Genomic DNA, 288,358 nt, shown 5'->3' with positions numbered 1-288,358 from the left:
AAGCCTTGTCATATTGTCTTGTCTTTGTTTTGATCTTCGTCACGTTTGGTGTACTTTCATCGTTCACTTTATATTTAACTGGCAGTCCTTTTGCAAGCTTGTCCATGCTTTGCTAGCGGTGCAGAACATGAATGAATGTCTTGTTCATTCAGCTTTGTCATTCAAAATCAGTTTTTTAAAAACCCACCCCTATGTCTGACACATTCTCTACAGAAGAAAACTTTTTTTTTTCCTTTGCATTATTTTTTTTAATAGATTTTAGTGTTGTATCCATCCCATTGTAATTTAGATTTGACAAACCTGCATCTATAGGTTTTCTAAACAAAAGATCACAACATTAAATAACAGATATCTGTTAAATTTACTCACATTAATTTACAAAGTACTAATGAAAGTAGTTTTCTGGTCAAATTTAATCTCATTAGGTGTGCTTACACTCATTCTGATTCCAGGGAAGCAGAACAATGCACATCAAATTGCTGAACTGATTACATGCTAGTCTAATCCCTAGCTTTATATATACGGTATTCTCTTTCCACTCACTTACAACCCCCTTCCCCTCCATTCCATTTTTGCTTTGCTTTCTTAATTAATTTTTTTCCTTATGCCTCCCTCCATCTCTCCTCCCACCCCTCCCATTCAGCCCCTCTCACAGTAGCGAGTGATCCAAAGAAGATGCTTTGTTTCTGAAAGAACAGGGGAAGGAAACGGGAGAGGAGGAGAGAGTGGGTGTATTTGTGAAAAGGAGAAAAATAGAGTCTGAGAGAGGAGAGGAGAGGAGAGAGAGGAGAGGAGAGGAGAGAGAGAGGTGTGATTTGGTAATCCTGATGACGCACTGGCACCCAACAGCATTTTGTTATCTGTGTCTATCTGTGTCTCTCTCTGTCCCTGTGTGCTGGTTCAAATCAGCCCCCCCCCACCACACACTCACATACACACACCTCCACCACCAGCACCACCCAGAGGTACCGGCAGGCCCGGCAGTCGCATGGTCCCTTCGGCGGAGCAGGTGTTTTTCTGCGACGTGTTAACGAGCGCGGCCTGCTGTCATTTCCGCTTTAAATGGATGTCACAAATAGAACACATACACATACACACACTGCCTATTCTCTTCTCCCAGCGAATTAGCCTAAGAAAGGTGATCAGAGCTGTTACCGAGTTTGTGTGTGTGTGTGTGTGTGTGTGTGTGTGTGTGTGTGTGTGTGTGTGTGTGTGTGTGTGTGTGTGTGTGTGTGTGTCGGTGATAAGTGTGTTTATGCATGCAGACACATATGCACTTTTGTCTATTAGTATGTCTTCGTAAGGTTTGTAAATGTGTTTGTGTGTGTGCATGTCAAGCAATGGCTGGTTAATTAAAAGGGGCTGAGAAGTACGGAACATTTGTGTCCTTCTGTGGTTTTTATTTCTGTTGTTTGAAATGAGAAAGTGAAATGTTTACACAGCTCCCGGCTTTGGAAAGTGTTGAGATTGTCAGTTTCTTTCACCAGAGCAGCGTGTCTCAGTATTACTTCAGCCGTGTACCATGTGCGCGTGGTTTCCTCCCTCATTTTGTACTCATTGTACTCGTCCGACTACGTGTGAATCCACACATGTGTGTACTTTAATCCATGTGTGTATCCATGCTGTTTCCAGTAAGTGTTATCCGCCTCTGTGGTGTGGAAATGTTTGACACTCATGTAATCCTGCGGCGGGTCATCTGATAAAGCTGTGGTGCCACCTTAGTGGCAGACTGTGCCAGCCAGTTGGGTAATACTCGGCCACCAGCTGCTCAGCAGATGTTGTTATTTGGTGCTGCGGTCTAAGACGGGTTATTCCCTGTATGTAATCTTATCTCATCTCATGTCATCTCATCTTGTCTCAACTTATTTCATCCCTCTTCTCTTCTTCCCCCTTTGCCACCGACCAGTGGTTTCATGTGCCTAAATTATGACTACATACATGTGTTTGTGTGTGCGCAGTGTGCTTTGGTGTGTGTTTGGTGGCGGGGTCATCACCTCGACACCTGCCCATGTATCAGCCAGATGATGTTTCTGGCATGGATATTTCGGTTGTTGTGCTGGTAAACATGTTTTTGTCGTTTTTTTTACATGATAATCCGATCTGAATCTGGCAAGTGCTGTGGGAGTCATACTGTGGGAGTTTGTATCTGCGAATCAGTGTGTACATGTGTGTGATATCCTCTGGACAGATAAGAGTTGAGCGGATAGGATTTTAGCTGTCGAGGGAATAAAATCTGTATTTAAAATCATCATCATTATTGCTATTAATACGTCCATATATTATCGTTATCATCATAATCATGATTATCTCTAAGTGCGCTGTTGCCTTCAGCATCATCATCACTGTTGCCCTCATGAATTCAGTGTATCTTCTCTTTGTGTCTATCTTTCTCCTTCAGGTGAATACATAAAGAACTGGCGGCCGCGTTACTTTCTTCTGAAGACAGACGGCTCTTTCATCGGCTACAAAGAGAAACCTCAGGATGCCGACCTGCCCTACCCACTAAATAACTTCTCTGTAGCAAGTACGTAATCTTGCATACATATATCATGATAAGCTCTCAGCACTGTGATCTAGAAGTGACCGTTAAATACTGGTATTGCATTTAGACTAGAGCGATAGATAGATATCCACTACCTAAATACACCTATTTTTTCATTAAGCATTATTCCCTGAGAAATAAACAAAAATCTCACGAAGGTTCATAAAAGTGAGAAGATTCCAGGATCCCTTTTCCTGATCTTCACCAAAAGGTTAATAGGGGTTTATTCTCCATTCAAGTTTTGTGGAAATCCGTGGATTTTTGCAATCCTGCTGACAAACCAACCAACGAAGAACCCTCCAAACAGACACAGGTGCAAACGTAACTGACTTGGTAATGGTAATAAATTATTTTAATTTGATCATATTACCTTTCCAAAAAATATATCACGTTCATATCACATTTGATACCATGTAGCGACTTTAAAGAAGAATTTGAAAAAGTGTCAAATACCTGCATCCTTTCCATATATGATGCACCTGTTTAGCCAGTGAGCTTGCTTTAGCAAACTTAAGCAGGGAATTAAACCCATGTCTGTGGGTTGAAAGATGTGTATTCCTGAAATGGACCTCTGTCATGTAAAGTGCCATTAGCTATTGCTTAAATGTTCTTGTGGTTTCATCACACAGACCCACAGTGAAACGGTACAGCAGCCATTGCATCAGTTCACTCATGGTGTGTTGTCAGTCATCAGTCTTCACAGCATCAGTATGCTTTACAGAATTCACCACGTGCTCTAATTAACCACTTATCAGTATATCATCTGTCTACACCTGGTTAACAAGCTCCACGGAGTCTTTGACATGTGTAATTAACCAGCTAATGAGTTAACAAGATTAATTTTAATGTCTCTCAGTCTCATTACCACCACCATCACCTCTCATTGTTCATACAATATATGCAGATTGGCACTAAAGCTTTCGAGGAGAGATGATAGTCACCCTAAAAGACAGAAGACATAAGTGGTTTACTGTTAAACTTATAATACTCACTCATTGGTCTTTCATCACTTTTACATTTTAGGAAACAAAACCATTTTAATTTGACATCATTGTGTTAGCTGATGCTATTAAACACAATTAGACTGGTCAGCACATCACTGTTGAGGTCTTTGTTATTTAGATTCCTATATCAATGTGTTTATGTTTAAAGGTCGTGTTTTTTTTTGTTCTCTCCGGACTCTGCTGCTGTACTGTAGCTGTCACACAGCTGATTATTCCATTAAAGAAACAGACACAGTGTAGGAAAGTTCATTACAGCAGTTAAAATCAGATGAGACTCAAAGGGACAAAACCAAGCAAACAAACTAAAAAACAGCCACAAAACCCAGCATGCAAATGATAACATCTGTCCAAAAGACCAACAGAGAAAGGCAGGAATATGTTTAAATCATGAACAGAAGAGTTTTTCTGATAATTATTACAAATAAAGAGACTATAAATGTGGTCTTGACACTTATATAGGCAGTAAAATGTTTGGGTTTTTGCATTAGAATAGTAATTCTATAATCGTCAATAATCAAGTTGAAATATGATTAAGGATGACCTTTTATAATGTCCTGAATTTGGATGAGTAAACAGGATTATGTAATTATGATTTATCTTTTTCCGGAAAACAAAAATCCACCCAGCTTATTGATAGATCAGCATCAACGATTGTGTTGGATAAACCAGATAACAGTTACTGAATATCATGCAGCATATGTCTCTTAATAAATAAATGGATGCATGTTATGTAGCCGATTACTCTCTTTCACTTTCATGCATCGCTTTCTACTGTACGTAATCTGATAGGTATTAAGCAGGGCACGTGCCCTGATGCAGATGCCACTGTATTTACTTGCAGTGACGTCACACTGACAACAATAGACACTTCCAGGTAAACCTCTTGCAGTTGATTTGCATTGTGGAATGTGAAGGCAGCACGTTTTTACATTTCTGTTGCCATTTTTAGCTATGATTGTAACGTTTAAAGATAAAACCAGTCTTGCTGCTCAGCTTCTTTGATAAACTGTATTTTCCCAAAAGTGACATTAACATTAACTCACTAACTGCTAGTTCTGGGTTAAAATCAAGCTGTCTTCTTTATTCTGTTCCCTAACAGGTAACCTAACCTTTGTAAACTGTTACTATTATGAGCTAGCTCACCAACAAATATGCATTTTTGATGAATGAGATGTGTATCCACTGAAATAACATCAGGAAAAATATGTTTTCTACCTGAAAGTTATGGTAAACAAACATTGTAAGTGATTCTATCCATAGCCTTACATTTGGATGGTTTGACGGTCATCAATTAAATGGATTTAGACACACAATATCTAAAATTTCACCAGAACAATTCAGTGAGGATTGGTGATGGTGGGGATGATAGCAGAGGCAGATGAGAGTACAAGAGAATGGGTGTGAGATAGGGGCGAAAACAAAAGAAAATGATGACGAATGGTAGAATATGAGCTGAAACATCAGAGAAAACGATAAAGAATGGAACATCAAAGGACGGAGGAGGAGAACGAAAGACAGGAGTCCGGAAGGGAGGACAAGTATGGCGAATGAGCGATGGGAGTCGATTGAAGGGGCAGAAGTGAAAATTGGAGACGCGGGGAGGAGAGGGGAAGAGGAGCGAGGACGGAGATGGAAGGATGATTAGGGTGGAGAGCAATGGATGAGGATGGTGGGATTGGAGATGCAGATGAAATATGGGGGAGAAGAAGGGAGGAGAGGAAGAGAGGAGGATCATCAGCGCTGAACAGACAGGGAGGAGGAGACGAAGACTGGACTGGAGAACGAGGAAAAAGGGGGAGAGAAAAAGAGTTTGTGAGGAGGACAAGCCAGGCCATACATCCGGCCCCGGCTGCTTGGCACCGCGCTGGCACTGCCACATCTGTTGCCCAAAGCTGGGAGGCCAGGTGGTGTGTGTGTGTGTGTGTGTGTGTACGTGTGTACGTGTGTGTATGTGTGTGTTTGTTTATCTGTGCGTGCCCGTGTGTGTGTGTCTATGTGTGTGTGAACAACAGAAGTGGTCAGATGGAACAGAGATGGTACAGGCCTGTTCCCTGCAGAGGGACTCATACATACAAGCCTGTCGTTCACACACACACACACACACACACACACACACACACACACACACTGATGCATGCACTCACACTCACACACACACACACACACACGCACACACACACTAAACCAGTACACAGATTTCACAATTGCCTGCTGTGGCAAACAACCCAATTTCAGCTAACGTTCAAACTTCAATATCACTTTCTGTGTGTGTGTGTGTGTGTGTGTTTGAGTGAGTGTTTGCTCATGAGTGTTTTTTGGCATCATCCCATAGCATGACCTTGTTTTCTGGCGGCACAGCAGGCCATGCTCACGAGTCAGGTAGTAACTTCTTTGTGTGTGTATGTCCGTGCTTGTTTGAATCTACATTGAATCTCTGCCGCGTGTACGACCTGAGGTGTGTTGTCATTAACCTTCCTGTCTATATTTAGGCTGAGCCATGACGTGCTGTGCTGTGCCACACTTAAACAGAAAGTAATTGGAAGAAGGGATAGCTGAGGACGGGAGGAGAGAGGAGAGAATGACAGGAGACAAAAGGAGAGCAGAGGGGAGGAGAAAACAGGAGAGGAGGACAGAGGGTGATGTATGTAGAACAAAGATGAAGTGGGGGAGACGAGAGGTCAGAGGATGGATCATTCTGCTCTTTTACATCAGCTCTCATCCCGGATGAGCACAGAGACTGCTGAGGGACAATGAAGATGCATTTCTTCCCACAGAGATCTCACAGCCCCATCTGGCTATGTGTGCGTACGTTTCTGCGTTTGTGTACTGTATTATGCGTTTGTGTAATAATGGCCTACTGTATTGCCCATTTTCACACAAATGTGTCTCTTCGGATATTCGCCAGATGCGTATGTGCTGGAACACATAATATCCCTTGGAACAGGAGAGAGCCTTTTTTTGAATCATAGGCGGCTGAAGTTATTGCCTATGTTTAAACTAAAAAAATTAAAAACAAAGCTGCATCTGTACTTAATTGTGCAGTTAATCTCAACATGATATTCACATTTGGTCTGTTTAATTTCAGATTGTAGGTCTACATTCCTTGATGATTGGTGAGGATAGACCAATTATTGACCTGGCTGATTTTTGAGGTCTATATTGAGGATTCTCAGGATCTCTGGAGTAACTGAAGTTATGAAATGAATATAGTGGAGTGGAAGTATAATGTGGCAGAGAATGGAAACCCCAAAATTGTAATTTGATACAGTATTTGAGTAAATTGTAGTTAAGTACATTTCATCACTGCTTATTCTAAATTCACTTCCGTTCTACTGTAAATGTACATTGGTTTCAAGTACTGATTATCTCCTCGATTACCAGTAATGCTTTGGTGCTGTACAGTTTATATTGTTATTATCAGTTATGCCTAACCCTTAAAGAATGTGTAAAGAAGAAGTGTTTTTTTTATTTGAACAATTTCACAAAATAACATGCCCTGACATTAAACTTGAAATATTGTTGGATAATCAACACATTTTATTTTTGCAAATTCCTCCCCAACTTGAGATTCACAAAACAACACAGAGCAGCTCAATGAACACCTTTCTTGTGACATCAAACAAAAAATGTTCATAGTAGCAAAAAGTGAAGGTGTTATCAGTTACCTGTATTTGCTGAATTCCAACATTAATTATTACTCTAGCATGCAAGACAAATAACTGCATACTGATTGTAGTAAAAGCTATGATAATATACAAGAAATTGCATCATAACTACACAAAAGAAGATTTAAAAAATTCCAATAAAACCTCCAACACACAAAAAAGACATTGACATACCACAAACAAAGTTTTTTGCACACCAGAATTTTGGAACTTTGATACTTTGCTAGAATAAAAAACAATCTCAATACCTCTTTTGATACCATAGCAACATAAAAAAAAAAGTTTTGTTTTGGTCACACAATAATTGTTTTGCTTTTCTTATTAACCTGCAAACAGCTCTGGTACAGAAATGGTCATTGAGCACCAACACAGCTGTGATGTTGTTGATATCCATGCAGCCTTTGGGTGAAATTCTGATTGTAAATATGTGTTGTTGTTTATTGGGGGGATTATTTTAGAAACAGTACTTAACAATATTATCACATGCAGATATCATGTTGTTTTAAATATGATGTATTGAAAAAGTGATAAACTATCAATCATTTTTGACAATCTTACACTGTAGCTGAAAAAACAAGGATTCAACATTGACACTGTTGTGATTGATATTAGCTCATCAGTGCAGCTAACTGAATCCTTTTCTAGGTACAGTTCGAAGCTTATAGCTCTTCTTGATTTCCATTTTCTCTCTCTGCCTCGGTGATGTAGTTATACTGAATCTCTGGCTGGTTTCAGAATGTCAGCTGATGAAGACGGAGAGGCCGAAGCCAAACACCTTCATCATACGCTGCTTACAGTGGACCACTGTTATCGAGAGGACCTTCCACGTGGACACGCCTGATGAGAGGTCAGTTTCCTGAAGACCAGAGCAACTTCTGGTCTCTGTTGGTCAGTGAAGAAAGAGGGTGTCAAGCACTGTCTCCTGCTTGAATCACATCAGGCTTAGATGAAAAATAAACCTTTTTTATGTGCAGTTGAACCAGATATTTGAATGCTTGCTGCCAGCACTGTAGACTTTTCTGACATTTCTCACAGCAGCAGTTTAGAGGAAACATTGGCATTTGAGTTAATTAAAACCTGCCAGTTAAAGCAACCGAATATTGACTTGTTTTTCTTTTTCAAATTACTTCTTAAACTTACATCAGTTTCACTTCAATTTAAACACTTTCAAAAGCGCATGACATTAGTCTAAACATAGATAAAAAATAAATATATCGTGTGGGTATCATCAAGGGCAGAGGTATATGAGAGGTTTGTACTGTAGAGTTTTTTTGGTGTGTGTGTGAATGTGTGTGTGTGAGGGAAAGAGAGAGGGTGAGAGAGACAGAGTGGAAAGGAGACCTTTCAAGTAGCGTTGGCATAAATTCTCCAGCTGCTCAGTTCCTTTCTGAGGAGCTGAGGTGTTTATCTCCAGAAAATGAACAGCTTTGCCCAGAAGACCACAGATGCTTCTGTGCATCCTTTGAGTTTGTGTTTGTGTGTTTTATGTGTGTGTGTGTGTGTTGCAGCTGTCTGTCCAACTTTATCTGTGTTATATGTTGCTTTATAATAGTTTTGCCTCAAGATAATCAAAAACATTTCAGAGTTAACACAAAACGAATAACTTTCAATTGATTATTTTATAAGTTAAGTGTTTGCGATAGTGGACAGTGAGCTCCAGATGTGTGCATGTCTCGCTGTAGAAGTGTGTGCATCGTTGAAGTTTAAATGGGTTGGAAAGGATTGTGCGCGCGCCACAACTGGGTGTCTCTGTGTCTCTGTGTGTGTGTTACTGTATTTGTTGTACTGTACCAGTTCTGGCAGGGCGCCAGCTACCACAGCCCCAGCCGTGAGCAGAGAGGGTGGCACATGTTGGCATGGTGCCCGACTGTAGGCAGGCCCATTATCTCTCATTAGCAAAAAAAAAAAAAAACTCATTATACAAAAAACACTCTAACCAAGAGAGAGAGCATTTATCTGCTGCCTGACCTTGAGAGAGTTCCCGTTGCTTTTCATGTAGCTACACGCACACACACACACATCACGGGTGCCACAAATTGAGTGCTCCATTGTGGTAGACGGAGTGTAACTTGAGTTTGCCCTTGTTTTGGAGTGTGTAGGGTACGCTCAGAAGTCTTTGCAGAAGAAAAGGGATTCAGATCTTAAAAACACAGACAGACACTGCTCTGTTTAGGTTCAGATGGAGTGTTTCTCCAGATCCCTCAAGGAAACATATGGGCATCTAACTCAAAACAAAACAAAAGACACAGGGTCGATCATTTGGGAGTCAAACAGGTTTTATTATTATGATCTCCACCCGGCTTACACTTGGTAAGTGTATTTGAAAGTGCACACTCGTAAATCCCAACTTGCTTCTCTTGAACCCTGAGGATTTCTGAATATTTGAATATCATCTTGGGTTCACCTCAGTTCGGGCTCTTCAGCTAACATGTAACCCTTGCATGTAGCACAGGATTAACACTGTTTGAGTGAGGATCAGTGGGGGACAGAGTTGAAAAGAGACTGAATTCTGAAGCCAGTTCAGACGAGAGGAAGCAACATTTTCAGCATTTGAATGTTATGTTAAAAATCAGAAATGTATTAAAGTGATTCTCGTTAACGAAATCTACAATTTCACAAAATTCTAAATAAGTATCGCTTCTCTTCTTTTCTCTTCTCTTCTCCTCTTCTCTCCTCTCCTCTTGTATAAACCACTATATTCATCATCATTAAGTACCTTTAACATGCCTACATATCCTGATGCATGGCTGGCCTTCTGCTACAGATGATGATCACACACACACACGCACACACACACACACACACACACACACAATCGAACTCACACATTTTCTCTCAACAGATGTTGAACACCATCACTAATGGAAAGTCAATGGGGAGGAACAATGTTAGCAAACAACAATGCATTGTTCCCTCCGATGTATGGGTGTGTGAACACACACACACACACACACACGCATGCACGCACACACGCACGCACGCACGCACACACACACACACACACACGTACTCCCCTCTCTCATACACACACATGCACAGACTGGTAGGCATTAGTTCTGCTCCATGATCATTGCTCATTTGGTTGATTCTCTAGTTGACCATGTTTCCTCTGTGTTGAACAAATAGGTGTTTATGTTAATTAAAAACAGTTTAGTGCCTTTAAAAAATGTGTTAAATAAGAGCATTAGCCATCCTATTGGAGAATATGTGAACAGTATTATGTTCACATATTATGTACCATCTCAGCTAAATTAAAGGGGTAATTGAAATATATAATCTAGATAACAAACCAAAGAAACACTCATGCGCATACGGCCTAGTGTGTAGAAGTATACCCTTTTAATCATGATCCGTTAACAGAAAATAACAATGTTATTGCTACAAACCACAGTACAGTAAACTCTGTTGTATGTGGTATGCTTTTTGACCAGTTAAGCATATCAAGTTGGGTCAACACTCAACAGGGCACCAGGCACAAGTACTATAACAATAATAACATAACATAGAACATGCAAAAAAAAAATGTTTTCAAACACTAGGGCTGCATAATTTGGTAAAAAAAAATCTTTAAAAAAAAATCTAATTTTGATGGATATTGCAGCTACGATCTGATTCACGATCAGTGGGATCTGTCATTTTTGCATTGCTAATGACTATGAATAAACAATTGACATCATAACGATGTGACATTTGTTGGGCCATACCAAACAAACATTTTTTCTTACATCTAAAGAGCAAGATTTGAAGGCCAGGTAGCACAACAGTTCTTCATTATAACGCTGTTTTTTCAACATTTTACCTTGATCAAAAATGTTAGATCTTTCACCTTTTATATTTTGATAGATCTTGCAGCCCTGCACACAACTTATTTTTTAACATAAACACATAAATAAAAATAAAGGACTATGTCTCATTCAGTTAAACTGTAATGTTTGTCTGTGCCTCCCTAAACTCGATGTTATTGTGTTTGTAAACTCAGAGATGAGTGGACAGAGGCCATCCAGATGGTGGCTGATAAGCTACAGAGACAAGAGGAGGAAAGGATCCAGTGCAGTCCCACCTCTAACATCGACAACATGGTCGAGGAGGAGATGGACATCTCCACCACACACCACAAACGCAAGGTAACACGTGACAACAGATGCATACACACACACATACATCCAAACACAAATGTACACTAACACACTCTACACTCAAAATACAGAAATTATTTCTGCTTTTTATTGTCATATATTGGGTTATTACCTATGACTGCAATTTTGAAAATGGTCCTCTCAGTCTGTTTGTATCAACATGAAATAGCCCCTTTGAGAGTGTAAATTGGTTTTCCCATATCAAAGTGCTCCAGCAAGTAAAAGCAGTCATGTAAAATAACACTTATAAATGTGATTTGTATCAAAGGCAAAGTCTACACATGGGTAAAATATGCACTTGATATATCAAGTAAACTACATAGTGTAAAGTACAGCCTCCACTCATTACACCACTCACTCGTGGTTTTTGCTGGGTGTAATTTTGTGTGAGTGCTTTAATGTTAGAAATTTCAGTCTTAGTAAAAATCAGATGTTCTGTGTTTGTCTCACGTTAGACAAGAGAGTGGATTGGTTCTGACCAGACAAAGACCCTAGATGAAGGAGCCTCACTAAGACCCAATCCCAATACATCCCTTCCCCCTAACACTCAGCCTTACCCCTCTGATTTACAGGCTCGCATCTAAGGGTAGAGCGTAACGTTATCCATATAAATTATTCATCCTAACGTGTAATCAATGAGCATGAAAAGCTTACATTTTATTCATTCTGTGTTTCCTTCCCAAAGACAATGAGTGACTTCGACTACCTGAAGCTGCTGGGAAAGGGAACCTTTGGTAAAGTGATTCTTGTCCGAGAAAAGGCCAGCGGAAAGTACTACGCCATGAAAATCCTTAAAAAAGAGGTCATCATAGCCAAGGTCAGTCTAGCTTAGAATCTTCATATCTTTTTATCCTGCACTAAATCTTTTTTGTGTGATTACTTTAAATTTTGAGTACTGTGTCAGATGTCAGTTTCTGATGTTTTAATGCATCTCATGAAGTGCTCTTCAGCTGCCTGATTTGATTGAAAATGTTTTGACTGGATCTGTGCAGGATGAAGTGGCTCACACACTCACAGAGAGCAGAGTACTGAAAAACACCAGACACCCATTTCTCACTGTAAGTACCTCACATACACCGAACACAAACGGTTTCAATTCAGACATATGTGCATATTCAAACATTCAGACATCTGTAAGAGTTCATGTCACGTGCACGTACACGAACACACACACACACACACACAGCATATTGATCCTATACATAACCATGTCTCTAGAGGCTAATTATGAGGAAGACAACAAATAGTTTGTACATTAATGACCGCATCTGTTAGCTGTACTCTCTGTCTTTGATGTACACATACACACATTATCTGCAGCTCATTCCTGTCACACTCCTTGTAAATGCACGCACACACACACACACAGAGTTGTGAGAGCAATTACAGTTCACATCTGAGTTCACCCTTGTCACACCTGCAGCCACAAAGAGACTCTGACCAACTGTTCTTTTGTTTAGCAGCTCTCTCCCTCCAAAGAAAAGACACATACACCGTCATGCTTTGAATAAGCAAATAAAGACATAAAGTGTTTGAAGCTATGAATGATCATGTTTTGTTGCTCCTGCCGTTTTGGCCACAATGGGACCAGACTTTTTTGCTGCACACAAAACGCTCACTCAATCGCTTTCACAATGTACATCAGTACATAATGTACATGATGTATTATCTTTATAGAATTGAAATAACTCATGTTAAACAATATTTTATGCAATTCAAGTTATCCTTCTATCAGTAAATACATGGTACATGCAGTTAGAACTCAATTAGTAGAAATCACTTATGTGCTGCTGTGTGGGATAATTTGAGTCATTATATCCATTTAGATTTTAATACATCTGACCACATGAGGGAATTAAACAAAACAATAAACACTGAACTGAAACCGATGAAACTGTTTGCTATATGGTATTATTCCTTTGACACACATAAATCAATTCACTTTTTTTCAATTTCTGTTTGTGTTTCAGTCATTGAAATATTCATTCCAGACTAAAGACCGCCTCTGTTTCGTCATGGAGTATGTTAATGGAGGAGAGGTAAGACACGCACACATGCACGCACACGCACACGCACACACACATATACATACAGTATGGTGATAGTTGTGCAGTATGTGGTGACCCTAATTTGTGTCGCTGCTTTAACAGTCAGTTGAACCACAATTCCACCGCAATAACTGACAGCGACTGGGCCCCTCCACCTATTCTGCTGTGAGCTCAAAGCTGTGTTGAAGCTCAGACAACAGGAAATTGGCTATGGCTTCATATTTACTGTACTGATAAAGATGCATTTGTTGAAGTTTTTGTCAAAATTTTTATCGGTAAATATGAACTAATATAATTATTATTTATCACAGTCCTTGCGTAAAATGGGATGCACAACATTGGATTTTAGCCAATATATAAGAAGTATTTTATTGTTTTATCGGGCTGAAGTGGAACAAAGTTATCTACTTAAGGGTTAAAGGGATATTCCAGCGTAAATTTTATCCATGGTCTAACACACTGTGACACAGAGTAAGACCCCCGCTTGAGAGATCAAGTTTTCCGATCGCTAGCTTATGCAGTTTTAGCAACCTCAGAAAAGACTGCACGATAACAATACACTGCAGTATAAGCCTCCAACCAAGAAACCGCCATCAAAAAGCCACTCATAGCCACAAATAATGTTCAGAACAGCACCAAACTTCAGCAACAGTACAAATAGGGTCCCAGCACATAGTTGGAGGCATAGAACATCTGTTAGCTATGCCGGATTTCTATTGAAAAGCGAACACAATTCACCACTCTCCTGCAGCAGCTTGCTCGTTGTGGGGAAGCCCTGACAAGTCGATTGCTGAGTGCAGTAGAGTTCCGCAGCTCAAGGATGAAAATGATTATTACTCCATGGAAATGCAATCAAAGTTCATATGTGTCTTGCCTACCAGTTTACAACAGTTATTATCTAGAGCTGACTGGGAAAAGAGGACCTGCTCTACCCACAGAGCTGCAGCCGCCCCGGTGTACAAATTGTCTTTTCAAATCAATTTTGGATATTGTGAACTACTCTGGACAAGTTGCCATTTATTGATTTTTTATTTTGTTATTTTTTTTATTTTTTTTAAACAAGTCCCCATCTACTTTAGTTGTTAAGGAGAATGCTTTAACACTGTGTCATGTGCATGTAATTATAGCTTCATCCTATCACCAAAACTTACATTTTTGGACTTAAAAGTCTGATTAAGGTGACGTGCCGGTAGTAAAGTGCATACGCAGTTATAAATAATGATGTCACGTTCCATTGCTGGAAGACACCATTGTTTCCAAGTGTATATGACTTTTTCTCAATATTATTTCAATGGCCTCCTTAACACGATTTTTGCATGGGTAATGTGATGTAATTGGAGGTGAGCGTCTGCGACAGTAATGCAGCAAAACAATGTTAATATTTACAAACACTCGAGAAGTGGCGAAAGTTTGACTGTTCGATTGCTTCCTAACACAGTTAATTTGCCAACCAACTGGCCTCTCGCTTTCCTTCTCATCTTTCTTTCCCATTCCATCCCTCTTTTGCCCGTATCTATTTATGAACACACCTATGGGGCAGTTATAGCCAGAATGACAGTCGGAGACGAAATGAGTTTGGATTCCCCCACTTCTCCACTCCTCAGATTTTTAATCGGGCCGTTTTTTGCAATCTTGGTTCATTCCCTCAGTGTAACTGTCACCTGCTCCCCTCCCAGTTAGTTAAGCGGTTCAGCCAGCGCCAGGCCTGAGCAAACACACACTCACTCACACAGAATACACTAGCAAACACACTCATATTTAGACAAACACACACACACAGCAAATTTTTACCTCAACGGACAAATTGTGACCAGACATTCCTCTCACAGACACACACACACACACACATATACACACAACCCATTACAAACCTGCCACAGTCACAGCTGCCAGTACACTGATGAAGGCCCACCTGTCGTGTTACCCCATCTCACCGCACCCCCACCACACACACCACACACACACGTTACACATGGACACCATTTGAGCAAGGTGGTCTGTGAGCATCACTCCAGCGGCCATATGCAAACCTCCCTGAACAATTAATGGGGAGATGTGTGCCCCTTGGCCTCATGGGTAATTTGTACGACTTGACTGGTGTGCCGCAGCAGGCTGGTGTCATTTTGGTGCCACATGTGTAGCTGTGTGACAGTGATAACTTGACAACTGACGGCTGGGGAGAGAGTAAGAGAGGGGGAGAGATGAAGGGAGTAAGAAAGCAAGACAGAGGAGAAACGGAAGGTCAAGCCACCTGGGGAAAAATAAGTTGTGTCATCTTAAAAGTATTAAAAAAAAAACAAAACAAGCTTTGCGCCAAAAACAGAAAAGGATGGATATGAGAATGGTGTAAATGAAGACAGAGGCTCAGGGGGCAAGGCCAGTTAGGCCACTAATGAGTGCTGCACTGGTGGCTGTTGGGATGGAAGGGGGGGGGGGGGCTTTGGCGGAGATGGCAACGGCGGCAGCAGCGGCGGTCGGCCTGTCTTTAACTAGACTGGTGTATTGATTAAACCCTTGATTTGGCCCCCGTCGCCGAACTCCACGCCAGCACAGTGCCAACCTAGCCCAGAGGGTAACGTGGAAGAGGTATGCGAATGTGTGTGTGTGAGTGGCGAGGGGGGTGGGGGTGGGGGGTGGGGGCGCTGCTAGATGAGGCGCCAGCTGCCGAGCGCCTCCACCCGCCCTCCTCTGAGACACCCCCCACCCAACCCCTCTCCACGTGCACCCCTCACACACACACCCCCTGTTCACCCTCCCCTCCGCTATCTATCATCTCAATATGGTGCGGGCAGCCAGTTTGTGTTGTGCTAATTTCCTCCAATAAATCAGTAATTATTGCTGTGCCGTCCCTGCTGTCTCTCCCCTCTTTCTCTCCCCCCGCCCTCTCTTTCCCTCTCACCCTCTCTCTCTCTCTTCCTCCCTTCTTCTCCCGCAGCTGTTTTTCCATTTGTCCAGAGAGCGGGTGTTCTCAGAGGAGCGCACGCGCTTCTATGGCGCCGAGATCGTCTCGGCTCTTGACTACCTGCATTCAGCCAAGATTGTGTACCGGGACCTCAAGGTAAACAGAAACAGAGAGTGGAGGCAGGTTGGGGGGCATGGATGAGAGTGATCTGCTATTTGAGGAAAACTTTTTCTCTTTTTTTTTAGCCTCCCACTGTTTTTTAGTTTTTTTTTTTCATCCAGGAGGAGAGGAATGGCTCTGGATGTGTGGTGATTAGAGACAGGGACAGGGACAGGGACAGGCACACACAGGCATAAAGCAGTAAAGAAGCGTGGGAGGTGGAGGCATGCAGGCGGGGAGTGATGCAGGGAGGGAGGGGGTGCTGATGCCACAGAGGTAGAGAGGTAGATGGCTCTGTCTGAGAGTCTGCCTGGCAGCCTTGGCCCCAGCCCTGCTCACAGCATCCAAGAAAACAGAAAGGAGAAAAAGCAGACCGAGAGCAAGAAAAACACTTCAGCCATTAAAATTAAAAGGTTGAGTGGCTTCACTACACGCCTGAAGTTTATTTCCCTCCTCTGCTTGGAGTTTGTGTGTCTGAGTGTGTGTGTGTGCTGCTACGATGTGGGTCTAATACAATATTGTTCCCTTTACAAGTCTGCCTCTGCTCTCCTCTTCAGAGGAAAGTCTTTTAGCCAAAGCAGTAATGTATTGTGTTGATTTTCAGTCACAAATGATGCAAGCTAAATATTATTCCAAACCTTTGACAAAAATCCCCTGAGATGAATGCAAGCCAGTTCCCTTCTTCATGTCACTCCAAGAAATGTATTGTCAGGATTTAGTTTTCTCTTCTACATCCACTTATTTTTCGAGATTCTGATGATGAACGTTGCATTGTGGGAATTGCTGTGTATTTTGTTTCCCTTCCAGTTGGAAAACCTGATGCTGGATAAAGACGGCCATATGAAGATCACTGATTTTGGACTCTGCAAAGAAGGCATCACAGATGCTGCTACCATGAAGACCTTCTGTGGCACACCAGAATACCTCGCACCTGAGGTAACTTCATTGTTTTCCTCTGGATCTTTTGATTTCATTTAGTATTTTTTGTTTCTCTTTTTTTCTCTCTCTCTTTTTCTCTGTTATTTGTGTTTTTGTACTTTTCCACTTCTTCAGACTCTCCTTTCTTGCTTTCTTTTTCAATCACCAAGCAGCAGGTTACAGTAGGAGTGCTCTAGAAGAGTAACCTTGAATTTTTAGGTCTCTAACTTAGCTTTTTTTAATTTGAGTTTTTAATGAAACTTTATTTTACAGAGAGTATTCACATTGAAAGTCAAGTCCTTCACAAGGGAGACCTGGCCAAGACAGCAGCATAAAACATCTCACATAAAGAAACAAACATCTTAACAACTTACAACAAACACACATTTTCACAAAAAAGAAACAAGCGACTGATTTGAAACAATCACCAAATTACCAAAGACATCATCTTTGACTCAGTAGCAGTACTTGTGCATTCAGTGCTCAAATAGTTCTTAATCTTATTTTTATAATTTTTCGAAGACATAAAGTAATAATGACAAATGTAATGTCACAGCTTCTACTAATGATACAAAACTAGATCACTCACATCTACTGTACCTTAAAGGTCTGAGAAGTATTTAGAGCCAGTGGTCAGTGCTGAATTTCTTTGTCTTGTAGTCACGACGCTACGAAATATTAGCAATTTTCGTTTTTACTTCGCATTAATGAGCGTCAGAACCAGAGGCACATTTCTCAGATTCAAGTTGCATTACTGTCACTGACCACTGCAGCAGCTGAGGCAGCTCATCCTCTGTTTTTGAGAGGCAAGAGGGATAAAATGTTAGAATAGTAATTGGTTGAAATAAACATTACCAAATCTCAGTGTATACGATGTATATGATTATCATCTCCTTTTCGCTTTGACATTTTTTTTACTTTTACTTCTATAGTTACTAAAAATAACATTATGCGTTGGGATATTTTTCCTCCTGTCCCCTCCATTTTTTTGAGTCACTGTACTTAAAGATATATTTGATACAGTTTGGCAGTTCCGTGCATCATGTACAAGTACAAACATACTGTACACAGGCAGGTCAAGTAAGTTATGTAGCATCAGTTCATCACATGCTCATCAAGGTCAACCGAAACATTATTCAATCAAGAAACAAAATAATACAATACAAAATAAACATCAAACTCAACATGTGTTGATGAAATTCTGCTCTACTTACAGTACATAATAGATGTCATAACAAGACGTAACTGCTGAATTTAGTGTGTTTCAACACACGGCAGACGGGGAAATGTTTGTCCAATGTGGTCAAATGTTGATGAATTCAATGACCACATCCCGAACACAGTGTCAACTCTATAAATCTCATTAATCCACTAATAAATGACAGAAAGTTAAGGGTCTGAATGTGAACTTCTGTAAACTGAGCAGATTGACTGAGACTGTGTAGTACACAAAAGCATCTGCACACATACACGAAACCTGAAAGTCACGAAGTGTTGATCCAGGTACTCTCTCACACCAACGCATTTTGTCAGGACTGTGATGTTTGATGTCTTATAGTGGAGTTTATGTATGTACATTTCATTTGCAGATTTCACAGGCAAACACTTTCCATAATATCTGGATGAAAAGTAAATATGCAGCTCGTGTGTGTGAATGAGGGTTGAATTGAAAGAGGGCACAGCACTTACACACACAAACACACACAACTACATTCTTGTCATTTTTTTGCAGCTATCCGCTGTCCAGCCATCAGCGCTGCCTCATGCGGAGGCCAGCAGATCAACTGGCGGTAGCGCTGCAGGACTGTGGGTGGTGGAGACAGAGTGATGTAGATGTGGAGATGAAGGCGGGAGGGGAGAGGCATAGTGTATATCCCACTTGAAAAAGTATGGAGGACAATTTGGCGAAGCATTTTGTGCTTTTTTTTTTTTTTTTAGAGTCCCTTCCTTTGCGTGCCAAAAGCTGATTGGAGGCTGTTGGTTATTTTTCACAGGATGTGCGTCTGTGTGCATTTATTCGTGTGTGCGCGTGTGCGCTGTGTGTGTGATTGCAGTAGAAAGTGCGGGCTAAAGCGAGGCAGATGGCGGCAGATGGGCGAGGTTGGAGGAAGGTGCTCGGAAAAAACCTGGAAATCTACACCACCGCCGCCGCCACTCACCCGCCCGCACGCTCTGCTCGCCCGCCCGCGTGTAAAAATAACACAGTTCGCTCGGAGCCAAGTTACAGAGATGCAAAGTAGCCGGGATTAAAAAGAGAAAGGGGGAGGTGGGGGTTGAAGACAGAGGAAGATGAGAAGGGAGAGAAAATATTTCAGGGTTACAGGAGTGAAATTCAGACAGTTCCCATGTTTGCCGTCAGTGAAAAGGGCAGATGAGAAGTGAAAAAATAGGGTTTGTGTGTGCCTGAAGGAACTTGTACACACATACTTGAGCAACACATCACTGTAAAGTGAATAATTCTTCAGCTCAACTTTAAAGCATTAGATTGAAGTGTTGTTTGTGTCAGGGATAGTCAAAAACAAAAAAGGCTTAACGTGAGATTATTGAACAATAGGCAGTGTAAGGTCCTTGTAAAGGGATGGAACAGGATCAGAGAAAACACATGGAGAGTGTTTTCTCTGTTTTCTCATATTTTGTGTTTGACACATTTCCTTGTGGCTATTTGTTATATTTTTTAAGTGTTGAAGGCGAGACAGATTTGGGCTTTTTCCATTTATTTGTATGTGTTTGTTTTTATTTCGTTTGCGTGTTGTATATGTTGGGCATTGTGATTTTTTTTTTTTTTTTTTTTTTTTTTTACTGTAACTGTAAATGTTTCATAACAGAGCAGCACAGTCAGTCAGACATTAGTAAAACATTGCAAAATGTCAGAACAGTGTCAACACAAACTGATTTCCAAATGATGACACTTCGGAGATAGGAGGTCTCTGTGCGACACCAACAATATGTGAGTGTATGTTCACTGTGCTGAGTATATGTGAGGTGCGTGTATGTGTGTGTGTTTGTGTTCCCTGTAGCCTGCTGGGTATCTGGGCTGGTACAGCCACAGGCTGTGTGTGCCCGTCCCGTCCCATCTAGTCCTGTCCAGGCTGCCAAAGCCCCCGTCCCGCGAGCAGCATCTAGCTGCCACATGGCTGCCCCAACAGGGACCAGAACAGGACAAGACCTTCTCCCTCATGGCTGCTTTTAATCAGAGCTTCTCTTCTCTTCTCTTCTCTTCTCTTCTCTTCTCTTCTCTTCTCTTCTCTTCTCTTCTCTTCTCTTCTCTTCTCTTCTCTTCTCTTCTCTCCTCTCCTGCTGATTTATCTAATTTGTTACTTCCTCTGTCTTGTCCTATTTATTTGTCCTATGTCTTTCTAAAATATACACATAACCACACATACAGCACACACACACACACAAACACACACACACACACACACACACACACACACGTAAATGCACACACACTCCCATGCCTCCATGCCTAAGGCTGTGGGGCAGCATTCTGGCTCTGTGTGGATTAATCTGCTCCCTGCCTGCAACCGAGCTGCCACCACTTTCTTTGGTCCCAGGACACACACAAAAACACACACACACAAACCCTCTCACACACTCTCTTACACCGACATGCACATACATATACATGCCCAACTGGACAGATTTCATTTGTATACATTTCTGTACCTTTTTGTACAAAGACTCGACACGAAGCCCTGTAGATCAGCCTCAAATGTAGCCTTGTAAGCTGCTCCGAATTTCATAAACTTCACACTGTGTGTGTGTGTGTGTGTGTGTGTGTGTGTGTGTGTGTGTGTGTGTGTGTGTGTGTGTGTGTGTGTGTGTGTGTGTGTCCCTCCTCAAGGTACAGGGACTGAAACAACACCAAACATCTCCTAGTTTGCCTCACTCTCAAAACTTTATGAATTTGATGAGGGCGGATAAATATTCCATCTGCTGTGTGTGTGAGTGAGTGAGTGTGTGTGTGTGTGTGTGTGTGTGTGTGTGTGTGTGTGTGTGTGTGTGTGTGTGTGTGTGTGTGTGTGTGTGTGTGTGTGTGAGTGTGAGTGTGTGTGTGTGTGTGTGCGCGCGCGTGTGCCTGACAGTCTCCCAGCAGTCTAAGCCAGTGTTATCCCTCCAGCCGTACCAATCAATAGTATATCTGGAGCTGGCGGCATGCTTCGTTCCCCCAGCTCTTCTCTGCAGCTGCCAACAGGGTGACCAGCTTAATTCTCACACACACAGACACACACACTCACACACACTCTCACACTCTCACACTCACACACATAAAATAACTCTCACAACTCTCTTATTCACTTCCACGCACATGTTGACTTGCCCACACTGAAGCAGCCGCCTGCATCATTAGCGGTTTAGTGTCGAGTGTGCGAGCTCAGTCAGTTAATGACCAGCTTTCTGTGTTACTGAGCTGCTGCTGTAAATTCTCAGGCTGCTGTTTGGTGTTTTCTCTCACCTGGTTTCAGTTCACAGTGACATTCAACATCATTTACAGTTGGGGTTGTAAGACAGTACTTCTTCTGAACCCTTATCTGATCTCTGTCTTAGACTGATTAGAACAAAATCACAGAAGAATATGGCTGTTTTCTTCCCCCCTTTACAGTGTATCAGTAATGTTATCTAGATGAAGAAACTTGTGTAAATGCATCGTGATCAGAACGTGATCAGATCTTCCTGACCACATCTGGTGATACTCTGACGCAGGTGTAAAGGTAACCTGTACAATGTAATGGCTCCTCAATACTCACTTTATTACACTGATAGATCATTTTTAACTGACATAAAATATAGCTTACTCAAGTGAGCAACCAAGAAGGATGAGAGAGTAACGCCAAAATGAAAGGAACATACACTTCACTGATAAACTTGACAACCAAGTTAAATAAAAATGCATTGAGGAAAAAAGATATATACATATACATATACATAAACATACTTAACACAAGCACATAAAAGACAAACACCTCTAATTACTGATTCTGTGATTATACATCTATTCTGTGCTGTGAAAGTGCCGAAAGCTGCTGGAATCTGTGTGAGGCAGCGCATGATCAACAGAACTGCTTAAGAATAAACAATATGGGTGGGAAATAAATGATATTATTATATCATGTGTATTTCCTTAACTATGGTTTGAAAATCTACCTTTTAAGTGTTTTTGAAAATAAAATGTCAAGTTTTTGAGCCAAAACACTTTTCTTTATTCCTTTAAGAATCACTTTAGCAGGTCATAATAATAACAATGATAATATTTATTGTGTACTATCTTATATTGTTTTCACAGTATCGTATATGTTGTTAAAGATTTTGCCTAAACTGTGTTTTAACTTGGCTTATAAAATTTCACTTGACCAGCCATTGGATGATATGAAAACTTAATTTCACTATTAACTTTTCCAATTTTACAGCGATTCACAATGTTGTTCCAATTATCCTCAAAATATTCTTGAAACCAATATAGTGTAGGATGAGCTAGACTAAATAGGTCTAAATTAGAGCTACTGTTTCACTATCTCTTGTTCTCTGAAATAACTTTATTCAAAGTTCACCTCTTGTTAATAGGCGGGGCACGAGCACATAACAAACTAGGTTAAATCTCAGTGTGTGTTACATTAAGGTGTTTTGTGTTGTGCTCAGTTTGTTGTTGTTCACATTAGCGTCAGTCAGTTTGGATAAACAATTCTTTCTTCTAATCAATCTAAGCTATTAACGTTATATTTTAAAAACTGTTTTCATATTCTAACATTTGCTTTATAGTTTCGTCATGTTTTGTGTAATAGTTGTGTGAAAAACCTGCTTCCGTGTGAGTTTGTGTGTTTGTGTCTGTTAGCTCGTGTCCGCCCGGCCCGGGCCATTATTAACAGTGAGTGAGATGTTATTATTATTGGCGAGATGTACAACATATGCTGTTCTGGCTGCTCTCCAGCCCTGCCTGTCCGTCTTTCCGTCAGTCACACACACACACACATGCATCACTAGCACGCATCCACACGTGCACACTCATCATGTTAATAATCTTATTCTGTTAATGAGGGCCTCAGCAGCACCTTAAATAGCTCTCTCCCTGCGTCTGCCTCCCTTTTCCTCCTCGTCTTCTTCCCTGCTCTTCCAGAGGTGAGCAAACTGGCGCATGAGAGGATGAAAGAGATGGAACGAGCGAGGGAAGACATGAGGGAAGACATGATTAGAGGACGGAGAAGGCAGGATAAGAAGGATGGAGAGGACGGAGCAAGGCGAGCAGGCAGGAAATAGAAGTAGGAAGGCAGCCCAGACAGAAGACTTTGATACAAAAATGACATCTCTCACAGGACCTCTTTCCCCTCCACATGCTCACACACTCACACACACAACACAGCAGCTCGCAGTACCTGTGCTCGTCAGCGCGGAGGTTGGACTGGCCCTGACCCATGTTGCTGGCTGTTACTGCCTTTCCCATCCAGGGACGTTCCTCTCTGTCCCTGCCAGGAGAGGATCAGTGTGCCAGAGAGAGCTGGCAGGGACCAGAGGGGGCATCTGGTGGGCCACGCCAGCACATGGACTCCCTTACTGTAACAGGGGCCTCTGAAGACCTGCCATCCCAAGATGTTTGCCTCTGTATGTGTGTGTCTGTGGATATATGGGGGGGTGGGGAGGGGGCATCCCAGTCTGCACCTCAGACACTTCTGTTCATCTCAGACTACTTTTACTGTTTTTTCCCTTCAGCAAGTTGGCAGAGTCACTCTTCTTTTGCCGTCTTTCCTCGCTCATCTGTCTCTTCATTGAATACCTTGGGCAGTGTGTAATGTCGAATAAAATAAATGCAGATAAAGGCAGATGCCCATTAAAATAAATGGTCCCATTTAAAAAAGCGGAACTCGCGTGTGTCTTCACTCCTCAGGTCCTGGAGGACAACGACTACGGTCGGGCGGTGGACTGGTGGGGTTTGGGCGTGGTGACGTACGAGATGATGTGCGGCCGACTTCCCTTCTACAACCAGGACCACGAGAAGCTGTTCGAGCTCATCCTCATGGAGGACATCAAGTTTCCGCGCACTCTGTCGGCCGATGCCAAGTCGCTGCTGTCCGGCCTGCTCATCAAAGACCCCAACAAACGGTGCGTGTGTTTGAAACAGATCTACTCATCTAGTAAACTTAGGGTGAGGGAAGATGTTTACAGGAGAATTAGTATTGTCACTTATACTAAAATGTATCTCTTGGTTGCTGTATTTTGGACACACTGAAGGTTTTGAATATCACAAAATACTCTAAGGTACCTAGTTTTTTGAACCAATGCATTTCTCTTATTGTCACGCCTTGTCTTATGGTCATATTAGACCTTGAAGACCTCCCGCTTTCTGCTGATAATATTTGTTCAAAATGTTTTCACGACCTTTATCAGGGAGATCCACAATTTAAAATCACAATGTTTTACATATTTTGAAAGAAAATGTACCCTTTTATCGATTACCTGGATGGCAGTGTGTGTGTTTCTCATGGTGTTTCATTCACCAATTGACCTAATTCCTGCTATCCTCTGATTGGATATGATTATACTGATTGATTGGATATTGTACCAGCAATAAGAGAGATCATGTGCAGGAAAAAAAAAAAAATTTATTCAAGTGAATTTGGTAAAAAAAAAAAAAAAAAAAACGAAACAAAAAAATAACATCTGATGAATTTTTGACAACTGATTATAACTCTCTCCTCTCCTCTCCTCTCCTCTAGGCTCGGTGGAGGACCAGATGACGCTAAAGAAATAATGAGACACAGTTTCTTCTCTGGTGTCGACTGGCAGGACGTCTATGATAAAAAGGTACAGAGCCACATGAGTGTAACTGTGTGATGAAATGTATTTATACAGAGGCTCAGGGTTAGCTCATATAACACACATCACACTTCAACACATGTTGTGTGCATCAGAACATGCAGGCAGTGGTTTAAGGCACGGGGCATTATGGGAGGTGTGACCTTGTATCCTGGAGGTCTGTCAGTCTGTTCATGTGTTATAACACCACACAGTGTCTGTCAGGTCCTGTGTGGAGACACCTTTAGCCTGTTAGACAGGTGCTGAGCCTTGGTCTCCGCTGTGGATCGCTCTACCTCCTCTCCTGTTCTTCACATCCTCCACTCTTTTCTCTCCTTTGCTCATTTCCTCTCCTTCTCATCTCTTCTCCCAGCTTTCCTTCCCTCTGTGTTCTTCTTACTTGCTTTTCTTTTGTGTCTTCTGGTCTTTATCATTTTCCAGCCTACCTAAAGGAAGCTTTGTCTCTTCCACAGTGTGCTGCCTTCAGTGTCAAGTGTTATCGTACAAATTCTAATCTTTCTCATTCTGTCTTTCTCAGATGGTCCCTCCCTTTAAGCCGCAGGTGACGTCGGAGACGGACACCAGATACTTTGATGAGGAGTTCACAGCCCAGACCATCACAATCACTCCACCAGAGAAATGTGAGTCTCCTTTGTCTCTTCTGTCACTTTCTTACACACAAACATGAGCTCAATTGAAAACTTGACACCATCTCACATTCATTTAATTTTCTGGTTTGGAGTGTAAAGTAGTACACACCCCACCAAGAAATATTTATATTTGTTTGAGTTATAATATGTTGTTAAATTGGAATATTTTTTGATGTTTATAAAACTGTTTTCTGCACATGTAGTTTAATTTCTGATTCAGGGTCAGTTATTTTCAGTCATAAACATTACTTTCATAATTGCAGTTAAACAGTTAATCACCACTCCCCGTCTTTCTTCAGGTGAGACTTTTCCACTGCTTGAATTAACCGAGGTAACAAACGTGAAAAGTGCTGTTGTCTGTTTATCCGAGTGTCTCTGTTAATAGTCCTCGGGCCACACGCGGCTCTTCACACGCTTCTGAAACGAAGACGCCGATTTCAAAATGTTCGGCACTGAATTATGCATGAGTGGAACCAACGTGTTTCTCTCTGCTAATGTGAGGTTCCACTTGTTTTGTAGGTCGCACATCAGTTAGTTAGCGGGAGATTGGCACATCAAAGACACACTCATTAATTGAATCGTGTTGTGTTTTAATCTACAGCGGCACAAACACAATGCTTTAGTGTTTGATTATAATTTGAGAAGATGATTACAGTAAGAAATCAAGTCATCGATTACCTCTGGATCTGCATTTTTTTCTGCAGTTGACGAGGACGGGATGGACTGTCTGGACAACGAGAGACGACCGCACTTCCCTCAGTTCTCCTACTCTGCCAGCGGGCGGGAATGAACTGTCCATCTCGATGACATTATCATAGCTGATCTCTGTGGTCATCAACGGGGGGCAAAAAGACCCGCAGCTTTGGACCGACTCTGAACAACCGTGACATGAAGGATTTTACCCTTCTCCTCCGCTTTTCTTCATCCTCTCTTTTTCACCTCTGCAGTCTGCTGCTCTAATGTTTTTTGTGAATCCCTTTTCAGAGAGAACTTCCAGACAAAATTTCTTTCTGCCCCCCGAGATGATCTGAATTGTGATGTGATCCGTTACTGTGTAATGTCCCTTTAAAGACAGGAGCATCACCGGTAGACTGCTGTGCTTTGAGGCGCGTCGGTCGGACCAAACTCTGATCCAGTTAGACAAACAGCTGACGCATTTTTAACATTTCTGTGGCTTCTCATCTGTGAGATGGAGATACAGCATTTAGAGACATTCAGACCCAAACTGCCGTTACCGGTTGTATCTCAGGCTTTTACAGACACACAAACAGATACTCTGATTTCAAATCCTCACATAAACGATTCTGGGATCGATTAAGGCTGCCTGGCATTGAGCAGAACCCTCCACACCTCATGTCGTCAAGCAGGATTTGACTCAGGTTTTGCTCAGTGCAATTCATTATTGTTGTTGCTGCTATTTCAACTACTACAGGTAGTCCTACTCCTACTACTACTGCTACTACTTAAACCCGGTGCTACACTACTAGCTTAATGCTGCAGGTCATTACACAGGCGCCAGCAACACATCCACCACCTGTATTAACATCTATGCTTGTACAGCTGCAGAACAGGTGTTGCTCCTCCTAAAGTACTGCTAATACACATCTGTAGATTATAATGGGATGTCATGTTTGAGTGTGTGTGTGTGTGTGTGTGTGTGTGTGTGTGTGTGTGTGCGTATGTGTGAGCGAGAGAGAGAGTGTGTGAAAGTGGGTTTGTGTTTAAGATCGCGCCTCAAAGCACAGCAGTTCAAAAGGATGAAGCTCCCAAACCATGAGCTTTACTAGGTTACCCACAATGCAGTGCAAGGTGGTTGATACATCCATCACAGCAGAGGTGAAAATGAGAGGAAAACGGTTGGTTTGAATGTTTCCCCCTGACGTTTTTTTTTTTTTTTATTTATTCCCCCCAGCTATCAGTCCCTCTTGTGTCCCAAAAGGGAAAACAAAAAAACAAAAACAGTACTTTTGTGTCGATGATAGAAAGCTTTACTGTGACATGTCGTCGTCATGGCTTTGGGAAACCACACGGCTGTACCTCTCTGTGTTTGCGCAGGAAAGGGAAAAGATACGAGAAGTCCAGTATGGCAGGTTGGGCATTGTGATGAGAAGAGAGAGAAAGAGAGAGAGAGTACAGGCGAAAAGCTCAGAGAATTATATGAAATATTTGTAATGTGATAATTTATGAGCTGATTTCCTGTTTCCTGTGAGATTCTTATGAAGGACTTTTTTATTTAAAAAGAAAAAAAGAAGACATTATGTTCGGTGAAGAGGTACGCATCGACAGTTATGGGTTTACACCAATCACAGCAATGGCTATAATATATATATGTTCTATTTATTGTTCTACTCATCGGTTTTATATTTAACTTTTTCTATTGTTATTACATTATTCTAGAAAAAAAATAAATATTTCTTAGGGCTGAGAGGAAAAAAAAGGCACCTCAAGAAACAAAAATGGCTGAAGAATGTAGGAGGGAAAGCAGATAGCCTTCCTGCTCCGTTGTTTATTTTAATTATGTTTTGTGTGTGTGTGTGTGTGTGTGTGTGTGTTTTGTGACCAAAATGTGACAGCCGAGAGGTGACAGGACACGTCAAAGACAGACGAGAGTTTAGAGAAGATTGTTGGCCAAAAGTGAATATAAAAAGTCACCCTTATCCAAATAACCCCACAGGTGTTTTAACATCCCCCACAGGTGTGTGTTGGTGAAGGCTGAGGCAGAGTTCAGGGAGAAAGAGGAAGTGGAAGTTGAGCAGAAAGAAAACAAGTGCAGTCTGAATGTAAAGCGGTAAGAATGGAACTGTAAGTGCTACTGTTTACTGTAAGTGTGAGGAGATAAGAGTCGAGGAGAAAGTTGAAAAGAAAAAAAAGAGGTGAGTCGGTGTTTTCCTGTCACAAGAAAGAACAAGTTAGCATAATCTTCATTTTGAGCCCTGCGCTCTCTTCTGTCTTTAACAAAATGCCGTCACTTCTCTGGTCTGGACTTTGTTCATTTGCGTCTTCATGTCTTCCAGTCTGACCAACAAGATTTCAAGAATCCCCTCAATTTCTCGGTCTTCAAAACTCCAGTAAGCCTTATGGTTTAGCTCAGAATAAGTGGGAAAAAAAGAGAAAAAAAAAAGAATCATGAGATGTGAGGAAATATATTTTTTAAAATTTGATACTTCATCTGAAAAAGAAAAATCACATGGAAGACGTCACCTTCGATAACTTTAAACGAGAGCACCAGGGGATGTGCTCTCAGTAGGCGTAAAGAAAACTGTACTCCAGTATATTTATTTGAATGTTTTATTATCGATGGATAACTTGAATTTCTTTTCTATTTAATTTATTTGATGTCTTTTTTTTTTTTTTTTTTGGAGTTTAGCAGTAAGGGGGTGTAGTCGTGTTTCACTCTGCAGTTTAAGTCTTCAGACTTTGTTCTAAAAATAAATGCCTCCTTTTTTTTTTTCTTTTACAGATTATCTCTTATACGACACATTACCTGTTTTTTCTGCTGCTCTGAAGTCCATATGCTTTACTCTTGCACATCCATTAAATTGCTGTTAGCTAGCAAAGGCGCTTTATGGCAGAAAGTATAAAAGGATGGCGCTGGCCTGCATGCTGTAGTCCTCCTCTGTCCGTACTACCAGTCCTGAGTCAAAGTGGCACTCAGAACTCTTATGAAAAATACTTCTCTGTGATCGATTGAGCCTGTCTGGCACAGCTGAAGCAGCCGAATCCCACCCAGCTGGCACCCTCGACAGGCTCAAGCAAACGCTCCCAAGTATTTGGAAGGATTTCAGCTTTTGATTTGACCCAGGTCTGCGAGTGGCTGAGGAGTTCTAGCTGTATGTGCACGCTTACCGCCAAAATCATTAGAAACCAGAGTTCATAAAATACCGCTTTGTAGCTTTGGCCATAGCACTTTCACATCCATCACTTTTTATATGATTCAGAGGAATCTGATTCAGCCTTGCTTTAAAGGAAGATTTTTAGCTTTTTTTATGTTTGTAAGAAAATGAGGATCTTTAAAGCACATCTCCCCTCCATATACAACCGATAGCTTTCATGTTGCTCTGATGAGCTGGCGACACCTGGGTGATTGTGTACCACATGCCAGAGACGAGTCTGAGCCGCCGCTGCAGAGTGACGCTCGGTGGATGTTTTCAGTCGACTGGTCAGTCTTCATAAACTAAAATGAAGACTGACACTGGGCAGTCGATTTATCTCTCAACTCTTTATCCTCCTCTGTTTTGAAAAGTTTTTCCTAACTCCTAACTACAGATTCAAGTTAATTTACTGGCCGATTCTAACGGTCAGAGATCAATAAAAAAAAAAAAATTCCTCCAACTTCCATAAGTGGAGACGATGGAGCTTAGTATTCCTCATCAATATGGGTTTTCCCTCAGAGACCACGAGTCAGTCGGGGAGAACGTGTCAGTAACTCAACTTCTTCACCAAACAGAGGTTAAACTGGACGCTGAAGTTCAGTTCCAGCCTCCTCACAGCTCCACTCGTGTGTGTGAGTTGTCTGACGCTGCACCGACAGTGTTCGCTCCTAAAGCTGCTGCTGTTTGTACTGTACATCTATCACACAACAGATCTGACTCCAATAGTATTTGAATAATATGTAAAAATCCTTTCAAAGACCTCAGCTGCTCTGTATTGATCTCGCCCCCGTTTTGTAAATGAACGGACGGCATAAGCCAAAAATCACAAGCCACGCTCAGGCTGGCGTTTAATGCAGATAACAAGTAAACGGCTCCTTTGGAAGGATTTCTGAAAGTATTTGACCTCCTGTCTGCGACAGAATTCCTCCCCTCTCTTCTCTCTCTGGTACTAGTCTATCGTCATGATTATTAACATGAACAAGCATGAGATGCATTTATTTATAAACAGCAAACAAAAAACGGCAAACATGTAAAAATATTACAAAAGTGTAACTGAGTTTTAATTTCACGTCCATGTCCATCTACTGTAGCTTTACAGTTTTGTGAGACGTTTCTGGACAGCCGCCAGCTGTTCGCAGAGCGGGCCATGTTTCCCCTGAAGCACTGTCGTACCGAAGTCGACTCTGAGACGGTGTCGACTCAGAGACGGTGCGGGGGAAACTCAGCAGATCGATCAAACAGCCTTTTTCTGTCCCTCATGCTGTTAGGATGCAGTGCTGCTGGCCAGTGAGGCCGCGAGGATGTGAAAACAACAAATTACCATCAACATGAAGCTGTTTTTTACACTGTACATCCTTAGTATTTTTACACATAAAATGTATATGATAGGGATGCACATTATTTTCCTTCTTACAGACAGCTTCAATAAAGCACTATGTCAATCTGCTGCCATGGTGTCCACTTGTTTGGTTTGTAGCGGAAAAATACTATTGAAGTGTTTCAAATAAGAGATTGAAAAACAGAAATATCCTTTTTTGTCAGAAATGTGAAAAAAATATTTGTTTTGAGTAGAAGAAAAAAAAAAGGAAATGTAGAAAATGTTTAATCATACACTACTTCAGGGCTAATGAACAAGAAGATGTCTGACCTGTAAATCCAGGAATTTAAATGTGTAAAAACAATGCACTTTTTTTTTCTGCTTTCTTTATTAGGTTTCACATCTGAAAAACAATCATACATACAAAAGTGCAAGTAAAAATAACAATGCATCTTTATTGTAAGTATGTTGACCTTTCGATTCTCAGAAAACCATTCTGCATAACGTTAAAAGTTAAAACTGTTGAAATAACAATATTTCTGTACTTGGCATGAAAGGGCCTGAATGAGGTTGTTAGAGGGCCACTGTCTGTTTTAAGGCTTTCTGAAAGCTCACAGTAGTGCATCAGTGATTTAACTTATATCTTAGAGAAACACACAACGTCCTAGTATTACTAGTAACAGTAACAGTCTATTGCCAAATGTAAAATATAAAACTGTGACCTTATTTTCAGATCTCGTAACAAAACATTAGAGATGCACTGATCCACTTTATTTATGTTCCAGTTCGATTCTGATACCTGAAGTAACATATCTGCAGATACCAGAGCTCTTCTTGATGAAATATTATAATTAATATTATTAATGGTTTCATGTATTAGGTTAGACAGAGCTGTAGTAAACAGTCCTTCTTTAAAAAAGGAAAAACTTACCAAAAAAAGGCATAAAATTTACAGTAATGTATAAAAAAACTTGCAGTCCTTTATCAACTTTAAGTAAGTTGACTTCTATACATGAGTAAAGGCCTTTTTTTAAATCCGCCATCTGATCCGATGCGTAAAATTCACCATATGAGACAAAATAGATGATTCTGTGGTATTTTCTCTTCTTGAACAAAGAATAAGAAAATACTCAGTCCATCCAATCCTCAAAAAAAGAGCAAGAAGAATTTCATCTGCTGATGAAGGAGCTGCTGAGTTATCCCGGTTGCTTCCAGGTGATATCTGAGGTGGTCATGTCTGATTCTCTGTTCTGTATCTTTGAAACCACACATTAAAAAAGAAGACCATCAATTTCAATTGATCCTGAACAGCAGCTGGCAGAACGTCTAAGCCAGAAACACACATGCACACCACACACACATCAGGAAAAGGATCCGAAAAACTCTGAGTAAACATTATTGACACAACATGAAGTCGTATTTACTTTTCAACATGCCGCAACTTTGGACGAAATAAAAATGGACTTGGTGTGCAGAAGTTTTAACTTTGGATTCTGGACATGGATCGGTGACATCAGTCCAATATCTGGTAACTGAATTACATCAGTATCAGCTCCCAATACCAACATTCAGTCAGACTCATCCGACTCTACAAACAATTGTGAGTAGCACCATAATAGAAAAGAGAACACACCTGTCTCCCTGCACATCATCCTGAGTAAACATATATAACAGTCTTATATGTTCTGATCAACAGGAGCGAGAAGATCCAGATCCAAACAGCCAGGACCGACTCATGAGGGCAGAGCGTCGACTCGTCTCGTGTTCGGGAGCTACAAACACACAAACACACACACACAGCATTCAGTCTGATAATGACTCAGCGCAGAAAACAGACAACATGTTTTTCATCAAATCCAGAACCAGACAGAATCTCTAGTCACGGAGGGACAAACATCTTCTTACTGATGTTATTTTAGGAAACTGATAACTGTAACATGCACCTGGAGAGAAACGACACAGTAACACAACAGTGAGTCACGCACAGGTTTTCGAGGAGGTGTGTGTTTGTGTGTGTACCTCTATGTGTAGGTTCTGCATCTCCTCGGTGAGTGTGTTTCTCTCCTGCATCAGCTGGTTCTGTTTGGCCAGCAGCTCACACACCTGCTGGGCGCTGCTCTGACAGTGACGGTCCAACTGCTGCAGTCTGCAAAACACACACACGCAGACACACACACAATATTGACTGAAACTGTGTGAGAGGAACGTACCCTCCTGGCTGATATAAAACCAAATGTTGTAAATATTGAAAGAGAGCTGGATCCACAAAGAGCTTTTAATATCACCGGACTTTGTGTTGATCAAGTAATCAACACTGTGTACATCAGTGTGACAGCAGTGTGAGAGCAGAGACACGGAGCTGAGAGACTGTGACGCTCTCGATCGTCATCAATAAAAGGATCAGATCAGAGCCAAAACTCACAGTTGAGTTCATCATCAATTAATCTACTGATGGCTGAAATTCATTAACTGTCTTTTGTATGAAATGTCCTTCAGTACTGAAAAACCACAGCATGATGAGGTGGCGTCTTTAAGTTTCTACTGACTGATATTCAGTTTACTCTCTATGAAAAAGAAAAATCCTCATTTGACTAATCATTCCACTAAAACCTTGCCATTCTAGATCAGACATCAGCACGTGACTGGTCGACATGAAGCAGTCATGTCCAAACTATTCCACAAAGGGCTGATGCGGCTGCAGGTTTTCTGTTCAACCAAGCCGCAGCGCACCAGACTTGACTCATTTAGTCAACTGATCTCAGTCTTCAGAGAGTTCATCTTGACTCTTGACTGGTTGGAACAAACACCTGCAGCCACACACGGCCCTTTGTGAGAAAGTTTGGACATGCCTGGGTGACTGTAATCGAAAGATTGTAACAGGAAAAATGTTCAGCACTCTAATAACATATGTCAACATCTCTTCTGTTTGCTTTTTGATGAAGAGATGAACAGATCGATTCACTAAGATTAGAAAAAGTATCTGATCATTTTCGCTAATTTGCCGATAAAATAAAATAATTTAAAAATGTGTTACTTTAGCTCTGATGCAGCAACCTCTCACAAAATGTCACACAACAATATCTGATCGGTGGGTTGTCACAGTCAATAGCCTGTAAACACTGAATTATCTGAATCTTAAAGTTAGTTAAATAGTAACTTAAGTAAATAAATGTAGTAGAAGTATTAAGAAACAAAAAATGGAAATACTTTATTAAAATATTTACACAAAGAGTTGCAATTTTACTGCAAATGAATAAAGTGACCAAATATCAAGTATCGGATTACTGATAATCAGTATCGATCAACCCCGACTCCAGACCTGTGTAAAATGTTTCTGGTGAAGTTTCTGACTTCTTTCAGATGTTTTTTCTATGATCATTTTAGACGCTGCACACATCCTGCCAATGGTTTCACACTCCGTCGTGATCAACAGGTGGCGATAACATGATAACATATTTAGGAATGTGCAAACCAAAACCAGGGAAGAAGAAGAAGAAGCGCACAAGTTAGTCAACCTGCTGAACAAAAACCTGCTTTGCAAATGTTTTGAGAGTAAAGAAAAGGATTCAACATGTCTGTAAGTAACACTGAATGTAAACATAACTTTGGTTTGTTTACAAGAAAGCTAAACAGGGTTCCTTTAATGGATCCCAAGCAGCCACTTGTGTGTTATTTATTTTTTTTACACTTACCACATTTTTTAATACAAAAATCTTACAACTGTACAGTATTTCCCTCAGAAATGAGTAGAAACATCAAGTACGAGAACATTTTCAAGAGTCCTTAAATGGATGAATAATATTACATGATGTCATCTTAATGTCATCCTTTACAAGCAGGGCAACAGTCTAGGGAGAAAGTCGTGTATGTGTGTGTGTGTGTGTGTATGGGGGAGGAGGTGGAATGTGTGTGCAGAGATTTCCCACCAGCGGTCCATTATTTCATGCATTCAGTCAGACATCCCCTCCTCCAGTGCAGCCGTGCACACACACACACACACACACACACACACACACACACACACGATAATGAGACAGAGGAAACTTCTCAGTACTAGAATCCACATTTGCATACTCAACAAGCCGTCCATATTCTCTCTCACACACACACACACACACACACACACAGACTCACTGTGACTCTAAACTACCCAACTGTAACTTCAATCGACAAACTAGCTCCACCTCGAGCGGATGCAACAGTAAAAAGTTTCTTACATTCTGTATCAACTGGAGTCGTGATGCCTTTGTTGCAGCGCTGCAGCTTGATGTCAGTTTGGTGTGTCAGGGCCGAGTGTTAATATCGTGAGCCAGAAAGCTTTGACAACTGCTGCACTATCACAAAATATTCTTCATCGTTCACTTTTTGGACTCCGTTTCAACAGGTTCAGAAGGAGACGAGTAGGGCAGGGACAGTGTGTGTGATCATGAGGAGGAGGAGGAGGAGGAGGAGGGGGATGAAGTGGGACAGAGTTGTGGCTCGGGGCAGAAAGAGGGAGAGGGGTATCTGGAGGATGGGGGGGGCAGATGCCCCTGCCCTGCTGGTCATGTTGGCAGTGGCAGGGCTGCCTGTGTGTGACAGACGGGGGAGGCGAACATCCCAACTCTCCTCCACAATCTGCTCCCCCCACGTTGTCCTCACTTTACCCTGCCCGCCTCTTCCTCCACCACAGGCTTTAATCCTGCTCCTCTTCATCAGAATCTCCCCTCCGTCAACTTTCCCCATCCAGTCCTCCCTGCTCTCTGTAGCCTGCCCTCCTTCAGCCGCCCCCTCCTCCATCCCAATGGGAAGCTCCCGCTGGGCGGTTTATCTCTGACCTGGAGGCTCTGTCCAGTCCTGGATCCTGCGGGCGAAGACTCCCCTCCCCGCCTGGTGTTCCTGCAGCCGGCTGCCAAGCTGTCCTGACCAGCCACCCCATCTCTTCCTCCTCCCACGCTCCCTCCTACGCCATCACACAGCACGACACAGCAGGCCACCGCCACGTCACACACTAACACACACACAGAAAGAGCCCCGCTGTGACGAGCAGAGACACAAGATACAGACACAAGCGATGTGCCACAGACACACACACACACACACACACACACACACAGCAGAGGTTTAAAGGTCAGAAACAGAGCCTGTTGTTCTGGAGCTGTAAATGTTTTATGATGGCAGTGTTGAGAAAGTGTCGACTGAGGCTTTTAACTCCTCACCACCAAACTAAGTGAGTCATGATGAGACAGTTTCCTTTATTACCCCCAGTACGTACGTGGCCATACAGATTGTGAAGCTTATATTTGTCCAGGTTTTTCAGAAATCTGTGTCTATGTCTCGCTGCCACCTCCGTACAGCAGTTGAATGGTGTTTAATTTGCGGTCGTTATAGCATTTCAAATTTACGCTTCGAAATATTTGCCAGTAACATCTCTATCCAGAATCAGTGTCCCTGTTGATGTGTATAATCTGTGGAACAGATATCTCATCTCAAACCAGGGCCAACAAAACCAAATTATCAACATGACTAGATTCTGCTAGAGGCAAGTGAGAAAATTGGGTTTTTTCGTGAATTGGCTGAACTGCCCCTTTACTTGCCAAAATTTCAAGTAAATTAAAGTATGTAATTAAAGAAATAGGCTTAATTTAAAGGGGCAGTCCAGTAAGTGGATGTGACACAGAGGCCAGAGATTGAACGATCAAAGTAGACGCAGAGGCGTCTTGACTTTTAGTCCCTGAGGGTCCGATCAAACACAAACGCTTCATTAGGAACATGTCGCTGGCAAAACCATTGTTTTTTCACGGTACGCCGCATTCCAGTCCTGTGCAGTGAGTCAGTTCTAGCGTTTAACTTTAAAGCAAGGCGTGGGAGTCGCACCATGTTTCCCATTGATAACACATGATGGCCAGGAGCACATGCAGCCTGCTTTGTCCAAAGCAGGCTTTTCCAAGGCATTCTTAAAGCGACTGTATGTGTAGCGCCAAGTCTGTGTGATCTATGTGATCGCCCCTGATACAATATGTGTCAAAATACCATATGGTAAAGAGTTGGCAACTGTTTTCTTTTGATCATCTAATCTTTGCAGCTCCGGGTACTATCAAGATAAATCAAATTATTTAGGAGAAAAAGGCACCCGCTTCACAAAAAATGAGACCAACATCTGAAGTTTAAATCTAAACACTGCTGTGAAATGTGAATCTCACTTTCTCACCAGGCAGTCAGACGGTGTGTGTGAGCTGAACAGGAAGTCAGTTAACCAGTCGGTCAGGTCGTGGCCTGAGATGTTTAAGGCGGCTGCAGGTTGTAAGCTGAAGGTTTATGTAATGCAGTAAGTAAAGCTTGAACTCTGGCACAAGCAGAAACAAACATACTCAGTCTGTCTGGTCAGAGAGCAGCCAACCTCTGGCCTGCTTATAAAACACACACACTCTCTAATCCAGCTCTCGTCTCACCTTGCATGCTCGGCCTTACGGAGGGGGGAGTGGGGTGTGTGTGTGTGTGTGTGTGTGTGTGTGTGTGTGTGTGTGTGTGTGTGTGTGTGTGTGTGTATGAATGTGTGTGTGATTAAGGCAGCGCTCCTTCCAGCAGCTAAAGCAGCAAATCCAATAACTGGCCTCTATCGACTGGCACACTCATTAATTAGGGCTTAATACGGCTTAATGCTCGGGCACTGCCCTGCACTAACCCACACATACACACACACACACACACACACACTGCAGGCTGGCTCGCCTCTGCCCACTGCCTGGAACTGGTGAGGAAGGAAGGAAGCTTGGATGGATTCATGAACGAAGTGATGGAGAGACAGATAAATGGATGTTTAGGTAAAGAGGATCTGCGGCGGGTGAAAAATGAGAGCTGACAGTTTGTGATGTCGGGCGAAGGTGCTGGACGGGAGCGGAGGAGGGACGGGAGAAACAAAAGAGGCTCCAGCCGTCACCTCCCCGCCGCCTGCTGCTGGCCTGGCTGACGGCGGATGGGAGGAGGGGGGGTTAGAGATGGAGAGCCTCCCCGCTGACCTGGTGAAAGGACACCACCTGCTGGATCCCACGCTTTACTGACACGCAGAACACCTACGCTGAAATAATTAAGTTTATCCTCTGAAAATGATCCTCCAAAAAAACACCTGAAACAGCTTCCAGAGCAGTCGCTGTACTCGGCGTGTATTTTGCTCTCCAGCAGACATAATAAAAGCAAGTTTTGCTGGGAGGCAGTTTGCAGTAATTTCCCCTGACAGCCCGATAATCAAACTCTGCTCACAATCTGCACCTCGAACCGCCACACTCTCTATTGACTGCTGCTACTAAGGAGATTAATTACAACACACACGCAGACACAGTTACCTCTCTGCGGTATACATCAGTCGTAGCCCACAGCTAGTGTCTAAACTCTGTTGTGTGTGTTTGTCTGTGTTTGCATATTTATTTACAGGTGGGAGCATATGTCCTAAAGGCACAGTCCAAAGGGAAAGTGCTAACGTCATGTTGGAGAAAACGGAGACGGTAATAGAAAGAGAGGATGTGGAAGCGGCGTTCAGGTCTGTCATTCAAAAAGCCCCATATGAATGTGTGCGTTTTTATTTCTAAACAAATCAGCTATTGGAGCGTGTCACCTAAAGAAAATATTTATTGGACGGTGCATACATTATCAAAATGACGTGCCTCCTTATATAACCACTCAGCACGGATCATACTGAGGAATGTCACGCCATTAAGAATGGAGAATTTTTTTCTTTATAAACAGGAAAATAAACAGAATGAAATCTGAATGTAAAGTTGAATGTGGGCTATAATTAAAGAGCAAACTGTTCTCCTGTAATGACAACACACTCGCAGTCAACCCTAACCCTAAAAGATAATGAAAAATCTCAACATTTGACTAACCCAACTGTGTGTGTGCGCACACGTGTGTGTGTGTGTGTGCGTGCGTAAGTGTGTGTGTGTGCATGCGTGCGTATGTGTGTGTGTGTGCGTGCGTGTGTGTGTGTGTGCGCGTGCGTATAGCAGGCAGGGGGCCTGGGGGGTGAAGAATGCAGGCAGACGGCCTTGGCTTGCCTGGTTACAACAACACTGCCAGGGGCATGAAGGCTGCAGCTGCCACACACACCCACACACACACACACACACACACACACACACACACACAAAACCATATTTCGCCCAATCCCAGGCCCACCATCACCACCCTCACACCCCGGCGCTCTAGCTTAATCTTGGCTAGCACACAACTGCACTCAAGAATGCGTGTGTGTGTGTGTGTGTGTGTGTGTGTGTGCATGTGTGTGTGTGTGTGTGTGTGTGTGTGTGTGTGTGTGTGTGCCTGAAGGCCTTGCCCGCTCCCCTCCACCAACCTGTCATGCCAGTTGTTGCTCTGCTAACATGCACGTTTGACATGAGAACTTGATTGGTGACACTGTGTGTTTTGATCAGGGTGAGATTGATTTTCTTTTATTTAATTCTTTGCTGTCAGTTCTTTTATTTCACCTCTCAGTTATAATTTTTTTTCACTGACCGGACTGATGCAAACATGTTGTTCACTCAGTCAGTGTTTTGGAGCCCAAGTCACTTTTTTTCTGTATGTTATTTTTTTTTTACATTTAATTTGCAGCTCCAGTGCGAACACAGAGGAATGACAACACACACAACATCAGCTTCTAAATGTCTGAATTAAACTAAGTAACTAAATAAATGTCTTGTGCTGCATTCTTATGACAGCACACCTATCACACATATACTGGTATTGGCCTATATGGTGCCCGATAGGCGCAAATATAAAAATGTTTTTTAATGCAGAAAAAGATGCTCAGGTAATGAAGAACTGTTAAATTCTCAGTGTATTTAAGTAATATTAAATAGCAAAGTTTAATGTTGAACTGCTTCTTCACAAAAAATGAGGGCATAACAGCTGAAATATAACAGAAACAGAATTGTTTAATACTTTAATATTGGTATAGGCATTTTGATATCACACTCTAATTCTAATGCACAAGATAAAATCCATTTCATTTTGTATATTTTATTAAACATTTTCATTTATATTTTTATTTCTTAACTTTAAAAAAAAGTCTAATCTAACTTAAAAATCAAAATCCAGTAAAACATTATTAATCCATGAAAGACTCAAAGTGAGGTCGAGTGGCCTCCCAGTGCTGCAGCACAGGAGACAGATGCAGTAACAAGATAAATTTCATTTATCTTAAATTTCATCTGTGATGAAGCCTGTGAGGGAAGCAGCAGAACTGAGCACAGTGGTGAGGATGTTTGTAGTCTTGATGTGTGATGTCTTGATGTGTTTGAATTGAACTGACATTTAGTTTTTGTGTGTGAAAACTTTTGACATACAAATATGCAAAACTATTTTACAAATCAACATAAAACTGTAGTTATTAGCTCCGGGGCAGCTCACAGTGAAGTCCCTCAAGTAGGTCTGAACTGTGCCACAACAGGAACTTCTCTCTCAGGTCAGCTGAGCAGCTCGACTTAAATGAGTGAAGGAGGAACGACTGCTGGCTGTTTTTTCCTCAGATTTGAATTTACGTACCTCTTGCATTAATCTTTTATGATTCAATTCATTGATTTCAATTTTCTGAATCAAGTAAATTAACTCTTCAGTGTATTTTACTGTTATTACCTCACTTTCCTAAACTTACATTTTGTTTTTATTTTTATTCTTTTTATTTTACAGCTTATCATTTTCTTATTATCCCACTTATTTAAATGAGGTGCTGAATGCTTTTATTGTGAGGCACTTTGTAACTTACACAGCAAACAGTATCAATAAATCTTATTATTCACGTATAAGAGACGATGTCCGAAACTGCTGCTGACTGATGTGAGTCGAGGTATTTTAATGACAGTTTCTGTTTTGTGAGAAAACGTATGAAGATGAATCTTTTTATACTTTTTAGAATATGAATCTTTAAACGATCATGCCTGTGTTGAATAATTTGAACTTAAATTCAGATTCCATGAAAAAACTTGTGAAATCTCAGGTAGTTTAACTGATCACAATAAACACCATGCATGTTTGATCTGTACTTTATGTTACTACTGTGTGGGGATGTACAAGTATACATTTTAAAAGTCTGTCTTCACAAATAAAAATTATGTTACTTTGAAAATAAGACCAGATATGAAGCCAAGATGGTCCCTGCATGATAAAACATGAAGATGAAATGACTCAACAACTAAAGCAATACCGTAAAATGTTTAATTTATTTACAGGTACTGGTTAGACAGATATGGAATATAATGCAAAAATGCTGTCTGCTAATTCTGAGTGATCTCCTGACCCAAACCTCTTTAAAAAAATCAAACTGCTATCCTCCATTTTCTTTATTATTTAACTGAAATATTTTCTTCTAGGTCACAGTTATAACAGGCCTTATTCATCCAGTTAGAAACTGGCTTTGTACTATCAAACTGCATGTAGCTCTGAAACATTAAAGGTGAGAGGAATAAATCAAGTAAAAGGTACGACGTGTTGGTTTACAATTTAACGATTACGTAAAGTCACAGAAGACAGTTGTTTAAAACCAGGGTTAGACACAAGATCTTAATAAACGTGTAAAATAAAAAGTTAAAGCAGATTGTTGAAGTGTTCGAGAGGGAAGTCAGAAATATATTCACAGATTTTAATCAGCTCTGGATGAGTACAGAATTTCTGTCTGCTTTCATTCCATCGCTGCATTAACAGAGGTTTCAGTGCTGCTGCAGGCTGTTTCATCAGATATTCAATGTCAAAGTGTTTGCTGCCGTGAGGCCTGTTGACTCTTTTTAAGTCTCGTCTTTGAGTGTTTGCTTTCCCAGCATTAAAGAGTTTTCTGCTGTTGTTACTTTTAACATTTTTCTAAAGAAGGGGCAGGTGTTCCGCACGAGTTTTCTAGTTGTAGTTTTATGAAGTAGTGTTAGTGAGTGTCACTGACTGGGGCTCGAGATGTGACGCTTTGCACAGTTAACGCTCCAGCTTGCAAGCCTCTGGCTACAGCCTGACATCTGAGCTGCAAATCTGTGCGTTTGTGTGTGTGTGTGTGTGTGTGTGTGTGTGTGTGCGTGTGTGTGTGTGTGTGCGTGTGTGTGTGTGTTTGTACGTGCGTGTGCTGTGTGTGATAGAGCTGTAAAGCCACCGTTTGACAATGCTCTTTCAGCAGTCCGCCCTGCAGTCGCTCCCGGCTACAGAAGCCAGCTGGGCAATGCAGAGATAGAAACGATGAGACGGAGAGGAAGATGAAGGGGTAGAGAGGACGACGACAGCGCCATCCGGAGGTGAGTAAACGAGCGTGAGAGAGAAACAGCGGACTGAAATGTCTTTGTAGTCATTCAGTATTTCACATCTTCAAACTATTCAGGTATCCTCAAATAGTGCATCAAGTCAATAGCAGCAAATATGAGTCAACTTTTTTTAACATTTCTTTTTTTTATCTATTTTTCTGACATTTCTTGAACACTCATTAACTTTATTTTTTCACAGGAAATAAAGATAAAACTAATAGGGTGCTGTTCTGTAAAAATGTCCCGTTTCTAAAAAAGTATATGTAAAAAAAGAAATATCTCTAAAAATGTTAAATGCAAAGAGGTGACAGCAGTGGTGTTAATATTAATGATGTGTTTAACATGAATGTAAAACGCTGCTCCTCACACTGAGCCTTCTTTATTATCCCTCCATCTCTCTGTACGTCTAAGATCACACACACAGTTGCAACTCATCACACACACAGATGCACACACAATTACCCGGGTGTGTATGTGCGTGCGCACGCACACACACACACACACATATATATGAAACAAATGAAAGCTGTCCTGTTTCTTCTGCCCTGCCTCTGCCAACTTCATTTGCAAATGAAAAGTTTTTGCGAGGAGCGTCCTTTTGCTTCTGGGGCATGGCAGCACACAGTGTGTTTGGGGGTGGGGGAGAAGAGGGTTTGACAGAGGGTGTGTGTGTGTGTGTGTGTGTGTGTGGCAGGAGCCCAGATGAAGCAGCCCTCGCCCGGGGCTCGCTGTCCGCCCGCGGTAGCAGCAAGCCTGTTCCTTCTTCCCCGGCCCGCCGCGACCATTTGTTCCATTAACCAATCTCCTGGAGCCTCTGGTGCAAACACACACACACACACACACACACACACACAGACACACATCCACAGGCATACATACTTCAACAACTGCTTGCACAGCTCATACCACACATGGCCCTCCATCCCTCCTCCATCCTTCGCTCCATCCCTCCCTCCCTCCTCTGCTCTCCTCCAGACGCACGCACCATCTTTCTTCGTGGAGGCCATATGGCCAAGTGAAGCCTGTGGATCTACAGGCACATCTGCGTATATGTTGCCGCTCTCCTTAAAGGCCTGCACATAGACACTCACACACCCGGTACAGTACATGCACATGCACATCCAGGGCTGACTCTGCTGTCACTATGTGTGGTAAAGCAAACGTTGGTGTTATGTTGGTCTGTGTGTGTGTGAGAGTCTGTGTATGTGACCTTGGTGTGTACATGCATAGTGATAATTTGTGAAACAGCCTGCGAACAGCTGTGAGGTGAGAAAAGGTTGCGTGGTGTTCGGTACAGGATGCAGAGGGGAGGAGGAGGAGACGAGTAAAGTTGGAGAATAAGAGAAGGGTAAAGTTGAAATTAAAAAAAAAGATGAGAAGAAGAAGGGAAGAGAGGGGGCAGAGGAGACGACGATTACTAATTTTAAGTATGAGCAGAAAACTTTCTCTTGGCATTTTTTTTTTCAAGTTTTTGCCAAACTGCAATCTATGAGAAAAAAAATCCACTTTATAGACCGGGACTGGACTTCTAACAGTCTTTCATATATATATATATATATATATATATATATATATATATATATATATATATATATATATATATATATATATATATATATATATATATATATACACACTGTGTCTCACAACTGTTGCTTTTTAAATAGAATTATTTTGTTCTCATTAAAATTTATGAGATTGTCAAGCTTTCTAAATAATGTCTATAAACTATACACAAGCAGGAAATATTTTTAGGAGTTGTAACAACCTTTGCAGGCATTCTAGATATTTATCATTAGATTGTTTCATTACAGTGATTCTCACTAACATATTATATGATTATGATAATATTCTGGGTTCTGCCCCCACCTAGAAAAAAGCTATCGTCATTTTAAAATAGATATTTATTTTTTGTGAGTTTTTCCTCAGAATAAGCACCAGAGATGTGAATAACCACTAAATAAAATGTCAAAAATCAGATAAAGATTATGGAAATTAAGTTGTAGATGTCCTGAAGAGTTAAAACATTTCTAGTTGTGCTCACTTAATAAACCTGAATCAGAGTGCTCATAAGAACACATATAAAACCTTTATATTAATCATTTACAGTCACCGACTTCTGTCCTTCCTAACTGGATGTTCTCCTGCTCCGTCTCTCCTCTCTTCAATCCATCCCTTCATTTCCAGGCAAAGAAAAAAAATAAAAAACAACAACACAGAGCTGGTGAAATAAATAATTAAGTGGTGAAGCAAAACATTGTGTGCTAAAACCCCTGTGTAGTTTGGCAATCAGCTTGCCCATGTAAAAATAAATCAAGCTGATTTTCCAAATGTTTTGTGCGTGGTGCGCTGTTGCCGCTCTTCGCAGCACAGATTGCAGGCCGATGGAGAGGCTGTGGGGAGGGGCGGGGCGCTGGATATTGAACCCACTTGCACAAGCTTGTTAACACGTACACCTTAACCCCCGAGCGGCGAGGCGGGGAGCCCACTGAGTGCTCAGGGCCTGTGGGGACCAACTAACATATACCCAATGTATGGACACACATTCTCACACACACATACACACACTGAGGGATACGAGAAGATGCAATTCACTACGAGAAAGGCACCATATGAAGAGAGACTGACGTACCTGCTTGTATGGGAATACGCACACATGCGTACAAACGTTTAAGTGTACACACGTGAAATAGAGATCTACAAACAACTGGCATCTGAATAAGATAAGAATATATTTGTGGCAGGTCCCGCAGTACATTCAGTACCAGAAATACGACCACACACTGAAGTACCAGCTGCAATATGGATCACCGTAAACGTGAGTCAGACCTCTCTCGCCTCCCGTCTCTAAACTGTGCATTCTTACGATAAAACACAACATATAAATGCCAAAAAATACATTAATTTACTGCTCAAAACTAATAACTGCATTCCCGAACACACACACTACCAAAACCATGTTGTCCTAGTATTAAATATAAAAATGTGGTCAAGCGGTTTGACAGTCACTCCAAAAGTGACCTCATGTAAAACTGAACTCGAGAGATTTTTAAATATCAGGAGGATTCATCAACCCAGTAAGTGTCAAAGCAGAAAATAAAACTCACTAAATGCCAAGAGTGATTATCGTGGTTCAGTTGGGAGAAGAGAGAAGTTAGGTGCCAACTTCCCAGCCAATCCACTTTTGGCAGCCAGATTTCTACTCTGCTAAACCTCCGGAGAACATGCAATGGCAACCCATACACACACACATAAAAATACTGCCATAACATATGCGCGGAAACATACAGAATATTCATACTTCACACTCCTTGACAACTTAGATTGTTTTTCCTTCCGTGAAATGCACAAAAAGAGTCACACACCGGCAGGAGACAGCTGTGACTCTGTAAACTTTGTTTTTTTGGCAGCGTGTGACTGTCGACAGGTTAACACCGGTGGGTGGTAGACAATATGTAGTGTCAGTGATGGAGCAGGAGAAAAGGGTGAGTGTGTGCGCGTGTTTGGTTAAGAGTAAGGTGTAGTTGGGGGGCTGGGCACTCGGGTGGAGATCCTTCGGAGTGGGGCAACAACACCCACACACCCTCGCCCACATTGGCAGAACAAGGCTGTGTGCCAGGCACCCTGTGGAGACACACACCAACTGGGCTCCACACTTAGGGGAGAAGAGGACCCCCGCAACACACACGCAGATACTGTAGCATAAGCCAAAGATGGACTCACTTTTAACCGCAGCTTTGTTCAAAATGCCTCCCTATATACCAGGTATCACAATTCTAAATGCAAAACCACACATACTTCACATTGTATTGCCCTCAAAAATAACCACAACGGAATGGAAAATGAGGTGCAGAGAGCATCTGCATTATTTTAGGGCTGTAAACGACGATGATCGTTTGGTCCATAAAATGCAAAAAAAAAAAAAAAAAAAAAAAAAAGCACAAAACTCCCATCACAACCCCTTAAGGCCGAGGTTTACATTATTCAGATTGCTTATTTTTGTCTAAAACCCAAATACATTCAGTTTAAAATTATAGAAGACTGAAACAAGAGCAAATATTCAGGATGAAAGACAAACTCAGCTGTGCTTGTGTATTGTGGATGTAGTTTCAAAGACTGGTGCTTCACTTTGACTACTGCTTGTTTAACTTGGTAGTTAATTTGGTATTCCCACAGAGAAATTAATGATTCATCTAAAATACCAACACTCAAATTCCTAAACTTAAAAACAAACCCTCACCCCTTATTCAGCATTTCACACACTGCATGTTCAACTTTTCTGGCTTTTAAATATTCACACAGTTACTGTTGTCTTTTGACCACCAAAAGTGATGCCAGAGGAGTATAACAACTAGTTTATTTTTGGAGAAAAATAAGAAAAAACAAGAAGAAAAGTTGTGGTTTTTGATCAGAGAACAGTTTGATGTGCAGCCTGATCAAGCGGAAAATGTTGCCACTGCACTGACAGCAGGAGAGTAAACTGCTGATAACACGAAAACCAGGGTGACAACTAAAAAAAAATTTAAAAATTCTTGTAATAATTAAACATTAGATGTGCAGAAGAAGGACTGGTTAGGGACAGATTGTGAAGAAAACTGCACTTCTTTTCTTTCTTTTTTTCATTTTGTAAAGCCTGCTGCCAGATTCAAACTGAGATAAATTAAAGCTAAAAAAGCACTTTGGGAACATTTTAATCGGAGAAAGCTGCTGTTGTTTTTATAATAAAAAATAGTCTGATCTCAATAATGAATTGTGCTTAAAAAAAAAAAAAAAAAATCGTGATAGACAAACATAAGATACATGTGCCAGTTTTTGATTCTTGGAGGAATAAAGCAAAAATGTTTAAAAACTAACAAATGATAATTGAATAAATCAAATGTTTATCTGCTCGTAAACAAAACAAAAGTTGCCTAAAAAATGATAAAAATGCCTTCACAAGATCTGATGAAGATGTAAGATTATATACAGGATGTGTAGTTGGTTGTGTATTATGTATTATGTGTTTTTGCGTACCTGTCCTTCATGCGCTGGTGCATGCGGCCGTGCTGGACACACTGTTCCTCCATGTCGGTGCAGCGAGCTCTCAGACTCTTCACTGTCTCCTCTAGGTGTTGCTTCTCCAGAGCCAGCTGCTCCATCTCACTTCTGCACGCACACACACACACACACACACACACACACACACAAGCATGATTATTACAGATGTAAAAGCCTTATCAGTGCACCATGTAACAAAAATCAATGCATGCATAGTAATGCACTAAATAGTGGTTTATAAAAATGATGCAATTTATTATTGACACTGTAAGTTTTAAGTTTGAACAGAAAATCACAATTTGGTTCAAAATTGAAATAAAAATGGAGGTAAAATAAAAATATTACAAATAATTATGATAAATTATGATAACTAAATACAACTAAGAAGATTTGAGTCTGAACAGGTGGGTGAGATGTTTATAAAGGAGTCCAGAGAGTTTGAGAATTTGTGAGAAACTGCAAGACACGCACATCCAGACATTGAAACACAGGCTATTGGCTAACATTAAGCAAAGAGAAAAAATAAACCAATTAAGGGACTTTAAATGTCTTGATCTTTTCTTGAATTCACACACTTTCAAGGATTTCAAGGATCCATGGGAACCCTGAATGACAAGCCGGTGACACTGACTGTGTTCAGTAGAGATCAGACAGGAAATGTGGGGAGACAAAGAGAGGTACGACGTGCAACAAAAGGTCCCTGGGTCGGACGTTGCAGTTCTGTGTCAATTATGTCCCTTAACCACGAGTCCAAAGCCTCACAACTTTACACTGACTAACAACTGAAAACAATTCATCAAGAGTTTTCTTGCTCATGTTGCTGCAACTGTCTGAGTGTAACCTCACTTAGCCTGACGGAGGCCGTCCAGCAGGACTTTAACCGCTACACTGGGCTTGGACTCCAGGAGCTCAAACAGCCTGAGGCTCGAAACACACCAACACCACACTGTTGCTAAACTACATAACACACACATACAGCAGATGTAGGGTATGAGCCTTCGTGACAGTGTGTCAGCATGAGTGTGAATTCCTCCTCATAAAAAACACATTCAAGGTGGTAGTTATCACTGTGTACACATGTGTGCATTTGCTGTTGATGCCCATAAGATAATACACAGGTTCCTTCTGAGTGTGTATTGTGTGCTCGTGTCCTGTGGCTGGTGAGGCCAGTGCGGTCTGGCAGGGCCAGATTGGGGGCTGTCATGTGACTAATGTGCAGCACAGCTCCAACAGCTGACAGGACACTGGGCCCAGGGTCACTCTCAAACACACACACACACACACACACACACACACACACACACAATCGCACACACAATCACACACACTCAAACAGAGGAACACACAATCACAGGCAGCCCAGATGGAGAGCTGTGCAGGCCTGCTGTGACTACTGTAGCATCAGGTTAACAAGAAAACAGGTCAGACTGGGAAGCAGTATGTAGTATGTTGACATGATCTGTCCAAACAGCCTGGATGGATGATGCTTCATGAAATGATGGAACAGACAGACCGAGTCAACAACTAAGCGAGTGAATAAATAGCTGTTAAGAAAAGCTGTGTGCATCTACACAACAAAATTTCACCTCACAGCGTGAAGGAAAAATAGATAAATGAGTGAGTCTGAATGTAAGTCACTGAGTTGAATAATGAGCAAGTAAAAGAAAGTAGAAACATAACCAAGTGCTTGAATGTTCAAACAATGAGGAAATATGATGAATGAATGAAAGAGAAAACAGTGACCTGCTGTTTCCTGTCAGCTCTTCCAGTTTGACTCCCAGCGCGCAGCACTCTTCCTTTAGCTTCCTGATCAGGGAATTCTGCGAACTCAGCAGACCATCCAGCTCTGCAACTGCAATCGATAATGGGAAAGTTGTTTTTTTACTACGATGTTAAACATTTTGACCAGCTGTCCTAGATCCTGGCTATGCAGAAACAGAGGTAAAGTGGCTTCATGAGGATGAACACACTGCGACTAAAGAAAAAACATGCAAAAAGACACAGATATCCATGTTTACTGTATTTACAGCTCCTCTCTGCATGTTCTAACTTTGTTGACTTTCTCATGTTGATGTTTTTATTACAATTTGTTTGTGTTTTGTCAATTTGCAAGTTTTTTTTTCTTAAAGTTGCTAAAAGGAACAATCAACATTCCCTAGTTATTATATGACAAAAACCAACAGCAACGTGAAGCTCGGCAGCAATGCCAGCATAAAATGTTACATTATAAGCCAGTTGCATCAACCGCCGTACCACCAAACAACAGAGCAGCTTCTTTCATCATGACTCCACCATGAAATAAAGTATTCATTTTTGTAGTGACAGGTATTGAGAATATAGAAATAGCCATCTTCTCACTGATATTCCCATTGCTCATGTAGGTCGTTCAGAGTCATCAGTGTTAAACTGAGACCGTTTCATAACCAGTTCCAAGTTCTTTGTATGTTTAAGCTGTAGTGCGGTGACCTCTTAGAGCCACAGAAAGGGTTCAAGCAATATCTCACATCAGTTAAACACTTTTCACTTTGCAGCCAACACGCCCACACTGAAGTTCAGATGTTGTCAAACTCAAAAGGCTGCCTTAAGAATCAGCTGCCAGTGGACACCACCATCACCCGCCTCTTTCTTTCTTATAATCAAGATGTTTATGTGCACTCGCTCCTTGCACATAGTTAAACACCACCAATGAACTGCTGACAGCAGTACAGCTCTCTATATAATTGTGTACATCCGGTGTACACTTACGAATATCAAAGCTACAAGCTACAAGCACTGTATTTGTTAGTATGTCTATTCATTGTTTACTGCTGTGTCTCGCTATCTCAAAGAACCCAAAGAAAAGTAACCGAAACACACGATTTATAAGCTTACTGACGCATCTTTCTAAACTGAAACTTGTTCCATAATGTAGGATCTCTGCTACACCTGCTTCTTGTCAGTACTGACCACATCCTGAAATGAACTGCTGCTCAGAGTAAGAAAGAAAACCTCAACAGACAGACATGAATGTGACAGTTCTGTCTGTAACATACAGACAGTGAGCTTTGTATCGTAAAATATAAGTAGGCCCACTCCTTAAAACGAAAAGGATAAAATCTAATGAAGAGTTAATGGTTGGTATAAGTCTATGCAATTTTTTAAATTGTGCACGATAATAGATGATGGTAAAAGGCCCCTTCTGAGGGAGGCCTGACATAATATCTCCAAGTGTCACCTCCAAGAATAAAATAAAATACTGAACGTCAAAACACATAGAATTAAAAGTAACGCCCGAGAGATACATCACAGATTATAACGCAGAAAATTTAAGAGGATAGAATATATTTATCAAGCCCCAGTATGTTACCATCTCAGCACACTGGTGTCATTTTAAACAGTTTAAACATTTTAAACAGTTTAAACATTTTAAACAAACAAAAATATCTTCCTACAGTACATATCTTTATCACCAGTGATTAATTGCCACATTTGTGGGATCATGTAAAAAAAATTATTTGAAATTTCTACTACTTGATATCAGCATTGACTCTAAATATCTGAATATCAGTTGGCTTTGAGTTAGAAACTTTGAGCCTTCAGTGTAAAAAGTCACAAACTTCAGTCCATGTGATTGCAGGTACAAAATTAAATGTTAAATTGCAACACACTGGGATTTAAGTGATCCTTCGTACCTCCTTTATACCATCACTTAATGATAATGCAGCTACAGAATATGTAATAAAAAAATTAATACAATTTGAATTTTAGGTCACTTCTCTGATTCAAGATTTCATTTTGGTTATAGTTAAATTACATTAAGTTGTGCCTTTGTGGGTCAACAGACTACCTATTGTAATATGCTGTATAAATGTTAAAATAATGCTTAGAGAGCATCATGGCTGCTTCTGTTAACACATACTATACATTTCCAACATACCATGAGAAAAAACACTACACTATGGACTGAGATACACAATGAAATCTACTGTAACAAATACTGCAGCATCAGTGAGATGAATGTGTCTTTGAATCTATTTCCAAATAAAAAAAAAAATGCTTTTGTCGACATTCACATTTACATCAAAACTGCTCAAACAAGACGCTGAGATGTACAGCGGAAAAAGCAGGAGTACAGAGAATCGTGTATGAAGATATAAAGAGTGTGAATAGGGTAGAATGAGATGGAGAAAGAGAGAGGATTGTTGTTTGAAAGCGCTTTTTCTTTCTCCTTTCCACCCTTCCTGCCACGTCCTCATCCGCTCATGGGGCCTCTTTCTGAACAATCCAACACTGGGCTTTCATCGTTCCTTTGAAATGATCCACGTTCCGCTCTCCAACATATGTCTGCTCTTTTAAAATAACAATGGCTGCCGTTTGGATGGAGGGAATGATCCACCTGCTCCGGCATTCTGTTACAGTCAACCGAAACCAAAAAACACCAAGGACTCGCAGTCTTTGAAAAGTAGCTCAGACTTGTGAAGTGAGTATTTATTTTTTTTTTTACTTTTTTGCATACAGTAGATATTTTGGGGGGGAAAGAGAGAGATTTTAAAAAAGTGGAGGACGAGGCATGGTGGTATATCTCTGTGCTATGATGCACATCATTTACCTACAGGCTTTTGTTACTTCTCTCTTCTTGTATTTTTATATGCTACAGAAATTCTATGAAAATATAAATGCCTAAATTACATGCCGACTGATGTTTCTTCCGTCTTGCCATTATAGGCTGCACACTGTGTCTCTAAAGTGAGCTACCAATATATTTTTATTTTTTTCCATTCCACTTTATACAGTCTCCGTCCCCAGATCACGGCCATAGATAATGCATGGAGGGCAGAAATTGGATGCTGAAGAGCATGAAACTAAACCACACAAACTCACAGACGTGCACACACACGTACACTCAACAAAGTTTGGTCAATGCTGGAAAAGTTGCATGAAGAATGCTAATTAGCTGAACAGGCTTTGAATGCGTCTGGCCATGCGTAGGCCAAAAAGAACCCTGGGACACAGAAACACAGCAGAACTGGCACTGGAAACAAACAGAGAAAAAATGAGGGGAGGGAGGGATGGAGAGAAGAAGCGTGGCAGGGAGGGAGGGACGGAGAGAAACAAATATCTGATATCATCTAGAGGCTGCTCTGTACGCATTTACTCAAAAAAGAAACATGAAAAAAAATCTGAAAAAAAGGTGGGAGGGAGCGGAGAAGAAGGGAGAGGGGGACGGATGGATGGAAGGACAAACGGATGGACACAGAGGCGGGATTTGGAGAGCAAGAAAGCTAATTATCCAGCTCGTCTGTTGGGTTGCACGGGGAGAGGAAGTGATGCGAGCTACTAAAGGACGTCCATCCCTCCATCCCCTCCCCATCCACAGTTTCCTGCTGTGCTCTGATGTCAGCTCTCTTTAGACAACATGTGTGCTGCCGACACGCGCCAGAAACAAACCCTTTGTTTACCCCCCCAACCCGCTTCCCTCCCTCCATCCATTCCTCCCTCTATACCCTCCATCTTTGTTCTGCGTACCAGCAGGCTCCCTGGTTGTTGAAGGGAACCACAGGTAAATAAAAAGACAGGAGAAGGAGAGGGGGGAGAGGATGGTTGAGGGCTGGTGGTGGGTGTGAGGGGGGGATCCAGATGGTGCAACAGATGTGGTAGCAGCAGCAGCTCTGCTGTGCAGACAGACAGGGAGCTCTGAGCTGGGTCTCTCTGCTCTGCTCCCATCACCTTCCCTCCGCTCTGCCCTGCTATTCTCTCTTCTCCTCTGCGGCTTCTGTTTTGCTCTTTTTGCTCTGTTCTGCTCTTTTGAGGTCACTTCAGCTCAGCCTTGTTCAACTCAAATGATTTGTGATCTGTCCGTTCCCTCCCACTCAACTGGTCATGCTGTGTTGGTGGGGAGCAAGGTGGCACAGTAAGAAGCAACGCCATCCTTTAAGTGGAAGATGCAGGTTCAAGACCCTGTTCCCACATAGATCCACCCTGCTGAATCGTCCTTGAGGAAGAGACTGAAACCCTCCCAGCTCCAGCTGCGATTATGTTGCTGACCCTGATCAGCTCTGCTGTTTTGTTCCTTACAGTTCTGTGTCTACTGACTCTGTGTGCGCAGCTTTGTTCTGTTCTGGTCTCGGCCCCCCACACACATCACACTCTCCTGCATGTGAAACAACTATATGCCTGTGCACCACAGTGGTCTACAGTAGAACCGACTGAAATAGCAAATATGAGGACTTGCTGCTGGGTAGACATGTAAAGATGTTCTCAAGCTTGTGCAGCTCTCCACTGAAAACCTTTTAATTCTGCCGTTTAGGAAGTCTGACCCCCAATGTGGCAGCGTCACACCTGCCAGACACAAGTCGCTGCCATTCTAGCCATCGGGCTGCTGGCCAACAAACACAGGAATGGAGAGTAAAATGAATTTGTGAATGTATAGAAAAGCTGATATTAATTCAATATTTAATAACACATTTCATTATTTATAAGGAATTGGTTGTCAAAAGTACATTTTCTTGTTAATGTCTCTTCTCCTAAAAGTCTTTACAACAGGAGAAGGAATGCTATGATTTTCCCCCTGCGAAATTAAAGACAGTGAAGAGAATGAAAGACTGTGCAGTAATTAAAACAAGGTAGGTAGAAGCAAAAGTTCTGATCATAAATGAGCTGCAGACATGTAAACAATACGCTCGTAAACAAAAAAAGTGGCTGCTGAGGGACAAACTGCCGAAGATGATCCCCCTCTGAAACACTTCCAGTGAGCATTTGGACCTCGACGCAATGGAAGCGCCATGCAGCTGCATCTAACGGACATCCGGGATGAGGTTCCACTACAGAAGACTGTACATTAAAGGTACTCCTTTTGATGAGCAAACTATGGCGGGGAAATGAAAGAAGGGCTTTCGAGGTACTGATTTCATAGAGAATATGTGACAATCTTTAAAACAGGTCAGAAATATTTGATAAGTCAGAGAGGTGAGGAGGGGACAGTGAGCTGTGACACTGACCTCTCTGCTGGTGTTGTGCCTCTGTTTGCTCCAGCAGCACAGCCAGCTCTCTCTCCCTTTCTCGCGCTGAGCCGGTCACAGAAGCCATTTCATCCTCATGAGCTCGTTCTGCAGTCTCTCTGTCCTGTCTGGGGAAAAGGAGCAGGAGGTTAAAGGAATATTAAAATCACATTCCTTCTCATAATGATAATTATTATTCATACACATTTTCTATTAATAATGGCATGTAATGCGAAGAAGCGATAAATACAAACAGTGACATTTTAATTTAGCATGCCGCTCATTTGCTTGGCCACCGACAGTGTGTGTTTTCAACTAAACAGAGACTCGTAATGTCAGTGATTGTGAGTGCTTCAGATGACTGATTACTCATCTTCTGCTCGTGCTGGAGCATTAAAAATATTTCGACATACTGCGAGCTAGAACTTCTCCCTTAAAAGTAACATTTGTGATATGACAAAAATATAGACTAATTTTATTCTTGTGAAATTAAATCTACATATTAAAGACATGTTAAATTTTACTGGTGCAGGTTCTAATCTAGTGTTTACTGGCTGTCAGCATGTGAGCAGTGCTGAATATAGTAAATTAAATGGCCTTTAAAGATGTGAAATCCCCAAGACCATATTCATTAGTGTCAGTCTTCACAAGAGAAAGAAAAAGCCAATGGAGCCTATTTATTTATCAGTCAAATACTACGAGTCCAGAGTATATCGGTGAGAATCAGCAGCAGAGCGGTCAGTGACTGTCTAATAAATTCCATCATACTTGACAACTGTTTGGACTGCGGAAGAGAAAGACTGATGGATGGACACAGAGGTGAGAGAGAGAAAACAGGTGGAGAGAACAGAGTGTACAACAAGGGAGGACAGAAAGGAGAATGACCGAAAAGACGTAGGGGGTAGACGGGTAAACGCGTCAGGCCACTGTCAGCCTGAAGACCCCTTAGTGATACTGCAGCTGTCTACAAAACACACACACGGAAATAAAAAGGTCAATGACGACTGGTGCAGGGGGAAAAAACAGTGATGGGATAAAAGTCAAAGATTAAGTTCTGAGACTGAAACTGTGCTGTAACGAACGTTAAAGAAAAGACTGGTCTGCTTAAAATGCCTGAGCTTCTATTAATATGGAAGACTAATGCGGAAAACACATTCAACACTAAAGGGACGTAACATAATATCTCCTTTTTAAGAGAGAACAACACTTTTACGAGGTCAATCTATATAAATAACTGGATGGCTTCGTAGCTGCACACCGTCAGCCCGGCAGGAATGCAGAGTAACAAGATATTTGGTAGCGATCACATCGCTTTAATCTCCGCTTTCATTCATCTCAATATCAAAATTGTGCAGGTAAGATGCAAACTAAGGTGCTCATCCCTGTGGGCTTTGAACAACACTGCATTTTGTTTGAGCCAAACTTTTCTAACTCAGCTAAGTCCAAATGTACCCAGACAACAGAGGAACAGACAAAGAAGGAGAGAAAAGAAAAACTACAAAGACAGGAAAAAACGAACAAATAAACAGAACTCTTCCTGAAGTCCAAAGGCGCTAATGAAGAGAGAATTCTCCAGTTTAAGTGAAAACTTTTCTCCCCTACAGCGCTTGGCCTGCATCTCTAAAGTGACCGCGTCTGTCTGTTCCTTCGTGTGTGTGTGTGTGTTCTCCTGCTGTCCTGCTGTCTGGGGTGTGAAAGCGGGTGGCGGGTGTGCAGGGGACACAAGGAGACTGTGTGTCTCTGTACGCGTATGAGTGTGTGCGTGTGTATGTGTGAGTGAATGAACCCCCGCTGGGCTTGAACAGCAGCCTGAGCCACCAAAGCGCACACCAGGGCTCAGCGGGAGATGGCGGGCAGGCGTTGCCAGCCATTTGGTCCTGCAAGAGGTTCCAGGGGGGCGTGTGTATTTGTGTATGTCTATGTGTGTATGTGATTTTAGAAGTGTGGGGGGGGGGGACTCACACCAGACCTGTTTACCCACCAATTAGCATCAGACAGATCGCCAGAAAGTTCCAGCAGTCAGCAATAGCGTGGTGGTGAGGAAGAGGAGAGCGATAAAAAAACAAGATAGAGAAGCACAAACACAGAGAGTTACACATTTGGCATCTGCTTGGTCTCGCTGATCTACTGAACCGACAATTTAAGTACAACCTAATAAAGTTGTACACCACAGAACTGAACAGACTGAAGGTCTTCTTATCTGGGTGGGAGTGGGGCAACCCCGAGAAGGGTTGGAAATTTTAAGTTTCAGTTTTTGAAGGTTCAAATCCCAGTGACACGGGCCTGAAACTTCCCCAAGGATCACAGCTAAGCATCAAAATGTAACTTTTAAAGGGTGTCAAATACTGACACTTTGAGTTACAATCCAACTGAGATGCTGGAGACTTGAGCTGATGAGCTCACTTTCTCCAGGAAGTTGTACTTTGCTGGTTTAACAAGGAAAGTCAGGCTAAAGCAGAAAGATAATTGCCACATCTATGAGTCGTGGTGACGTAAATTTTCATCATCACAAGGTGCACCTGGAGGCTCTGTGCGGACATCTGCCTACCGCTAGTTTGCTTCAGTTTATTCTGCTTATGCGTGGACTACAGAAAGTAGCATTAACAATACTACTACACATTCATAGGGTCTGCAGCTGTCCGTAAACCTGTCGGTCTGCGAGAATAATCCAGGCCATAGTTATGTGGTTCTTTCCCCTGCGCCATTTTGGATGCCCAATCAATTGCAACATGCTCACTTACAAAAGCTGTCACAAAATGGCTGCTGATGAGCACTGTCAAATTAAAGCATAAAAAAGAGAAAGCAAAGGAGAGTTGTCAGTGGAGAGCCAAGCCCTGGAGCAAGCGTTAAGGGTGACGGGTAGAGCAGAGGCTGAATATGTGGGGCTGGAGCTGGATAATTCTCCCTGGACAATAATCTGCCTTCCAGCTAATTGGTGAATGGGCTCTGGGTTGCTGCCTGTGGCAGGAACTCTTGTTTGGGCCTAGGAGGCAATAGACTGAATGTTCAGTTAGCGGATAGCTGGGCCTGTTTGTATATGCCTGGCCTGATGCACTGTAGGACAGCTTGATAAGTATGGCGAGAGCTGCATGGGCCAGGGGCCTAAGGTAGGCTGGAATGGCTCTGGGGCTGCGGCCAGGTACAGTGGCTGCTGGGTAAGTGGGAGGTGGCAGAGGCGGTGGCTGGCTGGCTAGCTGGCTGGAGCGGTGAGGAAGAAGAGGGGGCCCAGTCTGCACTGCCTGCCTAAGTGGGCACTATTCAAGCTGTTGCCCATTAGATGTGGGGTGCCAGGGCCTGACCAAGCACAGAGTTTGCAGCACCCCATGGTGCAGCCGGCATCCCACGCCAGAACCACCAAATGCCGCGGTTTATCAGAGAACGAGCACAAATTGGAGTCAGACGGTGGACTTGGAGGAATTGGAGACATTTGCCAACGCCAGACACCACTGACCGCTGTTTGGACTAAAGGAAAGGAGACTATGCTCTCTCTCAAAAAACACATTTCCAGGACAGACCTTCAGACAAGCTTAAGGTGTACATAAACACATACAACACACAAGGAAAAATCTATGTTTACATCTAAAAAACAGAATACGTGTCTATATGTTGTTGTAATTTCAAACATTATTGATGAAGCCTACTTAAAACTTCAGCTACGATTTGGAAGCATTCAGATTTCAAATAAAAGTTAAAGAGTTAAGGACAGATATATAATGGATATCAATTATATGCATTAAAACTAATGGAAAACTAAACAGAACAGTTCCTTAAACCAATGCATATTCATGTTTATGCTCTGCAATGTTCCTGTGTTGCAAAAAAACACAGGTGTGAAATTAACATACAGGTGAACAGATAGTGAACCAAGCCTGTAGCACAAACATACATACTTTGTTCACAAGAAGACGAGTGACGAGAGAAACGCTGATGATCAGTGCGAAGAGTTGTGGAGGAAGATGAATACTATTTCTGTCACAGAGGACCATCTGTACTGATAGCTATACTCGTGGCAATTTTCATAAATATATACAATATTATGAAAAATCTTATATAAATCTTGTTTTAAATGTAAGATGTATAATCGGGCAATTACAGATTTGTCTTTGACTGCTTGCAACTAAAATCTGATCAGCCGCATCACCAGAAATTTGAAAAAATGTATAATGTCTGAATTATATCTTTTAAGATATTCAGATAATGATTTAAATTGTCATTCAAATCAATCATTTAAACTGATCCAACAAGAGCTCAAACCATTATTTGGAGACATTTCATAGGATTCAACTGAAATGAACTGATACTGTACTATAAAATTACAACCGCTAACTATTCGCTCGTATTTTCGACTGCTCAAAACGGTGACACTCGTGATGATTCATTTTTGTGGAGGAATTCCAACGGATCCACAGCTATTTATGATAGACTGCATCAATCAGGCTGCATTAATATTAAACAGTTTGATACGCAGAGCTACAAAGACAATCCCTGCTTTATGTGTGAGTGTGCTTGTTTTGTGTGTGTGACTGAGAGACAGGGAGACGGAGGCCTTGTGTAGGCCTGGCTAACGGATACTGCCAACAAAGGATGAGTGCGGCACAGAGAAAATAAAGTGACATATTGAACATTCGCTGTGCCGCGTGTCATCGATGCTGCGTACAATGAACATCTGAATTGTTCCGTGTGGCAGACAGCACACAATATTCTCCCATGTGCACCTCGATGTGTTGTAGCACATTTTTATTAAACCTCTGGGTGATGGGAGTCAGTCACTCTTCGACTCCCCTCCCTTCGTCTCGCTGCTTCACTTTATGAAACAAACCCATGAAACGCAGAGGCAGCCTGAGGCAGCCTGAGGCAGCCTTCGCCACTCGTTCACCGTGCGCCTGGCCCCATCTCTCTATCTATCTGTCCATCTATCTGTCCAGAGCGTTCTCATCTCTGCTTTCGATCCTTTTTTCGGCTGTTCCCATCTCTCCCTCCTCCCTCCTCTTTTTCCCTCCCACCCTTTTTTTCCTGTAACTAAACTGGCTGTGTCTCTCTCCATCTGCTGGTTCTTCCTTCAGCGGCCCTGCACCTGTTCACACCTCCTCTCCTGTTGGCCACCTCTTCTCTACTCTCCCCTCCCCACCCTCCCCCCCTTTATCTCTCTCTTTCTCTCTCTCTCTCTCTCTCTCTCTCCCTCCCTCTCTCTCTGCTCAGTGCAATGCTGCCAGGGCCGTTCCTGGCTCAGCTAGCCTCTCTGTCATTCAATCCATCTGTCGGCAAGTCAACTTTGTTTACAGCGGGCGGCCCAAGCCTCTTTTCTTCTTCAAGGAGCGCTAAAGCCCCCCCACTGCCACCAAGGTCAGTGGTGAGCCAATCATGCCTGAAAAACAAAAAACTGCAACTGTTAAAGAAAAAAGAAAAAAAGAATATACTTTCCCCTTCCAACACACACACACACACATAAGTATTGACAATAACTCACATTGTGAAAGTTCCCATCTCATGCATATGGATAAATGCATCCATGTGCAGACAGTTACAAATGCACGACCCTCACAGAAGCAAACATTCGCTGTTCCAGCAGCGCACATTCCCTCAGAGAAACAACCCAGCTCTAGATTGAAGTAATTAGCTGCTGATTGGCCTCTGTCATCATCTATCTGCTCACAAAACAGAGCGAGAGAAGTTTTAAACTCTTAATTGGCACGGCTGACTGATGGTCTTAACACAGGCAGAGCGAACTGGCAGCGCAGGCATCTGTGATTTTTAAAAATAAACACACAGCATACGTACAATATGCTCCCATACTGACCCAATCCAGAAACCCAGGACTCAACGTGAGTGTCAAATCTGTGCCCTACAGAAATAGTTGTGGGTAGCATATGTGGTAGGGCTGGGGGTCATTTTCATTTTCAGCTGAGAAGGTAAATGATTAACTAAAATTAATTATTTTCCAATCAGGATACCAGTTTCAAGTTATTTTTTATGAGATAAAAGTAAAAGATAAAGTGTGTAATACCTGTCAAATATTAACATAAAAGTGGGGTTAGAGATGGAAAATATCAAAATAAAAAAGAAGTTCACATTTTTCTAACTGATGTTAAGTAATTAGTCTACATAGAATAAACACACAAGAGATGACAGAAACTGTTTTGGAAGAGGGAAAAAAACAGCAAAGAGAGAAAAAGGTATGGAAGCTAAAAGTTTGCACCACCTGCAGTGTTCTCTCGTGATGTGAGCACAATAAACTTGGAATTCATTTCACACCTGAGACTTACCTGATGTTGTTCCAACGCTGCTCACCCCTGCCACCCGGTTATAAGCTCGGGGCAACTGGCAGCGAGGAACATGTGCCATCTCTCTCTCGCTCTCTCCTAACCCACCCAAGAAATCCTCCTTCATTATCTTCCTCATCTTAACTTCCTCACCTCTTTCCCTCACATCTCCCACACCCTCTCCTCTCCTCTCCTCTCCTCTCCTCTCCTCTCCTCTCCTCTCCGTGCACCAGGGCCATTAGATCAGATGCCTAGTGAGAGAGAGGAGGCCATTGAGGTGGAAAACAAAGACGAGCGTTTTTAAACTCAGCGAGGGGGACCGTGAACTGTAGGGGGGCTTGTGCCCATCCGGTGCCCGCCTTCATTTACACACACCATCGCCAGCCTTGCTGCTTTTAAACGCCATTCCCCTCTTTGCCATCCACTCACATTTCTCTGCATTTAAAACTTCAGCTGTATTCTCCTAAAACGCTCTTCTACCCACAACTTTTTTTTTCTTTCATTCTCATCTACATCTTCTTCCCTTTCCAGACTCGGTGTCATCTTCTCCATTCTTAATCGCATGCGTCTCTGCTTATATCTCCTTACTAACAGACTGCACTTAACACCAACACAGATTCAACCTGGTTCACACAGCTTTTGTTTGGAACAAAGAGCATAGCGAGCAATATGCATAAATATAGCTTTGGCATTTGGGCATTTTCACCATGTGCATGAATATAAACAAAAGCTGTAAGTAGCAATGCAGCAACAGACCTTTAGAAGTATTCATATCTTTGAAGAGCCTGTTTTTTGTACTACGAATCAGAATCTATGAGGGTTGTCTGTCATTTTAGGAGTTTAAAACCATAAAAACACAAAATCAACATGAATTGACATACTGTAACTTCAAGTCATAATGTGAGAATGCATAAAAAAGTCTCTGGAAGTATTTATTTTCTTGGAGGTTTCTCTCAGATACAATGTAACTTCGATACATCTGGGGCAGTGGAAGAAGTCAAAATATATCTATAAAATATATATATAATGGTATATATCTGTACCATCTTAACTGTATAACTTAATAAATCTTTTGGAAATAAATAAACATTTTACATCAATAACAATGTTCTGTTCTGTTGTGTGCACTGATGCTTTAAGAGAAAGTCATTTTCAATGACATTCAACCAAAACTGCAGCACCATCTAAAATTAAATATTATAAAATACTTTTATTGATATAAAATAATTTAAACTGTGTTTAAATAGTGTAGTAAAACTATAATTGTTTGCCTTCTCTTACTGGGATAAAGGCTAAGAAGAACTGTTTCTTGTTCCTGTATCATCATATCCATTAGGCCATCATTATGATATGAGACACTATTTAAAAAAAAAAAAAATCAGAGGGGGCAGGTGATATCAGTTATAAAATTTAGTCGTACCGTCTCCTAAAATGGTCGCATAATGTGACTAATTGGTTGCGGTCTGAATCCCTGATGAAGCACTAATATAATAACTGATGCCGATGTCTCACATCCAGTGTTTGTGGAGGAGTTTGCAGAAGCACCCTCCTCATCTTCTCACATTACACAACTCCCTCCTCAACTCGTGCTCTGCCTTTCCAGCACTTCTCCTTCAATATCTATCTTCAGAATATGAGGAATGGTGGGTTGGATCATTGACTACTCGCAGACAACAGCATGGGTATATTTTTATCTATAAAGCGTTACTAGGTAAAATTCCAAGTTTCCTCTGTACCCTTCTTTGTCCAAGTTACCAGCCACGCTCCTCCAAGTGGTTGCTGTCTAATAAACCTTGTGTCTTGACAGATTTAGGTATACTGCATTTTCATGCTAACTCGCAAAGACATCTGAAATTGGGCTCATTTGTAGGAATGTGGTAAAGGAGGCATGTTGTTGTGGCATGTCTGTTCTCCTGCTACCTTGGCTAGTTCTCCCTTCTAAAAAAGGATCTTGATCTAAATGGGACTTACCGGTTAAATAAAGGTGAAACAAATAAATAAATAAATAAATGTTGCTACCTTGAACCTATCTTATCCTCCTCCCTGCTATCTCTTGGTCCCGATATAATGTGCTGATGGTGGCAGTGCCCTACTACCTGGGAGGCAATGCTTGGCACTGCTGTACCCACAAAGGGCAACAGAGAGAAGAGGGACGGATTGAAGGCAAGAGAAAAAAAAAGAGAACAAAGAGCAGCTATACGAAGGATAAAAAATGAAGAGGATGAAAAAGATAAAAGGATGGATCAATCAGGTAAAAAGAGAGTGACAAAGGTAAAAGAGGAAAATGAGGGGAAAGGAAGAGCAGAGGGAGGTTCTGTCATGTTGGATGAAAGCTGTGCCTACTGGGCAGTGGGCACAGTGTAGAGTCACTGATGGTGCCACCCTCACTGCAGGGGGGTGTGAAGGCACAAAGTTGACCAGATGACTGACTGACTGACTGACACACACACACACACACACACACACACACAGACACACACACACAGATTCGCAGTTCATTCTGGATGCACGGGAGCCACACACACATGCAGAGCACTCCTCTAAAACTGATGCTCGTTAAACCCTTTTAGCAAACACCCAGGTACACTTGAATACCGTCCAGTGTATTTCAAGATATTCCAAAAGCCATCAGACGTAAACATGATTTGAAGTGCTGGCTTAATGCATGAGGCAAGAGAAGATTAGGCTAAAATGAGGTGAGGAGTGGATGGATGACAGAGGGGCTGGTGCTCTCTCCTTTCCTTCTCTGTCCTCCAGCAGTAGTGTGTGTGTATGTAGGCCAGTGTCCCAGGGCACACTTGGCTGGGGTGACAACAGTTGTAGCCGACAGATTTGCCTCCATCTTGCCTGAGGTCTCCCAGTCAGCGATCTGTCTATTCTATCCATTCCCAGCCCCGCAGGATGGACAGCTTACAGCTCTGCCTCATAATCATGGTGCTAATGTGTGTGATTTTCCGCTGCTGAATTTACAGCATCAACATTATAACCTTTATGGTGATCCAAGTGCAAATAAGATGATGAAATTACAGTTTGTGAGGATTGGATGGATGGATGGATGGATGAATGGATGGATGGATGGATGGATGGATGGACGGATGGATGAAGAGACTGTCTCCCAGCAACTTTTACTGCCTGATTTGTACAAGCGTTGCAGAACCCTTCATCCTTCTACTTGTTCCAAAATGTACTTAAACACCCTAACTATACCCTAACTGATTTAAAAATCTTGTTAGTCCACATGTAATCCAGGCACTAAGACTGAAACAGGGGTTGGGTTAAACAACTCCGGCCGGTGTGGCAGCAGAGTCCAGGACAAAATTAAAACCGCCATGAGAAGTTGTCTGTCAGAGGCAATGGTAATGGAAATCGCCTCCAAATTAATCTCCCTTGATGTGTTTGATTCAGCAGTGCCTGGTGACTCAAAAAAATTGGGGAGGACAGAAGGAAAACCAAATCCACCATATCAAGTTATTTCATATAAGTAGCTAGAAAAAGTATTTAATAAATGATACTGAGTTTTGATAAATCTTTTATTTAAATCAGTTACTATTTCATCCCTCTTGCCTCTCAAAAATAGAGGAGGAGCAACAGCCTCTGCCTCTGTGAACCAGCCTACACTGTAGACCAAGTGGGCTGGGAGGAAGGTCTGTGTTCAGACTAGGCGACAGTCAACTGAGATAACTTTAATTCAATTTAAATGGTTTATTCATGTATTAAGTGTAATTGTCTAATTCTCTAAAATTACATTGATTATATGCGTTTAGGTACAACTGCGGCTGTAGTGTTTTAGTGCCCTCTATTGTCTCTGCAGGGGAAAAAAAACGAACAACATTCAGAGTTTTCATAACCCTGACTTGTCTCTGAACTGAAATAAGTAAAACAAGAATATAGTTAATTGCGGTCTTTTTTCAGTGATCATGGACCACTTGGTAAGAAGTGCTGTTGCTGCATACAATGTAGGGTTGCTACATTGATTTTCCCATTAACAGAATCACTGTTACCTGTACAACAGGCAATTTTTTATTTTATTTTATTTATTTTTTTTACAAGAAACAGCTACAGGAGACTCATTGGGTTAACATCCAAAATATTGCTAAACAAGTGGTTTTACTTTTGACTTTGAAAACTAATCCTCGGCCATTAACTTCTCGGTCAACTGTCCTTACTACTGTCGTGTCATATCAGGGGAATGTGACTCCTTCTACCCTGTGCTGCAGTCGCTGCTGCTGGAGATGCAGAGTTTGTAATGGTAACATCCGTCGTCCAGTGAAGCATTGCGTAAAAAAAGGAAAATGACTGTGGGGGGTGGTGGGCAGGTAATTTAATCACTGCATGCCCAACCACTGTGTTAAACAGACTTTCGCTGCAGGCTTAACACAATGCTCAATGTTGAAGGTTAACTAGAGAAGCTATACAGCAAGTCACAGCAACGAGCTAAGAGTTAGACCTTGTGTTCAGATATCTTATGTTTTGTGTATCTTCTGTACTCTATACACATTGAATTATGGCAAAAGCAGTAGTGGAAGATGAGAATTATAGGCAAAAGGGTGGAAACAAGAAAAGTACAAGAGGGCATATTATTAGATGATTTATGTTAGGGTAGAAGAAATGTTGCTGCTTAAGAGGCCACATTTTAAAAGGTTTTGTGCTGACTTCAAGTAAACTGTGTGAAAACAGCCTCCATTTCCACTTATTAGTACCCAGCTTGACAAAAACACACACTCTGTTTTAATTACTGTCACATCAACTAAATTAACACAGATGAACTCACAATTAGGACCGGGGAAAGAGAGATGCGGCAGAGTGTGAGACAGTGAGACAGTATGAGAGGAAGACAAAAGCAGATAAAGAGTCAAAGAAACGGAAAGAAAGATAAAAGACCAAGTAGGTCTCAACAGATTGAGCGAGAGAGACAGCGAGAGTGCAAGAGAGAGAGGTGAGAAGGCAGGATGGCAGAGAGGGCACTCCGACAGCGAGGAGAGAAGAACGCGGCAAGGTCTCGTCACCGGGCCAACGGGCCCACCACTGTCAACATCATGGCACTCTGTGGTACACATACACACGCACACACACACACACGGCTGGCCAACGGCCCTCCCAGCTGCCCTATCCGTAACTGTCTGATTAGTTGTGCTAAGCAGCCCCTCCCCTGCCAACCATGGTGCCATCTGCTACCCAACAACATGGCTGCCGACCAGACAAGCACACGCACACACAAACACACACGCAAACACACAAAAACACACAGCGAGCCCCATACCTGGCACTGTCCCGCTGCTGTCACACAGAGACACACACATCAAACTTCACAGACACAGGTGTAGCCCAAAGGTATCAACACTTAACATTCGCACAAAGGCACGCACGCACACTCATCTAATTGCACGCTCACGGACGGGTCGACACACATGACGAGACGAGCATACTTCATGTGTTGTGTTTGTGCGCACACACAAAAAGCCACACACACAGTTGCTGTAGAGGTTGTGTGTGTGCATGTGTGTGGTGACAGTGGTTAGGCACTGTTAATGCCAGGTAGAAAGAAAGATGCTGTGCTCAAGTGTGTGTGCACTCGCTGGCAGCGCTTGAAGGTTCATTATGGCCCCCACCTCTCCTGAGCGACTGCAGCCCGCGTGGCGCCCCGGCCCTTTTATTCCGGGCCGTGATTGGACAAGGGCCTCCCGCCGAGTTGGTTTGCAGCAGTTTTGTCGCGCCCAGATTTCACTCCCTGCTCAAAGCGAGCCTCTGGCGGGACGCGGCATCTGCTGCCTCACCTTCCTCATTTACACTTCTCCGCCCTCGCACACACACACACAGTTCCGTTCACCGCCTTTCCAGACCTTGCTATCACGATCTACAACTGAGGGGAGAGGGAACTAGGTAGACGTACAGAGAGAGAGAGCAGCAGCGTGACATGTTTAATAGAGTTTGGGGAACTTTGTGTATAAGACTCACAGCAGTTGGTCTGGTGCTTTTTATCTCTCTGCCTCTCAGCATCCATCTTATGATTTCAGGGTCACAGAAAGGAGAGTGTTTGCCTTAAAACACACGAACATTATCTGTCTCCCTTCTTGCTACCGTGTTGCCTTTCTGTTTAAATGTACATTATCCCTCATCTCATGACATTTTCTCAAAGTGGCACCATCTTGTAATTTACTGGTGGCCAATCTGACTCCTCATCTCTTCTCTCTTAACAAACAGGGAAGTGGTGTGCTACAAATGACAAAACAGTGAGAGCAAACAGAGTAAAGATCCAGCAAAAGTATTCCAATTTCAACTTAAGCCGGCTTAACCACAGGGGTTTTAAAATCCTAACTGATTTCGAAATAAGATTGCATTACGCGCATAAGAAGACGCTTCACAGATGTTCCTCTCGTTAATCTCAAACACGTACACATGACAAGTTTTCAAAAGTAATGGCACATCACACACTACAGGACACTATTAAGATTATTGTGTCAGAGGTAGCAATGCACCAAAGATCTCTCATGAGGAAGCAAACATTCGAAATCAAACAAAATCAAGACTGACATGATGCAGTAACGTGCAGTATTAAGGCTTTATAGTGTAGAAAACGAATGTAATACAGAAGTATAGTTGAGAAAATGTTTGGGCACATATAGTTAACATAAATTATATTACAACATGTACAGTGAAACTGGAGGTGAGATTCTCCTGTCAACAATAGCGTGCTACTAGCTAATGTTAGCATCAGGGTCTTGAATGTTTATGATTAGCGTAGCCACATCAGTTGCTGTTGGATGTCTCTCACATTGACCATTGACGATTGTCAGGAGGGGTGGATCAGGATTTTATCAGCCTGAAACTCCTATAATCTAAACAGCTCTGATACACTGATAGAGTATCTAAGATATTCATTCATTTGCTTAAATATTCCATCTACTGCCACTTATTTGGTCCAGTGGTGGAGGGACAAGTAAGGTAGCCCAGACGTCTCAACTCCCTCAAAGCGGGAGGGACCTACACGGGATGGAAGAGTCCACAGACTCCGGGACAACTCTGGTGCAGATCACTGAAGAAGTCTGAATTGCAGATTGGATGCCACCACTTCTTGGAAATGGAATAAGCCAGCTGAAGTGGTACAAACATATGATCAAGAGGGCAGGCAGCAAATCCAACTGGGAGGAAACACCAGGGCAAATCGAGATCATGTTTAGATTAAATGTCTCAACTCTCCTGGGAATTACCTTGAGGATCTGTATTTGGGGAAGTTGAGACATCTTTCTTCCTCAGAATTTTTCTCAGTTAATATTAGCAGTTCTCCCTTTCTTAGTGAAAACACTCTAGCCAAGACCCTGACTCATTATTCTGAGTTATCTCTAATAGTTTGCCTCTGTTAACACTCTTTCAGGCCAACAGGAGGTCAAACACCACGGCCATCTCACATTTAAGGTTTGAAGCATCAGAGGCCACAGAGGCTTCAGTACCTGGAGCTAAACAAGCCCCAAAGGCCCTCTTTAGCTGTTTGCTACATCAAGTCCACTAGTGACTTTTTCGATTGCTTCTAAGACCTGCACCCAAGGACTTCTGATTATGAAGATGGAGGAAATTTTTTCCCCAAATCTGGAAGTTGAAAACTTTGCTGACGGGACCTTCAGCAGGTTGATCGTCACTGTTACCCAGTTGAACCTCACTGCAAGTTTTGTTTGTGCGGTTTGTTCAGCAGCCGCCTGATTAAATTAAACAAGATTTTTGCTTCAAGCTCCACTCCCCTCTTCAACTTTGACTTGTAATGTTCTGACAGTTTTTGGCCAAGGAACACACAGCCACAAAAAAGTGACAACAACTAAACATATTCATCGAGGTATTTTATGCTCCCAGTCCATCTACAGCTCCAAGTAAGAGCCCTCATTAACATGGATGCTTGATTTCATGGGGATAACAAAACCGGTGGTAGATTTGGTGCCTCACAGACAATTCACTCATCCAAACCCCAAAGCAGGCACACAGGTCTCAACTAACCATGGGTACTCTAACGCATGCAAACACATATATCTACTCATGCATGCCTATCTGGCATGTGCTGAAACAGAAGTTATGCTGGGCAGTTTTCACTGCGGCCTTTGGGATCTGTGATCAAAACACAGGGAGAGATGAGGCCGGATGGAGACAAGGAAAGAAGAACAGAAAGAAAGTGGAGAAAGACAGGAGCAAACAAACAAAACAAACTTGGTAAAGCCCTCTGCTGGGCTGGGGCCGGGACTGAAGTGTGTGTGTGTGTGTGTATGTGAGGCGATGTGAACAGAGTGGCAGGGATTAGGACAGATCCTGGGCTGTCCAACTCACAGCTGGCTGATGATCCAATCCTGGAGCGCAGCGCAGCGCACCAGCCGCCATGGGACCCCCGGATGCGTGCATGCATCTGTGTGTGTGAGTGTGTCTGTTTGTGTCTGTGTGTACAGGCATGTGGATTCGACTGATGTGCGTGTCAGTGTGCACATTTGCAGGCATGCAGTTGTACAAACAAGTGTGTGTGTGTCTGGTGTGTGAGTGTGTGCATACGTATGTGTTTATCAGAAAAGGAAGGTAGGGCTATCAGAAATCAAACAGAGGCTGTCTGTGCTTCATGTCCCCTGTTTGAAGGCGGGCTGTGATCATTTGGGCCACGAGAGGAGGACAGAATGAAAGACGGGGGTGAGCAAGTTGCATAGAGAGAATCAAAGAGCTGCCTTCCAAGGCTGGTCACACAAATGCCTTCCAGCCTCGCCACTGTGAATCTCACACTCTTACTCTCTAACAACACACACAAACACGTTTACACAAACCAACCCACTGCAGCTACAAAGACTCATGCTCTCTGGCTCTGTAGTGAACAACAAGAGAGGGCAATCAGAGGCATGACTACGAATGAACTACACGTAGTTCTGCATAACCCCAGAAGGCCCACAAACCGACAGAAAGAGAAAGAGACAGAGGTAGAGCAAGGGATGGGAGGGAGACGATCGCTTGAGGTCTTTTTGCTTGGTCTGGAACAGCATGAGAAAAAAGTGATAGAAAACATGACAAGGGTAGAAAAAAGGGAAAAACAAAAGAGGAAAATAAAAAAGTAGTGATGTCCTGAGGACGGACACAGGCTGTGAGCAAATCTCTGTGCATGTGAATGTTTACATGGCATGTGGATGTTTGTCAATGTATGCATCACTGCTCCGGATATTTAAAATTTCCCTGTTTTGTTAAATGATCTCCTTGATGTGCATGTACCTCAAAGACAGCGTTTAACGCCATCTTTAAAAACTCTTTTACATCAATGGATGCAAAGACTTTTTAGGCAGTTTCCCAAACAGCAAGTTTGGGAAACTAGCCAGCTGGACAGATTATCTGTGAATGATAAAGGGATAGACCTAAATCCTCAACGTGTCCTCGGTAGACCTTTTGCTCATGAGTGCCTTATTTGGTATTCACAATGCTAAGTGAAGTATGTAATGAGCATAATATCGAAGGTGACACATAGTAATGGTCGTGTGAATCCTTCATCCATCCCTTTTATCTAAATGGGAATTTTACCAAAACCACAAAATACTCCTTCATCACACATCATCTGGGCAGGTGTGTGAAGCTCTTCTCTCAGGCTTTCAATCTCTAACAAAATTAGAAATGCCAAAGTGGAAAGTCTGTCAGGACACATGCACCAGCAAACCTGAGTTTTTATGATTATAGCATCTCTACAATGGCTACAATTTGCCCTTAAAAGTGGTCACACAATCTAGTTCCTTTTGAGCATATCCCTCGGTAAGACTGGCCGCCTGACCAGCTTAACCAGTTTTCACTCTTTAAACCCTTTTCACAGCAGACATTTTGACTTGTCAGAGAATGAAAGACACAGTTGAAATGTCTAACATTAAGGTTGGCTGTATTTCAGCCTGTCAATGACACAGTCATACTTTGAAACTGTGATATTTTTGCAATAATAACTACAACATGTCATAGAGGTACCATTCATTTAGTTTACCAGTTTGTTTAACATGATAATTGCAGGGTTTTTTGTCCACTTGGTGCTGTACTTGTGAATTTGATCTGTGATGTTTTGTTCTTCAAGTTATTATAAGTATAACGTAAGTAGCATTTTGGTTCATCTGTACTGAACTTATACTAAATGTTCTTTACAACATTAAACAGTTTCAGATATTTGGCAATACATTCAAAAATTGACAACACGGGCTTTGAGCAATATCAGTTCTCATAAGAATGTAGACCTGCGGACTATTTTTTGATTGTACATCCAGTGACAATATCTCACACACAGACACAGACTATGCATGCTATTTAAGTTCAATAACACCCTTTTATATCAATTACTGTGGGGATTTAGAATTGGGGACTGAATTGAAAAGACAAATTTGGAGCATTTTTTGTAAATTACTCAAAGACAACACTGGTTTTTAAAAACTGTTCCTCTCAATGTGACCTTCAACGTAATTTCGTGATACCAAATTTGAACATTCCCCTCACACACTACAGGAGGAAAAGAAACATCCACATTAAATCAGTATCAGAAGTGGCTTTCACTGCTAATGGCCGAAATTGAATTTGAATGGCTACATGCTCAGCCAAGTCAACAGCTGTCAAACATCTAGTATGCATCTGTGGATAGATAAAACTATAAACTCTCTCATGCACATACACCCGCACACATGGCTGTAAAATGGTTTAGTCCAGTGGCTCCTCTAGTACAGGTCAAAGTCATCATGTTGCCATATTAATATGCATGTCATTCTCCACAGCTGGCTGCAAAATACACACACATACACACAAAGTACTTGCCTCATCCCTTAAACACACGACTGTCGCCATGCAGCCAGTGTGTTAGCGCTGGCTAGCTGACAGACAAACACACTTAATCAAGCCAGAAGCTGCCGTAAACACAAACACACACACAAACACACATACCATCAATCTGACAGACACATAAACATAAATGCATACACACACACATAGATCACACAAACTTGCATCCCACAGCCTCCAGCACCACAGGGCACCACCGCCACATCTGTGCCTATCTCAGACACCTCGGCTGTGGGCAGCAGGGGTGAGAGAGTGCCCTGGGCGGCTGGCATGGGCTGGCATGGCCTTGGCTGTGGCTGGTGTGGAAAGGAAAAGCAGCCAGCAGATGACAGGAGGGACGGAGGGAAGGAAAAGAGAAGGGAGGAATGCAGGAGAACAGGGGAGAAAAAAAGAATATTGGGAAAGAGAGAAAAAGGAAAAGGAACAGGCAGTATTAAAGGAAAGTTACGAGCTAGAGGTGCAGGTGAAAAAGATGCAGAGATGGATGTGTGGATGATGGGGGGTAAATGGACTGAAGAATAACAGGAAGTGATACGGGGAACCAGAGAGAAGACAGGATACAAAGATGCAGAAATAGATAGAAGGAAAGAAGATGGAAGAAGGAGGTAGAAGGGAGGGGAGCCGGTAGCGCCTGTCGTGAGGACGGGTGCAGGGCACTGGCAGGTGGCACTGAGGCCAGGCTGTCCAGTGACCATCAGCCGCATTTTTCTGTGTGTGTGTGTGTGTGTGTGTATGGTATGCGTGCGTGCACGCCAGGGACAGAAGAAAGGCTCAGGCGCCATTTTGGCTCTGCTGTAGCTGTTGCTGGGCTGGGCACTGGCCTGGTGGCACAGAGTGGCCAGTGTGTTTTCAAGTGTGTGTATATGTGCATGTGTGTGTGTTGCATTATGTTGTGGCATGCTTAACAGGATTAGAGGTGACCTGGTGAGGTCCAGTTGGTACCGGGACCATGGCACAGCGGCGCGCATGTGTGTTTATGTGTGTGTGGTTTGTGTAATAGGATTAGCTGTTACCTGGTGCGGTACAGTTGGTGTGCTGGTCTGAACTGGACTGGACTGGGCTGAGCTGGGCAGGAGCTGGGCAGAGGGGAGCGCTGTGTTTGTGTGTGTGTGTGAGTGTGGTGGCATGTATAATAGGATTAGGTACTACCTGGTGAGGTGCAGTTGGCGCTGGGCATTTGCCAGCTGTTCTGCTAGGCTCAGGGCTTCGGCCTGCCATTGGCCCCCATCCTTTTGGACCGCCTCCAGATGCTGCCGACAGCCAACCAGCTCTGAGCTCAGCCTTTCCACTTCCTGTCCCGCAGAGATGGAAGGAGAGAGGAAAAAGGAGGTGAGGAAATCTTTCAAAAACAACCCACCTTATGCCCTCAGATAAACAAAATGTTAAAGGATGATTACAACCTTATGTTAAGGTTGAGATGGGGTAATTATTTGATCATCCAAAAATCAAAGCAGATTGATCTTACATGGTAAAAACAAGTATTTTTGAAATATCAGGGGGATTCGCATATTCTATAGGATGATTTATTTATATGCCCTGTGTCAATTAAAATTGTGACTAGGACCTCTCTCTCTATTGCACTGTAAAGTTGGCCATTATTTCAATCTCGACAATCTGGATAACTGATGCTTCAACAGATGAAAGATTGGAAAGATTTGGGAGTTTTAAATTTTAGGGGTTATTGATTTTGCAACTCATCCCTCAGTACAGCTTCCTCAAAAAAACATATGCCTGCTGACAAAATTATCAGTTAAACTAACTGATCATTGGCTAACATAAAAGCTACTAAAGTTATCTACTTATCCTAATGAATCTAAATTGATCAGTGTTGAATGCAGATATACCTGTGCAGCCTTTTCCATCTGTCTGCTGGTCTTGGTGTTGAGCTCTCGGAGCTCTCTCTCTGCCTCCTCTCTCTTCAGTTGGGCCTGGCTGAGCTGATATCGCAGATCAACACACACCTAGAGACAACACAGACAGATTAAGAACAGCCAGTCTTTTTATTAACAAATATTACTTCCTGCATGTCTCTTCATCACTTGCCAATTTTTGACTTTCTTTATACAATCTAATCCAGTCTTTATCTTGATAGGTCTTTCATTTATATCATCAGATCCCGCAATAAAATGAGTCTCTGTTTTAAATGCTAAAGCTCACTAGTCTTTTAAGCACAGTATAACACTGATCTATTGGACAGTTTCCTCGTGGAAATATAAACATTTTTAAAATTACACAATTTCAAAATTGCTTATAGAATACAGTAATATGAGAGATCAGAAAGACTTGATTGTAATGATGAAAAAAAGGTGATACTGAATTTCTTCTATATAGCACAGTCAGAACTCAGAGTGAATATTTGCTGTCATGCTGTGCTTCAACCAGAGTATATCAATCAAATCCTTGCAGCCTACTGGGAAATTTTGTCAGCTCTTTGCTACCATTTTTATGCATATATGCTCATAGATTTACGATGCAACATGATTAAAACCTGAACTGAGCTTCTACACATAAGGCTCGGTTATCTAACTTACCTTGAACTTACTTATGCACTGATGTTGAATTTATCCTTCCAACAACCAAAATTAAATACTGAAATAGATAAACCTTTGCTGCCACCCAGTGGATTTACAAAAGCTTTGCAATTCACAGTACAGAAAACATCTGAGTGTAAAACATGTTGTTCTTTACCTCCTACTTTCAAAGCTAGAGCCAAGGGCATTTCAATTATTCATTGCAGTATTGTCATCGTATTCTCCTAAAGCTAAAACAGACTTAGTTTTTTCCCTGAATTATGATGATCCATAATTGCATCCAGTACATGCTAACTAGGGTTGCATCATATTGGAAAAATGCGTTATTTATCATGTAATAATTTAAAAATAGAAAAGAAAAGAAAAAAAAGAAACAGGAATCTGGGCATGCACAAATTGAAAAGTCGATACGATATATTATGCAGTCCTGATATTGACTTAAAGGTCTTCTTTCACTATCCACACAGCGTACCTTGGTATTGTCTTGTTCCTGGCTGGTAAATTTTTGAAGAAAATCTTCCAGCTGATTGGTCAGTGAGCTCTTGTCTCTGTGAGCTCTGTCTAGCTGCCCTTCCAATTCTGCAACTTGCTGGGAAAGGATGGACACCTGAAACATAAGAATGTCGGAGTTCATTTTTGTATCAACTTTCAGAGCTTAAATAAGCCACTATATACTATATATATCTAAGTGCAACAATTATTAAATATGTTATTGTTCGTAGTTTGCAGTTAACAGCAAATCAATTTCATACTTTTGCCAAACAAATAAAACAACTAGTATTTTCGTCTAGTGGTCGCTGAACATAATAAAAATGAGGAGTGATTTTTAGCATGTGCTTTCAAGGATAGCAAAACAAACAAAACTGCAGACTGAAATGAAACACAGGTACAAAAGTCCGCCATACACACAACAAGTGAATATTTACTGTATGTGCCAGCTCCTCTTTATGTTTGCGGGCCTCAGTCCTGCCCTCCTCTCTGGCCTCAGCCAGTCTCTGTTTTAAGGCCTGTGCTTCTCGTTCTAGCTGCTCCCTGTGTCGAGCTAGCTCCCTGGACAATTGCTCACATTGTACCTCCACCTGAATGCATACAAACAGATATACAATACAAGTTTTGCAACATGGGAGGAATGTTTCGCTAAATTAAAAAGTTAGAGCCCTAAAAGGTTGGAAAGGTGTGAATGTTTATCTGACCCTAGCTTTGTACAGGTTTGCTTCTTCTGCCATCTCCACAGCCTGTTTGACCTGGAGACAGGCTGACCACTCCCGTTGTTGTGCCTCCTGCTGACTAACCCGCGCGGCACGAAGAGCCACCAGCAATTCATCACGCTCCCTAAAAGAACCAGAAGAAGGTAAGATCGGCATAAAAATTACACAGTTTTTTCTGTATCTCCTTTTCTTGGTGTAAAATGTTTCCTTTTTTTGCTAAGCAATAAAATAAAAAGCAACCAGAAAACATTAAGTGACACATAATGAAAACAACTCAACCAAACATAGGTCAATTAAGATTAATGTGAGTGACCAGCAAAATGTGTTTATGTTTGCGTGTTAGTACTGACTTTGTGAGCCTGTCAATAGCCTGGACATGCAGATTTGTGTGAGTCCCGGCCAATACAGCCTCATGCTGTGCACACTTCAGACACAATCCAGCCACACGGGGAGCTCCACCAGCCCTCAATGCATCTGCAGCCTGTTTCTCCTTGTGTCTTAGAAGAACCTTCACCTCCTCACACTCCTTCTGACTGACTGCCAGATCCTTCCTGAAGATGGAAGTAAGACGTTAATTATCTAGAGACAGACAGGGACAGGAAAAGAGACGAGTACTGCTCTGTACACTGACCTGAGGGAGTTGACCTGAGCCTCAAAGCTTTCAATCTGGGCCTGGTAGATCACTTTCAATTGCTCCTGATGAACATAAACATTTTCAGAACAGTCACTGAATCAGTGGGCGGAATTAAATAGAATGGGATATGATGAGATTAACCCTAACCCCACCATTTTCCATAACCATGCTCCGTATGTATAACTTTTTGATTTAATGGTTGCTTTACACTGAAAAGTGGGGGATAAATGCACATGAATGTATAGGTCAAATTGTAAATATTTTTTTATACCATATAATTTCTTTTAAATTATTCAATATTTTTAGACGTGTCCAGCAAATCAGCTCAGTCTGGAATACACAGCACACAAATTCTTGATATTGCAGACATTTTGTGACTGCTGAGAACCACGTGGGTTAAAGATGGAGGAGGAGAACAGAACAGAAACATCATCCTTACCATCTCATTTTTCCATGTTGTCTGTTCTGCTTTCTGCAGCCCACTGTGGGCTGAGCCTATGTGGCTGTTGGCTGCCATACTCTCATTCATCTGAAGAACACACAAGGACAGAATATGAGACACATGTCCAAAGGGGACCGTTAACACTTCTAATATATATCTGTAGTTTACCAAGGAGTTTCGCAATGTGTACTCTTTAAGAGATTCATCCGCAGCTTTGGATTTAAGGTCCGACTGCAACTTTTCATTCTCCACCACCACCACTCTGATCCGCTGTTTCAACCCCTGCAGCTCTTCCTGAAATCACACACACAAAGAAAATAATCAAAATCAGGACAAAAGTATAATATGGAAAAAATAAAATTTACTCAGCACATACCTTGCAGAATTTGACCTCAGCTTCTAGGTGCTGGATGTATTCTGACTGGTTGTGAATTATTGGGACCAAATCCTGAACAGCAGGCAAATTGGACCTTCCCTCCTGCTGTACTCTCTTATAGAGAGAGGAAGTGACAATTAAAAATGAGCAAGCAAAATATTTATATCATGGAAAAGCCACAAAGACTGATGACATTTTATGGAGAATGCATCCTAATATGAAAGACAATTAAATAATTTTAGCCAGACTGCTGTATACTCTACCATGGATGGAGAAGATTTCTTTGAAGGAGAGAGAGCAGATGGGATTTCTTTGCATTGTTTCTGTAGAAGGCTCTTAAGCTGATTAACTGTAACGCCAGAAGACATGCAGGCAGACACACAGAAGAAGCATTTTATTATAACTTTGTGCATTGTCTGTCAACAACACTATGAGCAGGTAAATCTCCAGGTGCTGAACTGTCAGCCATCCCACAACTAATCACTGAGTCACCTGCTTCGCTCTGTGTCTTTTGGCTCCACGCAGCCTCTTCGGCCGTGCCGGCGAGGAGGCTGCCATCACTTCCTCTGACCTCCTCCACCTCCTCTCCATCAGGGCTCAGCTGCTCCAGAGTACTGCTCAGCTGCTGTATGCTCTGGTTTGCTCGTTCTGAATCCAATATACACAATAATATACAGTATATTATTTCCGTGCCCCATGACAGTTCAGCTGCTGAAGTCATTTTATAAATTAAAAGAGAGGACCACAGAGGTGGTGCAGGAGCAACACACTTGCCCACCACGTAAATTTGAGAGAGAACAATTTGTGAAAAGCACCAGACTTTCCAATATACAATTAACTAAACCAAATACAATTAAATTGTTTGAGACAGATTCACATCTAAATTAATATTAACTGACAAACTTAAATAGGCTTTTTCACAGCTGGATAAACACAGGTGAATATATTGTCATAAACTAACAATGGCTTATGCTAATATAGTAATCAATTGTATAGTTCATTATATTTCTATTCTATTCTATCTTGTTTATTTTCATTATAAACATTTTTTGTACATTTCTACTCATGCAGTGCTATTTGTGCTGGATGGAAGGATTAATAAAGGTAGATCTTACCTTATCTTATCTTAATGTTTTAGAGCCTGCTACTAGATTTTTTTTGTGGTGGAAGCAGGATCTTTTACAATTTAAACAATAAACTTCAATTAGTGCACCAAAACAGCAAAATGTCATGGCAATCTAATATTTGAAGTTCTGCAAGATTTTTAAAAACATTATTAATATCGGCACATATCAGCCAACATACACTACTCAAAAGCGTTAGGGATAGTGGGATAGATATGTAATAACAATAACAACAATTAACAATCAAGTGCAAATCCAAGCGTTCCTAAATAATTTTGAGTGTTAGAAGAAGCAGTAAAATATCTTCAAAAGAGATGTGTCTTATTTGTCCAATTTAAGAATACAATTTGGCATTGATTTAAAAAAATGCCTTTGTCTTAAATTTTTGCAAGATAAATACATAACACATTAGCAATCCAAAAAATGTGCTACAGGAAGTCAGTTTTATGCTACTTTTTATCAGTATTTTCACACATTTCAGCAAGTCAGCATGAAGAAACATTTCCTGTGTAAATGAAACAAACAACAGGGTAATTTATTAATAGTCCCTAAATCAGTCTCCAGCGCAGCGGGACGTTCTTGGTGGCGAGCTAACCGTCCTCCAGCTGCCAACACCGGGTGAAACCGAGTAAGAGGCGCCGCTGGGTCTCTCCAACCTACAACTAACCTCACTTCGGTAAGCTCTAAGTGCCACTTTTAATTAACACCCGTGTGTGCTGGAAAACGTTTAGGAAGTCCGTCAGTAATTGACACATTAGCCTGAGTTGGTTTTCTAAACTTAAGAAACAAATTAGCTTAGCTGTTAGCTACTTTCTATCAGGATGCTTGTCGGTCAGTTGGAAACAGTTTTCCCAGAAAAGCAACAGGTGGCAGTGACAGCACTGTAGCTGCCCTCTCCTCCTCCTGGCACTATGGTTGGACATGGGATAACGTTAACTCTCCTCGGTTCATCTAACTGTCACCCAGCTGTAACACATTTACTAATTATATGAATTTACCATTTAACGCCTCGCTCTTTAGCTGTTAGCACATTTAGCACAGTTAAATATTAACTCACGCCTCAGCTCTTTTTGGTAAGCACCCAGCTGCTCCTCTTCCTCCTCATCTGAGTGTAATGGTTTCATTGATGTATAACTTAAGTGTTATCACAGTATGTCACTAACTAAACATGCTAGGCTATGACAGCAACTACAACAGCAACCATAACAGCCCGCACGTAGTAACGGTCATCGAGCGCCAGCTGTGGTGTGTTTGTTTTGTTCCACTTGTAGTCCCCGAGAGCGGTGTTCTCGTTTCCTACAAGCTACAGTAGAGGGCCGCCCCGGCGAAAAATCCAGCCGGTGCGAATGGTGTTATAAAACGATGCATTCATTTGCTAAGCGCTCCCACTTCCGTAAACTCAGCCAGCCAGATGCTGGGAGTTGTAGTCATTGTTTGTAGTCACAATACGTTGATTCACGTCTGCGACCCTGTGGGTATGTGGGTGTATTGCAACACGTCTAAATGTGTGATGCTGAGGGGCTGTCCTTAACATTAAGTGTGTGGGGTGTTAGAAGATAAATTAATTAATTAAAATCAATCAATCAAAATGAATCGTCAGATTTTATTTTCTTTGGCATCTTGGTGTAAATCAATAAACATAGCAAGTAAAGAATATCATGAAAGGTAAAAACAAAACAAAAAAAACAACAAAAAAAGCAACAACTACAAGTCCAGAGGCAAGAAAGAAAGAAAGAAAGAAAAAAAGAACTTAACTTAAACTTAAAAGACTAAAAAGGCCCATACAGCTCATATGCCATGATCCAAGTCTACAGAAGTGCAGAGATCCAAAAATTGCTTTGAAAAGACATTATTTACACCTTTTTATGCTGGATTGAGGTTGTGTACCCACTTCAGACAGGAAGCGTGCTAAGGCTTTCAGCTCAGCAGCTACAGAGAACATTTCAGCTTTTAAATGGTGAAAATAACATCTTTTCAAGTCAGTTTTGAATCACTGCCCTTTCGGAGACTTGGACGATGCCAGGGAGCCATTTTATGTTCTTTTTCTGTGTTTAAAACAAGCCCTCATCCAATTCAGTTGTTTAGAAGAATGCTGCAGCGCTGTTTTGCTACAAATCCACCCAACTCTTCATCGGCACGAGGGTAGATCAGTAATAATTTTCACTTTTGGGTGAACTCATTGTTTGAAACAAACTTTTGTGAGCAAATACATTTGACAAGATAGAACTTTAAGGATCCCCGCGGGCTGCTGCAGCAGATAATGTGATGCAGATTGGAACATGAGTGACTAGAGAAAGCAATGCCTGCCTCTCCAGGGTCAAATCTCACATTTTATCCTTGGTGTTTGGTAATGATGTGCTGTGCTTTGCTCTCTGTCACTTTCACTTCTCTTATCAACTTATTTTGGTAGTCCAGTGAGTAACCTTTGAGCACTCCCACATGTATACCCAGACCTGCACACAAAGATCAGATTGCTGATACAAAGTGAGCAGCTAGGTGCTTGCCAGTTGCAGGATTACTCAGAACTACTTTCAGATCATAAATAAGCCACTGATTGTGAAATAATGGACATTTCACATGAAGAACTGGTCTTCAGAATCTTTATTTTTGACTCCCTGCATTTAGCATTGATAAGCAGAATATAAATAATAAACAACTCACTGTTTTGTAATGTAACAGATGTAAGGACATTTTAAAGCATTTGATATGTATTCATGAATTATTCTAAATCCTCATCCTTGTACTAGGATGTTATGAACAATTTAGTAAGTGATTATGTACAGAGGAGTCAATCAAAGTATAAAGCATACATTCAAATGAATCAAATTATGGGATTAAGTTAAAGGGTTAAGATCTGAGTGCGAGATTCTTCGTCAGATAACAACTTCACCGATATTATATATATATGGAGGCTGCCTCAAGTTCCAGGCAGAAATGACGCAGACTCTGGATTTTTCAAATTAAATAATCTTTAGTTTGTGTGTGTGAGAGATACTGTTCAGTGGAAGGGTGTATCTCAGATCTATGTTTGCTGCTGGGTCAGACAAAGGTAACCATGGATACACCCTCTTCCTATTGCACAATGACAGATAACTTCCTGTCGAATGAGCCTCAACTGTGTTTTTGATTTTTTGCGACATTTAAGTTTTCACCAAAGGAGACAGTGAGTCAGACTTTTGGTGGGCTCATTGACAAATAGACGCTGTCTTCCAAATCCAGAGTTGACATTTTCATTCATGGTTTATTGTGACAGTTTAAACACAGAGATTGGGTCATGTGGATTTATACTCAGCTGGTTTAGTGTGTGTGTGTGTGTGTGTGTGTGTGTGTGTGTGTGTGTGTGTGTGTGTGTGTATGTGTCTTCTTACACTGAAAAGCACCTTGATAAATGGTTCTTGTACTGTTTCCAGACTTCTAGTTGCACCAGGTCCCACATTCACTGCATGTCAGCTGGATTTGGTCATTTTATAAACGGTAGTTGTGTTTTTTGGGGGTTTTTTTGTTTGTTTGTATGTTTTTTTCGAAGGAGCGGAAACAAGCCGTTAAGACATCGTTGAACTTTGAACAGCTTATGTGCCAACAAACAGTTGTTTATTCACACATCCAGGAAACTCCCTACTAGCTCTGCTTTGCTCTTCAACATCTCCTGAGGGAAATATCTGGTATTTCAGCTGCTAAGTGCCTCACTCTCTCACCAGTTGATAACTTTGACAGTCAATGCTGTGTAGGTTGTAGACACTGCTGTGTTTTGGGTTTTTTATTTTTATTTTTTTTGACATTTTGCAGCTGCTTGATGCATCTGGAAACAGTGAGGGTGGTGTGGAGTAAAATAGTAAAAGTTCAAGATGCTAAAATGCCTCCTCAGAGCTGAGGAGACCAGCGGTAGCAGCCTTAAGGAATTTTGTTTGTTTGGTTTACATTGATCTCAAATCGGTGCATATTCATAAAAAAAAGTTGTATTCGATGAAAATGAACATGAACTAACTAAAGCACAGGTAAAATGACTCCAGCATACGAGCACTAGCTGGCACAATGCACAGATAGTAGTTGTAATGGGGCCGTAGTACCCTGCTATGATAACAGTAGAAGTGTCTTTTTACATGTTTTCATCACTAACATACATATATGAAGCCTGTAGTCATTCACTGAGGAGCATAATAGGGATTTCTTCAATAACTTCCCCGTTTAAGTAACACTACAGCAACAAAGTTCTTGTCAACTTTTACACAGAAGCAGTAGCGAGCATCTTGATTGGAATATCTGACCGGCTCTGCAGCAAGAGATTAAGACTGCACAAACATCATTGGTAACCATCTTCCGAGCGTCAGTGACATCGGAGAAGCGAGAAATCTTCACGGAGCCCACCCAGCAACACTCTGTTCACACTGCTGCCATCTGCCGAAAGATACAGAGGTACCTGCTGCCGTACAGCCAGACTATAGAGAAGCTCCTGTCATCAGGCTGTTTGACTCCTGAGCATTTGTACAACACACCTATATCTTTTGGCTCCCTGTGTGTCAAAGGACAGATTTTCTAGGGCAGGTGAAGCAGCTTTTAGTGTCTATGCTCCACACCTGAACAACAAGCTTTCTTAATAGCTGAGATCTCTAAAAAGTGTCACAGATTCATTTAAATCAGGTCTTAAAAATGACTGTTTACCATGGCTTTTAAATAATTAGATTCATAACTTATTTTTAATCTGTAACGTTATATTCGCATATGTTTGCTTTTGTTTGATCTGTTTCTTTGTCTCTGTAACTCTGAACTGCTTCATGTCTGAATGGTGTTACATAAATAAACTTGCCTCACCTTTATACTACAAATGTTGCCAAGTTATGACCTTTGACCTCTTCAGTCCAAATGAATAATTTTAACTAAAGTTTTTTAAATGTTCAAAGAAATAAATAATCGATTAATATTTTTGTTTTTGGACACGTGACAACTTTTGCCTGATCTAATCCATTATCGCAAACATCTACTTGATCTTTTTTTCATGCATACATTTGCCATATTGTGATATTAATCACATGATCAGGAAACATAGTTTTATAAATGTCTCCACACTTGTTTCAGCCAGTGCATGTTTCTTGCACACACAGTTCTACGCTCGTCACTTGAACGGACAGCAGGTCTTGTGTAAGAGTCAGCCTTGTCAGCATCATCTAACCACACGCCTTTGGTAATGAAATTAGCAAGTTTGGCTGTGCATCTTCACTACATTTTAGTTTTTATCTTGTAACTTACATCACGTGACACAATTACTTTCATAGACCCTGCATGAGAAGGTTTACTTGCACCACATTGGGGAGCAAACTCACATTTCAAGTGAAACGGCGCTCATCTGCAAAGGAACAGTTATACAAGGGAGTGTTTGCATACTGGGGTATTTCCAGGAAACCACATCAGCATACCAATCTGACTGTGGTATACTAGACTGTAGGATGATGAGAAAGCCCACGCACAACCCTGCAGCCCCACACTTGTTAAATGTCACCTCTGCCCTGCCATATTCCCCACCTGTCACTTCCATATCTCCCCTCACTCCAAACTCCCCCCTCCCACTGCATCATCCACTCCTCCTGTGTTATTCTATGTGAGGGTAGGGGTTTCCTGTTTATTTTATTTTTTTAAAAGCATTGGTGCCCTAACATAAGCCTGGAAAAAAATGAATAGTGGTTTTAAAAAAAAAAAAGCCCCTCAAAAAAGAAAAAAAACCCTCATCATTTGAACTTTTTTTGTATGGAAATGTGTAACAATGAGAAAAGAAATAAGAACAACGGAGGCGTTGAGGAGAGAAAGAGAAAATGAGCTAACCCAGTTAAGCATGGGAAAATGGTGCACTCTGCCACATACAAACCAGGCCTCAGTGATCAGTCATCTGATGACTTTTGCAGCACCCACTGTACTTCCTACACTGGAGAGGGATCTAGTGCCAAAAGTGAGCAACTGCTTTTCAGCAAAAACAGAATTAGGCAACACGGGGCATCAGAGAGAGAGAGAGAGATGCTGTAATAAGAGTGCAATGTTGAAATCTCAAAGAGCACACACACATACACACACACACACACACACACACACATACACACACAAGCTGGATGTGCAAGTGCACATGGTTTGTGTCGTGATAGAGCACACACACGTATATCACACATGTATAAGGCCAACAAAAGCCCTGACATATGGACCTTTAAGTTTAAAGTCTTTGAATATTATATGTAAAATATAAATATGAGATGAGAAAACGGTTAGTAGAAATGTCTTCCTTTTCATTTTTACTTTCTTACTTTTTCTTGAGTAAAGTTAAATCAAAACTTTTACGTTTACTAAGTATCTGAGTCAACAATGTGTGAAGTTTTTTTTTTATCTCTGATTACACCATATTCTACTTAATCTAATAATTACATTCATAATCATAACTCACACTCTCTCAAACACACACACACACACACACAAGAACCACATTAGACAGATTTCAGATTTCTTAATAAAAATAATTCATTTCAGGACGACATATAAATAATTATTGAATCACACAATACAGATATCTTGATATGAATAAATACTTAACAAATAAAACCAGGCTTTTTTTCATACAATACCCTATTGTCGAAAAAGGTCACACAAAGAAACTTCCACACAGTTTGCATGTTTTGTTACACCTTCTGCTCTTAAGCGGATGCTCTTCCTACTGTTGGAATGTCCCTAAGCGAGTCGGAGTACCATTCCTAAATGCCTCAGCAGCTTAGACAAGTCATGTGCAACTTATGTGATCTCCTCCCTGTCAAACTCTGCCAACGCCCCGAAAGCATTTTTAAGAGGCTCTGACGAGCTGACCACTAATTGGCCTTTAATTGATTAAGGTTTGTCTAGAGGTGATTAAAGCACACAGAGATCTACGTACAGGCCGTCAACACGTGGGCTGGCCCGACAGCTTAAGATACAGTTGAATGAAAAGGCAGACCGAGAGCCTGTTTGTCTATGCTTTTCTAACCAGAGCCACAGATGGACATCTGCCTATAGCAGAAGTTTAAGGGGAATAACTCTTCCAGTTGATATCACGTTTGAGTTTGTCTGATAACTGTTTTATGCTTGAGGTTCTCTCCATGGTTAAATATTTCTTAGTATTTGGACGTTATATGTACTCATAAAAAGACACTGCCCATTTGGGGATTTTCCACATGAGAGCGCTTGATAAGCTCTCGCCTGTGATTACACGAAATCGAAGATGTCTATCTGTGGCATGCTAGTTAGTTTAGAGTGATCCAGGCTGGCCATTTTTAAGGAGGTAACAACAACTGTTTGGCGATTGATGGCACATGTATTTTTTTTTTTTTTTTTTGGCAGAAACAAAACCAAATATATCAAAATACATTAAAAAATCCCAAAACAAATTAGAAAATAAAACAGGAATGTCAGTTTTGCGTATTCCAGACGCACATATGCGTGCGTTTTGTGTGTTTGTGTGTGTGTGTTGGAGATGAGGCATCGGGTTGGAAGGTCCTACAATATGGACCAAGATCCATATTCACAAAAGCATTTTATAGGTTGGGAGCACTGATCCAGGATCACTGATCAGGCTCCTCTGGTCCATAAAATTTCAATCACTACTTAAAGGCAAAACTTATCGAGGATCAGCCCCAATACTGTGCTGCTGTAGCAACAGCACAAAACACATTCAGATAAACAAGATTAGCCAAAGCAGGCAATGGGATTGCTCTCTGAAGTTTTGAAATTGTCACCTTGGCACATCCAGTGGGGTGGAGCAGAGAGGAATGCATTTCTCTACAGGTGTGTTCACCTACACGTCACCTCAGGCTGGGGTGGGGCGCATACAATCTCACAGAGCCGTGTTTCCATGTGCATGTGTGTGCATTATGTGTGCATGTGGTAAGGTCGATAATCACTCATTTTCAGTTCTCTCTTTCGTTGGCAATCCCCTTTCTGACAGAACTGCAGCTACTACATTTGTGTGCGCATGTGTAGGTATGTGTCTATGCATTTCTAGGTGCTTAAGTGATCAGTAAACAGGAAAACAACGTCCAAGGCAACAGATCTGTTTTGGAGGAGAGGTGGGGGGGGGGGGGGGAATAAGAGGAAGGACAGGAGGAATAGAAAGAGAATGAGTCCTGTCTCTACTGTCTTCTCTGCCTTCTGTCCGCTGACACCGCCAGCATGTTGGCTACAATGGAGAGGCTTGTATTTCTGTACATGTAGCACCAAAACTAGCAGGGGCCTGCCCTGTCTGTCTTGCACTGTTCAGACACATGGTCTGTCCTCACTTTCCATATCTAGAAGGTCATAATGTTCACTTTATATAACAGATTAACAACAATAGCGAGGTCAAGTTGCCTCAAATGGAAAATGGAAGAAAATCAACTCTTGATAATTTGATTGCAAGAGCCTTTCTTTGTCTATATTTGGATACACAGTTGTTTTTGTAGAACTAAGCTACACGATGGTGGATAGCATTTCATTTCATTTCCACCACTTCACTTGCTTTGCTGTGGCCCAGTTCGTTTCACTTCTGTTTATTACTTCCACAGATTTCCTCATTGGGCTCCCCCAACCACTGCATCCCTCACTCTGCAGAGCAAATGCTAGACAGACAGGCAGACAGATACACAGATGGGTTAAGACAGACAGACAGACAGACAGACGGGGGGTATAAATCCTTGGCTGTGGTCTAGAAAGCAATGTCAGATGCTTCTTGTTATGTCAACATACAATCATTTTGTCCGGCACGATTCACTGCGTACCTCTAAATACATATTGTACACAAGAGTTAAGTCAGTTGCTCTGACATGTAGCCAAACCTCTCACCGTGTAAGTGCACAGGGCACATCAGATGATAATAATTGCACAAAGAGGTATTCTGGAGGCCATGTCTACTGTGAACACACGCACGCACATACACGCACACATACATACACTCACCCCCCTCCCCCCCACATACACACACTCTCTCTTCACATTCTACATGGGGGGTTTGATTTTCAGGCCATAAGGTTACTAGTTACTCACTAGCTAGTTAGTTAGTTGGTTAGTTAGTATCAGAGGTGCATTGACTGGCATGGGGCGCCCACAGCAGGGCAGCGGCTCTAGCGTGCTAGCGATGTGTCTTCATCGTTTTTGCGTGCGTGGGTGCGAATGTGGTCAGCCGCGGTAAATCTGTTTGAAGTGGTCACACTCGTTGCAGTAGCCCTGTTTCTCTTGGTTGGCGTAGTGGTCACAGCCCTGCGTCCGACACCGCTGCTTGGACTTTTCCTTGGGCGCCTGCGCCCGTCTGCCCGCCTCTCTGCCCTGGCCACGCGTGTGGCACTCCGGGCAGAGGTCTGTGCAACCCGGGGACACATTGCTGCAGCCACTCCGCCGGCACTGAGTCTGGGTCTGGGTCTGGGTCTGGGATTGCTGCGAAGATCTGGGTTTGACTGCTCGGTCACGCTTTTAGTACAGAGAAAGAGAAGAGAAAAGGTCAATTGGCAACTGAGAGACAACTGTCAACCAATAGGCAGCGAGAATCAAAGAAAGAGAAAGAAGAAAGACAAAGACAAACAAAGGAAGGATAAGATACAACCAGCAGTAAACAAAAGACAAACAAAGCAAGGGAGGAGTTTAGAAAGTATGGTGGACACCTACCATGACAGGAGGAGGGGAGTGTGGTGTGCGATGTGCCACTTGGTTGAGCCGTGCGCTTTGCTCTTTGACGTAGCACTTGTCGCAGTAGCCCTCCAGCATTGCTTTGCCTACCGCGCCACACCCAGGCCCACGACACCGCGAGGCATTCTGGAAGCCTGCCTCCAAACCATGCCGGCTCTGGACCGGGGCAGGGGGAGGGGTCAGGTCTGGAACAGACAGCGGCCAGCGTAAGCAATGTCCCATATGATTTGACATTTGAGAAACAAAAGAAACTGACAAAGACTCTTGTTTAAAGTAACTTAAATAACTTGATAAGACATTTTCAAAGTGTTCCAGTTTTAGTGTCATGACTTACGGTGGTTGGTCTGATAGTCTACGTAGCAAATAGTGCAGAAACCCAGCTTCTCTGGCGTCCCAAAGAACTGGCAGCCAGATCTTTTACAAGGGCGGGCCAGAGGAGCTTGCCAGGCTGAGGTGTGCCCTGGGGTTAGGGTGAGGCACGGTCGCTCAGCATCCCTGGCCTGGCTCCAAGCTGAAGACGATGCCTCAGTCCTGGTGTTGTTCTGCTGTGGCTCTCCCCTCTCTGGAGCCTGCTGTCTCTGCATGCAGGGAGGACACAGGCCATTGAATATCCTGAACACCTCCTGTCTGCACATGCTGCAGCGCTCCGTCTCTGTCTCACGGCCCCCCCACTGGGTCCAGCCGGAGCCCTGGGCCGGATGGGGGACTATAGGCCCTCCATTGGGGCCAGGGAGTCCTGTAGCAGCCGTTCCAGCTCCAGGGGGCCCGTGGTTCTGCCTGGAGTTGAAACAGCGCTCACAAAGTCCATCATGCTCCACGCTTAGGGTGAAGAGGCAGCCAGGTGTCTTGCACTTCATGGCATGAGTTTCACTGTACAGGCTGAGGCTGGGAGCAGTGGGTGGAGCAGATCGGGGGCTGGATAACACCACCCCTCTCCCAGACGAGGAGGATGGGGGGCTGCTGCTTCGTGCTCCTCTGGAGCTCACCTCAGTCTCTGATCCCCCTATCACTCCTACCCCACCTTGCACCCCTCCTCCCTTAGTCTGCACCACCCCTTCTATCCTCGCTCCTCCACCTGTAGTGGCCTGTCGCTTCTCAAAGCATTCATGGCAATGAGGCTGCGTGTCTACGGAGACGTAAAAGGTGCATCGTGGTGTGGCACAGCGGATCTCAATGAGGGAGAGCTGGGAGACGGAGAAGGGTGGCGGGCGTTGCGGCTGGGCAGCCCATGCCTGCTCCTTGTCCTCCTGCCAGCGCTGGTACTCATGGTTGACGAGTTGCAGGTAGTCCTCCATCAGGTTCATGTCCTCAGGGAGGTTGCCTTCATCCAACCTTGGGACAGAGACATAAAATACAGCTCTTTACTTAAATGCACTTGATGAGATTGGAGACATATTTGCATTACATTATGTTAAAAGAGTTTGTCTTCACTGTACTGATTTCAGGAAGTTAAACCAATGATATTACAAAATCTGTGATCATCAAGTTAAAATAAACCTCCTCGTTCCCGAGTTGCAACATTCAAAACTTTTTCTCTTCCTTTTTGTCCATTTAGGCGACAAAGCTTATAATCTGTAGGTACCGTGCAGCATTGATGATTCGTGTGGCGTCGTAGCCCAAGCCTATGACGGGAATCTCTATCAGCAGCAGGTAGTCTTTGAGAAGTCTCTCTTTCTGCTGCTGTTCTTTCTCCATCAGGAAGTGAACCTTTAGCTCCTCAAAGCCTCCCCGTCCTGGGTTGATCAGCGGTACTGCTCGGATCTCTGGGAAATACAAACCAAGATGTTAGATGGACACACAAACATGAGAAACTTCGCATCAGTCACTGGCTGTATCAGCTTTCTTACCTGGACCACTGTCTTTGATGGTGATGAGGGGTGCAAAGTGCTGGGAGTCATAGCCGAGCACTATCGGGTATTTGTAGCACTCTGTGGGCAGCCAGTGTAGCGGCAGATAAATCCCGCCCACATTCAGAGGAGAGATGGAGGAACCAGATTTCATACTCCTGACCACCTGGTCTGAAGAAAGAACGGAAAGAAGAGATTTAATAAGTGCTGTTGTTAGCATGTTAGCACTGAAACAAAAATTAATTTGATGAACAAAATGTCTAAGTAACATAAACTTGCGTTTGCCCCAGATCTTATTTAGTGTAATAATCCAAAATCCAGTTGAAAATCCCAAAGGATTTTTGATGAGGGAACAAGGGTGATGCTAACTTCCAGTTAGCCTGCAAAAATGTCATCCCTTCAGCACCCAAAAAAACTCAAATACAGCTTAAAACAAGTTTCTGCACCTTTACCCTCCACGTAGTTTATAAAGCACAATAAGTATAACACCCTACATCCTCAAACCACAATAAAGAGGAGCTGATTCAGTGTAATCAAACTAACAGCTAAATGCCAGGGCATGTGGTTGAGGAGACACCCTAACCTCCAGCATCACTTGAATACATGTTGAAACAAGACCAGTGTGACCGCAGCCAACAACTAGCAATAAATAAACTTTGAGATGATATAAGGGGATTACCTGCGATGACGATGATGGGTCTCCGGAGAATATTGGAGAGGACAAAGATGTGGATGTCCTCCAGAGAATCAAACTGGAGGCCGTTGCTACTGGAGACAGGAGACGCCATCTTCACAATCTTTTCCCACTCCTCCTCCCAGTTCTGGGACAACACACGCACACATGTATGTGTATACACACCAAGTTGGGATATAAACTTTGACTACGTTTGCATATCATATCAGCAAGAGTTTTGCAATATCTTAATGCAGAGTTTTAGAGAAGGTTTTGATGTGGATGTAGTCGAATCTTCATACCATGGTGGTGTATCGAAGTCCAGTCTGGGTGAACTCTTGGGACCCCAGCAGCTCTGCCTGGAAGCGGGCTCTAAAGACACCAGTGTCCGTCTCTTTCAAAACACCATGGAGGGCTTTCCGAAGCACCAGGTCTGTGTCCTGAACGCCCAGCATGTACTGAGAGGCCGCATGGAGCAAACAGTTCCCATCTCCTATTGACACACACACAAACAGAAGAAACATATGATATTAGTGCTACGGGAAGTTAACTTTTGTATAGAGGACAGAAACTTCTAAAATTATGCAGTGGCACATGCAAATGCAGTCAGTTGCAGTGCGCACACACACACAAGCGTAACAAAAGTCTGGGGATTTCCAGGCCATCGGGCCGGTTGTCGCCCTATCTGGTGTCTAGACTATTATATGACCCTCACATGCCTGAAAGTATGCACACACCACAGACAAAGGCAGGCTTTTACCCAGCTGGCCTGAGAGAAATGGCTCCGAACTTACCTGACTTACTTTCATTCTGCCTGTAAAAACTAAACTCATTTCATGTTAAAGAAAACTACTTTCTCTATATTCCGCTTACTGTCCAGAGAGATTAAGTCTCTCAAGGAGGCATTGCTGTTTGTGTATGTTGGTGTGTCATGAGCAACTCAAAACCTTGGAATTTTATTTAGTCTCCTATGGTAGCGCTGGGTCTTTTTCACATTGTGAAACAGGAGAGCCCATGTTTGTCAAATTGTGTAGCAATGAAAAGCCCTGTTGCCACACTAAACACAGGAATTTCCCCGTACTAACTTCTGCCTTTTGTGTGTGTGTGTGCGTGTGTTCCCCTCCTATGATCCGCACTCATCAATGCTACTCAGCTGGTCCTGGACTTTCCACAGGGGCGTGGCTTGGACAGGATGGAATGTTATCTTTTATACTACCACTATCAACACCCGATGAAGGCTGTGATTAATGAGCGCTGAGATGACATGTGTGTTCACGTATACTGTAATGTGCATATTCTGACTACCTCTATGAACTGAACTCCTCTGTTCAGTGATGTTTATCAAGCAAAAGTTTGCTCTGGGGCTGCAACTAATGATTATTTTCACTGCCAAACAATCTGTTGCTTACTTTGATGAATCAATATGTTGTTTGGTCCATAAAATGTTCGAAAAAACAATGAAAAATGTTGATCAATGTTTCCCAAAGCCCAAGATGAAGTCCTCAGATGTCTTGTTTTGTCCACAACCCAAGGGTTTTCAGTTTAATGCCACAGGTGAGTAAACAAGCTCAAAATATTCCAACTTAAGAAGCTGGTTTCTGCCAATTCTCTTTTTGTTCAACAACAAAAATATTTGCCAATTAATCTAAGAGTTGATAAATACAATAACCAGTGTTCTTTTTATAATAATGCTGCATTAAACACAAAACTTTTTGATGAAAATTAATCCTCATCTGAAGAGTTTTTCACATGACTAGATCTATAAAGTTATCTAAATCACAGCTAAGAGAAGGTTTTCCTGCAACACATCAGTTCTGAAATGGGTTTAGCCAGACCTAAGTGTCATGCCATAGGCCAAAATGTGATCTGATTTTCTCAAAATTACTGTGGTGCGAGATGACTGCAATGTGAGATACAGTTGTTTTTTTATTCAAGGGAAGGAACGATTTCACTGTACTTCTATTTCAGTCTAGCTCGCTGTTGTTGCATTTCGGCGCTCTTGCATCACTCTCAACAAAAACATAAAATGCACAGCTCTCTGGTGAGAAAAGTCATCCTCAACAACACACTGTCGTCAACGGAGATACATGACGAACAGGAACAGTAACGCCCAATAATCACTTCCTCTCGTATGCAAAAACACACAGACTTTTGACCCTGAATCAAGCTGCCTGCCAACTAAAGATGAGAGATGGTCTGCTGGTCCCATCTGTCTAAATATAGACACTTCCTCTGTGGCAAGCTGGGACACTTCCTGAAAACACACCAGTGTGGGACCAGACTTAATCCTCATCTGGTCACCATCCAGGTGACACTTACCACAAGTTTGCAATGCTGTGCTTTACAATGATGCTCTAGGTTTGTGTCATACATCATCATCTATCCCAGACTCGTCTGAGAGCCAACTGATGAGATCACTCCAACAAAATACTACTTTTGCTTCTGCTTTGATAATACACCAATCTTTGTTCTGATCACTTTCTTTTCTTCAAGGGTTTTTCTTCACCTGACCTGTTTGCTGATGTAGGTACCAAAATAGGGGAAAACTGCTCTCTGCCAGTTCCCTCAAGCAGACAGTGTCCCCCCTTTACAGACTTCTCTGTCCCGATTGGATAAAATTTGCAAGTATACACAAAAATGTCTTTACTGTTGATACTCGCATGAGCAGGGGGAGGAGAGACAAAGGTTACTGGCCAAACACTCTGTGCCAGTGATTACTGGTAAGGTATTTAACACTTATTTAATGAGAAAATAACAGCTCAGAGCAGCTCTAAAGAAAAAAAAAAGGGTGTAAATAATGTCTTTTCAAATCAGCTGGGGATCTTGAGACTTCCAGAGATGCCCAAGGACCCTTATGAATCCATTTTATTATTTTGTCTGGTGGTTTACATAAGTTTCAGTTGTTTAGAAGAATGATTTGAAGCCGTTTTGGTAGAAAGCTCAAGAAATGTAGATTACAAAACTTAACCTGACTTTCCGTCATCCAGTAGATGAGTAGAAAATGGCTGAAGTTCAATTTTTGGGTGTACTGCTTCTTTAAGAAGAGAAGCCTGAAATCTGTAACTTTGTGTGAGTGTGTGTGTGTGTGTGTGTGTGTGTGTGTGTGTGTGTGTGTGTGAGTGAGTCCTCTCGGCTACTACAGAATGTAGAGTCAGTGTATTGTAGCTGAACAAATCCTGCCTGTTGGGGACACATGACAGACATGGGATGCTGTTAGGGGAAAAACCCTCGGATGTGTCCCAGACATCCAAGACAGAAGACGCACTGAATTTCAATAATTCTTCACTGGTTGGAAAAGTTGCATGAAACCGGAAAACAGTTATTTTAATTGCTGGGGAGCGAACATTTTATGAAGCTGTTTTTCTTTCAAGATGGTCAGCTGTATGTCTCTGAGCCTGAGAATGAAGTTCTGAGACGACTGAAATTAGTTGAGAGGTTTTAATCTTTTGTAAAATCTCATAAATGTGAAAATGGCTTCGAGCTAATGGGTACATTTATATCCATAGCAATGTAGAGACTGATCTCAGAGCAGTGTTACGACTTTGAGAAGCTCGATTAATATGACCTGCTCTGGCTGGACGTTCGTTGATGGACTTTTGCTCTCTCACGTTCCATCTCTGTATGTGTGTCTGCTGAGCTCCAGTGACTCAGCAGCAGTCAGTCAATCCGCTGTGAGTGTGGTTGTGTGTGTGTGTGTGTGGTTGTGTGTGGTTGTGTGTGTCTGTGTCTGTGTGTGTGTCTGTGTGTTGTCCGTCCTCTGCTCAAAGTCACGTCTGGGTCCTTCAGAGTTAGACGCTCCGGCTCTAAATTCTGTCTCATCTTTATGACATCATCTTCGCAAGACAGGAAATTCCATCCCGGTCAGTTACTGTCAGCCGAAGTCTGGCAAGTTTGTCATCCATTGAGGGGTCTTTCTGAAGAGGAACCATGCTTTGACTCGAGTTACAGTAACTACTTTAGTCATTGCTAACTTCAGAATCTCCAGGGGCCCTCCTCACATGGGCTTTCAGTACTTATGAAAGCAAGCAACAAAACACACAAAGCATCCGGCAAGTTCCTCATCCATCCAGTAAAGGTTCAAAGTAAATTCTGAGATGAGGTTGATGTTGGAATTTCTCACTATTGAGTGTTAATTGCTTCCTCTGAGAGAGAAAGAAACTATTTCCTCTGGAAACTCACATGTTTAAGTAAAATCTGCAACCCAGCTTGATTTCCGCTTCCTTCGTCTGTTGTGAATTACTGATGTTTCCCTTCGAAGATTGTTTTTTCCCCCCTCAGTTAAAAATAGAACTGAGTCTGATGTACACACCAGATGTGTTTAAGGTTACTGGAGTATAGATTTTAAAAGATGTCCCGCAAAGATACTGTTGATTTAACAAGGCTGGGTGAGCTGTGACACATCTGATGGAGACATAAGCCCAGGTCAGTGAGTCAGTAAAATGATTTGAGATGTTTTATGATCCTCTTACACACCTACACAGAAACAAAAGCAGAGGGGACATACCCCTAAGGTTGTAAATGAAAAACTGTGGAAACACTCTGAAACATCAGCGACAGTAAACACGCGTGAGGGCAGAGAAATTCCCAGTACAGAGCTAAGATCAGAAGTAATCAGGCCCATGTCTAAATGTTTGCCTACTCTGGGATGTTCCCGTGTTACGACATCCACGTAACAGAAAACATGACTGAGCACTGGTGCTGACTGAACTCAGCTCGACACAAAACCAAGGGGCTATAAAGTGAGTGTTTCTGAAAGCGGAACCCGTGTCCCTCCATTGTTGTCATTTACAGTAACCCTGCTTGTGAGTAATGACATCTCAGAATTTACATATCAAATAGCCCTGACTCATAGATACGCACCTCGTCTAGCACAGAAAATGAAACAAAAGCAAAACACTTCCTCCGCCTGGAGCAGATCGCTACAGTTCCTCGCTACAGTTCCTGAAATCAGACGTTTAACTTCAGCTCCATGACCCATCTGCTGAATTGTTCCTTCTCCAACAGAACATATTCTTTTTGTTCCACAAATACACGGAACTAAACCACACATGTATGTGACAAAACATCCAAAACGTCCCAATATCTCAATGAAGTACTTCAAATGTGATAGAGCCGCTCAAATAATACAAATCTGGATCATTGGACACTTCACAATCCAACAACTTCTTACCATTTGTACGTAAGGGCACCATCTTCTTCACCTCCCGACACCAATTCAACTTCTTCTCCTGCTCCAGCGACGCCTGCATGGCTCGGTCCAGGATGGCGGCCTGCACCACCTCCCTGAAGGCCTGTGGGAAGTGGTTCATGGCGATCATCTCCAGTGTGTACCGGTGCATCCCCCGCAGGTGGTGCATCAGCCCGCCACTGGTGGCCGGCTTAACCACGTCGTTGGGCACTCGCTGGCGGATCTTCACCGCTTTGAGCAGGTTGGAGACAAACAGGAATTTGGGGAGGAAGTTCTGACCCTGCGACATGGCGGATGTGTGGCCAGGTGGGTGGAAGGAGGGGAGGAAGAGGAACGAGGAGGAGGAGGCACCAACCACCGCTGACCAAACAACGTGGAAACTGGATGGAGAGAAGATGAGTGTTATTTTAGAGCAGAGCAGAAAATAATAGTATAGACTGGTGGGAAAGTTTCAGTGGAGATTCCCCTTCCTTATTAATTGACACTCAAGATACAACTTAATTTACAGTTTGTTCGGGAAACCACCCGACACACAGGATCAACTGTGCACTCTGAAAGCTGCTTCTTTTACTGGAGATTCTGGTGGGCCAAGAGGAGTAAAGCACACAAAGAACGCTTTGTTTTCATGTTTGTTCTTTTAATTCTCATTTTCATCCTAAAGGTTTTTGAGTTTCCCTAAACAGGGCACCCCAGGGTCCCGATGATCTCAGAGCCTCTAAACAATAAGCTGGTGCTTTCCATACTTGAACTGAAGGCCACCCAGGGCTTCCTGGGCTGCTGGGAAGATCACACTGACCTCACCGCCCACTGAAGGCTTTTCTCGAGTGGACAGAACTCGGCATGCCTTCAGTGTGTATGAAACAGGAGTTCTCATAGTTTTTCATGACTGAGTGTCAATTAAGGAGACAGGAACACAGACATGAACTTGTCATATGATACTGACACTTTGTGTTGGCAGCTCTGGTCGAACGCCCAACCCAAAGCGCCAGAATGTGACGGCCTGAGGATGTGACTTGTCAATCAGTCTTTCTCCAGGAAGTCAGATTCTGTTGTTTTTAAATGTAGGCTACTGTGTCACGTCATGTCACGTCCTGAGGGTCATCATTGGCTGAGAAAGCTTTTACATTTGGCAAACCTTCCTGAAAGCCTGGACTTGGATCATTTATACCATTTTTTTCTTTTTGCCATAAGTCTTCCTCTCTCCCTTCCATGAACTCTGTCTACAAATGGTGACATCCTGACTTGACATCTCTGGCCTGAAAGCCAGGTACCTGATGACCTGGGGCTGAAACAGAACAATCAATCTTTTTCCAGGAAGTTACATGTACATATATGTGTATCGATTAATGCTGTTGGATTGTGCTGTTTGATTTTTCTGAAAGGATGCAACTTGACGCATATTCTCCAGTGGCTCGTCTTAGTGCCTCAGTGAGAGCGAAAGCAGCTTAGGTTAGTTTAAAAATGGAGTCCGATAACATAAACTAACGATGCAGAAGTTCCACAGAGCCCCTTTAAGGCGACAAAATGTTACTTCCTGTCAAATACAGACGCTTTGGGTCGGCAGCTCGGGCGGAACACCAGCCCAAAGCAACAAGAACTTGGCCGCCTGTGGATAAGACTCGACAATCAACTGTTGTCGCCATTGGCTACACTCTGAGGAGCTAAGGTAAAAAAAAGTAAGGCTAGGAATGGTCAGAAGATGTTTAATACCCCCGCCAGTGTGACACCAGACGATACTGTTCACAGTACATCACAGTTTAATGCTGGCTGTGTCAGAGATCCATCACCACCCACCATATAGTGGATTCTTCAGTGTTGTTGTGCTGCCAGAATCTATAGAGAGGTTTTTTATGATGTGTGTAGCTGACTTGAAGTATCCCTACCCCTCTGGGATTGTAGGACGGTTCGGCCAGCCACCATCCCAGAACATCATTATTTGACGAGTCAGGAGTGAGACTAAAATAAACTTTTCTTACAAATAGCACCTTTACTTCAAGCAGCTGTACACAGATTTCGTCTCTATAAAACAGAAACTAAAGTTGGCAAAGTTCCCTAGTTCAGGTCAGGAAATTTCAGTTTGAGGGTTTAATTATCAGCTAAAAGAATGCGGACAAACATTTGACGCCAACTTGAATTACCTGACAGTCTTGTCATGGCCTTAAACTTCACAGCAGGAGCACTGCAAAAGAGTGCTTGCCTTAAGTGTGTCACGCGTGAGGTTTTTAAAGGAGCATTTCGCCCCAAAACGAACAGGGGTGTCAGCTCACGGGAAGTGGAAAGTGGTGGTCAGCAAGCAGGCCTGGAGTTTTAAGTGCTGACTTTATAACTTCCAGCAACATCCTCACGTCAAACCCCAAGAGGCTGCCAGTCAGAGGACACAGCTGAAGTTCACACCATCACCTGAGCACCTGGCTCGTAGTGGCCTCTGTGCCTTTACTACCCCCAAACAGCAGCAGGTGCAACAACAGACTAGGCCATGCTAAAAGGGCTACTCACTCCTTCACATTAAGGGACCAGACAACAGACACCTGGGTGTCAGTGAGCACGCCGACACGGGCCATTAATCGCTGTTTTTGTTGTGCTGGCACCGCCGGCAGACTTCAGGGGCAGACAAGACAGCCTTCACGGCGGTGGACGCTGCGGTTTTAAGGACGGCCGGCTACACAAAAACACAATAACAGGAGACTTTGCTGACGTTAAAGGCTTACGTAATTCCAATGACAACTACCTCTGGAACAATGTAGCCCCTCAATCGCGTCTCGCGACGCGGGCATCGACACAGTGTGGCGGCGCCGACGCTCACATCTGGCTGTTTAAATGCCCTGCTATCCGCTCGCGGGGGGGGGTGACGTCTTTGTAAACAATGGCTGTCAAAGCCACTGTCGTGAGCAGGCTTCAAGCTTCCTCCATGTCCCCAGAAACACGACCATACGTTACTCAAGGCCCGAGCGTGATGTAGCCGCCAGGTCTCTGTGTCTCTCCCTCTCACATACGCACAAACACTTGGCGAGGAACGATGTCCACATGGGGGTGGTGGTGGGGGGGGCTCGGGCAGGGGAGGACGGCTGTCTTACCTGTGTAATATGTCGGGGTAATAACAAAGCCCTCTCCCGGATGCTCAGGCTAGTCCTCTCTCAGCCACTTCACTCAGCCTCACCGCAGCGGTCCTCGGCGCCATTCAAACCTTCTCTTCCCTTCAGTATCAGAATCTGTTTTGGAGCCTTCGCAGCTCTCGACGCCTTTCAGAAGAGTACACACGTCCGCTGGAGATAGTTTTAAAAAAAAGGGGGGGATTTCCACACGGGGACTTTCCGTCCACCCATTTCCCTCTCTCTCTCTCTCTCTCTCTCTCTCTCTCTCTCTCTCGCTCTCGCTCTCTCACTCGCTCTCTCTCTCGCTCTCGCTCTCTCACTACGGTGCAGTGTCGCTCACCCACCACCAGGGGGCCCCCCATCTGTCTGACTCGATGCTGAAAAGCATATCCCACCTACCGTGCACAAAGGAGCGTCACTGAGGGAGACAGACAGGTCGCGTCATACTCTATTTCATGAGACAGCCTCAGAAATAAATGATTATCCTGCAGTGAGTCCAGCCTCAGCAGAATGAGTAAGGAAAGCGAAAGAACCCCCCCTACCTTGATAAGTAGTCTTAACTGACTGACTTCATGCTTGTGTGTCTGTTTATTTGCTGTTTGTGTTGGGTGAGTGCAGGTATTGCAATGATGATGTGAAATCATGTTTGTGGTGCTCAGAGGGATGTGACGTGGGTCATGCTTAGATTCATGGCTGCAACATTTATGTATTTCCTCTCCTTCTCTTTCTTCTTCCACCAGTCAGTAAGTTAAGTTCAAGTCAAGTCAGTTTTATTCATATAGCCCAAGAATCACAAATCACACTCAAGGGCCTTTACCATCCACCCTCTGTCCTTAGAGCCTTGATTCAAGTAAGGATAAGATCTTTTCACACAGAGAAATAGGTAGAAGAAACCTCAAGATGACCTGCAGAAGAGGGATTCCTCTCATAGGACAGACAGACATGCAGTAGTATACAGATTACAATGACAAAATCTGTCATACAGGTAGATTGTAAAATAGATCAGGCAATAACTTAGACGTGCAGTATGTAGTTTTGGAGAATATATTTTAAACCAGAAGAGGAAAGATCTTTATTGAGTGATTTTCTACGCCAAAACAAAGCTGAGTAAAATGGCATTAAAGGACAACACAATTTCATACCGTTTTACTTTGTTGATATGTGGCGGACCCTGCCACCTTTCTAACTTCACCTTATTTTCCTCAGAGTACAGTTTGTGTATTCAGTTATGGAAAAAATGAATATTTCTGAGTTTGTTTCATTACCTCTAAGTATGAGTTTGAATTTCTTCTCCAAAACTACATAGTGCCCCGTTAACTACTTACACGTAACCATAAATTGCAGACAAAGTATGATTTTGTACTAAAAATAGTAGCTCTTAAATAGGCAATAAAACGTTAAATAGAGAACGTCTTGAACTTCACCAAATCACGTAACAAAAATGACCTTTCTCTTCAGGGGAGCCATTAAAAATACATGTTTATGTAGCCAATGGCAACAATTGATCTGGATGTTACAACACACACAAACCTATGACTTTTTAAGCAGCTTGAAGAAACTTTGGTATTTTTATGATTCGGGTGCCTTTTGTTGACAATAGCGGTACAAGCACCACTGCTACCTCCTGTGGTAAAGATCTCGATCTGGCCCTGAAAGTGAGTTAAAGTTAAAGAAAGACCAAACATATTTTCAACACTGTTTTTCTTTATTTAAACACAGCTGTAACGGGGTAATGCATCCATTTGAGGCTAAGTAGACTTTTGTGTTTTAGACTACAGAGCAGCTTCTAACCTCTGGTGACAGGCAACTATATAGTATCAACCAGTATTCTGGCTGATGGTCTCATTTGGATCAGTATTAAACTGATTCTGTTTCGCAACAAGATAAAGTTCATTGTAGTACGTTCAATTCTGCCTCACACGCAGCTCTACTGTACAGCGTAGTTGTTTTTCACAACCGAGATTCGTGCCAAACATCAACAGACCGCCTTTCCTTACGTCTGCGGTTGTCAGAGACGCAGAGAAGCCTGACACTCTACAAGACCTCTGTGCACCTGTGGGTTACGGTGGTTAAGAAGTTTTATTATCAGTGACTAAGCTCAGCGTGTGGCAAAGTACAGCGACTGTTTACTGCGGTGTACCAACACAGGAGCTACAACCGAGATGCAGTCACAACTCGCTGCATATTCCCCAACTGTCACATCTGACTCGATGTCGGTGGATGTGTGACACAGAAAGGGCTGATACACTCAGATGGTATGCACTGACAAATTATAGTTCCCTTTCAGAGAAAGATCCAATGCGTCAGTGCATGCTGGTTCCTGTATTTCATGTTCATGCTCATGGTGGCATGTTCTTCAGTTTACTCACTACAGAGCAGCAACAAATGATCATCCTCCGCACTCTTTAATCTGTTGATTGTTGTTCATTAGTTTTGCTACAAGAAGTTCAAAAAAAGGCCAACAAGTCACGAGGTGTTGTCCTCAAGGTGTTTGACGCGTATTCAGTTTACAGTGATATAAAAATGGAAAAGAGAAGCAGATCTTCCCTTCTGAGAGTCTGAACCGTGTTTTGCTTCTCTGAATGACTATTTTTACTAAAGCACCTGGAACTGTTATTGCCAGAAACTTCTTTTCAGGGAACTAAAAGACTCCTCAGTCCATTGTCGATGTATATGAAAAAGTCAATAATGTACTTGTACTGTGAAGTTGTCGGTCAACTTAAATTTAATGGTCTACTTTACTTGGTAAGTCTGGGGTTATCGGTTTTCCTTTCTTTTTAAAAGTAAAGTCGACTTTAAAAATTTACAGTGCATGTTGATGTGCCGAAGCAGAATGATTAACAAAACGACTTGTAGCTGCAGATTTACCCCAAAAGTTCCTACTTTTGGAAAGTACATTCTGCAGTGGGATCACATTGAGTTTCTCCAAAGGTTAGTCCCTGGGGAAATTTTCTGTGATGGAATCTCAGCTTTAAAGATAAAAAAAAAACAACAACAACAACAACTAGACCTTGTGACATGCTGTGTACTGACATTATCTCAAGAAATCTGTTTTTATACTGGCGGTGATGGTATGATTCATTCGGTCGCCTATCGCTGCAACTTCTTGGGGGGGAGACTCAGAGAAGTAAGGGAGCAAGTTGGCAAATTTTTTTTAAAACATCACCTCGTCTGTAAACATTTCTGCCTGAGTCACATCGGATAGATTTTCATCGGCAGTCATGGTTGTTTTAAAATAAAGACATCAGCCCCCATGAGCCCACGCTACTTATGTCTTTCATTTTGTTCTGACAGAGAGTCCCCTAACAACAGAAATGACATTCCATGCCTTTAAATTATTCACAAATGTTGCCAATTTTTCCCCTCAGTTGACTAATAGTTTAATCAGTTAATTGAATATCATTATCTAGGAAAAAAAAAATACTGTCCAGCCAGGCTCTCAGTAATTACAATTTTGGACTATGACCTAAAAACAATGTACGTACAAGTAAATCATTGGTAAAACTTTCAGTTGCTTTTTTCACTGTGAACAAAAGAACAACTTGTCTTATCTTCGCGTTGTAATCCAAATAAACGGCCAACCCCCCCATGCTGACTCACTTTCTAGTTTCCTTTCTCTTCCCCGTGGAAACACTCCTCGTTCTTTGTTGTGGCCACACCGCTGGACCTCAGTTCCTTTCCTACCTACACAAGCAGTGAACAGAAACTCTCACAATCACCTCACAGCATTCATTCAGGAGGAGTGAGCCCCCTGAGTCAGCCTCACCTTAAAGTTCAAAGCAGACCTATCGCTGGTTTCACGTAGGGGTCCTTGGACACTTAAAAAAAAATTCTCTGACTCATAATGTAAATAATTATTTGTACAGGTTTCTTCGCGGGTCACATGGAGGCTGAGTCACAGGTCGGGATGATCAATACTTTGTGGAAGCAATGAAAGCCAAACACCACAGTCATCAGCACATGGAAAACCCCAGAAGAGAAAAAAATTGGCCCACTCTGTTGTTCCAAATCACCAGGTGGTTTAAACATGAGCAATCCTCTAAAGTCCTCACTGTCCAAATCTCTTGCAACAACACCGTGCATGGGTGGGTCGGATACAAAGTTTGAACAAAGGAGTTTGAACGTCTGGATTGTCCCTGAGTGGAATCAGAAGTTACTGTGAATGTCCTTATCTATTCTGGAAATGTCGAAGTTACTTTAAAAAGATCAGATGGTTTTCTTGAAACTTTGGAACAATGAGGACAGACGTTACCTCCACCTCGACCAAGTTACAGCAGTAGAGTGTGACCTAAACATTAATACATCATCAGTAATGTCTTACTTACGAAACAGATCATGGCAGGAACACTCATGGGGAATAAATGTCTAACCTTAGTTCTTTTATTTTGATACTTAAAGCACATGTTGCAGATAATACTTGCATACTTTTACTCACATAAGTCGGGTGATGTTTCATAGTCCATAGCTTCTGGAGGTGGACGCTAAATGAATAGTCTATCGCCTTTTCACAACATGCCATATCTTTAAAGCTGATCATGTGTTTTCTGTGTGAAATCTCAATATGTGAAGTAACTAAAGCTGTCACATAAAGTTAATTAAGGGGAAAAAGCAATATTTCCCTTTCACTTGCATAGCAAAGTGGCAAGTGCCACAGATTTGTACATGACTGGAGAATATTTAGTTATCTTCAGCCTATGCTGAATAGTATTGGTGTTGATTCAGTATGATTTAAAGCACACGAGAATCTGCATCTGTGCTAGTTTAGTTATGATAGGAGGGTGAATAATGACTGAATTATCTTTTTTTTTTTTTTTGGTGGATTTATCCTTTAAGTAGCCTATTTATTTAGACTTTTCATTCAAACAGAGTATTTTTTATAGCATATCACTACTTCAGCTAAAGTAAATGATCTGAACCACTGCCATTGTGAAATCACAGTGCTTCATACTGCACATATCACAACTTTCAGAACATCAGTGTTACAACTTTTAAAAAGCTAGACATAACTGTACACTGCTGACTGTATGTATCCCGATGATAAGAGGGCTTAATTGGTAAAAACATGAATGATAATGAAATAAAATAAGATATTCTAAATGCTCTACATCTCAGGTTTGAGAGTCTGTGTAGAGGCCCTTTCCTCACGTCTGTTGATGCCGCTTGGCGATTACTGGCAGGATGTTGAGAAACCAGCTAAAAGAGGAGTCTGAGTCACTTTGACTGATAATAACCTTCACACTGAAGAAAAAAAAACAGCTGACATGAACTTTTTTTGCCCTAGTGTTAATGTCACTGTGTTTCTTTGTACATGTCACACTGCACACGTGCTACGGTGTATTTAAAAAAAAAAAAAAAAGAAAAGAACCTGTGACCTTGTGAGTCAGTTAATGTAAATGCGACATATGTACCTTTGTCACATGTCTTCCTCTAACTTTCCCTCGGTCTTTCCTGTTCTTGACTGAGCAGCATTAAATCAAGACCAAACAACCAAAGCACTTGATAAATTCCTGTTCTCTACTTTACGAATATCTAATAATATACAACAATAAACATCAGTCTGATAAAAAAAAAAAACATTTCACGTTGGCAGCACAGTACAGTCCCCCCTCTAGTTTAAAAAAAAGGCACAGTACAACTAAAATTGGGGGTTTTAACGATCACAACAATGTCTGCTGGTAATCCAGGAATTTAACACTAATCTACAATCCTAATAATACATACCTATATGCGTCCTCCGGAGTCATACGTCTCTCGTGTTCTGAATGTGTGGCCAGTCCCTCACAGTGACTTCTGAACCCAGATTGTTCCACCAGGGCCCCAAAAGCCTCTGGGGCCCTTCCTGCTATGAGGTGGCAGAAGAGTGGGGAGAACCCTGGGGAGAACTGTGAAGAGGAACACCTCAATGTTCTTCTGGCTCCTCTTCTCAGTGGAAAGCACCTCGGATGCAGATCGAAACCCGCCCCCACTGCACATCTCATGGTGCAGCTCTGTGCGGGGGCAAGACTTGGCATTAACTTCTCATTGTTTAATTGTCATGTTTATTTATACATCTGGACCACAACTTGACTAGACACCTCTTAAAGTTGACCCGGGGGAGAGACATGGATGTGGATCGGACAGGTGGAGGAGGAAAAGAGAGGCTGATTGACTGATCGAGCCTGACCTCTAGTGGTGATCACGTAGCGACACAGACGCATGGAAGGCAAACAGAGACTGAACATAACACAAAAGTGGGCACACTGTAATGTTGAGGCAGCAGCCAGGATGATCTGCTGGACATGGCTCATATCTTCACAATAAGTGTGCATGGAAGAGGATGTCGGGTTCATCTGAAACAGGAAAGTCACTGTGTTTGGATCAGCTCCTCTCATTGGCTCCCATTTATCGGACACTATACAAAGTAAAACAGCATGAAACTGTGCTGTCCTTTGAGGTCAGTTTGTTTACTTAGTTTGTTTAGGCATAGAAAAAAGAACAGTCAAAGAATATCTTTCTCTTCTGATTAAAAATTATTTTATTTCCCCAAATTACATAGTGCACATTTAAAGGGACAGTTCAGCCAAAAATTAGATATAGATATTAATTCTTCTGATCTGTAGTGGTGTTTTTCTAAATGGTTTCAGAGTGAGTTGCTGACTCAATGAACATGTCTGCCTTCTTCTCAGATATGATGGTACTAGGTGACGCTCGGCTTGTAGCGGTTAGTCAACATAATCAACAGACCCTGTTGTGAGCAGCTTCATGTGGGAGCAGAAGGAAGAGCATTAATTACTGAACATTAATCAATGTTTCTTTCTTTGTTCATTCTCAGTCTCTATTGTTCTCTGTCTTTTATGGTTACAAAAAAGAAATCAGAACTTCAACTACTCAAAACCTCTTAGATGTACAAAATAAATTGTGGTGGTCATGTAAATGAATGTATAGCTTGGTGAGATATAATCAAGATATTATTATACTTGAGGATTATAAGTGATACAAGCTGAATTCCCCAGAACTTGTTGGCCTTTATTTTGTTTACATGTGTTTTTTTTTTTCACGTGACTCTGTAGCTGATATCGAGGTGCTTGAACGTGTCAGTTTCTAATAATGACGCACAGTGATTTATTGTAAAGTGAAATAAGACAGGAGACAACAAGACCATGCACAGAGGAAAAAGTAGGCTACCTGCTGTCCCATCTTGATTTATTTTCCTCTTTTCACTCTCTGCCTCACACTGTATTTCTCACCCTCGTGTCATTTTCCCTCTCGTTCCTGTTCCCTCTGCACTCTTTTCTCTCCGCCCCTTTCACAGAGAAACTCGAGCTGTCGGGACACGCTGAGCAAAGTCTAATTCTCACTGAGGTTTGTCGCAGGGTGGGGCTCTCTGGGTGTGTCATGTCATAATTCATGACTCACATCTGTGGATCAGCGCGTTGTTTATCAGCTCCATTCCTCCATGTGCCATGTTCCCTGTGAGAGTGTGTGTGTGTGTGTGTGTGTGTGTGTGTGTGTGTGTGTGTGTGTGTGTGTGTGTGTGTGTGTGTGGTGACAAGCCCATATGAGTAGAAACTCAGGGAAGGGAACATCATTAACATGCCGGTGGCAGCAGGGTTCTCTGCTCAACCTCACTGACATTGTAAACTTTTTGGACTGTTTATGAGATTTATTTAAATGTTTTTTCTGCAATGGGCCTTGAGAAATTTCATCATTTTTATTGCAAACTGCAAAGTGAAGTCAGGGTTATAAAACATTTGCCAAAAAAAACCTTGGAAAATTCTCTTTTTTTCCCCCTGTAACCATTTCTCCTCCTGTGTTTTCTCAGAGACACCATTTTCCAGAAGTGTCTGAAAGGATAACATGTTGAGGTGACAAAGTTTCATTGTGTAAACAGAATTTTCTGCAAAAATGGTTTTCAATGCCACAACTCTAGAACAGCAACTTGACTGGCGCACAAAGTGATACAACTCTGAGGCAGTAATTCTAGTTGTTGTGAAATGTTGCACATTAAAACAAGATAATGACGTCATACAATTATGTTATGATGTTAAAATGTTTTATGTCATAGCAAAAAGTTCCTACATTAGAACAACATAAATATTGTATTCTTATAACAGGAACTGTTTCTTGTTATGATGTCATATGTACGTTATAATGTGATACTGCTCCTTGTTTCTTTTTCAGGAATTGCAGCATTATTACATTGTCATGTCTCTTAAAGCATCGCCAAAAGTCCCCCACCTCCTGAGATAAATAAACTTTTGCAACACTTTCTTGGATTAGCTTGGAAATACATTGTTGGACTGAATAAATAAGCTGAAAGGAGGAATATTTTTCTGAGCTCATGAAAAGTTGACTTTTTTTTACAGATAGATGGGTCTCACAGAACAGCCATGCTGCAAACATCTTTTATCTTTTACAATATGATGCATTGGTGGAGATTCAACTACCCAACAGTATATAAAGTACTTCAAAATAGCTGAAACTTAAAAATATACAGCAGTAAAATGCAAAACAAACATTACTGCAGCAGTAATATTAATCCAAAAACATCTGCTATAACTCTAACCCACTGACTGAGCACTTCTCCTATTATACTTTTACTTAAATTAGGTTTTAAATGCAGCTTAATTTACTTAAGGGAGGTATTTTCAAACTGTTGTATTAGTACATAAACTTGATCAAGGCTCTGAGGATGATACAATAAGTCAGACAATACAACAACTTCAAAAAAAGAAACTCTTTATTGCATAAAAATACACAGACTACCAAAAATAATCAATTCATACTACAGCAGAAGAACAGCTGGGTGACTTCCAGGACTGGATGAATGTTAGTGAGACATCCTCTATAGTACAGCATACACCCATACAGTGACTAAGAATGACTGAAAAAGCTGGCAGACTCAGGGCGTAAGTTAAAGCAGGTTTCACCTCAACTTCTACAAGCGTTAATCTGTCTTAATCCGTCCTCTCACTACTACCAAATTACAGTGTTATTGTAGTTATTTAAGCAATAATTTGCTTCATGAGTAACTCGAAAGACTCTTCTTTCTCTTGGTAATACGCAAATGTAAAAATACATAATAAGTTGGACTTGTTTGGGCACGAATTTGCTCTCGGCATGAACAGCAATGCGAGCAATGACTGTGATTAAGAGTCAGCGCCTTCAGTAAAACCAGGCTGACCAGTTTGAGAAGACATTCAGGGATGAGACAACACAAATTTAGCTAAGGCACGAGGTTCACACACAGTATGTCTGAAGATTGTACGCCTTGGTCTCGGTGTCTCATCAAACCAGCGGGAGTTTAGCCAAAGGACGATTCAAACTTCAAGATTTCTTTAAATCCTTTAAGGAACTCTACTTTGAGTCAACGAAAAACTGAAACACACAAACAGAGTGTCCACTGTTCCCTTTAAACCAACATTATGACATGTGGTCTCATCATAAAACCAGGCAGCTCACACCAGTTTGGACTGTTTGAAGGTAATTGAAGGTAGAATCTCTACACAAGAATGATTCAGATGTCTTGATATTTTTTGCCATTTCAGCCACAGATCCTAAAACAACCCGTCTCTAGCCAAATGACACACACACACATCTTGCAGACGCCGGCCCGATGATTAGAAGCTACGTTGAAAAGACGTAGTATAGAGGTATTTGTCAATTGGAAAGTTGTTGGAAAAAAGTCTTGCCAACGTCTTCCCGATAACAAACACTGCCCGTGCTACGTTTTCTCTAACGTGACTTGCGCCGACCTCTGCAAGTCGGTTGTGTGATATTGGGGTAGAAGACAGCATTCTAAAAAGTCTTATTCAAGATTAAAAAAATAAGAACTCAATATGTTTCCAGTTTAGAATGACGGCGAAGCAAAGTCAATCAACCATCATGCCTCTGCCAGTCCAGTGGTGAACCGTATTATTAGTAGTGTTCAGATACAAAGAAAAGCACAGCAAACTCCCACAGTTATATCCCTTTGGTAATGTGAAAATAACAATTAAAAAAAACTTATAAAAAAGGTGCAAACGCGACTGCTAAACTACACATACGTTACTATAGCATACATTCAGAGTCCAAACCTACTGTCCCTTCTCAAAGAATACCAGACACACACACACACACACACACACACACACACACTGAAGAACTGAGAAAAGCCAATTGTGACGCACTGGGACTAAACCACATGAAGATTAATGATTCTTTCTGCAAATGTTTTTTGTCTGAAATTGCTCTTCTACCAAGGTTTTTTTTTTTTTTTAAGGAGATCTACAAAAAAAATATTTAATCAGGCTAAAGCTGTCCTTTACACATAATTACATCCCTTAGGTTAAGTGCACTTGGGTGGTCTTGCATTGAGAATTACAGATAAAAAAGTACAGGTGAAAGAAGGAATATGTTTCGCACAAATGCAGAATGTTTAGTGACGCTGTCTAAAGTAGAGGTCTCCCGAACACAAACCGAATCCAGCAGGATCCCCCTCCCCCCCACTCTCTCCTCTAACTCCACTCTTGGATTGTGGAGAGGAAGTTTTTCCACCGCAGCCATCGTGGATCTTTGGTGAAATGGTAAATGGTGTTCGATGGCCGATGCGTATCCGTCTCAGAGTGGAGAATGGAAACGGCTGTCATCGGGTGGGCGTGCAGGTTTTTGTCTTTAAGCGGAGGAGTAGAGGTATTTGGTCTTGGCCAGGCCGGTCAGCTCATCCTCGTAGCGAGGCAGACAGCAGAAGAGGACGGCGCAGCCGATGCAGAGGATCGTTGCTCCCCAGCCGAAGCCGTAGGCCCAGGTGTAGTAGTAGTGGCCCTCGAAGATCAGCTCGTTGAATTTGCAGGGGTAGATGATCAGAGCGATGACCTGGAGAATAACTGCAGATAGAGAGAGAGAGAGAGAGAGAGAGAGAAAGAGAGAGGAGGATAAGGGTTCTTTATTTTAGTAAAGTAGATTTTTCAGGTATCTGTACAACTTCTTGCTTTTATTCCCTACATTTTAACACAAATATATGTACTCTCTACTGTTCACACTTTCAAAACAGCCTTGTTACTTTAGTTTTAATGCATTTGAGGATAATCATGTTTATTTTGCATCATTGCACACTGCTGTCCCGATATTACAAGACTTTGATTTCAATCTATCGGTGCATATCACGCACGACAGACGTAACGAGACGATGTAACGAGATGATATAACAAGACAGAAACAGACAGAGAGGGAGACTCGAATGGGGAGAAAAGGCGCGTTAGTGGCCTAAATCTTCTGATTTCAAAACAAGGGACAGTATAGACTGTATAGACAGTCATGCAGCTACACTGACAGTAACAGCAAGGTGTGGAAATACCTTTAGTGTGTGTGTAAGAATTCATCTCAACCGAAACATGTGAGAGCGAGGTGAGTCAGTGTTCACAGACAGCGATCAGATCAGCCTCCTGACAGATTTTCTCTAGAATGGTGCGACACTGATTAATCCTGTGATGCATCTTTTTTTTTTGTGACAGTCATTGAAAATGTGCGCAGCTCTTTACGCCCTCATGGAAAAGGCAGGGCAGCTTGTGAGTCAGGGGTGACAATTAATCCCAGCAGAAAGTCCCTGGTGTCAAGAGACACCTTGACGCTTTTACTCAGAGGCTGCATCAGCCTTTTCTTGCCCTTTGAGGTCAGGAGTTTGTCACTAATAGCCCATTTGCTACAAATACAAATACTCCAGTGCATAACATAGGCTCTCAGGAATTGTTATGTGTTCCTGGCTGCCACTGCTGTCAGTTCATGTCAGCACGGTGTGAAAAGCAATTTAAAAACAGGCTTTAAAAAATGCCAAGGGGAGGCAATCCAACATGCAAATATACTGTGGCGTTCATAAACAGTTCCCACGCCCGCCTGTGTTTGAGGGATTGTTGCCAAACAGCACCGACGGCCTGAAATAAATGACTGTATGCACGTATTTTCTAACCATCGATCGTCTTTTTTGTCTTCATCTGACTTTAAATGGAAACACACATTACATTTTATGTAACTGTCGAACGTCTTAAGTCATTACATGTTATGCTCATTTTCAGGTTCATAATTTCATTTTGGGTTACGGCTAGAACAGATTTATGTGTCAGCTCACACATGCCTGAGCCTGCACCATGGTGGTTCAGCACTGTCATGTCTTCAGGTCCCAGTTAGCTTAATTTCCTACCGTAATAAATTATGCAAATGTATGACATGGTGACATAGCGTGATGTCATTAAGTCAGGGAATCGAAGGTTTTCGTGTTTTCTGTGGGACTTTTTTAACTTCCAAGACTTTTAAGATGCACAAGAAGCAGAAAGAAAAGCATAAAAGTCTCCTTAAAATTCCAGTGGAGGTCCCAAAACTTTTCTTCAAGCTTTGAAATGTGGATTTATGGATGTGCAAGATATCACAACCTTGAGTCTTGGTTTTGAATATTTAATTCACTGTGAAGGTCAAATAACCTCAGTGAAAGCTGACACAAACAAAATCAACTGTATGTGACACTGTCAAAAAGTGGGGAATAAGCTCCCTGAGAGAGTCTAAAGAGGGAAGACAAGACGTTCAAGCTATATGAAGGAGGGAGGAGATGATTTTCAGGGACAAGTGAATCATAAGTGTTGAGCTGGTGAGAGGAAAGCACAACAGAGGGGTCATTAAACGCAGCTTTAATCTTACTACTCTTTTCTAATCCGTCTCTTTCTTCCACGACTCTGACAGACACGAAGGTCACGTTGCACCAGATTTCTTGTGCTTGAAGCCAAATGCAAACTATGCTCAACTCCCCTCCGGCACATTTTAAAACAGACCTCACAATACCTTTGAAGTGTGAAACTCCATGTGTTTGTGTGGCTCTGCCTCATGTTGTCAGACTCTCTGTGGGTTGACTCAGTCAGATAAACAGACAGATAAACCGGCTGTTGCCATAGTGAAGTCACACCCTGGCCTCACCCTTACCCCCCCACCTTCCCGAGAGGCGAGCGTCTAACTTTGTGCTCTCTCCATTCCCTTCCTCTGTCGCTACTTCTCATTTTCAGGTCAAACCGGCACACATCATCCTGTTGAACGTTTTTCTGTAGAACTCTTGTGAGATTTTCCTCCCTTTGTCGCTCCCACGTAAAATCTTTCCCTTCTAAAGAAAGCTTGACATTTTATGGTTTTGTCTGATACTCCTCTGCTCTCACACACACTGTTAACCTTTGTCTCTCTGCACGACCTCAATGTCTCATACTCCCTCCCTCAGTCTGATGAAAGCCATGGCCCAGAATAGTCAAGGTTAAAGGACCTTTAAACAACCTTTGGTCAGATTTAATGAAAATCCGCCTATATTTTTAATTAGAAACAAAACTACAGTACACTTGTTCATGTCAAAGCAATACATAATGTTTAGGGTCAGCACATCACAAGAGTATAAAATAATCATGAAATTCTCACTGATCATTAGGTCTTAGTATTGAAAAGTATTTTTTTCGTGCTACAATCACAGGAATCATGGCAGCTGAGAAACAGTTAACTTATATCCACTATTCTCAAACTATGATCGCGGTACATGAGCTGCCTCTTGTTGAAATCCCCAAAGTATTTTTTAAAAAAATAAGTGAAATAAGTTAATTATTATACATACTGACATCCTACGGAATTTTGAATTAAATACTTGAACTGAAACGTAATTTCAAAGTCTTTCCTGTAATATTTTTGTAATATCTGTTTTTGTTTGTCACCCATGACTAATTGTGAACCAACCTCAGACTGTGATGGAGAGATAGTAAGCGGAAGTGAAATAAAAGGCTCAAAAACACAACAAATGTGATTAGAAATGTTAACTAACAGGAAGCGTTACGTGGCAGAAGGGGAACAGAAACAGTCAGGAGATAAATGTCATTATGGCTGATATGGTACTGGGGGAGCTAACATTTTGTGAGGTGGTACAGCAGGTAAAACGTTTGAGAAAAAGTAACTTTATACACCAAGTTTATTTACACTTTTTATAAATGCTGGTAAGCCAGTTGACTCCTTTCCCTTTGCCAGCAGGCAAGAAACTTTGGCTTCTTCTGTTCAATGATAAAGGTCTTGTAAAAAGAAAATAGAAACTTGTTTTGTACTCAAGAAGTACTAACATCACTACCAGTAAAGCAAAACATGATATGTATCAAAACTTTCCACTGGTGGGATTAAATCATGACGATAGTTTTGGTTTTATGTAGATAAAGTTTTGAGATTCCTGCCAACTCCACAGATCAATAATAATGTAATCAACAGAGTTCCTGTGAAAGGACTCTTTCTTCAGGTAAGAGTGAGGGCTAAAATCTTAATCTTAAAAAAAAACAGAGCTTAATACCACCGCAGAGTTAAGTATGCGTGTGTTTGTGTGTGTGTGTGTGTGTGTGTGTGTGTGTGTGTTTGTGATTGGTGTGAACCGTTCCTATAACCCAACCAGATATTGCTCCGAGGCTTTTTCTCCTCAAACTGCAGTTAGAGTACTAAACACTTCACTCCACCTGCAAGAATGAACATGTTCTCTGACAACTGAACCTGTAAAGTTCGTTATCACTGAATCTCATTTATGGCTGAGTGTTGATCTTCGTCTGTTACGGTTCCATTAAAGTTTCTGTGAAGTACTACAGAAACAGAGTGACTTTGAGTTCTAGTCTTCAGAGCGTAGAGTTGGTGCTGACTCTGCTTCGAACCTTTCTAATTCACTCAGAGGTCACACTTCAAGGCTTGTACGTTTGTGTGAGTGTTCGTGTTCGTATCTTACCAACGACGATCAGCAGGACTCCGATAAAGGGCAGCAGGGTGATGTTGAGCGTGCAGCACAGAGCCACGCAGGAGATGATGAAGGCGATGATGAGGATGAGGAGGCCGATGATCATCAGAGCAGCCACCGCCTGGGCCCAAGCTGGGGTCAGACACAAACGAACGCACAAATGAGTCAGGAATACGTGAAAGTTACAACAGTTCTTTGCATTTGTTATATGTTCTAATTTTGGGGAACACTGTTAACCGACTGTCCTGCCATGTTTATCCAGATGAGAGAAGATCTAAAGTGAATATTATTTTTATTTCATCGTGCCCCTCCCACCACCACCACCACCACCACCGCTGAATCCTTGTGAAGAAGCACAGAAATTAAAGCAGTGGCTGCCTTGTTGAAACGTAATTCATGCGTGATGCAATTATAACATCGGCTTAAAAGGGAATTATCATCTGGCTGTTTTAGCTTGTAGTCTGGAAATAAATGAGTCAGTGCAGTACAATGTGGCTCTCGTCACTGTTGCAGCTCTCTCTCTCTCTCTCTCTCTCTCTCACCGCCAGCAGCGTGAGCTCAGGACAGCACATTCCTCAAGGTTAGCGAGGTTCAACGTGATATGGAGAGCGAGAGAGAGAGAAAGAGAGAGAGAGAGAGAGAGAGAGAGATGCTGTCACACCCTCAACAACACTTTCTCTCTCCTTATCTCCCTCTCTGACCTCTGCAGACATGGCGTCTGTAATTACAGGGAACACGTAGTGCAGAGTCTGAAACAAACAGCTCCCATCAGCGCGTGGTTGTCGACGTCGGTGCCGGAGATCTTTATGACCTTACGAGACGAGATGAAATGTGTCTGAGCGGGGAAGGCGCTGCTGTCTGTAGCGTGCTCTGAACAGGCGTCACATGGCCTTCTACGATTTAAGTCATGACAATAATCAAACAAACGCTCATGTAGAAGTCCACCCGGAGTTCACTGTCACGCCTAATTCGCTGGAACTGGATCGGACAACACCCTAAATTATTCATACCCGCATGTTTGCATTCAGGTGAAGCCCTACCCCTCCTCAGCCCGAGGTAAATCTATCATCATGCACACACCGACGCACACCAGACTCGTTCAACTGGTTCAATGTTCCTCCCAGTGGCTTCTTTACCTTTAACGTGTCAGGACGAGATCAGTGAAATCAGACGCATCCTGAGCACCGTTAGCCTGTAAATATGAAGGAACGAGCACGTCAACCACAGCTCGAGAAGCAAAGAGGAACAAGTGGAAGTGAACACAGTCAAATAATGCTGGCACGGTTGAAAACGCAGCTTTCGCTTCGCTTGTGTCTACAGTGACCATCAGAATTAACAACAAATGTATTTTCCTCGTAGGAGCTTTAAGAAATTTATCAAAAGACTAAAAAAGTCAGGAAATTAGAATTAGAATCAGAATAAACAAGTTAAGTAGACTATCAAAAGTTAGTTGCTAAAAAGTTTTAACAATTTAAAAGCACTATTCTATTTTGCTTCAACATTTTTAAGTAACTGGTTCCCTGACTTGTTTGCAGATTTTACAGTGTAGCATCTCAGTCATTTTGGCTGACTCCCCCAGAAAACATGACTGCTGCATTATAGTTATACTAAAGCTAAACACAAAGATTCAAATCATGGTCATTTTTGTGTGTGCTTTCATACATAAAAAAAAAACTAAATGCTGTTGCCTCCAGCCCACAGCAGTACAACTCAAAAAAAGCACCAATAAATACATATAATTGTAAGTATGAAGCAGCCTCACTGAAGATCCAGACGGATTATTTCTGTTTACAGCACGAGGCAGCGGTTTCAAGAGGAGCGAGGAAATGAAAACAAAACGCTGAACGTAATTAGCTTAGCATTCCGGCAATCTGTGGCTTCGGGACACAGCAATAACTCCTCAGCTGGGTCCTGGTGAATTTAATGAGAGAGATTTTTAATTCAGGAAAGTGTGTCGATGGAGCTGCGGCGATGGATGTTCGAGCTGCCCGCCACCTGCATGTGTACGTGTTCACGTTCGCGAGCAAAACAAAAGAAGGAAGGAAGATGACTAAAACTCTCCAGAAGATTCCTTTTAACCATTGTTCTCTTTATTCGGCCATTCCAACACTGACACGGTGTCCTTAGGTTTCACCTCTGCCTCCCTCACTGAGTGTTCCTCTCCTTGATATTATGCTAGAAACGTACTTCAGTTTGATATCGCCGTCTCCTCGAGCCTTCGTTTGTGTGTGTGTGTCTTTGGGTGAACACTATCATCAGTCTTTACTTAATACCAGCCGTCCAACATCTGTTTTCCTCCTCTGATCACAACAGTAAGAGGTTAACTGTAGGCTTCACTCCTACACCTTTACACCGCGGCTACATGCGCACAGGGAACACGTTCTTGAAGCTGAAACACACTCAGAGACAAACGCACCTCGACTCTCCCGCGTGCACCGCGCAGAGCTGTGGCCATGACAAACGCGTTTGCTCTAAAGCTTGTATTCTAGGCCAGCGCCGGCCTTACAGTCAAGGATAATATTCGTCAGTCCCTCTTAGGAGAAGGCTTTCACACGGGCGAGCAGAGATCAACTTGGCACCCCGTGTTTGCCTTGAAAAGATTTTAACGGGGACACCTGCCCGGCACAGCGCCACTGATTTATAAGCCTGGGGTTTTAAAGTGCCTTTAACTTGTTGACAAAACCTTTGATTTTACAATAATGTGACGGGAACTGAGCAGTGGAGGTGCCAGAAAGTGAGCGTCGAGTGAGTGTTTGTTTGTTCGCGTGGGAGTGCCCGATATGGATGCAATCTCCCCGTGGCGGCCTACAGTCAGAGCTGTTTCCTGTTCACCTGTGTTTCACTTGTGCAGTCGTCAGCGTCTGTTCTAGCCTCTAGTTTTTCTCTTACTCCTGGTCAGCTAGTTTGTTTCCGTCACGAGTTCCTGGCCTGTTCCCCACGTCAGCCCCGTGTATCCCGCGTTTCTTGTGTTCCTTTGCGTGTTCCCAGTGCTACTTGGTTCGTTATTTAGTTTTCGTACTTTTGTTGTTCATTTTTCAATACTTTGATTTGCCCCTGCCTGATCCCTGTTTTAGTTTCTGGGACTTCATATTTCTAATTTGTTGGAGAAAAAAAAAATAGCTTTTTGTGTTCCCTTTGGGACTGTATTCATAATCCATTTTAAGCCATTTTAAGTTTTCAAGCTAAAGTTCTTTGGTTGAAGCCTCTCAAATATGAGGACTGGCTTCCTTTTTGTCATAAAAGACAGCTAACAAAAGATTTTTGTGTTGTTCGATTGATGTTTGATGAAATATAGAATCTAAACACAGCCCTCTGAACTCCAGGAGAAAAGAAATTACTGGCAGATTAATCAATAATAACAGCAGCCCTCTAAATATATTGCTGGATGTGGTATATTTTCAGAAAAATCAATTGAAAAACCAGCAAGTGATACAATCCGAAGACAAGAATGTCTGTTTTTTTGGCTGATCCAGTGATCTAAATCAAAGCATTTACTGATTTTGATGCATAAATCACATAAAAATTGTCACTGCCAAAAACTGTTATTGTCTGAAGTGACTTATCATCATATCGCCCTTCCCATGTGCAATGATTCACGTATTTTGCCAGCAACGTCCTCAAACATGTTTTCTTTCTTAGTCGAGGGGAAAGCTGAACTTCCCGAGAATTCCTTTGTAGACAGGGAGCGGCCGACATGCCATCATCGCCATGAGGGTGTCTTTTTGGTGTGACGCCAATATTCAAATATGTCCGACTGCATCTGCACACATTATCTGCTCTGGTCGTGTTTGTTTCCCTCAGTTTTCAGTTGGCTGAGGCCAAGAATGCTGAGACGAAGCTCGGGGTAAAAAACCCTAGATCGAGCCAGTAGTCTTCTGGCAGCTGCGGTCATCTTTTGTTTAAAGGCGACTCGTCCAAAACAGTAGCAGCAGTTCAGACAAAATCTAAAACTTCAAATGAGAGCAGACAAACACCTGGAAAAAAACGTGTACTTGACACGAGCCTGAGAACGTGTTTCGCACATTTAGTTTCAGCTCGTCGTGTCTGTACAGATTCTCTCTGCTCGCTGCTGAGCAGTGAAGGTCTGGACTTAATCCAATACCATTTTTTGGCAAGTTGCCATCGTTGTTTAAACATTAGCTAACAAACAGGAACACATGCACACAATGAGGCATGGAGATAGCAAAGATTTTACACCTACAGTAGACAGCTCGAGTCAGACTGAAGAGGATTTTGTGCAGTTAATACTGTGAAGTGATGTTACATTTAGTGGACATTGCTCAAGGTCAGCGACTGATGGTTATTGTCCGGGGTTTTTTTAATTGATGAATGTCTGTTATTTTTTAAGTACACTGACCCCTCTTTGCTCAGAATCTGAATCTTAGGGAGCTGTTCTCTCCGAACGTGTTTTTTTACTCATTCCAGTGTGTTTACAGGTCGTGTGGAGTCCTGCTGCATGTGTGAAAAAAGTAGTATGAAGCCTTTTGTGAAGCTGCATAGACTCTAGTGATGTCACTCTGTGGCTATGTTGCATTGTGGGTAATGTGGGCGCCAGGTTTTGAAAGTCCATTAGTTTAGTTTTGCACCCCAAAGATATCGCTGTCTTTTTCCCACACATTCTTCTTCCTTTTCAAAACCTGGCTCCTATATTACCCACAATGCAACTTGCAATGCAGCTTCCTCTAGAGCCATGAAAGGGTGAGGGTGACCCTTTAACTAATCGATGCACAATATCTCAATACTTTTGTGCCAGAGCTCATCAGGCAGAGACTCTTCAGTGAGCTTTAAGGATTCGTGGTGATGTTATAATGTGATAATGATGTAAAAGCGGAGTTTCCAGCAGCTACACTTTAAAAAACGATCCTAAAATATGAATGAAGATTTGGCTCATTAGGGGATCTGATGAAAGCCTCTGCAGAAGCTTCCATATACTAAGTGACACGGCCTCTTTTCATACAAGTGAAGGTTCTGTGCACAGATGTGTGCACACGAGTCAAAATCACTGACGAGATGAACAAAAGACAAACGGTTCAAACTTCTGCACACATCTCTGGCAGCTCTGTGCCGTAAACTTCACTGAAGAGTCTGATAAGGACGACAAACAGTGCCGTCTTTGTCGGTGACTGTGGGTGTGGAATGACAATATAGAACCTGAGAAGGAGGGTGAGTGAGAACAGATCTCTGTTCCGGTCGCGGTTATTGTTTCGGAGCAAGCATGTCGGTGTGAGTCTGAGCGACTTTGCTTGGACCTCTGCGCTGAGGGAAAAACTCATTAACAGTTTGTCTATAAATAGCCTTATTTGTGATAACCGGTCTTGACAGCTATGCTGAAATCAGCTCTGCGTTGGGTTTTTTTTTTTCAGCAATGTACAAAGTGTCGGTCACAAACTATTTTTGAAAAAGTCAAACTCTGCCCGAGGTGTTTTTGTGAATTTGTGGTTCTGAAACTTGCTAAACATTTGACCTCCAGCGAACCTACAAAACAAAAACTACAGTCTGTGAGCAGTTTTGTAAGTTATCTTAAAGCTTAACGACTCATTTACACATCCAGAAAGCTTCTTTTTTGTTATTATTTAAAATAAAACAGCTCAACACAGCTGCAGAGAGACTTTCTGTGTGAATGGAGCTCCGTCCGTTTCATAAGATTTTATCCAGGCAGAGTGTTATTGAATATATCTGACATGACACCAGCCTGCAGCTCTTATTAAATGTCGGACTGAAGAAAAGAAAATGTGCTCCAGGTTGTAGAGGAAGCAACAGGTTACAGAGCTGCTACACAACCTGTTCCACAAAGGACTTCTTACAGGTCAAACTGCAGGGACTGAAGAAGAATCCTAGTAAATGACATGTTTGTGATCATTTTTCTATTTGTTTTTGACTTTTCCCACCTTTTAAGAGAAGCTTTTCTCCTTCAACTGTCTTTTTTCTTTTCTGGTCAGATGGATTAAAGCATCTGGAGACAGCACCTGGGCATTTTCTAACAATTACTGGAGAAATATAACTGGCAGATTAATCAATAGCAACAGCAGCCCCTAGTAATTGTTTAAGGAAAATCAATTGAGGTGTCAAATTAAAGGAACATCACTAAAAAACGATCCTACAGAACTGTGTCTTTGCTCTTGTGTCTTCTGGTCGCACAGCAGGTTACATGAGGACGAGTTTCTCTCCTTGAATTGTTTCTCTTTATTTCATGGTCGGACTAAATAAAGAATCTGGAGACAGCTCTTTGAGCTCCGGGAGATTAAACAGGGGATCTTTCATCATATCATCAACATCCTCTGGCGATTAACTGAGAAAAGCCCTGGTAATTTTATGCTGCACTCTTGATATATTGTGGGAGTTTACTGAGGCGTCAAAAGAAAGGGAACAAAACTGAAAAATAATCCTATAAATGTACGTATTTTAGCTGATTTTCCAAACTTTATGTATCTCTCATTCTTTTTTTTTTTTTGGACAATAGGTAACATAAGGAGGAGTTTCTCTCCTTCACTTGTTTCTTTTCATTTTACAGTCACGTGAAAATAAAGAATCAGACCAAATTCTGGGAGATAAAATGGTGCATTTGGAAAAATAAAAACTAAAACTGGCAGATTAACTATTAATAACAGCAGCCCTTGTCTGTTTTAAATGTTATCCCATAAACTTACATTTTTTACTTCATTTTCCTTTCTTGATGTCTTTTTTTCCCACCATTGACACACAGTAGACCATACAGTAGATCTCTCTCTTTGAATTGTTCCTTTTAAAGGTTTCTTCCACCTTGTTGGAAACACTGATGTTTTAAAGTACTTTACGTGTATTCCTCACTTTATTTAGTGTGAGTGTATTTTAACATGAACTGTAAAATGACACCTCGTCATCTCTGTTGGTTGTCTATACAAGCCTGTGGATGGTTTGGTGAAGTTGGCTCCACAGGGGCCCTTTAATGTGACAATTTGCTCTTCACATTATTCAAAGTTGCCCTGGAGGAGAAGCTTTTTTAATGCACCTGCATGAACCCAACAGAATGGAAACCCGACACTTACAGTACTCCATGAGCGACATTTGAACCCACTCGTCACCCTTCCACACCCTTCGGTACTGGTTCCACATATTGGCGTAGTGAGACTTGGCGTCCTCGTCCCTGACCCATCCCGACTCGGCGGCGACGGCGATTATGTAAAAAATAATGGCGAAGAGCAGCAGCAGGGGCACGATCCACCTGCAGCGGGGGTAGGCGATCCCACAGCGAAACATGACCGACGATCGGAGTGTGTGTTGACGCGCGGAGCCGCGGTGGAGAGCCGGAGGACGAGCTGGTTGGTGACGCGCGGTGCGGACCGGTCCGGTTATATATACTGGCTCCCTGTGCGTCTTTGCGCAAAAAAAGGCAGAGTCACAGGGTGTGGTGCGGATTCCAGATGCAAAAAGACAAAAACACGACACCTGAGTGTGTAATATAAACTGTACGGGACCTGAAATGCTGGGCTCGTCTGCCTGTAAAAGACTGCGGTCAAGCCCGCCTACACTCCGAAGACCCACGGTCAGTCCCCCAGGTATTTTCTGGTGCCTATATAAAGTGGATATTACGGTAATGCTGTCCAAGATCAGAATTCAAAATTAAAGCACCGACCCATGAACACAATTTGCAAGTTCACATGAATTCATTCAGTGAGTCAGTCTGTTAATTGACTGATGAATTAATTGAACGATTAGTTAATTAATTCATGTTACAATCCTAATTTTGATCACACTGAAGGTCACGGCATTTCATCTGTGTGAATAATTAGTCCAACTTAAAGATAAAAACGACATCTTGAACTTCTGATGAGGAATTTCAAAACAAGAGCTCACATAATAGTAAAATATTCTCAATATTTCCCTCAAATTCAGATTTACCTTAAAGGAAAACTACCTGTTTCCACAGACTAATTTCAGTATCTGAGTTCATGTGAAATTGCAAATTGCCTTCATAAGTCTGTGCTTTTATTTTGAATTCTGACCTGTCACTGCATTACCGTAATATCTACTATATACAGTCACCACAAAATAACTGGGGGCTAGTTTGACCTGGGTTTTCTCAGTAGAGGTGGACTGGACCGTGGTGGTAAAAATCAAGCCCGCCCTTTCACTGTGTTATATAACATCCAACAAACTCAGTACTTATATATCACACTGTGAAATACTCTGGTGCAAATAAAAGTCTGTGGTGGAGGAAGTTAAAAGTACTTATATACCACACTGTGAGATACTCTGTTGCTAATTAAAGTCCTGCATTGAAGATGTTATTCATGTAAAACAATGTAATATATCACTCAAGGCAAAAAATGCGCTCTGTGACTGTTTTACTACTTGGTGTTAGATGATTTTGTCTCATACCTTCATGTGAAAAAAGATTTTATTGTTGAAGTTGTTGTTTTTTTTTTTTTTAACTATCTTGTCTTGAACTACAACCACTGATTATTTGCAATACGGCTCAATCTGAGCGTATACAGTTTGGCTGTTTCATTTATAACCAAACATTTTTTCAATTTAATATAATTTATGAGTAACTTTTATTAAGTAACTGGTTGCCAGGCAGCTCTCAGATAAATGTAGTTGAGTAAAAACTACAATATCTCCCTCTGAAAAGTTGTGAAGCAGAAAGTGGAGTTAAGAGACAAAAACAGAGGGAGAAAAATTAATGAAAAGCTTGAATAATCTTCTTTTCACCTAGAAAAACGTGTACTTGATATGTGACTGAAAACGTGTTTCGCCTAGTTTAGTTTCAGCTCGTCGTGTCTGTACAGATTCTCTCTGCTCGCTGCTGCTGTCACTGAGCCACCGCGGAGAGGAAAAAAGTGAAGGTCTGGACTTAATCCAATACCATTTTTTCTGGCAAGTTCCCATCGTTGGTTAAACATTAACACACACAAACAGGAACACATGCACACAATGAAGCGAGGAGATAGCAAAAGATATTCGATTTTACACCTAGAGAAGACAGCTCGAGTCAGACTGAGGAGGATTTTGTGCAGTTGATACTGTGAAGTGATGTTACATTTAGCGGACATTGTTCAAGGTCGGCGACTAATGGTTATTTAAAGGGGTTTTTTTTAACCGATGAATCTCTGTTATCCTTTAAGTACGCTGACCCCTCTTTGAATCTTACTGAGCTATTCTCACTGAATGTGTTTTCAGTGGAAGAAAGAACGTCTGGCTGTAGACAAACACTCCAAAACCTCCAGAAATCCAGTTTGTTATCATGTAAAATGAAGAAAGGCAGCAAATCCTCACTGTTGAGAACCTGGAACCATCAATTTCATGTCAGTTTTGTTTGAAAAATGACTTAAAAGATTAATTGTTTGTTAAAATTATTGTTCCGCTTCAGACCAAGCCATTGATTTAAAGAGTAAATCCACTGATTTTACTCATTCCAGTGTGTTTACAGGTCGTGTGGAGTCCTGCTGCATGTGTGAAAAAAGTAGTATGAAGCCTTTTGTGAAGCTGCATAGACTCTAGTGATGTCACTCTGTGGCTATGTTGCATTGTGGGTAATGTGGGCGCCAGGTTTTGAAAGTCCATTAGTTTAGTTTTGCACCCCAAAGATATCGCTGTCTTTTTCCCACACATTCTTCTTCCTTTTCAAAACCTGGCTCCTATATTACCCACAATGCAACTTCCAATGCAGCTTCCTCTAGAGCCATGAAAGGGTGAGGGTGACCCTTTAACTAATCGATGCACAATATCTCAATATTTTTGTGCCAGAGCTCATCAGGCAGAGACTCTTCAGTGAGCTTTAAGGATTCGTGGTGATGTTATAATGTGATAATGATGTAAAAGCGGAGTTTCCAGCAGCTACACTTTAAATAACGATCCTAAAATATGAATGAAGATTTGGCTCATTAGGGGATCTGATGAAAGCCTCTGCAGAAGCTTCCATATACTAAGTGACACGGCCTCTTTTCATACAAGTGAAGGTTCTGTGCACAGATGTGTGCACACGAGTCAAAATCACTGACGAGACAAACGGAAAACGAAAAGACAAACGGTTCAAACGTCTGCACACATCTCTGGCAGCTCCACGTTTGCTTTTTTTCAGCAATGTAACTATCTTTGAAAAAGTCAAACTCTGCCCGAGGTGTTTTTGTGAATTTGTGGTTCTGAAACTTGCTAAACATTTGACCTCCAGCGAACCTACAAAACAAAAACTATAATCTGTGAGCAGTTTTGTAAGTTATCTTAAAGTTATCTTGAGTTCTTTTTTTTTTTTTTTTTTTTTTTTTTTTTGGTTATTGTCAGCGGTGTTTAAAATAAAACAGCTCAACACAGCTGCAGAGAGACTTTCTGTGTGAATGGAGCTCCGTCCGTTTCATAAGATTTTATCCAGGCAGAGTGTTATTGAATATATCTGACATGACACCAGCCTGCAGCTCTTATTAAATGTCGGGCTGAAGAAAAGAAAATGTGCTCCAGGTTGTAGAGGAAGCAACAGGTTACAGAGCTGCTACACAACCTGTTCCACAAAGGACTTCTTACAGGTCAAACTACAGGGTGTCTGAGCTCATTTTCCATTTGTCTTTGTCTTTTCCCACCTTTTACACACAGCAGGTTACATGAGGAAGTGACTTCTCTCCTTCAGATGTTACTTTTTCTTTTCTGGTCAGATGGATTAAAGCATCTGGAGACAGCACCTGGGCATTTTCTAGCAATTACTGGAGAAATATAACTGGCAGATTAATCAATAACAACAGCAGCCCCTAGTAACAGTCACTTAAAGGGGCTCAGTGTAAGAACTTGCAGTACTTGAGGTGTATTCATCACATTTGTGTCGACCATATCTGGGTGTATTTTAACACCAACTGTAAAATGACACCTTCCCCATCTCAGTTGGTCTATACAAGCCTGTGGATGGTTTGGTGAAGTTGGCTCCACAGGGGCCCTTTAATGTAACAATTTGCTCTTCACATTTACAGTGTGGAGAAATTCAAAGTTGACTTGGTGGAGAAGCGTTTTTAAGGCACCTGCATGAAACCTCTCCTCCGTCTGGTATCTGCCCAGGCTGGACATAATAAAAAAGATAGTGAGGACCAAAGTTCAGTGGGTGTTGTAGGCTCCCCTCCTCCCCTCAGCCTGGGTGTTTTTTTTCAGTCGTCAGAGGTCGAGTCCCTCAACTTATAATACTCTCATGTTGAATTTTACAGCCCAGCGACGCGGACGCTGAATCAGCTCGCGTTCTTGGCTCGCGCCGTCTCCATTTTAACCCCGCTGGTTTGCCCTGCTCTCGTTTCAAGTGTAGTAGAACGGAAACCCGACACTTACAGTACTCCATGAGCGACTTCTCGTCCCACACATCGTTCCTCCCTCGGTACTGGTTCCACATATTGGCGTAGTGAGACTTGGCGTCCTCGTCCTCGACCCATCCCGACTGCGCGGCGATGGCGATTATGTCAAAGATAATGGCGAAGACCAGCAGCAGGGGCACGATCCACCTGCAGCGGGGGTAGGCGATCCCACAGCGAAACATGACCGACGATCGGAGTGTGTGTTGACGCGCGGAGCAGCGGTGGAGAGCCGGAGGACGAGCTGGTTGGTGACGCGCGGTGCGGACCGGTCCGGTTATATATACTGGCTCCCTGTGCGTCTTTGCGCAAAAAAGAGTCACAGGGTGTGGTGCGGATTCCAGATGCACAAGAGAAGAAAAAAAAGAAAAGAAAAGAACCAACCCACACACCCCACCCGAGTGTGTAATACAACCTGTTTCGGGACCTGAAGGGTTGGGCTTGTCTGCCTGTAAAAGCTGGATCAAGCCCGGCCCCGCTCACTGTGTCATATTACACCCAACAAGCCGCAACTGCTCGGGCTGCCTGGCTCACGTGGATCCCGACAACACGGCCAGGATTAATAACAGTCGACTAAGACTTTATTATTATTATTATTATTATTATTATTATTATTATTATTATTATTATTATTATTATTATTATTATTCTTTTTTAGGTTTTAGGATTACAACAGGTAGCTTTGTGAGTGGGCGGAGTGTGAGAGAGGAAAGGTGGAGAAGGAGTGAGACAGAGAGAGAGAGATGATGCAGTACCTACAGTAGCCACCAGATGGCGGCGCAAGGAAAACTATTGTTAAAGAGAAAGAAATACTGGACATAAATATTTAATATATTTCTCCACTGGTGTTTGTATTTTTGTAAATCTGACATATTGTCTGTGGTGGAGGAAGTTAAAAGTACTTATATACCAGACTGTGAAATACTCTGTTGCTAATTAAAGTCTTGCATTGAAAATGTTATTCATGTAAAACAATCTAAATATACAATAACTCAGGGCAGTAAAATGTGCTCTGTGACTGTTTTACTACTTAATAATAAGATGATTATGTCTCATGCCTTCATGAGAAATAAGATTTGAGGTTGTCGCTGGTTAAATGTTGAGTTTTTTTAAAAACACGTCTTGTGTTGAACTGCAACCACTGATTAATTGCCATATGGCTTAATCCAAATAATTAATGGACTGTATGAATACATTTAAAAAATGACTGAATGTAATAATTCTGGAAAATTTAAGATGCTGTCACAATCACACACAGCACAAAGTGACACATCCACAGTGGTGACTTTGTGAAACCAACTATCCGAACCTCGAAATAGAGTCATTAAAAGGAAAGGCAGTCAATTCTCACATTTGTGAATCTGGAACAAGAAAATATTTGTGAAAAATGTGCTATTAATTTCTCTCTCTGGAGGCTGTACTTTATGAGTAACGTTTATTAAGTAACTGGTTGCCAGGCAGCTCTCAGATAAATGCAGTTGAGTAAAAACTACAATATTTCCCTCTGAAAAGTTGTGAAGCAGAAAGCGGATTTAAGAGACAAAAACAGAGGGAGAAAAATGAATGAAAAGCTTGAATAATCTTCTGCACAATCTCATTTTATATTATCTTTGTGATAAACATAACAAATGTAAATGCTTCGTGACAGGACACGGACGGGGACCTGGATGTGAATGTAATGCTCTCAGCTCTCACAGTCATCATATCTGAGCTTTGCTGTTTCCTCTGGGAGATTCTGGCATTTGCACCGTCATCAAATTGCCAAATGGAGAAACACTTCTTTGGAAGTACGTTGACATCTGTTTCACAGAATGTTTAAATAAAATGATGGAATATATGAAACAAAAACTGAAAGACTTCTCAGTCTAACGTTGATTCATCCACAAAAGACGTCACTAGATGACACAATCAGCTGATGTGTTAATATTCTGACGCCCGCAGTGTGAAGACAGAAGGCTGTCAGGTGAGAAGTGCACCCTGCTCACATCATTTACTCTTTCAAACATGCGATTAAGACAAAAATGGCCAGATGATTGTGTTGAACGCTGCAACGCCGTTTTGCTGTGAAGCTCCAGAAATGTTTTGTTGGCAGCGAAACTTCATCCGGCTTCCCATCAGCGTGGGGTCACTGAACTTACCGGCCAATATCCAGTGCAACAAGATAAGAAAAATAAATATTTCAGCAATTTGGGGGCTTTGTTGAGGGTCGATTTACAACTTCACCATTCTTTTAAGTTTGTGGTTTCCTGTTGACTGTGTTGCTGTAAAAATCTGTTTCCCATCAGTCACCACTTTGTCAGCACTTTTCAACCCCTCGCCAGTAAATCAGTGCATCTGCATTTTTTCACTCCGACATTTAAATGTACAGCTATAAGCCTCGACTGTCCTTCCTCATTTGGGTGCTTCTCCTGCTCATGATCTCACAAAAATAGGTCCTGAGTAGATGTGCGGGGCCTTCATGGCATCATATTTGTTTCTTTCTGAAATGTAACAGGGACAAATCGAATAAATGTCCTTTACTTATTCAATAATTAGGTCAATAAATAAATGCTTTTGTAAAATGCCACAGAGCTCCTAATCATAAAGAACTCTAACTTGAAACCACGGCTTTTGTAAATTATTTTCAGGACACTTTTTTGCAAAAGATAATGAAAAAAAACAGGAGTACAATTTGGAATGTTTTATTTATTTGGGGCAGCGTCAGGCCAGGATACCTCACACACACATTGAACTATCATAATATGATAATGAGATAGTATGATAACAAAATGACACTTGGAAATTACAGTCAGACCCAGGATGTAATACTATTTTGTGGCTACTTGGGATTAAAAAAAATAAAACAGATAACATAATGAAAACAATAATACATGTTAAAATGCACAGTTTGTTCTGATTCTGTCTTAACAAAAACATTTTCACATAAACCAGGGAGTTATAATAAAGATTTTTTTTTTTGGCATCATAAAGCCGAGAAGACGTAATTCATGGTTTTACAGGGTACCACACACACACACACACACACACACACACACACACACAACTCAAACTGAGTTGATTACCTGAGTGCGGTTTGATTTGTCTTGAGTCTCTTTATCTTCAAACCTATTGAGCAAATGCAAATTAAGTCGTGGAATGTAGCAGAGTAACAACGATCAGTTGAGACTTAAAGGAACAGTTCACCCACAAATAAAGAAGCAAAACATTCCTGGAGCTTCACAGTTCTCCTAAACAACTGAAGTGGACGAGGGACTTGCTTTAAAATGCAATTAATTTGGGAGCGCAGGGCTTCTGGACACTTTTATTACAGCAGACAAGCTGTATGGAGCCCTTTTTCATGTTGTTCTGTTTGTTTTTCTTTTCTTTTTTTTTTTACATTTTAAAGCAAGTTTCCATCGCATTCTGTTGTTTATGAGAATGCTGCAACTCTAGTTCGCTGTGAAGCTCTACACTACAAAACTACACCCGAGTTTCCATCGGCATGAGGGTGAACAGGTACTGACTGCACTTTCCATTTTCAGGTGAACTGTTGCTTTAAGGACAGAATCACACTGAGCCAACAAACACAATGATTGATGGATCTGTGAATAGATGTCCTTTTTTAAAAAGGCGGGGGGGTATTCAAGAGGAAATCATAGGTCAAAAGAATGAATTTCTGCCTCCCTTCCTGATTATTTCCCTTTCAAATGTCACACAGTCCAGAATTCACGGTCTCCCCTATCCTTATCTACTGTAGGATGGGATGTTTTTACTATCGGTTTAAACTTCCTGTCTGGGTTGAGACAATCGCTCTCGATCTCAGCCTCTGTCAACACGTCACCCTCTGTGTACCATCAAGTCTATCTCTCTGTCTTCCCCTCTTCCTCCTGCATTGTTAAATCTTTATCTAAGCAGTAGCCTGGCTTCAGTCAGCGGAGGTGCCGTGTTGACAATCGGAGGCTGTGCTTGGGGACTACCCTCGTCGTTTTACTGTGACAGGCTGGCAGGCTTAGTAATGAGCCCTATCTGTTTAGATGTGACAGTTTTGGGATATCCCCGCCCCCCCCCTTTTCCTGTTATGATCTGCTTCCTACTTTTCATTCTATATCCCCACAGTATGTAAGTGACAGGTAACTAATGAATAAATGGTTGAGTTTTAACTGAGCTGACTGAGGTAAGCACCGAGGGGACTGCGGTGAACTGTCAACGAGGTGAGGACGTGACGCGAGGCGCCGCAGTGTGGAATGTGAACTCGGCAACTTCGCCCCCTTGCGAGTGTATGAACATGATTCCCCACAGTTTTCCGCTCCCATCAGTGTTAAGTATTCACAACTAATTGATTCCACAGAGTTAAGCACTTGTGAAATGAAAACAGAAGGCAGGCATTTTCTACTTCTTCTCCTCCTCCAGTTGTAGGTTTCGCCAGTCGAGTGTATCCTTAAATCTTTGTGTGCAACATCGCTCCATCTCCCCGCAACTTACAGGACGTTGCCCCTACTGCCGGTTGTACTGGCAGAGGAGGGCCTGGAGTCCTGGCATATAACAACCAGCCTGTACATGTTGAGTATGACCACCAGGAAGTTCTTGATGGCAAAGAAAACCAGCATCTGGTGGAAGACATGGTAATGTATCATGACGGTGAGCCGGACCACCAGGAAGGGCCCGTCCTGGATGAACAAGGCCTCCACGATGCTCCATATGTCCGTGCTGTGTTTAGACAAGAGGGACGTCTCAGTCACGCCCTCCTCTCCCTCGCTGTCCGGCTTTGACACCACTTTTGAAAAATAAGGACGAAAAAAACAAGAGGTCAGTGGTAGAAGTGTCATCGTGAAGACGACCAACCGAAAAAGAGGAGCAGTCTGTTAGGCTGCACGTTTGCTCTTTACACCTATTTTTGGCCACATTTTCTTTGTAAAGGAAACTTAAATAAACTTAAATAACCTAAGAATTCTATCCTCAAACATGACATCAGGTATTGGATACAGTTTATCTAAGACACCCTGAGTCTAAAGGGAACGAACGAGGAGATTTCATTTGCATGTTTCTTATGATTTATACATGTGCTGTTTCATTGTGATATTTTGTTATATGACAGGCTGTGCGGTCCTGTGCTCTCCTTGAAGAGGGTGTAGCTCCCCCTGCTGGGACGTATCTGTGGTGCAGATTGTGGTCAGCTATAATTAACACACTTGAATGATTGGAGTGCTGTCAGCTGATGAAGAACATGTGATATGATCAAAAGCACCGGAACTTTACTTGATGGACCTAACTTTTCTGTTGCTGGTTTCACAGACTGCGCTTTGAAACTCATCCGAACACATATGCACAAACACTTTCTGTGTTTACACGGCGTTCGAACCAGCTGGACACTAACAGCGACACACCCACATGAGCAAACGCAGACACACACATATCGCTCACTCAGAGGGGAAGGCAACGGAAGAGCGCTATGCATTCAAGCTCTAAGTGCCCTAAGTGCGTTATGATTGTAAAGCTACATGTGAAAGTATCACTGAGAATCTCTTACTGCTGTACATTTGGAAAGATTAAGACATGAATAATTGAGATTGTTAGTGGCGTTTTTTCCGAGAACAAAGTTGGGCTGCTTCAAATCACTTTACAATGTTCTTTCTTTCTTTCTCTCTTTCTCCCTTTCTTTCTTTCTTTCTTTCTTTCTTTCTTTCTTTCTTTCTTTCGTGAAACCTTATCCTTTGTTCCCTCAAGGCTGGGAAAGCTGGTTTGCATTCTTTTCTCTAAAGAGTGTATTACATTTCAGAAACACATCTGCTAGTTGGGCCTTGTCTGATAAGAACCTCCTCTTAACACAAAAGAATTCATCCCACCAGATCTATTTATGTATTGAATGTGTGAGAGTGGATTTCCCTCTAAACACTGTCGACATTTATACAAACTCCTTGAGGGTGACCTTCCTGTTAGTTATTTCTTGTCTGTTTTAAGAGCCATGTATCTGAAAGGAGGGGTATTACAATGTCTCTGATAAAAGCCCTTGTGGTTTGTTCAAGGCTCGGCACAAAAAAAAAACAAAAAACAACAGATTTTTGGGTTAATAATTTGACAAAGTTGGAGATAGAGGAGCAAGTGATTTCAGGCTGAACTTGTTTTCACTGTTTACTTACAGCACTGGTCTGAACGCTGCTGACGTTACATATGTTGTGCCAATGTCTAAGCACACTGTTTGGATTATCCCACCCTGGGAAGAGGTTATGCATAACACAACATGGCTGTAACTGCTTAATATGAGAGTGTGGCCTAATGAGCACCAAAGTTATTAGATTTAACAGACAAACACACACTGACCGGCCAGATGCAGGGGGAACTGCAACATGCTCCAGGTCCATACACCTAAGATGATGTAGACCAGATGAGGGTTGGTCTCTCTGGAGAAGACACATGGGAATATAGTTAGTCAGTGGGATGCTGCAGATATAATGTCAACTCATCAGGGGTACGATTAAGTTTTACGTCCTTTGCTGCACAGAGCTAATTAGACATACATAACACTGTGTGTAAAGAATATTAATAACCAGCGAGCATCATAACGAGCCACCTACTTGACGTCTGACAGTGTCTCACTAGTGAATTCCAAGATATCTGCCGCAGTGCCAACGAAAATCAGGAGGAGCTGCGAGAGTTCGTCACGTGTGACTCCGCCTCCCAGGGGGAGAAGCCACTTCCCCACGATCAGGAGGATGAGCAGGATCTGATGAAGAGCCAGGATCCAGTCGTTGGAGCAGACAGAGGAGGCTATCTGGTTGGAAAAGTGGAAAAGGAAGAGAGGTTGAAAGTTAATTTTTGTCAACAACAAGAGTTCTTCGGGCGTGGGTTAGGGAACTTTCATGCTTTTTTAATTTCTTCCTTTTCCTTCAGTGTTTTATTTATGTTCTTGTGCATGTGAAAGGTCAAAGTCTGGACGAACGGAAGCTCCTCTCTCCCACAGAAAACACTGCTCCTGAAACGCCTCGTCAGAAGTCCCGCTTTTAATTCCTTGACTTGTCATCATGCCATACATTTGCATAATTAATTCCTAGCAGCTAGGTTGGCACGTAAGAATTATTTTGGTGCAGCTGCTCTGTTGTTAGCAGTGCTGGCTCAGGCACGTGTGAACTGACCAATCAGAGTGTTTCAGACAGAGGAGGAACACAGTGCTGTTGTACAAGACAGTATGAGAAAACTGATGTGTCTTTTGAGCATTTAAGCTTTTGAACCTATTCTAGTAGCAACTTAACTTAAAATAATGAACCTAAAGATTGGCTCCGTTATCGCACAGCTGGCTTTCACATCATGTAACGCAGCCATTTTCTGGTAAGTATCATTCTGGCAACAAATCGCTATGCAGAAATTACGCTAAGCTGGTGATGCCTGCTCTCTAAATTGTATTGGTTACTCCATTTATGGACCCTGTAATATGCGGTCTGCCAAATGTTAAAACATCCTGTAAATGTTTTTATTGTAAATGATTCCAGCAAAATGATCAAAACCAACAATGAGTCAGTCCTTCGCTCTGTGCATCCCCACTTGCCTACACTGCCAATGGTTCTCTTCCAGAGGATTAAATGTTTGGCTCTTAAACATGTCCATTATCTTGTGGCGGGGGGAAAAAAAGCAAAAACATGAGCAAACCGCACATTTTTTATTCCTCTGGGGAGCTCTGATGCGAGTGAGAGTTTGAGGCAGCAGCACGGTGTATGTGGGACGTCAGTGCAACAGTGTGTCTCACTGTGTCCTTGATAGATTTTGGTCAACAATGGAGCTCTACAGCACAGAGACATAATCTGCATCAGGGTTTGAATAAATTCATTGTTTGAGAAAAATATAGCACTAGACATCTCCTTTAATGATTCCATTATGTTGCACCACTTAAGATTCTTTTCTGACTGAAACACAGTAAGGGGCAGCCAGCCTCTGAAGGTCTGTCCGCCAGATTTTCTCCTTTTACTCTCCCGGGCTACATGGGTGTGGTGGTGGTTTGACTGTTGTTTGTAGAAATTACTCTCAGTGCTCCCCTCTTAACGTTATTTCCCATGCTTTAGGCTCTTTTGTCTGTTATTAATGGCTGAAATTCTGCCTGTGGCATTAAGAGCTGGGCTTATTTATTTCAAATCATAATTCTGACTTTTCTTGCTACTGTGGTTGTCAAAATAACTCAAAGTAGGAGCCTGTTTTAGATTTTATTTAGCTGTTGGTGCTGATTTCTGTTCTGTTGTAAATCTGTTTTTTTGCTGTTTTAAATGAAAGTCTAGCTACATGCTGCTGTTATTTCATCAGCTTCTCTGACCAGCGGAGTTCATCAAGGGTCAATTCTTGGACCTCTTTAATTCTCTCTCTCACACATGCTGATTTGAGAGCACAACATCCATCCCTCATCATTTCTGTGCTGGTGATATTCAGTTTTGCTTTTGTAAAGAGGGGTGACCTCTTAGGTCTTACAACTTACACAGTGGGTGTCAGTCAGTCAGTGGGTAACTCGTAGCTTTCTCAAATCACAACAGCTGGTAAATATTGTGAAGTTACAGTCCCTTGCCTAACTCTCAAACTAAAGGCAATGCCACAGGAGCATTAAGGCACGTAAACTGTCTCAAATCTGATTAAACTAAAATGTAGGATTCACTCAACAGTCAGCCGATGATAAAATAAGTAAAAATTCCTTTTGCTAATTGCTGTACTTAAGATTCTTTGGACCCCTTGTCGATCCGGTTATTAGCACAATTAACTGACTCAAAAACTCTGACTGATTCTGTCTCCAAATCTCCACCAGATAAGATTGATAGAGGACGGCTCTTCCCAGAATCGAGGCCTGTATTTCTTGGGAAGGTCCTTTATCACTCCCATTGGTGAATTCTTTCTGAATAATTTAACCCCTAGGGATAAATCAACCTCCTCAATCTTCCGGTGTTCATGTTCGTCTCTTCTGCATTCACTCCAAGTGGCAATCAGAGAATCTATCTGAAACTCTGCTTAAAATACCAAGGAAGAAAAAACCTAGTATCTTGGAGTGAACTAGAAAGATGAATAGAAAACCAAGACAAAGTGTTTTTTTAGGGCTGCAAGCAACACGTTTTCTCATTTTCGATTAATCTGCAGATTTTCGCGACTGACTAATCATTTAGTTTTTGTTTGTTTTCTATAAAATAACGTGAAAAATGAAACTGTAATTGTAATTTCTAAGTTATTACAAGCCATAACCGAAGTCGGTGCCCGCAGTTTAAATCCATGGGGAGATCTCCAGCTGTTTTTGTAGCAACCACAGGCGGCTATCTTCCATAGGAGGCGACCAAAACAGGCAGGCTATTTTAAGTCCCTGTGCTTCGTTTTTTCTGTGTATGTGTCTACAGATGCTGGGGGTGGCTTCCTTGGAAGGCTGGAGCACCTGCCTCTCACACACCTGCAGCCCATGTATCATCAGCACCAGCTTGAATACCCTGGTCTCCTCTACACTCGCCACCAGCTCGTTTCCACCCGTCACCGTGGTATTTATGGAAACACCACTCGTGCTACTCCTTGTGGCGTTTTTTGCTCTTGAGTAGCTTTAAACTCTGAAGACAAATTTTTACAATCCTCTCGTCATTCCTAGAGCCTGTGCGACTTCAAACTGCACCTTGCGACCAGTCAAATCCCTCTGTAAAGCCTCGGTCTTCCGGTACTCTGAGCCCCAACTAAACCATCTGCTGAGCCTGAGCCTTCCTCCGCCAACCATTCACCTGAGCAACCCGAATAAATTCCTTTTAACCTTTCCCCTGTCTTGGTGTCTGCGTCTGGGTCTGACTTAACAATCACCTACAAACCATTACATGGCTAAACCTGAGCAGAGCTTAAGCACAGCGCTGTGACGACAGAAAATAGAAATTGCAGACTGGTGTTCTTACGAGTGATGCTCCAAGCACAATGTGCTTCAGCGAGCTAGTTATGCTGTGACATTTACACTTCAGGGTTCCATGTTTAATTCGGTCTTTTTCTCTTGACACAGACTGATGCCTCCCTAATGTCAGTTAATAGATGTTCAATATGAAGTCAGCAGGAAGTTATCTCAACTTAACATAATTTAGAAACAGCTAGCCGGATTCCTTAAAAGCTCACTTATCATAAACACTTTCAATTGTGTTGATTTGTTCTGTGCAAAACTGAGCAGGAGCGCCTGGCTATTTTATGGGCCTGGCTATTTCTTGGACTACCCGGAGTCTGATTGTTGGGCAGCCTCATTGTGATGGCAAGACAGAGCTCTGACTAAACTGTGAGTGGGATTAAATGAAAGCGACACAGAGTGGATGACAAAAGTGAAAATGTGCTCGAGGAGAAGTGAGAATTGAGTAACGTTCCTGAAAGCCTCGTGAGAAGTCTGAACCTTTTTTGCTGCTTTATTTTTAAGCTTGTCAATTCAGCACTTGCACAACTCCAGACAGACCACACTGCAGCGTAGGTGATTTCGAAGAAAAACAAAAAATTCGAATCATCTGTGTCACTTGTGTTCATCCTATTATTTGCAGGAACATCACATGTGAGAATATGACCTGCTGTAAGAGGCACGCGAAGCTAAACGAACTGCCACTCTTACCTTCAGGTAGTCCTGGTACGTATGGTTTCCCAGGGTCTTGTTCTGGAAGCCCAATCTGAGCAAATTTTCCCAGGAGTCCAGCTTGTTGCACTGAGAACAGTTGAAAGAGACTTTTTGAGCTCTGAATGAGACAGTTGTGGAGCCATCCTGTCCAACAACATCTGTCAAGTTTTTGGAGATGATGAGAACTGAGGTTTAATTACCTGAGGGTCACTCTCTTTGTTCTGGAGCTCCAGGATCCAGATGGAGGGAATGATACTGATGAGGAACAGAAAGATAGGAGGAGAAAACCTGCAAGACCACCAAAAAACAAGAGGAAATAATGTAATAAATGTATACATGTTTTACAACATAGGGTGATAGAAGCTACAGGAGGCATCCTGGAAAGATTCAGATGTTTGCAAGCAAAGATGAGGCGACGTTCACCACACTTTTCTGTGGTATATAAAAGTAAATACAACAAATAGATCTTTGAGTTTTGCAGGGTTCACTGAGATACAAAAGGCTCTTAGTGTCACTGTTGAAGCTTGAGAGTTGCAAATTCTCTGAGGAATGTCGGACTTGAATTCAGGTGTGATGAATCAGATCTCTTTAATGCATGCAGCAAGGAGAGACGACCCACAGTGCACTCGGGTAATTACAAAACAGTGGAAACCTACCTCATGACATACAGTACCTCAAACAAACTCATCTACATTCCTATCATCACCTCAAGTCAATTCCAGACCTGCTCTGACCCTGACAGCTCCCAACACCTCAGACGAAGAAACTCTCCCCTCCTCTCGAATCAAATGTTCTAATCCATACATTGATTTCTGAGTGTGGAAAGTGCTGCTGTAAAAAACTATCGACTACGAAATATGTCGCTATCTTAACAAGCGAAAAGAAAAAGTGAAATCCTCTGATTTCAGCTACTCAGGTATGAATATTTTCTGGTTTCTTTGCTCCTCTGCAGTAAACTGCATATCTTTGGGTTGTGGACAAAACAAGACATTCCAGGGCGTCATCTGAGTCTCTGGGATTGACACGTTTCACCATTTTCTGACACTGCACAGACCAAACAATGAATTCATGAAATGAGAAAATAATCAGGAGATTAATCAGCAATGAAAATAATCAATAGTTGTGGCTCTACATTGTAATACCTCCTTTAAAGGTGCATTATGTAGTTTTGGAGAAGAAATTTTAATCACTGACTTGATGTTTTTATCCTTGAACAAACAAATTGTCTTTGTTGACGTGACCTGATTAAATGAATAAACAAACTGACCTTAAAGGACATCACAATTTTCCATATTTTTTTCAGTTCATTCATATTGCAGATATTGATATTCTGAGTTGGATTCTGGTCTCCAGAACTACACAGTGCCCCTTTAAAGATCAAAATGTGTGTTTTCATCATGTCATCTCTGAGCATGCAGGAAATGAATGACGCTTGTCTTTGAAACCAATTCAGAACCTGAAATACTGTGTTGCGCTGTTTTGTTTTGTTTTTTTACAGTAAAATGCATGCTGCCATATAAGACTCAACAAAAGTAGGGACTACTGCTGAATATACATCAACTCAAAACTAGTCAAGAAGATAAGATATAGCACATTGTGTAAGTGTGTGTGTGTGTGTGTGTGTGTGTGCAATACAGTACAGATAAGAGTTTAAAATGGAGGTGGACTGGGACAGTTGAGTTAAGGGGTACCACCCTTACTTTCCCCGGATCGGTTTAACAATAGCACAATCAGGATGCAACATATTCAGGAATGTTAGGGGGGGAAGGGTTGAGGACAGAGGGGAGATGACAAAAAAATGAATCTATTTGTAATTTCTGCTGTAAATCTATTCAGCAGAGGAAATAATGACAGACCATGCAGTTTAGTTAAGCACAAACAAACAAGAAAACACAGATAAAGTTGCACTCTACAGTAATGATTTATAATTCAAACCATCACCTTACCATTTGTAATCTTTTCCCTTTCGCCTTATCAGTGTGTATATCATTTCGACGACCAGCGGCAGGAAGAGGAAAGTCAGGAACCAGTAGTTGAGGTCCCCCTTCACGAATGTCACCCTCCACACCCCGGTGAGAGACACCAGGATGAAGAGCGCCCTGGGAATGATCGCTCGGATAAACTTGAACATGTCCGTCACGCCGGATGCCTGCATGTTGCCACTGTGCGCCGAAGTTTCTCCTGAAACTTAAGACCCTGAGGAGCCGGTGAGACCTGCCTCGGTAGATGGAGGGGGGAAAACAAGCTGCTGCATGAAATCTGTTTTTGAACAAAGTCCGCAAACTCTTAAGCCCCGCCTTGGAGGACTGTCCCATCCAGTTTTACCTGACTCTGTTGAACAAGCGCATCCAATGAGCTGCTGCCAAGCGCACCACAGGGCGAACTCTGCACACATCTGACCCACTGTTCAATGGGTGACATCAGGAGTCCCATCACAAGCTCTGTGACTGTACAGGGGAGGGCATCACATCATATGACCAGCCGCTTCCTCTGCTGGCTTCCAGTGAACCACAGTGACTAACGAGCTGGCCATTATTTCATACATAATGCAGGGATGTTGTATTCAAGGAAACCACATGAGGCCGGTGGTGAAGGGAGTGTTTGGATCATATAAGTGGAAAACAGCACAGGTTTAAAAATACTTTAAAAGGCACAGAGGCATCATCAGCATAATGTACTCTAAGTATCCAGGATAAAAAAAAAAAAAAAAAAAAATTAAAAAAAAGAAAGTCTGTTCCATTAATATGATGTTAATGGATTATTACTGATGTGCTAATGTACAAGCAGCACTTTAATGTCGGTGCTGGTTCATATTAAAGTGAGCCACATATATTCACCAGTAACCAGTGGCTCATTAGCTGCAGATTGTCTCTTTATTAGTCCCAGATAAAGCACTTATTAATGCCTTATTGTGGAGGAATATGTAAGTATTGATACTTTTAAAATGTAAATTAAAAACCTCTCTATTCAATCTGGTGTCTTGAATTTACTTTGTTTGAATCATATATATTCTTTTTACTATATTCTATATATTATTTCATATGTTGTTACATTTGTTGTTCTTATTAATCTAATGTCATGTTGTATTTTATAAACTTTGCATCGTTTGCAATGTTGCGTTTCTATCCTTATTTGTATTGCTTGTTTTTATCTATTATTATTTGTTGTATTGCAATTGGTGAGTATTAGTCTCTAAACCTGTTTTTTTTATACCATGTTTGTCTTTTAATGACTTGCAGAGCACTGTGAACTGCATTTTGTTTGAAAGCTGCTGTATGAATAAAGTTTGATGGATTGATTTATTATTATTATTAACAACCAGGCCATTAACTAAGAGTTTTCCCTCAATAGCTGTTCAAACATGCAGAAAGTTTCACATTTCAGATACAGGATATGGACTTAGGATATGGACTTTATGTTTTGTGGGTCTGTCATATAATTGTTACATTTTCCTGACGAACCATATAAATATAATGTTTTATTTTATTTATAGACATTGTCATACAGTCTATACATACATATACTCACACACAAAATATGTCAGACCATAAAAAAAGCACAGAAACAGTTACATAAAACGCATTTTATTTCTGACCAACATATCTGTCCATTTCTCTTCTGTTTTTGCAAACTGAATCAGTGAAGTATGAACACAACATCACAATATGTAACTTTGCACAGCTCAGTTGGCACCATTTCTCATCAGTGGTTTGGTTTTGTCCAACATAAAACCACAATCGTGTAGTCGAATGACAGCTCTTATCATCTCGCCATGCAGGAAATAACACACCAGACAAAATCCACCCTGGCTAAAACATACACACACACACACACACACACACACACACACACACACACACACACACACACACACACACACAGTCTTTTTGCCCTACTTGGCTGCATGCTGAGTAGATTTCTATTCAAATCAATCTGGCCAGCCAGCGCTAGAGAGAGGAAGCAGTAGAAAAAGGGCCTGTAACCTTGGAAAGGAGACAGACTTTTCCTGTCTTTGTTCCAAATTGTCTATCATCAGCCTTCTGTTTGCATCACGTGAATTCACAATGACAGTTTCAGACAGTGTGTAAAAAAAAACAAAAAAAAACAGAGAGTATCAGGCTGCATGCGGGGAGGAAAAGAAGCATTTTGTTACATCCCGTGTCAAAAAACATTGCGGGTTGAGTTTTTCCAGAAACCACTGGTGTATTTGTGAAACACGTCCCTGGTGTTTATCCTGTTTCCAAGCTACTGAAGTCTAGAATAAATTGTAAACAAAACAAAAAAAAAAAGACATGGCACTGAAACAAAAATCAAACCAATTTTAGTCAAGCGTGTTCTCTCCAGACTACAACAAGTCACCCTGCCAGAGAGTGAGAGACAGTCAGTCAGTCAGTCAGTCAGTCAGTCAGTTGGTCAATCAGTCATAAAGGGGAACAAACCCTCCTCTGTTGACCAAAACAGAAAGGCCATCCAACATCATACCCTCAGCCTGGTGTTGCCCAGATATTCTGTGTGAGGGCGGCAGTCCCAGACTCAGCTCTTGGCTGTGCGGCGCTGATGATGACAGAGATGGCCGAGGGGGCTCTGGTCACTGATCACAGAACAGTGATTCCCTCTATGCTGCGTCTTCAATCAGCGCTGCTACAAACGATCACATAAAGCTGCGTTGTTCGGCACACAAAAATAATCTTTGTAATGTAGAATAGAATGAAATAGAACACAGTTGAGGAATAATCTCCATCAGCTGTGAGATCAAGTGTTTGAAATGTTTCTGTTATAATCACCTACAAACTGAAAAGGATGGTGGCTGATGCATGAGGCACAAACTGTGCTGCCACAGGAGCAACCTTACCCAACTCTCTTTTCAGAATTGCTGTTATTGGCTATTTTGATAGCAATATTTGCCATCAAATACACAGAGTGTGTACGTTCTGCCACTAGAGGTCTCTCAAGACAAAAAAAATAAATAAATACTCAGTTGTGGTGTGGGAACAGTGGCGCACTCAGGAGTTTTGAGTGATAGAGGTGAAGAAAATATGCAGGGCACCATGGGGGCTGTATGGGTGCAATCTGTGACCCCCTCCCTGATCCCACATGTGCATAGGATTATGGGAGTTGTTGCCTAAACTGTCAAACAACCACCAACGCAGACAAAAATCTAATCTAAATGACTCAAACTGAAATGTTCACAGATGAAGCAATGTTTTATTCAGGTTACATTGAGTCAGAACATTTGAACATTGTTGAAAAACCTGGGACGCCGTAGGTCCTTTTTACATTTTTATGCAGAAATGTCACACGTTGTGTCTCAGAAGTTTAAGACATTATCCTGTTAATAATTCACAATTCAATCTTCAAGAAGATAGGCTGAGGATCTTCATCTTCCATCTTCATCATCGCCCTCTAGTATGAAGTATAAAGCATGTGGAGTTACCTTAAGTGATGAAAATGTACATTTAATGGATTCTTTTGTGTCATTGTCTCTGTAATAAGAGAGATATAGAAGTGCCTTGCTCTCAAAGGTAAAAAGAAGAAAAGACCACGCAGCTGTTCATACTGTAAATACAAGTTTTACACCTGCTTCTCTGCATTTTAACTGCAGTTCTACACTTATTTAAATGTAGGATTTTTGAAAACTATTATCCAAAATGAATTGGGGATCTTGTATCTGCCATCACAGGTTTGTCACCACATCCTGACACATACCTTTTTTTTTTTTTTTTTTTTTTTTTACAGTTTCCTATTGTGGTACGTATCTGAGTGTGTGAAACAAACAAACCGATACTCACAGTTTTGGTTTAATTTGTTGGAATTCACACTGTACACTACTAGCTTCGAAATAATAAAAAAAAACTTCTCACACAGTTATTTCCCAGTATTATACGGCAATGCAATGTTCACCACATGTTTTTTGCTAACATCATCATCATCATCGTAGTGGTGTCTGAGTTACTGAGGTTAACGTCTGAGGAAATCAAACTTTCACACGCCTACATTCATTTTAACAGTGTGCAGATTTTATGGCTGGTTTATATCCTGGCCAGAATCTTTTTCAAAGTTAAGAAGCCTGATATTGATATTCCATCTCACTTGCATTCGTTTGACGCGCACCCTTCTGTGGTGCTCTCTCGTGTCTTCTTTGTCCTCTTCTGTGTGCATTAATATGCTGTTTTAACTCTGTACTGTAAATCTCTGTGCTGTTTTCTCTGCTCTGACCTGCCAAGGAACTACAGATGCAAATAAGCTTGAGGGTGAGCTGAGATAATTTATCACGGTCACAAAAGAATTGGTCGTGTCTGTTGAATCCTTATAACAACTGGTGTCAATAAAAAAACAGTCTATCACTAGATGCTCGTTCTTCAGGCCGATGACTTCAAGTGTTAAATCTACAAAGGAGTGTATTTTTGCATTGTTGATTGTCTTATAGTATACAGGCTCATTTCCATAAATTACCCTCTGGTGTGCAGACCTATATTGACTTGAGTTTTCTTGGCACGCGTTCCCTTGTGTGTTGAGTCATCCTGCTTAACACATCTGCTTACCCTCAGAGACTTGAATCTGTGTAGGTTTCAGTTTGCAGTTTAAGTGTTTAAGTGTTGCGTGCTGTTTTTCAGCCTTATGAGAAGACAGTTGAAGTCGAAAAAACACTGATGCTGTTGAAACAGGGGGGATTTATTTTGAAAAAATAAAGCACATTAACGGACGTCGCCGGTTGTATTCAAAGCGTTTATTTGTGTCGTGGAAAGCCACAGAGCAGCTTTCATCAGCTGTTTGTGACCAACAGCTTCACCTCTCTCAAGACTGGCTAATTAATAACTCAAGTGTAAATCACCCTCTGTAATCCTGTGTAATACGCTGTCACTGGCTACATGTCCTTACTGTTGTATCCCACCAGGTGGCACTCAACACCACAGCTTGCAGGTGGAGGTGAGCAAAACTGAAAGTCACACCAACATCAGTCAACCTGCCATTTATGCTAATAAACAAAAAGGCTGTATGAAAAAAAAGAAGGGGGAGGGACTGAAGGGGCCTTATTAAAATAATCAGCCTACACACGCGTGTGTGTGAGTGTCAGTTTATTTTTAGGGATGAAAAACTGTTTTCACACGGTTCCCACAGCTGAGTCGATACAACTCATATTTTCCGAAAAGAGAGCTCCTTTAAAGGCAAAACCACAGAAGTCATTCCTCCTTTGTTTATTCATCTAATTTCATGGCAGCTGCGCCGGCCTTAAAGCCAGGTCAGAAACAACACAAGTGCATTGTTTCATAATTACAAACTTTCTTTAAACAGGACAGGTCATGGTTGAAGCAGGTGGCTAAATGGCCACACAGCCCTGGCCTTGATTCTCCTCTCTGCTCGTTTCAAAAATACCATTTGGACTCAGGGCCCTGCCGAGTCACACATGTCAGGCATTTGCATGGGAGAAATTGGACTTAAATGGGTAACACATGACTCATTCTGCCTCAGCCCCGACAGCTGCAACAGGCCAAGCTGTTATTGGACAAATATGATTCGCCTCAGAACAGAGTAAGTCTTCAAAGCTTTTCCAATGTGGAATCTTTGACGTAAGCCGAAAAATAAAGAGATATTGAGGGGGATTTAGTGTGAAACATATTGAGTTACATTCAAACCATATCATGAGTATTCATTTTCCCTTCACTCTCTGGATTTCTTCTGACCCTAACCTGACAACTGTTATGAATTCTGCATTAGTAATCAAAACAAAAGACTATTATGCAGTGCAGTGTTGGCCCTGGGTTGCTACTTGGCTCATATTCCCTGTACAGTAAACAGCCCACAGATGTTTTACATTGATATCAAGAACCTTAATTTGTCCTGTGCAGAAAAAGGCCACGCATAGCGTGGGGATTAAGTTCTCAGCCATGTATCACACACAGCACAGACAGCAATCTCATTTAGCTTGAGTGAAGTTTACAGTGAGTGGGTTTTGCATAGGTCATTAGTTGTCTCAAAATACCCCCCTGTCACCATAGCAACTTCAAGTGACTGCTAAATTGCCTTATAAAATGTGATAAATTATTAATGCGGAGAGGGTTTTTTCTTTTAATATGTGTGCTCAGGCTCTGAGCTCTGAACAAAACACTGTATTTTCTTCCCTTGCTCTCCTGCAGTTGTCAGTCATATTTCAAAACTAACCCATTGTCCCGTTCTTGAATGGGTCCTGATTTGCAGATACATCACAGGGATTACACAGATTAGAACGGTATTATCCACATGACAAATGAAGCTGTGATTCAAATGGAATACCTTGAAAACTGCCGGTATAAAATAGCTGCATTGTAATTGCGGGTACACACGGTTATTTGACATATACATAATGCAATACTCTCAGCCCAGACGGGAGGGTGACACGCACCAGTGAATAATCTGATTTTAGATGTCTGCTGACATTTATGCCTATTTCTAACAATTCAATGTTTGACAGAAAAGGCAGATGCATTACACAGATGGTAAACGCTGAGGTCAGTGTCCTCAGCAGCTTCATAGTCAATGATGGTTTGACCACTGGGTGTAATAATCCGACTGATGTTTAAAAAGGAGGCCGAGCAAATCATAAAATGCTGAGATCGAGTTCAGCATTAATGTATTCCTCAGATGTGGAGGTGACACTGTGACCTCTTTGCTTCAAAAATACATTTTTTTGGGGAGGATTCAGCGGTGCCTGCCTCCCTCCCCGCTGCTCTGAAAACATCCATAACTCACGGGCAGCTGTAACTCAATCTAACAAAATGCCTTTTCAATCACTCTCATCTTTTATAGTTATACCCATCAGACATTTACATAAATACATTATTCATGGTTCTAATCCCGGTTTCAGATGGGGAGATATAAAATGCGACTCTGTGTGTGTGTGCGTGTGTGTGCTCTGTGTGGGAGTGTGTGTCCTGATGTGTATGCAGATGGCAGGGGAATGAAGCAGCCTATTTTGTTTGTGGTTTGCACATTTCTGATTCAGTTCAGCACTCTCCATCAATGAGGCAAATTTACATTTGCTGCGGCAGTAATAACCTAAAACCCATAGTGATGTTAACACTTGTATACACTCGAATTCACGTTGCCCTGCCGCATGATTACATTTGTGTGGCGCTTAATAAAATGACTCACTTGACATTATCAAACAATTCAGCAGTAATAGTGGCCCATGAATGTGAAATTGTGTTTTGCAGGCAATTAGTTCATTGTCATGGCACTCATTCACACTGGGCTCGACCAGTGTTTGCCTTCTGAATTACTATTCCTAACGCACACATAATAAATAAATGGTATTAGGTATGATCAATGGCAGCGGCCTTGAATGGATCCAATAATTGGTTTGTGGGGGAAATGAGGGACCTCAATGTCGAATATTGTAATTGAAAAGATGGATTGCAGAAAGTCATAAATTATGCATAAAACATGATATGGTGCAGTAGCTCAGATAAATAAGTGTGATATTAGATAAGAGCAAAAACAGAGGGGGTAAAAAAAAAAAAAAAAGAGGCTGTGAACACTAACAATCCACACAGTTCGCTGCATGCGGCAACTCCTTTGATGTTCTGAAGATACCACTGCATCACAGATATTTATGAGCTAAGTCAGTTAATATTCTGCCACAATACACCAGCCAACACCTGCTAATACACACAGAAATCATCTCAAATAGCCTCCAGATGAGCATATCCAGCTGATTAAAAGTGATCCTTCTCAATAAACTAATTGGATTTCTCGTGCATGTTCTGTCCCATGTAGGTGGACTCGCATGTGATCGAACGTGGGGAGAAATGTAACACCCGCTTATAATGAGTCGGGGAGGCTAAAATTAGCCGAGCGACATCACCGAGGTCTCCTGTTACCTTTCCTAAAGTCATGCTCCAGACGGGAGCCATTGTCGTGCGATTACAGCGGCAACAAAGACGCAGGTGTAAAGTTACTATTGAAACGTGTTCCTGTGGACAAATTTACTTGATGGATTTTTAATGTCCCAGGGCTTTCCATTGATGATAGATGGATATCCACTGGGTAATGCAATTGTGCATGCGGAATGAGTAGGAGATTGACTGCGCTGGCCTAATTTCTCAGAAGCCTCCTTGCTGTAGTTATCTGTAGATTTTCATAATGCCTGGCAGTGTGATTAGAAATGTGGATCCAGATATCACGTAGAGAGCTTTTTACTGTAAGTGAAAGTGATGTTTGATCGTGTATCCTGTTATTGCCCCGATGCTGATGAATAAGCCTGACTATTTTTCCCTTGAAGGCCACTTCCTGCACCTTAGTAGATGACTAATTTCATCAAAGAGACAGCCTCATGTGTTATTTTTTTTATCGTGTAATGATCTTGTCCTCTTTGGTAGAGTGTATTTTGAGCTGTGATCTTGTTGAAACAGAGGTAGAAAGTATGTGAGGAAATTTACTCAAGCACAGCTTTACTTGAACTTTCCCATTTTCTGTTACTTTATACTTCCACTCCACGCTGCAATTTGGAGGCAAATATTGTACTTTTTACCCCACTACATTTATTCAATAACTTACTAGTTACTAGTTACTTTGCAGACAGCATCAAAACATCTATCTATCTATCTATCTATCTATCTATCTATCTATATATATATATATATATATATATATATATATATATATATATATATATATATATATGATTAAAATGCTGTGTGCATGTTAATGCAAACAATGATTTATCTATAATAATGTAAGTACATTTTGCTGATAGGACTTTACATTAAGTGAAACAAACTTTATATATTAATAACATTTACATCTGAGCAGTTCTCACAACAATGTAGAAACATTTATTTCACTTAAGTCAGCTTGATTGAGACATCTCTAGTAAGATACTTGGTTGAAGTGTGTGACACACAAATATTTCCGGACTGAATGAACATAAGGATGAGGGCTAATTGAATTCCCATGAACAGTGTAATGCTTTGTAATATTTTAAAAATTAACCAATAAGTAGCCTAAAAAAATGGTCCAATAATGGGACAAAACTGTTACCACAAGTTTTCTGATGCTAAACATGTGAAAACTTGATTAATCCTAATTATTTTGTTGCATATTCAAGATGTAGTGAATGGAGTAATAATTGGATAATAGAAGTCTGGTGATAATTATCAAACCTAAAATTGATTCTTTGAGGTCATAAATCAACTGAAAAGTAAGGTGATTTTCTTATAGACTTTTATAGAGTCTGACTTATTTTTGCAATCAGGGTGATCATTAGAAATGAAAAACAGGATTAATGGACTTCCACAGTGGATTTGTTTTCATATCCATAGTCTTCACTTCTAAACATATAATAAATAAAACATACATATATACATATAATAAAAGCTATGATTTGTAGAATTTATCTAGAATTTGACGGTAGCTCCAGAATCACAAGGGGCAGCATGTCACCTGAACAACTGACAACTGCTGTGCTATGCTAGCTATCCTTAGCTGTAACATTAGCTAGCCACCGTTAGCTAATTAGCCAAGCTCGGTTAGCTGTGGCTACAGTAGCCCTAGAGATTGTTTTGGAAAAGGACTGGACACTAACAAGGGACTGAACACAGCCTCCAAGACAGACGGAGGTCAATTTGACAAGGAAAACAGTGCAGAGGTGATACAGGCTCTGACCAACACTCGCTAATGTCTTCAGGGTTGATAAGGCACAGCAGGTGGGGACGGGGGAGGTGTGGAGAGAAGCGCGACACCATCTTTTTTGGTTGGGATGTCTGTTGGTGAGTTTGTACTTTATAATGAAGTGTGTTTTAACATGATTTAAGGAGGCAGCTAAGTTAGTTTTAGTTAAGTAGACTAAAAGAGAGAAACTTGAATTTGGAGGGTAGGTTTTTCTGTTTAGTATTTTTGCGAGTCTTTTTTATTGATTAGCTAGCTGAAAACTGCCGGGGCTATCAGACTGTTGCCTCTTGCCAGAAAAAGACAAGACAAAATGGGCTCAGGTTAGCTAGTTAGCATGCTAACTTTAGTAGCAGCACATAGCCTTGACGTCTTTGAAATTAGCTCATAAAATCCTGCTTCTACAGACTCTGATAATGTTAGTTCATTTTTTTTAAGCTTTAAACAAGAATTCTGGCCATATCTTGCAAAACACTCAAAATATTAATAGATCATTTCCCCATTAATTTGGTTGGTAGTCTGTCTGCGGGTTGATTTCCCAACTGTGAAATGGTTCATATTATTTTTAGGCCACTCAAAATAAAATTCATATTCATCATTAAGACGAGTCAACATACGGTTACAGTTATGTAGGAATATGCTATTTTAATGAGATTTGTGTTGCCTCGCTGCGGTTGGAACTGTAACTCTCCATGTTGAGGTGGCTTTCCAAACACATCTGTGGCTCCCTGCTGAGGCTGCCTCATTATGTGGAATGTGGAACACCTGTGCTGAGAAAACGAGAGCTTTTCCACCGCTTTATCCGCTCTTTGTACGTTTCCGCTATAAGCACCACCTGAAACAAAACCAACCTGCCTTTTTCAGCGCCTTCGGAGTATATTTTTTTCCTAAACTTCTTTGCTCGCTCAGGCAGCGCACATCAGTCGAACAGTTTTGTGTCAGAGCATTGAAAATGAAACAAAAGATGTTTGCACAGCGAGTGATCTTATTTCAATTCGTCTACAGTGATTGCGAAAGCGGAAAAAAAAAAAAAAAACTCCTCGAGAATGTAAACTAAAAATGAAAGCAAGAATCACAACCCCCATGTGAGGCTGGACTTAACAGGGGGTTACTTTTAGATTTACCAAAGGGGATTTGGGCTCAGCTTGGGTACTATGTAATACATTTAATACTCAACAGTGTGCTTGAAGTCATTGTTCTACTGTGCTGAACAATGAAGCTTCAGTATAGGGTGAGGTGATATGGCCTGAGGAAAAGAACACTGGGATATTCAAGGGTATACTGGGACACACAACACATAAGATATTTTGCAATCTCCTCAGAACTTATTGAATTCACAGACCGGGAGACAAAATCAAATATTACAACATTTCAACACCTTGACATCCATATTGCGAAAATATTGTCGGGATGATTTTTGTTAGTTTCGGAAAATATTAGTGAGATATTTGATAAATAATCAGCAGCAGTGATGAGATAATGAATAAGTGGGGAAAAGGCAAAGTAAAGTAGAAGTGTGTGATAAGTTCATAAAGTTACATCATCTGTTTGAAATGCAGCCCTTTAAGGGGAATTCCGGTGTTTTCATACCCGAGCCCTGTGTTAACATGCTTCTTTTGTGTCAATGATTTATACTTACCGAACATTTTGGAATTGGTCCAGTAGATTTAACATAATATATCTAATATAGCCTTTGGGGCAACTCCGACTATCAAAGTTACATGTACTGAAAGTCCTGTTTTTTGCTACTGACAGGCCAGGGATGTTATTCTCATTGTCTGACAACATTATCAAAACAATTCATGCAGAGATAGAGCCTGTTTTGTTAATGCTAAGAGCCTTAGATGTGTATCTGAGGTTTTTTTTGGGGGGGGGGGATAAGTTGTGATGTTCGGGTCTAATTGAAATGAAATGAAATGAAGTACAATGAAATAAATATAAAAATTTGAAAAATAGGTCCCTTTCTGTAGGGAACCGTATCTGTAGTGTTGTCAGACACTTAGAATAAGAAGCTTTCTTTAAGTCTACATGACTTGGACGGCGTAAGTTGCCCCAAAGTGTCCACTGCGGCTGTGTCACGGCTGCTAGCTGAGTTGATCTTATCAGATGACTCCAAAACTTTTTTGTTAGTACGAATCATTTACATGCCAAAACGTGTTCATAGGGCCCAGGTTTAAAAGTACTAATATTGCCTGTAAAAACTAGGAAAAGATGCCACTTAGAGTGTATTACAACATCCAACCCTACCCCAACACAATGAATAGGCCTAGTGTATGTAGATAAATATCTCCAGCCAAACTTCTGTATATGTCTCGAGCTACTTATTTCAGGCCATTAGACGAATGTGGAGGTCTGATGTAATGTAATGTTGCTTCTCTTATTCTTTTCATTCGTTCATTCCTGTCATGTGCCAAGTTCACTCAGGAGGTTAAACCATGTAAATACATCTAATTGATTTCCTTTGCTGAATCTTATCTACTCACAAAGCGCGTATTGAGAAAAAGAGAAGCAGATGAGATTGTAAATTCAGATTCTTTTTTTTTTATACTCAACATGTGTATTCTGCAGCGTTTGCACAACACCTCCCTCTGTCTCTCCAACACAGACTTCTTATTTATTTTTCAATAAACATTTCTCGACACGAGGCTCCGTACACACCAATTCGCATCAATATCTGCGCCGCAATGTTGCAGTCGCTGCTGGGCTCTGTGGCTGTTGACAAGCAAACACTTGCAATTGCCAGATAAGAGCTCGAGTGGTGCCATTGATTAACCAGGGACTTCATTATAGTGGCTGCCATTAACAATGCAACCCCATTGATTCAGCCCACCGAAATGACTGGGAGAGAAAATCAGGGAAAGATAACGCTAAGAGCCGCGGTTTATATTAGATTCACTGCAGGAATCCCAACTGCTGCAACCACGTGTGAGACAATGAGCCTTTGTGTAATCCACCTTTTCTTAGTCCGAACTGATGCACTAAACTGGTACTTAAAACATCTGAGTGTCACAGAACATTGCCTCAGCTATTTTAGTATTAATACGTGATGTTCTGCAGCCGCGGGGGGGAAAAGGCACAATTCACAGGACTGATATTATGATCTTGTTCCCAAATGTTCCAGATGATATCATATTATATAGGTCTGCTGAAGCCCATTGACATAATGTGGGGGGGGGGGGGGTAATTATCTATGAGCCTCCATGCCACTGATTCTTGTGCCAGACAGCCATTCATCACAGCAGCAGAACCCAAATAAGAAAACACGTCCTCTTGGTGAACAGGAAAACACTTTGCTAGATGTGAATCAATGCGCCTGTATGCCCTGTCAGGGAGCGAGAGAGAGAGAGAGAGAGAGAAAAAAAGGCGCATTGCGTAATACTGTACTTGAAATAGCTGGTGTCAGAAGTAGGCCCATGTCGCTGTTGCATGCTCTGTGATCTGAGTGGTGGATAAATGCGGGGCAAAGGGTGGACGGCGGCGGGGAAACAGCACAGCCCCGTGGACGGAGCGGGCATCACCTCCGAGTGCGTGAATAAATCCAGACAGCCGATAAAATACAGCTGACACATTCAGCAGCGGAGACTGAGAAAGGACAATGAGTCCACGGATGTAAATAGAAAGCGCCAAGTTTGTTTAACTTGGCGTAAATATCACGGCCGGGATTAATAATTCATGTTTTAATATCGGATATCATAATGCCTTTGTAATTCCTCTGTGTTTACGGTGATAAATATTCATTAAAAATAATCATGTAAGAGGGCTTTGATCGTGCAAATGTGTTAACCCGTGTCAAATATATCCCGCTGTCTTCACAAGGTCAGCGCCGCGTTTTAACATGATTTATGTCCGGATAATGGACCGCCTCGTGAATTCTGTCTCGTGACGCCCCGCTTTTTTTTTCTAACTCGGCCAATTTTTTTTTTTTTTTTTTTTTTTGTCTTTTCATCGCTCGCCTCAAAATATATAAAGGCCATTATTTTCGGCATAAAAGCCCGAGCCGCGCACCCGAGCCATGACGAGGAGCAAGTTCCGCTCAAAGCGCAGCCGGCACCTCACGGGTCCCACATTGCCTTTTGAGGAATCATTTGATAGCCCTATTAACTTTCATGTAACATTGTTTCTTGAAGGCATCCACAGCAAGCGCCTCAGTGTCATTACTGTGAGAAATGTGCTTTCATACTGAACGTCTTTTGCAGAAGTCCTGGAAGAAACACACCCTCGGAAAAACACACAAACGCGGCATATTGGCATTAATCGCGCTTTTAGATGCTGGGAAATTTTGCGTAAGCCTCATTTACTGTTTTATACACACCGAAAACCCGCTGGTGGATAAAAAATGTTGATGTTTTTATAGTTATGTGTCAATATTGCGCGTAAACACGTGGTTACGCCCAATAGGAAGCCGGCAAAAAATCACAAACGCAGAAATAATCCACCGAACAGACACGCGGACGTGCACGATGCTTCTCGGTGTGTATTTACGACAAAACACATTTTTCCCACGCTCGTGTATCGACCAGTGCACGATGTTTTAAACTCCGCTGAGATATGTCCCTTGCAGGACCTTCGGCAATCCATTCAAGCCAGCAAGTTTGGAGAGCGTGTTGAGTTTAATCAATTCATAACGTCGAGATGGAGCCGAACTCACTGAAGGTAACGTTTGTTATCAACCGTCGATTTATTTCATTTTCGCTTTGCGCTAATCGTCACCTAATGTAAACCGTGCTCACATGCCTCGTCCACCAAACTTTGTCACATTGCATTTAGTGTGACCACATCTGTGTCATATGTTGAACATCTAAAAATAGTTACATGATACTAATTGTGTGGAGAGAAAAAAAACGGGAAAGATCCCAATGTGATATCTGCCAACCTTGCGTAATTACGCATGGATGTTTGAAATGTTTGTGTCCACTTAGCGACGATTTGTTTACCAAAAAAAAGACTTGATGCAAAGCCATTCATTAATTTCCCCGTTTGTGTTTTTCCTCTACAGTGGGTGGGCTCGTCTTGCGGCTTACATGGACCATATATATTCTATAAAGCCTTTAAATTTCACCGGGAAGGCAAACCGAGGATTCTGTCTCTCGGAGACTTTTTCTTCGTCAGATGTAAACCGGAGGATCCTATTTGCATAGCGGAGCTTCAGCTGCTCTGGGAAGAAAGAACAAGCAAGCAACTTTTATCAAGCTCCAAACTTTATTTTCTACCCGAGGATACTCCCCAGGGACGGACAGTCACCCACGGAGAGGTAGGAATATTAATCGCCTGGTGAATGAGCACAAATGACTGTGTGTTTCTTCCTGTTCTGTTGGCGAGCATGTTTTATTATTGTGATTAAACAGCCTCTTTTACTGCGTTAGGAGTTGGCACTGGATGTGTTTTCTCCGCTGGGAGGCATTCATAAACGCATGTATTGATGCTGACATTGATGTATCCGAGCGGTATAAAAAGGATTGACCTACAGCTGTATTTGTTCTCTAGTTTTACTTGAGCCTATTTGCCTATTGTGGTTGTCAACTGCTGAATGTGCACTTGTCCAGCTGCGCTCAATAAGGCTGCCGCTGCGCTCTATGGGGTTAATTGTCTTATAAAAGGGGAAAATCCGCAAGAATCCTGCGCCGAGGCTCTGTCATTTCATTTCTCGGCAAAGCGTGTCAAATACTGACATACGGGCGGAAATTGCGAAACGGTAATGAATGCATGGGGTCAACTTGGCTCAGATCAGTCGCTACGATAGTTATTAGATATTTTGTAATGCCGCCTGATGTTGAAAGAGGCAGAGCGAGTCATAAAGCGTGGCAGAGCAGAGCCAGCGCCGACACGTTTTAACTACTCTCCAGGCTTTGCATAATTTTTCCATGTGGACATTTCCATCCTCCACAGTGTGATGTTGTCAGGCTCACATTTGAGGCAGCGCTTAAAAAAAAAGAAAAAGAAAAAAAAAAGACGCCTCTGTGCTACATTACGCCGTTGTTGGCACAGAAAAGGCAATAGTTATGATTGACTGTGGCCATATGTGGCGCTTGTGATCCGGTCACATCGCAGCGCTGCATGGCATTACTCTGATATTGAGTTGTTTTTTTTTTTTGGTGTGTTGTTGTTGCTGTAAAACAAATGGTGTGTTGTTTTCTCTCTCATCTGCCTCATCCAGCGACGGCAGCACTTTAATTACTACTCTGTGCTTTTGATCACTTGCGGCTGGATGGAAATGATTCTCTGCTGCTGTTATATTGTTTATAAGGAAGGACAAAGCCGTGTTTGTACTCGACTCTTCCGCTGATGGTTTACTTACATTCTTTCCTCTTGAGTAATAGAGTGGCTATCACATTTCCCTTTCATGAGAAAGGTGGCTATTTATGGGCCGCCGCTTAGACAAGCTATCATCTTTGTGGCAGAATTCTTCTGTGAACGGGTATCATCTCCTGAAGCCCTCTCGCTTTAGCCTTTAACACGCTGCAATTATTTAGTAATTACTTTGAGTGCATGCATCGTCGATTCTGAGGCCACACTTGCGCAACAACACACCAGCTCCGCCCCTTTTCCCAAAGACTTATTTGCATTGCAAAGTGCTTACATTCCAGTCCTCTGGGTCTATCTGGAAAACATTACATTAAATGACAGAAGGGCTGCACTAACAAAGCAAATTTGGGACATGAAGTGAAACACAGAATAGTAGTTTGTGTGTCTGTTAAGTGAAATCTTTAAAGCCTTCTCCTGCATGAATTATGCAGCAAGTTGCATCATGGCAGGAGAGACAGATTGCTTTGAAGTTGCAGTCTGATTACAGAATAAACCAGACTAAGAAATAATATAATTTGAGGATGATTCGGTGTGTCTAAGTGCAATGTAGGTGCCTGCAGGCTGACCTCAATTAAAGGGCTTGTCAAAGCTCCGGCTCTCAGCAAATCGGACTACTTACTGTATATTACACAGTGGAAATTGCCCTGACAACTTCAAGTCAGTTTATGACCTTCACTGAGCCCATTCAGATTCGCGCTGACTTTGCCCCATAACACTAATCTGCACTGCATGAGTCAGCTAGGAGCGCTTACAGATGCAGCACATAATCCAAAAAACAAACAGGAAGGGTAAACCAGCCCCGCAAAATAAAATAAATAAATGAATTTTTTTTTAAAAACTGCAAAATCGAAAGTATTAAAAGTCACTGGCTGTTAAATACTGCTTCTGAGTGACGAATGTGTGAAGAGATTATTTGTTTCTGAAATGTAAACATTAGCACAGAGTTCATTTTTAGCTGCGTGGGGAAGTGGAGTTTATAAACTTCGCATTAGTCATTTCTTTTCAGGACTCTGGTTGCATATAAACACAGATTAATGACTGTGGAGTTCCACTGAAGTACAGATCTGTAATAGACTGGCTGAAAATCTGGAGTTCAAATAAGCCCAGTGACTCATGCAGATATGAAGCAGATAACATACAGCTCTCAGGAAGTGTGCTGTTTTCACAGGGTTTTAGTGCCAAATGAGCAGAGGCACCAGTCGAGAGGTAAAGCCACAACTCTGACATTGAGGCTTGTGACATTTATTCTTAGATCATGTTAGATCTCCTCCTTGAATATTTTCACACAACACAAACCAGACACAGTGTTTGACACTTGACATGTAAACATTCAGAGCCGTGTCGCTCCCTTTCTCTCTGACATCACACCTCGTATCTTTGCAGATAGCTATTATCTTAAGCCCGAAGCCAATATCCTCTGAATACCAAAAGGCAAGACATCGGAGCAGCTGTATATTGAACTCACTCACTGGAATTGGATTACTGATTCACTCGTGTTCTCAGCTATGATGTAATTTCCTGGTTATTTCTCAGGTATTTGTTTGTTCTCGGCTTCTCCCGCGCTGTGTTTCGCTGAGTTTTGCTGTGCTGTGCAGTGACAAGAGGAACCAACCCATGACCTACTGTGCTTGTTTTTCTTCTGTCACAGGGTTGGAGGTCAATTCCTTTTAAACGCAGCCAGCTTTAAATCCAGTCAGCTTTGGCTGGAAATAGAGGGGATGATTCACTGGAGGAAACCTACCTCTCGGCGCCCCGTGTTTGCTTAATAGTTGATGAACAGGTCCAGAGAAAATGTATTAATCTATTTATACTGAGTTAATTATTAAGTCCATATGTGGAGGAAGCTCTGTTTTTCATTGTATCTCCGCCTGACAAGCAGTGTTTACCCCCACCAGTTGAGCTCTGCTTGCTCTTTAAACAGGCTTTGTGTCGAGTTGCTCACCCATTATGACAAACCCTCTATTGGGGCCTCTGCTCTATTTGTCTGCCTGCAAACTGCCACCGACTGAACAGTCACATGTGTTTTTAAAACTCATTGAGTGACACATTATTTCTTCTCACTCCAAATGGCCATGCTCTCCGGCTGTAATACTTTCTGGTTTTTTTTTGGACTCTCCTCCCCTTCAGGAGAGCGCTATTGGACAGAGTGTGTAGATAACAGCTCGCCCCACACACAACACCCACTTATTGTATACTCCGCTCCAGGCGCTTAATTGCTTACGCTTATCTTATACTATATATCCCACTTTAGTGCGAATACAGCAAAGCGTTCTTAATGGGAATTCACGACCGCGGAGAATATTTCTGGATCATGTTATATTAATGTGCTATTATCATCACCTCTGATTTCATCTGACCTCTCTTCTCCTCTATTCTGTCCCTCTAGCTGACAAGGCTTTGGCACACATACACACACACACACACACTGACAAGCTGGGGACTGCAGCAGTAGGCCAGTATTGATTGCTGTGGAAAACACTTTGGCATGCATCCAGAGCCATTTCTTCAGTACATGGCAGTAGTCCATGCATGTGTTTCAGTGCTTGGAAAGCCAGCTTGTAGGGAAATTAGATTGTATTCATTTGCTGCTTCTTTGATTTTTCCTAAGGGAAAAACCCTGAATGGGTAATTCAGGCATCTGGGATGCTAGTTGAATTAAGTGTAAGTGGCTTAGATATGCGACCAGCATTTTGATGGATAAGGTCGTTCTGCTGAATGACTTCAGTGTAAATGTGATATGGCAGATTTTTACAGTGATCTTTTTAAAGCGTCCATACGGCAGCCTTGTCTTGGCCAGTCTGTGCATTATACCAAATCTCCCCATTCACACAACAATGGCAGGAATTTAGAGGTGGAGGGGAGGAGGGAGGAGGAGGGAGGAGGAGGTGGGGGGGGGGGGCTTTTAGTGTGCGTGTGTGGCGTGCGCGCATGTGTGCCTCCTCCTGCCGCAGAACAAGTCATTAACTCTGAACACTGCCCTCCAGTGAATTCCTCACCATTGCTGAAATAGCATGTAAATTATTACCAGCTTTTTAGGATAGTGTAATTTAAAACCTTTAAAATGGAATACCCTGGACTTCAAAGGCTATAAAAACAAACCCCGCTAACATTTCCCATTGGTTTAGCTGTTGTCATTCTGGTGCTTCACAATCTTCTGATTCTTTACACAAAACTGTTCTGAGTCTAAGTAATGATATGTTACAGCAGCGCGTCGGTTTGTCAACACACAAGGGCCTTTTGGTGCTCTTTAGCTCAGTTTTTTCCACTTTGTCATTGACTAACCACTTGAACAGGCAAACATTTGCCTTGATGCATGACTCCAGTGCCCCCAGCTACAGTGGATCGTTATTATAACCTTTGAGGAGAATGCAGCCACAGATGAGAAGCTCTTGCTTAATACTCCAGCCAATATTTTTCATTCTTAACTGTGGTTTCTTAGATGGAGCGTGTGGAGTCATCACGCATTTAGTCTTCTTTTTTTTTTTCTTTCTTTTTTTGTCTCTGTGTGCATTTGCCAAAATACAAGAGTACAAAGATTCAGTGATCCGAGGGAGCTGACGCAGCTTTTTTGTGGTGTCACCTTACATGATGGATGCCTCACCCACTTGCAGAGGAGCTTTTGAAATCTCCTGTTATCTCCCTATTTTTCTCTGTCATCATAACAGCGAAAGAATGCAAAGTTCATATATCACCGCGGCTCATGTTAGAGCAATCTCTTAATGGAATCAGTGAATAAAAGATGAGTTCAGCGCCCCACGGATATTACAGCAACTTTTATGCATATGAATAAACTGCATGCATTAAGCGGCAGAACATTATGTACAATAACTCTCACCTTTGAATGTTGTACCTTGAGGTCTTTCTAGTCTTGAGGCACTCTCAAAAAACATACTCTAATTCAATTGTCCCTGGCTTACTCCCCAGAGCTCCTTTTTTAATTCCCAGATAAGTTTGTTTTGGGACACTGAAGCCAAGGTCAGTCATGGGGAGGGGAGACAGATAATGAACTCATATTGTGTTTCATTCCCTCGTTCTCTCTCTCTCTGTCTTCCTCTCTTCCTTCTCCTGCCCTCTCTGCCTCTCTGTCTCCTCATTGTCCATGTCACCATGTCCATTACTCAATTACTAATCTCCTTTGGCCTCAGGAATTCCAGTGCTGACCTCTCTGAGGCAGCAGGCTGAAACCTTCCCAGCATGACAGGAGCACTGTGTGTGTGTGTGAGAGTGTGTGTGTGTGTATGTATGTGAGTGTGTGTCTACCCACAGTATAGAAAGACACCCACCCACTGGGAGCGAGCACCCCTTGACTCCAAAGCTGAAAGTCCTGTCCGAGCGATGAGACGCTCCGCCGCAGAACGCTGACAGTCAGGAATGTCTCCCTCACTGTTTGCGCACAGTGGCGTGGATTTTCTCGCAGGGAATTGTTCACAGCGATATGGAATATTTCAGGGTGCATTGTTTCTAATTGGATCACCGAATATAGAATTGGGAATGTCCCTTATGAGCTGTTTTTGCCACCAGTACACTGCCGCATCCATATAAATTGAATGATATGGATTTTAGCGAGTTTAATTTCAATGAGATTGCTGGAGTCATGGGTTGCTGGAAGAGAGTTATCTACAGTTTCACAGCAGAAGTCTGCTTTTCTTCCACTGTCAGTCCATTATGTGCAGTCATAGCAATAAATTCACTCAGTTAATGTTTTTGGAGATATCGTGCTGCTGCAGTAATAACATGAATTACTGATAGAAGAGCGAAGACAGAATGTAACATTCAGCTGTTAATGTGTTACCTTGCATTTTAACTCAATCATAAAACAAGCTGTTAGAAAAGTATGTGCGTTTACTGATGTGCACGAGGCAAAATTATAGTCGCACATTAAGACATTTTAGTGCAGGACTCACAGTGTATAAACGCTCTTAATGCATCTGTGTAGGAAGTGTCAGTGAAATGACACCCGGCTGTTTGGTATGTTGCTGATGTGGAGTGTCACCTCTTGGCTGTGGGCTTGCAGTCTTCTGACCTATATTATCAAGTGGCCTGCTGGCTGTGTCTGCCGCTTTGCTGAACTATCAGCTGCCTAACTGGAAATGACAGGACAGTGTGGTCGGGCGGCATTTACAGAAGAGCAACTTTCTAAAGCTCATCTTTTGACACAAAAGAAATCAAAGCAATGAGAAGAAGAACCCCTGCAATGAAGATGAATGCCGCTGCAATGATTCATCTTGGTGGAGGGCTGAGAGAATTGGTCGATTAATTGATCTGATGGATGATGAAATGGTAACGATTTTAGTCATAGATGAATAGTTTAGGGCTAATGATTCCTTCGTTGTTGATGAATTTGTGGATTGATCCATCAGTTTTTTTTGGTCAACAGAATGCCAGAAAATGGCAAAAATGTCAGTGTTTCCAAAGCCCAAGATGACGTCCTCAAATGTCTTGTTTTGTTCACAACATAAAGATATTCAGTTTCCTGATGAGTAAAGAAACCAGGAAACATTCATAAGAACTTAAAACCAGAGAATTTGGACTTTTCATCCTCAAATATTTCTTAAATCGATTATCAAAATAATTGGTGATTAATGTATTTAGAACTAATCGATAGATTGTTGCAGCTAGAATAGTTTTATGGTTTGACTCTTTGTCTTTGGGTTTATTTCTCACGATTTCCTGACAGATCAAAAGATTACACAATAATGAAAACAATCAGTTGCAGCCTTGATTTTATCTTTCTCATTAAATACCTCTGTTTTTCTCATTGTGACCAGACTCATAAAAGGCTGTTGTTGTGATCGTTTCTCACTAACGGTCTAGTTTGGCTGGTTTCTCAGAAACATACTGTCATAGAAACGCACATTTCCTAATTCTACTGAATTTTAAATTTCTCAATCAAATATCACAACTTGAGCAAACCACAAGCCTGCATTCAGCTTCCTGACTGTACAAGCTGTTTCACACAGCAGCCCACAGACTTCAGCTGGTTTAACGTTGGCTTGTAAAAAGAAAAAAAGAAAAGAAGAACGAATGGATGTAGCCTGTTTTGGCTCCGTTCATAGACTGATTATATTCTGGACTGTGCTGACAGCTGCTGAATTGCTCTCACCTGTTGTGTTTTGCTCTCAGGCCGAACAAGTCCCCAAACAGGATCTGTTGACACTCACACAAGGCACCAAGTCATTCAGCTGATTGATATAGAGGGAACGGCTGTGTGTTTTTAAGGTTTGCTGTTGCTGTGCGTATGCTCTGGTGTGCTATTGGATTACTTGAAGTATTGCTGTTTGACTCACACATCAGCAGCAGAGCATTCAGAGCATTATTTCTGTTTCGAATGGACTCAAACTGAAATATTTCATGGTTTTTGGTTCTCCATGTGCTGTCAGTAGATCGCATCAAAGTACAGTAGCTAATTCTGTAGAGATATACACTACAATGCGGTTTCTGGCTGTAGGCTGAATGCTATTTATTGTTGCTCTATATTATTCAAATGGCCTGCTTTTCTGAAGGCAGAAACAGCAGTCAGTTTTTCATTGCACGGAAAGCCGGTTACAACCACCCGCCACCACTTGACAGCTGAAGACAGCTCATTATAAGAAGACCGAAAACCCATGTTTGATGTTTCTACTTAGTGAGGGAGGCACAGCTATATCAAGCTATCCCTCGCAGGCTTTTCCTTTATAAGGAAATACTGTCTCCAACTGGTTGGGATTTGATATGCCTGTAGTTGCAGATGATGTGAGAACTGAATATGGGTAATTGTATAGACAGAGCACTCAGAGAGAATCTGAAACGCTGAAAAGTCCTCTGTTCATGGGTTTGTTTTTAGAATAAGAGGAACACTAACGAATTAATGCATTAAAACGTGGGAAAAGGCATCTCTAAAAACGTGACGTCGTAAACTTCACAAAAGAAGGATTTACTGGGCTCAGATTTTTATTAGATCGTATAGGTGTAGCTTTTATTACGTCCACCCTCTCTACATTCATACATGCAGCGCGTAAACATGTCAATGTAGAGTAAATAAATGTGATTTTAATGCCAGTCATATGCAGGCTCTTTGAGGACAAATACAGCTAGAAAGATGCCGGGCAAATGGGAGATTTAATAGAGATAACCAAGGTAAACATCAACATCTGAGAACTACTCGGAGTGTCTGCGTTTCTGCCTGTGCACATCTGTCCTCCAGATTTCTGCCGTTTCTGTAATAGCCATCTTCCAGCACTCCACTCCACTCGGTAACAAACACTTCAGCCATTAGCCCTTCAAATGGAAACACATTTAAGCATCTCTGCTTCCTTCCCTCTCTGCCGGACTTGTAGTTCCTCAAGTATGAGAGTTATTAAAAGGGCTTGAATCAACCTCAGTTTTTTTTTTTTTTTTTTATGAAAAGGAAGCACATACCAGAGAGAACAAATCTTTTTAAGCAAGCCAATAGTATGTAGACAAAACCAGTGTGCCTCACTGTCAGTCGCACACATTGCTGCTACAGATTTACATTCATAGTTTCCCTGAAAGCGTCACATTAGTGTTATTGTGTGTCGTGTAGCTCGCAGCTTTCTCCTACTATTCATTACACCTTCACTTTAACAAATTTCTAAAACTCCTCTGTACTGTGAAGGTGCTATAATCATGTCCAGCGAGTGTGGCTAGTGATTTAATAGCATAACATCTCAGCATTCATGGTGGATATCAGGAAACAGACTTCCTAAACGCTAATCAAAAAAAAAAGTCTCAAACATCTACGTCCTCTCTGACATTGATTTAACTGCTGGCATAAATTCAATTCAGCAATCATCCGCATCATCCATATTCATGCTGCTGTAATTTACTTACATTAATGTGCATCCACAGCCGTAATGCTACTTGACACTCATAACAATTTAGTTGATAAACAAGGACGTTCTGTTGTTTGTCCTGTTTCCTCTTCCGGCTCTGATTCTGATCTTTGTCCTTTTTATATAACCTTTGACCTTTGAGTAAGATCGCCTTTTGCTGCCATACATAACTTACCAGTGGTGGAATGTGAACTGAATTTTCAGTATTATAGTTAGGTACACATTTAAATACTTGAACTTTAATTGAGTATTTCCATTTAAAGCAAGTTTGTGCTTTTAATAGACTGCATTTCAGAGAAAAACAACGTACTTTTGACTCCATTTAGGTCTATTTCGCTTTTATGTTTGTTGGAAACTTTGCTGAAAGGTTTAATTTTGAGTCTCATTCCCAACTTGTAAAAAACTGATGCTCATTGGAAGTTTTGGGAATTAGACTTTTTTTTTTTTTTTTCCCCACAAATTTGACCTTTTACCTACTCAGCAGCATATACAGTAAATTATCTATTTAATTTTCTCCCCAATGATGAACTACAACATTAAAATTTTACTTCATTTTTAGATATATTTTGCGATATTTTAATAGTGATATTTTGAATTAAGGACTTTAAAGGTCATATTGGTAATTTTTTCATGTAGACAAATCCGTTTTCTTAATTTGTAGAAAAGTTCACATTATTATTATACATTATTATGATTGTGAATTAATAATATTACATTATTTATTGGGTCCAAATTGTTTTTGTTTATTTCTGTGTAAGAATTTTGACAGCAGGTTCTAACATCCTACATACTTTGTCAGCCAATCGTATAACACTGTTGGTATCACTTGGTGTCTGTGTTTCGTGGATGGTAGTTGCCATTTTGTAAACAGTTGAGTTCTAAAGTGTGCTCCCTGCATAATGTACTGCTACAATGTTAGCTAGCTAGTTAGTGACATTAGGTACTGTAAGAAACTGGCAACAACTTGAGGCGGTAGATGATTCAAACGACAGCAGAGTTTTGTTGTGACTGCAATGGAAGGGGAGAGATGGTATGTCATATTTAGCAGCTGAGTGTCATGTGAGTATTTTTAGACTATTTTATTTGTACTTTAGGAAGCACATTTAAAACAAACATGTTTTAAACTTTAAAAGGAACTATATTTGTGAGGAAACTTACTGAGAACCAACTAAAGGGACGAGTTTGTGGAAGAGTTGTCAAGAGGAACTTAAAATGCATTGCACACTTTGTAAATGTAAAAGATGAATGAACTTGCAAATATGAAAATATATGCTCAGCATGGTGTGTTGGCAAAGTCTATTCATTTGTTTGTTGTGCAGTTTCTTAACAGAGCAAAACAGCTTTGAAATGTCACTTTCAATCATGCACATCTGCAGACGTGCTGTTGTGAAAAGGTTTGTCAACAGAACTGAACTAAACTATCCGTGACCTCAGCTCAGCTCCATTTATAAAAATCACTGTATGTGCTTCTGATTGTAATTGTGATTTTGCCCTGCTTCCCTTTCAGCATGAGGTAATTGCAGTGTCTGAGAAGGTGATTGTACGACTAGACGACCTGGTGAAGTGGACTGTACCAGACTTCTCAGGATGGGCCCACTGTCTGAAGGCCGAGCCTCTCAAGCAGTCCGTGCTCCGGGAGCTGGGGACCAACGGGAGGCGGGAGGCCCTCCACCGCTACCGAGAGAGCACCCTGACCAGCGGACTCAACTTCAAGGATGTCCAGAGGGAGAGAGCGCACCTAGGTGAGCGCCCTATAGAAACCTCAATTTTCTTTGCAGTCTTTTTTTAGGTTGCTTTCAAAGTGTTTCTCCATCTCAAAAGGTTACTGCAGTGTTTCCAATTTCTATGAGGCTGCTGGGTTGAATGTTTATGCATTTGTGTCCTGTCTGTGCCATAAATCAGCTTATGTTTATTGTCCTTTGGTTGGTTTAACAAGTGTTGTCTTGACTGGAGTAATTTATCAGTACGTAGTTGGAATTCCTCCCGACATAATGAGCTGAGAATCACACTAATAGAGGCAGGCTAGAGGTAATGGCAGTGTGTTTGCCAACGTATTATGATCCCAGAGTAGAACAGCTCTGTTTTCCGAGTGTGACAACAACAACAAAGGCAGCATCACAAAAAATATCACATAATTCTGCTGGTAATGTCTTATAAATAATTGAGTCACATCAAACTGCAGTCCACAACACCTCTGACACCGTCTTATCCCTCAGTTTAGATCATAATTGCTGACGTGTCTCAGGAGCTTTAAGGATCATTGCTGTGTGGGTCTGAATGGCTGTCGGGCGTGTTCATCATGTACATGGTGCCATAAAGTGTCAGTGATTGTTTGATTCTTGCACTGGGCTCACTACAGCATTACCCATGAATCAGTCCCAACATAAAGCTGTGTGTCTCCACGGATGACTCATCTGATGCAAATAGTAAACTGGCATTTGAGCCTAATAATCAGCAAGAACATAATGTTCCCTTTGAAGCCGTTTCCCACTTATTTGCCTCTCGCTCACATGGCTGTGATGTAATGCCTAATGCTGATTGTAATGGTATAATGTAGCTTAGCAAACTAAAAATACCAACACAATTAGAGTACGTCTTCTCGGTTTATAAGTATGTATCCTGGTGATTTAAGCCTGGATGTATTATCCTTCATTAATTCCTTTTTAATAATCATCTCATGCCTTAAGCCTATATGGAAGAGAAACTGCTGCTGGCTCAAAAACATGAGCCATTTTTCTGAAGAAAATAGTGGTTTATTGATGACTGTTGTGCTTGAGATCTTCCAGGAATGCTGTAATGCCCTTGATTACCCGACTTTGCTTGAATCTTGTACAGAGAAAGGACAAGAGGATCAATAATGGATGCTTTGTTGTTATTCCAGTAATCAATATAGTTTGATCAAGCCTGTGGGTGTCTGTGTGTGTGTACGTGTGATTGCCTGCTCTCATAATCAGATGTGTCAGCCTGCTTCTTGAATGATATTATGCACCATATCATGGCTTTGTGTAAATGTGCTGTATCGTCCAGATTTTATAGATTGAACCAGTGTAATAACCTGACGATGACGCTATTGTTATTGAGGGGTTGTGTGTGCTTGTGTGTGTGTGTGTGTGTGTGTGTGTGTGTTGCTAATGAGCAGCGCTGCCGTTAATGACTCCATCAGGCTGTTTCTAAATGCACTTGTCACTCCGATGGGACACTCCGCCAGAGAATCTGCCCACTCAGCAGAACGGGCTCAGACTCTGGCAGGGCACCAGAGACACACACACACACACACACACACACACACACACACACACACACACACACACACACACACACACTTTGACATACACACACGTACTGTTGAAGAACACAAGCACACATGCTACACACCGACAATCAGTGGTGTGCACTCACTTATCCATTTGTTTGTTTGTTCACTGCATCTTTGGCGTGTGTCAGTTGTTGACAGTCTTAACAATATGAGAGGGGCAGAGAGTTGTAGAGAGAGAGAGAGAGAGAGAGAGAGAGAAAGAGAGAGAGATCACTTATTCATCAAGGCAAATGCATGTTACTCTGAGCAAGGGTTTGCATAGAAATATGAAATATGCCACTGCAATGCTGCTCACTACCGGAATGAAATATTCATGCCACAGCAGCAGCAGATCAGATATAAAAGTATCCTTAAAGCTCCTGCAGCTGAATGTCTGTAATTCTGTGTAATATGTTGGCTCATTGACTAAACTGACTTTTTTTTTTTTTTATGATATAGCTACACTTTTTTTCCCCTCTCTGATTGTATTTGTAAACAGCCTGAGGTGGCTGCTGGCTGCATTACTTGAATGATGTATTTGCTGATTGTTATTCTCAGGCTGATCTGTAACTATGTCAGAGGAATTGGATTGTTCCCCCATAACAGGATACTGCAGCAATACCACAAGCTGCACAGAAAACCATTGTGAGCTAAAGAGCAATAAAGTGTGCCATTGTTATCGAGGGAAACTGTTCTTTTTTTTTTTCCAAGTGCGTATCCTAACTTTTCCTGGCACGCTGCCACTGTGAATTAAGTACACTGTTATGGATTTGTGTCTCACAGGCGGCATATGAAAAATACTACAAGAGAAATGTGTCTCAGACAGCCGAATGACAGTTGTTTTGTTCTTGATCTAGATTACATGGAGCGTCATGGTTCTGTTCTGTCCTCAGAAATGCATAAAGAGTGAAACCAAAGATGCCCGCGCAAAGTAATTAATTAGCAAAACAAGTGACCTTTGCTGCTGTCCTGCAGCATCGACAGCTGTGACTCTCTAAAACCTGTGAGGCAGAGAGATGATTGGTATCATAATTCAAACTCCAGCTTTAGCCAGGCTTTGAAACAGTGCTACGCTTTTACAGGGCAGCTGACCTGGCAGTAGAGGAGCCTCGAGAATGATGCAACTTTCTGAGCTATCAAACTACAAGGACAGAAGATTTAATTTGTACGGCTGTAGAAACAAGCAGGATCGGTCTGTTCTTGCCCTGAGTCAGACACAAAGATTGTTACCAGTCTCACCACGTCTGTAAAGTAAATATGTTGCTATGCATGCTCTTGTAAAAATATGTTATTACTGTCCTCTTGGATTGGAATATTGCATTTTGGAAAATGCAGCTCAATTAAATTATCTTTTTATGGTAGGTTTTATGTCATTAAATATTCTCTCTGTAAAACGGGCCACAATAAGAGTCATTCTTTGAAAAGAAATAAACAGGAAAGGAAAGAAAAACTAGTTTTTGATGTTTTGTCAAGAGCTGAATGAGGATGGATGATGGACAAGCTTAGCTTAGCTTAAAGACTGGAGACAGGAAAACAGCTACCTTTGTCCAACCATAACAAAAACTGACTCCCATGAAATCAGAGAATCACTAATTACCATGTGACAATCCTGTTTTTTGTTAAGTCCTTGTTGCTCAGCTAGCTGTTTCCCCGTTTCCAGTCTTTGTGCTAACTGACAGCTGACGGTACGAACATGAAAGATGACCTGTTCATTTCTTTTCCAAGGTTTCAGTCTTTTTGTGGCCCACATAACACAAAAAAACATTTAATTATATAAAACATAATGTTTAAAGAATAATTGAGTGGAATTACAGCTTTACAATATTCCAAGCCAAGTTGACAGTAATAACATATTTCTACGAGTGCACACACTGTACTTTTCAGTCCTTACGTAATCTGTAATGTAATTCACTTAATCAGGTAACGTAAACTGTCCACTCAGTTTATCTGTTATCTTCGTATTGAAGGGAGCATTAGAGCTTCTTTTTACAGTTCAATCCACAAGGGATAGCTTGCCAGGGAAGTTTACATTCTGCCCCTCTATCTGTCCCCAGAGGACTGGCCTGATTCCTTTTTCTTTTTTTTTCTTTTTTTTTCATTGCTGCCTGCCGAAATTGGTTTCTGGTTGTATACTAGGAGGCTGAGCGTTGTCGAGCTGTATCTGCTGATACAGTTTGTTGGCTGGTGCTGGGTGAAACAGAGCTGTAGACGCAAAATAATAAAAAAATGTTTTAAAGAAGAAACAAGAAGGAAAAACACAAGGATAGCTCTTGCTAACAAAACAGCTCAATAGGTTTACTGCCGTGTCTTTTCTTCAGTTTTAGCTTTCGGTATGGAAGCCAGTGAGCAGATTGTGAGTCGAGATGTTGTGGAGGATTATACAAGGTCATAGACTGCGACTCCTGCAATTCGAAGAACAAAGAATGTACAGTAGATAGTGTTCGTGACTCTCAGGGGAGGAAGTATTCAGATTTTTTAGTTCAGGAAAAGTGCTAATACAACTGTAAAAACACTCTTCTAAAAGTAAAAGTCCTGCAGTGAACGTCAGTATAATAAGATAAACATGCCTAAGTGTGCCATTTTGTCATGTCATAGATTAACAGTCATACATTAAAGCAAAAGTCTACTTCAGCTGTTGTTGCTGGTTGACATGGAGCTCATTTTTAATTGCTGGACTGCAACTATTATTGATGATCATGATTATTTTCATTATGGTTCAATCTGCTGATTAATTTCTCAATTGATTAAATGGTTTTGTTTTAAAAATGCCATCACAGTTGCTCAAATAACCCAATGTTACACCTTCAAAATCCTTTGTTTTGTCTCACCAACAGTCTTAAACTCCAAAATATTCAAATAATTTCAGCTGTACTTTTATGAAATGTATTTAAAGCTGTGAGATGAATGTAGTGGAGAATAAGTAAAATATTTCACTCTGAATTGCAAGATGATTGGTTACATTCCACCACTGCTGACCCCTGCCCTTACCTGTAGTGTCATCTGTAGTTCTGGTTCATGGTTCAGTTTTGCGAGGGTCATAACAACATAAAATTCCTCCAAATAATATTGATGGGTTTATTGCTACCTCTGACGAATATATATATAAGATGTGAGGAGCTTCCTGCTGTGATGCATATCGAATCCTTTGACCCAACAGTGTGTAATGCATTAAAGCACTTTAATGGAATATTCAGTTAGGTATGTTAATGACATTCAGTTATTATTATTCAAGGAGAGACGTGCTCGTCATGCGTCCCTTTGCTGTATGAAAAGCTGCAGATGGTTCGCTGTGATTGATGTTTTTCATCCAATATCTCCATCAACGTCCAGAGTAAAAATTGCCTTGATAGATTTGAATCAAAATGCACTTTGTTGTGAGTCCAACTGTTTGTATAAAAAGAATGACATCATTGATTTTCCAATAACTCGTAATAGCTGACCTTCATTACTGTGCATGCTGTAGATTTTAAATTAAGTACATTACATTAATTTGGCAGGCGCTTTCGTCCGGAGCAGCTTAGCTTTATTTCCATAAACATGCATCAGGAGCAATTTGGAGTGCAGCGTCTTACTCAAGGACGTTTGAATATGTGGACAGGTGGAGCCAGAGATCAAAACCCCAACTCCACGATAAATGGCCGACCTTCTCTACCAACTGAGCTGTAAAATTGATTTAAAATGTTTTTATTTGAGCAACTCCTCAAAGGGTTTGTGCACCACTTCATTGTACATTAACATTCAACTCAAAAATCAAGCTTTTTTAGGTGTAGAACTGACCTTGGTAACTCTTTATATGGAAATCTTAAAACATCTTTTAGGTGAATAGGTAAAAAGGCCGTCAGAAGTCCTTACAAGATGCTTAATGATATCAGTGTGACTGTTAGTGTTATTATATTATTAATTTAACAGAACAAACACATTTGTTGTTGGATTGTAAGCAATTAAAAACGGTTGTAAGAAACCGTTAAACAGTTATATACAGTTTAAAGGTGCAATATCTATGAATTCATCCTCAAAACAAATGCAGGAGCATATTTCCAGAGTAACCGCTAACTGCTGCTAACTGTAGCTGCTGTTAGCTGATTAGCGTTCTAGCTTAAGAACAAATCTGTGCAACAAAATACATAAACATCATGATATCAATACTGTTATTTCTCCGCACTCCGTTGATAATTTTAGTCATTCTAAAAGTCTTACATAATGCACCTTTACAACTGAATAAAAGCCCCATGAACATTGGTTTAACTAACTAACCTATTATGTCATTGCTGTTGCTTTATTGAAATGAATACACACTTTACTATGCATTTTTTATCAGTTGACAATGCACTTTATTAAAAGTTAATAATGCTTTTTGCAGCTCCTGAAGCTAAAGCAAGAACAATGCCTTGGTAGTTTGGCTATAAAGCATTACTGTGACCTTTTTTTTCTTTACTGTATTTAATTAAGAATTAATGGGTCATCTGGATTAGGGGCACACTAATACATCACTCTCTGTGATCAGAGCTCTAGCCCACACTGATTGAGCTGAGGGTACAATAGGACGGTGAGGCGAGGAGCAATATCGCAGGCATTTCAAGATCCTTTGCAGCCTCGCCCGCTCGGAGCTAGAATCCACTGTATATTCCTCTGATGCAACATCTGATCTGTATGCCAGGCTTAGCACCTATACCCGAGTTGATATCCCGACAATATTTCAGTCGGAACATTTCAATTTGATGTAGAGGGTAGATTCTGTCCCTTCTCAGAGACTGTTCAGAGCGTCTGCGAATGTTTATGCGGGTAGGAACGGGTGATAAGGAAACAGACAGATGCTGTCTTCTCATGGTTGATTTGTCTTGGTGACAATACAGAACAATATTTGGGACTTTGACTCCACTATCACACATGAAAATGTTTTATGTTTCGACTGCGACGTGGGAAGGAGTGAGCGCTTTCCTGGAAAAGATAAAGAGAGCGTGTCGCGGTGTTACAAGAGTAATGGCATGTTGTGACTCTGACAGAGAAAGAATGCCTCTGTAAGGCACACCACACTGTACTCCATTCAGAATATGTGGCAGATTGTACCGTTTGCACTTGTTTGCTTTCCGCCCCCAAACATATTTGCTTCCCCTTCTGCTTTTTTCTGCAGAACTAATTCTACAAACTGTCCAAAATCCCTTTTGAAGTAATTTAATGGAGTGTTTGTATTGATTATGTGCTTCTCTCTCCCCCCTCCCACCCTTCTTTCTCTCCTTCTCTGCTATGTTTCTCTTTTTTTCTGTGTGGTGGTGTTGTGCAGGGGGGTGGGAGTGGATGGGTTTATGGCAGTATCTTCTTCATTATGCTCAGACCTGTAGGAGAGAGAATCACAAGCTGTTTTTCCTCACTGATGTGCTCATATCATTAATTCTCTTCTGACTGGCCGGAAGCCAAAGAATTCTAAATCTGTAAGCAGTAAATTGTGTGCCGGGGTGGAAAAATCTATTAGATGTTTGAGCATGCCTCGAATTTGAATGGGAGAGAGAGAGAGAAAGACACACTGTGAGAGAAAGAAGAGAGAGAGGGGGAGAGAGAAAGAGAGAGAGAGAGAGAGAGAGAGAGAGAGAGAGAGAGACCACCCAACACCCGAGCCATATCCTGTTATGACTCGCACCGTAATCAAATTCAGCTTCTTTGGATAGCTATATTCATTAATAATTTGTGTTATTTTATTTCTGGAATGTCACATAATGTGTTTTCCGACTCGAGCGAGGGAGGGGGGCAGGGGGGGCTGAAGGCTGGTGGATGGTTAAACAATGAGAATGGCCTCAGAGGAAATGAAGTGCTTGAACAGTTGTGTCTCTCTTCTCTCCATTAGTCAGGTCTGGAACAACAGAGATGCCTATTGATGTGACCTCTGCCAGACATCTCAAATACTCAGAAAGAGAGTGAGGTTCTCTCAAAAGGCAAATTTCCTGAAAGATTATTAAATGATAATTATTTTGCGATTTTGTTACAAAACAGTTTAAAATAACATGGATCAGGAGGGTTTTTTGTCTGAGATTGTGTCGATTGAGGAACATTTGCTTTCCTTTCTTAAACAAATTGCCTGCCAGTTCCAGTTACACTCTGACTCATGCTTAAGTGTTACCCAACCAGCAGGCTTTATGGAGAGATTTCTATATCCGTCTTTGTCAAAACGATGCTCATTTCAAGCATTACAGCGGCATTAATATTTCAGCGCAGAACTGCCTTTTGTACATGTTTCCCTGATATGCTTATTTCTCCCTGACAGATTCACATTCTGCCTTCAGACAGATAGATATGGATGATTGTGTGCTGCTCAGTAGGCATTCAAGACATCACAGATTGCACAATTAATAACTCTGCATATTTTATGAGCATGACAGTCCATCTGTTTTATGAACGCATGTAAAACTGTCCTCTTCTGGACGCCCTGTTGTTCCTATCAAAAGGAGCTGAAAGTTCAGATCAACAGTAAAGGTTAACTCCACCAATTTTACACATCAAAGTGTGTTTACAGGTCTTTTGGGAGTACTACAACACATGTGGAAAAACGGAGTATAAATCCTTTTTAAATTGCATTGTGGGTAATGAAAAGCAGTCCAACTGGTCTAGCATTGTACTCCTATAGGGCTGTTTCATATGTATGTGCAAACCGAGCTCGACTCTGTTCCCCACAGGGATTTACATTGCAAAGGTGTGTATTTAACTAACAACCCGCATGTCTTGTAATGTCACAAACGTTTTAAAAACAATGCAAAATTGGTGGAGTAACTGAAAACAACAAACAAACACAATGTGAAAGGAATGTGCAGATTTGAGGTACTTTGTGCCACTTCATACTTCTATTCTGCTGCAACTCTGAAGGAAATATTACACTTTTTAGGTTATCTGATGGTTTCATTTACCTCACAGATAAATATCTTAAATGCAAATCATATGAGTTTGTCAATTATGTTTGTTGATTTGTTTTTATATATTTATTCTATTAAAATGATAACGATAATTTTTAAATTAGTTGAAATTAGCTCCACTTCAACCACCTAAACAGTAAAAAGCCACTTATGCATCAGTGATAATAATCTTGTAATATTAGAGTGTACTCATAGGAGCAATTTTAATGCATTATGAGTACTGAGGAGGCCACTAAGTACTTATAATTGTGGTACATCAACACTTAATGCACACTTTTACTAAAGTGACACTTTAAAGATCCAGTTCTGTGTGTAAGAACTTGAATCATGGCTCACTTTATTCACGCTCCATGGATACATGATTTAACATGACTGAACTGTGCACGTTGATGATAATAACTTGAATCCTGCAGCTTGTGATTGAGAGTGAACAAATGATCCCCCACATTAAATACCCATTTAATTCCACCTTAGCATTACAGTGTTGGAAAAACACTTTGAGTCAGACCTGCGCCAAGGTAAAAATAGATCTTGCCGCTGATTGCAGATCAACATTCTCAACATCCACTTAATATCTGTCATAATCTGTAAGGCAGAACTGATGCAAGAGGGTCACACAGTCAGGCTTCAGGCTATATATATATGTGAGTACTGCAGTGCTTGGTGTGGAAGATAGACTCAGCCTTGAAGGAATAACATAGTGTTCATTTTGCAGCACAGAGGTAATGCATTTTACCAGCATTGAAAGGTAATTGCAATGAGGGATTTGATAGATTCCAGACCTTTGGTGGGAGCTCTGTGTGTGTGTGTCTGTGTGTGTCTGTGTGTGTGTGTGTGTGTGTGTGTGCACATGCACAACATGCTCACACATACTTCCTTGGATACATAACTGTTCTTAATGCTTTTATTAAGCCAAAGAAACACAAATGACGTAATTTGTATTTGTAAAACATGTTGGTGCAGATGGTGTAATATATTTTGGTTTCTTTGATATATTGACTGCCAGAGGAGTTGGAAGGGAGCGCCTTGGCTGCAAACAATAGATCATTGATGCCTCTCTGTCCTCTTTCTCAACCTGTCAGTCCATTTCCTTGTTATGTACTGGCCTGAGGAGCACTTGGCAAAATGAGAGGCATTCAGCCAGGCTTGTTTTTTTTCCCCCTGATTTTCCCCTCAGCCATAATTCAGGGAAAAGCTGTTGTTTCATCCGACGTGTCAAAGGATAATATCTAAAGTTAACACCAGCGGAGTCACAGAATGAATATGTGCCAGTGTAGTAAGTGCAACTTAAATTTATTGAATGTGAAAGCAGCTAAGCAGATGGAGGACTCCACAGATAAAGATAGATATGTAGTAAAACCACCCGATGTTTGTGTATCAGCATTCATGTGGAGCAGATTGATGACAGGAGCAGTTCTGAATATTTATCATCAAACTGAAGAATTCATTTAAATATGAAAAACAGAAATAAAACAAAAACTGATTATTTGCTAATGTTTCAAACGAGTTGGTGAAAAAACACTGGGAATGTTGTGGAATGATCCAAGAACTCCTGTTTCCCAGGTAAACAGGATAATTGACAACAGGTGGTATAGGGCTGCGCCAGATAGCCTTAACATAATATTGCAGAATTTGTAGGCTTTATCATGGTAGATTAAATAGTATATTTATAGTAAATAGTATAATATTATACATTTCCTCCAAAGCACTTCATGAACACTAGGATTGGGAGACAAAATCTATTATCATGACATTTTGGACTTATTATCTCAATGTTATGACAATGTTGGGATGGCAATTGGTACTTTTACTCAATATGAACTGATTTTTGACAAATAACCACCAGTAATGTGGATTTAATGACTAAGTGGGTAATTCAAGTATTGTAACAAGTAGAACAGTCTGGTAGGTTCAGAAAATTACATTATTTTACTGTAATTCAGCTTTTAAAACCAGGAAAAGACAACACTTGGATTTTGGATATGCTTGTGTCATGATATGAACTAAGACTATGTACGTCTCAAATCATGATAATGAAATATATTATATATTGCCCAACCCTATGAAAGGCTCATACTAGAAAGGCTCAGTTGTTCACAAGCAGAGCTGGTAATGAAACTGTTTTCTGTTCATCCAGCTAATTTGCAAATGAATGCATTCTGTTTTTATTTGTTTTTACACGGCATACCAACATTTTTGGAATCAGGGTTATAGGATTCATGTCTCTTCTCACTGTGTCATTAAAATACATAACAGTCTGTGGAAGGGTTTAACATAATAAACAAAAATATGTCCCTCTGTCATTTTCAAATCAGATTGGATTAGTTTCATTGTGAGTGGTGGTAATAAAAAAATAAAAAATGGCCAGAGAGAAATGAAAAGCATTTTTTGGCATGAGCGACCAGCGGACATAAAGTTGTTATCGGAGCAAGTAGATATTCTCTCCATTGAAGTTCTTATCTTTCCTGTGCAATGTGAGACAAGCGGCTACAGACACTGTATGTGCTGCATTACACTGATTACAGCTCTGTTGGTGAAGCGGAGGTTTGCCACATCACAGGCTGTGTTTTAATCTGTAATGAATGAGTTTGAAGCTGAAATTCGGAGCAGTAGTTTTATCAGAAATTACCTGCTTGTTTAGCCAAGATTCTGTGTGCGTCTCATGAATAACACAACAGGGAAAACAGTACCGAGCTGGGGGAACTTCAAACGGGGATCATTAGAGCTTGTGGAGAGAAAACAATTGTTAGTGGTGGTTGTTGTCTTTTTTTTGTGGCGCTTTTAGAATGTGTAATCACAGCTAATTGCACGACAAAATATGCAAGAGAAAATCCTACAGTTTGCATTTTCTGGGATTTGCTTTTGTGTCTTCAATACGCTTGATACCAGTGACAGCACATAAACAAGAAATCTGAACAGATGGCACTGGTTTTTAATGACATATTGCTATCTGTAAAGTCTCCCTCTAAGCCACAGACTAAAACGTCTCCCCTCGGGGAGCGCACCGCTCTAGTTGTTATCATCCGCCGCTAATGTCACTCTTTTCTTTGCCACATTGTCAAGTCCTCCAGCTAAATAAATGCAATGTAAATTGAGTATTGTGCTGGATGTAATTATTGAAAAGGGTTCCAGTTGGCTTAACTCAACGGGCTGTTTATTTAAAGCCTTCCTCCTCCGTGCAGATCTGATGATAGCAAGAGAGAGAGAGAGAGATACAGGGAGAAAGAGAGGTTCTTATATAATGACAGGAATTCACAATAGAGCTATGTTGAATGACAACCCCCCCCCCCCAAAACATCTCCAACAAATACCCCCCTCCCTTTTTTTTCTCCTTCTCATTACACTTTTACCATTGGGAAACATGCCTGTCCCAAATAGCCTCTAGTATTATTCTTTTCCCCTCCTGCTCTTTTTTTTTGCTTCATTCTTGTACTGAAAACATATTAAATCATGTTTCCTTTTACACAGTATATACGCCCAGAGAAATAAGTCTGAGTCGATAATGAGGGCCCTTCTTTGAGGAAATACACACGGCAACTTTGATCTAGAATGGCATGTAATTCCTTGCCTGACCCAATTCCCAATCTCCTGATAAGATGTTTTTTTCCCCTCTCCCTCCTTTGCTCTAACCTTCCCGCAGAACTCACTCAAATGGGAACTTGCTGTCCCATTAAAGATAGATTTAAATCCAAACATGTCATCCATTTCATTCTGCAAGAGGAGGATATGTGAAAGTTAGAAATGCTGAAACTCTCCATGTATCCCTTTTTCTCTCCATCAGTGACAACCTCTGAGATCTCTGATCACAGCTGCTCAATCGAGTATGTGTCGGACAGAGCGGCGTGACAAATGAGAGTGGCCGTCATAGTAGATAGAGTATCATCACCTGGGTGTAAAAGCTTTTAGGCTTGTATGAGGAGAGGCAGAGAGACATGGAGAGGGGTTTCGCTTGTTTGTGTAGTCAAAAGGCAGCTGTATTTCTGCAACCGAAGATAGTTGATTAAATTTGCTCCCTGTGGTATTTGCACATTTTGGGTTCTCGCCGCGCAGCTTGTTTTTACTCTAAGAATTGACTGCACCATAAGTGGATTGACCCCCAAAACCCAGCAGTAGTCTTTCATTAGTCAGGATGCAGCCGGGGACCAGACTGAGAACAGTGTTTAGGGCCAATCCATCACGACACAAAAGGGGATCAACATGGCACAAACTTGTCTTCCTCGTCTTAAGCGACAACGCGGCCTCTGACCTCATTGTAATCACGCTTTCAATGTTTTTCCTAGAGACTCTGATCATTCGGAGGGGCCACAAAGCGATGTATGATTTCAAAAAGGGGGCCCTTTGGAGCTGTCTGATAGCTCATTTGTTACGCGGCCCCTGTTGTTTTTGGATAGTCAAAAGAACCAATTTGGGTTTTTGACGAGGAGCCCCTCTGAATAATTCCTTCATGTATTACAGGACCTATTAAATGCAAACTTTTCAATCTGGCAATCAATAAGGCAGGCAGCTTTCCCTGGCCTCGTGCCAGACACATTAGGGCTGCGAGCGATGGTTGCTAGGGAGCTGAGCCTGCTCAGGGGAAAGAATGTTTAATGTAATAGAATCACATAAATCAACTGGAGGAAAGTGCTTGTGTTGTTTCTCCTCTTCTTTTCTCTTCTCTTCTCGCTCTCTGTTTAACTGAAAACATTTAATATGGGTGTGTGTTTTTGAAAATGTGGTGCAGCCATTTCTGTCAACCGCAAGAACATCTGGGATGGAATTAAGTTGAGGGAAGTTGAATTTTCTCTGTGTTTATGCGCCTGTGTGTACACTTCTTACGAGTGTTACGACCTGTGTGCGTGTGTGTTTTTGTATGCATAGCTGTGTGTCCTCAATCCTTGTGCGCTCCTGAATAAATTGAGGTGAAAATTATATAAATGTTTCTTCTTTTTTTCTCCGCTCTTTGTCACAGGCCAGTGCCCCACCCTGCTGAAATGAATGAGGCACTTTAGTGCTTTACTATAATTAAGAACAGGAGCCAGCATGCATGGAGGGCTCTCTTTCTCTCCGTTTCTATGTATTACTCTCTCGGTGTGTTACTCGCCCTCTGTACAGTTTCAATAGAACATTTCCTCTGGGTGTTAGTGGCCTTTTGTGGGAATATGATTATCTTAGAAGAATTAGCGCACAGACATGGCCTGCGAGTGTGAAAGCAGATATCTCTTAAAGTCACACTCCACCCATTGTATCTCATGTCTAGAATATTTTTAATATCAAGTACAGCAGATGTGATCAGATGGAATTCACGATGGCTACAATTGATTTAACGCCATAGATACCTGGCAAAGCTTAAACCATTTCTCCACTTTCCATTTGTACACCCAGTGTGCTTCAAATAGACATATTTTTTTATTTTACCAAAATACAGATGGATACACTGCTGCGGCCCTGTTCTTTGGGCACACCTGCCTCCGGCTAGTTTGTTGGTCAGAAATTCTGCAGTAGTTGACTCGCTCCTGGGTTTGTCACTTACTTCCTCAATAAACAGAAAATGCCAGATTCAAGGCAGCCATGCTTAACAGTGTTGTGTGTTAAAATGTAAATTTGTTATCACAAGTATGAGTGTTTGACACTGAGTTTAAAACAGGACAGCAAGGAAGCAGATTATGCCGCTGATGTGTTTCTACGGACATGTTTTTACAGATACCACACCGAGAACTGCTGGTGGTTGATTTGCAATCCCAATATATGTGAAATAGGGGAACTTGTTTATTTTTCTGTATTGTTGAACATGGTGGTCTGACCTATCTGACGTTTCTGCTGCACTTATTTTATGTGCTGTGTTGCTCTGCTTATGATAAACAACATCTCACTGCTGTCTGACTAACTGCTAAAAGTGGGAAAACTGAAGCTGTCATTTTTTTTCCTTTCTGTGTCCTCAAAAGAAAATACGGTCCCAAAATAACACTAGTGATTGTGTCGGTGTTGGATGAGTCCGCTTTGAAATAACATCAGATAAGATAATCCAGTTGAATGTAATTTACAGTACGTGACACAAGTGTTTTCTGACTGGGAGTAATTGTAAACGAGTACTGTGGTTGGTTTATTATAAAAATCCTGTGTTGTTATTGTTACAAACTCATGTCCTTTAAACTATTGATTTCAAGCAAATTGAAATGTGAAGGTTTTAAACTGTTTGGCCCTATTTATTGATCTTTTTTGGCAGCCTAGGTGCAGCTGCACAAACTATGAACACAGCTCTTACATATTAACATTTTATAAAGTAGTGCATTCCTTCCTTTGGATTCACAATTTGTTAAACGCACTCCTCTTACTGCTCTGTTTTGGTTCCCCACCAAATTTCGAGAGGAGATGTCTGTCATTTAGCTGCTAAAAGCCCCACTGTGTTCACCAGCTTTTTGCCAACTGTGTCTGTCTGCTGTCTGGTGCTGAGCAAATAGTGTATGGTGAGTTTCTTACAGCTTTTTTTGGTTGAAAACAACTTATGGCTCTTGTTTAAAAAGACGCTAATGACAGCCCTGGAAGTAAAACAAAACAGCGAAGTGAAAACGATAAGCTGAAAGATACTGAAACCTTCCATATAGCTGGTGGGAATTTAAACATTTAGTCTTTTGTCAGTATACTGTTAAAATATGAATTACTTCTACTTATTATAACAATGATCACTCCTATTTGCACATGTTGTATTTGAATTACAATAAAATCTTGTGTTTTTATCAGGCTCATTAGCCTCTCCATATTAATTCATTAAATTAGTAACAACTAATGACCAGTAAAGTGAAAAAAAAGCCTCTTAATTAGACTTTGTTGATAATATCATGATATTGACTTCAGCCACATTGCCTGGTCCAATTTTAAATCCTTAATAAATATATATTAGATAAAGTATCCCTTTTATAGGACTGAACATGTGTTGTGTACATCTTGTGTCCGTTTGTGTGTGAGAGCACAGATTGCAGCTGATATGATGAGCAGAGGAAAGGCGAGTCAGTGTCTGTGACTGATGTTATGTTGATGACGGACGGCCACTGAGTCATTTGCAAACACAGTATGTTATTCAACGCAGATCCATTAAATAAAAGAGAAATATTATTCCAGTTCTGCTCCCTTTGAACAAAATAATCTGAGTGTTAGTGACACACTGGGCGACCGCTTTGCTTTGTTTTACTCCGGCACAGTGATTTATTGATGCTGCATCCCCCTGAGTAATTAATGTGATATTGTTTACAGTACTGACTAGCTTGTAATTAGTGAAAATGTTCTAGCACATTTCGTTTTATCCGTGATAATGTAGTCATTCACAGATTGGACAAGCGATGAGTCATGCAAGTGAATTTATTCCATCCATTCCATTGTTTTATGTAATTCTCTCTTCGTGGCGAATGCAAGGTTGTTGCAAGTGAAAATTTGACGCCTTCGCGCCCCCCCTCCCCCGTGCATCGTTTCCATTTGGTGTCATTGACAGATGCTGTTCCCTCTTTATTTGGTCAGGTTTCAATAACATGAAACCAATAGCCAGATCGGGCGCCTGCTGCTGCTTATATGGCCCCCTCTCAGTGTCATGTCCCCTCATTGAGAAGTGAGAGAGAGAAGGCGGATGAATCAGAGATGTGTTATATATTATGAGAAGAGGCTAAATGGAAACAGGGCAACCTCAAAGATCAATACGGAGCAGAGAGTAGAGAGCCTGCAGGATGGAGTGAGAATACCAAACAAGAAGCTTCTCCTCTCTGCTGTTCTCTCTCTTCTCCTGGTATTACTTCCTGCTTATTTTTATTTATTTATTTTTAAAGCTCTTACACTTATTATGGTGTTCAAAAAGCAAAGAAATACATCAAATATGAAAGTGACATTATTGGCCCTGGGTTACACGCCTAACCGTTTCTCGCCAAGCCCACAAAAGCAGCAGGGGGATCCAGTAAATTCCTTGGCCGAGCAGATAATGTGGAAATGTTGACAACAGCAAATTTGAGCCGAGTGAGTGATTTAAGGACTACAGCGGGTGACAGAGAGCATGAGAGTAATGGTTTTCAGCTTTTTCCTGCTCGTACTGTGACAAGAGAAAATGAGCGCACTTGCCTGAGAGATCTTGTCAGAGCCTGCGGGCAGTTGTTGAATATTTTTAAGCTTGGTTGAATGTAAATGACACAGTTTACATGAGTCACATTTGGGTTTTAATTAGCCGCCGTAGATCGGCTTTTAACTGTCAGCAGCCCTCATATTATGACTAGTTTTATTCCCAACTTCCAAAGCAGCTACAGAAACTCTCCCAATAAAAAGCAGATCTCAGAGAAGCAGCGGTACATCACCCTTTTTTATTTTTCTGGTTTGCAAATTCAATGATATCAGCGATGTTTCATCTAACATTGCAATAGCTATTCATCCAGCGGAGCAGCTGCTTCAACCACAGCTAATGAGTTTCATGTTGTATGCGGCATTCTGAGATTTTGATTAAGACGAGTAATTTATCGGGCTTGTTGTGGAAGAGAAGCAGAATTTTTTCCTTTAATGTGATTATACAAAGTATTCTTTAATTCTTTCTGGTATAATGCGATGTCAGAGCTTGTTCCCATCATATTTATTTCTCCCATATACAGTCTGGATGCATTACACCACATTTTCTCTTCGCTTGTGAAGAGAGGAAAGCGTGTCTTCCTCAAAGGAGGATTCTGGCTCACTGGAATATTTCCCACACAAATATCAGAACCATCCTGTGTTAAATATGATTTATTTATATTTACCGAACAAAATATTGTGCACATATTACAGCATGTTGCTTTTACTGTGCTGGAGTCGAGTGAGATTTGTATTTTAATGTGCAGTGTCTCATGACAGCTAATGACTTTACCAGTCCGCTGTGGGCTGCAGTCGTGTCGCTTACACTGTAGTGTGATACATCAGTGCAATATTTGGACCATATGATTACTGTTACATATTTTAGCACATTGGCTGTGAATCCCGTGTATGCAACATCACAGACATTTTGATAAAGCTACTTCTCCAACAAGTGTATCTTCTTAGGTTGTGTTTCATTCAGGACTGTGACTAACAATCATTTTTATTGTCATGGATTTTCCTGACTGATTTATCCTATTTGAAATGCGATGATGTGTTCAAGGGGAAACACAAGAGTGTCCAAGATGTCCGAGAAAGAATAATCGGCTGTTAAAAGCATCTCACTCATGAGTAATTTTGAGAGGGAGACAGACAGGAAGCAGACCCAGATGTTGCAAAACAGATGATATAAATTTCATCATGTTTTGCATTAAAAAGTTGCTGTTTGGCAGGCGATTCGCAAATTTCCTTGTTTCCTTCAACATCAAAGAAGGAATTTCACTCATTCTCTGTGATGGATTAGCGAATGTATTATTAGAAACTTTTAGGTCTCTCAAGTTGATTTTTTGTACTCTTGTGAATGGAGAACAATGGCTGTCTGGAAGCCAGGAAATCAGTACAATCAAATCTAGCGGTATGAAGGAAATACTGCAACTCAGAAAAAGAAGCCATTGACGTTTTTTCAAATGACATCTTCAAGTCAATAAGTATAAAAACACGAGCTCTGCACTCCTTTTGTTCTTTGTTAGTGCTTTGCTCCCGATCTCTGCTTGTGCAGTTTTTGATTAGAAGAGGTGCTGGAAGAGTAATGTTGCTGAGTGACACATGTTTGCAAGCTTTTGTCTTCAGAAAATCAACAGATATAGCTTTCTCTGAGTCCCTTTCATGTGTTTGGCATCTGTGTCATCCCTTGGGTCATGATTCATAACAAAGCACGATCCTACAAAGCCACACCGCTAACATACTGTATTGATTTACTGTGTTTCTCTAATGCCACCTTCAGTCAAAACAATATCTGGAACACCGGTGTGTGTCGGTGGGTAAACAAAGAAAAGTGTCTCTGGACAAAGCTTCTTTGAAACTGATGAAATTTATAAGGTTTTCCAGGCCATGAATGGGTTTAACAGACTGTCCATTTTATATAATTGTCTTCCTGACATCAGGGGGCGGATGACTCAAAACTTAAGTAGAAACATTGTAATCATTGGTCTGACCTCGTTGCACAAGCAGTTCAATAGTTTCGAGACTCTTGCTGTGCTCGTGTGTGAAAATGTAAAAATTTGATTCCTGTTTGCGTTTTACTTTGCATATTACGAAACTGGCTCAGTCGCGCTTCTTGAATCTTGGGGATGTTAGTAAGATCAGCCCCATCCCGTCATCTCAGGACACAGTGAAACTCATCCATGCCTTTGTCACATCCTGGTTACATTATTGTAATGCACTTTTTACTTGAGTAAATCAGTCATCCTTAAAGTGTCTACAGTTTGTACAATATTCCGTTGCCAGACGATGTACAGCATGCTAATATCACTCCTTCTTTCATTCCTTTCAACTTGCCACCAGGACTTTTAAGAATTGATTTTCAAAATGACTTTGCATGGCAGAGCTCCAGTCCACAGTGGTTTTCTTGTAGGCGTCTTCAGCCGCCTTGTTGTACTACTTTCTCCTGCTCGTGCTACTGCTGACGACAGCAACACCAATAAAAGTTACAAGTTGAAGCAGTAAAAACAAACCATATTAAAGATGATGAAACTCACCTGTGTAGAGTACAATCTTCTAGTCTTGTTTGCATTGCCGTGATTATTGTATATAGTTGTAGTTTCATCTTTTTTTTTCTTTTCATTTTCATTGTTATGAACCTTTTCAATTTGGTATTTTTGAAATGTTCAATAAAACTGAAGGATGTTGAGATTTGCAATTCTACTATTTCTTAAGCCAAAAAAAAAAAAAATTAAAAAGCTGCTGAATCACCTGGGAAATGCATTGCCAAAACGCCGAAAATATGTCTGTTTTTCTGAACTCATGAAAAAAACATTTTGGAGATAAGTGGTTTTCGAAGGAAAGTAGCGAAGTGCAACAATAAATGAGTGGGAACTCTAGCATTTTAGCCATGACTTATACAAAGTTGTGAGACAAGTTTACTTTATTTTCAAAATTGAAGCAGCACAGGATGAAAATTTCTGCTTTTTAATCCCTCATATGAGGCTTTTTCCATGTGTGCATGGTTATCTTGTAAACATGGTTTTAAAACAAAACTATCTCTATCCAGGCGAACATTATAGCACAGATTGAGAAATCTCAGATCTCAGAGACCTAAAATACTGTATATATGTGTACAAAAGGCCAAGGTGCATAGAAAAGGCTTTCTTTCGGAAATACCCGTCCACATGTTGATAGCGCCTGAGTCAAGCTAAAAAAACACCAGATCCTACAATTCCCACAATGCAACTTGATAGTGTCTTTCATTAGGGCTCTCTTGGCTCGTAAACCCTCATGTTTCTTTATACTCCACACCCCCCAGTTTGTAACACATGGTTTCTGTTATAACTTTATGGTGTGCAAGCCCAGGTTGAGATAACCCTGATGATGTCATAGTGATGTCATCAGGATTATTTTTGTCAGACTTTGGAAAGCGCCACAAGAAGATATTACACAACTGTTTTCACAGGCTCAGTATTGGCAAAATGGTCCATTTGAGTGTGATGCATTTGTACAGAACATATTGTACTAAACATTGTACTTAACTGTTTAGTCTACTTTATCAGTTTACTGTATGTTGTATTGCAGTTTATTGAGTGCTGCACTGGCTGAGTGGTTATAACATCAGCTGTCCCGTGGAGCAGTTATGACCCTGACACTATTGTAGTTTATGAGGTCAGGAGCTTTACAGCGTGTTCTGAAAATAATCTCCCACACCGCAGCTGTTTGATCAACACGCTATACTACCAGCACCGGGAGAGGTCTGACAGACAGAAAGAGAAAATAGAAAAGAGATCCAGAGAGGGAGAAACAAATTGCATAATGTTCTCACATAATGTCTTCCAGCTCTCCAGTGAAGCAGCCGCAGCCAATTAGAAAGCTTACACTAAGATAAGGACGTCCTTTATTTTGAAAGGTCGTGCTGTAAGAACAAAAGGAATTTTTAAAGTGTACGTACATTCGATGCACATTACACGCACCGGCACACACACGCACACACACACACACACACAGACCGACATGCATACTTCACGACGCCTTTGTACAGTTATTAATGCCCTGCGGCATTAATCTCTCTCCAAATTGAATCTAATCAAGTGAAATGCTGTGAGGGTCCTCGGGAGAAAGAGCAGGTCTGACGGTGACCGCTTACAATAAAATCCCTGACATTTGGAAACAAAGCCTGCTCTACCTCTGAGCTGTAATTGCATACGACAACTGCTGCAATCTTTGATGAATGTACGTGTGTGATATGTTTGCAGGAATAGGAATAGGTGTGTTTATACATCCGTGGGCTTTGTGGCGACTTTCTCTGCATATAGACTGTCTTTTTTGTGCATGTGTGTGGTTGTGTTTGTGTGTCTATGTGCACTGGTTGAATGGTTTTAATAATTTCTTTTGAAGTGGTTGTCATACTGGAGTACAGTGCAACTAATTACGCTGATTGTCGGGAATGCAGCTGCTGTAAATACGCCATGAATGGTGTCCTTCCTGCCCTGTTTCTGCTGCACAAGGCAGTGATGCTATCAGCCTCCAGCTTGATAAAATAACACCAAAAAAGGGGGAAATGCATTTTTAAATAGCTCCATTCAAACTGCCTGTTTTTTGTCTTTAGGAAGGTGAAAAGCTTGCTAGTTAGCCACCTCTGAAATATTAACTTCGCAGCAGAAATTCCCCATGAATGTCATATCCAAGGGCTTTGTAAAAGCAGACAGGACAGTGAATAATTCATGTTCAAAATGTGTTTCAAACTGCCTGACTCTGCTTCATCAACTGTTGAACCATGTAGTCGGCTTTGTTAGCGAGAAAAATATTAGCTCTCTTCTTTCAAACAACACTCTCTAACTACAAAATGTGACAGTGACGAAAGCTTTAACAAACACTGCATATTCATAATGTGCCTGTGTTTTTAAGTCATTGTGCAGTCCTGTACTGTGTTGTATTACCTCTGCTGAGGTAATTTCATCCTCATGCTATCGCCATAGCAGTCAAGTCAGGACAATTTTGTTTATATAACCGGTCGAGAATATTTGACAGACATAACTAGACTGTCACTCAGTAGAGCACATACCTCCACCAAGGCCCAGTAATTCCCTTTTGTTCTCACTCCTAGATACCAGCTACCTAGATTCACTTCTGATCATTTTCTCTCTGTGTGTTCATGGTGGGCAGAATTTTAGGCTTGTTTTATATCAGGCGCATTAAACATTATAAGCAGACAAAACTAATCTGCTGAACACATATTTTCTGCCAAGTAATCAAGTAGAATCACTGGATCCAAAATCCTCTTTAACAAACAAGAAATGTCTCTTCTGCACCTTCAAATACCTATTTCTTTCTTAAAGTGCCTTGTTTAACTAATTCCATCTCCTGCTACATGAAGAATATAGCCGAGCATGTAATTTGTTGTAGATTATGTTTCTATTTGTGTGTGGCGGGAGATACTGCTATAATTAAGCAGGACTGCATAGAAAGTACAGTTTTAATCAGCCTCGGTAACCTGTAGCTTTGACACTTAATGCTCTGTTATTTGCATAACATCCACATATAGATGATAATTCACTGTGAGAAGAGAGGTTTTTCATACAAGCTAAATAAAGAGGCTACACTTAATTAAATATACTCTATAGTCTGTGCTATGATTATGCAGGGGAAATGTCAAGAATGCTTATTGTTAATAGATACAAAAACGATCCAGAGCACTTATTTTATTCCTGTATGACTTTATCTTTTTGTTATCAACCATAATAAACAAGATACTTTCTTTTTTAACCATGCAAGCGTCACTTTAGGATGTTTATATCAGCTAGAGATGGAAGTCCTAGACTACTACTTTGTACCAGACTGACATATTTCAACAGCTTTTGGTGCTAATTAGCAAACGTCAGCATGATAATATGTTAAAATAAGACTTGGTGAGCATGTTGGCACACTGGAGCAGCTGTACCTAAGTAGATGTAGCTGTTGTCAGCCTTATTCTTACATGGTATGATATTAACTGCTTGATTCGTCTATCAGCAGATTTTCCTGGCTTTTATGACAGTTTATTGTCTTTACTTCCTGTCTAGAGGTTTCCAAACAACTGAAGAGAATTTCTTGTCAGTTAGTTGTCACAGGTGATGATGCATAAGTCATACTTGGATTTATAAGTTATGTGTGGGATATTGATTGCAAACCCACATCGTAAAAACACACCCAGTGTGCTGGTGAAGTGTGTCTGGAATGAGAGGTTTAATCACTTCTTGAGAAAAGAACAGTGAGTTTTGTTTTGAATAGGCGGTGCCTGATACAGAGATACAGACAAATTAGATTCCATAGACTTAAAGTATGATGGGAAACTATCACACAGTTTGGGTTTAAGTGTTACATTTTCTTATAAATTATTAGATATTGAATTTTGCCAGCATGTGTATGTAGATGTATGCATTTAGATGGTTGCGACATGCATGATAAACTCCACTTCGACCTGCTTTTCAATCAAAGTTGCATGTATCTGCGACTTGACATTCCTCTCGTCACACTGACAGCGATTTAAAACATGCAGTCCAGCAACTTTGCATGTTTACAGTGCAGCACACATGAAAAGGTGTTGTGTCAGCTTGGTGAAATGTGTAATTACAACAAGGAAAAGGGTGTCATAAGAACTATTTAGAAGTCACAATGATACAGCAACATTTGAACATGTTGCTTCCTTAATGTGATGCATTTCCTGAGAAGCACAGATCTCAGAATCAGAAATACTTGAACCACAAGAGGGAAATCAGGTTACTTTAAAGTTGCTCCTTCGAAGAGTATAAATGTCACAACACAGAGAAATTACAGAATCAATAATAGGAAATTAAAATATATACAGATAAAAATGTTATGCTTTTACGTTTTCCCGTTTTTTATTTTCACCTTTCCTTCAGTGAAAGATCTTGATAGTTAAAAAGGGCAAAGTCTGCACCAACAGACGTTCCTTATCTCCCACAGGAAACACTGCTCCTTAAATGCCTCATCAGTAGTCTCACCTTTAATTCTGTGACTTTATGACATCACACTATGTCACCATGTTACACATTTGCATAATTTACCCTGAGCGGCTAGTTTGGCATGTCAGAATTGTTTTAGCTCAGCTGCTCTGTTGTCATTAGCAGGGCTGGGTCAGGCATCTGTTAGCTGACCAATCAGGGCAGACCGGGTATTCAGGTGGGGGGTCCTTAAAGAGACAGGCGCTAACAGTGCGTTTCAGACAGAGGGGGAGTACAATTCTGCAGCACTGGATACTGGACAGTATGAGAAAACAGATGCATGTTTTGACCACTGAAACATGTAAACCTTTTCTAGTGGTAACCCAGAATTAAATTATGAACTTGATAATGAGCATAATATGTCTCCTTTAATTATGACAAATGACAACTATATAAAGGGAAATATGTAAAGATATGTGCCTAATACTACACTATATTAGCAGGGTGTTGCTTGGCACTTGGCAAATTAATCTATAGCAAACATGTATTACTCTCCAGAAAAAATCATAACAATGAAAGAATGTTTTGGCTTGATTTCTCATGAAAAGTTTTTGTGGTGTTGGAGTATTTAATCCCATGTTTACCTTGTTAAGATTTATCCAGTAATCACAGAAAGTCATAGGACAAACCTCAAGTCTATCATCTCCAACATTTCAGGCACTCTTGCCAACAGTAAAGAGCAAAAGGATCATATTCGGAGCACACTGGCAGTAGATGTGTCAGAATATAATAGTAGCCAAAGAATGATGTATGAGAGGGAATATGGTAGTAAAACCTGCAGAGAAATGGAAGAGTGAATGTGTCGTGTAAAATTAAGTGCTGCCATTCTCTGCAAATCTTACAGGGGCACTTGAAAAACAAAACGTTCTCCATTTCCCTACATAACTTTCCCTACTGAATGTCAAATTTAACTATATGATAAAAACTCTGTGGACCTTTTTAACTGTGTGTCTGTATTTTGTGTGTTTTCAGGCCAGGAAGAGGACGGGCGGAAGGTTTTGGTCCTCAGTTACCCCCAGTATTGCCGCTACCGCTCAGTGTTGGTGCGGCTCAGAGAGCAGCCGTCCTCTCTGCTCATAGACCACACAGTGCTGGCGCTGGGCGGCATCGCTGCGTTGGGCGGGAGCACGAGGATCCTGTACTGCCGCGACACCTTTGAACACCCCACCCTCCTGCAGAACGAGAGCATCTGTGACGAGTTTGGTGAGTGTGGCAGCTGGAGATTTGATTGTAGCCTTTAGATAAGTTATCATATTAGCTCATCTGAAATGCCAGCAGCCATTACCATGGCAGTTTATGGCATTTGGAGTGTTACACATGGCCCCATGAAACATCAAACTCCTCATGTCCTGAGCCCTGAATGTAATCACGCACTTAAAGCTACTTTTCACAGCACGGTTCATCTCAAACTTTCAATTATGTCATTTTGGTTACCCTAACCATTTGTTCAAGTCTGCTTTTAGTGGAAAATGGACAGTGTTTGCACTTTTTGGGCCAAGCAATTTAGCTCCATTGTGCTTCATTGAGTAAATGTGCTTGAGTCCATTTAAAATTGTAATTTCTGAAAGAGCTGCTTATCAAAATGAAGACCACCAAAGGGAAACGCAGTGGAAGTTACTGTAATATTTGGGTTGCAAAGCCAAATGCAGTTGCTATCCTGTGAAAACACAATTATCTTCAAAACAGCTGTGTTTTAACAAGCTGAGAAAAACAGCTCTATTCACACCGTCTTGGAAAAGCATTTTCTTGAATAATCTAATTAATTTTTAATGTCCACCTATTTTCCCCATCAAAATCTGTTTGTGGACATCAGGGACAGCTACTACATGTGTGAAAAAAGTTGTGTAGAGTGTATTGTGGCTCTAGATTAGTGCTGGGCAATACATCGATATTGTATTATCATTATCATGGACACTGGATATATTATTTGGTAAAAAAAAATGTAATCACAAAATTTGGATAAACATGGTTTTCACTTGACTAAGCTAAGAAAGGCTTTTACTGCAACAGTCATTTGTCTGTATAATGATGTAAAAAAAGACAGAGTCTTCAACGGAAACTGGAATTCATATATCTGTTGTTTGAGTCATTATAAGGAAGTCAGTTCTTCATTTTTCCAAAGTTTTAATTAAGTTTTGTTTGGAGATCATTAGTTTGTGTGCTGTGGTCCCATCTACTCATGACTCCTATTGTTTCTATTATAACTCTTCTGTTTGTCCTTTTTGTCCTTTTATTGCTCATCTAAACGGAACATACTTCTAATCGATGGTCGTCTAGCTTAGTTAATTAAGACTGAAAGACTAAGATTAGAAATTCAATACAATACAAATGACCATCATTCACTTTTAATATGCTTTTTATTTAGTCTCAGTTCATGTGTCCCCAGGCAGGTCTCTCTGTTTACGCGCACAAGTGACCGCCATTCAAACACCCTCACCAGTCACACCTATGAAAAGCATTCTGTGGTTCCAGTGAGGAATTTTGAAGTGCTGGAACATGTCTATTTGCCATTCACGGTGCTCACCCTGCCGCTCATGAATCCACACATTTTATTAACCCCAAGCTGGGCTAAAACAAAGGAATAATGTGATTCATCTCTCTTTATATTTCCTCTGCTCGGTAGCACTGTGCTGCTCAGCGGGCTCTTGTGCAGCATCAATTTGACATTCACAGTAACGGCTCCTCTGGTCAAAAGTCATTGTTTTTCTTTTCCTGTAAATTTGCCAGTAGGTAATTGCATTTTAAGAGAGCGTCAGAGGTGAGACCAGAAGGGAAAACGGTTTTAGGCATAGGAAAATAAGTTATGAATAGTAACGCTAACATCCTGTGGCTGCTGTTGCTCATTCAGTTGGCTCAATAATGCCATTCCTCTGTGAGCCACATTTAAGCTAAAGGTTTATTTTCAGAGCCTAAGGGAGCTCTACTTTTTTTTGACTAAGGATTTCTAATGTTATTCACATGAAGGTTTACTAGGTTTGAAGCAAGCTTTTATTTCTGTTGGAATTGCTGCTGGGAGACTTGTTTGTGATTTGTTTCAAAACAGCAGAGCCAAGTAATTTCCATTACACTGCCAAGTGAACTAAAGCCTCAAGGGCGTCTTACTTATAGGCACAAACACACACACGCTATGTTTGCACATATGCACTCGGAAACATACACAACTGCTGAGTAAAGTTCTCCTGCCATTTACGGGCTCTGTATCAAAAAGCAGCTATAAACGCCATATTAAATTCACCTTTATTAGGCTAAATACCAGCACTGTGGACACGTTAGAAGTAATACTGTGCAGCTGTGAAATATTAAAAAGTTAAAATTTGATGTGAGGGAACAATTTCTCCTGTGCTTCTCTCAATGCTAATTCTGACCTTTTGGATTCAGCCAAATCTGCTGTGGCAGTTCTAATAGCCGTCCGTCTTGTCTAGGCTAATTCATGAAAGTGTGTCAGGCTACCTCAGGGGGTAGAGAAGACGAGAGAGACCTCAGGAAAAAAAAAAGTGCCATAGCAGATTTTTCAGCGAGCCTGTTGGTACAGTATTGTGTGAAATGTAGCCATCAGAATCAGATGAAAGCTTGTTGGTGAAAATCTAGTCTATTCTTGGTAGCTCCGGTTATGTATTCATCACAGCACTACAGTGGAGAGGCAGCGATTAACTGATTTCACTCTTAACTGTCAAGGTTTTGTCACTGTGCAGGCTCAGCCACAATGACGGTTTTTCTGTTCTCGCTCTTACAGAAAGGACATTGTGGTACATATTTTTTTGTGTACAATCATTGTACGGGGAGGAAAATGAAATAAACATAGAACACTTTGACTTTACTGCAAGATGTTCAAGATCCCTATCCAGATACCAATGTGAAGTTGAAGTACAAGTAGTGATTTCAATGTTGATTTCCACTGGAAAACTGCTTGATATTCAGTCTTATTTCACCCTCTTTTCATCCAGCTGAATATATAGTTTAAAAAAAGGTGTGTAATCATTTTGATATTTTTTTTTATTTGTAGGATGAAAAGAGACTATTGATAGTGTGAAAGTCATAATGCATGGATAGGCGAAATGTGGCGTACGCAGTTGATGTGTCACATAAAATGTCACAGATGTAAAACGATATAAGCTGGAGCAAAGCAGGTAGAGTGGCCGTCCATCGGCCAGGAGGTTGAAGGTTTGATTCCTGCCCTCCCAGTAATATTTGACAAGTATACATGAATGTGCAAAAATAGGAGCCTGTCTTCATTTTGCAAATTTTGCAGATGAATACCAGTATTGCAGATCTTTGTGAAATACAGTCTAAATATGAACACTGAATCAATGTTCAAGCGTCTTTTCATTGGTGACCACAGACCTTTTTTAAAACATCTTTTCAACAGGCTCACTGGGTACTTCAGTGGCAAGTTACTTAATGAAACACTGAGTTGGAGGGGGAATTAAATCTAAACGTGCCACCCACAATCAACAGAGTAGCAGTGTGTTAAGAGTCGGGCTTTCAGTGTGATGTACAGTAAACCAGCGGCAACAAATCAGGGAAAGGAGCTTTGCACATAAACACTCACCAAAACAGCATGTAATCCCCTGAAGGGCATAATACCTACATAAGAGATTCTCTCAATTTCTTTCTCTCCATTTGACTAAAACTGCACTTTGACTGGACTTTTTGTTTGATTGCATTATTAGATATTATTTTGTGCTGTAATATGACCTACAGGAAAGAGGTCATGGATGGATCAAGAAATCCTTTCTGATGTTCATTAAGATTCAGGATAGGATATTTCTGGACATTTTGTACATTTCTCTGGGATTAATTCATGGATCTTAATGAAAAAAAATGCGCATATTTAGGCAGCTGGTATCTGCAATGTATGAATGAGTATGAAAGGGGACTGTTGTTTTATTTCTGTTATTTTTAGTTTCGAAAGTCAGTGACTGTTAAAGACAAAAGCCAGCAAAGAAAATGTAGGGACCAAAAACAATAAAACCTCTTATTGCAAACGCCTTATAATCCTGATTTGTCTTATCTTATAAAAACATATAGTAGTCAGCAGTATATGTTTTTTTTTAAAATCCGAACACGTCTAGTTTACTCTCATTATTATTTATCTCAATATTTTGGCGGTGAGTTATAAAAAATCAGCACGTCCGGCCGCTCTTGTGTACATAATGACTCTGATATCCTCAATATTTGCTCTGACTTTACTCAGTGATGTAAGGTCGTCCCTGATAAGACAATGATGTTTGTCGGAGACTGCGCTTTTTCCAGTCCCATCTATATTCATGTTTTCTCATCCACGTCAGTGGCGTGCTTTTGAACCAGCTTGAGTGAAAACTGCGGTTGCGTCAGTTACCAGGTCTTTAGTCCTGTGATCCATATTTATGTTGAGCATCGCCTGTCACCCCTGCAGCTGCTTTCCTCACGGGGAATGACACAGTTTTTGTTTATAATTATCATGCATTCTCTGCCAGCGTGGATTGATTATACCCAGGCTACTTTGTGTCCCCAATTTAATTTCTTGCCAGGAGGAGTGTAACATCACCACTGCACAATCACAGAAAGAGAAGACAGATATTCTTTACAGCTCTTATTGTGTGAACATACTGAAAGGAAGCTCTTATACAAACCTTAAGATAAAGAAGGTCTCACTAACACTCCTGTGCTATAATAATAATGGCATTACCCGGGCTCCTCTGCTGTGAGAAAAAGCCAGAAATAGTTTCGAGTGGGCTAGGCCTTTGCAGCGCTGAATGACAAATGACAAGGTTCAAGGTTTTGTTATTATTAGTTGTCATGGTTCTCTCGAGTATTACTCACATTCACTTGGCATGGATACTGTATGTGCGACAAAGCAATAACATAAACATTTGTAAGCTCGACCTAGAGGCGCTGTTTATGATATATTTAAACTGAGCATCTGTCATGGAAAATATTATCAGCAACATTCCTCCCATTTTCTCCGATTCTGAAGTTCTGACCTTCCTCTCCACCCCGTCAGAAACCCAACACCGCATGTGTGCATGTAGCTTAAATCAACAGCATTTTAAAAGTTAGTGAGGTAATCATGAAGCAAAGCAGTTGAAAGAAGCAGTCCCCCCCTCGTCCTCCTCTTCTTGCTCTTTCTCATTTGTCCTATATTCCCCAGGTCTCTTTCCTTGGCACAGAAACTATATTTTTCATGCTCAGCTCAGTTTGTTTTGTTTGAGATCTCTCTCACTCAGTGCTGGTTTGATTTTTATTAAAAAGAAACATTTTCAGTGCAATCCTTTGGAATCCTTTTTCGTAATCCTCCGGGGTGGGAGGGGTATAAAAAACTATTTATTGCTTCAGTATATTAACATTGTCCAGATGCACCGATCAAGAACATAATTTTACATTCTATTTTTGTAATGCGGTGCGTGCGTGCTAGTTTTTGTACATCTGTGGCTTTATTTGGTCGTGCTTTGTGTGTATGTATGAGGATGTTTCTGCATGTCTGTGTTTGACAGGGAAAAAAAAGATTTCCTTTCTTCTCACTGAAACTGGTTACAGAGGAGGAGAGAAATCTGTAAAGCAGTAAACATGCTTTAACTTGTAGATAATATCTTTAGAAACATTCAGTCCTGCTAGCTTGATTGGGCTGGGTCACCAGATGAACATACAGCATGATGTTATTGTTTCCACAACTTGAACCACTTTCTCGCTCCCTCTTTAAACGTGAGATCAGATTAGATCAAATATGCATACGCCAATATCGTCCCATGACAGCCCCGTCTGTTAATGTAATAGGCAAACTGCTTGCTAAGCTCGTGTTTTCCCATCTCCTCTGCAGATTTGTGTTAACCACCGGCCCATGAATTTTTCATCGTCCATATGTCATGGTATACAGAGGCCATGGAGGAGAAATTCTGAGGAGAAAGAAAGAGTACATAATGTAGCTGTATAGTCAGATTTCATTATCATGACACTCACTGTGTATAACAGTGAAATGAACATCTGGTGAAAGTCCACTGATACAACATCATGTCTTAACACATCTGTAAAATGAAATGTTTACATGAAATAAAAGATAGATATTTTTCCAGTATAGTCTCTTTTACACAGCATATAGCTTGGTATGGCATGCTGAACACACTGTGAGCAGGATGCTTCTTTTTTATTACTCTGATATACTGGGTACACACACACAGAATCAATCCCACAGTGCTACTTTAACTAAAGCACTTTCTTTGACTGGCGTCAGCAGCATTAGCATGACTTTTTGGCTGAATACTGCACAATCTTCCTGATTATCCCTATTATGTCACCAGCAGCACACCAGCTCTACACGTATTGCTTTGCATTGCTGCTGCTTATCTATTTTTAGCAAACAGCACAGATGAGATAAACATGCATCTGGCTATAGGCGAGAGACAAATCAAAGGTCCAGAACGTGTTATTTACAGTGCAAAGGTTGAGGATAATTGATGAGAAGACGAAGAAAAACCCCGCAGGTGGAGTCTTACTTCAGTTGTAAGGGTCGTAACATGACATGATCTCCACACTTTTTAAAATCCTAATTTTGATCTCCACATTTTTACAGTTTCAGTTTGATTTTCTCACTAAAATTTCTCTAAACAGTGTCCTCTGCCTATCAGCTGTCAAAATCCAAATGAGAGAAGAGCCGAGTCATTAGCCACAAGCTTAAGAGCAGCAGTAAGAAATTTATAGACTTCACATGTTCTGGGTTTTGCCTCTCACGCTACATATGCTCAACACTCTGAAAAAACATTGAAACCTCCGCAGCGAAACTGTGAAACCTGTGAAAAAATAGTATCAAAATAATATTAAAGATCCCCTCTACCTGTATATTTAGGCATACATGTAAATATTTTTTCTAATGTGCATCTGACATACACACAAAGGCAATATAAATGCCAGATTAAACTCCTTAACATGGCAACAGACACTTTTCACATGACATCACTTCACTGATTCCTGATCGATCAGCAACTGCAAAGGGCAATGGATAGTGAAAATCGGGACACATTTCAAGCAGTAGCAACATTTTTTAAAAAACTATTAGCCAAGGTTAGCATTCGACCACTTCCAAGCTATTGTTAAGTCACATTTTTACTATACATTGTCTTTTCAGTCGCTGATCAAGCAGTTCAGTCATGATTATTTGTCAGATTCACTATGTTTATAGGAGTAGCAGGACAACATTTCCCATGTTCGCCGTGAGAATATAGTCTATTACTTCCCCCTCATTAAAAATTCCAGAATATATGAATATACAAATATTTCACAAGTTGGCTGCATACAAGATGTCTCCTCTCCTCTTCACTGCAAAGTCCATTCTCTGTGTATGTGTGATGTCACAAATCATGCCCCTAGAAAATCAGCTTTCCAGTGTTGAACTCTGCATACACATATTGTTTCTACACAGTGAAGCTCAAACATTCAGCTGTAGGAACAAGAAGAAAACATATTTTTGACTGGAGGGGGCTTAAAATATTAGATAAGGCAGTAAAGGACAGTTGTCTTTTTAGTAAAGATCCCCTTGGGGATAAAGCGTTTTTAAGTAGGGATCATTTACACAGCATTTCTTCTTTTGTTAGACTAATATTAATATGATGTCACTGAAGTATCTTAATATCTAGATTTATATAGTCATGGAAAGTGCAGGATAAAACATCCACATATTTTAGTTTGCTCTCAAAACCTTTGCATATTTTACTTATTTATAAGACTTCCTGGCATTTTATCCTTTACTACAGTGTGAAAATCTGTGTGCAGTAACATAAAATGTACTTTTATATAGTTTATAAAGTTTTGTCACCTTTTTATAGTCAGACTATCATCACGTTATTGCAGCTGTGACTGAAATCTCTCCTGTTGCCTCATTTATGGATCCTTCGACATCCAGTATATATCTCTATCTACCTAACAGGAGCCATTTTACATAAAAGTAAAGACCAAATCACATTACCATACTGGATGTGTGGTACAATATCCTGTCAACACATTGTGGATTATGAATCAAGTGGCTGACTGTCAAACACTGGATGTTGGAGCGTCCTGGAACGCACCACTAAAGAGTTTTCAGACTGGCTCCTGCTTGCAACTGCAATACCAAAACATGTTGGCGATGAAAAAAAAACAATAAAGGCGCTAAAGTGTTGACTCTGAAGGATCACTCAACAACATTTCATGTCTCTGCCCGTTGATTGTTATAGCAAGCTGAATGCCTCAACTTCAGGAAGTCAATATATTGTAGTTTAAATGTTGGTAGTGAAAAGGCACAAACTTGTCCTCCCGTGGTAGGTGATTATCCACTTTGTTTTGATGGTTACAAATGATTTGACAGGTCATTATCAGGTTTGGAGATAAAAAAAATAAAATTAAAAAAAAAAATCTTTCGAAGCAGTGTTGTAATTTAATCCTCTGATGAATTGCAGAGCGTGTTATTAATTACTTTACACTTCAGCTGACCAGTCCAGCTTGACCTCATTCATAATGGCTTAGATGATTACTCCATTAATACACTTGTCAAATGGGGAAGAAGCACTGTCGGCAAGCCTGATTTAAATCGAGCACGATTATATTTACACGCCAAAAAGATGTTGTAAAGGACGTCACATTGAGTCATATTATCACAAAACATCAGATGTGAGTTCCCCTGAATGTGTCTAATACAAATTACAGAACAGCATGTTGCAACCTGGAGTGAGCATGTCTGACTCATCATCAGTGTAACTGTAGATGCTGTTTACAAAGTCTGTCTCTGCCAGCGAGGCTGCTGTAGAAACAGCCCTCTTAAGCCTCTGGGTTAAAGTGTCGAGGATCTTTCACACGTCTGCAGGTGGAGGCCTGTCGACAGTTGTTGTCCCTGAAAAGATCTTGTGTAACTCAAGTGACGTTGAAAATCATTGTTACGCCACTTACAACATGATGGTAGCAGAGGATTACACTGTAACTGATGGCTGTGATTGATGTTTCCAGTTTTCTTTTACAAAATGATGCAGAGATTTCCTGGAAAAGAGAACGCCTACATTAACAATGTCATTACTGGCAGCTAATTTGGACATTATTTTTTAGAACACTGCTGTGGTGGGGGAGTTTGAGATCACTGATAAATGTAACTATTATTCGAGTTCTGGGCTTGAATACAATTTTGAGGTAGTATTTCCATTTTATGCCTTTCATTATATTTTCACACTTTTTGTTTATATAGAACATATTGCAGATAAACATGCTCAGGCTGATTTAAAGTTGATAAATTTCCAGGGAAGTTCACTGTTTCTGTGCACTGATGTTATTATACACAGTAAAAGTTTACTGTTAAACTATAAATACCCTGCCCTCCCATCTTTAGTGTATGATAGCCACAATAAAGTGACTTAGTTAATGTAGCTTTTGAAATTGAAGCTACTTTCAGGTCAGTGCCTGTTTTTGAATTATTTGTAGATGATGTGAATAAACTCCTTTTATATTCCTAAAATACAATACATTAGCATATATACAAGGAAAAATGAGACGAGAAATAAAAGTATCCATTGGCCCATTTTGTCAAGGGAATGATGATTATTTGTAATCACCCTGGCTTAATGCTTTGTAGCTTTTCAAGATGATGAAGTCCCCATGATTGGGCTCATTGGCCGACTCTATCCCATCAAGTGTAACTAGAGCGTGATCTATTAGAATACATATGTTTTATTGATGTATGGGCTTCGTGTTTATCCTGGCATTCATTTATTTATAGGTCGATGCTGTGATTTTTTTTTTCCTCCAGTAATGAATAGGATAAGCCTTGAAGCTTATCCACTGCTCCCTTTCATCTCTCCCTCCCTCCTTCCCTCCCTCCATCTCCCTCCCTCTCTCTCCTCTCCCTCTCAAAAAGCCAAATTGAAATACTGTATTTTTAAAGCCCTGGTCCTACTGAGTTGTTGCTGCAGTCTGTCAGTATCAATGATGTGGAAGCGTTTGAAGGTTATCCCGTTTTTAGCAAATCCCTCCACATTATATAACTTTGACTCTGTTTTACATTTGGCCCTCTCGGAACAACAGGGCGTGTATTTGTGACAGTCCCTCTGTGCGCTCTGAACATTTCTTTTGCAGAATGGGATTTCTTTTTTCAATTTCCTCTCCTGGAACAATAGCTGTTAAGAAGCACTTGCTTAAAGTTAAAGCGACATGTTCACTTGTCGGTTATTCACATCCTGTATTGTGTTTTAGTTTGTTTGTTGTTGTCTTGACAGCAGAGCAGCGCCGTTAGTTGTTACAGATTAAACACACACAGAAATATGTGCGACTTCAGCCAGCGCCAATGAGATTTTTCTGGTATGATTCACCAAGCATGTGTGTGTGTGCGTTGAGCTAAATACTTGGTGATATTATTAAGTTCTCCAGGGTCAGAGGTCACTGCATTCTTCAGTGTGTGTGTCAGTCAGTGGATCTGGGTTAAGATTAAACCACGCCATGTCTCGAATGTGATGTGTGTTAATAAGTGCTTAACAGGCGACACTACCATCATGAGGCAATCACATGAGGTGGACAGAGCGAAAGAAAGTAGAGAAAGAAAAAAAGAAAGAAGGACGACATGAGAGAAGAAGGAAGCTTATATTTTACTGCAAATTAAGTTTGTGAGATTTCCCTTGTAAAACATGCAGCTCTGTGACTGCGTGCCATAATTTCCTATTTACTTTGCAAATGGAAAGCTTGAGCTGACAGCCTTTATGAGTTTGCGCTGTGGCAAAGTACACACATTCACACCCCTGTCGAAACACACACCCGAATGAATCCGATGAGAATGATTTCATAATCCGTCGCAATAATAAACTTCTTTGAACAGTTTAATTGGCTCTTCCTGGAACGGCACGGCTCCGCTTCATTTGATCTGATGAAAGAGTAATGTTGCTTCTCCCCAGGGGGAGCATGCACAACAGCGCACAAATAATGAATTAAGAGCACTACCCTTCTTTTTTTTTTCTTTCTTTTTTTCAAATGACTGCAATAATAAAGCAAGAAAAAATTATACTGCACTCACACCCTTTTCCCCCAAAATTGCTTTCATGTTTACTTGCTTATGTATTTAATTTGCCGAGCTTGTTTTTAAGTGAAAATAATCCTGATTTCCTGTAAGGGTAATGGATTGAGGTCACATGGAAAATTGATTGTCAGCTGAAAGCACCATTGTCGTTAGAAACATTTGGAAAGGATCCAGAAACATTCCTCATGTGTGATGCTGTGAGAAGTCACACTTACTGTACACTGTTCAGAAAATGCTAGTACCTTGAATAGCCGGCATGGCAAGGAGTGAAATTTGATTTGAAGGCATGCGGTGTATGTAAAATGGAAATTGAAGTAGGCTATGCAAAAAGCGAAAAGGGAATATGTAAAATTGAAACTGACAAAGTCATGATGGTTTGGGGAGAATGTCCTCGTCTGGCGGCTGAGGAATATTAACAATGACAGTCTGAATGGAGAGTCTGTGTACAGCAACAGTGTGGTCACAGGAATGAGCTCATTACTGGCATGTGCACATACACTCTCACATTTATTCTAATATTACAATGGTGGGAATATTCCATTTACTTCTGCTAATTGTAACCCCTAACATGCCTGATCCTGAGGGCAGGGAAATCAGTGTAAAACCAAAACCATAACCTCAACCCAAATTATCCTCAATTCTGTCCCCTAAAAAATCTTCTCTCTCCCTAGTCTGGCTTGGCTGGAAATCCTCTCTCTCTCTCACACACGCACACACACACTTCAACAAGAAACTCAAAAAAACGATTGACATGATATTATAAGTGTGAGATAAAAATATGGGAGTGTATTTTTAATGTCCTGGTAAACACACGCTTGCCGGGATGTGGGCTTGTCTCCATGGCAACGCCAGTCAGAGCGTGCCCGGCGTAGCGTTATGACAGGTCTCTCCTGATGATGATTGATAATTACTACCTGACTTGTTGTCCCCGTCTCCACAAACATATGGCGGGAGCTGCCCTCCGCCGTATATCTGCCAAAATGTTCCCTTTTCTGATAATAGCTTTTTAATGTTGCATTTTGTTGTGCATGCAAAGCAATCACACACCACCACCACCACCACCACCACCACCCTACACTCCCCACCAACCCCACCCCTTTGTAATTACATTTGCTGCCGCTCACATAATTATTACAGAAAGGAAAGAGAAATAGATAGGAGAAGCAGGAGAGCGGGAGAGAAAGTCAAAAAGAGGCGGTGGGTGTGGGGGGTGGGGGGGGATTGATTTCACTTTGAATTGATGTGTTCCTCCCAGTGCTGCTGAATTTAAATTTGACAAATTGTCAGGATCAACACAAAGAAGCAGCATTTTATTTATTTATTTATTTATTTTACGGTATAGTCACATATTAGAATATAAACACCAGATAATAGCAGGAGTGGTGGGTTGGGTAGTTTAAAATGGCAAGCGAGACTCTTTATTCCATATCCGCGTGCGCAGTATTTTATTATGCGGTGTGTTTGCATGCATAAAGCTCATATTTAGATGCAATTGGAAGCAATCTTGTTATATTCACAGAGGCCATAGACGAGGACATCAGTCTATAAACATGATTTATCTACTGCACACTATCTGCCGAGGCATTAGCATAGACCCTCCATTGTGGATCTTATTACCTGACTGTATGCAGAAAACTCAGACTAGGACTTCAGACCTGACCAGCATTTTAAACCTCAGCCAAACTCAAATTAATCATTAAACTGGCTTCAGTTAGTATTCCTCTTAAGATTTTTTGCTCTCTTGAACCTGAAAAAAAAAACAAATTGGGACAGTTGAGATGAGTTTATATGACAAAAAAAGAGTTAATGACTCAATTTTTTCTCAAAGTTTGCCCATTGTCTTAGATTGATTACAATTACGTTTATTCTCTTTGGTTTTCTTTGTACATGGGAGCCAAGAAGGTTATGTTTTTGCTGGTGTCCTTGTGTTTGTTGGTTTGTTTATCAGCAGGATAACACCAAATCTGCTGAAGAGTTTTCAACAAAACTTGGATGGAGGATTGGCCACAGCCTAGAATAGACCCCATTTACCTTTGGTGGGGGGACATAGGAACTTTTTCTCTCTGTCTGTAATATTATAAGGCATTATAAGGCAACATTGTTGTAAATTTCTCAGGGAGTAATGCATGGTAAAACACGCACATTTAGGTGGCTGTTATTTGAGAGTGAGTACAGTTTCATGTGGATCCAAATACAAATCTGGATCTAGCAAGTAAAAGAAAAGGGTTATGATAAAAACAAATAAATTGAAATAAATATAAGCATTAAAATCATGAAAATGTAGAAACTCACTTCCAAGAGAAAAATGATTGAATTTTGAGTCTCATGCCTTCCATTCATCCATCCATCCATCCATTCATCCCACCCAACATTGGGCAAGTGGTTGGGTACATCCTGAACAAGTCCTCAGTTCAGTTAACAATCAGCCATCTTCCAGATTCACTTTAAAGTTACACAGTGTTGCTTTCATAATATTTTATTTGATGTCGAATCAGGCGAGTTTGAATTAAATGGACTGTTTGGCCTTGGCAGAGGTATGCGCTCTACTGAGAGCCATTGTAGTTTTATTATTATTTTTCTCTACTCTATCTAAACAGTTTATTGGCCTCATTGACCTCAGCTTCCAGGAACAGGGACATTATCAGTAGCACTCTCACTCATTATGTCTTCTCTTCCGCAAGCTAAATCAGATGAGCTTATTAGGCCCACGGTGCCTGATTTAACATGCCTATAGCGCCATATGGGCAGGACAGCTCGTCCACCTATATCCCATTGGTTCGTATAATACGTGGTGCACCTGCAGTGGAAATGTGAGTCATTTCTAATAGTGTGTGATTGAGGTCTGCCACAGGCTACGGCAACAGACAGGCACTGTGAAGGAGATAATGATGCATGCACACACAGCTGTCAGTCAGCCAGCTAAGGGGAATCGTCTTTGAGGGAAATAAAAACAGACTGTAGCTGATATAATGCGGTATTTGTATAGGAAATGATGGGTTTGGGAAATAGAGTGGAACAGGGATGTCAGAGCTGTTGCAACAAGGAGAATCGATCTAGAGAGAATATCCCCGCAGACCAGAAAATCTCACATGGATTCCTGTCTTTGCAATGTCACTATATTTGTGTGTTCATACGGAACACATGCACATATAGAGAGTGAGTTTTATGAAAAGATGCAACCAAATTGCTAAAAAAGAATGATGTTTTATTACACCACAAGTGGTAACCACACAGATATTTGGTTTAATTTGTTGAGGGGTTCTGTCCTCACCTCTTAATAATGGAGGTCAATTTAATTTAGTTTGTGGTGCTCACAGCGCTGAAAATGACATTGAAATAATCATCATCATCTCTTTCCAGCAACAGTGTTGTTTTTGTTGAACTCCGGTTAATCAGCAGATATTTGAGGATTTATTCCATTTGGTAGAGAGTGGTCGGACACATGTTTGTTTATTTAAAGATATATGCAAACAGATATTTTCGTATATCAACAATGGATCAAGTGACATGAAAGGGATCACTCTGCTCTTTATCACTTCACTCTTTTGCCACATTGTTTTGGTTTTGCTACCCACAATGTTTCTTTTCACTCAAACCGCTCTCATCGACCTTGTTTCAGGCCGCAACAGGCAGCTGTTTTCTGCCAAAAACCTGTTCACTACCAAAAACATCAGACTGACAAAGTTGGCAGCTAACACAAAACCCACTGGGTAAAGGTTACAAAAAGTGTCCCAAAGATCCCTTTATTTTATCTTCACAAACACAATTTCATGCTAACAAATGTTGGAACCCCGTGATCCCTCATCAAACGTACCTAGCTGCCAGCCCTCTTGCCTCCACCAACATTCATGACAGTTGGCTCATAAGTGCGTAATATGAACGTGATACAACACGTCTTGTTGAAATGTCAATATGTTACATAGCCTATGACACATGCAAATGTGAACATATCAGTGGTTTGCAGATACAGTTTGCCAACATTTCATCTTGGGACCGGGCTGATATTTGCCTCAGGGGCTGGTTGTGACCGAAAGAGAACTAAAAGAAGACCTGACTTACACACAGGGAACATGTTGTTTAACAGCTTCCAAGAACTATTCTGGAAAGCAATAATTTGTCAGAGTTGTGTTTTCAGCTTGTTCTGCTGCCTCTGAAAAAAAAAAAGCAATTACTGCATTTTTTTTAAAATGAAATTTTCAGAGATATAGAAACAAACAATACCCATATGGACTAAGTGGTACATTGCTTTTTAAAAGAGAGGCTGTAGTAACTCAACAAGTGATGCGTGTTTTGAGAGACAGACCTGTCTACAAGAAGCTGCTGGGGACCTGAGGATGCGTCTGCTGCACCTCAGGGGACTGTTGTTAGAGCTCTTTTAGTAACAGGCTGGACTAATCCCTGCCTTTTACTCAGATGCATGCTCTAATAGTCTTGTATTACAGTGATTTTCTGTGTGTCAGTAGTCAGGACAAGAGTTCCTGACACAGGTGCTCTCACCGAGCACACCACTGTTCATTGACTCTGAACGCGGGTGAAAAATATAAATTGTCACTGTAGCTGCTCGGTGGTGTTTATTCCTTTTCCTCTCCATCTGTCTCTTTATCTCCATCTATCCTCTTCCCTCCCTCTTTCTGTCCCCCTGTTACATCGGAAGGTGAGGTTGTTGTTGCTGAAGGCCGGGCAAAACTTGGATGCATTTGTGTAATAACTGTAACTAGTATCCATTGTCATGCCTAAGAAGGAGCCAAATGCATTCCTCATTAAATCCAGAATAGCTCTCAGCCACAGGAGTGTAAAAATATCTTCTTATGTTGCAGTTGTGGGTGAAAACAGGCAGGAAAATAACACCACTGATGAAAATATTTCAGTATTACTGATGTGAAATCTGCCTGAGGTTGCCCTAATATGAAACACTGTACTTTTTAAATTCAGCTGTGAAATGTTTTGCACTTTATCAATGATGATCTCCCTCTGTATAATTATGAGAAATTAATTAACACTTGTATCATCTATCAACCTACGGAGGTTTTGATGATTAATAAAAACAGTGTACTCTGTCCACCCACACACTCTGTCTCACTCTGTGGGTGCATTGTGTAATTTCTGGTGATTACAGTGATAGAGATGCTTGAAGTATTACTGTTCATTACATTTTTTTTGTGCTGTCAGTGTGTCTCAAATGGCTCCGTGCAGGAACGTGCCTGGTGTGCAGGAACAGAGGAATAAGTGCTGTCAGATGTGACAAAGTGAGAATTATGAGCGCCTCAGATGTGCCTGTTGTTGGAATGTGAAATTCAACGGTGGACACAGTCGGCAACAGTATGATGAAGAGGAGTAGGTGCATACAACTCACTACTTTAAATATATGGAAAGAAAGCTTTTCATTTGCATACATTTTTATTAAAGGTGCCCTGTGGAGTTTTGTTGTAATGATCCCAGCCCAATCGCTAGCATAGATGTTGGCAATAGATGTTACCACTATGTCGCAACTTTACGTTCCTTTAGGTTACATTTTTTAATTTGATTTTGTGACAACTCTCTCGCTTTTAATCTGGTTAGGTTAAGACTCTGAAACTACTTGGTTAGGGTCAGGAAAAGATCATGTTTTGGCTTAAAATACAGACCTTGGTGTCCAGACCTCTTGTCAAAAATATCCATCTTTTGTTTCCAGAAATACAGCTCAACAGTGTCTCGAGGTCTCCTTAAAAAAATCTGGTGGTGTCACACTTATAAATGCTCTAACCCCATGGTTCCTCATCACAAAATATATCCAGTTTTGTCACCACAAAGACAGCTGGAAATTGTCCCGAGGTGTCATTAAAAATATCCTGTGGTTTCACACTTGTGAAATGTGGCTTAACTCCACCACCGTTCCCTCCAACTCCTGATGTGAATGTCATCAAACCTTAAATGTAACGTTCAGTAAATAACATGAATGTCATAAGGTTATCTGAAAATCTTGGCCAGTATATGTTGTTTTGCTGTAGCTGCATCTCCAAAATCTCTATGACGGAGGAAGTGAGTGAAACTTTATCATAAGCCATTATCAGAACAGTCACAACTATGAGAGGGATACTGGAATTCCCCTTTCATTTTCCTTGAACTGCGTGGCAATAACCAAAGCCAACACAGATGAACATTTTTATAAACTCCTCACTTCTCTCATCTGGATTTTGGTCGCTGGACTGTAGTAAGAGAGATTTAAATGAGTCAAACTGAAACTGTAAAAGTTTCTTATATTACTAAACACATGTTTTTGTTTTTTTAGTATTTTGAAAGCCAATTCTCCATAATTTAAAATTCCAGGAAATGCAAAATGATAGTGTGTGTTCACTGTACAGTATGTTCAGAATGTGCTCAGATATTTAATACCCCAGTTTGCATTGTTTTCTTAAGTTAGTTTCATTCATTCATTGTTTTTTGAACAAGGACAATAAATGTATTGCACCAGATGAAGCACAGTGCTAATCATCATTTGTTGTCCTTGGCTATGTACATATTACAATATAAAAATGGTTAATAAATACACCTGTTAGACAGAGCAATGTGTATCCATTCAATATGTGTATCCATCCATATTTTGCATATTTTTATCCCCCAGATTTTTGCTTTCATCAAAAAAAGCAGTTTGAGCACAATGTGCCCTGATATTTTGCAGAAGAACCCCCATTGTTTTAATGTGTTTGATAACCCAAGACTACAAAGAAAACTTTGACAAGTTATTTAGTTAGAAATGAGCTCTAGATGGAGACATGAGCACAAAAACACCTCCTAAAACTCTGGTCAGAAACACGCAGTCCTTGAGCAAAGATACTTGAAATTTCTCCAACATCGGAGGTCTTTGATGTATAGTGAAGACGCGCCGTCGCCTGTCACTACCAGCTGAGGAATCAGTCATTGCTGCCTTTTTTATATTCTCTCTGGTACTGTTGCCTTGCTGCTTTAGAGCCTCCCTTGTCACATCCCTGTGCCTCCAGTGGAGTTAAAATGTTCCACCAAAGTGTAATATCACTTCACTGATCACACATTTAATGCTCTGCTGCTCTACAGATTAAAGCCTGAGTCTCAGGAGTTGCATCAGAGACTGTTTTGTATCGTGATTTGTCAGGTTTTATTCACCATTTGTGAGGTTGTATTTACTTTGGTTTTCATTCTGACATGTGCTGTTATTGTTTCCCATTTATCATATTTTCATCTCATGAATCATATTCCCTTTAATCCTATTTAATTCCATTTAATTCTCACTTGAGTTACAAAACTCAGCTTCTGTTTCCCATCAAAGAAGTTCCCTTTTTCAGGACTGTTATTGCTTTCATTTTTAAATACATGAAAATGCATCTGCCCGGTGCTTACACAGTTTAAATACTGTCTGTCATGGTGCCTTATGTTTTATGGCTGGCTGTAAATTTCCAACGCACCGATTGTAACCCTGTATGCCAGCCCTGAGTGACCTCCTTTGTCTGTGTGTGGGCGTATTCATAGGTAAAGTTTCATTTGCAAATCCATCCCAGGGGAGGGCTCCTGCTCACCTGCGTGGATAGATATCTGTCCTGAAGCTGCGGTCATTGTGGTCTGCACTCATAGGATGTTTTACATATGACTCTACACTGTGTTTGATTAAAAAAAAAATCTTTAACTCATCTGCTCCTTCACCGTGTAACTCATTAAGGAGTGGCTGAAAACTGACTGAGTGGATCTCTTGTGGAGAATTCACATTCATTGTGCTGCTTAACTAACTGAAATAGTTACCAAATGCTTGCTCTAAAGATCTGGATCAGCATATGTATTGCTTCCTTTTGACCATTTTATCTCAGTGAGACATTACTTGTTCATATAAAAGATGAATTAGAACTACAAAATTGCACTGTAATGTTTTGTATTGTGGTCTTTCCTCTGGGACATAATGTACTGTACAGACACAGTCCTGTATTTCAACATGAATGTTACCTTTGGCTGCGAGCTATGCTGATAATTGTTGAGTGGGTGTCAGGCCTTCAGTGAATTTGCAACCAAGTGAGATGACAAAATATGTCAAAACATGTTTTTCACCTAGCAGCGCTTGTTTTAGTCATGCCTCACTCATCCTCCTCCTCCTCCTCCTTCTCCTTCCTCCTCCTTTTTGTTTGACCTTGGACCTCATTACAGTGTGAGGAAGTTGAAGTTAAACTGTTGAATCAAGAGTGTGATTGAAGACATCAGTGGGTATTTTGTTAAATGAAAGTGAAGATTCTTCTTCACAGTTTGTCTGCACGGGGGATAGAAACTCTTAGATGTTGCTACTTCACACCTGAAGAGTCAAAATAATTGCTGCATCCGTAAAGAGTTCTGCGTTTACTCTGCGCACAATTTTCCTGAATGTTAATGATTGAGCTCCAACGGGTCTTGTAACCCTCCTGTTGGACCAGGGTTGTTTTTGTCTGGCATTAGTAGCTTTTACACTTTAGTATTCCTCAACAACTTTCATAAGTGATTTATTTCAGCTTGACCTTTATCAGCGCCCATAAAATGAATGATCAACATTCATAACAGCCTTGTTGCTCATTTCCATAATATGATTACTAAGGAGATTGCAAAGAAGATTGCAAAAAAAAATGTTAACAATCTCAAAATCACCATGCCAACATAGTGATGTTAAGCAGCTTCAATGTGTTCAGCATCTCAGCATGCTTATATGTTAACAAGATATACTTTATTGTCCCCAAGAGGAAATGTTGCATGGGCAAGAGTGCAGCATACAGCTTGAAAACAGTACATTGGTGACACATATACATGCATTAAATTCTGCCGCGAGAGACCAGAGTTATTTTAACCAAACTATTAAGCAATTTATTTTGATGTGATAATGGCACTAGATAAAAAGAGGATCACCAAATAGTAATACATCCTGAGAAAAACATGAATTTTAACGGTCTTGTGGTGTACCGATATCCCTTGAAATGGCTGTTCTGACTGTTCTATAGGTAACCTGTGCAGACATCTGCAGTTGTGACAGATGTTTTTTTCCAAACTGCGAAATGAAAGCTCAAGGTGGCTGCGCAAGTATTTCTTTCTTTTACTGAGCTTTTTTAATTTCTGTTTGCCAATCAAATACAGGAAAATGTGCACCACCGGAGCGGTTATTTGTCCATCTTCTTTAATGAGGTTTTTTGAAATCACCGTCCTTTTTAAGAGGCAGTCGTTAAGTGAACACATGTAGATATTGAGCTTTTTTTCCTTCACTCGATTTTGTGAGCGTTATCAGAGGAGGCATCCATCAGTCGAATTCTCCAGTCGGCTTGATATGTCTCTCCGTTCCCAGCAGCCTCTCAATCAATCAGTCCATTTTGTTGTGGTTCCCTGTGGCTCTACTCTGTTGATGCATAGAACCGTCAGAACCCTTCCTGAGCTGTCTCTAATGAGTTTTTCATTATCTTTGACATCAACTGAATGGCAATGAAACCGAGGTTTTAGGGGCTGTATTTAATTGAATCTGAGCGGTGAGAAATTATTAGACAAAGCCGTGTTGTAAACGCCGTTAAGAGCTGAGAGCGTTGGGTTGCAACCGGGGATCAAGTTGTCAGGCTGTGCATCTCGCTGCTGACTTCCATGACTCGGGGTTGTGCTCTGTGACAAGACATGATGGATTCACACCCCTGGGAATACCTGTATTTATATACTTGTGTGTGTGTGTGTGTGTGTGTGTGTGTGTGTGTGTTTTTGTGTGGCCTCACCTCCCTCTGACAAGGGAGGGAGAATGCTGTTCACTGCTGTTCAACTTTATGTGTGTGTCTGTGACTGTTGTGTCATTTGTTGTCTATGTGTGTTTGCGTGTTTTTGTATGCCTTCTGGGGTTTGTGAAGGACCAGGCAAGAGTCCACTGGTCACTTCAAGGCACGTCTCCAAGTCAAGTTGACGACCCAGATGAGCAGAAAAGCCACAGACTCAGAAATAAGTAACTGGATGGGAAGTAAAAAAAAAAAAAAGGACTTAGCTTCGTCAGCAGCCGTTTTTTTAATGTCAGTCTGTAGTGCCCATTTTTGGCCTGTTCAGAGAAGTATACTTAAATTATCTTTCTTTTCTGGTACATTGACAAAAACACTTATTGCCCACATAAAGGTAAAAATATCACATCTCCCAGGGTGCTGCAAAATCATTATCTTGTGATGTTGGCTTTGTTTTTCTTTACAGACTATAAATGTCTATGTTTCCATTCCAGAAAATCAATCTGCACAGAGTCAGATTTTCTTTGTGTTATTCTAAAGCTGATGACTCCTCCCTTATGCAACTCTGCCACGAGGAGAGCGAGAAGATCAGCAGTCCTGCACAACTTCTGCAGCAGAGAAAGATTGACCTTGTGTGCCTGTTTGTGTGTGTTTTACAAAAATACATGAATGCACCGTTTGACCTCCAGTTTACAGTAATATCCGCTCGGGTTGTTCCACCTTGCACAGATTGCACTCTATCAATAAGTCAATGAATTTAAACTTGCTCACGGCCGTGTCACTGTGTGTTATGCGGCAGTGTTTTGCTGTAATTGCAGCTTTTTCTTACGCAGCAGTGTTTGACCTGATGAAAAATGTAAACAGACAGGCAGGTTATGTAACTCAGTGTAGGGTGTCAGGAGGGTCAGTGATTGGACTAAAAACAGAAACGCAGTGGGAGCGTGACCTGTGCGACGTTTGCTTTAACTGATGTCACATGTTAAATCGAAATCTCCAGCAAGTCAAAACCTGTCTGTCACAATGTTTGTGTTGTAAAATGCACTGACATGTATTCATCGGTCAGATTTTATCAGCTTAAAGCTCGGTTTATGATTTGATTTTGTTAATGTATGTATTCTCTAGCTTCTTCTGTGAATGCTACAATATGCTGCAGTATTCAGGCAATGAATTCAGCTTATGCTCAAAAATAACCATAAGTAAATAAATAAATAATAAGGGTTTATGTAATTTCTCAGCATTAATGAGTAATTGGCAGAGTAAAAGAGGCAGAGTGAGCAGCAGAATGAAAAAGAACCGAAGGAAGAAACACACCCAGTGCTTTCTAAGTAAAGATTACAGTGTTGAGAACTTGTTTTTTTTGGGTGCCAAAGGGATGACAAATGCACAACAAATGCCCTTGGAATTTTCCCTGCACTGTTTCTCCACGGCGTAGCGGTTGTGAAAATAACAACATGAAGTGATAGGTTGCTGAGTCGTGATCATTTTACACTATTTAATGACTGCCTCTTTGTTTTATGCAGCTCCGGTGTTATTGTAGCATTTTCTTGATGGGAATTTGAGCCGACAAAAATAATCACAGAGTCTTTTTGGCAGAGAACAACCTTGGATGTGATTTAATTGTCATTGCAGATGGAGAGAAAGAATGTTGACGCTGTGAAATACGTGACTGAACTTGGATTATTTGAAGTTTCTCTCTTTCTCTCTCCCTTTCTCTCCCTCCTTTGAGCTTATCTCTGTTTGTGTTGCTGCGTGGAGGCAAGGCTCTCTGCCAAGAAGTTACATTACAGTCGCGGGTTGACATAAACGTGGGTGTACAAAGGACTTGGAGGGCTTAAATACTTTATTGTGTGTGTAATGTGAACTGAGCAATTATATCTGCCAGCCTTTCAAACAAAGAGCTCCTATCAGGCAGGTTCATGTGTTTTTAATTAACAGCGTTCAGCTTTAAGACATGAGCAGGCCAAACAGGGAAATGGAACCATGATGATCAGCACATGTGACGTGCTTCAGTATATGGTGCAATTCTTTATGATGTCGCTGCTGATGACGAGTTGGTAACTGTGAAATCCTGTCAGGAAAAACAAGACAAAATAGAGCCACATTAAATATGCCGTTGTGGTGAGAAACACATGCAAGCTCTGAGTTTTTGTAGCATCGGTAATAAATATTTCTCTTAGCAGGAACAGTTTGTCTAAAATGTCTTCCTTTTTGTGGGTTTGTGGGTTAACCAGCATCTGTCATTGACAGTAATAAACTAATTGCTTTGACTGGTACAACGCCCTCATCTGAAATCTTAAAAATACATCTGTCTGAATTTAAATGTAGTTTCTCTTTTGGGCTGAGAGGGAACTTGAGGACCGTGTTTACTAGCACATTGGAGCAATTTGGCAGCCTGCTGCCCCTGTTCAGCACAATGTTGCACTAATCCAGTTTAAAAATAATTAGCTACAGGCTAGCAGGCCTGTGAAATTCCTTTCCCTGTAAAATGTTCCTGTCATAGACTCAGTCCTCTTCAGTTAGAATGTCAGTGTTCCCAAAGAGGAAATGCAAACTGTATGGCTTTTATTCTTCTTCTCAGATACATTATATTAAAATAAGAATGTGAGAATTACATTGGCAACAAAGAGGTGGAAATAAAGTGTGATTAAAAAGACAGTGCTGCGTCAGCGCACGTTTCCACCTAAATGGATGTTCTCATTGTCACTGTTTCCTCTCCCTCAGCTCCCAACCTGAAGGGGCGACCTCGGAAAAAGAAGCTATCCATCTCTCAGAGGAGGGACTGCCAGGGTCACGCTCAGGGTCAAGGGTCATCGGGGTTAACCCAGGGGTCAACAGCAGTGGCAGCACATGACCCCTGCAGCCCAGAGAGCAAAACTACAACCAAGGTAAGATGTGATCAAATGAATTGTCAGATAAGACAAAAACAAAGAAATGTAGTAAATCATACAAAGTGAATTGCACACTTTTAGTCCCCTCTCATGCAGCAGCTCTGCAGTAATGACATGCGACACCTAAAAATGTGTTGTCAACCAACTGCTTTCCAGGTCCTTGTATCCTCAGTGAAAGATCAAGGCTATAGTATTTTATTTATTTATTTTCCCAGACAAGTCACTGTGAGAGACACAGTAGCAGCACAGTGCAGTATTACACTCTGTACAGCACACTTAGTAAAACTTATGACTGCTAAGGCCACATGTAAAAGAAAGTTTAACCAAATATAACAAAGACGTAGTACATGTGTACAGGAGAGGGGCTGGTTAAAGAAACCAGACTTTTTTAATGAAAGATACCAATTTTATTATGTTTTTCTAATAAACTTGATATGTGTTGTAGTATTTACAGGCCTCGGGGAGGCTTTTGTAGCTTTGGAGGAAGCTGCATGTAATCTGATAAATCACCTCCAGTGATGTCACTCAGTGGTTAAGATGCATTCTGGTTAATGTAGGCAACAGATTTTGAAGCATGACACCCAACATAGTTGGACTACATTCTTCTTTCTTTTAAAATCCTGATGCCTGCATTACCCACAATGCAACTTTACCTGACTAATTTATTCCGTGAGACATACGTCATCACAGAATAGTTACTGAGTAGCAACAATGTCTCTGTCTGTGTGGCTTTTCTCTTCCTCTGACCACATAAAAGTCATTTAAACAAGTACAACATGAACCCACAGTGGAACAAGATGTTTTCACTTTGTTTCCACTGCATTCACCAACAATATCAGGCTCTATTGTGAAAACAGAAGAATCACTTAACCACCACCAAAATCATGCTACTTGTGGTAGAACATTTAAAAGCTAATTTGCATTAGAAACAAATAAAGTCATCACATCCTGTTGTCTGAAACTCTGAATAATTCAATTCTGAGTTTCTGTATTTTGCTGTGTTACTTTGTTGTTTTTCAAGCCCTCATCTGACATTGGCTGTATTATTGAAAGGGAAGGAAATATCTACTCTAAAAGCCTCTCCGCCGCTGTTATTCCTATGACCTTGGACAGTTGAATCAATACCAGCAATTCTCTCTCGAAGAGTCAAACTAATATGCGCCTAATCTGTGATGACACGATGAGCCGCTCCATTGATAATCAATGAGAGGCTGCGTCTGTGGCCTGCAAGGATATTTGTTTGTGCTTGAACCCAGACACATTTCATCCAAACTATCTGACATCATTTGAATAATGCTCCGTTAAGGGTTCAATTTTCATCCACCGACTCTCTGTGCTCTCTCCTCGCAGGTCAAACCCAGCTGTAAAACGGTACCCAACGGAAAAATAACCCCGGCAGCCAAACACAAGGCCAACGGCCTCAATAAGAAATCGTCAGCTGAGGAGAAGGAGCGAGGGAAGGATAAGGAAAAGGAAAAGGAGGAGAGGAATGAGAAGGAGGAGAAGAAAGAGGAGGAAACATCAGAAGAGAGTCGAGCAGAGGAGCAGGCTTTCTTAGTAGAGCTCTACAAGTACATGAAAGACAGAGACACGCCCATAGAGAGGATCCCCTTCCTCGGCTTCAAACAGAGTGAGTAGGACAACTTATTCTCTTATTCCCTCACCGGCAAAAACATGGAGTATTCTCGCTGAAACTCAATAGTCTAATAGTAAAGTTTATGGGGATGCATTCCTATCTGGGTTATTTTAGAGATTTAGGTCATAACGTTACCAGCTGGGTACCAGAGGAAAAAACACATGTAGGAACCTGAAGAACAAATACATAATTACTGCACAAGTAGATTTTTCAGGTGTCTGTACTTTATAATTTTTGACACCAATATCATTACTTTTTAACTCCTTGTATTTTCCTTCCTCCTTGTGTTTTGCACACCACCTCCCAACATCATAAGACTGAATTCAATTCAACCATCAGTGCAGATCACAGATGGCAGATATAACAAGACAGGAACAGATAGAAACACGAATGAGGAGAAAAGACGTGTTATTCTCTCGTATCTGCAGAGCTCTCTGCCTGGATTTTCCGTTTTTCAATTTTCGATTTCGCTGCTCGCGACGCGTCGAAATGTTGGTATTTGAATAAAGAGTGTGTTTACTTTGACCATATGTTGTAGGAAAAGGCGTAAAAGTACCAAAAACTGTTCAAAATGTCCATTAAAAGGGAGGAAAAACACATTATTTAAACCCTCCTGTGCTTGGAGAGAACAAACAGAAGTTTCAAATTACAGTTCAGATAGTGGAGTGAAGCAACACTCTGTAGGTCATTAAAATCCACACAGGGAAAAACCCAGCGTGGATTTTAATCAGCATCTCTAACCACATGTTATCTATAGTGCCCCCCTGTTGTGATCAGACGAGGAGGCAGTAGCTGCTTTACAGTCAAGTCAAGGGCAGACTTTGTCCTAACTATCCAGAATAAGAGAGCTTTAGGAGAAGGAGTGGAGAGGGCTGCCAACTACTGCAGGCATTACGCCCAAAATCTCTAAATGACACCGCTGTTAAATAGTAAAACAACACATTGAAACTGTGGTAATAATAAACTAGAGGAATAATTGTCTGTGTTGAGAAAAATCCCATCCAGCGGTTAGTGAGAGACTCCGGAGGCTGCCTGTCAGAGCACATTTTGGCTGGCTTTTATATAAGGAGAGAATATCTACTCACACTTGTCAAAGGGGTTTCCTGTGAAGGCCAAGAACGTCCTCTAACAGTGTTAGAGGAACATCACATGTATGGGAAACACGTCCACCCGAGATAAAAGATTTCTGATTTAGGTCGGATGCTTAGCTTGCACTCGGTGTGCATCGGTACAGAAAGGAGAAACATGCACATAAACATCATAAAGGGCGCGCTCAGGTCTCTTGAAACTGAAAAAGGTGGGTTTGTTTTACGCGTTTGATCTCAAGGCAGAGACACATGAGAATGTGGACTCTCATCTCAAAACTGTGTTTTTTCAAAGGTACCTCTTTCTCAGTCTTTACTCAAGCAGGGAAATTTGCATTCACGTCAAATGAGCCAGGAAGGATTTAGCCGTTCACATCAGAACGTAGCAGGACAACATCTGCAAATTAACAAGAGGCAGGAGACGGAGAGAGACGTCTATTGAATTTAGCAGTGACAGTTTATAGCACAGTAAAACTCATTACTCTAAACCATTACATGAAGGTAAAGCTGTGGTCGCCTCGACTCTGCTAACCTCACCACGGTATTTTGACAATCCTGTCATCTTGACTGCCGACATGTTGTTGCTTAAATAGGTCATTGTGGTTGAGGGAGACAGAGCGAGGGAGCGCGGAGATGGAGAGAGTAAGACGGAGGAAGAATTACATACCCGACATGCTTTACTTTTAGTTGGCATTTCTCGGTTTGAGCTGAGAATAAAGTCGAGGTCCACGCGCCAACTGTTTTACATACAGTACATGCTTTGAATCTCAAAACCAGACACATCATAAGCAAGGCCCTCATTAAATGGTGAAATCATGCTGTTTAAACTTCGTCCTTGGCAGCGAGCACGCATCAGCACATGTAAAGAGGAGGGGAAAAAAGGAAAACACATCATAATTAATACAACAAACCCTCAGATGTAATCAGGCACCGTTTTCATATTCTTCCCTTTAAACTCGCTACAAATGCATTAAAAGATCAAAGAGCCCTCTTTCCTGTAATGGAAATTGAAATTATGTTATTTTAGTTGTGTTTGAGTAATAATCTTTTTATGAAGTTCTCTGGAGTTTAACAAAGCAACAGATGGTTGAATGATTTACCAGACTTACCAATGCGTTGTTGGCTGGGCTACTAAAATATCCATTTGATTTATCCCCCAAAGTAACTACATCTGATATATATCGAAAAGCTGCACCTCATCTACGAGCTGTGGAGTCTTGCTTGATTTTGATTCAGCCCAGCAGAGAGATTTGAACCTCAAATGGCTCATAACGTGTTTCACACAGAGTTTATTCATTTTGTTGGTTTGTTTTCCTGCCTCACTCTCATGCTGAATTTATATTTTACTCCAGGGTTTGTATGCATGAAACATCCTTGAGCAAAGGTACTGATCTGAGACCAGTCGACCTCTTAACTCCACGTCTATATTAATTACATGATGTACAAGAAGCTGGATGCTGGATAATTTTTATTACATTTTGGCTTAAAAACATGCTTAAATATTAGTCTATTGTTGAAGGAGACATATTATACTTGTTTTTTAGTTTTATTTTATTTAGGTTACTACAAGAATAGGCTTACATGGTCTTACATGCACAAGAACCTAAAACACTGAAAGCTGGAAGGGGAAAATAGTATTATAGGTCTCCTTTAACATTTAGCACTGCTACTAGTGATAATTGTCTTTAGTGATTGATTTGCCATTGTAATTTCTGCCACTAGGTGTCTCTTAATTGAAAAGGAACAAAAGACATAAGTTGTATTGGATCACGGGAGTTGTTGTCTTAAAGTTAAACAACTATAGTTGGTGATGAGAATCCGTCCATTTGATTTAGGCATCATATTCGCTGACCTCCTTCCTCAGTCTCTTACTCTCTCCCCTGGAAGTTATAACAGGCCACCAAATGAAACACACAGTTCATTTGAATGAAATTGGGTTTGAACATTGTTGGAAACATTTGTGATAATGTAAGTACACAACTCAACAAAATAGATAAATGGTCAATTATCAAGTATTTGTTTAGCTTTTTAAATGTCAACAACAATACAAATGCTTATCACAGCTTCCAGTGTGATGTCTTCAGATGTCTTGCTACGTCCAGTTCCAGAGAATTTGTTCAACATTCTTCACTATTTCTGCCTTAAACAATTGCTGAAACGATTATAAAAATAGTTGCGGATTATTTTTCATTCTATCGACTAATCTTCTTAAGCTGTACCACATTTTTCTTCATTTCTTATACCTCTTGTGAGAGTTTCCTCAAGATGGCTCCATTCAACAATGTTTGATTGACTGTTTTTAAGGGGAAAATGTGGTTGTAAATTACTTCAGTAAACCCATTCATACAGGCTGAATGCACAGTAGCACCTGAATGACAGGAAACGACAGAAAATAGTCGGCTGGTGCATTTGAGGAGCGTTAGAGTCAGAGAGAGAAAAAAAAAACAACGTTTTTGTGCTGCAGTTTATTCACGTGAGCTGCTGTCCTTCTATTTTTTATCACTTGGTTAATATTGACTTTGCTGTACAGCTGCTGCCATTGAAGTTGTATGGGTGCAGTAGTGGTGTTGAAAGAAATGAGAGAAAGAGTGGTCGGCGGATGAATAAAACAGGACTAGTTGTGGTTACAGTGTGAATGCCCTTGATCGGCAAGATCAACTGTTAACTGTGTGTGTGCGTGCATGCGTGTGTGTGTGTGTGTGTGTGTGTGCGTGTGCATGCTTGTGTGTGTGAGTGACTGTTCCAGACTCATGTGTGCTTCACTGCTTGGGCATCAGCATGTGATTGTGAACATCATTTCCAATTTGTCTCCCTCTTTCAGCCTTGTTGTCTAATTGCCATGCCATCGGTGTGTCATTGAGGCTGCATTGTGTTCCTGTTTTGTCATCCTTATCTCAGTGATAATTGCCCCTGCCAAATAGAGGGGAATTAAGAAAAGAAATTGCTAATGACAAGACATCTAAGAAAAGGCATGTTCGTTCATTTCCTTTATCTGTTCTGTTCCCTCCCTGTCCCGTGTGCTATTGTGGTAATTACAGTCGATGCATAACAAGCTAGTTAAATAGACCATCTTTCTGTTTCTACAGTCAGAAAGCACAATACGCCGGAGTGCTCAGTTCAAACAGAAAAAATCTACCCAGCTCCCTTTGTTATTCCACCCGTGCATTGACAACGGTCGCAGAGAGGAGGGAAGGAAAAAATCAATGCTGTCAAATGCGGAGATAGGAAAATGTCATTTTGACAAATGCAAGGCTTTGTGTACGCACAGATTGAATTTTGATGGATTTCTCCCCAGGCGAGGCCTCCTTTTCTTATTTATAGGCCTTCATATAAAAATGTTAAACAATGATGTTACAGAAAGCAAATACAAATGTCATTGGCACAAAAAGTCCTCCAATGAACATGTAGTTCTTTGTTTGTGCAAAATATTTCTTTTCAGAGACAGACAGGCATTTGCATAGCATAGATGGCTATTTTTAGGAAAATGTTACACAAGACTTGTATTTTGATACGGCCTGTCATGGGGTATTTGCATGGGGAAATCAATGCAAATGAATTTGCATTAGTTCAAACAGAAGTTTGAACATATTGCCAAGCGTTTGATGCTTGTAATGGTTTTCATTCATACCTGCAGGCTGCAACTGAGGGTTAACAAATCTCTTTGTCAGGATGAAGCATATGCTGTATTTTATCACATTGTGGTGACTGTACAAGTACTCAATATTCATTTGCATCCTTTCAGTAGAAGTGCAGCGTTGCTTTGTGTTAAAATGATGAAAAGCTGTTTTCATTTTGCAGATCCAGGAATACGTAATTACTATAGTTCCTTGACATTTTCCCATAAAAATGACTAGATTTATCTGTGCGCCTGCCTGTCTGTCTAGCTATCTACATGCCCCCTCAGTACCTTACCTAAGTACCGTACTCAAGTTTCAATTTTCAGTAGGGACAGACTTATTATGGGTTCCTATATTCATCATTTTTCAGATCGCCAATAAATTAAGTTGAAAATACAACACAATAATACATGCTGTCTGTCTGCATCACTATCTGATTAATAGCAGCCTACTGATACTGGATTATATGAATATAAGTAACTAGGATCAAATAAATGTAGTGTAAATGTATAAAGAAGCAGAAAATTAAAATATAATTAACATTGTACTCAAGGACAGAACTTGTTACTATGAATGTTGAGACTGATATATTAGCTCCAAATATCAGATTTTAGCCTCCTTTGTTACTAATAATCAGTATCATATCAGCCTGAAGAAACCATATCAGTCGATCCCTATGCTTGAGTATGATATATTTTATCATGTATGTATGATATTTAGACATTTCAAAAGGAAATACTTCCATACGAAACGTATCATAGGCACATCACTTTTGACATTTTTACTTCACATTTTGTGTATTGTTTTTCGTTTATTTTGTATATTTTACAGTTGTTACGACATGGGCTTATAATTCATTCTGTACATTCATTCATTTTTGTGTGTATCTGTAGCCACTTCACAACTGTTTGCACAATTTAGTTCAAGGTTAATTTTCATCCTGTTGCACTAATGCGTAACACGTGCAACAGTAATAAAGATTAATCTTTCATAAGAAAGTGTAGTTCATTTGAGTAATTTATTTTCCATTTCCACTACATAACAGAGCGTAACTCATCATATTAGGGTATGACATGAGAGAACATGACATAACAAAACATGATATGACGTGATGTGACATAACATAGCACAACACATGACATGAGATAAGGTTGAATTTAATCATATTTCACAGCTATAGTCACTACTTATGTTGCAGTCTTTCATTTTACTCAAAAATGTATCATCAACTTATTAAAAAGTGCATTCTTCTAAATAAATTAAACTATCTACCACTTACAACTGTTAGAAATGGCTGATGTATTGATGCATCAATACTAGTAATCCCAATTGTGTAATTTACAATAATATAAAAAGGGACCATTCTGTGTACAAGTACCTTTACTTTTGATATTCACTTGTAAATATACCACCATTTAGACACAAGGCAATTCAAAGTGGGTGTAAAAGTAATATATTAAAAATGAATGATTTAGACAAAACAAAAGCAAGCAAATAAATAGTTGTATATCTAATTAATTAGTAAGTCACATTAAACAGCCCTGATTTAAATGAACTGATGGCTTTAACAGACCTCAGGTATTAGATAATCATATCCACAGGTGGGGAGCATAGAAACTAAAAGCTGCTTCACCCTCCTTGTAATAATTCAATGAAGGACTTTAACTCATAATGACGTATTTTTATTTTTTGTTATTGCTTCTTCACTACAGGATCTAAATACTTCCTCCAGCTGTGTATTTATTTCCCCCTCTCTGGTGTAATGACTGTATATGACGTTATGAGTTTGAGCTCAGGTTCTTTCCCAGCATTCCTGACAGTCTTGTTTGTCTTCTGTCTCCCACAGTCAACCTTTGGACCATGTTTCAAGCTGCTCAGAAACTCGGAGGATATGAGTTGGTAAGTACTCACATGTGTGGCAGTGTATTGCTCTCCTTCGTCAAGGTCCCTCCCATCTTTTCTTCTATTTCCCCCCTCTCTGTGCTTCCCTCCCCTCCTGCTCTCTTTTTCTCTATTATCTCGTCCTTTCCTCCCTGGCTTTTCTTTTTACTGCCCTCCTTTTGCCCCCTGAGGTCAGTCACTGTTTTCCCAAGAAGAAAGTCTTGCTCAGAGCCACATTTAGCAAAAATGATGCCGTTGTTTCAAAACCCCCTCAGAGTGGAAAACACATGTTCCTCCTACACTGGTCAGAGGGAAATTGGTCAAATCGCTCATTTTTTCCCATGTTGGAGATGAAATGCACATATGTACCCACAAATGCGCACATTGAGTGTATGCACACGCACACACAACCGTAGTGAGTCAGAAAATAAGCGTGTATGAGCCATTTCACTTGGCAGCTTCACCTGCCGTTTGTTCATTCACTATTCATGTGCGACGTGTTTCCAAAGTGAAGTCAATGTTTGATGTTAAGTCGTCAAGTGTGTTGCTCATGCCTGTTTCTTCATTAGCTCGCTGGTATAATGTCATTCAAACAGACAGCCAGACCAGACCATAAACAGGATACAGCTCATATAATGGGGGCTCATATCCTTTTAAAACCTCTCATATCTGCTGTTGATTATCTCACGTTTCATGTCGAGGCTTTGTTAGCTCTGTGGCAGCCCAGAGTTTTGTGTTTTTGTGTTGTAGTCTGTCATCTGTTATGGGATACGGGGTTATAGCAGGAACAACTGGCTGCATGATGTTAACAGAGCTTATTATGTTAGAGAATTGAGTGTTGAGGATTCAATAACTGGAACATCATGACTCAGTAACTCCCCAAGACCTCAAAATGATGTCAACCACTTATGTTTTTCTCTTTGTTTCTTTTCTATTCTTTCTTCCGCTCATATTTTTCCAATTTCCCTCACTCTGCCTACATCTCTTTGTCTCTCTGTCTGCTTTCGCTCCGTCTTATCGCTCTTTGTCTTCTCATCCGTACCTTACAGATCACCGTCCGCAGACAGTGGAAGCACGTATATGATGAATTGGGTGGGAACCCCAGCAGCACAAGTGCCGCCACGTGTACGCGGAGACACTACGAGAGGTGAGTTATGGTGTTCGGCGGTTACATGTGACACATTATTGCTATGCGTGCACACATGGAACAGTTTGCATCGCCTGAAGTGAGTACGCTCCCCCACAGCTGCATCAAATGTGATTTCACAATGCTTTATTCATAACATAGGGACACGACAAGACAAATATTGATCTTGTTCAGGGGGAAGTCGATGCACTACTTTGCAAATCACTCCTCACAGTCTCTCTCAATGTTATGGCATGCAGTTTTAATAGCATTAAGAAATATTCCTTATGGAGTTGAATGAATTCATGATGAGATGAGATTCAGTTATTTTCTTAGGATTAATTGATTAGTAGTGTGGCACTATGGAACCAATTATGCAGCAGACCCCACCCATTCTGCTGTACAAGCAGGCTAAAGAGGATTTAAAAGCTCAAAACGGCAGTAAAGTTTTGAATTATTAACTGACCTACATGGATACACATATACACAGTATATAGTAACCCCCCCACTCCTCCGTATATGCATTTAGAGCTGCATGCAAGATAAAATGAAAACAGCGGTTTAATGGATTCATCTAATCATTCAGTCAGATACTGCAGCAGTTTGAACCTCCATATTATAATCACTCAGATGGAATTACCAAACCAAAGCAAACATATGGATATGATCCTCAGGGAGCTGTGAGAGTATTATGCAGGGGCACTCGCACACTCTCGCACACATACACACACACACACACACACACACACACACACACACACACACACACACACACACACACACACACACACACACGCCCACTTTCCCAAGGTTAAACAAATGCCAAATACGATCTTCCCAGCAAGAGATAACCAGTCGCTCATGAGGCAGGTCATTCCTCCAGGCCAGCGACCCCTCTCTACATCCCTCTGGCTGCTGCTGGTTCATGCATCAGCACAGCTCAGGCGCACACACACACACGCACACACGCACACACACACACACAATCACACCTGTCAGTAATACAGAAATATGCCAGCAGTACCATATGAGGGAGCCAGGCAGCTTCATATTGTGTCAAGATTGCATGCTGTAAGCGAATTTGCGAGCACAGGCAGTGGCGGCAGAGGAGGCTTTTCCAGGAAATATGTGAAACTATAGGTGTGAGGAGTGTATTGTTCAGTGTGTAGCATTTGTACACAAGTTGGTAATGTGCCTCTAAATGTTCTGCTGAGGGTGCTTTCAGTGTTTACATTATGTTCCTCAGGCAGGGATGTGTTTTGTAGGAGGAGCTGCGGTATGATGGAGCTTCCTATTTATACTAATAATAGATGATGTTGGCCAAATATCATTTTATTGCAACAGACAGAATGGGTCTTTGATCCTCGCCTTGTGACTGTTTATCTAGCCTTGAAATCAGTATGATATCTGTGCCAAGATGTGACTTTGAAGCCAGATGTGAAAAGCTGTATTGTTCATCAGTTTATAAGGTGTAAACAGGGTCACAGGACGAATCCGTGTGGGGCGCGCTGAGGTGTGAGTGCTGCTGTGCTGGCCTTTCCCTCTCCAGCCACTGAGAAGCAGCTGAGAGAAAATAATGCTGAATCAATACAAAGCAATAATATCCACACACTGCAGTGGATATCAGGCTGACGGAGAGGGAAGGTGTAAGAGGGAGGGGTGGGGGGTGATCGGGCATGTGTGTGTGTGAGAGGGAGAGATCAGCTGAAGCTGAGCAAGTTTCCATTCAGGGGAATAATTTTAGCTGAGCCTTGGTGTTTGGGCTGCTTGGAGGGCAATTAGCTTCATTGTATTAACTCAGCAAACACGGCCATTCTCTCCGCATGATGAATGAGGCTGTTTGTGGGCTCGCTGAAGTGTGTGTTTGTTCCCCAGAGGCGTCTTTGTTTCTACCTTTAATCATTAGTCAACGTGCTACAGAAATATAATTCACAGGAAAGAATGTACAGTGTACAAACTGGAACAACACTTATGTTTTCCTCTTCTCTCAGAAGGATCGCTTCTGATTTGTCTCAGTGGGCCGAGGAAAGGTAGAGCAGGAAATAAAGAGTCTGAGGCTGGCAGGAAGAGAGGAAACAATATTACAGGGCATAATGGCTTGAAATTAAATGGATATTCTTGGCTGTCTTGGTGCTCTTCGGGTTAAAGATTGAGAATATACACAAGCATTCAGCTCACATTTGAAATTATACACATTATCCCTTTACAGCCCTAATGGTAAAATCATATGAAATGGTTTCCTAGGAGATGTTATTGTGAAAGATGGAGCCAGAGGCATAATCACTGTATTTATGCTGTCCAGGAGCAGGTGGTAATCACTGGTAGTAATGGAGTTGCATAGCTGGAATTGAACAGGAGATAACCTCAGCTAATTGTCATTTTTAAAAGTTACTGTTTTTTAGTCGCGTTGTGGCGTTCATTAGTGCGCAGGGGGAAAAATCAATGCAGAAACGTCCAAGCCAAGGTCTGCCGCTGCAGCTACGGGGAAGCTTTAATGATATTTATTTAAACCGTTTCCCGAGATTAGCTGTCAGGGCCCAGCGCTCTGAATTAAAAATGAGGTCATGAAAAAGATGGCATCAATAACCTTGAAATAGACTGCCTTTTGCTTCTGTGCTGTGCCATTTTCTCTGTGCTAACCCCCCCTCCCTCCCTCTTTCCCACTCCCTGCCTTGCACTTCATGCTGTTTCTTTCATTATACAGGTCAGCGCCTTTTAACAGCTCCTACATATTTAATCTTCCTGGTTTCCTACATGATCTCTTGTTACAAAAACATCACATTTCACTATCTCTGTTCATTTCTGCCTGTTACAGATTTTTAATACCTCACCATGCTTTGGCACTCTAATGTAATTGCACAACGGGGTTGGTATTGGGGCGGGAGGGGGGGTTTGGAGGGGGGGTATCCATGGCAACAGAGAAGCTATTTAGAATAATTTGCTATTTAAAAACTCTGAGGTTTTGGGCAATAGCGGAGAGCACACGATGAGGGCTTTTTGGATTAGATCATTTCATCTTTAAAAGTATTAGATGTTTGCCAGATGTACTGTATGTCGAGTCTGAGGCCTGTGAAATATTCTCCGGCTCACATCATGCAGATGTGTGTTTCTTTTAAGACAGATGCACGCCTGTTCCAATTTTAGACGACTAGATGTTTTATTGATTCAGCCTTTATTCATTCCTCCTGGTATCGATGTTCCTCTGCATTCACTAAAGCTGCTCCCCCAGATATAAAAATACATTTGTTATAGTCATAATTATGAGGAAACCTTGAAGCAGTCTTCACACTGAGAATTGTAATCGCAGAGATAGGCGAGAGGATTGTGTTTTTTATTTTATTTTGCTAGATGCTCAGTATCTTGCACTCGTCAGCATTTCTCTGCATTGTCCTTGATGTATCGCAGATACATCAAATGTAGCGCATTACACTTTAGCTTGCCTCGTCTAATACTGGAGCTCAAACACAGATTTCAATTACTGCAGTCTCTTGTTCTAAAGCAGAGGGTATCATTGGATTACAATAAGAAGCGTGAGGGAGGGAGTATCACCTACATGTCCTCCTTGCTTTTTATTTCCTGACCTGAGAGAAGCAGAAAGAGAGAGAGAGGAAAACACTCACTCAGTATTAAGAAATAAAGTTTGTGGGAAGAAGTTGGACGATGAGAGCATGGTGGCATGTTGTCTGTCAGCATTCCTTTACACTCTATAAACAATATCTCAACATGTCGTCCGCATCAAAAGCTTGGCTAAGTTCTTTGTATAGCCATGACTCTCTTCAGCTTCAGTGGGAATGCAGCCAAAGAGCTGCATGTTCTTTACACTAAAATAGCAGGCAGCTATTTTAACCTCTGAGAGCTGGATGGTCTCCCCAAGACAAAATGCTTCATTGATTATTCAGGGATAAAACCTCCTTTTCTTTTTTTTTCTGCAGCCATCTAACAAATCACAATATTGGGTAATTTCTTTATGCGTGGAATTTAATCAAAAGGTCCAAGGTTTCTTTCCCCAGTGGCAGTGTGAAATCACAAATTACCGCAGTGACGTGTGACAGGCAATTGGCTGTATGAGAATCTATTCAAGTCTACTGATTAATAACTAGTTCAGTGTAGCAAATTAAATTAATGACATTCTTTCGGAGATTTCAGTCCACTGAAGGGCAGTGAGAGGGAACATACGCTGTATATTTGTGGGTGTTAATACTTAAGTGTGTCTTTATGCAGAAGACTACTCATTTGTTTTAAACAGTTAGCACTCTTGGCTCACACCTGCTATGGCGAACATTTACTGCGAGCTGCAGCAGCGGCAGCTAATGAGAGCAAACCCTGGGGGAACAGTAGAGGTCATTTTAAATCTGGTATTTTCAGACTTGACAAAGGACTTAAGTTTTTCATACATTCCTGTGCTGCCCTCCTGTTTTAACTGCATGAATGAGGGTCACCTCAAGTGGTTTGGCTTCGAGACAAAAGAGGGGCTTTGAGGCATGAATCCAAAGCAGAGGGACCGGCTACAATGTCTGTTTATCCCTCTGCTTTCTTGGCATCTTGTCTCCCTGTTTCTCCTCAGCAGTAATTGTTTTCCCGTTGCTGTGATGATTCTTAATCATTGCATTTAGATTTGATAAAGATTTGATTTTTATCTCTTTTCATTGTATTCTCTTTTCCTCTCAGGCTTGTAAAAGTAAGCCATTTTCTTTCATACAAACCCTTCTACAGCCCCCAGGGCTTGTCCACCAGCTCTTTAAATAGTTTCTTTTCCTTTTTTTTTTTTTTTGATGCGTGAAGCAGCTCTTGTGATCTTAACACAACACCAGTTAAAATTAATTTCAGCGCGGATGGGAGGGAAATTGTTGAAATGGAAGAGCCTGCAGGCTTTTTCCACTTATTTGGTGACTTAGGCATTTCTTGGATTCTCGCACACTGCTCGTTCCTGTAACACAAAACTCAGATGAGAGCAGCACATTGCTGGTAAAGTCACCTTGTTTTTGCCAAGTTGTGTTTTTCAGGGGGGAGGTGCTTCGTGTGCAATCCATTATTTCAAAGGCGCAGATGTGCTTAGTTGACAGTTGTGGTTTGATGTTGAGGTTCACACTGTTATTGATTCTCAACATCAGTCAGATAAAATGCATTATATGTATATAGATAAATGAATCTCAGGCTTATTACATGAGATCTCTTCTATCTCTGCTCATTCAATGTTTAATCTCCTCACTGCATATATTTAGTTGCTTGTTATCAGCGTGGAAAACGGCTGCTTAAACAAAAGCCGAGTGATAAATTGGCATGAGAGGAAGTTAAGTATTTATTGACCTCATAAAAATGTTGCCTCTCCTGCCTTAATGAAATTCTTTCCTGGAATCTCTCAGTGCAGCACACGCCCCCCAGTGGCTTGAATTATTAACTACACCTGGCTCCCTCTCAACTAATGCAGCGGCTGCCAAGCTCAACCCTTCCCCTTCCTTGGAGGAAATTGCTACTTATATAAGTGGTATTGTATTATGAGTGCTATATTACATGATCATGACTGAGTAATATATACACTGCTTGAAATGACTCATTCACACTAAAGGGCTCTATGATGATTTTCTTTTAAACGTGGAGTTAAAAATGGAAAAAGAAGTGAGTGCCCTGTACCTTGAACCTTCCTTTGCATATTCAGCATGTGTTAAATGTACATAAAACTTTAAAAAGCTGTACATTCTGGAATTGAAAGTCCTGTTTTTGTTTTAAAAAGCTACACTTTTCATCTTCATGTTGTTCAAGCATAATTAAGCAAATCATTCTCACAATGTAATGGAACTTCCTGAGACTGATTTTTGGCATCCTAGTCTTTTCCATTTGGAACTATTTAAGGCTCCAGTAATTTCCCGGGCTCAGCTCTTACATTATCCGGGCCTGCGACACCCCAACCCCCACCCCATATTGACATTCCATAAAGCTGACCCGGGCCAAGCAGTCGTCTCTTTCCCACAGATCATCGTGATAGTCAACAGTGCACCCTGGCATAATGTTTATATATGCCATGTTTGTAGCCCTTTGATCACTAATAAAAAAGCTTGTGTTTACTACACATTTACCAGCCTAAAGAACTCTGATCCACTGTTGTATAATGGTGAAACATTAAATCTATCTGCCTAAAGCCTGAGAACCACTTCCCTGTTTGTAATAAATACCACTGCTGCTATTTTAAAGCTTAAAGGACTGCACAATTTTATCTCCTGTTTTCAAGGATTCTTCATTCCTTCATTCACAGTCATTTATACTCTTCATTAACATGTCATTATCCCCTCTTTCACTCCCTCTCTCCCTGTTTTTCTTTTTTTCCTTTTGCTCTCTTTTCTTCTCTTTCACAACCCCTTTGCTCTCTGTCTTTCCAATAAGTCACATTTAATAGTACATTTCCTTTCTTGGCCTGGGGCCTGGTGCCAGACCAGCTGTATGAAATGTAGTTTCACCGCTTTCCCTGCCAGCACTTTTGTTCAGAGGAAAAATAACAAAAAATCCCACAGAGCCTCTTGAACTCTCTGAGGCTTTTTTTCTTCCTTTTGAAGAGGAGGCGAAACAGCTCTTGATTCATTGTTTGTTTTACCGCCATGTCCCTTAAAAGGAATACTGCAACCGTCTCTTGTCGTTACACGAGAAGACCTTATTTTTTCTCATGACTGAGAAAGTCATGTTTCTGTCTGGCTTTTATGGATTGTTATTGTAAAAAAAAAAAAAAAAAAACCTGACAGAGGAGCTGGAGAGATTTTCAGAGGAGCATTTGAAGTTTGGAGTGTTGTAGTTTTTCAGTTGTCTTGGTTTCCTCTTCCACACTGTTTCTTATTTCTGGTCTAGTGCCAATTTCCATTTTCTTTACAGAGCAATAAAAGTCTAAAAGTTTCCCTCACTGGTTTCTTCATGTCATTATTTTACACATGGGTATTGTTATGTTATCCAGATCTTAATGTTCCCATTAGTTATGACATCAGATACGGAAAATTGACTTGGGAAGTAGTCAGAAGAGAAATAACAGAAGTCGAAAATAGCTGAATGTTCCTTGTCACTTTGTGTGGAGTTAATTAAGTTGGAGAATATACAGCTTTCCTGCATTTAATCACGTCAGAAACGGACAGTGTGTTTAAAACTAGAGACTACTGTTACCAGCTGAAATCTGTTATTACTGTGACCACTTCAAGGGCTTCTGTGATTAATCATATTATTGAATGATAGATGCTTTGAGGATCCTTTTCAACAATTTTGACTTCAGACATTTTCCCTCCTTTGTGTCACCAACCACATTAGCTTTACGCACCCACAAACACACACATTCTTCTCTCTTGGTTAAACTAATACCAAATGTGATCTGTCTCAGCAGGAGATAACTGGTTACTCACATTCTCACACTCACTCTGGCACCCGTCTGAACCTGGATTTTCCCTAAACTAGATTAATTACAGTAGGATTGCTAATGGTTGCCAGGTATTAAAACAAGGAGCTTTTAAAGGGAGGTATTTGATACTCTACATGCCTGTGGCAAAGCTGCAGCTTAGTCTGTTATGGGTATTATCAGACAAAATGCTTTCCTTTTTACTCCTTTGGTAGTCAGTGGGGTGGTTCCCTTTTTGTGTACTTTTGTGTTTTTATTTATTTTTCAATCTGAAATTGTTGTTTGAGCAAAACATCTTGTTTGTGTGCGATGAACCGAGACATAGATTGGTAACTGTTCTTTGCGAGCACAGCATGACATAACATGATCACACCACAGACTCATCTGTCTCCCTCTGCCTGCATTCTTCCTCAGGCTCCTCCTCCCCTACGAGAGGCACATTAAAGGCGAGACGGACAAACCCCTCCCCTTGGCCAAACCCAGGAAGCAGGAGGGCAGCCAGGAGAAGCCTTCTTCAGGACCCAAAGCCAAAGGAGTGGGGGCCAAGAAATTGAAAGGCCCCAACACTCCCAAGCCAGAGAGCAGAAAGGACAGAGGGGAGATGGTGAAAGGCCAAGAACAATCACAGGTCAGTCACAGACCTCTCCCCCGACTGCTGCCTCATCAGGATCGCCTCTCGCTCTGAATTCAATTTCATTTTAATCTCCTCGTGCTTCACATGGTGTCGAGAGTTCCTGTTGTCTTTGAAACTTCCAACAAATACAAAAGAACAGAAGTTTGGGGAGGGCAGTACATCAACATTGTGTCAGTATCATAATATGAAACTATATATTGTCTTATTTTTTGATAACCATCATTAACAAATTATACATTTACACTTGATTAAACTCGAGGCAACAGTTATTTCACTGTTAAAAAACAATACAATCCTTATATAACTATTTATTAGCAATTGTGAAGTCATTTTAACATCAGTTGTAACTTCACAACAAATAATTGCTCAATAAATGTTTAATAAACAATTTGTTTGTTGAATTAGCTAAAAATCTACAATTTTAATTTTACAATAAAATGGTAACTGCAACAATTTCACACATTGAAATGTAACTGCAAATGTGAAAAAAGCAGTATAAAGCCTGTTTTGGGTCAAGAGGAAGCCGTTTGTAATTGCGTGCCTCCAGTGTTACTCAGTTACTCAGTGTATTGTGGGTAATGTCGGCTTCACAAGAACACATGGAATACCACAGTGATCTCTCTGGTCCTGCTGTATAGATTTTGATCTTTTGCTTTTAAACTGTCCATAATGAGTCCAATATTGTTATAAGATTTTAAAACCCGGTACCTACATTACTCAGGCAGTTTATCAAATTACATGCAGCTTCTTAGGAGCCACAGAAGGCTTAATACTTATTTATTCATGTATGCAATGACACTCAATATTGAGATATTTAAATCTACTGGAATATAGTTTAAAATAGGGCTATCACAACATCAGATTTTCACTATAAGATCAGTGGTCTGCTCATCTGTCATCTTACCAGAATTCTGTGCTGCAGTAGTAACCACACACTATGGAAGTAGCTAGCTAGCTAGTTACTGCATCTTATTTCTTTTTTCCTGTTTTATGACGGTTGGCCACCAGCATTAAGGTGCATTACTGTCTATGACGTGTATTACTAACATGATGGCTGCATTCCATTTTTATGTATTTTGACACCTAGAAATATTGTGTAGAAATATTGTGAACTAACTGTAGCAACTGTTGTGTTTGTGCATGCAGGACTCCATTGGGCAAGAGGAGCAGCCTGAAGTCATCAAACAGGAGGTATCTCTGTCAGATGAGCCAATTGTAATCGAGGAAGAAGAGCTACATGTTACCCTGAAAAAAGAGGAGTCTTTGGTGGTGGAGCAGCCATCGTCACTTCGCCCCAAAGAGCCAGACTGCAGAGCCCCACATGTCGGCCTTCCCCTGCACGCAGGGCCCCCTCCCCAGCCTGAATGGAGGCAAATCAGAGAGGCCCTCCAAGCAAAAGTCTCCTGTGAACAGCAAACTGAAGCGCATTTCATTCCTAAAAGCCCCTACCTGCCTCATCGCTGGGATCAGAACAAACCTCCTGGACTCGTTGCTCTGCCTGAACCCTCCTCCAGGGTCAAAGACTCCATAGAAGGCCATGGTGGGAGAGTGGGGAAGGTTCTACCAATGTGTAAGCAGGAAGATAGGGAGTGTATAGACTTGAGCACAGATTCCTACCCAGAGAAAGAAGATTATGGGGTCATTAAGAAGGAGTCGACCCAGGGCGCTGCACAGACTGCTGCCTACTGCAAAGTCAGCCAGGGGGTCATGTCTCCTTTAGCCAAAAAGAAGCTTCTCTCGCAGGTGTGCGAGTCCAACCCTTACTCCTTCACTTCTTCTCTACAGCCTCCACTTCCCACGGCTGTTTCTTCTCATCCTGTCATATCAGTGGCTGAAAGGGAGAAGGAGAAGAGGAAGGGTGAGGAAGAGGTGGTAGGACAGAGGCATGGGTCAGACATCCCGGAGGTAGCGCCCATATTCAGGCCATCAGTCATCCAGCACGCCCAGAGCAGCAAGCCTCATCAACAAGCTGCGAGGGGCCCATCAGAGAGGAGCGCTGCAGGAGAGCTTTCAGAGACGTACAGGACGAGCCATCACCTCCAGCCTCAAGTCAGTGCACCATGGCAGCCCTATCTGCCCCGAAGTCATGCCCAGGAAGGTGTGGAGAACACCGGAGAGTCGCTACTCCACGGTCCGACTACTCAGTCCCGGAGCTATGCGGGCGACTGCTACTCCTCCCCTCACCTCCACAGTCTGTACAGGCAAACTGAGAGCTGCCTGAGCCAGGAGAGGATGGCCGGCTTCCCCAACGGAGAGCGGAGAGAGCACTACAGCAGGGAGCGTGAAGGCAGCCAGGGCTTTGTCTGTGGCGGCCTGGAGCAAGAAGGCTTGGCCTACAGATACAGTGACAGGACTCAAACACACGCAGAGAGGAGGGAGGCTGAAGATGAGCCCAGAGACTTCACAATCTCCAAACCTCTCTCTCAGAGGGTGTCCTCCTTCTCCAAGCCCTCCTTCTGCAATCTCCCATATCCCATCTTGCACCAGGGATTGGATTCCCACCCCAAGGCATGCCGAGTTCCTCCCATGACCGTCTCTCCCTCCAAACAGAGCCCAGCAGAGTCATCGCAGCCATTTCCCAGCCCGAAAGCTTCGACTGATTCATCCCTCACCAGCCCAATTCGAGCCAGTAAGCGGAGCCTAGCAGAACCAGAGGGTGATGAGGTCCCAGAGAGGAAAGTCCGTGTAGTGACGCCCATCCACCCTGCCGGCGCAATCCGACGCAGCGACCCAGAGGAGCTAAAACCAGCTGAGCCGGCTCACGCGGTTCACCTCAACAACCATCTCCCCGAGGGCCACCCAACAACTGCCTACCATGCAGCATCCTTCTATCCTGGCATGTACCCGCATGGCAGCCTGGTCTCGCCAGGAGCCCAGGATGGGCTGCAGCAGCACCCGGGCCTGCAGTACCTGAAGAGCCAGTCGGCAGTGTCTCCTCTAGTGCCCCCGTTAGCCTTCCACTCCATGATGCTCCACAGGCAGCTGCTGGCCTCCAGCCCCAGCCCACACCACTTCTACAGGCATCCAGGCGGGGCAGCACTGTACGGGGACCTACTGCACCACCTGTACCCTCTGTCCACCCTCCCACCACCTCAGCTGTCCTCGGTACACCCCAGCACCAGACTGTGACTGTAACTTCTTCATCCTCAGACTCATTTTCTCAGCTTCTCTTTCGGTCTCTCTTGCTCGGGGATTGTGGCTCAGTCGAAAGAAAACACTGATTATAAACTTTGACTGATTACAGACTGATAAACTCATCGGAGTGAAAAAATTCCATTCTCTCTCTCTCTTTTTTTTTTTATCCGTGTATGCATTTGTTTATATACTTTGCACTGTTGTTCATTTTTATCACCACTTACTGTATCTTTTATGTCGTTGTTGTATCCTTATTTGCACAATGCTCGTGTGTATGTGCTCACAAATCAGTTTGCCGCTCTCAGTCACCATGCGTCAGGTTGTTGCTCTGGGATGTGTGAAAAGTGGAGGGCAACAGAGAAAAGCCATTTGTTTACTGCGTCTGAGGGCTAAACTTTTTTGCTTGAAAACACTAAAAGTAACATGACAACGTAAATGAAATCCTTTATATAACCAGGAGTGCTGTTCATCATCGCAAACAGCTGTTTAGCACATTATTACAGTTTAGGCAGCCAGTTGCGTGTTGCATCTGTTTACATGTCTCCACGCTGAAAAGCTGCTGCCCGTTTGTGCCACAGTAAATCCACCTGGACGTTTTTCACTCACCGCGGTGCTGCAGAACATGAAGTTAGTTTCGTCGTAACATTCAGAGGTGCTGTGTATAACAGATGTACTGTAGACTCACATTTTACTCACTTCAGGTTTTATAGTATTTTAGTTAAGATCATACAACACAATCAAGTTGTCGTGTTCAATCTGTTGACAAATCATGAATGTTTTTTTTTTTTTTAGTTAGCCTTTTAAATTTATTTTACTTTCCAAACTGAAAGTAACTTTAGCCCCCGAAACCCGTTTGTGATGAGTAGACTGTAGCAGCTTGTTTTTGTCTGCAGGACCAGCATAATGAAGCAGCCGTCTGCTGCGGAATGCTCACCACAAGAAATCAGCATTTCATCTGTTTTGTTCTTGACTTGAAAAGCTCTTTTTTTATATGTTGATGAACAGACTCTTTTATTCAACACGCTGAAAAGACTCACTGTATGATTTGATAGGAATGTCGTCACTTAGGATATTATTGCTTTGCAAATATCTGTGCCTTTCGCAGTCTTGGATTTAGAGTTAGCACTACAGTTGTTAAGGTTTATCTTCTGTAGCAGGGTAGGAATATCAATAATTACTGTCACTCTTGTCTGACATGCAGCACACTCATACGAACTCGGCACACTTGGCTATCAGACACCAGACTTGATAGATAAGAAAAAAATAAATTTAAACATTTATGCCTCAAACTGTTGGTTAGTATCTGTGCTTAAATAAATCTGTTTACTTAGCTTAACTGTGTCAGCCAATTGATTATAGACAAAAAGATTTACTGATAGTAGATATTGACACAGGTCTGGTGTCTGTCATCCGCAGGGCGTGTGTGCTCTGTGTTTTCTAACAGTGATGAAAAGGTACCAGACTCCAAAAAGTATGCCTGCCGTGCTCCGTAGCCTGAGGTGTAAAGACAACACCTGCTCTGGCTTTCACAACCACTATAATTGCAATCCAGGATAGTCGAAATACACAGTCAACACGTCTGGTGTTTCAGAAGAAGAAAAAAGCTGTAAACGTTTATGTGTAGTTTTACTGAATACTTAGATTTAAAAAAAACTTCATTTCTGATTAAGTACTGTACATTGCTGTGTGTAGGTAAAACTGGCATTAGTGCTGGCTCCTGTACAGAACATTCATATGGGATCAATTCATGACAACCCCCTCTCTCTCTCGTCTTATTTTCACTGTAAATAGCACTGTAGATAGTACCGCGTGGTTGTTATCATATAAACTGTTATAATCTGTAAATAGTATAAAAAAAAACAGTATAAAAGACGGTTACACAATCGAGGCGTGTCCTTGCTTGCTCTGTTTCAAGGTCACCGTGATCATGTTAGATTAAAACGAACACTACAATTTAAGAATTAGGATACTCTTTTTATTTGTTGTCCTTTCACTTTCTTTTTCCATGTCGTTTCCATTAATGTGCATCCTGAAAGTGTTTTTGATACAGTAGCCATCTGTTTACCAATCACCCAGCTGGCAAGCAAGACAAAAAATAAAGACATTTTGTATGATATGACCTCCTGTATATTTAATTAAAATATTTTACTATCTATACACGCTTCCTCAGTTGTGTTATTTAACTTAACTGCAGATAAACGGCCCAGGCTGAATAAACTGATATTTAACAACAGCACTCTAACATCAATGTAATGTTTTGTTTTTTTGTTTTTTTTTCCCTGAGTAAATGCAGTGTGAATGGGGTTTTATTATTGTAATACCATTATCTGGCTATGAGATTCCATCCGCCTTAATCTTCACAACAGGCTACGTCTGGGCTCAAAGCCAGAGGAGCCTCTCCAGTATTTGCTGCAGTAGAGAAAATGTGCCCGTGCATGTATCTCTACGGGATGTGTGTTGGACTGCAATAAAAGCTATGCTTTGACTTTTATTGCCACCCCCTGGTAAACCTTTACCATGAAAAATATTCCGTAATACTTCCAAGCTCAGCAAAAAAATAAAGCAGGCACACCAGGGTAGAATGTAGACCGTTTTTATTGCAGATCAGCAATAATAAAAAATACAGTTAGCTTCCAAGACAACAGAGAGCAGAGTGAGGAGAAAATTGCACTTTTTGAAAGAATAACTACATTGTTTATTTTTTTCTTTTACATTGCACTATATAAAAATTACTCTGTACTAGGACAAGATTAATGTATTCCTACCAACTAGGACGTGAACACAATACCTCTTAAAGTCTAAATAATTGATGTGCTAAAAAGGAACATTGAGATGACAAACAGTATTACACTTTAAAAAGGAGTTACAGCACATTTTAATCAGATATTTACAGATTATTGCTGTTGTGTGGCTAACAAATAAATTGACATATTTGTAAATGCATAGTAAAATTGTCCCATTAGTCTCACTGGATCAAAGTAAAAATGTTCTGTCCTTATTTAGTCATAAAGCAGTTGGTTATTCAGATCATACGCCCTCCCTCAGGGGAAACATTTAACTTTACTGGTTGCAGCTTTCACGAGCGCTACACAGTTAATCCGTCATACTATGCAAAAATGTCAGCATTCACATAAAGTGTCAGACATTTTGAGATGTAATTTAACATTCTAGGAAGGCAGGAAGTGCAATACAATCATCAAGCGATCACACGGTTCAACGTGTAACCACACCGTCTATGACGTTTGACCCTGGAACCTTCCCTTGTTTTTCCCGGCTATTACAGTACATCAAAGTGACTAATACACACCACGCATAGAAAACATTTTGAGCACACTGCTAATATTGAGCAGCGTCCCCTTTTGTACGAACCATTCTCTGCTCTTTCAAGGCTTAAACTAAATCCTCCTGTAATCCGCCTCCCCCCAAATCTACATCTCCCCCTCTTGATTAAACAGAATTTAGAGGGTGAGATAAAAAAAGGTAAGGGAAAAAAAAAAAAAAAGACATGGGATTGTAGCTTTCACCATACGGCTTCATCTGGCCAGGAAATTTAAGAAGAAGCCAAACGTAATGTTTTGTACACTATTTATGAAAAACATCCTTCAACATGTGATTCCTAAGTGATCGAATATGTTCAAAACACAAACACAAGGACATTTATCATTTTAGCTACTTGAAAGACTCACTCATTCAATTATGTTCACAGCATTTACGGGCTGCACTGTTAAATTATGTTGGACATACTGTGTAGCCACTGAAAACCAAGGTCACTCCATTATTAAGACCTCTGGGAAATGGAGAAGTCACATTAGTGCTCGCAATTGCTCCTAAAATCCTGCTCCCTTAAAATCTGCTATAGTGGTCATAAAATTGTCACAGTAAGTGGAATAAGTCAATAGTTCCAAAAGGAATGACTCGTCCACTGTCGGCCGATGGATCAATTCCAATTTGAGTGCTTTTGCAAAAGGCTCTTTCTTCAGCCCATGTACCAGTGGCACAACTGAGAAATAAGCCTTTTCCATTTTAGTGGGATTGATGATGGTGGTGCTCAAGCCAACATATGGCTTTCAATTTCATCTATGGGTTAGCTGCACATGAAGAAGTTTATAATGAGGAGAGGAGCAGGAGATGAATCAATACATTATTGATATAGTGATATGAGGTGTCGACTGGGATTTGGGTTGTCATGATGGGACTTTATGAAGGTCTTTTTTAAGAGACCACTTCACCCGCCTATCCTCTTTAGGTCAAGTTCGACATTTTAGGTAAATATGATAAGACGATTGATACAAATCTCAATCTCACACTACAGGAGATGTTTAGCTTAGTTTAGCACAAAGACTGAAAACAGCGGCTTTGGCTCAAGGAATCTTAAAAAAAAAAAAAGACAGAAGGGTTAGTGGTTAACCTACCCTCTGAAGTGCTGGGTTCTAGTGCATTTCTCCATGCATCTTGCATAGACTTCAATACAGCTGGCACCATAGCCACCAAGAACCCTTCCTTCTTTTACATGTTTTTTTTGCCAGACTCGCTCTAAAGCTAAAAAAACCTGCATACCAGCACCTCTCAAGCTCACTACTTAACATGTTATATCTTGTTTATTTAATCTGTACAGAAACTGAAGTAATTAGAACTAATTGTAGTTTTACAGTAAGGTGTGGGCAGGATTATTATCTTGGCTGGGAGCAGTGACTTCCTGGAAACTTACTGTGAGATGTAATGTAATTACCTTAATTAGTGAGCTTTAGAGACGCTGATAGGTGGATTATATTACCTTTGAACAGCTGCATATCTAGTACACAAATATGATAGTAGTAGTGATAGTTTCCTTTTATTATCTAAATGAGGACCAACAGTAATGCCTTAAATATCGTCACATTCTGAGGTTCAGTCAAATATACTGTATATTATTCATATTAGTGGTAATGTAGGTAGAGTTAGTAGGTTAAATCTTTGATAGAGCTCACAAGGCTTTCAGGTTCATCCTCTCTCTGAAAGACTTCCTCAGTTTGCTCCTCGGTGCAGGAACAGGCCCAGGACCGTAGCTCGGTCTGAGGAAGCCATGTTCACCTGTGGCTTCACTGTTGTGGTCATGGTGGTTCTGGTACTCTGGCTGCTGCTGACTCTGTGGTTGTACATCGAGAACACCCAGTGGGGCGTTTTTACGGCTGAGGGCTCCGGCTCCTCCAGTGTTGTTCCACTGGAGCTGCTGTATGATGGCAGAGAATTTAGCATCCAGAGAGGGTCTTCCAGTTTTGGACTTTGTGGCTGGACGTGAAGTGCAGTGGCTGGAGTTCTCCTTCTCCTGGTATGGGGGAGGAGGAGGAGGACGAAGAGAAGGCGGGTGAGGGGGTCTGGCAGGAAGGGTGGGAGGAGCATGAGGTTCTCTGTCAGAGGGAGGGGGTGGGGCACGGCGCTTCTTGTGGCTGAGGGGTGTAGAGCTGTTGTTGGGCTTGGGGCTTGAACACGGGGTGGAGGTTTTGCTCTGGGACAGAACGCTCTTCTGCACCAAAAGTGAGTTGGACCCATCAAACAAAGCAGACCAGTTAGCTGCCTCCTTCTCCTCATCATGACCAATGAGGAAGCGTCCATCTGTTTCCTCTATCTTGTTGTGGATCATGTCTGTGATGCTCTCAAATTTGCCAGGTGAATTTATACCTGCAAGTCGAACAAAATGATAAAAAAAAGTCAAATAGATTAGACAAATGTTTCTAGGTGTCCTAGATGTCACAGATTGATGATTTTTTGAAGTAGCGTGAGATCATTGGAGTTGTTGCTTGATAAACTACCGACAAGCATCTATTGGACGTGACTACGGCAGAAATGTTCACAGAGGAGGTAATTTATTACAGTTTTATTCAAATAACGTTTAGTCATGGTTGCCAACTTCCTTTCTCTCTCTCTAACATGTCAGCTGGTGTTTTCCGAGGAATTTAAAGACGGCTGCCAATTACACAGTAGCATGTACGTTCTGCCTGTGCGGGAGATGCAATAAATCTGCTTAACAGCGGGTGGCGCAAGTCTCGTGCCAGTAATCCAAAACATGAAAACAGGAAATGACGGAATGGAGTGCATTGAAAAACAAAGCGCTCACCACAGAGTTCAGCAGCGCACACAGAATTCAACCCCTCCCACACACACACCGCCAATCAGAATGGTCATACAGCTAGCACGCATTCAGAGTATCTAACGGCTCAGACGGCCAACAGCCAACGCTCTCAGACTTCGCGAGATTGAATCGGGCAGAAGCTGTCCACATGGTTCCAAAAGTTTCCAACGCAGCTGAACACAGTGAACAGATTTGTTACCGAACTCATCCGAGTCTCCCCCAACACTTCAGATGGCCAACGGCTGGCCCGATGTGTTTCAGGCTAAACTCTGAACAAATAAAGTGATCACTAAATGCTGCTAACTATAGTTGTTGTTGTTGTTAATAAGTTAGAGGGAAAGAGCAGGCCAGAGCTAGCTGGTTAGCATGCTAACTTTGGTAGATAACTCTGCAACACATTACATAGACATCTTTGATATCATGTAAAACCTCTTATTTGTTTTTCACATTCTGTTGATCATTTTAGTTTTGAATGTTTTAAACTTAAGTTTTTAAGTATTGCACCTTTATTGTATAACAGTTACATACTGTATCTTTATATTTGTGTTTGGCTTATTTTTGAATTAGAGAAAATAACATTTCATCAAGTATACACATAAGCACACATTTCAATATTCTAATTTGATTTGGTTTAATTTACATGCTTCACCACTGAAATTAAAACTATTAAGTGTGGTTAATAGAATATATTCATTTCATTTAAGTGTTGTTTTAAGCTCTTGAATCATATCTTCTATAAATATACGTATACAAATACAAACCCTCTAATACAGACAGCAAATTATCACTCTCTGTCTAACTCACTTCAGCCACTCATTCCAATTACTCTACTCACTGAGGTCATTGTAAACAGAATCAGCCTGCTTGGCGAGGAAGAGTGATGGTTTCCGTGGTGACGCGACCTCGATCTTCATTAGCTGGTTGCAGCAGTGCAGCCACTGGCCTGGTTGTAAACAAGGAGAGGCATGGAGACAGAGATAAAAGGTTATACTATCTGTTCTTCCTAAGAAGAATTTTCTAAATAAATGCACAGCAGCTTTTCCTTCCCAAACACACGGATGCACACAAGCTGAGCCCTGTATACAAAATATACTATATACTATATCTACAGCTATATCTATCTATCTATCTATCTATCTATCTATCTATCTATCTATCTATCTATCTATCTATCTATCTATCTATCTATCTATCTATCCATTGTTTTTATATAGAAAATACACTCACTTTGATCATACAGGTGCTGGTAGAGGGCATCCAGCCAGTCCTCCAGCTCGTCCCTGGTTTCTGTAGTGAAGACAATGGTGTGAGATCCCTCTGGTGAGGGGTTCATGATGGACAGACTCCTGGATTTCAGTCCTGCTGACTCCTTCTCCATCACACGGATCCGGGTGTCCTGTAAAAAAAAACATCAGTAATTTATCACAATCTGAACTTGAGTTTTGCCATAAACAAATGAGAGCTTTGAGTGAGATATTGCACTAAAGAGCACCAAATGGGTGATATTGCAGAAAGAAAATAAATTCAGCAAAAAAATGTCAAAGATGCAAGCAGGATCTCAGTGAGTAATGTGGCATTTTGTATTTTGGTTATTCTACAAATGTTAGGGAAAATTAAGCTGAGATTTCAATTAATAACAACAAAAATAATAACAATAATAATAATAATAATAGTGATATTTCATATTTAATTCACGATTCCTCTAACAGAGCAATCAAAATATATGATAATGTACTGACAGGGTTATGCTAATAGCTATTTCTGGTGTCGTTCACATTTTTACTTTTCCGCCTTTACCATTATTTTTTAAATAAATACTTTCTAATTTCTTCCAGGACTGTTTTATTATGTTGCCCCTGAATAAAATTGCCAGTAATTTGTAATTTACAAGCTCAACAGAAGAACTGTGCAAGGAATGCCAATGAGAGTGTGGAACATAGGGCTGCTTATAATTAGAATTTTCACTGTTGATTATTCTATTGATTATTTTCTTGATTATTTGGTTTAAACATGTCAGAAGTGGTTAAAAATGTAAATTATTGTTTAATGAAGCCAAACATGGCATCCTCAAATGTCTTGTTTTGTCCACAACCCAAAGCTATTTTGTTTACTGTCATAGAAGAGTAAAGAAACCAGAAAATATTCACATTTAAGAACATGTGGAAGAGCTTGAATCAGTGAATTGGAACTTGTTCTTCTTACATATTCGTAGCTTATAACAGTTGGAATATAATTTAATTCTTTACAACTAATCGATTAATTGTTGCAGCGCTAATGGAATGTGACTTCTGTCTTACCTTGTTGATGGGTACCTTGAGAGTGGGCTGCACTTTAGCATCAATTTCTTCAGGAGTGAAGTAACAGGAGAGAAAGCCAGCACTCAGCACGCAGTACAGCCTGCAGCAGCGGTACATCCCCTCCACACTTTGCTGAACGACAAAAAAATAAAAGACATGTAAGAGTTTAACCCAGAAAACAGCTATGGGGCGAATTCAAATGATAACAACAATCAGCGCACCTTTTGGCTCAGGTATCCAGTCATCATAGTCTGTGTCATGCATGCAGGCTGGGCCACCAACCGGCAGCAGAGGTTGCCATAAAGTGGAAGCCAAGATGACCACTCAGCTGTGGGGATGAAGAGTGGCATTGGTAATGAAACCCCCCAAAAGGAGAGCCACATAGATTAATCTCAATAAACTACTTCATAATTTATGTAAAGATAAAAGGTACTCATCAAGAGTGTTTAGTGTCTATTGTTATACATCAAACACACATGAGAAAGCTTCCTGTTGTATAAGCATTCAACAATAACAGTCATTAAAACTAATGTACCCTGCTACCAACTCACACCAAACATTTACTCCTGATATTAGAGCAGGATAACAAACATCCACCTGAGCACCCACTCTCTTATCCATTTAATCACTCACGCAGAGGAAGAAAACTAATCCAATCTAAACTTCAATCACGGGTTATTTTGTTTAATTTTAGCTTTCTTTTTTTGTCAAAATATTGTATCATTACCACGGCTCTGAATCAAATGAGGAGATAAAAAGCATAATCCCTTTATATCCCCTGATATTACATTTCTCTGCCTTTTCTTCTTACCGTTTTGGAGAACAATGAGGGAGTGAGACTGGAAGCTGCCTTCAGCCTCGGGCAGACACAGTGTAGTGTAGGCCAGCAGGCTGTACTTGGCTCCACTGGTACAGGTACACACACACACAAACACAGAGTTTAGCTGTCTTTGAAGTATACTGCACTGAATTATTTTTATTCCTTGGCTTCCCAGGCTCAACAATAAAGGATTAATGCTCAACTGTAACCCTAACAATAAATAATGATAAAAAACACATCAATATACAAAGACTCTAACCCTTTAACTCCAACATGTGCACAGTATTTTGCTTTTTGTAAATGATTGTCCTTGTTCAAATGCCTAATGATCTCAACATTTCTCCTCCTACTGAACAGGTGGTATGTATCACTTACAGATGTTCAGTTGAGAGTTTCATTAGACGCTTTAAATGATGTTGAGCGTGCTTTTCTTCTCAGGCAATTAAAATACAGGCAGGAACATTACAAGGTTCACTTTTTCAATAAAATGGCTCAATTTCTTGGCACAAAAAAAAATCTATGAATGTCTGAGGGCTGAACACATCACTAATCATAACCTCCAATATTGGTTTAACCCTTACTCCAATATTCACTCAGTAAGATTTGTTGTATGAGCCGGCAGCAACACCCTTTGTCCCAGTAATGAGCCATAATTGAGTTAGTTCCCGACTGCAAAAACCTTAAATAGAGAGCCAAGAGTCTGTAAAGGGTTTTATGGGCTAACACAATACATACACGGGTACAGGGTTGTACTGCAGGAAGGTGTCGGGGTCTTGAGAGTCCAGCAGAGGGCAGAGCTTCTTCCCAGCACTCTTTCCAAAGGAGTTGCGGAACTTCTTGGCCAGTTTCTTTGGCGTGTTCACCAACGTGAGCTCTTCCTCCAGGGCACAGCTCCACAGCTCCACCTTCAGCTCAAACTGAGGAACTGCTTCTTTACTATAAGTGAGGACAGACGCATTTCAATTCGAGCATAAACGCTAAATCTGTATAAAACATGTAAGATCAATATTTAAAAACAACAGAAAACCAACATCTAAAGATTCATAAATTATGTATATTGTTGCACAGAAAATGTGACCAGCAGAATCCTTATGAATAAATGTGTCTTGAAAATCAAATACATATTCTGATTTTCATATTATTGACTTAAGTACATATTTCAAGCCAAAGTGTTCTTAATATAACTTCACAGTATTTTAGCCCTGCACAACAAGATATTACACTACATATTGGGTATGTACAATAAATACTTACAAGATGGTGACTCCCTCAAAGCAAATGTCAGTGACTGATCTGTCCACCACCACCATCTGTGTGTCAAACACCTCTGAGCCAATCATCATCAGACAGAAGACCGCCACGCGACGAGAGCCTAATAAACACAAGGAGTGTATTATTACAGCATATATCCACGATATAACATGAGATATAACATGAGGCAAACATAAACAGAAGACATGAATGTTGGTGAAATAAAGACAAACTTACTCCCTCTGTTGTTAAAGTGGTCTGAATCTCTCCACATCAAAGGGAGTCGCAGCCCTACAGCAGCAGAGGAGAAAACTCAGTAACAAGGCAACACGCTGAGGAGATCATTTATTTAAAAGACTTAGTATCCATTTTGTGAATATAAATGACCAGAAAACTAGCAAATTTGACTTATTTGGAAAAATCTTACCAGATATTGCAATTGTCGCATAACAGGGCACACGGTCATCTGAAAGACTAAAATCACAAAGACTAGGTCACAAGAAGGAGGAGGGAGGAGAGGGAAGGTACAAAATAGAGAACTGAGAAGAGCCTCCTACCTCCTGAATTCTCCCATCATGTCCTGCTCCTCTTTCTTCTTCTGCAGCTGTGTGAGATAGGCCTTGATCCTGGCGTTGCAGGTCAGCAGGTTCTTGGAAGCATTGAGAACCTGTTCTCTCTTACTACAGGCAAGGAGCAGCTTGTAGGCACCTTCCCGCATTCGTATCTCAAAGTCAAGCTTTTCTTGTATGTTAGTGCTCTTTTTGGACAGAACAAACAAGAGAGAAAGTCGAAAATGACCAAATCATTCCATGTCAACACACAGACCGGCAGCTTGCATTGATGTTTTAAACTCATGTTAGTCTGTCAAACTAAATGCTACAATCAGACAAAAGACGTGATGAGTACAGACATGTTAATTCAAGTGGAATTGGAGTGAAGTTGCCCGTGAATGTTGTTTTTGGCAAGAAAGGAAAGCGCATCTGGTGTTAAAAGGGATGTCAACAAGTATGGCACATAAATGTAATATCCACAAACAAGAACGCTGTTAAGAAGACTTGAAACCTCTTCCTGTCTCTGGGGTGCACTCATCCTTGTGTGCTTCCAAATCTGAGTTGTTTTTTGGCGAGATGGATGATTTATTTGCCATAAAAACATCATCTTTCTGGCACAAAAAGAGGCAACACTTTAAGAGTAACCTGAGAATGACAGACGTAGGGCAACAAAATATTACAAGGCCCTCAGGAAATAGGACGTTTGAGCGATACCACCAAAATGTATTTGACAATACACTTGTAATAAAAAAAAAAAAAAGTCAGACTTGTTGTTGGACTGAAGCCAACCACTTTTGACTCAAGAGCAACTTTTTGGGGCACGTGTGGGAGGTGAAATCATGCTCATGCTGCATATTCTAGATGGGATGAAAATAACAGTTAGTGCATGACCTTATGTAGATTATATACAATTTGAATGGCGAGGAGACAATGAAAATATATAGATCGCATTTTGAATGAGTGGAAACATGGATTAGGGAGGTTCTAGCTAACACATCTGTGGCTTAAATGGAGTATGATGATGTCTGATATAATATGGCCTTAAAACATATTAAAATCAAATTTCAAACTTTTCAATTGTGGTATGGAAATTTGGTCTTGCTGGGTAAGAAACTGAGTAGACAATCTCTTTATGTAAACCAACACCATCATCCTCCATAGAACACACTACAATTATGCACCTGCAGTTTCTTAGAAATCTGTCGTATGTACAACAAATTCATATCCTCTACTATCTGCAGAGTGTCATTCAGAAGACTCGGGCATCGTTTCATGCTTTTCCTCTGAAATGACAGCAGTTTGTGTGGTGTTAGAGCAAAGAGAAGCACTGTTTTTATGGCAGCACATGCTTAGCAACATTCAACAATGCAACGGCTCTGGTTTCAGGGAACTGAATGACTTGAAAAAGAAAAGGGGGCGAGTCTCGTATTGCAACTGGCCCAGCTAGCTTTTCCCCAGGGAAGCGAAACTCGACACAGAAAATGCAAATAAATCAGGTACATTTGAGCAAAGCATACCAAATAAGCATATTACTTAAGTATTTTGGACTTAAACGAGCCGTAAGTTAGTTTGTAGACGTCAGTATCTTTGCACTTTGGACCACCTCCCCAGCGTCAACCGAACTGTCATTATAAATCACGGTTAACGGCAAATCACACACAAAACACTCGGTTATATCTTTAGCCATACCTCCGTTTGCAGAAATAAGGTACTCTGCCGTATTTTCTTCCGTTTAATCTCCATTGCCACCGCGGAACCGGCCGATAACAGCGACCTGGAGCTCCCGTTTCGCTTGGAAGTTTGAACGTCCCGCTGGTCGTCCATGTTGTTTGTCCATTCGCCAGCAAGCGCACGAGCTGCACGTTCCAGCTCCAACTCCCAACGGAAAGGAGGGATTGATTTCGGTCACGTCGTCTGCCGCAATGACGATTGTAGGTGAGTAAATCCAGAAGCAATTCCATCAAAACAAACTATACAGCTTTAAATACAAACTCTTAGACATGTAAAATAAAGGGAGAATAAGTTAGCTAATTACCAATTATGTTTAAGATCCCGAATCTTCAATGAATGTAACTTCCAACACACTATCTTTGAAAAGGAGTATGCCGAACTAAAAGCCAGTCCTGTTTAAGTAGCCTATAATAACATGAAATTAAAAACAACAAAAAAAGTAAAGCCGCACAGGGTCATGTGGACAGTTCGAAAATAAATATCGAACAAACGCCCCGCCTTCTCAGTCGGTATGTCTAAAGATATAAATCGAGTGCCTCACGTCGACTGTGAGGGAGCGTCATTGCGTAGCTGTGCCAGACAATTTACGTGACTGCACCGTTTTCGATTTGAATTTTTTTGGGACAATAAAAACAAATTATAATATAACGTTGCCAGTGTTTTAACAATTAATACACATACAACAAACACAAACTTAAAATTATTGTTGGCAACATTTAAGCAAGCCTAAACATATATAAATGCAAAAAAAAAAAAAAAAGAAAAAAAGAAAAAGTAATTTACCAAAATAGTATATTGTCATTACGTTGTTAAAAAGCATTGCAATGGATTATCTTCTTAAAAGTGATGGCTTGTAACAGTGTTGCTGATTTGTTATTTTATTGCAACATCCTCATCCTTATGGTGATCCTTGTTGTTTGGTTCCTGGGACACCTCGTTTATTTGAAGCTGCGCATCATGCAGCGAGCACTGGCCTCATTTTCTGCATCAAACATGGGACTGCTAGCTGCGCAGCCCAGCTGATGGAAAACAGGAACAAAAGACCCTGAAACGTAACCAGTGAGTCCAGGAAACCCGCCCACCCGGTTCTGGTGACATGGGCTTCTGGTCGAGTTGGAAGCATCCATGACTGGAAATGTAGACGCAGGCGCTGCTGAGGTTGAACTCAAATCTGTCAAGTTAGCCACAAAGCACACACTGAAAACTCCGGAAATTACGATATTTACTTTCAAAAGTAAAAGGCATCTTTTTGAAAAGTCAAACCAGATGTATGCATGTGTAATCCTCTGATCCGGTGTGTACACAGTGATGTCACCTACTTTGCCATCTGTAGGGCGTTTTGTTTGCATCTTCCCTGCCATAAGCTGTATATATCTTTAGGCTGCATTTCAGCCTGTATTATATGCCATAATATTAAGTACCACTGCAGCTGATTTATTACAGTCTATTGTGCATGCTAATGGTGTTTGAATTCATATGAATACATGTGTTTAACCTCGTTTTTTCCGTTAAACTTTACATCACCTTCCTGTTTTCATGATACACACTTAATTCAGATTCATCTCATAAGAAGTCCAACATGACAAGTAAATTATTGAAACATCCATAATTTATTGTGGAAAATAAAACAACTGACTCTTTGACAGTTTAAGAGCTGTACAGGGTCATGATAAAGTAAGGGTAAATGATTTGCATTTTGTATTTTTATGGCAAAATCAGGGGGGGAAACTCACATTTCACTCACAACTCACTTCACTTAACATTTCCTTCATCAGGTTATTTCACAAGACAGTGGGGCTGACCATCTTTAATAGGTTGGGGACCAATCAGTTGTGGTGAAAAATTTAAGAAATACACAACTGAAGATGGCTACATCTGGAAAAACCATCACTAAGAGAGTACATCTCATCAAAAAGTTACAGAATAGCCCACCTCAAATGGCAAATGACATGTATTGATTTCAAATCAAAGCTTTACTATGAGAATTTAACTGAAATATAAAGATTTTTACTATAAAAGCATGGTTGTTTACATGTTCATCCCCTTAACAAAGCCTAAATTGATCTATTTCTATTTTAAATTAAGTAGGATTTACTGATGTATTATTTCATTATTCCAATAAATACAGTGTGAAGTGTGTAAGTATTTAAAATTGAATGGTCTCATTAAAATGTTATATTGTGCTTTATTTATATTTTTTGACAAAATATCTTTATTGTGATTTTCTACATTAACAATTAACAATGGCCACATGATCACAGTCTCCATGTGCATACATGCATGCACCTACAGATAAGGAAAAGTTCAGTCCCACTACCGTGGACAGTAATGCAACAAAATTAACATCTTTAGAAAAAGAATAAAAAATTAACAATTACAAAATTAGATAAAAATACTATTCCACCTCACAACCCCAAAATATCACTTTTATTTGTTGTCATCAATCATGCCTTTCAAGTTAATATTTCAATATTTTGTATAAAGTTTGTTGGGACAATCCAGTACCTTTACATGTGTGTTTTGAATTTTTTTTAATAAAAGTTGATTAATAATCATCTCACTCATTTGTAAACAGGCATGCATCAGAATAAAATACACTTTTAACAGTTTTGATGTTGTTTGTGCTTACTTTAAAGGTGTCAGTCTCATTTTACAGATATAGGTACGCTGAACCATAGACCTATATATGTCTATGCGTTGAACTACATTTTTCCTAAATCTATGGTCACGTGATTAATCGTAAATACGGTTGCCTAGCTACACAGGCTGTCACCTTGAGGCTTACTGACAGATCACCCCCCACTCACGCAGCACGCAAAGCTCTGCTCCGATTTTATTCTGAAAGTTATAACCGGAAGTCGTGAATAAGCCTACGTCGCGTTGACGCTCCTCTCGGGATGGTGCTCCGCTCGCCGCTCGGCCGCAGGGAGGGAGCAGCATTGCTGAGCAACGGAGGGGGAGAAGGCCGACGCGTAGAGCCAGACTGAACTGCAGCAACGGCAGGGCTGGGCTCCACACACACACACGCACACACACCTTCAACAGCAACAGAAACCAGGACGGAAAAGGGTAAGTGAGGAGACATTTCACTTTTATTTTTGGCGGAAAGTAGGAAAGACAGGCTAATTAACAGCGCATCTTTAGCTAGGTGGCCGACCGTTAGACGCACGTGAAGTTTGCGAGCAGATAAAAAAAAAAATGGGAAGAGTCGCTTTTCTGTTTTTCTGTCCATCTATTGATGTCAGTGTGGGCTTTCAGTGTTGATATAAGATTCTCCGAGGTGGCACAGCAGTTCCTGGAGCTAAATCCCTAACGCCTAAATTCAAATTGATGCTTTGAATCCGTATAAACAAACGCAGTAATTTAGCACCCTGTTATGCTTATAACGGCTAAACGAAATAGTGTGACTCCCTGTTGGCTAACTGTACGGCTACTGTTGTCGGCAGCAGCATGACCAGTCTGCCCTGCTCCGCCTTTGTAAAGCCACACAGCCTAGTCACTTTCCTGCCACTGTATAAAAGGAAAAACTAAACACCGTCCACATTCGCACTCCGTGCTGTTATTATTTGTTACTGGCTTGGTTTTCTTCTTCTAATAGTTGCATCCTTCTTTAACCGAACGGAGGCTATCGAGACAGGATGCACATCAATGAAGGTCGGTCACAATGGACGCTTTGTGTTTTATCTAATTGGAAACAGACTAATCTCGGGAGTCCTCTTTGAGTCTATGTTTATTTTCTGATGGGTTGATGATATGAGTAGGTGTTTCATTATACAACGTGGCTGCACAGTGTTTCCCGATGCCAGTCGGACCCCAGCCTCTTCTCCTGTGTGAGGGGCTTTGTTTTCGTGGGGCAGATGTAGCTGGCCTACATGCATCCGCTCTCTTTGTGTTCAGTTTGATTTTTGCTGTCATCATCACATAAGATGTAAAACTCTGGGAAATGGCAAAATATGTGCTTTAAATGCATCACAGCATCTGTAACAAAATCGTTAGGTTGACTTATTTGCATGACATTACAAAGAAATCTGTGCATAATTTCAAATTGTGTACCTGGTGTTTATTTGTGAGGTGACAGACTGTTTGGAATAAATGACCAGTTTAAAGATAGAAGAAGATATATGACGTATTTTAAGCATTTGATTCATCTAAATAGCAGCAGCCATATTTAATTTTTTCATCATGATAATTCCCCTTAATTACATCTAATAGCATCAGAGGTATCTGCTTGCATTGGTGGTTTGGGTTTATAACACAGTTAGCTGTCCATTCACTGGACTGATGTGCTGGAGAGCCATAGTCTGCACAACAGTGAGTCTTGTTAGTCTCCTCCTCCTCCCCTCTCATCTGTAATAATTCAAATTTTGGGTTGGAGCCATAAAATTTGCAGATAATACCATCCAGTCCGGCTTTGCTCCACTCCTCTCCTTTCCTTTCCTTTCTCTCTTCCACTCTGCCTTTTTCCGCCTCCTTCCTGTCCTCTCTGCAAATGTGGCTGCCGGCTGGCTGGTTGGCTCTACAGGCGGTTGCATTTTTAAAAACTGTGTCAGTGTCACAGGACGGAGATGAAGCTGCAGCAACGTCCTCGCTAGACTGCAGCCTAGCCAACCTGCCTCCATTTACATGTTACAGTGCAGATGATAACACAGAAAACTAGGAGAATGAATAGAAAAAGTGCACTCTATTTGACATTTGTTGAAGATTTCTTGTTGTTGAGGGGTTTCCTCTGAAAAACCTGAAACTTAAGCATTGTATAAACTCCTCCTCTCACCATGTTGTCAGTGCTGATGGGTCAATTGCATGTGTCATAAGTTGGCTATTACAGTGAACAGACAGAAGTAAATATCTGCTTTTTCATCCCCTGTAACCCCTTATCTCATCTATCATGAATAACTTGGTGTCTCATGTTCAGGAGCATAACTCTTATAATGACCTTGTGGCAAATGAACAATGTTTTCTTCATTATTATGAACCCATTTTCTATTCTAGTTGGGATTGAAGACTTTGTTGTCCAGCCTGCCCAGAGCCATTGTGTATCGTAGGAAGTTTAGGAAGTGAGTTCACTATACTTCAGTGGTCAGGGAGTCTTGTTTGTGGCTGAAAACAACGTATGCTAAAACTTAATACTGTAATGTATTCCATTCAAGATGTTTTGAAAAGTGTTTTTGTATCAGGGTTTCTATGGCTAAAAATAGTTGTGTGATCTACCAGAGTATAAACGTTAAAAGGGTCATGAGAGCCAGATAACTTTGCCTGGCGAGGTTCCTGCTTGTGTGCAGAGTCATGACAAGAAAAAAGGGAGGTGAATAAAAAAGTGTGAGCTGGGAAGTTGGGATAGACAGCAAAGCAGAGCAGAAAACACAAAAAAAAGTTTGAAGCAGCACATAATCATCGACCTCTCCCTTGTTATGGAACATCAAGGGTGTGCCTAGTTTGATTTTTCAGCATTAACTTCCCAAAATGAAAAATAAAACAGAGAGTGACCTTCACATCTGTTTTGGGGTGTAACGTACTCCCCTCTGAGTATCCGGCATTTTGTGCTTCTTTCCACTGCAGATATTGATCTTGTATTTGGGCCGTTTCCATTCCAATCTCTCCGTCTGCCTGGCTACCCCTGATTGTCCTGTTATGCTAGCGCTGATGTTTTTTTCCTTCTAAGTGCCAGTGTAGATTTCAGTGCGAGAGAGTTCACTATTTTTGTCTGCTGCTGAGTCTGTTTCTGTGGGCTGCATAAACACTGGTGCCATAATCAACGTGGCAGGGTTGGTCAAATACTAATGTTCCTGTTAAGGCCCACTAGTCAGTCATTATCTGCTCAGCAGGGGCCATATAAGCACTCACCGGAGTAAGCCTATTCATGGCACATTATGTGCTTTGGCTTCTGTAGGTATATCATAAAGTGATGTGACAGGTTAAATGTGTTAACCCAGTTCAGATACCTTTCTGTGTGCAGGAATATATCATATTTAGATATTACTGACACATATCAAAGATCAAGTGAACTGCCGATTATTCGTTTAGTCCATAAGATGGCAAAAATTTGAAAAATGGTCATCAGAATTTTCCCCAGAGCCCAAAGTGATGTCTTCAAATTGTCTCTATTGTCCAACCAGCAGTCTAAAGTCCACTTTCATTGTCTCTGTCTTTTCTCTCGCTTGGCCCTATTTGGTAGTATAAGGCAAACGGACTTGCTGCTTTTCAGCCATTGCCAGTGTAGGTACCAGAACAGGAGGACCATGCTCTCTGCTGGTTCCCAGAGTAGACCGGACCACTTCGTTATGGTATTCTCTGTCCTAATTGGATAACGTGGCAGGTATACCAGACAGTTTCTTTCCTCTTTTACTGCATGAGCAGGGAGCAGAGGTACATGGGATACTGGCCAAATGCTCTATAACAGTGATCACAGTTGGAATATGGAGCTATTTAACACTTATTTTAATATAATTATATCTCTTACAGCACCTTTGTGGTATTTGTATATTACTCAAGTGATCTGATGAAGGCCATTTTTTTCACTAGAAAATAGCAAAATACCCTATCGCATCTTGAATTGCTTTTTGTTTTGGAAACAGTCTAAAGCCCAAAGATATCCAGGTTACAATGATATAAAGGAGAGAAAACTATAAAATGTTCACACTGTAGAACCTTGAACAATGATGACTGAATTTTTTGCTTTTGAGTTAAAAACTACTTAAACAATAAATTGATTAACAAAATAATTGCTGTAGTCTAATGTATGTATCGCCCTAACATTTTGATGGTTAATTTAAGAGTGCACATTAGTTTACTGCATATTCCTCTTCTCTCATGCCTGACTGAGAAGTCTGCCTCCAGAAAAGAGTAAATTTCAGTATAATTTCTGAAATATGTTCTGCACATATGCTTTAGAGAATTAGTCACATGCGCTGAAAAAGACTTTGCTGCAGGGCATGTGCTTCATTGAGTTTCTTGGATTATTATTAATCTATTTTTTATTATCTGTTTATCAGAACAAGAGCTTGTTCACAGCATTGGTTTCCCCCTTGTAGACTCCACAAGAATAATAACTGTCTCAGATAGTGCTGAAGGGCATTCGATGTTTTTATCTGCAATGCTGTACAATTTTTAACATCCATGAAGTGTGAATTTCCATATTTAGGTCTGTAGGTCATGTGGAACACAGGGGTCACTGAGCATGTGGTGGGTTTGTATCTTAAGGCCATGGGTGTGCTGGGTTGTGTGTATCATAATAACAATGAGGCAAGCTGGACGGATGCTGGCTAAATGGAGGTGTTTTGCTTGTTTGTTCGTCTCGCCAACTGCACATGTGACGCTTGTGGCCACTTTACTGCACCATATGGTCTTTTCTGCTGCATTGGACTTTTTTTTTCCACACATGCTGCATGCACAAACCACATTAGCACGCATAAACCACCACCCATACACATGTGTGCTCAAGTTTATACAGATTTGAGGTGCTGTCCTGACCCCATAATGATTTATTATCGCCATGTATAGTGCTATTATTCTGTCGTAAGAGATTAATGTTGGTGTATAGTGTCTGGCTGCCTAAATTAGAAGCTGTTCAGTATATGTTGTTATTCAGTGACATGAATTATTTTTGTCACAAAATGTAACCAGCATTTAGATTTTGTACAGTTGATCTTACTCCAAAGGCAGGATCCAGATTTACAAGAACACATTGGGGAAAGCATGACCCAATTTAGCTAAATGTTTTAATCTCATTGTATGCACATGTTGTTGTTACTCTTTGGATATGTACTCACTCTTTGGATATATACTTGACATTGACGGGAAGAGAAAATGGAAAAAAGAAATTGCAGTCAAAATGTCCGTACATCATCATTTGGCTCCAGCTATCCATGCAGTGTTTAGAAGCTGGAGCAGCATCCTTGGCTGTCAAACTGCATACATTCTCAGGTCACTTAATCAGCCTCTACCACAACAAGTACATACATGCTTATTATAGATTTCAGCCTCCAGTTGTAGTTTTGTGGTTTTCACTGACAAATTACAATGTTGATATGAGGATCACGTGACTTGACAAGGAAAATGTTTATACAGTGCTCTTCCTAAGGAGGTCCCTTAAACAGAATATGACTCGTTTCTGCCCTTTGTGGGATTTTGTCCATTTATGAGGAGAGGTAAAGTAGGCCAGCTTGATTCACATGTCAGCTGGAATCAAGACATTTGAGAATGATATCCCTGGAGCAGCCATCGCATACTCCTTAATGCATTCTGAATTTCAAACCTAGAACATTTCATACATACTGCATTATTTAACTGCTATCAAACAGTTTTTTGTGATTGACTGGCTGCCCAGTGGATCTACTGTTTATGGTCTATGTTAGTCATTAAGCTTAAGTGTCTGCTATAACTTTATCAGACATAATAGAAAATACCCAGTCTCTCCTATTGTTTGATGTTAAGAGAGGAACAATAGTCTTGTGTTTCTTGTGTTTCTCCTCTATTGTTCACTTTCAAGTTTATAAATCTACAGTAGATTCAGCCACTGGGGACTAAAAAGCCCTTTGTCTGTCTGTCTGTCTGTCTGTCTGTCTGTCTGTCTGTCTGTCTGTCTGTCCAGAGGTTGCCCAGCTGTCTAGTCTTGAGTCTGTTCCTGGGATGGTTCTTTACACCCCTCAGGGTCCTCCTGGCTTCCAAACCAGCTCTAGGGTTGAGACAAAACCAAACCAGTCTCCCTCGTCTATTAAATATTGACTTCCTGACCTTACATCAGCACATTCAAGGGAATTGGCTGCTTGTTCTATTCATCTTGTCCTTCAATGTACTCTCCTGGTATTGGTTTTACTTATACCTCCAAGGTACTGTCTAGCACCACATAAAGTACAATCTTTGCTCTTTTTTCCGTTGTTGCAAAATTACAATATTGATAACAATTTTTCTTTCGGAACGTGAATTTAAGGCCTTACATCTAATCTACAAGAGTCATGTTTTTTTCATTTTAATAGTATCTTTGGTAGTAAGCTATCCATGGTTTATGGTGTTTTTGTGCTACACTTCCAAGAAATCACTTTGCAATGAGCCATAGTGCAATGTATCATGATATTCGCCTCAGACTTTCTTGTTGTCAGGGTTTAATATGGTAACTGCTCTTTACTTTGTCTGTTCAGCCAAGGGGGCTATCACTGCTCAAGTGATTTTAACTACTGAATGCTATTTATATCGGAACAATCTGCTTTTGCTGCTGCTGTAAACATTAAATGCATCACCCCCTGTCTGCCTGTGTATTTCTCCAAGGGAAAGACCGACCAGACATGAAAGTTCAGAGCAACAAATGCTTTAAAGCTTTTCAGTTTAATCATTGTTCACCAGCCAGGAGAAAAATCTTTCCGTTATTACTACTTCCCTTAAAATCACTCCCTGTAGGGTGTCACCTAGACAAACATGGGTTTTATTTCATGGGTTTTGTAGAGCAGGCATCAGCTCTAGTTTTTATGTAGTTGCACTGAGATTAAGCTACATTTTTTACAATGTAGGCAGGCAACCACACCCTTACTAGAGCTAAGTTTGGCTCACATCATGAGACCATGTGGAAATGTGTGTGACAAGAGTATGAGTTGTCTCCCACTGCCTGCCTGCTTCTTTCTCTGTGACTGTCTATCTCACTTTGGTTTGCTTAGCATGTGAGTGTTTGTGTAAATCTGTATGGAAGCTACACACAGCAGCTGTGAGTGGTAGTGATGTGGTCTGAGTCAGCTATCAGGGTCGCAGTGGTGATGTGACAGTCAGAGAAGTCAGATAGAAAAAGCAGATGAGCAGTGCCGACGGTTACCCAGCTGTTGCATCATCCTGGATACTCACTGGAGCCAGATGCTATGTGGAGGGCAGCAGCCATGTGTTGCAGTGAAGATGAATATTAAGTGATGACAGTAAATAAACTGGTGCTCAATGACATCATGTCCTGTCCTCTTTCAGCCGGTGTCTGATTGGCTAATTTGGATTGGAGGGAAGAGATTTGAATATTTGAAAAGGAGAAGGACTGCTTATAAAACGATTTGCTAGATACAGAAACATGACTGCAAGAGTGATTAGTCGCAGCCGATTAATCTGATTATCCAACACAGCATAATAATCACCCTGCTTATTTTAAATATCTGAACATGTTATTATATAATGAAAAATACTGATAATAGTGCTCATTCTCATTTGGTTCAGATTGTTGGTGTTTAACATGATTCTCCTCATGACAATGTGATTCAGTTCCTCTGCAGTTTTTCATTCATGTCAGACAGTCGTTAAGTCAGTATTAAATGGACTCAATAGATGAGTGAGGTCTATCCACCACAGGAAGTGCTGTGCATACTTCCAGACTCCTTACTGCTTCACACAAAGAATTCACAGTCGTTCTTAGAATAATCCTGTCCTTTCACTCCTTAATTTTGTGTGTGTGTATGTGTGTCTTTTCGTGTGTGTTTGTATGAGTATGTGGGAACTAGTATAAGTGCAGGTCTTGGGGTTAGGGAATTCCTGCCAAAACCATGAGGTCACTATTTCTCCTTACTAGCCCCAGAGACATTTTGAGTTCCTGAAAGTGAGGAATAGAGATGAGATAAAACAATCAGTGAGAAGTCTTTTTCCATTTTCTAAACATTGAAACTGTGTATAACTGATATTTAGAAGCAAGTATTTGGGCATGTCTTCAGATGATACATGTGGTATTTATTGATGTAGGTTTGTCATTGTAAGTTGTAGAGGAAGTATGGAACACCGGTTTGATGTTGAATTACAGTGAAAAAAGCAAAATGGTTGGAACAATAAGTTTACACAAATTACCCAAAACCTCAACATACTTGAAAATTTGTTGTAATTACTTTTGCAGGTGGTATGATTATTTTCATTATTTAATAATCTGTTTTCTGATTATGGAGTTAAATCATTTAATCTTTTGTTTTAAATGTACAAAATGTCAAACAACAGTAAAAAAATGCTAATTGTACACCTTAGAATTTGAAAATGTAAATGACATAGTTGTCAGGGTATAAAGTCAATGATCTCTTGATCTTTACAAATCCAGATGTGAGCAGTTATTTCTAAAATTAAACTTAATCAAATCATGGATACAGAGTCTGCATCGCTAGACATTACTAGAATTAAGTGAAAAGTTTTGTGGTTTTGGTGAACTGAGTGTTTAACATTAGCTCTGTAAGGAACACATGTAAGCCAGACTGCTGTGTCTCCTTCGTCAGACCTACCGCTGCATTCCTCCAGTTGTGCCATGTCTTTCATGTGTGATAACAAGAAGGTTTTTTAATGGCACCACACAGGCTGGTATCCATCGTATTCAGGCTCCTCAACCACATACTCGTTAACCTTGCATTCTACAGTGAGTGTGTAGCGGTTATTGAGACTGCAAGCCTTCAGATGGTTTGGTTACAGTGGGGAGGGGAAACCACGTATAATTATAGTGTAATGGCAGCTTTGTTGTTCTTTGGAGGCTTTCTCTGATAATGTATGCATGTGTTTTGTTTCAGTGTTGCATCTAAATGCAATATCTATTCCATTTCTGAAATACAAAGTGATCATGTGATTGCAGTGTTACTATTGCTATTATACGAGCATGGAATAATGAATTGGAATTTGGCCAGTGACTTTTTCCATTATATTCAAAATCTAGCATTGTTCTCCAGGCTGAATTACTCTGAATTTAGTTGTACAATTATAAGAGGTATTTTCATAAAGGTTGCAGAAATGTGAATTAAATCAAGGTTAGTGTGACTTTTATGTTTGGCTTAATTGTTATGGGGGATTTCTTAGAATGAAGCAATGCCTTATATGAACTAATTTCCCATGTGGATGATCAATTTTTACAAAAGTCTTCTCTCACAGTTCAAATATTTCCCGATGCTTTTCACCATGCAAAAAAAAAACCTGACATAAATCTTACATAATATATGTTAAAAAAAACACTTAACTGTGACAGTATGTTGCAGCAGATTACCTATATCACAGCTGTTTACAAATTGTGAATCATCATTCACATATCATTTAAGCTCTAACTGTGATGCAAAGCTGATCCTGTTTACATCAGAGACAGCTGTTGCTTTGGCTCTGTCATGCTCCTAAAAGCATCGTGCAAGGAACTGTCAGAGGTGTGCAGTTGATTAAAATTTTACCCAGGGGATTATTGAGTTGGTATACCAAGTACTTATGAGGTCAAGTGAGCAAGGGCTTAGCTCAATAATCTTTAATTCCCTCTCTGATGAGCTTTTCTTGGCACTTTCTACACACGATAGATTTGCTGTTATTTTAGTGCTCTTTTAAATTACCATCAAAGGCTTCCCTTTGAAACCTGTTTAATTTTTAAATAAATAATTATGAGAAATATTAAAATTGTGTAAATCTTGCTATTAAAGTGAACCCAAATGCGGCATTCTTTTAAAAATGTGTTTCACGACAGAGGCAACACATTCTTCACATCACTCTGAGAAGCTCCACTTTGTTTATGTAATCTTTTGACAGTGTGAAAAATTCAGTTATGATGAGTTACGTTTGGCTGCTATATTTCACCCCCAGCTATATTTCACTGGCAGGAAACATCAATCCCACCAGTTACTCAATCAGCTACCAAACCAAACTTCTACCATGCTATGTAGTCGGTCTGTTAGAAAACTACCACACAATTAAAATGCCTGTTGCTTAGTGTTGTTCTTCTGGTTCTGGCCAGTTATAAAGTTAGAGCAGAGCAGAATGGATCTGACCCCCTTTCTAGCTCATCTGAAGGAGAGCAAGGGGAGGAGGTAGGCAGGAGGGAAAATAAATGTCCTGCTAGGGAGGCCAGCCAACATTCCTACATCACTTCCTCCTTTAACATCTGGCAGTGATCAGGGCAGGCAGAGAGAAAGAGAGGATGCGTCTTACTGGCTGGCTTAGTGTTCATTTCCAGGCGTAGACAGTGAGGCATCACATTGCAAGACCGCCCACTCAACCTCATTCCCCCTACCAGCAAAACAAAATGAAGCAAGATGAAGTGATTTGATTCAGTGTTTTTCTACCAATGTTTACAGTTTGTCTTTGACTCTGCTGTCTTCCCTCATTGCTTCATATGAGCTTCCATATATCTGTACTATTTATATCGTGCTGTGAAGAAAAAAATGCAATGCGTTTGCCTGTGCCTTTGAGCATAAATGAAAATTGAAAATCAGAATTTTCCTTTCTTCTTTGTTTCTCAGGATGGCCTAGCTGTGTTGTGCTGTTGGCAGTCTATCAGCAGTGAGCTACCTGGACCAGAGGTGTGTAACAGAACTACTACTTTGTTGTCCAATATTTAAAACAACTTCATTAAATTTCTATTGTCCTGCCACTAAGTTAGGGCAAAAGGATGGCCTTCAAACCTCTTGACCACATTTACAGTTCAGGGGTAGAGAGAGACGGTTGCTATCGTCGGACCGGGGGGGACTGACGGACGGAAGTTCACTTGCTCCTCACCCGCTATCGCTATTGTCGGACCGGGGGGTTCGGACGGACACTTGCTCGACACCCTCACCCGCTACAAAGCAGCTAACATTGAAAATTAGTATAGTGGCGCTGAGCTAGCTTCACTGTGTGTGAATCCTAAACTGTTTGAAACTTATTGTAACTCAGGCTTTATTTAGGTGATATAGTTGTGATTCTGAGACAGAGACTAATTCTGTTCTAGCAGGTGTTGTATTTGAAGAGTACCTCTTTATGTGGATATTTATACCATGATTTGACGGAAAATGTGCTTGAGTATCAATTCTATTTAAAAATGTCATTGTGTGGAAACAGTTATACAGCAATAGGATCCAACTTGCTTAAGTGAACTAAAGAGTGAACTGCTTTTGCTCCAATAGGTGTATACCAGAGGCGGCAGCAGGTTGCAGAGATGAGTGTGACCTCCTGGTTCCTGGTGAGCAGCGGGGGGACTCGCCACCGCCTCCCCCGGGAAATGATCTTTGTTGGCCGGGATGACTGCGAGCTCATGCTACAGGTAAGGCTACAGTACATTTCTTCTGCTTCAGTGAACCAGAACTGGACTAGAGCTGCAACTGTTAGATTGATAGATTGCCAAATAATCTACATGATATTTTCAATTAACCATTTTTAGCAAAAAATCTTAAATGTTAATATTTTTTGCTTCCTTTACTCCTCTATAGCAGAAAACTGCATATACTTGGTTGTGGACAAAACAATACATTCAAGGACTACATCTTGGACGTAACAACTGTTCAAGAAAATAAATGACAAAATAGTGATTAAAAAAAAAAAAAAGAATAGCAGTCTGTTAGCTGTCTGATACTTAGTAAGTCACCCAAGTTTTGAGACAGTATCATAGCCAGTTAAACACTGAGTCTGACACTTGTGAAGAGATTACTCCAGTCATAAATAACCTGCTGACCTCACAGAAGTCACTTTCATAAGCTCACTGTTTACTGAGTCTGCCTGAAGAAACACTACAAATGAGCTGTGTGTCCATGCCGTTGCTCTTGCAGTAACAGAACAAGTTTCTATATCTTGATATTGATGTGTGTGACTGTGTGTGCACTGAGGTTATGTCTGTGCAGCTGAGCACACGTCCAGGGAGACCATGTGTATGCTCATGTGTACCTCTCTGGTCACCGTACTATTAATAGAAAGTGGGGCAGATACCTCCTGAGTTAGATCTTATCAGGCGGAGCCTGTTGCAGTGAGTTGAGGGCGCATCCATGGAAGCAGTTTCTGTTATGACATTACATACAAAGAGACATTTTAAGTGGTACCAGTGCCTGTCAGACTGTCACATGGACTCTCACTGATATTTATTTATTTTGACCATGAAATTAGCTTTACTTCATTGTTTTCAGATCACTGTGGCTATTACAACTCATTAAATAAGATTTCTATTCAGGTTTAATGAATGTATGATTTGTTGTTATCTTAAATAAATCAGATTTCATGCCTTTTAGATACAGTTTACTCCAATTGGTGAATTTGATCCTTATATTATCAAATCCAAACTTAAGAGATAACTAAAACATGAATCAGATTTATAAAAGCATCCAATATATATTTTCTTTGAATTGAACAGCAGTACATGACTGATGAAAGTTAACGTTAGCTTTTAACTGCTCAGCTGTGAAAAAGATTGTCAGCCTAAAAATAGTCAGTGTGGTGCAACCAAATTTATATTTAAAATCTGTTTATAGATACATTTAAGTGAAAGACAAACGAAAAACTGTGAAGGAATGAAAGCTTTATATTTTGATGTACCTTTGATGAAAAGTTAATTAATGTACTCACACATTCTGAATGAGAACGACACCAATTTGACTCGAGGTTTGAAGTATACTAAAACCCAGTACCTCACTGCAGTCTCAAAGTCGTGTTTACAGACATAAGCATTTGCTGTTCAGTCACACTGTCTTCATCAACAGGTAGATTTTGCCAAGTTGTCACAGACATTTTTGAGTTATTTTTTTGTAGTCTTTCATTCTTGCGGTGAGTTTGTTTTTTTAACTAAAGCCACCAAGGTCAAGAAGAAACTCTCAATTTCAACTGAAAAAAACTCCCCCTTTTTTGAAGACATTACACAATTGTAGACACTGTGTCTAAAGTTGACCATGTTGGCCTTTCAGTCTGTTCTCAGATGAGGAAGCTTCAGGACAGAAGCAATTAGGGTCATTAATGAAGCTTGTAGAGTTGTTAAAGATCTTCTTTTTTTTTTCAAACACATTCTTTGATATATCTCAGATGACCTGAGGGTCTTCTGCTCCGCCGTTTTTGTGTGTGTGTTCTCTTGTATTCTTAACCTTGTGATGTCTCTGGAATGATAGAATGATAAGGGAAATCTTTCAAATTGAGGGAATGTTTTGGCTTTGTGTATGTGTGTGTTTTGAGTAGCTGCTTACATTTGTCTTCCATGTGACCGCTGTAACAAGCCAAGGCCTCATCACATGGCTAAACGTTCAAGTCAGCTTGTGTCATGCACCAAATAAAACACAACCACACACACACACGATGTACTGACAGTATATCAAACGATTGTATGACATGAGAATTATCATGCTGTTATTTGAGTGATTGGAGTGAGTGTTTTGTTATTGATTTGGTGTCATCTTGATGGATTCACCTTGTTTTTTCCATAAATCCCACATATGTCAGAATAGATTCTTACTTATTTTATTTATTGAAAAGGGGAAGAAGTGTAATAAATACTGGGACAGTCTCCCTATGTGTGTGTGTGTGTGTGTGTGTGTGTGCGTGTGCGTGTGCGTGTGATGTCATGACTTTGTCTCTCCCACTTTTCATGATCAGGTCCCTTTATTTGTCTGTCTAAACAATATGTGTTTCATTTCAGGCCCATCTTTAAAAAGTTATCTGATTTTCTGTATCTGTTAATTTTGAACACCTCAAATATATCTATTTTGCTGACTCTTGCTTTCAGTTAGGCTATGTTGAGCTGCCTCTGCACATATTCAGTCGGTCAGCAGTATATCTATATGTGCCAACAGGAGTTTTCTCTATCCCGCAGTGTGAGGTACAACAGACAGCTCACTTGGTTTCTATCCTGTTTGATCTAGCCTAATCTCACTAAAGTAATCCGTTGGGTTGGTTTCAGAATGAGTGCGCAGTCCAGGTGTCTTTCTGTTTGAACAAGGAGAGTAAAGAGCTGATAGGAAAGATTCATAGAATAATTCAGCTCCCAGAGGCATTACGGTTATCTGGATCTCACTGTGCAACTTACTTACTTTTAGTTTTGGTTGTTTTCCTTTACGTGATTCAGACAAAGTGGTCCAGAAGTACAACAATTCAAACCTGTCCATTGATTTGTTAGATGGGCTGGTCAGCCCTGAACTACAGTCACTCTATACACTCTGAGCTAATGTATGAGCAATTTGTTACCTTTTCCATAAACTGAACATCTTCTGACTCAGACAAAGCAGACCTTCGCCCCATCATAGCCAATGTTAAAGCAAAGCAGTTTCTGGACAGTGTGTCACTTTATTTCTTGTATTTTATTGATGTGCCTTTCTGGACGGTATGTGGACATCGCAGCGAATTTGCCCAATAGTCAGTGTCGATGCATACTTCTAGATATGTTTTAAAATGGTGAGACATTGATACATGAGTGGGATATTTGACCAGATTCCACAATATATTACTAGCTCAGGCTTATACCCCCCTTTTGTGTTGACTATACAGAAGGTTGCAGTGCTGGAAACAGTTTATCCTCAAAACAGCTGATCTTCACCATCTTCTCTAGTCTCACACAGCCCTCTAATGTTTTTTGTAAGAAACAGTTCCTGTTCTGCAGAAGAGCAGCACAGATGAAGAGTAAAACTAATGTCCCCCTCTACCTATTAAATAATGTCGACCAAAGACATCGTAGCTTACTGACTAGATCTTAATAATCACATTCAGATCAAAGTTGTAACCTTTGGGTTAATGCTCATGTATGTGTTTTTGTTTGAAGTCCCGCAGCGTTGATAAGCAGCATGCAGTCATCAACTATGAGGCTGGAACTGACGAACACAAGGTCAAGGACCTGGGCAGCCTGAACGGGGTGAGTACACAGATAGAAATATGCAAATTCAGAGAGAGGTTAGGACAAAGAAAGATAAAAGGTAGATGAATGTAGAAAGGATAGAACAGATAGAGGAGGGAGGAGAGATGCATGATGGATGAGGAGTGAGGTGAGATAAGAGAATGGGTTTAACCTGCTGAAGGAAGGGTAAAGGGGTTTAGAAGGAGATGGATTGAGACTGCACAGAAAGAGAACAATTAAGAGATACAGAGGACACAATCAAAGACATTCAGGGTAAAAACCTCAGAGATGATGACCTCAAGGGGTAAAGGTGAACTTATTGCTTGGCTGTCAATACAAGCTTTTGTTTTTTCTGCTGCCAATCAATCTCTCTGCCAATACAGACTTGTATCAGGGCTGGTTTCAATTGGAATCTAAAACTAATTATGCAGGTTACAATTTAAGGGCACAATCTGTGATCCAAATGTAAACAAAGGGCCACAAAAACTCAAGATACAACCTTGGAGCTCCCCTAGTTTCCCATGGTTTGGGAACATTTATTTTCAGTAATGGAATTTCAGCTTATAATCATTCATGCAACCTTTATTAAATCTTGTGGAATCACTGAGGGCATGCTCTTTTTTTTCAACATAATACACATAAAAATGAAAAACAAGAAAATAAACAACAACAGAGCACAGTTAAAACAGTTGCATTCAAGGGTAAATTAGTTTGTAATTTTAGTTTTAAAGTGACATTTAGGTAGTTGTCTGTTTTAATGCTTGTTGTAAAATATTACAAGTGTGTGCAACACAAAGTCTAAAATTAGTTTTACCAGAATTTAATATTGGACACATTCCTTTGAGCATTAGCTAATAAGTCACAACCCACACCAATGATGTGATAGTTTTGATAGGGTTGTTGAACAATGTGGGCTGTGTACTGTGATTTTTTCTGGTTATTAAACAAATCTAAGTGAAACACACAGCGCAGTCTCTGTTGACTGTTAGAAGGTATTTTGGGAGACACTGAACAACACTAACTGACGACGAAGTAGATTAAACAGGTTGAGTGATAAATGTTACACCAAAAGTTACACTATACACTTAATCACAATACAATTTTTGGGACATCCAGACATTTATCTGTGACTCTTAAGGTATTTTTGCATCATAAGAAACATTAATTACCTCTGTTTTAGATACACTTCACTTGTCTCTTTGACATTGTATCTCAGTAAAACCCAGTTACAGTGTCCACATGCTGTTAGTCATATGTAGTGATTAACAATCAGTCACAACCCACCAGATTAGACACACATGCAGAATGCCCTTCACATCCGCTCTAGCTCTCAGACAGGAAGCAGGAGTCAGAGCCTCTTCCTGCTGTGTCATTAGCCATCCAGCTTCTTTTGCTGCATTCAGAGGAAGTTTTCTCCTGCTGAGTCAGTAGATATACAGAGATTTGCCACAGCATTGAGTAAAAAGCTGTGTTTGGCTGTGCCATCATTTACTGTCTCACTGGAGGTGTTTGGTGGTTGTTTGCTGAGGCTGTGATGAATGCATCTCACTAGAGAGGAGAGAGGAATGTTTTATTACAGCAGCAGTGCAAGTATGATAGAATTTCATTTGCAGTTCAGTGAAACATGATCCGTCTCAGAGCTGCAAAGTGGAAGGAGGGGTTGAAGGGGGAATGGGAGTGGGAGAAGAAAACAGTGAAAGGGAAAGAAGTGCATTGTCATGCTTAGGCCTTTAGTCCCGGCTGTGCAACTGATTTCTTATAAAGAGACGCTAGGATCAGCTGACTCGACTATTCAAGGCTTCATGCATTATAGGATCTCACTGACCACATGCAAGTAACATTACTGCCTAGCAACAGTTTCAAGTAATGTTTAAGCAGGAGCTGGTTATCCCTTTGATCCAATACCATCAGCAGATCACCAGAAAATTAATCAGTAACTATTTTATCAAAACACTTGTTCAAGTCATTTATCAATCAAAAATGACAAACATTTTCTTGTCCCATCTTCAGGATTTGCTTCTTTTCTTTATCATGAGTAAATGGAATATCTTTGGGGTTCTGACTAATAAATCAAGTTGAAGATATCAAGCCAGGCTCCTTCACTGAAGTTTTTCTGAACCATTTTCTGACATTTTGTAGGTGGAACAATTATCAGTTAACTCAGAATATAATTGCAAAATAGGTTTACAATGAATATTATTATTAGTTGACAGTTAAATTAGTTTAGACATCAGTTTAGTTAACATTAATTTCAACTTTGAAACTGTGGTATTTATCTTCTTTCACTTTCCAGTTACTTTTATATGCTGTCTTCTCAGAAATTAAGATTTGTTAAGGACTGTTAACATCCAGACATAAACTATATATTAATTTGTGTAATTGTCTGTTTATATCATTGTTTATTGTTGAATATTACTATCTAACTGTTGTATTTTCTTCCCTCTGCAGACCTTTGTAAATGATGTCCGCATCCAGGAGCAGATGTACATCACTCTGAAGTTAGAGGACAAGCTGAGGTTTGGATATGATATCCTTTCACTTTTCTGATCTTTTAAATCCTCCGCATCCACAATCATGTGGCTTTTTCCTTTCAAAAACACGTTCAGGTACAGATGTTTTTATTTGAATTCTTAGCAAATTGCCATATTTCTTTGCTCTATACTATGTGAAGATAGTACAGGCTACAGCTCAAAGTAGTAAATGATTTCATCTGTGTGTATAAAGTTTGTGTGTGTCTGAACATCATAATCTATCATATCACATATCATAAGTGTAGCCAGTCTTTCCTTAGCCTCTCTGTCTCACATACCAACCTGTTCACGGTGGTGAGAGGAGAGCTCACTGTACCTGAAGAGGCTCTAAAGGTAAGAACATATCCATGCACAACACATGCCTTAACACACACTGTCAAGCATCATTTTTCACCAAGAAATACAGTTTGTTTTGTACTATTGATATATCTATATATTGTATATTTTCTTCATTTCTCCATCTCCCTATAGCATGAAAAGTTCACCAGCGGCCTCCAGCTCAGCAAAAAGCCATCCAATGGTGAAACCACTACTGCCACAACCACAAGCAAGTCTCCCGCTAAGACCCCAACAAAGGCACTTAAGTCCCCCAGTGGCAGCAGCCTGAGGCCAGTGGAGAACAGGGCTGCGGACGGGGTCACTTCTTCCAAAGAGCCACAAACTAAACCTTTGGAATCCCATAAAGCGGATGAGAGGGTGGGAGGTAAGAGACAGGGATTTTGTGGGTGTCTTTTGTACATTGTAGTACCTAGTGTTTAATGTAAGTTAAAGTAATTTTCTGTGTGTATTTGGTCATGCTTAATGCAAAACCTTAATGAGTTTTGCAACTGTTTAATTCCATTCATAGGTTTATAGTCAGGAATTATAACAGAGCAAGGGTCACAGATGCATTTTTTGCAACATAGAAGTATAGGTTGTATACACATTAGTGTTTTAATGCTTTTGTAAGCATTTTAGGATTGTTTTCTCCTCTGAGAAAACTCATTGTCACACATAATATGGTCTGGTGGGGTTTTATCTCAGGCCAGTAGGGGGTGGACATGGTCACCAAGACAAGGGCTTTCACCACTGCACCAATATTCTGTCAGACTGTTTTAACATAAAGGCGGTTTAGATTTAAGGGTGTCCCTAATAATGTCTGTCACTGACCAGGATGGGGTGCTAGCAGGGATCCTGATTAAGCTCCAGATGTTGAAACAAGGCCACATGGGGCTTGTGTTATTGCAAAGATTAAGCAGTAACAGGGTCAGAACGTCTGCATAATGCACACCCATATGCCAGCACTACATTTCTTAAAATGCTGAACATTCACAGGCACGCACAAGTGTGAATTTGGAGCAAACACACAAATACTGTTCGTGTTGGATGTCTCCCAGTCTGCTGCTCATGTGTTTAATGACACCCCTCTCTGTGGTTCTGTGCATGTAATCCTGTAGTGGTACTACTGTAATACCAGGCTTCACCCAGATATTATGCCTCACAGTGAGCATACATTCAGTAGCTTTTATACAGAAGGGCCCCTCTCTACTGCATGCAATTTGGCACAGACCATCTATAATTATCTGGATATACTGTGATTAAACTTACATATCTCAGGATAAGATGTACTTAAATGAAAAGGAGGTAAAGGAAGAGGTTAAAGCAGGGAGAGGTTAACACAACAAGAAGGTGTCTTGTGACACCGTGCTCTAAGCTGTGACATTGCTGGTTCAAGTCCGGCTTCGTTGAGACCTTCGTTACAAGCCAGTCTTGCCTCTCTCAACTATGTTTCCTGTCACTTCTCTACTGTGCTGTCCAAGATAAAAAAAAGATGTTACAACCAAACAGCAGGGATTGTCCCATGTCAGCCTTTATTTTAATGGAAAGAGAGAAACAAATGGAAAGACTCTCTTTGATTCAAACTGCTTGTGTCTGACAGAGTAAGAGAGACAGAGCATGATAGAGGGTGTGCACATGTCATGTGTGTGTATCCGTCCTGATAAAGTTCTGAAAATAGGTCAGTGGTGCAAGAACCGACCAGAGGGGATTTAACAAACACACACATACACAAAGAACAGCTGGGTTCACTTTGTGTCATCATGATACAATGAGCAGTTTATGTCAACAGTAACAGTGTGTAAAGAATGTAATAAACACGTTAACATGGCAGATTCCTCTTAAAGCTACATTAAAATGTGCCTTGTCTGCAAGGCTTTGTTAAATATGTCTGGATCTATGCATTTGTCCAGGGGACATTACAGCGCTCCCTCGTGGGACCCCACTGTACGGCCAGCCGTCTTGGTGGGGGGATGGCGATGCAGATGATGAGAACTCCTTCAAACAGGAAAGCAAGTCATCCAGCAAAAAACATGACAGCTCCATTTCAGGTAGGAGGTATTCTCATTTTAGACTTCCATTTGGAGTACCATCGCACACATTATCTGCACTGTAATTCAAACATGCAGTGTTTAGAGTGATGGACAGACTGGTTTAAATGTTTGAAGTGAAAATATCATAATGCCAATACATCACTGTTGTAAATAGAAGAAAGTTGGTTGATTGTCAAATGAAAACCTCTGTATTTGTCACATTTGACCAGCAATTTTTGATTATTTTTTCTGTAAAGCAATTTGCAATACATAAAGTAGATTGACAATGACAATTATGACAGTTTAAAGTTTATACAGGAATATATAGCGTATTTCATCTTACATGATGACGACTTCAAGCACAGATTTTATACAGAATTTGATGTAATACTGAAGTATTATACAATCTTGATTCGAAAACAGTTGGCTGTAAATCATTTTCAAACAAACTGTTTACCAACAAAGGTTTAACAAAGTGTTCCCAAGCCCATGTTGTAACATCCTTTATACAGCCATGTTTTACAAAGCGGCAATCCTCACCATATTCTTGCTTGTGAGCAGCTGAGCCTTTTTAGGATGCCACCTGTTACCAACTAAGCTGTTTACCTGTGAAATGTACCAAACAGGTGTTTTTGAGCATTCCACTACCCCCACATCCTCTTCCACCTTCCAGTCTTTTGTAGCCCCGTCCCATCATATTTGAAACACGCTGCCAAAATCAAGTTCAGAATAAGCATATATTTACATAACTGATGTTCAAACATGAAGTTGATACGGCTACCTTGAACATATTGTCTTTGTACTCTTGTCAACTGAGTATGTGTAAGAAAAGATTACCATATTATTTAAATTTTACATAGCGTCCCAAATTTTACACTCCTCAGTTGTATTGGCATGTTTATAGCCATGCTTTGTGTGACGAATTAGTAGAAATAGTACATTTAATATGCCTACTGTTTTTAATATAGTTTTCGGTCACAAATTGGAGCATGTTATGGTACAGTAGGTATGGCACTGTATGCAACAAAGAGGATTCTATTAGAAAGCGCATTACTAAATTGAATTATGTAGAGCAGATTATTTTATTATTAGATTATTAATAGTGAAATAGTAGCTTGATACTAATGCCCTCTAACTCAGTTTATTTGCTCTGTAGTGGAGCTCTAATGGCCAGCCAGACTTTGTTTTTGTATGTGTAACAATGTATATTCATGTACACACAAAGGCTTTTTTCAGAGCCTGTATATACGTCTGTTTGCCTACTATATGTGCGTGTATGGTGACTGTTGGACTTGGGGGGGATCCCGTTTACTGTGGTGGATAGTCAGAGTAACAGGATTAGAGGCTACACCAATAGTAAAACAGCTCAGCGGCGCAAAATCAGTCTGTGCCAGGCTGGTTTAGTGTGGACCAGAGTGGTCACAAGGAGTGGGGGGAGGTTAATCATACACAGACACTGGAGAAGACTGAAGCGTTGTCAAAACTCTCGCCACATCTGGATGGATAGTTTGGCAGCCTCTTCACCAGCCGAAGAAGGAATGCTTTTTCTCATCAGCTCTTGTTTAACAATTGTTTGTTTTTAATTATTTTTGTGTGAAAGCATGCAGATTTTGCATGGGATTTTAGCAACAAATGTTCCTGTCCACGTGAGATTAGTGTCAAGACTGTCATTTTGGAGTAAATCTGTGCAAGCTTGGCAGTGTGATTTGAAACCCTGAAAGCTCTCCAAAAAATCAAGCAAATGGGACTGGCTACTTCAGTCATGGAAGTGGGTAAGTGGAAGGCATTTTGCCCTCTTGGAGCACTGACGTTTTGGCGGAGAGCTGAATGGATGTTGTGATGTGGGGTTTGTTTTGTGAAGCAGCGTGCTCCAGGGGGTGTTGCGGAGTGTATTTATGTAGGTTACACAGACCTCAGAGTCAAAAGAAGATCTTATCAGTGTCCATGCTTTTAAAAAAGTGTGAGCACACCCTCTGTATCTGTTCTAACAAACTGTTAAAATCAGATACAGTAGTGAAGGGGAAGTGAAAGAGAAAATGAGAGGTTTGGGGCAGGAAATGATTTTGTTGAGAGTGTGTTTTTGTATGTCAGTTAAGTTTAGTGTGTGTCCTTTTATCCTTCCCAGTGAATAGGCTGTGTTGTCAGAGCCCCTACCCCCTTCCTTGTGTATTGTCACTCACGCCGATTGGGTTACGCCATTGCACCAGCTCCCCCATTCCTCCCGACACACACACCCACATACACACAGCCTTCAGACAGTCCCCTCTCTCTAAACCATACTGCAGCAATCATTAGCTAACCACTCTCTAATTCTCTGGTAAGTATTGCTTTCAATTCCATATACTTCGGTTAATGGAGCTGGTAAAGGGCTTTCAATTTGAATCAACATTTTATCCATGTGACATCCACTTACCTTGCACTTGCTTTACTTCCTTTGGCTCTTTTAGGAATTACTTGCTCAGTTGGTCATTAGAATTCGTCAGAAGCACAGTACCTTATAAATGGGTTGTTATTTTAAGTGTTTCCACAGTTATTTAAAGTCAGTCACACTTACCTCATAGCCAGTACTTTTAAGTGTGTTGAATGCCCCATATATCCAGGGTGTCATTAATCTTTAATATTGTGTCTGCTCTCCATTTGAATCTTTGTACGTAGTAACTCTAATAGAAAATATCAATGTTGATTCTATAAAGCCAAGGTTTTCATATGTTTATTGTAAGCCAACAAAAACAAATCCTGCAGCATTAGTTTGATCTTTACATGAATGGAATTAAACTCATTCATGAAAAATTTCGGAAGTTTTTAGGTGCTTCCCAGAAAAGTCTTGTGACTTACGGTGACATCATTGGAGGATGTGATAGCATTCACACCTATTATGTATGTGAGATACAGGAAGTTTAGTCAGTTCATCATGATTTCAAGAGCAAGTAGCAAATAAGAGGTACTGTTCTGTCTGTTTAACATGTTCATACTTTTTTGAGTTGAGATAGTTAGTTTATCAAAATATGAACTGGTTAGATAGAAGTTTAATCCTTCCTAAGCCTTCTTTGCGTGGTATTATTTTCTCAGTTACAGCATCACTCAAAATGTTTGCTCTCAAGATCTTAATTTTTGCACTCTGTTTAAATCCATGTTGTAAATCTTCTCAAACATGCAGAGCAGCTCATGCTGGCAACTACAGGCCTCGTTTCAGAGTCAAATCCACAGAGATTCTTTTATATTTAAGTTTAGTTTACAACACTGAATTGGAAAATAAGTTTTCAAATTCAGAGATTCTGTTTCTGGGAGATACTGCTTTGTCTTGATAAACATATTTATAGAATGTATTATTCATTAGACACGTACTCACTATTTTTATTTTTTTTTTAACAAGTAATTGTATTCTGCAGAGTCAGTTTCTATATCTTCTTATTGCCAGTTGCCATATGTCCCTACATTTGCTCTCCAAAATGAAGCAGATGGCCCCTCTAATTTCTGAAAGCATCATTTATCATATTCAGATCCCACAGAGGCTCTGTCTGTTAATATGAGTTGATGAGAAAATAAACGCTCCATATTGTGAGTGCCCCAAAGCAGGTTTTTAAAGGCTATACAAGAACTTCTTGTCCTGCGTGACTTACATGACGTGTGTGTTTGGGTGTCTGCCTATATATGTGCCTGTATATATGTATGTCTCTGTTGTATTTGTGCTTCATTGGGCTGCATCCTTCCCTAGAAGGAGACAGTAATACTGTTGAAAGCTGAAACATGCTTGCTGCTTGCTTGCTGGACCATGATTGGATCGGTCCATTTTGGGCCACGCTTGACCTTTCACTCTTTGACTTTTGATAATGATTCCCCCTAATCATCTCCCACTGTCACATTGTAGCATTGGGATGTCAGGTTATTTAACTAATAAATGCTCAAGATCTAGACAGAAGCATTGACAGACAACTGACTTGTTTAGGGGAGATATATGGTGGGCTGCAACTAATTATTATGTCCATTGTCGATTAATCTGCTGATTATTTATATGATTAATCAATTAATCATTTAGTTCATAAAATGTGCTGGTGCATTAGGTGACATTGTCCAGTTGCTTCTCTGGTCCAACCAACAATCCAAAACCAAAGACTCTATTTTTGATTTACCATAAAAAATAACAAAGAAAAGCAGCAAATCCTTTTTTCACTTAAAAAATGACACAGCAATTAACTAACTTAACTGCTTTTGATTGGCTAATTGATTAATGGACTAATTGTTACAGCTCTATTATACTGTTTAGCTATATAAGTCATACAGATATGTTATACATAATCTGTTTCAACTCAGTCTAAATTTAAGTCAGTAAAATTAGTAACATCTTTACGTTTTTCATACTCAGACAGCAAAGAGGCACGTCGAGGGGAGAAAGCCAAAGAGGACGGCCTGCATGCGTCCTCCGCCCATGATTCCAGTTACTTTGAGATTCCTACCAAGGAGGGTCACATGGCCAATAACGGCATCCATGAGATTCCCACAAAGGACACAGAGGGCACCGCCGCCCACACTGCTGCAGGTGCTGTACATATTTGATTTATTGTACTTTCTTGTAAATACAAGTCACTGGGTGTATATTTTTTCTCCTTCAGAGTTTAAAAAGAATTTAGGTTTATGGTGTCTGTGTTATCAAATAATACTACTAGATTAATTTGTGCCATTAGTCATTCATATTTACATTACAATGACGCCTTTTTGAGAAATGTGTCCTTTATGGCACTAAGAGGAACACCTTACAATACAAAACAGGGAAGTGACCCCTGTTTGTTCAGCACAAACAGCAACAGTCATTCTCCAACAGAAATCATCAGCTGATTTGATCATACTAAGATGTACCATATATCAAAATGTTCATTGTGCCAGTAAGTCACAGTTTTACAGTCATTTTTTCGTCACCCAGCAGAACTTTTATTTGTACTCAATGACTTACACTGACTGACACAACTGCAACTTCTGCTCTACAGCTCAAGGTCACGCTTCCTTCACTATAGAGTTTGACAACACTTCTCCTGGGAAAGTCACCATTAAAGACCATGTGTCAAAGTTCACACCTGACCACCACAGATCTCGCTCCAAGAAGAGTGGAGGAGGAAGCGGAGGAGCGGGAGGAAGGGACTTAAGCACTCTGCAAGCTGCTATGATGGCATCAGAGAGCAAGGTGGCCGATTGGCTAGCCCAGAATGACCCCACTCTGGTGCGCAGCGAGTCGACAGAGGACGACAGCAAGAGCATCAAGAGTGATGTGCCGGTCCATCTCAAAAGGCTAAAAGGTGAAGGTCCTGTTACATTTCTACTTGCTGTAGCTTTATTTGGTTCTCGTCATCTTCCTTTCTTTCTAATACAGAAGATTTTAATTTGCACACTGAAATAATATCCCCTTGTGAGTTATCAATTAGTTTTTCCTGAATTATCATCATACTACTACTGTTATACCTTAATTTTTGATTTTACACAGTCTCAAATGTCCATGTCTCTGCATATATATTGTGTGAAAACTGGGTTTGTTCTTTGTTAGGTAGAGAAGTTGCTGGCTGTGGTAACCATGCCAGGGGATTAGCAGCTATCAGACAGAAACATTTAAACCCCTATCCACATCCAATGACAAGGCTTAGCACAGCCCTCATTGAGTTTCACTTTTTCACCATTTGCAGTCATTACCAAGTGAGCAGCACATACTCATATACTACTTCATGGCAGTTAAGAACATAAGATGTGGCTTTTGGTTTCTTTTCTGTTGAATTGTCAGTGTCGACATGTAAAACGTATTTGTTTACCTCTGTGGGCTTGTTGCTATGTATCCATGGGGTAAGGTTTGAGATTGCCATGACTGTAAATTGCATGCTTCTGTGTGTGTCTTTGTTCCTTTTACCTGCAAGCAGCCAACTGCTAAGTGGGTTCCTGCTACACAGAGATTTTGTGAAAATGGGCCTGACCAGGCAGTGCTAGTGGCGCAAGTAAAGAGAGTTTTAGTATGAAGCTAAGCTAGGCTATGGTAGACTGCATGCTGGTCATAGAGTTAATTAAATGGAGGTCAATTTATGATGTTGTTGACATGTGTGGGGGAGGGACGAGCAGATAGGAGCTGATGAAAATGGAAATCTTGAATGCAGAAGTTTAAAGCAGGGGAAGCTAATTCATTAGACAGGGTTAGTACTACATGCATGTCAACTGGCTGATGGAGTGGTTCACCTGATGGATGATTATGTTGCTAACTGACTGTCTGACTGACTTTGGGACTGCTTGAGTCTGTGGGGTTTCTAATTGTGACTGATTGATGCTTAATGAGCTGGCCCTTGGTATTTCCTCTTAATAAGAGAGAGAGCTGAATGGACTGTGGTTGGCTGTGATGTGAGTTTAAGGAGGAAAAGCAAGAATACCCACAGATGAAAGAGAAAAGAAAGATGGGATGAATAGGTTGTGAGAGGACAAAGAGGGATGGATAGAGGGCAGGTGGACAGGTGGATAGGAGGCGGTCTATTGATGCCGGCTGTGTCAGTGTGAGCTGTGGAAAAAACAGGTACACTGGAGAGACAGGAGAGTGGATCAGGAAGGCGGGAGAGCCTCACTGTAATGCTTAATGCAGCATTTCTAGCAGTAACAGCAAAGATGATTGGACAAAGAAAGGCAGGAAGGAGAGAGAGAGGCTTGTTGCCTGGACTGCAGTGAACGTAGAAAGGGAGGCGGCAAATGAGGAGAGAGCGAGTTTTGGCAGATAGTTGTTATAGTAACAGCGATGCAAATGATGGGAGGGAAAGAGAGAATACAGTCATTTACAAATAGCAAAAACTAGCAGTGATCTCTTTGTGTCTGTGTGTGAGAATGCTGCGGGAGCATGTGTGAGAGACGAATTTCATCGCTGATTCAGGCCGCGTGTGCAGCATGTGCCGCTCACATGTGGATTTGTGGGGCAGAAATCCGTCGTGTGTGTGTTTGCTGCATGTGTGTATTTGAGACATGCTCAGCACTGATCTGCAGACAAGCAGTGCAGCGTGTGTGAGAAGAGGCGTGTGAGATGTGCTTCGGGTGTGTCATAGAGGTACGAGGCAGAGAGAGAGGCAGAGGTTTAGCGAGGAGGCAACTGAGCCAAAGCGTTTGATTTGTAAACATCAAGGTGAGTCTTTCTCTTCTTTCTGTAAGGAGAGAAATAGATGATAAATGTTTATACTGTCTGGTAATTCTTTCATTGTTGGGTTTATTATTGTAACATCTACAGATCTGTGCATTCTAATAAGTGTAAGGCTTTAAATATGTGACTAGAAATGATATTGGGGTTGCAAGTATTTTTCTGTTTTTCATTCATGATCAGTATTTCACACACAATCGATATCATTTGGAGCAATTGTAAAAGGGTTGAAGTACAATTTTGTGTGTGCATATTGTACTGTGGTGTAAGCTTAAATGCAGTAAAATATTCCACGTATGTTTGTTTGCAAATTTGCTTGTCTGTTTCTGCAGCTGTGCATGTATGTAAGTAAGTTCACCCTCGTGCCGGGTGCTCAGTTGTGTGCATGTGTGTGTGCATGTGTGTGTGTGTGGCCGGTGGTGGAGGCAGAGGCCAGCTCTAGTGTGAGTCATGGCGGGGCGAGCGGGGCAAAGCGCTGGACTCTCACAGATAGCTCTGTTCTTCTCTGGCCCTGCCAACGGCTTCTTTGTCTGGGACTGGTAGCATGAAAGACGTGTCTCTCTCTGTCCGCTTATCTGCTGATCTGCTCAAGCTACTGTAACACTCAGATGCTTTCCTCCCTCATTCCATTAATACTGTTTTTTTTATTCTTTGCTTTATGCCATGCATTATTAAATTTGCTAAAGTGATAAAAGAAAGGACAGACAGAGGAGGTGGATGATGGAATGTGATAAATGACTTGCAGACTCAGAAATATGCTCAAGGCTACAGAGCCATTATGATAACCCAACATGGAAACAGAACTAGATCAAATTAATATTGGAGTTCAATAAGGTTTTGGAGCTTGAGGGAGATTGATTAGAAATAAAGAAAGCAGCTGAGCTTGAGCAGTCGTGGCATTTAGTTCCTAGTGATGGTCAAGCTTTAAAAGAATGGGATCCTACAATTCTGATTATGCAGCTCCACCCCCACATTTGTAACGTAGGCCTTCTGTCATAAATATGAAGATTCCAGAGCTGAAGTGAGATAATGACATCACTGCAACATCTTCAGAGCCAAGCAGTAATAACCATGATGAGTTAAAGGAGCCTCATGAATAAAATGACTGGAGTGCACAAATAGAATACCTCTATTGATATTGATAATGTGATATACTGATACGTGGTCTTTATTTGGACAAATGTTTAATTTTCTTGACAGAATTTTCTTAATTCAGAAAAATACATATGGTTGTGAATGATGACAGAATGATAATGAGAATTTTAATTGTGCTATGAATATGAAACACACAGGATGTCTGTCAGCGTAAAAGATACATTTTTTCAGCTTTTCCAACTGTAAATTTGTCTTAAAACTAATCAAGCATAAGCCTGAAAGTACTAATTATAAATACTAACTCTCTAACTCTCTTATCGTGTAACAGAAGCCGTCAGTATGGGCAGATTTATTGTGATTTTCACTGTTTTATATACTTTTTCTGAGCCAAGGTGAAGGCCATGTTGGTTTGATGTAAATTGTGGTTTCATGAAAAAAAATTAAATGATATTTAAAAAGTTTCATAGGATCAGACTAATTCAAAGTCACTATGTCCGGAGAGTTGATCTAACAAACTGCTGTAGTCCACTCAGCCATGCAACCAGCATTTTGTCCTCTTGTCTCTTAAAGGGCAGTCCACTTCTAGTGCTTGATTTAGCTCTTGCACACTGCGGCTATTGTAAAAACAGCTTTGAACATCACAGTATGGTTTTAAATGAATGTCATTTTCAACATCTGAAGTCGCGCTGTATGGGATGGGAAGAGATTAATCCATTTAACTAATCAGCTCATGAACAGGAACAGATGTAGACTCTAGATTGTGAAGTGATGCTATTGCATGATTTATTTTTATACCATAGTTTCTTTATGAACATTTATTAGTTAAGAGAAAGCACGAGATCCAAACCTGTGCCATGATTTATGAAAGCATGTGAAAGTAGTGTTTTCCAGTCATCCATAAAAACAGCCACATGATGTGTCCCCCCCTCCTCGCTCTGACACCTGACTGTCATCTCGTTAACTGACAGGCGGATTGTCTGAGTAGCTGTCAGCTCTTGTGGCAATATACTACATCCTGAGCCTCCTTCAGTCAAGAATTCCCACTCTCTCTCTGTTTGGCTTTTTCTTTTATCCCACCTAATCCACTTTCTCTCCTTTCCCATCCACCCTCCTATTTTCCTTCTTCCCACTTCAGCCTTCCCAGCTTCCTTTCACCTCCCCTCCTCCTCCTCCTCCTCCTCCTCCTCCTCCTCCTCCTCCTCCATCCCTGAAGCCCTTTCTGTCTCCACTGCACTCTTATCCAAACTCATACTCTGCTTCCCCCTCGATGTCCTCCTCCTCCCCTCCCCCTCACCACTCTCTCTCACTGCCAGTAGGCAGGGCCAGTAACTGTGTGGGTGGCATGTCTGGATTAGTATGGCACACTGTCTGCCTTCGTATACTGAGAGGACATGCTGATTCGCCCCAGACTGATCAAAATGTAGAAACAGCAGTAATATGGTAGGTAAACCAGGCATTGTGATAGTTAGATGACTGTACTCAGGCCACAGGCGAAGGTTTCTGGTTCTTTTAGGCCGTAAAGGTTAGCAGACATTTGTTTCTTGTTGTGGTATCCACAATGGATGTGCTTTCAGGAAGATGTGGTTATGTGCTGTGGTCTGAGTGGGACTTTTTTTCATCTTCTTCTTCTCTGAACAACAACATATATTGTTTTACTGCACAATACTGCTGTTTTGTTTCTTTATGGATGCACAACAGCAACAAACAGCTGTAAACTGAAATATTTGACTGTGAATTATAATATTTTTACATTGTCACATGGAATATTGTTCATATTTTTCATATTGATGTGTCGTGACAGGCAGCAAACATGAGGATGGCACCCAGAGTGACTCAGAGAATGGACTGGGCCTGCGTTTCGCGAACCGCCGCCACGCCCTCGAGGAGCGCCTAAAAGCAGCACACGGCCACTTGGGAGGAGCGGGAGGGACAGGAGGAGGCAACGTAACGGTGAGCGGGAACAGAGCAACCGGCTCTCGCACGGCCTTTATGATTGAGTTCTACGACGAAGAAAACCCACGCAAGCGCCGGTCATATTCTTTTTCCCAGACTGCACCCTTACTAGGAACAGGAGCTGGCGGGGAAGGACTGTGTCCGCAGCCTCCCTCTCACCCCAAGGTGTTCAGCATTTCCACCTCTGCTGCCTCAGATTCAGGTAATAAAACTTCAACATTGATTTGTAGAAGTTGCAGTAAATCTGTTAACCAGGGCCTGTTGTCATTCATTCATTAAAATCAGTCACTGTGGGACATGTCTCTGTACCGTGATCCTTTGTGAAAGCATGTTACGTGTTATGTGCATTTGTATGTTTTTGTGATAGATGTATTTATACTTTGTTACCTCTAGGTAAGGTCCAAGCTCCAATACCAGCTACAGTGACTGTAGGTGCCCCTACCGCTGCCCGCGTCCTTCTCAAGCAGAGATCAGAGGACCCAAGTATCGGTCGCAGCTCAGCCAGTACCGGACTGGCGACAGGTAGTCCCACCACCCCCAGCGAGGACGCCTCGGTCGTGGGGAGAGGAGTGGGAAATGCTGGAGGAGATGCAGAGGATGACCACAGCGATAAAGGGACCTACACTATTGAACTGGAGAACAGGAACCCAGAGGAAGAGGAGGCCAGACGTATGATAGACAAGGTAGGAGTGTGAACCTCGACCATCACAATAAGTTGTCTTGACCTCATCGTCTTAATTCTGGCATGAGGAGATGCAACAGTATCCCATGAAAATTATTGGATTTAATATTCTCTTTTAAATTGCTATTTGCAGTGTAGATAATACATTACTTGGGAGAAACTTTTTCCTCTCTTTTAATGGTTTGTTTAAAAAATGCTAGATTTTTATAATGAATTTATGCCATTATTGCCCCCACAGATTGTGATGAAAGAAGCAATTTGCTGACCATGCTAGAATCCGCTCTGCTTGATAATACACCAAATCCCATTCCATTTGAGGCTCATTCCCAGACAGCAACACACACACACTGTTTTTTGTTGCTATGTTACTGTTGTACTGTTGTCATGATATGGATGTAAGACTGTTTACTAATGCAGCACGAATATAATTGCATGTTGCGATTATTCTGTTGTATTGCTGTAAGTTGTGTAGATAATTGACTAAGTAGACTGTAATCTGCATGGAGACTTTGGAGAAAAAACAAAGGTTCTCTGATGATAGGTTAAATAAGTTCAAATAGATCAGATAGCTCAGATTACACTAATCACTCCAGAAAATTTATGAAAATAAAACTCTCCTTGGTGCACTCTTTCCTTATTTGTGTCTGTAAAAGTAGCAAGTGGAAAGAGCATCATTCAAACGTACTCTGCAGTAATTCTAAAGAGAAAGCACAAACAGTCCAGAGCAAGGTTAATTGTCTCTTTATTACCTGCTTCGTTAGCACTTTCAGAGTTAGCACGTCCTTTGAGACAGATTTGTGCTGTTGTCACTGAAACAAAGTTATCGACTTTCAGTTGCCTTGCCTGACCACCACTCCATCCTGTCAGTCCCATTGGTAAACCTAATGCTTCTGTAATAGCCTGAGGAGACTTGCTCCATCAAGCACTGCCCTGTTTTACGAAATGTTGCTCCGGGGAGGTTAAAAAACCACCATCAGTTTCTGACTGCCGCCCCTGTCCTTTTGCTCAGCACTCTCTCATTGTTGACTGAAAAGGGGCAAAGCAATACACTTACAGAGAGATGGCTTAATGTTAGTTTCAGGGTGAGACTCGGGCTAAAAATAAAGGAATTGCTAGGATTTCTTTCATTATAAGTAAAGTCAAATTTAGAGGAAGGACTTCCTTTAAATAAGTACAAATAGCAGAAAGTTTACTGGAGTTTATAATTGCTAGCTTCAGGATTCAGAAGTTGCAACTGGAGGCATATCTACTCATTTTTGGGAAGCCAAGTTGTCAATTAAGGTTGTTACATACTGTAGACATAATTTAAACTTTACTAAATTACATCTTAAAGAGTGACATTTCCCTTCAAGTGTTGTATACAGGTGTTAGAAGGAGCAGTGATATAATTAGTGGGGTGTATTTCTAGGCAGTGTTAGTCTGCATTACATTCAAAACTGGAAGTGTTGTTATGCTAATTCCTGTAATTAGCTGACACACTAATTGGCACACTGCTCACAGTCTGTCCGCTCTCGCTCTCTCCCCCTTTTGTAAATAGTGTGTATGTGTGTGTGTAGTTGTGTATCTGTGTGTGATTTCTGTTTGTTGCCATGGTGCTCATCTATCAAGAGCAGATCGTTGCTTTACTTGAACAGCATCTACTTCTGTCGGTTCAGTTCACCTTTATTCATCAAGAGAACAGTTGAATAATATTATTATTGTTATATTTTCATTAAAAGGTTTGCTGCCTGGAGACTGAATTAAATTAAATTCATTCAATTAATGTATCATAAAGGCATGTAACCCACTGACACTGTTGTTCTTTGCTGTTATATTATAAAAATGTATACAATTTAATGATAAGAAAAAAAGTTTGCTGCAGCACATATGTCTGTAGGATGCATACAGTGCTAAAAGACTACTGGAAAGTATAACAATAATACATACAGTACATAATGCCATAACATGTCTATCTTTTACCATATTTTTAGCTTTTGTCCTACTTTTTTAAACATTTGTAGGTGTTTGGTGTGCAGCAGAGCCAGAACTCCTCTATTCTATCAGACCTGAAAGAAGGAAAAGGAAAAGAGACTGGAGAGTCAGAGAAAGAGGTAGAAAACTATACTTGAACAGCTTATTTGTCTTTCTTTTGTTATGTTTTTGCTGTTCTGGATTCTGCTTTTAATTTTTGGAGTTTACTTTTGGTTCTCCCTGGTTGTTTCTCTCTTTATCTGTCTTTCTTCCTAAATCTCTCCTCATATGTTCACCAATACAAAAGTGTACATACACCCATATCGTTGTGATTAATTCATTTTCAATTAGGTAAATTCCAATGTAAAAAATTACCTCTGACTCACAGTTACTTATGTGCTCTCAGTCTAGCGTAGTATAACAGAATGTTTATGCGGCAGACGGAGAATCATGGCTGAGTTTCATGATGTGAGTCACAGTCACTCCCATGGCTTGACTGCTCTACTCCCGTAGCCTGCTCATGGGAGGAGGCTAGTCCTCCCTGACCTAGATCATGCCAAGATGAGGAGAGACACGTTCAGCCCTCCAGGCCATTTCATCAGAGGGAGGGGACAGTGTGTATGAGCATTGACAGCCTTTGTATCATGTCTTTTATGTCGTATAGATACAGATATATATCTTTATCTCAGTAAAATGAGGAGCTGCTGTTCAGATTTTCTTAAAACTTTCTTGAATGGTGACGCTGGTGATGGTGGATCAGATTCGGCAACATCAAATAAGTAATTATAATATTGAAAAAATACAAATAAAAGTATATCCATTCATTGCCACAAACAAAATGATGTCCATCATGTTTTAAATTTCAGATGAACACATGAATGCTAATCTTGCTAATGATTTGCTCTGTATATTTTGTGCCACTTTGAGCCACCACCAATTGACTAAACTGCTCTTTTTTTCCCTCTCTCGTCAACCCACCCCCCTCTTGTCTCCCCTCAGGCTCTTCCTGGTGACTCGAGCTGGGTCTCTCAGTGGGCCAGTATAGCTGCCAACCACACCAGGACAGACCCAGAGGGCTCAGGAGCAGAAACAGCCACCTTCCTGCACAAAGAGAGAGGTACATATTTATTTGATTGTAAAGAATGGATATGCCTGAATTAAATGTTGTGTGCTGGAGTATATTTGCCAAAACTTACAAGCATGTACAGTAAAAAGTAGCACTCAAATTTACTTTAAATTAATGTCAGAATTGTCTTGAATCTCAGTTAAGTGAGTGTGTCATTTTTCTTGAAGCTGATGCCTTTGAGTCCAGTGCATCCCTCAGCAGAGGGGAATCCTCCTCCAGTCTGACGGACCGCAAACGCAGGACGCTCCCCCAGCTCCCAGTAGATGACCCCCGGGTAAAATCCAGCACCAAAGCTCTGGGACTGAGATCCGAGATTGGGGAGAAACAAGACACTGAACCCCCAGAAAAAGAGAACAAGGGAGACGGGGAGTCCCCAACTCCCACTGGAGACGTGGAGATGACCAGTCGACGGAAACAAAGCTCCACATCTTCTCCCTCCAAGGCTCCTGTCCGGACATCTGGCAGCACTGAGCGGAGGAAGAGGTCAGAGGAGAGGAAAGGAGGCGGAGGAGGAGGAGCAGGAGCAGGAACAGGAGCAGGAGCAGGAGCAGGAACGGGAACAGGAGAAGGAGAGAAGTCTGGAAAACCACTAGTGCGCCAGGGCAGCTTCACAATTGAGAAGCCTAGTGCTAATGTCCCTGCAGAGCTCATCCCACGTATCAACAGAGGCAGCAATGGGCGGGAACGCAGTGACTCCGTGGGCAGCATGGACACTGCTACCCTCCTGAAGGACACTGAAGCTGTTATGGCTTTCCTGGAGGCCAAACTAAGAGATGAAAACAAACTAGACCAGAAAAGCAGTAAAACTGGAGTCACCACTCATGGTTCAGGTTCTGGCTACCCCGCTCGGACTGACTCCATCTCTCCTGAGTCTGATGTGGACACAGCCAGCACAACCAGTCATGTGACTGGAGAGAAGAAAGCTGGTGGCGAACAAAAACGACGTTCCTTCAGCAGTATGCACCGCGAGAAGAGCAACATGAGCACAGCTTCCAAGACCAGCCTTACCAATGCAAGCGCACGTGAACGCTTGGAGAGGAAGTCTAAAACAAGAACTGTGGAGGTTTCAAGCCGGACTGATACACGCCGCTCTGTTCAGCCTTCTGCCTCCTCCAGAGCACGCCAGCCGTCTCTGGATCTCACTGATGATGACCAGACTTCTTCCTTCCCCATCTCTGACATCCTGTCCTCAGACCAGGAGACCTACTCTGGACCTTTGGGGCACTCCAAACTTAAATCCACCACTGCTGGATCCTCCAAGAGCAGCAGGACTCTACAGGCAGCCACAGCCTCCTCCCTGAACAAGCAGGCCGCGCTGCCTCAGCCGCGACCCACGAGAGCCTCCCTTCTCCGCCGCGCCCGCTTGGGGGATACGTCTGACACGGATCTAGCTGATGCAGACAGGGTGTCTGTCGCTTCTGAGGTGTCCACCACCAGCTCCACTTCTAAACCACCATCTGGTCGGAAGGGACTGTCACGACTGGACATGCTGGCTCAGCCACGTAGGACCCGCCTGGGCTCCATCTCGGCCCGCAGTGACTCAGAGTGTACGGTGACACGGAGCTCCACCTCTTCACCCCGCCTGTCAGCTGAGACTGCTCTGCGTCTAGGCTTGCGAGCATCAACACCGACCGAGAACAGGCTGACACCCAGGATGAGGGCCAACAGCGTTTCCAAACTGAACGAGACCAAGACTAAGACAACTACAGCTGGATACTGCTCGCCCACAGGTGAGACTCACTTCTACTTCTGGTTTATTCTGATTATTTCACATATTGTAGGAACAGTCGGAAGAGGGAAAATTAAAGTTGTTGCTAATTGTATTATATCTGTTATTATTTCTGATAGCATGTGGTATAAGGGTTGATTATAAAAAGTCTGCACCATTTTACACCTCATCATGTGTCGGTGTCTAAACATTTGTCTGTAAACATTTCCACTGTGTTGTGACAAACTTATGCATTGGTTGTCATCGTCCAGAGAGCTCTCAGCCCGAACCTGAGGGCGGTGATGCAGAGGAAGAGCTGATGGGTACTGTACCAGAACTGTAGAGCCTTGATTAGACAGAGTGTGTGTGTGTGTGTGTGTGTGTGTGTGTGTGTGTGTGTGTGTGTGTGTGTGTGTGTGTGTGTGTGTGTGTGCATGCGTGTGTGTGTGTGTTTGGTGTGTCAGACCTGGGTCACATCAAAAGAAGCTGCCACCAAGCTCAAGATTTCTAGTCCTTAGTAAAAGAAAATACAAACTTTGTAACAAAATCATACATTTGTTTTGAATACTTTGAGATTCAGATGTGAATCTCAATGTGTAGTACTAGTACATGTATGTTATGTAAATGTTGAATTATGATGACCCAGTTCTAGCATATCTTGCCGTGTTAACTCTGTGTCTCCTCCCTGACATTCATGACATAATGCTATGATGAAGACCCAAGTGCTCTATTCACACTCTTACTTCTTTCAAAACAAATAACAACACTGGATGGAAATGGTTTTGCAACACTGCCCCACCTAGTGGAGATTTTATCCACAACACTTCCACTTGGTCCCATCTTACCCTTGAGAGACTGGTAGAGCATGGTGTTGTCTCATCATGGTGCAGCTACATTAGTGCAGCTGTTGTGTGACCATTGTAAAGCAGCTTAACACATCCCTGGCTCTGTCGAGGTTTATGTACCTTGTTGGGTGCTTTTGTTGGCTGCCTCAAGTAGAATTTTTCTAGAGTTTCTCTGCCGTGTCTGTTGTTTTCACTTGGGTTTTATTGTTGCCAAAACATTCATGTCGTCGTCCAATAACAATAACTGAACTAAGATACAAAAAATTGAGTGCTTCGCTTCAACAGTCTTTCTAATTCACAGCCACCCATTTTTTATTTTAGTTCAAGGATAGTACATTGCAGAGAATAACTGTATTTGAATCTTAACTTCATCTCTGTTCAATTATGTATCTCTGCATTTGTTAAGGTCAGTAATCAAAATATGTATTTCAAACCGACAAAGAATACACATCCACTTGCAGAATTTAATTTTCCTTGATTTCCGATGAAAGCAGGATTGGCTGGGGGCTGCCTCATTAACAAAGCTACTCATGTCAACAAGTTTATTTATTAACTTAAAGAATAACAAGTGTTGTAATTGAAATTGTAGTATTTACTAAATATTGCTTTTCCATTACCTTCACAGTGTCCAGTAGCAGCAGATGGAGACGTCTGCCACCAGAGTACGGCTCAACCTCAGAGGAAGAGTTTGGCTCCAACCGAAATTCTCCAAAGCATGGAGGACGCTCCCACGTTCGGCCTCATCACCTCGTCCCACACCGCAGCTCAAGACTCAGCACCACTGCGAGCCCAGGCTCCAGCGTGGTGACGGGTCCAGGCGGAGTGGGAGTCAAACACCGCATGAAAGAGCAAGAGGAGTACATCAGGGACTGGACGGCACACAGCGAGGAGATAGCCAGGTATTGATCAGTACAAGATTTACCTATTAAGAAACTATTAAGTTAATATAAGAATGAAATCTTTCACAAATCTATGTAATGTTTTAACATGATATTGAGTTAAATAAGAGCTGTCCTTTATTGCTTGACTTCTATGTGATGTGTATGTGATCACAGGTTATTGTGTATGCATGTTGCATGTTGTCATATCTATCCTAAAGAACTCCTCCATCTGTCTGATGGTTAACAGGTTATTCCCATGTGTGCGTAGGATCAGCCAGGACCTGGCTAAGGACTTGGCCATCTTGGCCCGTGAGATCCACGATGTGGCCGGTGAGATCGACTCAGTCAGTTCATCTGGCACTGCACCCAGCACCACCGTCAGCACCGCCGCCACCACCCCGGGATCAGCCATTGACACCCGGGAAGAGGTAGGCCCTGCACGTCCCACCCAGCCGGATATACAGGAGAGCATGAGAAAGGTGCCCGTTTTTCTTCTTCTATCACTGACTTACTGCGTGTGCTTCCATTGCACCTTCGCCATCCCTCATGTGTTGCTTTGATAAAAATGGCTGCCTCTCTGTTGCCTTATAGCATTCATCTGTTGTGAGAGGTATTCATTAAAACACGCCCATCTGCTGTACTTTAACTCCCTCTTTTTTCTTTTTTTTAATTAGAGGATTAACTTATTTTAACAGCATAGCATTAAAATGTAACTTTCAATTAAAGCTTTAGAGCTGCTAGCTCGCTAATTCCTTCATTTCTCACAAATCTTTTAAAACTGCAATATCACGAGAGAGAACTATATTAAAGTTTTAGACTTTTATTTCCCTCTTCTCTGCCTTCTCCATCTATCTTTCTCCAGTTGGTGGATCGGGTGTTTGATGAGAGCCTCAACTTTAGGAAAATCCCTCCTGTGATTTCAGCCACTAAAGCACCAGAGATCAATGGTAAGCCGGTTGAGCTCCGCCCCCGAGCTCCTGACACTCTGGAACCCCGAGCCCTGAGGAGACGCACGTGGAACCGAGAGGATGTGAGAACACAGAATACATGACAACAATACGTACCAGTCATTCACCTCCAGGTTGTCAATTCAAACTTGTTTTCTTTTCCTCTGTGTGTTCAGGCGGTGTTGGACAGCCTGCTGCTCAATTCAGTTTCTCAGCTGTCAACCAAGATCAGAAATTCTGTTGACAGAACAGCAGGAAAAATCAGGTACTAGTTTTTGTCTTTGTACTCATACTAATTTTTCTATTTGCAAATCCGCTGTGAATGAACATGCACCCTGTAATACGTTCTTCTTCTAGGATATTGTTTAAGGATAAGGACAGAAACTGGGATGAAATTGAGAATAAAATGCGATCTGAGAGTGATGTACCTCTTCTGAAAACTTCCAACAAGGTACAGAAACCTGTCTGTCTTTAAAAACAGTATTGAATGACAAGGAAAGTGAAGAATTATTGAGGGCTAATTGTTTTGTTGTATTTTCTCCTCCTCTCTTCAGGAGATCTCCTCAATTCTGCTTGAACTGAAGAGAGTTGAGAAGCAGCTTCAAGGTAAAAGACCCTACACATTGTTGGCTTGTTATTAGCTGTATGGTCATGGCTCAGTTATCATAATGCTAGCTAATATCAGTCATAACCAGCAGTGTCTTATTAATGTTTTTCACCACACAAACACTGCAACCCAATGCTCCCAAGTGCAATGTCTGCCTTTCTCTGCCTGACATTAACATTATACGGACACTGTTGTGCTGTGTGGATCTGGATCTGATTTAACCCCAACCCTGTAAATATACACTGACTTAGCACACAGCCTTCTACACATTCATTCTCTCCCTGTTCCTGTCCCAGTGATCAATGTGATGGTAGACCCAGATGGGACTCTGGATGCCCTGGCCAGCCTTGGTCTGACCAGCCCCACCACCCCTACCAGGCCCCAAACCGCCAAAACAACTTCCCCCTCAGCCACCAGCCCCGGGTCTGCACCCCAAGCCAAAGAATCACTGCCGGAGATCCTCCCTGGGCCTGGAGGATCAACCGCCAGGGTTCAGACTTCCTCTGCCAGCACAGGGGAGACCGCACGAGAGCCCAGCATGGGTCTGGGGTTAACAGGGGTCGGAGGACTGCCCTTCAACCGCATACGGCCGAGCGGAGAGGAGGCCATTGCACAGAAGTGAACAGAAAGTTCCCTGAAATCAGTGTTATGTGAAATAAATGAGTCTGGATGCAGGTGTAGAAACATTTAACCAGTTTTTCTCATAGGACAGTTCCACTGATTATACCAGTGGAAGATTTTGGTTATAATATGAACATTTAGCTCAAGTGTTACCAGACCTGGCCGGAAATGAAGTGCTTCAACTGAGCTTTAGACTCCTCAGCTGATGCATCATGGATAAACCTTCAGAACAGACACTCACCCATGATTGATTTGGACAGTCATATTATCAACTTTTCAACTGGCCGACCAGACTTCCTGATGGACTGGAGGCTACGTGGCTGCTCTCTCAGTGGTTGTACAGCCTCCGCTCTCCTCCAGCCTGCTCCTCTTGCCTTTCTCCATGTGTGTGGACCCTTCCTACACTAAGGACATGCCTTAAAACACATCCTCAATAGTAGCAGCCCCTGTCCCCTCTATTAATATACAACTTTTGAGACTTTAATAAAGTACTTTCAGACCAACAGAATGCATTGTAAAATAACACTTGCAAAATATGTTCTATTTACACTATGATGAAATGCAGCACATTGCAATGATTTATTAGCTCTTATTCAGTGTAAGAAAGATTTCAGCAGCCTTAAGTAACCACCCCGACGAACCACTCAGTCATACAAACATGCTTCATGCCTGAAACTGTTCACAAACCAAACAGAATTGCAGATGTTTTAGATATTTCATAACCGTCCATTGATGCATCTCTCAAACTGTTGGAAGGATTTGTAGTGCCTCCCCATCTCTGTGTTTCTCCTTCCCCCATTATGTTTTCCTCTCTCCTTCCCTTCCCTTCTCTTCGAGTAGTCGGAAAAATTGTTTGTCCCTTCAGTAGCATGTACAGGACAGAGCAGAGAGCTTTCTTCCTGCTAATCGATGTCTGTGTTGATCTTACTAATATCGAATGGTAGTTTTACACAGTAAACAGTAACAGCCTTTGGGAAACCAATGATCGTTTTCACTCAAAATTCTCACTTACCAAAGTTAACAAGTTCATTGATCGTTTCATTTTCAAGCAGGTGTGCCATCTTGAAATTCATCTGTTGAATCTATATTTCAAAAATGGCAGTTCATCTCATCATATTTCTCACCTTCTCTGAATGTCAAATCATTTTTCTGTCAACAAATAAAAGATTGCAAAAGCTTATTTATTATAATGAAATGCTAGTTTAATCATTGCTGCCATATGCTTTTAGTCTCTGTGACAGTGCCCTTAGCTTTTCGCAGTACATCCACTGAAGTGTCCTATGATTTCCAATTGGCTTTTTTCTACTTTTTCCAGTCACGAGTGGTGTGACTTTTTTTAAACATAGCAATGATGAGCAAAGAAAAAATCTGTGTAAACTAAATATTTTATAATATTTAGATACTGGCATTGTAGATATTGTAAACCTTTACTTTTTAATGCTTGAGTCACCTCACAATGAATTTCATTTTCTTTGTCTGTCATACAAAGTACACAGAAAACCTGAACATGGAAAACTGCTGGAATTTGGTTTAATTTCTGGCTGTGGTTGATAATTTTTTCTATAAGCTCCCCATCTATTTTTGGAATTGTGCGCATAATGCAGCTTCAAATCAGTGTGTAAACAGATAGATGCATTGTTCCACCAGCGGGGGAAGTTCCAACGTACTGATGCTGTAACATTGCAGAGACAGTATAGTTAAACCTCTTTCTCATTGACTTGCTGCTTTTCTACTTACTTTAATGGGAAGAACCATTTTCTGAATCTCTCTTCAGCTTATAGTCTGTGTTCTAGAGTAAGTAAGGCAGTATATTAGTGCTTAGATACTCTTGCAGTAGTGACTTTAGGTACCAGAATATGTGTTCCATTTCCTTCTCTCTATACTGTACTGTACAATGTTTTTCAATGCCTCAAAGTGCCCATTTTGACTCTAGAAGGGCATTGATCAAAACAAAAGAAAAAGATGTAGTTGTCTCAAAAGAATTCTCTTATTTTGCACATCGGATTGTGGTGTTTTTTTTCATACAGAAGTAGTGAAGAAGCAGTGAAAGGCTGCATCAGATGTCAAATGGTTTGACAACGAATGATATCATTTTGGATGATATCACAAGTGACTGCCTTGATTCTCTGGAACTATTCTGTCTGTACAAACAAAGCCTCTAATCTTGTTTTTGTTTTGTTTTTTTCTTTCTCCCATTTTATTAAAAAAGAAAGAAATTAGGGGACTGTGAATGCTAGGTACATGTTTATTTTTGAAATTCTACATGTGTCATCTGATCAGTGTTCTTTGTCATTTTTGTAAAGATAAAACACCATTTTATTTATTTTTTTTGTTTAATATTTTGTGGATGTTTCATGCATTTTATATTTGTTGGACTACCTGCATTGTTTCTTACTGTTAATAAAAGAGAGCCATTCACTTGTTTCTCTGTTTTGATTGAACAATTTTTATAGGATCCTACTTTTGAAAAATGTAACTTCGTTCCTGTTCACACTCAGGTAATGTCACCAAATACTGACTGACAAAGAACCATCGGCAGGCATTTTAGGAGCATTCCAGCTTAACTCTCCTTCATGTTGCATTGCACTCGGGGATAGACACTTCTCGAATAGCAGGATGGTGGCGAGTGGAGGAAAGAACTGGTAACGATAGTTGTTCTAAAACTTTCCTTTGAGTAAACTGTGTACACAAACAATGTTTTCAATGTTCGAGTTCATGTGTAGACACCCTGGTGATACTACAAGCAAAGTTTCATGTTGTGTCGAGCCTTCTTAGCGTTTTAAAAATTGCAATTTTGATGCTATTGTAAAAGCGCTCGTAGTACTCCCATAAAAATGATTTTGACCCAAGAAAGAAAATATGGTAAATCTTAAAAGTGCCGCTTCCGTCGTA

General features: G+C 41.1%; 8 protein-coding genes and 2 long non-coding RNA genes across 30 annotated transcripts in view; 5 read left to right on the top strand and 5 right to left on the bottom strand.

Annotated features, from left to right (window-relative positions):
• LOC119033152 (RAC-gamma serine/threonine-protein kinase) overlaps window positions 1–28,268 on the top strand; it is a 57,502-nt gene extending 29,234 nt beyond the window's left edge. The window contains exons 1-15 of one of the 7 annotated variants that reach the window (XM_037122839.1): window positions 2,398–2,524; window positions 5,879–5,925; window positions 6,036–6,187; window positions 6,259–6,347; window positions 7,947–8,058; window positions 11,191–11,335; window positions 12,033–12,164; window positions 12,340–12,405; window positions 13,318–13,386; window positions 16,331–16,453; window positions 17,264–17,392; window positions 24,252–24,466; window positions 25,081–25,168; window positions 25,698–25,800; window positions 26,514–26,599. In XM_037122839.1, coding sequence (XP_036978734.1) covers window positions 7,958–8,058; window positions 11,191–11,335; window positions 12,033–12,164; window positions 12,340–12,405; window positions 13,318–13,386; window positions 16,331–16,453; window positions 17,264–17,392; window positions 24,252–24,466; window positions 25,081–25,168; window positions 25,698–25,800; window positions 26,514–26,599 — 1,257 coding nt within the window. In that variant the 5' untranslated portion in view covers window positions 2,398–2,524; window positions 5,879–5,925; window positions 6,036–6,187; window positions 6,259–6,347; window positions 7,947–7,957. Of the gene's footprint in view, window positions 1–2,397; window positions 2,525–5,878; window positions 5,926–6,035; window positions 6,352–7,946; window positions 8,059–11,190; window positions 11,336–12,032; window positions 12,165–12,339; window positions 12,406–13,317; window positions 13,387–16,330; window positions 16,454–17,263; window positions 17,393–24,251; window positions 24,467–25,080; window positions 25,169–25,697; window positions 25,801–26,513 lie in introns of those variants that run through there. The other 6 variants (XM_037122836.1, XM_037122838.1, XM_037122835.1 and 3 more) reach the window with 6 other exon arrangements.
• Window positions 28,269–28,851: 583 nt separating this feature from the next.
• On the bottom strand, window positions 28,852–79,004 carry sdccag8 (SHH signaling and ciliogenesis regulator sdccag8). Of its 5 annotated transcripts, none has more exons than XR_005079184.1 (19): window positions 78,701–78,996; window positions 77,012–77,167; window positions 76,783–76,868; window positions 76,520–76,633; window positions 76,312–76,437; window positions 76,141–76,230; window positions 75,699–75,763; window positions 75,418–75,618; window positions 75,053–75,191; window positions 74,786–74,938; window positions 74,332–74,466; window positions 73,173–73,289; window positions 72,478–72,620; window positions 54,263–54,390; window positions 49,029–49,137; window positions 47,262–47,393; window positions 35,817–36,015; window positions 33,019–33,145; window positions 28,852–32,771 (listed from the first exon to the last, which is right to left on the bottom strand). XR_005079184.1 is itself a non-coding variant. In XM_037122831.1 (18 exons), the coding sequence occupies exons 1-18, from the start codon at window positions 78,765–78,767 to the stop codon at window positions 32,733–32,735; spliced, it is 2,127 nt and encodes a 708-aa protein (XP_036978726.1). In that variant the 5' UTR covers window positions 78,768–78,987; the 3' UTR covers window positions 28,852–32,732. The 5 variants fall into 5 exon arrangements, 3 of the variants coding, with proteins under 3 accessions (XP_036978726.1, XP_036978724.1, XP_036978727.1); XR_005079185.1 differs by lacking the exon at window positions 35,817–36,015 and having other exon boundaries at window positions 28,852–32,255; window positions 32,633–32,771; window positions 78,701–78,987; XM_037122831.1 differs by lacking the exon at window positions 35,817–36,015 and having other exon boundaries at window positions 78,701–78,987.
• On the top strand, window positions 77,191–82,575 carry LOC119033154. Its single transcript, XR_005079186.1, has 2 exons — window positions 77,191–78,319; window positions 81,874–82,575. It is a non-coding gene; the product is annotated as an uncharacterized LOC119033154 (long non-coding RNA).
• A 1,538-nt stretch (window positions 82,576–84,113) lies between these two features.
• tnfaip3 (tumor necrosis factor, alpha-induced protein 3) lies at window positions 84,114–98,345 on the bottom strand. The gene is made up of 9 exons (XM_037124316.1): window positions 98,083–98,345; window positions 94,991–95,388; window positions 90,123–90,313; window positions 89,827–89,968; window positions 89,148–89,318; window positions 88,883–89,063; window positions 87,635–88,632; window positions 87,280–87,485; window positions 84,114–87,084 (listed from the first exon to the last, which is right to left on the bottom strand). The coding sequence occupies exons 2-9, from the start codon at window positions 95,295–95,297 to the stop codon at window positions 86,797–86,799; spliced, it is 2,484 nt and encodes an 827-aa protein (XP_036980211.1). The 5' UTR covers window positions 95,298–95,388; window positions 98,083–98,345; the 3' UTR covers window positions 84,114–86,796.
• A 6,023-nt stretch (window positions 98,346–104,368) lies between these two features.
• LOC119033533 lies at window positions 104,369–108,345 on the top strand. Its single transcript, XR_005079271.1, has 2 exons — window positions 104,369–104,533; window positions 105,392–108,345. It is a non-coding gene; the product is annotated as an uncharacterized LOC119033533 (long non-coding RNA).
• Window positions 106,802–124,571, bottom strand: LOC119033532 (p53 apoptosis effector related to pmp22). Of its 2 annotated transcripts, none has more exons than XM_037123775.1 (3): window positions 124,115–124,571; window positions 112,826–112,966; window positions 106,802–108,944 (listed from the first exon to the last, which is right to left on the bottom strand). In XM_037123775.1, the coding sequence occupies exons 1-3, from the start codon at window positions 124,317–124,319 to the stop codon at window positions 108,733–108,735; spliced, it is 558 nt and encodes a 185-aa protein (XP_036979670.1). In that variant the 5' UTR covers window positions 124,320–124,571; the 3' UTR covers window positions 106,802–108,732. The 2 variants fall into 2 exon arrangements, with proteins under 2 accessions (XP_036979670.1, XP_036979669.1); XM_037123774.1 differs by lacking the exon at window positions 124,115–124,571 and adding an exon at window positions 119,860–120,298.
• Window positions 124,572–126,799: 2,228 nt separating this feature from the next.
• Window positions 126,800–137,119, bottom strand: LOC119034134 (transmembrane protein 26-like). Of its 2 annotated transcripts, XM_037124889.1 has the most exons (7): window positions 137,012–137,119; window positions 136,633–136,900; window positions 134,887–134,974; window positions 134,684–134,773; window positions 130,686–130,882; window positions 130,432–130,511; window positions 126,800–128,887 (listed from the first exon to the last, which is right to left on the bottom strand). In XM_037124889.1, exons 2-7 carry the CDS (start codon window positions 136,839–136,841, stop codon window positions 128,592–128,594), a joined length of 960 nt encoding a protein of 319 aa, XP_036980784.1. In that variant the 5' UTR covers window positions 136,842–136,900; window positions 137,012–137,119; the 3' UTR covers window positions 126,800–128,591. The 2 variants fall into 2 exon arrangements, with proteins under 2 accessions (XP_036980784.1, XP_036980783.1); XM_037124888.1 differs by lacking the exon at window positions 137,012–137,119 and having other exon boundaries at window positions 136,633–136,972.
• A 13,435-nt stretch (window positions 137,120–150,554) lies between these two features.
• arid5b (AT-rich interaction domain 5B) lies at window positions 150,555–232,921 on the top strand. Its single transcript, XM_037123352.1, has 10 exons — window positions 150,555–150,982; window positions 151,326–151,580; window positions 161,972–162,206; window positions 186,675–186,905; window positions 210,120–210,283; window positions 211,637–211,916; window positions 218,471–218,523; window positions 219,555–219,652; window positions 227,412–227,625; window positions 228,778–232,921. Exons 1-10 carry the CDS (start codon window positions 150,962–150,964, stop codon window positions 230,758–230,760), a joined length of 3,534 nt encoding a protein of 1,177 aa, XP_036979247.1. The 5' UTR covers window positions 150,555–150,961; the 3' UTR covers window positions 230,761–232,921.
• A 422-nt stretch (window positions 232,922–233,343) lies between these two features.
• rtkn2a (rhotekin 2a) lies at window positions 233,344–243,998 on the bottom strand. 2 transcript variants are annotated; one of them, XM_037123353.1, is made up of 13 exons: window positions 243,830–243,998; window positions 243,484–243,708; window positions 241,801–242,000; window positions 241,671–241,717; window positions 241,481–241,534; window positions 241,247–241,364; window positions 240,728–240,928; window positions 239,984–240,078; window positions 239,394–239,500; window positions 239,173–239,304; window positions 238,103–238,271; window positions 237,711–237,818; window positions 235,730–236,424 (listed from the first exon to the last, which is right to left on the bottom strand). In XM_037123353.1, the coding sequence occupies exons 2-13, from the start codon at window positions 243,616–243,618 to the stop codon at window positions 235,730–235,732; spliced, it is 2,061 nt and encodes a 686-aa protein (XP_036979248.1). In that variant the 5' UTR covers window positions 243,619–243,708; window positions 243,830–243,998. The 2 variants fall into 2 exon arrangements, with proteins under 2 accessions (XP_036979249.1, XP_036979248.1); XM_037123354.1 differs by lacking the exon at window positions 243,830–243,998 and having other exon boundaries at window positions 233,344–236,424; window positions 243,484–243,618.
• Window positions 243,999–246,279: 2,281 nt separating this feature from the next.
• Window positions 246,280–287,890, top strand: cep170aa (centrosomal protein 170Aa). 8 transcript variants are annotated; one of them, XM_037123702.1, is made up of 24 exons: window positions 246,280–246,594; window positions 256,719–256,778; window positions 257,361–257,497; window positions 260,960–261,049; window positions 263,480–263,558; window positions 263,837–263,895; window positions 264,034–264,265; window positions 265,791–265,928; window positions 270,274–270,447; window positions 270,893–271,198; window positions 275,948–276,096; window positions 276,196–276,301; window positions 276,493–276,782; window positions 278,782–278,871; window positions 279,731–279,848; window positions 280,025–281,587; window positions 281,838–281,888; window positions 283,036–283,309; window positions 283,539–283,770; window positions 284,154–284,321; window positions 284,415–284,503; window positions 284,596–284,689; window positions 284,793–284,844; window positions 285,142–287,890. In XM_037123702.1, exons 3-24 carry the CDS (start codon window positions 257,393–257,395, stop codon window positions 285,465–285,467), a joined length of 4,785 nt encoding a protein of 1,594 aa, XP_036979597.1. In that variant the 5' UTR covers window positions 246,280–246,594; window positions 256,719–256,778; window positions 257,361–257,392; the 3' UTR covers window positions 285,468–287,890. The 8 variants fall into 8 exon arrangements, with proteins under 8 accessions (XP_036979597.1, XP_036979590.1, XP_036979593.1 ...); XM_037123695.1 differs by adding an exon at window positions 247,124–247,179 and having other exon boundaries at window positions 275,948–276,301; window positions 285,142–285,467; XM_037123698.1 differs by having other exon boundaries at window positions 275,948–276,301; window positions 283,560–283,770.
• The last annotated feature ends 468 nt before the right edge of the window (window positions 287,891–288,358 follow it).

The sequence above is a fragment of the Acanthopagrus latus genome, chromosome 15, assembly GCF_904848185.1.
Source record: "Acanthopagrus latus isolate v.2019 chromosome 15, fAcaLat1.1, whole genome shotgun sequence".
Taxonomy (NCBI): Eukaryota; Metazoa; Chordata; class Actinopteri; order Spariformes; family Sparidae; genus Acanthopagrus; species Acanthopagrus latus.
This window is presented reverse-complemented; position numbering and strand designations above follow the sequence as displayed.

What these genes read in the sequence shown, in the direction of transcription:
- tnfaip3 (XM_037124316.1), bottom strand. Translation starts at nt 95,297, where the DNA reads ATGTCGCAGGGTCAGAACTTCCTCCCCAAATTCCTGTTTGTCTCCAAC. An exon ending in CATCAAAGACAGTGGTCCAG is followed by an intron (nt 89,064 to 89,147) that starts GTAAGAAAGCTG and finishes TGTATTTCCCAG; the next exon opens with AGATCCGAGCAGTACCGCTG. An exon ending in AGACTATCAGACCAACCACC is followed by an intron (nt 87,486 to 87,634) that starts GTAAGTCATGAC and finishes TGTCTGTTCCAG; the next exon opens with ACCTGACCCCTCCCCCTGCC.
- sdccag8 (XM_037122829.1), bottom strand. Translation starts at nt 78,767, where the DNA reads ATGAAACCATTACACTCAGATGAGGAGGAAGAGGAGCAGCTGGGTGCT. An exon ending in CAACATGGAAAAATGAGATG is followed by an intron (nt 75,764 to 76,140) that starts GTAAGGATGATG and finishes TATGTTCATCAG; the next exon opens with GAGCAATTGAAAGTGATCTA. An exon ending in GCTATTGACAGGCTCACAAA is followed by an intron (nt 75,192 to 75,417) that starts GTCAGTACTAAC and finishes TGGTTCTTTTAG; the next exon opens with GGAGCGTGATGAATTGCTGG.
- LOC119034134 (XM_037124889.1), bottom strand. Translation starts at nt 136,841, where the DNA reads ATGCAGGCATCCGGCGTGACGGACATGTTCAAGTTTATCCGAGCGATC. An exon ending in ACAAAGAGAGTGACCCTCAG is followed by an intron (nt 134,774 to 134,886) that starts GTAATTAAACCT and finishes AACTGTTCTCAG; the next exon opens with TGCAACAAGCTGGACTCCTG. An exon ending in GAGACACTGTCAGACGTCAA is followed by an intron (nt 130,512 to 130,685) that starts GTAGGTGGCTCG and finishes TGTCTTCTCCAG; the next exon opens with AGAGACCAACCCTCATCTGG.
- cep170aa (XM_037123696.1), top strand. Translation starts at nt 257,393, where the DNA reads ATGAGTGTGACCTCCTGGTTCCTGGTGAGCAGCGGGGGGACTCGCCAC. An exon ending in TGGATACTGCTCGCCCACAG is followed by an intron (nt 281,588 to 281,837) that starts GTGAGACTCACT and finishes GTCATCGTCCAG; the next exon opens with AGAGCTCTCAGCCCGAACCT. An exon ending in TGCAGAGGAAGAGCTGATGG is followed by an intron (nt 281,889 to 283,035) that starts GTACTGTACCAG and finishes TTACCTTCACAG; the next exon opens with TGTCCAGTAGCAGCAGATGG.
- arid5b (XM_037123352.1), top strand. Translation starts at nt 150,962, where the DNA reads ATGGAGCCGAACTCACTGAAG. An exon ending in AGAGCAAAACTACAACCAAG is followed by an intron (nt 210,284 to 211,636) that starts GTAAGATGTGAT and finishes CTCTCCTCGCAG; the next exon opens with GTCAAACCCAGCTGTAAAAC. An exon ending in ACGCGGAGACACTACGAGAG is followed by an intron (nt 219,653 to 227,411) that starts GTGAGTTATGGT and finishes ATTCTTCCTCAG; the next exon opens with GCTCCTCCTCCCCTACGAGA.
- rtkn2a (XM_037123353.1), bottom strand. Translation starts at nt 243,618, where the DNA reads ATGGACGACCAGCGGGACGTTCAAACTTCCAAGCGAAACGGGAGCTCC. An exon ending in CCACTTTAACAACAGAGGGA is followed by an intron (nt 241,365 to 241,480) that starts GTAAGTTTGTCT and finishes TGTGTTTATTAG; the next exon opens with GCTCTCGTCGCGTGGCGGTC. An exon ending in CCTCATTGTTCTCCAAAACG is followed by an intron (nt 239,501 to 239,983) that starts GTAAGAAGAAAA and finishes TCATCCCCACAG; the next exon opens with CTGAGTGGTCATCTTGGCTT.
- LOC119033532 (XM_037123774.1), bottom strand. Translation starts at nt 120,070, where the DNA reads ATGTTTCGCTGTGGGATCGCCTACCCCCGCTGCAGGTGGATCGTGCCC. An exon ending in AATGTCGCTCATGGAGTACT is followed by an intron (nt 112,967 to 119,859) that starts GTAAGTGTCGGG and finishes GTCTGACCCCAG; the next exon opens with CTTGGGCCCAGGCGGTGGCT. An exon ending in AGTCCTGCTGATCGTCGTTG is followed by an intron (nt 108,945 to 112,825) that starts GTAAGATACGAA and finishes CTCTATCTGCAG; the next exon opens with TTATTCTCCAGGTCATCGCT.